This window comes from Meleagris gallopavo, chromosome 3 (assembly GCF_905368555.1).
Source record: "Meleagris gallopavo chromosome 3, MGAL_WU_HG_1.1, whole genome shotgun sequence".
Lineage (NCBI taxonomy): Eukaryota > Metazoa > Chordata > Aves > Galliformes > Phasianidae > Meleagris > Meleagris gallopavo.
In genome coordinates this window covers 85,520,153-85,791,416 of record NC_139406.1, presented here as the reverse complement: position 1 = coordinate 85,791,416, position 271,264 = coordinate 85,520,153, and the positions used below count along the sequence as shown (strand labels likewise).

Below are 271,264 nucleotides of genomic sequence, written 5' to 3'. Positions count from 1 at the left end.
GGTAAAAATTGGGGTTATATACAACTGAGGAAGAATCCATAGCTCTGAAATACTGAAGAAATATTGGCACTAAGGAAAGAATACTTACGCAGGTCTGTAAAGCCATCATTCAGCTCTTAAAGCTCTCTGGTCTTATTAGGGGGAATGAGTCCATACGAGGAAGTGTATTCTGAGTCAGCTTCTTTCTGCATTCAGCATTTGTATCACACAGTGTCCAAATTATACATTTAGCTTAGCAATAGTTGCTTGTTAAAAAGTAGAATCTCTTCTTCCATAGGACTGCTTGAAAATCAATTCTACATCCTGTAAAAAATCTATTTTCAGTTGTGCCATAAATTGTGGCTTTGGGTGCTTTGCTTTTACAATCAGATCTTAGATCTTGTTCAAATATATGATCTGCATCCTCTGCAGCTATTTATCTTCATATTTTAGCACTTTCACTCACAGCAGAGAAATGGCCTAATAACAATGGAAGCATATTCCATTAAGTCTGTTCATATTAAACATAACTTGGAAAACTTTACATGGCATAAAGTGATTCTGGAGCTTCTACAAGGGTTCAGGCTCTCTGGTGGAAGAACATTCACCTGTTTCCATTGTTTTCACATGATGTGTATGAGCCACAAACCAGCTAGCACTCAGGCTTGGACTTCCCTTATCTCTTCATTGCTGTTTTAGCTGTGCCATTCATATTTTCATTATGTCATATTCAGACCAAAAAAAAAAAAAAAAATCTTGCTTGTGGAGTTCTTATGAAAAGTTCGGGAAAACCTTAATTCAATGAAGCCTCTGCAGTTTAGACTTAAGTTCCCCTTATTGAATATCTGATGCAGATTTTCTTTAAGACTCTAACATTAACTTTAAGATTCACTTGTAGAGTCTAGGCTGAAATAGAAAATTTAATGATATATGCATTATAAAAGCTTAAAACAATGACAGGAAAGAATGCATTATCTTTCTTAAATCATCTCTTCTTAAACTGTAAGATTTCTATTACTTATTCACACTAAAGCCCTTTTATATTCCACCAGATTTAGCAACAAGATATGAATTGTGTATGAGTTATATTTCTATCATTTTCATTACAAATAAATACACGTGCTCAAGTTTTCCTTTTTTCTTGTTCTTTAAGGCAAATACATTCACAATATACTTGGTAAAATTTCCCCCTTTTTTTTTTTTTTTTTTTTCCCCAGACAGGAATAAAGATAGCCGTGTTCTATTTACTTTTTAATTTTAAAAAGCTCATCAGCACACCTAGCTCCTAAAATGCAACACTGTAATATGCCCACTACATCATTCTAAATGATGGAGTCATAGAGTCGGTTTGTGTAAAAGGAATAGCTACTGGTGTGTTTTTATCTAAATGACTAAAGTACTACACTGAAAAATTCTCTACTTCCCTTCTGATGGGGAAGAAAAAAATGACACTATTTTTTTCTAGCCTAATCTTCCATATAAATGTGTAGACATATAAGAATGAATCAGTGCTATGACAAAACTCAGGCAGGCTTTCTCCTTGTTAGAAAATGGGGAGAGGGCAGACAATATCTTTATGTAAATACTACCTCTGCTTCTGTGTCTTTCTACATGCTTCTACTTCAGAACTTCAGTAAATTCTGAAGTTCATAATGCAGCAGCAAATCTATGGGAAATAGTGAACTAAACTCTTTATTCAATGATTCTTGCTTTCATGAAGGATGATGGATGGCTTAGAAAGGGTGTTGTCCAATTGCTAAAAATCAGCAATGGTATTTTAAGTCTGATAAGCCCTACCACAGGCTTACATTTTTCATTTCAGAGCTAAGACGAAATTTGTGACTTGCTGATGCTGATGGCTGCCCATCTCAGTGGGCTCAGCCAGCCCACAATAATCAGCTCATCTGTCTAGGAAATGGACTAGCCATACACACATATTGCCAAGATATTGCCCTGATACTTAGAAGCATAGAATTGCCTGGGTTGGAAGGGACCTCAAAGATCTTTTAGTTCCAACCCCCTTGCTGCAGGCAGGGTTGCCAAACAATAAATAAGGCACTAGTTTTAGAGGCTGGTGGAGATGTGGTTTAGTGGTTACTTCTAGAAAGGTCAAAGAGATCAGCAGAAAGATACTCTATAATAAAGAATCATGTTCATTGTAGGTGAGGAAGAAATGGTAATGCTGCAGACTACTGCAGGAGAAAATGGGCTAGAGAGACTTAAGCTTGACTGAATAGTGACAATCTTGATCTCCAGCTGTAGGCAGAATCAGATATGGACAGAGCGTCTTAAAAATAAGTGATTTTTTAAAATTTCAGTGGTTATTTGAAGTAGTATTAAGAATAAAATGACTGCAGTTAAGACATGTCCCAAGTACCTCTCTGTGTCTTGGTTTTTCCCATGTTTTACTCTAAGCAGTTCAACTGAAGATGCCCCTGGCACTTTTGATATATACACACAGAAGACTGGTGAAAGTTTCACAGAAACACAGAATCACAGATCTGTAGGGGTTGGAAGGGACCTCTGGAGATCATCAAATCCAACCCCCTGCTAAATCAGGTTCCCTACAGTAGGTTGCACATGCACTTAGGAGTGTTAGGAGCTTAGGTTCAGGTGGTGTGACTGTGAATATTGCTATTCCAGGAAAAGCTGCTAGAATGTCACTCTAAGCTTACATATATCCTTTATAGAACTTGAATCAGCTTTCCTTCTAGGTCAGCTTGGAAGCTTATGAATCACAGAATCACAGAATTGTAGGGGTTGGAAGGGACCTCGAGAGATCATCGAGACCAACCCCCCTGCCAAAGCAGGTTCCCTACACCAGGTTGCACAGGTAGGCGTCCAGGCGAGACTTGAATATCTCCAGAGAAGGAGACTCCACAACCTCCCTGGGCAGCCTGTTCCAGTGCTCCGTCACCCTCACCGTGAAGAAGTTCTTACACACATTCGTGCGAAACTTCCTATGCTGCAGCTGATGTCCGTTTCCCCTCGTCCTGTCTCCACGTACCACTGAAAAGTGGTACTCTGCCTCACCACTCTGCCCTCCACACCTCAGATATTTATAAACCTGGATCAGGTCCCCTCTCAGTCTTCTTTTCTCAAGGCTAAACAGTCCCAGTTCACTTAGCCTTTCTTCATAGGGGAGATGCTCCAGGCCCTTCACCATCTTTGTGGCCCTCCGCTGGACTCTTTCCAAGAGATCCCTGTCTTTTTTGTACTGGGGAGCCCAGAACTGGACACAGTACTCCAGATGAGGCCTTACCAGGGCAGAGTAGAGGGGGAGGATCACCTCCCTCTACCTGCTGGACACGCTCTTCTTAATGCACCCCAGAATGCCATTGGCCTTTTTGGCCACGAGGGCACACTGCTAGCTCATGGCCAACCTGCCGTCCACCAGGACCCCAGGTCCCTCTCTGCAGAGCTCCTCTCCAGCAGCTCATCCCCCAGCCTGTATTGGTGCATGCAATTATTCCTCCCTAGGTGTAAGACCCTACACTTGCTTGTGTTGAACTCATCCGGTTTCTTACTGCCCATCTCTCCAGCCTGTCCAGGTCTTGCTGAATGGCAGCACAGCCTTCAGGCGTGTCAGCCAATCCTCCCAACTTTGTATCATCAGCAAACTTGCTGAGGGTGGCCACTATCCCCTCATCAAGGTCATTGATGAAGATGTTGAACAAGACCGGACCCAGCACAGAGCCCTGGGGGACACCACTGGTCACAGGTCTCCAGCCAGACTCTGCACCACCAACGACGACCCTCTGCGCTCTGCCAGTCAGCCAGTTCTCAACCCACCTCACTGTCCACTCGTCTATCCCACACTTCCTCAGCTTTGTTATAAGGATGTCGTGGGAGACAGTATCAAATGCCTTTCTAAAATCAAGGTAGACTACATCTACCGCTCTTCCCCCATCCACCCAGCATGTGACAGTATCATAGAAGGCCACCAAGTTGGTCGAGCACGACCTCCCCTTGGTGAACCCATGCTGACTACTCCTGATAACCACCTTTTCTCCCAGTTGTCTGGGATGGTATCCAGCACAAGCTGTTCCATCACCTTTCCAGGGACGGAGGTGAGGCTGACAGGCCTATAATTACCTGGATCTTCCTTCTTGCTCTTCTTGAAGACCGGAGTGACATTGGCTATCCTCCAGTCTTCAGAGACCTCCCCTGTTATCCAAGACCTCTCAAAAATGATGGAGAGTGGTTCGGCAATGACCTCCGCCAGCTCCCTCAGCACACGTGGATGCACCCCATCAGGTCCCATGGACTTGTGGACCTTAGTGCTGCCTAGGCGCTCACACACGTCCTCTTTCCTGACTAAAGGGAAGTCTCCCATTCCCCAGACCCTCTCACTAACCTCCAGGGTGTGGGATTCCTGCGGGAGAGCCTTTTCACTGAAGATGGAAGTAAAGAAGGCATTCAGTATCTCTGCCTTCTCAGCATCCCCCGTTACCAGAATCCCCCCCTCACTTAGTAAGGGGCCCACATTCTCTCTAGTTTTCCTTTTGCTGTTAACATACTTAAAGAGGCCTTTTTTATTATCCTTTATCACTTTAGCCAGATTCAATTCCAGGTGGGCTTTAGCCTTCCTCATTGCATCCCTGCAGGCCCTGACTACATTCCTATATTCTTCTCAAGTGGTCAGACCCTTTTTCCACATTTCATGGACCTTCTTCTTTCCTTTGAGCTTGCGCATGAGCTCCTTGCTCATCCACACAGGTCTCCTGCCACCTTTCCCCGATTTCTTGTTCACAGGGACGCACCGATCCTGAGCTTGGAAGAAGAGCTGTTTAAATGCTGACCACTTCTCAAAGGCCCCCTTACCTTCTAACACCCGAGCCCATGGGATAGCTCCAAGTAGGTCCTGGAATAGATTGAAGTTGGCTCTCCTAAAGTCCAGGGTAGCAATCCTACTTATTGCTTTGCTTCTTCCACTCAGGATCTTGAACTCCACCATCTCATGATCACTACAACCCAAGCTGCCCCCAGCTTTACTTCCTTAACAAGTCCATCCCTGTTGGTGAGAATAAGGTCCAGTAACACCCCTCCCCGCATTGGTTCCTCCACCACCTGCATCAGAAAGTTGTCTTCAACACACTGCAAGAACCGTCTGGACCGTGCGTGCCTGGCCATGTTGGTCATCCAGCAAATATCTGGATAATTGAAGTCCCCCATAAGCACCAGTGCCTGGGAACGTGACGCTACATCCAGTTGCTTTTGGAAGGCCTCATCAGCCTCCTCATCCTGATCAGGGGGCCTGTGGTACACACCCACAACAGTGTCACCCTTACCAGCCTGCCCCTTGATTCTCACCCATAAGCTCTCCACTGCTACATCACTCTCCCCCAAGTGAAGTTCAATACATTCTAGCTGCTCTCTCACATAAAGAGCAACTCCACCACCCCGCCTAGCCAGCCGATCTTTCCTAAAAAGCACATAGCCCTCCATGACAACATTCCAGTCATGTGAGCTGTCCCACCACGTCTCCGTGATCGCAATGAGATCATGACCTCGCGACCGCACGCAGAACTCCAGCTCTTCCTGTTTGTTTCCCATGCTACGCGCATTAGTATACAGGCATTTAAGAGAAGCAGCATCCCCCCATCCCTCTCCAAGCCTTTGAACTCCACTGTCTCCACCCATCAAGTTCTGTTTGGAGCCTCGAACTGCCCCCTCAGTCCCAGCGGTCCTCATTTTGTCCCCTTCCCCCTTCATACCTAGTTTAAACACCTGTCAATAAGTCCCGCCAGTTCCTCGGCTAGAACACTCTTTCCCCATGGAGACAGGCTGCTTCCATTTGCAGCCATCATCCCAGGTGCTGAGTAAACTGCCCCATGATCAAAAAAAACAAAACTCCTGCGTTTGCACCAACTCCTAAGCCATTTGTTCAAGAGATGGGTTTTTAGGCTCATCCCAGTATCGTTTCCTGCCACTGAAGGTACAGATGATATAACCACCTGCACACCTGTTCCTTCAACTACCCGCCCCAGTCCCCTGAAGTCATCTTTGATAGCCTTCAGGCTTTTCTCACCAACTTCTTCACTGCCAGCCTGTACTATCAATAGTGGATAGTAGTCAGAAGGGCAGATCAGTCTGGGAAGTCTCCTAGCAATGTCCCTGACCCCAGGGAGGCAGCACACCTCTCTGCGGGTAGGGTCAGGCCGGCATATAGGGCCTTCGGTTCCTTGCAGCCTATGACAACCACCCTTCTATCCTTCCAGGCGGAAGAAGTCTTGAGGCGCGGGGGTGACCGCTTCCCCAAGGCACCCTCACGGGTGGGCCTCCCTCCACACCTGCACACATCTCTCCCACAGGTTCCAGGGCCTCAAATCTATTCCGCAGAGGCACCTGGGGAGCCGAGCATGGTCTGGGCGGGGGGGACGCCCCCCGATTTGGATTAGAGATCCAGGACTCTGGAGGGGAAACGGACATAAGCTACAGCATAGGAAGTTTCGCACGAATGTGCGTAAGAACTTCTTCATGGTGAGGGTGACGGAGCACTGGAACAGGCTGCCCAGGGAGGTTGTGGAGTCTCCTTCTCTGGAGATATTCAAGTCTCGCCTGGACGCCTACCTGTGCAACCTGGTGTAGGGAACCTGCTTTGGCAGGGAGGTTGGTCTCGATGATCTCTCGAGGTCCCTTCCAACCCCTACAATTCTGTGATTCTGTGACTGACTCAATTTGCAGTAGTGCTCTGGGCACATTTGGTGCTTTGCCAGACCACAACACTCATGTTGAGGCATTCACTGAGGTGGGTTTGAAGACTCTGGTGAGAGGGAAAAAGTAACTGAAAAATTTAATGAGATTATACAAGATTTTTCGCTCTGTTTAGACACATTTACTGAAAGGAATCTCTCCCAGTGCATCAGTAGCAATGCTGGAGTTTGCAGCAAAAGTCTGTCCAGATGCCTCCTGTCTCCAGATGCTCACAGGTGACATTTAACAATGATTAAACTTAAGGGTGTGCCGCTTTACCTCAGCTGGGAACAATGTTAATATAATAGCTTTCAGCTTTCACTGATAAGACCAGTTCTGGTGCTTTGGGACTGTGTCTTGTTCATCACCTACTGCTGACAAATGGCATTAAAAGGATTAATTATAGACTCAGTAATTTATTGTTTGATGCTTTTTCAGTGCTTTTCTAATGAAGCACTGTTTTACTCATGAGCATAATAATTACAAAGTAAATTAATTTAAAAGATGTCCACAGTTTTGTGTGGCTGATCCTTACTTTCGATAGTACTGTTCCAGTCAGAAAGTAGACTCATAGAATCATTTGAATTGAAAGAGACACTTAAAGGTGATCTAGTTCAATTTCCCTGCACTGAGCAGGGACACCTACAGCTCCATCAGGTGCTCAGAGGCCCATCCAGCCTGACTTTGAGTGCTCCCAGGCATGAGGCATCCACCATCTCTCTGGGCAACCTGTTCCAGTGCTTCAGTGCTTCACAGACCTTATTGTAAAAAACTTTTTCCTTATATCCAGACCCTGCTGAAGAGTATCTCCCTCTTTCTTATAGCCCTTGCTAGATACAGAAAGGCCGCTCTCAGGTCACTCAAGAACATTCTCTTCTCCAGGCTGAACAGCACCAGGTCTCTCAGCCTGTTCCTGTGAGAGAGCTGTTTCATCCTTGGATGATTTTGTGGCCCTTCTCTGGATGCACTCCAACAGTTTCATGTCTGCCCTGTATTGAGGACTCCATGTCTGGACACAGTACTTACTGCAAAACATCTCTCTTCAGATGAAAAACTACTGCATCTGTGTATGGAGATTAGAGTTTTTACTAAGATATATATATTTTTTTAATAAGAAAAAACATTAATCCTTTATCTATTCAATGTTTGTGCTCTCAAGTACTGCCCAAATAACTTAACTTTTTTTTTTTTCCAAGTAAAATTAGGCCTAATTTTATGACCAATTATTTTCAGTAGTCCAAAAAATAAAAATCATTACTGATAATATAAAATTCAATAATTAATTTTTTAATATAAACTGAATTTCACAGAGAAATTTTCTCAAAATCAGATATTATATCCCATTGGTACTATTCATATTTTAAAAAATGTTTCATGAAGTATGACTCACATACATCCATAATGGATATATCACCATAAATTTTAATACTAATTTCTCATGAAGATAAATACTAGGATATCATCATAGAATACAAATTTATGAGGAATATAATGACTTCTGGATGGTATGTGCTATTGAGAAATAATGACAAATCAACATTAGCAAACATATAAAAAAATATTGCAAAGATCTTAGGAAAATATAAACAACAAAACTTATTTTCCAGTTTCCAATCTGTTCCCCTTTTAATTGCTTTTCTCGGTCATGTGAGTCACTTGCTGCCATTTTACTCCTGAACAAATGGAAGGTCATTTGCACTACTATTAATCTAAAAAAGCATTTAAATATGCAAATTAAAACTGGAATTGCTTCAAAGAGGATGTTCATGTCTCTTTGATATTCAAACATTAATCAACTTGCTGTGCTTTTGTTACCAAAAGCAATTACATGATACTGAATAAAGTAGCCATGGAAAAAAAAAATTAGTTTTCTTTTAATGAATATATTCTGTAAAAGTAATATGTTAGTATTATTATTTAAAATCATAGAATGATAGTTGTCACACAGCATTATATCCAATTTACCAGACATCACCTTTTTCTTGAATAGAAAATGTGTATGGAAGTACACAGGAGAGCTGGCATGCTGAACTGTCTGTTTATGAGATACTGAAAAGGCATGATCTTTAATAAAACAAGTGGGTTTTTTTGTTTGTTTTGTTTTTCTTTTTCCTTTGTGTGTGTGTGTGTTGTTTATTTTTTACACTAACAGGTCAGAAAGTGGGTAGATAACTCTTTTGTGACACTTTCAAGAAAAAAATATGTGAAGTTTATTATTCCTGGTTGTTTAGTCTGAGAGCTGGCAAAAAGTGCATCTTGGCTAAATTTCTTAAAAAAAAAATAATAATAAAAAAAATAAAAAAAAATCAATCAGAAGCCAACCAACCAAAACAAAATATGAAAAACTGGACAAACTGGTGTACTTGAGTCTATGTAAGAGACTCATGTTCTGTGTGCCATCACCTGAGTGAGGACATGATACCACGGGCGATGAAAACAAGAGGAATCTTCTTTGCTAATTTTCATAAAGAATGGATCAGCAGATCCACAGAGCATACTTGATTATCAGTTCTCATCCAACTTCCAAATAAATCCTCTTAATATAATCTAAAGTCCTCAAGGATCCTGCATCATTGTGTAGTGCTGAATTTAGACCATTAGCAATTATGTAAATTATTATCCTATGATATATTATTACTTTCACTTCACAATAAAGAAAATGATGTGATAGCACTAAAAAGAGAAATAAACAAAGCATAAACCTGAAATTGAAATGTATAATGGAAGAAGTAGAATTGTTAGATAAGTGGAAGACTCACCCCAGACTTGGCTTGTCTCCTGTCTTGGTACCAGTATCTGCACCTATATACAGTAAGTCAAAGTTATTCAAAAACCCATTCTGGACCAAGCCTTGACTACCCTGTGTTCTGTATTAACAAGAAACAAGATAAATAGCCCTCTGTGTGCTGGACCTTATGAGCCTGTATGAAATGTGTTATGGTTCATTTCTGGGTCCATTTGAAAATTTCTTGGAAGTTGAAATATTTATAAGATCTTTTCTCTTTCCCATGCAAAGTCTCTAAGGGCTAATACTGATGAAGGATTTCTCTCAAATAAAATGCTTAACAGGAATCTGCTCTTTGCATGCCCTGTTTTCATAGAAGTCAAAATAACTTAATTTTCTTTGGGATTTTTATGAGTCTCTTAACTTTATTGAAGCTAGCTAACTAGTTCAGAAGTTATTTCGGGATTGTAGAAGCATTCATGTATAAAGAGATTGAGAATTTCAAAGTCTACTTTCTTAGAAAAACAGACTAGAAGTGTTCCCCAAAGAACTTAAAAATTAATTGAAGACGAGTAATTTTATCAGGAGTAAAATCTTTCCTACTGTTAAAGTTCTGTTTCTTCCAAGTAGGATATTTTTGCATCAAACTTTGTAACCAATTTCCATGAAACTTAAGTAGGTAGAAGGCAACTCAAAGCCAATACCCATTCATGGTACTTCTTACCCAGTTGCTGTCTGGGCAGCTACATCTCAGTGTATGGGATGTTGTACAAGAGCCAAAGGTGATAAAGAAGTTCTATTGCTTCATTGATAAACCGTGCTGTTCATGGGTTAGTTAGAGTAAATCCTGCTGAATACAAAGATTTCCTCTGTTTTTAAAACCTTTCAGATGGCCTCACAATCTTAAGTCCATGTATACTCCAATAATACCATCTGGTTTATAAATATCAGCATACCCTCTATCCAGAGGGAAGCAGCCATTCTGCAAAATACCTATCTCTTAGTGATTTTAGTGCACAGTGCTTAACTTCTCTTACAGACACTAGTTAGCAGAAGACATCAAAAAGAAGTATGATGGTGAAGAAAAATCCAAATAGCTATTTCATAGCATTGCTGCTTACACAGATAGTTCAGCTTCTCTTTTCTGTTTTTCAGGCCTGAAAGTGGTGGCTTGTGGTTTCCAAGTCCAGACTTTATTTCTCCTTTGCTTTTTTCATTGCTATGTTCTATATCCTTAGCTCACATTGGCTCTTCTAAACTTGACAAACTGCCAAATCATACCAGATTAAACTTTTCATTGATTTCACACTCCAGCAGGGAAGCATTTAGTGACCTTTATAAATCAGTCTTTCCTGGCTGAAAAACAACTTTATTTATAGGATTTGGTAGGCTCTAGCCATTAGAACTACCAAGAACAAAGGCACTTAGTGAAATGTCTTGTGTGGCTGGCACGTATTTCCTATATCATTTAAGTAGTAAGGGGCAGGAAAACTGCCCAGATAGAGCAAGGTGAAACCATCTTCTGCCATTGCTAATAAACAAAACTTTGTGCTGGTTTTTGTGTTCCTAATACAGAAAGACTTATAAAGCCCTGTCACAGATACAAAAATCATCTATGTGCCAAGATTTTTCATAATGAAAACAGTATTACAGGGGAAAATAGAATGGCACATTACTGCGTCCAACTAGTTTTGGCCAAACCCATGTACTTTTTGTAGTTGTGAAGCGTGCCATTTTGCCTTCCATACCTATAGCTTGAAAAAGTGATGTTATCATCAAAGTCAATCCCAAAATGGCCTCAATTAGTTTGATCCTGTACTTAGACTTGGTGGAATGGAAGACAGCAGCCACTGTGCCAACAGCAAATATCTACACTGCTCAAGTAACACCAGAAAGATACATGGCAGTATGGCTCTGACCTGGTCTTCTCAAACCAGGTAGTTGACAAAAACAATGCGATGTCTGTAGTGACAAAGCACTGGAAGAGAATGAGGTAGCAGTTCAATTGGGTTTGATATTTCTAGTATAATAAGAAGCTATATTAAAATATGTGAGGAACATATGACTCCACATATTAAGGTAGAAATTTCTAATAACCAGTCATGACATCTAACCATATTTAAAGATCTAAAGTCAGTGGAGTGTCACCAGAAGTAAGCTGGTAGGAACAGCTAAGATGGGATAAATGTTCCCTAATGTTGCAAATTTCTTCCACTGACTACAAAGTTGTTCCTGTGCAACTGTCTCAGGTGGATCATCATTGAAAACACTTCAAATCATGTACAATGAATCTAACCTCAAGTGTCTCATTGCAAGCATTTAAACAACCACAGACAATTCTGTCTTTATTTACAAAAAAAAAAAAAAAAAAAAAAAAAAAAAAAAAAACCATAAAGCACTTTGGGCAGTATCTGGGGTGCACAGTAAGGAAGGAACAAAGTTGCAAATGTCAAGAGTAAGTAGCTCTATGATCGTCATTTATCAGGACAATCATGTCTGTTTGCTGAAGAAATTTGTCAGCTGAAATGCTGCATTGTCCTGTAAAACTCAGAGGACGTAAAGTAAGGCAAACATCACTAACATTGCACAGCATTAGGCATAGAGATGGTAAAAAAAATGACATGGAGAATTTATGCTTTGCTTTCTTACAAAACATATTTCCAAACAAGTTGATGATGTCTAGAAATATGTCCACATGACAGGTTTTCTTCCCCAACAGCATTACAAGTTTCTTCTTGATGAGTTTGAAGGTCAAATCTTACCTTCATTTTATGTAACAATGTTGTTTGTTTTCTTTAATTCTTCTATTCTGTGTTCAACATAAAATGCTTTCTGATATGGAGTATGTATCTAGTGCTTTCTTAATAATAAATCAATCTCATGATTGCTTAGCTGTCATCTTTGCGTAAGTTGTTCTGCTCTCATGTTCTGGCAATCTGAGGCACTAGGAATGCATGGGTTCTGTAGTATTCGCACTCTTGTGGCAGGTTTCCTGATTTATGCAGAAAGAAGGAAATATTTCACGTCGCAGTTAGCAAAATAAGACATATGTGGAATTTGCCTTTAAGCAGATCCACTAGAAAAATGTATAAATTCTTTGGAAAGCAGTATAAAAGTTAAATGGTTATAGATATGAAAATAATACCTTTTGGAGGTAATTCAAGTAATTCAATCCATTATTTAGGTGATGAGATGATTAGGAGGTGTCCTGAGCACTGTGCATAAGTACCTCTGAGTGAAGATTTTTCTGATGCTACACATCTCCAACATTTAAAAGTGCAAGAGCAAATCCCAAGGCTGAAAGCTGAAGTGAGATGAAATGAGGTGAGACATTAGGCATAATTTACTTCATTATTTTTTATTTTTTATTTTTTATTATTTTTTTTTTTCTTGGAGTTAAACTTTGGAGCTCTTTATTCAGGAAAAGATTGAGCTTTCTATCATTGTCTAATAGTATAAAACAAGATTAGATATTTGTCTAGAAGAAGCACAACTTAATGGACAATTTAGTTAGAGAAATTCTCCTATCTGAATTATACAAAATAAATCACACTAAACCATAATAGTAAGAATGAGAACCAAGAAAGTCCAACCAACCAACAAGCAAGCAAAAACCTTAATGAACTTGAACCTGAGAGGCATTATGAAAGTAAACTGAGCTGTATGAATTACATGTACATTCACAGACATTGTGCAGGGACTCTTAATAGAAACAGTTTTGAGAAATGACTCTTTAAACTGTTCAAAATAAACTGCTGATCCTCTTTCTTTCTTCTGTGCTTCCCAACAGACCAACCTTCGTTTTATGACTGTCAATATTAATATTCCAATAACATGTAAACCAATGGAAGTGAAGAATTTGGTTGGTAGCACAGGTTAATATGCACCTGGCCTTGTGTTAGCCAAAATTATCCATCAGAACCATTTACATTGGTCCCAATAAACTCTCTTTGACTCCTCATTTTCAGAGACATAATAAAATTCAGAAAGATTCAGATTTCAGATCCTAGTTGTTCTGACACTCATTTTTATTTAGGTCACTCTGACAGTTAACATCAGTTGGTGACATCCTGTTAAGCTTTCCTCAACCTGAATACTGAAGATTAAACCAAACAGAATGGTTTTCACTGTTTTTATCCCATAGAGGGCTGGGCTCGATAAAAATGACTTGACTCTGACATGTCCACAGGACTTATAGCTGACGGCGAGAGCAAGCATCTTAGAGGAATGTAGGAAATACCTTTTAAAGCAAAATTGTCATTCACCTCGCTTGTACAAGTTTGGCTTTTCTTGAACTCTATTTCTAGACTACTTTGCTTAATATTGAGCAGCAAAACAATAAAAAAGAAGTCAGAACTGAAAAATAGTTATCCACTAGTAAGTTCTTTCTTCAAATGGATTTTCTTTCCTTTCTATTTTCCAGCTTCAAATCTGGCTTTAAAGTTATTCTTCTAAAAATAGCCACAGAGCTTTTCCCCACAGGACTCCATTCCCCAACATTTTTCTCATCACAATGTGAAATTCTTTCCTCTAATTCGAGCACCTGACTCCACCTGACATTTAAGTGAGATGCACACCCACATTTGAAGGCGGACTTTGGCTCTATTAAACAGATTTATCATTGATTTATAGAGAAGAGAGGAAGGCAAAAATTCAAAGGAATAATTTATGGTCTACTCTCAACTGTTACCTGCAGTGTCATCTTTTTCTTTGACACAGGTAAAACTTATATGAAATAAAGTTTATTTAAATAAAGCAATCCACCTGTATATATGTACTGGAAGAGTAAAAAAATTTTTGAACCAATCTTAACATTGCTCTTTTAATCAGTTCCATCAGCATCTCTGTACACTGTTTTATGCACAGAGTCTTTAAATGCAGCAGTTTAAATGAGAGATTATCGTGGGTTTTCTGGAGACTCTTTTATTAAGTGTAATGCAAGTCTTGTAAGTAAACCATGTAATCTGTGAGGGATCGTACTGATAGATTTATAGATAAGCAACTCTTATTGTTGCTTTTTTATGTAAAGTTTGCATTTTGTTGATGGAATGTAATTTTGAAATGACATCCAGGTAGCAATATCTAATCCATTCTCACCACAACCATCTTGCACTAAGATCATGGGATGTACTGATTCAATAATAGCACCGTTTGAACACTTTATGCATTTATTTTTGAAGTGTGTGGACATGTTCTCATTTGATTTTCTTGACGGAGTTCCAACATTTTTTCTTATCACATAAATATTTATAACAGACACACAGAAATAGTCTTCAGAAAATACAAACCCAGATACTAATAGAAAAATTTTACACAGACAAAGGGAAAAAATGCTGTTTTATTTTAAGTGCAGAAGAATGACTTATTCATAAGCTGAATTCGTCAGAACTTCTTGTTTAACTCTCTCCCAGTTCACAGATAATTGTAAACTGTAGAACTACAGTCCAGCACTGTAAACTGCAAACTACAAGAAGGATGTTGGGAGCTCTGAACCCAGCTTGACTTAGTGGGAATAAGTTTTAGAAGTTGAAAGAGCTCATTTCTGCCCTCAAATTGATACTCCGTAAGTCCTTTGAAATCACTGCAGTCAATCAGGCACCAGGCATTAATACTGCATGAACTCTCTTCCTTCAAATGCTATTTTGCATTACATAAAGTAAATCAAGAGACTGAAGCTGGATATCTAAGGAAAATGAGTACTTTGATGAAATGAGTGCTTGATGAAAATTACGAGCTACTAATTACATAATGCTCTTAATATTTGTGAACCTCGGTGCTATGGAGGGGGAAGATAGAAAGAACTACAGTGTGGTTGGGGTATCAGTTCCTTATTGGAAAGGTTACTACTTAGAACCCCTTCTCTCTTCACAAAGAAGTTACACAAAGACCACAGCATCCCACAGCCTGTGGCTCAGAGCCAGAGGAGGCAGTGCCTGTCTGTAAGTACAGAGATGCACACTTTTCCTTGTTGCTAAGCTATAGAAAAGAAAGGAAAATCCTGCCACTTCCCTCACCTGGGAGAAATGGACTTCCCATACCTCCTTTATTATAAAGCAAGATGATTGGTCCAGAGGCCAGCACCTGCTGTCTGACATTGAGCTAGGCTATTACCAAAAGAAAAAGCACAATGCAGGTGTCAAGGAAGTCACATTACATTCTGGTTACTGTGAAGGCAGCTGTGAGCATTGCTGTCAGAACCTATTACTTTCTACCTGGGTTGTCCACCAGTCACCTCTCTTTTCTACTATTCATTTTTAACAGTTCTGCACCTTCTGCCACAACTGATGGTGAAATGCTCATGAGAGTATGCATAGCTGAGTGTCTTTGTTTCTGAAAGATGCAACTAGAAACAGCACACAAATGAATACATGAATGGAATGAAAACTTTTTTTTTTTTTTTCATAGTCCAAAAAAACATTGGATTTTTTTCTCTCTCCAAGTCTGCAAGTCTGCTCTCAGTGAGCCACAATACAATCACCCCTTTGCTGCTGGCTGGCTTGCTCTACATGTTACTAGCACACCGGTTCAGTCTCTCTTGATGCCATATTTATGTGTTCTTAAAATATGCTGCTCCTTGTATTAATTTCAAGATACACTGGTAGAGGGATCTGGGAAACAGATCTGTTATATGGAAACTTATTTTTGCGTACTTTATATGTGTGATACATATATGTGACATGTAGATAAAGCCTCTTACATGTAATCTCTGCTTATCTTTATGAAATATTTATATTCATAGAATTTATCCATATACATTAATACATAATTGAGCAAGATTTATACACAAGTTACATGTAAGTATATACACAACATATATATTTCTGTCTCTATATCTACAACACTTGATTCTCAGTCTCTTGCTTGGTTTCACAACTGCTATAGAATGCAGAGTTCTTGGAGCCAGAACTTCTCCCCCAGACTGACACAGCAGACCACAATCATTCTTGTTTGAGGTCAAGAAAGTTGTTAAAAAATGCAGTTTTACTACTGAGAAAGTCATTTTCACAAAAGAAATTTAATTCTAAATGGAAATGCCAATTAAGAAGCCTATAGAGAAGAAGCTGAGAACAAACACTCATCCAGTGCTATGTCTCCTCTTGGTTACCCTGGCCCACTAGCACTTGTATTCTAATTTTCTGCCAGTTGTGAATCCTCATATTTATAAATCTTTGTGTATACAGACTGCCTTTTCCATCGTATCTGTCCGTGGTACACATTGCAGGGGGGAGGAGGTGCTGTCATGCTGCCTTGCAGCTTCTAAAGGTCAATGGGCTTGTAGCTCCTTTTGAGGCTCAGTGAACTAATGTCTTCCGGGGAAGTTGTGTCTGAATCACTGCCTTCAATTCAGTAGGGACAAGGGCTAAGTGGAGGGAATCCAGAACAGCACAGAGAACACTATATGGGGAAATAGCTGTTACTTGGAGTAGTCATTGCTACTGATGTTCATCACAATTCAACAAGCTTCACCAAAATCATGTTACTGAAAATAGAAGGGCTTGTACACGGACTGCAGCTTCAGTTCTTTACAAGTAGTCCAAAAGGTATCTGCTCACAGCATGGAGAAAACTTTTAAAGATGTTTAAAGATGATTTTGATGTACAGGACTGAATCTACTGCTTCCTTAGTACCTTCAGAACTTTTCTGCTTCTTTAGCTTCTATTATGTATGTTTTCAGTTTCATCACCTATCTTTTTAGAGAGATGTAAGGTTGCTTATCCCTTCTTAGTCCTCCATTTAGCTTGCACAACGAGAGGGAAACTTCAGCCTGAATTTGGACTTTAATTACTTAACAAGTAATCCTTGGATTTGAAACGATTTTGATATATAAAAGGAAATTCTTCATGCTGAGGAGCTCAAAGTGTAGGGCCCGCACAGAACTGTTTTTAGTGTGGCTGTGAGAATGTGCTGGACAATTTTTTTTTTCACCAGGAGAGTAACTAGAAGTATCCAAATTCATTGGCTATAAAGGCCAGTTTGGTATGGGTATGCAGAGCTCAGTGACAGATGGCAATGGGTTGGGGTGGTGAGCTGCACTGGAATTCCTGACAGTCGATTAAAAATGCCTCCCTTTAAAAAAATAAAATAAAATATGAAAATAAAGAAAAAGGAGATGATCTCTTTCCATTGCTCTCAGTGTCTTTATTTATTATACTCACAAGAATATCTTTTAAGATGCACTCCTGTGATTAGAAACTAAACTTGTGGCTTTCCAAATGGAACTTCCACAGTTTATTTCTGCTGGATACACACCAATAACATCCAAGCACAGCCGCTCAGACACTAAACTACTGACAGTTCAGTTTTCAGTGCAGCTCTTTCATTTAATTGCTTTTACTTTTCAACACTACTGCATTCAATTTCTTTTTTTTTGTGCAAGCATCTCTTATTCCTACCTGTTGCCTGCTTTCCCTCTCTTCACAGTACCTTTAATATAACAAACATTTGCCAGAAGTATGAATATCTAGATTTTGTCTTTAAGAAATCAATTTAAAAAAATACCAAATAATAATAAAATCAAATTTTGGAGAGTAAGCAGTCATTTCACCCAATTTAAAGGTGCTGCCTTCTGTTCTGAGTTTCGTTGCAGAGCTCTCCAGTGGCGATCAGAGAAAAAGAAGCTGGAGAATATATCCTGTTGTATGGAGATTTCTCTCCTGCAGGATCCCCCAACTCCAAATCAGCCTCAAAGAGTAGAGTTCTGACAACACTGTGGTGTCACTGCCTTTGAAGATGAAGTCGTTGTGATGTATATAGGAAGGAAACGTTTCTGTTCAAATGCAAAGCTCAGTAACAGCTTAGAGACATGGATTGTGATTTCCAAGGTGAGACTGAGTTATGATAGTAATACTTAAGCTCATGCTTGAAGAAAAGTTAGATTTAGAGCTGACATAGAAAGGAGAGAATTTAATCCCTTACTCTAAGGCACAGCCCCACTCCAGAGGTGCTCATTTATCTTTTCTCCTATTGGTCAGGGACTCTGTATCTACATACTGCAGGCAATAATGTTCTGGAAGAAGGAGCATGACAATCCCATGATAGAGGCACACTTGTGAGTATTTAACCCTCTTATCCCCCTATCTCCTTATTTGTCATCCTCTCAGGCAGGGATTTCAGGCAGACCTCTGTATTCCCAAACAATTGGCACCACGTCCCTGGCCTGCATTGTGCCTTGCAAGTCTCATTATTCTTTGGAAAGAGCTTGCTCTCAATTTGCTTCACTCAGTGCAATCAGCGCAGCCAGATGGAAACGGCTTTGAAATTTACCTTTTCAAATCTCAGCTTCATATTTTCTCTTTTGATGTTTCTTGTCGGGTTTTCCAGTTGTACTCGCCTCTCTCAGCTCACACTCTCCAGGCTGTGCTTTCCCCGGGCTTACAGATCTCTGAGCATCCGAAGTTGCAGAGGCATTTCTGTCGCGGAGTGGCTGTCACTGCAGCACTAATTCACACTGCTGCCAACAGCAATGTGTGTCAGCCTGAGCGGCTGTGTCAGAGCTGGACAGACGCTGAAAAAACCCACAGAAATATTCTGACATGGAGGTTTTGAGGCTGAGGGATGTTAAAGCTGTCTGAATATCTAAATGAGACTGAGGAAAACACAATGAACAGCATCTATGGAGCAACAGCTGGGGCACACAGACTCAAAGGCTGCAAACCAAATGGTTCCAGAAGGTCTGAAGATTGCACTGTGCCTCCACATGTAGACAAACTTGGTAGCAAGCTGATCCTGATTCAAACCTTTTTCTTCATCACTCTCTGGTATTCACTGGCTAAGGAAGCTGTCCTCCAAGCAGCAGTTCTATTTATTACTTTGTTATTGAATTGGAACCATGCTCACAGAGCTCCACACAGACACTCGAAGAAAGTCATTACTGCAAGTCATTACTGCAACATTTGTGCTACATTTACCAGGAGTAAATGGATGGCACTTCAACATGTTTTTGACACATGAGGAAAGGCTCTGATGCCCTCTCATTTACACATAGTTTCTGGGTACAGAATTTCATAAGGCACCCAAGAGACCATTTTTCCTAATATATGGTTATCTTTGCAGGTTGAGTGGGACCCTGGACAGCCTGCTCTGGTGAGTGGCAACTCTGCCCACGGCATGAAACTAGATGATATATTTAAGGCCCTTTCCTACTCAAGCCATTCTATGATTCTATGTGATTCTATGAATCTATGACTCTCATTCTATCATTCTATGATATGTAAAAGGTGTATATATATATAATTTTATATATGCATTTAGGTACGTATATATACTTGTTAGGGGGAATCTCTCCATAGAATGGCAGAGGATTTTTGCTTTATCTGTGCCATCACTTATCACAGATCATGTTCAAAAGGCAGTTCTCAGGGAGCAAAAGTGTCTTTGGAATATTCTCTTACTCTCACAAAATGTGCTGAAGCAACTCAATGAATGCTAGTAAACTGTTAAATTTGCTCTTGCAAATCAGCCTTAAATACTAGAAAAATTCATCTTAACAGATATGGAAATATATAAACAACCAAGTAATTGAAATTGAATCCTTAAACACACACACACACAAAAACAAAAACAACATTCTTAATCAACAAAAGTATCTTAACAGGCTTCCAGGAGAGCTCCAAAAGAGCTCCAAACAAAAATCTTCCCAAATTTTCTGATCCCCTGCCCCCATGCACCTAATAACACAAAGCAGAATGTGAGACCCTGCTAAAATAGACTTCCTTGACACTGAATTCAGTGGAGTGAAGTGCTAAAAGCAAAAACATGAACAAATCCCTACTCATCAAAGTGTAGGTTTCCTCCTTTGTATGGACTTAGTAGCAGATTTTTTTTCCCTCCCTTGGATATGTCATTCTGTGCTACAACCTCCGCAGCAAGGAGTAAATTTGGAACAGAAATCTGGATTATCAAAATGAAGTCATGAAGAAGGGAAATTTTTATTTCTTCCCTACATTCCTCCTCAGACACCTCCCTGTGCTGGGTACAGTCATCCTATTTGGTTCTGAGACTGAACATGTGGGCTGAGATATAGGGAATATCCTGAATCGCTTTGTGTGATTCCAGTTCAACTGGCTTTCCACTGAGCTGTAGTGCCAGCATGGCTGCCAAATCCCTCTAACCTCTTTAGTTTGCTTTTGTGTGCTTGCAAAGGCCCTTGTGAAAAATCTATGGTATTATTTGATAAAAGAGCTTTCTGGCAAGCATAAACCTCTCCATCATTTTCACAAAACAATGTGGGTAGGAATGATATTACCGTACCTGGGATACATTGCAGAGACCTAAAATTTTAAAGAATTTCATCTGGGACATGAGCCTTAATTAATGTGTTTGCAAGTGAGGAATAAATCTGCCCCCAATGTTTATTAGCTCCCTATTTTGTCTAAAATGTCTGACTGAAAATTCTTTATTCAGAAGACGGTGAGGCACTGGCAAAGGCTGCCCAGAGAGCTGTAGGTGGTCCATCTCTGGAGGGGGTCAAGACCAGGTTGGATGGGGTCCTGGGCAGCTTCAACTGGTGGGTGCCACCAGATCACAGCAAGTGGATTCACAGAATTATACAGAATCACCAAAGTTGGAAAAGATCTACAAGATCATCTGGTCCAACCATCCACCTATCACCAATAGTTCTCACTAAACCATATCCCCCAACACAAAATCCAAATGTTCCTTGAACACCTCCAGGGTCAGTGACTCCACCACCTCCCTGGGCAGTCCATTCCAGTGAATTTCATTCCAGTCATTGGAGCTCAATGATCTTTAAGGTCCCTTCCAACCCAAGCCATTGTCATTCTACATTTCTATGAATAACCCAAGTAAAGACTTAGGGTTGATAAATATACCCACCCCCTGTTGGAGATGACAGGTAGCTGTATCATCGCTAGGGTTCTTGTCCATCAAGGAAATGATTCATATTGCAGATTCTTGATGTTTTAGCATAAAAGGAGTTAAAGGCTTTAGCCTGCCAGAGTTGGATTTAGCATTCACTAATGTGGAAGAAATTATATGAAAGCACAAAAGCAATTTAAAAATGGCTGCTGGAGCCACATCAATACCTAAATTCTAGGCATTATAGAGGAAGGACAAAAAGGAAAAGCTGTGATCAGTTCTAGTTCTGTTTTCTGTTACAGATGTTACTCACATTGAAATCCAGTGTGGAACACATTGGTCTGAAACAAACTGCACTCCAAAGTGATATGGTATGTACACAGAGAAGACTCCATTTGGTATAATCCAGTATCAGGTAAACAGCATGGGAATACTTCAAACTGCCACTTAGGGAGAGGAATGCTTTGTGGTGTAAAAATAATTGCTAATTTTTTTTTCCTGCTGGCTCCCCTTAGGTTCCCTGAAGTAATTGCTGCTCAAACACACTTGAGGCAAAGAGATTATACAGTAAGCTTTCTTCTGTTAAAGTCTAACACTGTAAATAACATAGTCCACTCTAATTAGCTTTTGTAAACATGCATCCAGCAGGCAAGTAAGCAATAAAAACAACTAGTGAGCAATGTAGCAACCCATTGCTTCAGGCAACACACTTTGAATTATTTGCCCAAATGATGGCATTAAAGTACTCTTGCGTAGTGTAAACTGCAGTCACCCCTTTTCTCAGTACTTTAACCAAACGACAGATTTTCCAGGTGACTCATTGGCAGCAAGATGCACACTCATGCACCAAGTTCGCTTTTGGAAAGAGAGACTCAGAGCATGGACTTCCCAGCATGACATTATCAAGCTGTGAAAACATTTCCAAGCAAATATTTAGGCTTCTTTGTTGATTATCAGCCTAGCATTTCTCAGGCAGACACAGGCTTCCTCTTTCTTCTTTCTGGAGATACCAGTCCTCTATGTCTGACCCCAAAGTACTCTTATATCAAACCTATTATTTTAGCTTAGCCAGTAGGGTGGATATCTATCAAAGCTGGGGCTTCAGAGACAGCTCTATTTGATTTGATTTTATTTTTTTTGCTCTTGAGAGGCAAAACTTACAAACATATATACTTCCATCATGTAAAATATTCTAAAATTATTTTATTCCTTGTGGATAAAAACAAATCAAGTTTTCCTGCTTCTGAACTATGTCCAAAAATAATATCCTCCTATTTGGTGAGATATTTGAGGGTTTGATATAGCATTTCTGCCCTTCTAAAGTTAAGTGCACTTTTAAGAAAAAAATTAACAAAGCTTTTTTGAACCTCAAATGTTTTCATAGTCTCCCTTTTCCACAGCATATAGCACTCACCAAGGCAAAACTTCTGCTCAAAGCATTTTCCTGAAAGAGAGTAATCCCTGCAAAAGACAAAAAAGAACTGCAGTTAGTGTCCAGTTCAGTGACACCGGGGGAAAAAAGAGAAGGAGGCAAAATCCATGAAAACAATAAAAAAAAAAAAAAATAGGAAGGAAACACTCTTGGGTAATTTCAGTTAAAAATGTATTTATTTGATTTTTACTGCTGTTTGGATGCTCCTTAAGAACCTTTCTCTCACTATGGCAAAAAAGATTGAAGAAAATATCTCAGCTTGCTAAATATTAAAACTGTCTTCATTTCAGAAGAGAAATCCTTAAGCTTAATTTGCTAATTACTAGAAATCTTGGTTTTTCTTAATTTTTCAGGCACATCAATAATTTAGTGAAGTTCTTACTTCAGTTTCTAAGGTAACCACACTTCTAGTTCCTTATAATTTCCCAACTTGTTTGCTTTTTTGTGGCATGATCCCACAGCACAACTCCTTACAGGTGGACTTTGCTGAACACCCTCCTGTAACCTCCTAATTTGCAGTATCTCCCCTGCAACCTTCATCCCATCCCTCCAGCTCATCTGGAACTTATGAAATATTTAACCAAAATAAAATCATTCCATAGGAAATTCCATAGCGGACACCCCATCCCTGGAGAGGCCAGGTTGGATGGGGCCCTAGGCAGCCAGGTCTTGTGAGTGACAACCTTGCCATGGCAGGGGTTTGGAAATAGACAATCTCTAAAGTCCCTTCCAACCTGAGCCATTCTATGATTCTATGATTCTGTGAAATTGATCTTTAAGCAACAGCCACTCTGTGAATCTGCTTGGTGGTCCTCTGTCTTCCAAAGTGGTGGTAATCTAAGGCTTTATGAACCTTTAGGCCTTTGAAGTACTTGCCTCTCTAAGTCATGGTAAGATTTTAGGAGAAATCTCTCTCTCCTGTCAAGATTATTACTATTATAAATGATTGAATCTTCCTTTGGCTGCCATTAGGCCAAATTAGTCTCTGTGGTACATCCCATGGAGAATAGGCTTCAAGTTTTTCCAACTGAAATTGTTCAAAAGTCAAAGGCAGTAATTTCTCTATATATTTAATTTTGAAGGAAATATATTTTATTCAACTGGGAACACATCTACTGACAAAAACTTGAAGTTAGGTAAACAACATTTCTAACATTTTTAAAGTTAATGCAATCCTCTTTAAATACTTCATTTCTTGAGAGCATCTGTCACAATTCTTTTTTGGCTTCCTTCCTTTTAACATCAACAGAGTCTGCCACACCCCCGAAGCCATCTGTGCATCTCCTGTACAACATCTACAGGGGCTTTTGTTTCCCTTGACCTCCTACATCCCACAAACGGAAAGTGTCGCTTTGATTTTTTCTCATTAGCCCCCACATCATCACCCCCACTGTAGAGCGAACAAAGTCAACAAACCCTTTTGTTTGCAGCCTGAGGAGAAGGGATGACTTCCCAGCACCACGTGCCTAAAAATGGTGAAGAATGTTTGGTTTGAGAGGTAAAATGTGTGTATGAACAGGATGCTAGAGTGAGTATGCAAAGTGACTGTCCAGGACTAGAGTCACAACCAAATCACTTCATCAAGATGTCAATCCATATTGCTAGCTTGATATTTTAACTGAATAAACTTGAAAAGAAATACTATCATCTTCTTAAGATAATAGTTTACTTTCTGCTAGAGGTATGATCAGAAAGGGTGATTCACTTGTTTTTGATGAATCTCATTTTAATTCCACTGCAGATTTTTGGCCTAAGAAAATAATTATTCATTGCCACTTCCAACTTGGACTAAATCTTCTCTGAGATTTATATAGGTTTCAATTCCAGTCTCTTTATGAACATTGTAGGTTATTTTGTACTTCATGGACCAACTCAGCAGAAAATTTATAATACTAAAATGTAAGAAAACACTTCCTCTGGAAAGGCCCTGTGTCAATTTACAAAATCAAGAAATTTACTGCCAATGATAAACCTCAGTATGTTTGCCTTGAGGCTCAAAGCCCGCTGAGGTCAGCCAGGCCATTCTCACAATCATCTGCAGTTCTTTTTATTGCAGTTTTTAGGGACATTTGAGGCAATTAGTCAAAATTTTGGATTTGTTTGACTTTTTTTTTTTTTCTTGTCAGTTTGATCATTTTTTATTCTAGATTTCAAGTGAACGGTTTATAGCCAGGAAGAAAATAATGGACACAAAAAATATTCAAAATAACGGCATTATTGTCATTAAGACACTTATTCACCATTTCCTTGAGATGAGAGATTAAGTTATGGTTTACAAGAGACTAGTGACAAGTCCAAACAACCCTCAGTTCTCCCTTCTATGCTTCAGGTCGAGTGGTTTGTGGTGGCAATCATAGGCCTGTGATGGCCCTCCCTGCAGCATGGCAGCTGCTCAGCAAAGAAGCAGCCACTAGAGAGCATGATGACACCACTAACCTCTCAGTGTCTGAGCTAGATTAGGACTTGAACCCCATATCCTGAGGTAAAGGGCTGCTGTTGTTAAGTATCTTCATGATTGATCCCTAAACACAAAGACAAAAAGCCAACACAAATTCAAATCTTCAAAGGCAAACCAAAAGAGCATTGACCTTCAAGCTCAGTGTACTAAATGAAAGACAGCAAGAAACTGTCTCATCTCTATTGAACCTTTCATATGAAAATATATAAATGTCTGCATTATACATGTATCTGAACTCAAGGGAAAGTCTTCAGAACAGACTATATATAAATATTTATATGTTGCTAGTAAACCTCTGAACATCAGTGCTTGATGGTTATTTCTTTTATTTCTTTCTTTTTGTAAAGCAAACTACAAGGCTGTAAACAAAGGCATATAAATGGAAGAAGCAAGATGTGTTTAGTTTGGAAGACAAAAGCAAACTAAATAATGAGCCAGCAAATTAAATAGTTTATTTAAATCATTGTATAGATGTATGCTATAGCAAAAAAGGAAATTAGCGATCTTTGGAATGACCTAAAGAGCTCCAGAGCTCTTACCTTTACCTCCCAGATTTCATCTAGATAGTTAGGACAGCTCTTGCCTCATAACTGTGATGGTAAACCAGTCTGTAGATATAGTCTTGACAGCAGTTAGCATATGCTATAAACGTTTTGAGTAGATATGCTAGAGAGGGAGCACAGTGCTGTGCTTTGGATGGTGGAGATGGGCAGTCCTCCCTAGAAACAAGCCAGTGCTGTCATATGAAGAGATAGGATTAAATGCTGTCTGTCACGAGTGTTTAGGTGAGACCACGTGTGGAATATAGACATAGCCATGTCAGCTTTGCTTCTTTAAGCAAGATCTGATAGGCTAGCAAGTGTATGTCACTTCCTGACACTCATCAGTGAGAGCCTCTGAGTGCTCACATTGAGCCAGGCATGCTTGAGACAATGGCCAGGATGCTGAAAAAGCATCTCTGGGATCAGGCAGGGAGGATATCAGCTTTGGTTGCTTGCTCAGATGTGTAGAAGAAACAGTCAGGTTTTGATTGAATAGGTTGTAATAAACATGATCGAAACAGGCCTTGGGAAAAAAAAAAAAAAAAAAAAAAAGGAGATCAGTCCAAGAAGTTGGCAACTGAAGGTATGAAGAGGTTAAAAAAAAAAATAATGATCAGAATGCTTAAGAAGTGATCATATTCTAATTGGGTTAAATCCTGGAGAACCGCATTTGAAAAAAAAAAAAAAGAAGAGAGAGAAAGAGAGAGAAAGAGAGAGAGAGAGGGAGAAGAGAGAGAGAAAAGGCTTTGTATCTCCCATGCTGCTGTTGCTTTCAGTGAAAATGATATAGTTGCCACCATCTTAATCTTCTCCATGAAAAATGCAGAGAGATATGTGAGCTGCACATGTTATTGCACTGCTCAGTTATCCCCAGAGAGAGCATCTTTCATCTGACAGGATTTAGGTACCATTAAGAGAAAAAGAGAGTGAGGAAAAGTAGAAAAGCTTTGCTCAGTGTAGAGGATTATATGTGTGTATTTATGTGTGCGAACCTGTGCTATAAATAAACAAGTAAATAAATAAAAGGCGAGACTGGAAATTGCAGAAGCAGATCAGCAAAATGGAAAGCCAAGAGCGTATGTCTGTGAATATGTGTGAATGAGAGAAACTAAGGAAGCTGGAAAAAAGAAAAAGATCAGGAAAATATGACTACTCACATCTAGGAAATTAAATGCTGCTACTGCTGTTAGACTGATTTGGAGTTTGAAAGACTCACTGAGAGAAGCTGTTCACTGCCTTTTCCTGCCAGCTGTCCAGAAATCAAGGAACTGAAAATCTGAAAGAATGATGTCTGAGGAGCTGCTGGATTTGTAAAAAGTGATGATGGATGATGATGGGGAATACTACGTGATATTTCTTTGCTTGCCCACTCCACTGAAAAATAAAGTTTGGTGTTTTTACCTTGTTACTCTTTTTGGTTAAGTCAGTCTGAACTGAAACATTTGCCTTGTCACACTGAGCTGAAATTTTCTGTGTCAATTCAGTATCTGCAGCCCTCTGGACATCCACCTGCATGGAAGATGAAGGTCACTAAATTTACACTCAGTAAATACTACAGGTAAGGTTCTTGGCCTGAATCACATTCACAGTATGCTACAATACACTGACCTGCTTTGTTTGAACCCTGGAGCGATAAGATTATGGTGTATCCTGGATTTGTGGTCCATCTGGAAAGTCAAAGCCACAGAAAAGATAAAGAGCCTGAAGCATTCAAAGCAAAACTCCCTTGAGGTACTCCAGCTGTCAAGGAAGCTGATGAGTGTCAGGCCACGATGGAACAACATGTTTTGACATTGCCAAAGCACACTTTAATTGAATGCTCTTCAATGCACACACACATAGATATATCTACCTATTAGTCCATGTTGGCTCCATTGAGGCTGAAAAGAAATATATATCTACTTAAATGTTTCCTCTGATTTTAGCCAGAGTGGTAGAGCTGGATAACATGAAATGTGCTGCCAATATGTTGCTCACTCTGTGTGTGTATAATTGCAGATAATTTCTTTGGAGGAGAGAGATCAGTAATGCATCAAGATTTTTCCCCTTTCTCTGTTTCTCTAAAACAATAGATAACGTAAGATCTACAGAGGCAGAGAGATACCATTTAATAGGCATTTATGCATCTCAGAACACTCTGTTTTGTCCTTTGTGAATGTAGGAAATGTTGTTTGCTGAAGTGGCATCCAGGGAATTACAGGCAACAGTCTGTACAAAATATCACGAGGATATACAAAATTTTAGAAAAATTTGCACATCTTGATCTTGATCAGTAAGCAAATGCAATGTTTGTATGCGTGTGCTGGATGCATTTGATTATATTACAAATCAAACTCAAAAGGTCAAATTAAATAGTGATAATCTATTTCCCTTCAGGAGGTAATAGATTTTTAAGTTTGGAAACAAAGTTAGGGGAATACACACATCCTTTAGCTAGATATTTCACCTCTAGGTATTATTTAAACAATAACATAAAAGAGCAGATAATAGGATGTGTATTTCATAGAATCATCATAGAATCATAGAATGGTTTAGGTTGAAAGGGACCTTTACGATCATCTAGTTCCAACCCCCTGCTATAGGCAGGGACACCTCCCTCTAGACCAGGTTGCTCAAAGCCCCATCCACCCTGGCCTTGAATACTTCCAGGGAGAGGGCATCCACGATCTTTCTTGTCAACCTGCTCCAGGGTCTCACCACCCTCACAGTAAAGAATTTCTTCCTAATATCTAATCTAAATCTGCCCTCTTCCAGTTTAAAACCACTTCCCCTTGTCCTGTCACTACCTGCCCTTATAAAACATCCCCATCCCTCCTCAACTTTCCTGTAGGCTCCCTTTGGGTACTGGAAAGCAGCTATAGATTGAAGAGCTCCAGCTCCCTTAGCCTGTCCTCATAAAGGAAATACTCCAGCCCTCTGATCATCTTTGTGGCTTTCCTCTGGACATGCTCCAACAGCTCCATGTCCTTCTTGTTTTGGGGGCTCCAGAACTGAAGGCAGTACTCCTGGTGGGGTCTCACAAGAGCAGAGTAGAGGGGCAGAATCACCTCCCTTGAATTGCTGGTCATGCTTCCCTTGATGCAGCTCAGGATATGGTTGGTCTTCTGGGCTGCAAGCCCAAGTTGCAAGCATATTTGGCAATAGAACATCCAATAAGTAGTTTTCTAATACTTATAATCTATTTTACAAGATCTGCAATTCAAAATTAACAGTACGATATTTCTTTTAAGACTAACAAATATTGATGCATCCATCTTTCTTAATACATCCATATTGTATCCCATTATTGACTGGGATAAGATTAGATCTGTATTGGAGTATTATATTTCTTTTCAATGTATTGTTCAGTTATCTATTATCAGTGAAACCTTCTATCTTTGGTATCACTGAAACAGTAAATCTGAATGTTTTTATGTGTTACTGAGAAAGACATGGAGATGTGTTTTACGTTGAATTTTTGTTAGTTTCATTACAAAGAGAATTAGTGAGAGAATATATATCTGACAATGAGTGTGTGTGTGTTGCTGTGAGAGAATATTAAGTGTAATCATGTCTTCTATTGATTCCTGTCATGTCTTTTGAAAATTAATTCTTGTTTCTGGAAAAATCTTCCCAAGGGAAGAGTTATAGTGTCCAGTGCTGAATTAGAGAAAGTGAGCATATGAGGGAGAATGAGGGAGTGAATTGCTGTTTCTTAATGGCTTATCTTGATAGACATGTGATTGAACTTGAAACTCCCTACATCTATGGTAGGATTGTATTTATTAAATCAATTTATTAAATCTTAAAGTAGAAAACTTTGTGATCAGACAAATTGATTCCTTACTTCCATTAACAGTGTTGGCTGCATCCTCATTAGCTGCAAGTGGTGCCTCAACAGCAATCTCTGATACAGTTTGGTCTGCCCAGTCAACTAAAAGGAATACCACACCTGAAATTTGCCAGGACAGCCAAGAAAAATCAAGTACTTTTAAAATTTGTTTCATACCATGGCATAATTGTGATAAAGCACAGCCAGTGATCACTTTTTCATTGGAACTTGGCTTGCTCTGCACTTGATCTATCACTGATTGGGAAATAGGGCCAATGCCCCCTATAAAACACAAAATATCCACACAGATGATATCTCTCCTTGGAAAAACTGGAATAAAAGGAGCAGTAAAGCTGTCACACACTGCATTCTCCTCATTAAGCTACAGAAACAGCCCACATTTCTCTATATAGAAGATATATTTGGAAAGCTGTTGAGTCAGACTTACAATTTAATTAAGAGCTTAAATCAAAGAACTATAATAAAATATTAGCTACAAGGTATGTACTCCTACTTCTTAATCACACTGCCAGATCTGAAACACCACAACGTGACTGTGTTAAGAAATAACAAAATGCTAAGGATAAGAGATGGAGGAAGGCTCTGTCACAACCTGAATTAATCCGTATCAGCATTGATCAACTATACATTTTCATGAGAATTCCCAACACATAGACTGGAATATTCTAGTTTGCTTACAAACAGCTCATAAACAACTGAACACTCATCATTAATTAAGGACTAATTTCAGATTTATAGAAGATTCTAGTATTTTTATGTGATTCCACTCGGCTTCATAGCAGTGAACTATTGGTAATGAAAGGAAAGTTTACAAATTTCAAAGCTCTCCAACGAATCATAGAATCACAGAATGGCTTGGCTTAGAAGAGACCTCGAAGCCCATCCATTTCCAACCCCTGCTGTGGGCAGGGTATCCACCCACTAAACCTGGTACCCTGAATGTCTCCAGAGACAGAGCATTCGCAGCTTCTCTGGAACAAAATGTCCAGTTCACCACTTTCCTTTTGATTTTCTTGTATGTAAGTAACATTTTATTTGCCAAAACTATTTCAAGAGGGTGACCGGAAAGCAGAGATTTGCATCCTGAAGTGCACTGATTAACAAATATAGTTCATTAGTGCTGTCAAGATTCCTGTATATGTTGGGGTGATATTTTTAATAGCTCTGGCAGTAATGTTCTGTCCTGCTATCTTTAATTGTTCTTGAAAAAAAAGAAGGAAAAAAACAAAACAAAACAAAACAAAACAAAAAACCAGCCAGAATACCTATTAAAAACTAAGAGAATAATCAAACAACTAGTCAAGTAAATAAGATCTCCTGCCAGGATTTCTATACAATACCAGTAATTTTACATATTTTTCTTATATGCACATTTGCTATTTGTGTATGTACACACACTGCTGCCCTCCACAGAACTCAGCCATGTTTATACAGACAGCGAAAGAAAAAGAGAGATCACCACTGTTGTCTTTTTTTGGGGGAGGGGGCACTTACCACTCTATTTGCATTTAACAAATCTGTAAAACGTAAAATGTTGCACAAGTTTCATATTTCCATAACTAATCTAACTATATGAAAATCCTGTTTTTAAGACGTCTTTTCTTTAAGGCAGACTTAGTGAAAAAGGAAAAAGACAAAGAAGTCGGGAAGAGGTCTGGAAAAATCCTGCTTCTAGAGAAGTCACGTGTCTATTTTCAAGAACTTGAAATGTTTAACTGTTACATTTTTACAGGATGCCAGGTGGCTTCCCATTGCTAAACACCATCTCAAATGGATTCATTTACTTATTTTCTTTCTCATTAAGCGTTAGGCAGAAACTTCCCCAAAGAATTGCTGTGTGGTAACCTCTTTTGTCACACTTATTTCCAAGGACAAATGGGCACTTAGCCATCCACTGGCTGTGAAAAACAGTTAATGGAGAGTCACTAAACTCATTTTCTTTCTCAAAGAGTAGTTTCTGTCGTCAATTTGTTTTAATTTGCTGCCTGTATTAATGATTAATAATCTCTTAAACAATCTCTTTTTTATTAGAGTTCACTTGAATAACAAATGTTACATTGCAGTGTAATAGCACAGAAATATATGGGATATTGTGTGATACAATAACAATGCCAAAAAATAGACAAACATGAAATGCCCATGAGCTTCATATGACTGCACATAATATAGCTAAGACAAGGTAATTGTAAACTAAAATTTACTCCTAACATTAATTACGCAAAACAATTTTGACTTGTCATCTGCAAGAATATGTAGCATCACAGCAGCTGTGGATATAACATATACCATTGCAGGTTGAGGGCCTTACCAGATTTCTTATCTTCATCACTGTTTACAGAAGGATACCAAGACAATATAATTACTTGCTTTCAGGATAAATTTATCTTCCTATTAAGGTGGTATCTCACTAAATCTGGAGAGTTAAGATTACAAGTTTCTGGCCAGTTGAGCCAATATTAAGGCACTGTCACAGTATATTCTAGTGGACTGTTGTTTCTCGTATACCAACCCAGTCATCATGACACACAAAAGCAGAGCAGTCTTGTTTCTCTAAAATGCAGCACAATGGAAAGCTTTTGTAAAATGACACTCAATGCCATAAAGGACTTGATCATTTTCAGTCTATTTTTTCCTTCTACCAAAAGTTCTTGTTAATGCCACTAGGAATATTTGTTGCTGCAGCAAGACACTGCGTAGTGCTAGTAGCAAATCAAGGGCTGCATTTTCAGACAAACGTATTCTTACAAACAAAACTCTCTGCTCTCTTCCACCAAAATAAAACCAAACTGCTAACATTTTTCCCAATAACAGGTCTGAGATTGTAAAAGTTCAGTACCTGCATGCAATGAACAATTTCAATTAATGGATTTCTTTGAGATGTTAAAGGTTTTGTTCTACATCATCTTACTGACTCATCCATGAATGCAATTTTAACCCCAACAACGTCAGGAAAACTAGTATTTTGAACTTGACACTAATAAACATTTTGAAAAATAACTAACTTAACTGGTTCAACATTCTGTCTTGACGTGCACCATCTTTCTATTGCCACCTATTTAAATTCTGAAAGGACTGTTGTGTGATGGTCTAATGCCTACCTAATCCCACATGCACAAGTACATGGTAGCTGCTGTTCCACAGAGCCAGGTGCTAGTAAATCCCTCTTCTTCAAGGCACTGACCAGTGGTAAATCACATCATCCAGTATTCACTCATTTGTGCTCCCTATTGCTTGAGTCTGCTTCATTTTTTTCATACATTCGTTAGGAATGGCATATTTGGAATCTGTGCCTTGGCAATGTGTTTCTCGAGGGACTCCAGAGCACAGAAAAAGTCTTGTAGACAGTGTCATAGCACAATTAATAATATTAAGAGCAAAGCCAAGAAGAATGTGTCCAGACTCCTTCTGGACTCTGTTAGGAAAACACCGCCTCCTGCATTTTACTTGCCTCCAAGGGGCCTATTTGATACAGACCTCTCTAGGGAATAGTAACAGTTCAAGCTATGCCTGGCACAGATCAGTCCAAATTTTTTATCTTTCTCCTTATGCTAAACATCTGGGCTGCATCAAAAGAAGGCTGGTCAGTAGGTAGTAGATCCTGCCCATCTACTCTGCTCAGATGAGACCTCATCTGGAGTACTACATCCAGATGTGAAGTCCTCAGTAGAGAGGAGACATAGACCTGCCACAAAAATGACCAAAAGGATGGAACACATTCCTGACAAGGACAGCCTGAAAGAACTGAGGTTGCTCAGCCTAGAGAAGAGAAGGCTCCAGGGCAATCTGAGGATGGCCTTTCAATGTCTAAACAGGGGCCTACAAGAAAGAATGAGGCCTCCTCAGCAGGGTCTATTGTGATAGGACAAGGGGAAATGGTTTCAAACTAAAACAGAGAAGATTTAGATTGGATATAAGGAAAAAGCTTTTACAATAAGGGTGGTGAAGCAATAGCACAGACTGAGCAGAGATGTGGTGGATGCCCCGTCCTTGGATTCATTCAAGGTCAGGCTGAACAAGGCCCTCAGCAACCTGTTCTAGCTGTAGGTTTCCCCCTGTCCATGGAAGATTTGGAATAGATTTTTAATGGTCCCTTCCAACTCAAACAATTCTGTTGTTCTATAAAATTAAGAAAGGAGCAACACAACGTTTAACCTAAGTCCTCCATGACCACATTTGCATGCTATCGCTAAATCTGAATTTCTCAAAATCCTGAACACCTTTTACTCTAAAAGTAAAGCTTAGCATGCCAGACTAATGAGAATTTTTAGAAAATATTTTCAGCTTTTGAACTTTCTTCAACATGTTAACATAAATTTGGAGTAAAGTGAAGTGTTAAACTGTCACTTTGTTCAGGTTTGGCTATCCTGCAACCATTTCGTATCAAAAGAAACACAAAAGAAGCAACTGACAGTCTCTTTCTGAAGGGCAATTTACCTTAGAAAATAAACTTTGGAATGATTACAATTAGTAAATCAAATCAGCATGCCAGAGTGAGTAGTCATATGAACAAACACACAGACGGAAAACCATCTATTCAGATACTCATATATCAATTCTACAAAAATTGTAAAGAAGATGGAACCTCTTAACAAAATCAGGTTGGGTATTTTTATTATTGTTGTTATAATCTTACTGGATGGGGAATGATTTGCTAAAAGTGTTATTACAATTAATGAGAGAAAGAAGGTAGTTAATTTCATGCACATTTTATTGGGAATTCACTCCATCCATGAAATAATTTCACATAACAGTAGGTGGAATGCAAACAAGCTAAATTAATAGTATGAGCATGGTGAAGAAGACAATTAAAATCAGAAGGGAGTATTTTGTAAAAATAATACTTTGAATGCACTATAGCAGTACTGTAGTTCCAATTCAAGTGGAAACACATGCAATCTAGACTCTTAGCTTTTCAGAAAACAGAATTCTCATGGTGAATTAAGTACACACAGCAGGTTAGGCTCTACAGTTCTTTCTATTAATTTTGAAAAGGCATCAAAAACAAGGAAACATCTCTGCCCTCAATAATTGTATTCAGATACACCTGCCTGCTCTTACCTTGGGTTCCTGTGCACTCTGAGAAGCAAAACTAATATCTTCATATCAGAAGGATGCACCAACCCATGCTATGTATTTAAGGAGTGCCTAATACTGTTGGCTACAACAACAAGCCGAAGAACAAAAGGCCCACTTACTAGAAAGGAGTTCTTACACATCCATTTATGTATCATCTAGGTGACACCTTTGCCAAGTCTGCAGCATGCAACATGTATGGGCTGGGGTACTCAGCCATGAGAAGCATATTCTAAAATGACTGTGGAGATCAACAAGAGGAAAAAAGGTCATCTAACCTTGATGGCTTCCAGTTTTACAGGGGGCAGAGAATTATAACTCTCAATTCAGAAGTCTGTAAGATGGATGATAGGTACTTTATCACCTGGTGGTTAATCTACTTCACCTTATTCATCTTACCACAGAGATGTTCATCTAAAACATATTGTCCTGGTTTTGCCTGGAAGAGAATTAGCTTTCTTCATAGCAGCTAGTATCATACTGGGTTTTAGATTTAGGATGGAACTAGCACTGATAATACACCAATATTTTAGTAGTTGCTGAGTAGTACTTACAGTATCAAGGACTTTCATGCTTCTTATGCTGCCCTTCTGGGGAGCAGGCTGAAGGTGCACGAGGAGATGGGAAGGGACAGAACCAGGACAGTTGATCCTAACTGACCAAAGGGATATCTCTGACCATATGGTGTCAAGTTTAGCAATAAAGCTAGGAGAGTTGACTGGGGACTCTGCTGTTGTTTGGGAACTAATTTGGCATCAGGCAGCTGGTAGTGAGTGATCAGTGGTTGTTTTATTCTTTCCTTTGCTATTTCTTTCTTTTTCTTAATAAACTGTCCTTATCTCAGCCAACGAGTTCTCTCACTTTTTATCTTTTCTGATATTCTCCCCCATCCCACTGTGGGGGAGTGAACAAATGGCAGTGTGGTGCTCAGCTGCCTGCCAGGTTAAAACATAAATACGTACATATATATATATGTATTCTGAGGTGTTTGATGACCTCACTCTAGCACTATTCTATTTTTTAATGTACTTTTCTTGAAAAAAAAAAAAAATTGCTTTCAGCCTACAAGTCTCAAAATGCACCATACAGTTTCAAGCAAGCTGAAACTTGTAGACATGTTATATGTCCACATGTCTCACTAAGCAAAGGCCTAGTTTCTTTGGGATTGTTCTTTTTGTTCTGAAAAGATCAAAGAGCTATGACAGCCATATCCAAGATGCTTTACATTCATTGCTCCAATATGGCCATTTATTCAGGTCAGTAACATTCCTTTTCTTCACAAAGTCATGATGCGTTTGTTGGACTACAAACTAAAAATACCATTCAAATCTTATGCTCAGAAGGTGTTTGAGTATTTATTAATGAGACTTTCTAATGCACTCGTTTCTGTGACCAGTTAAAACACGTCAGTCTAACAAAAAGAAGTGAGTTTAAAGTACGATTTTAAAAGATAAGAGAAAAGCTAGTAGACTGGTGCAGAAAAAGTCAAACAACCATAGAGACATATTTTGTTAGGGAATTTTGCAGAGAGGGATTCTATGCTCCTCAAGGAAAAAAAAAAGAGGAACATTTTTCCAAAAAATAGAGAAAAAAGAGACTGAGAAAGAAAAAAGGCAATAGCATCTAGTGGAAAGCTGTAGGAAAAGAGAGGCAGGAGGTAAATGTGCTTTCAAAGATGGCAAGGCTGAATTATGATGATGAATGTTGATGACATAGATATTCGGAAGAGTTTCAAAAGGAGAAGCATGAGTACATGTATGTTTAATTGTTTAATTTTGCACATAAAGAAGCTGTGGAGAGAGATGAATCAGGATAGGGGCAGCCATGAGAACATGGAAAATGTTCAGTGACTAAGTCATAAGCATCAAACCAAAACTTTAGACAGATTCCATTTATTTTATATCAAGGTATTCAATATTGGGAGTTTGAGAATGGAAAACTCTTTCTCATCCAAGCATCTTCACTACTACTAGATTCCACTTCTCTGTGAAAATACATCTCTGCACAGACAAAAGGCCAAATAACAAGCATTGGTGACAACACAGTTTGAGAGCAGAAGTGACGATTAGTAGCAGGATGTGCTTTAGACTGAGGCAGTTATAGAAATAATCTGAGAAATGGCAGTGAATGTGAATCACCTGAAATTAAAATTATAACCCCTCATTAAGTAATTATTATGAAGTTTGGGACTGCATAGTGAATCATTCACCTTAATAAGGGTAGTGAAGCACTGGCACATGTTGCCCAGAGAAGTGGTGGTTGTCCAGTCTTGGAGACACTTGAGGTTGGGATAGATGGGTTTCCGAGCAATGTATTTGAGCTATAGGTGTTCCTGTTCATTGAAAGAGAATTGGACAAGATGACCCGTAATGGTCATTTCCAACTTAAAAAATTCTATCATACTATGATTCTCTTTACATAGTTGTGCAATCACGAAACACTGGTTCTTAAACAAATGCTCTTCAGGCCATTTACACACACACACACAGAAGCACAGGGACTACATCAAAACTAATTCATTTATTCTGTATAATTAATAAAAGGGCACCAAAGGCACTCAGATTTGTGCCACTTGATATTGTCAACAGAGAAGTCTGAGATATTTTGAAATGCAGACTTTTTAGGGTCTTTTGTTTGTTTTTTTTTTTGCTTTAACTATGACTATCCTAGAACACTTCAGGCTTCACAGTTTCTACAAATACTTATAAACAAATGGCTTTGCCTTTAGGTGTTGACTAATAAAAATCTTTTCACTTAATTTTGAGATGTGAATGAGTGTGAATTTTAAAATGTCAGCTGGGTTTATATCTGATCAAATTGTTACTGTAATCTGTAAATTTTATCAGGGTTACAGCTTCCCCAGCCCTAACTAGAATTCTGTGATTAGAAGACAGGATGGAAGGCAACAGTTATGATGAGGCAAAAGAAAATCAGAATAAGATCCATTTCATTGAAAAACCTCCTTACTATAGTTTGCAAATTTGAAAACAGCTTAATTTGGAAAAAAAATATTTCAAAAGAGCATTTGTTTTTCAGTAGACTGCATTTGGCAAGATTGTGTTTTGCAAGACCTTAAAGGAATTATTACACCACCTTAGTATTCTTGTGCTGACAAAAAGTTTTTTAACATACAAATGATCAATGTACTGAACAGAACAGCAAAGAACATGTCTGCTTTCCAATTAGTTTAATACTGCAGAAGATTATTAAGAAAATCACTGGGGGCATAATTGAGATGTATCTTTATAAAACTTCAGTTTTGGTAGTGAGGTGAAAATGGAAGCACTTCAGTGCAGTCGTGGAAGTCTAGAAATGATGTTTTGTTTGATTTTCAAAAAAGTAGTATTAGTGATGACTTAATTTATTAGGAAAGTGAGAGTCTATGATCATGAGTTTGCTAAAAGATATGGATCTCCATGTCATTTTCTTTTTAATTTACTTGTTAAAGTAGAAATGTATTTTTAAGCAAATATATGTGCAGTAAAATTCAGAAGAGTGATTTTATCAATATTTACTCCAATATTCTTGTACCAGAAGCCAGAAAACACGTAGTAGAAGGAAAATCACCACTCATGTCAATTAAAATAAATCAAGGATTGATAAAGGTGTCAGAATAAGTAACATTTGTCTCAAAAATCATGTTTCAGTCTCATGGGTTTCTGCAGCTGTTTTCAATGTCCTGAAACTGAAGTGGACGATTACTTGAGAGTTCAAATACAAGTCAGAAAATAACATTGAACAATACACAGCACTCATATATTTTGTAGGGAGTTAGAAGTAAAGCTTATTAGGTCATAGTCCCAATTCTTTTGAACAGGAAGACTTGATCCACTGTTTACCCTTTATGGCCACTATTCCTGAACTTACCTACTTACCTTTCCGAGTTCAAGAATATTTTTAGAGCAGGCAAACGTAAACTATCAATGTGAAGGTCTCAGGTTTTCAAGATATTCTTGGCTTTAATCAAGATGTTGAACTATCTCAAGGCATTCATCAGCTTTCCAGGATGGCATACCTATGTAACACTAGATTCAGTTTAAAGCAGTCTTATAACAAAATTAAGAATGACATATGTTTTAAAAGCACATGTATCTTCTATAGAGGCGCATAATATGTTTCATGGTTGATTGCATTTAAAAGAGTAGTAGTAGGAACCCGTGAGGAAAATACCTTCATTCTTTCCAGGAACTGAACTTTTATTGAGTTTAATAAAGTCACAGGAGAATCATTGTTTTTTTTCATGCATATTTCTACTGATTGTTGAATCTGAGCTGACTGGGTGTGTAAATATTCTTCAGTAATATTTCACTTTCAGAGACTTTATTCATTTCATCATTACCCCAGAACCCAGTACTAAGCCTCAGCTGCGGTATTTGGTTTTCAATTCTTGCCATTAAAAATTCCAGGTGTTCAGCAAATGAAACAGCAATGACATCAAAAATCACTAGCATGTCACATAACAATGAATCAGTTTTGAATCTACCTCCTACAGAATTGTACTTCTCCAGTCTGGTTGTACTTTATCTCCAGACTTCAAACTGTCAGCTTGCGTCCATTCCTTTGCCAATGAGACTGTTAGCATCCATCCATATCCCTAGTTATTACCTGCTATATGTTGCCTTCAGTTTTAATGGCTGATACAGGGTGTAAAATATGTCTCCTAAGTTAGGGTTTCTTTCTTTTTTTCTGGAACCAAACACCTTCTATGTAAGCCCTGCTGCTAGCTATATTAGAACTTCATAACCAACCTCCCTTGGAAGTCTTTGTGTCATGTCAAGTAGACACATGCAGTGAAACTTTTAATGCTTCATTACTCCCAAGAAATCAGATATGCATAAAGCTTAAATATACTGTTGTTGTTATTTTTTATTTATATTTTTATAAGAAAGAAGCTGTATATGAAGTCAACAAGGCAACCAACATATTTACTAGGAAGCACTCTGAATCTTTTAAAAAGCTATCTTAAAAAAAAAAAAAAAAAAAAAGGGAATGATGGAAGACTATTTTCATAACAGAAATGAGAAAACTATAAAAATGCTACACTTTCTCTTGGAAATCTCTCTTCCCTGAGCCACTTCTCCCACTCTTACTGAAGGCAGTATAGCTAATTGGAAAATAAAAATAATTTGTCACATGTGAATAAGATTTGCAGGGTTTACACACCAGTTCAGAATCTAGCACCCCAGGCTGGCATTCAAGATAAGTGAAATATGTAGCTGTCAACTCAAGAGTGAGTGAGAAACAAAAAATAACCTCATCATCACCAACTATTTTGTATCCACTGATGTTCACCAGTTCCATGAAAATTGGCAGCTGGATAAGAATGATGAGTCTAATTCTCTCAGAAGATGGTAACTTTAGTAAGAAGATATTGCTTTAAGATGGGAGGGACCAAAGCTCCCTTCATTTATGTGCTTTTATGTACTGTTTCTGAACTTTTTGTTGGACCTACTTTGGATAAGAGAAAAAACACCACCACAACAAAAGTGAGAAAATTCTTGGATCTAATGGCTCCTCCCATCTATTTTCTCAGCATATCCAGAATATTTTCTTGTATATATAACTCCTTGCATCCTCTTTACACCTTCTTGTCAGTGCCAGAGGAGATATTCTGAATTCTTCAGTTGCTCTTCTGCAACAAAAATCTGAACATCTGCAATACCAGACTAGATGAATTAAATATGTCACTCCTACCAGAACCGTCTTTTGATTTAATAACACACTATTATATATTGTATATTCTGCGACACCAGACATATTCAACTTATTCTAAAAGCAAAAGAAACATCAACATATCAGTAAATCATTTATTTCCCAATAAGAAGACAGATCAGTTGGGAACATCATTTTAGAAAGAATATATCTTTGCACTCATGTTGTTTATTAAGTTTACTATTGGAAGCATCTTAACATACCTTTGGAAGTAACTTTATTGACAATACTGTATTTTTTTTCCACTTTGAAAGAGTTTTCATGAGAGCGTAATAGTCTTTTTCAGAAAAATTCAAGATTTTTACCCAGTAAAATGAAAATATGATTCGTTTTGACACATTCCAGCTGATGTTCACATTTCATAACACCATGAAGATACAGCAGCTGTGCAAATTGAAACTCACAAAATAAGGAATATAGGCAGCTTGTCTGGCAGGGGCCCAGTATTGAACCAAAACTTATGAAATGTTAATACAGCAAGAAGTAGTCGTATACTGCTGCTTATAACAAAATAACAGTTATTTTAGAATTTTGTCAAACTTTGAAATATAATTTCCACTTGAGATTCTTGAAGATTTAAAATGTAGTCATTAGAACACTTAAATAGGACAGAAAGTCTTACTCACTTTAAGACATGAAATCTGCCAATGCAATATTTCTGTTCTACATCTCCTATATTTCAAAGTGAAGTATAGAAAGAAATGCAGCAACACGAATTTGAAAGTTAAATAGTTGATTTCAATATCAAGAATCACTCTCCAGCCCACTCGAAATGACCCCAATTTCATTAATACTATTCCACATACTGCTTCCTGTATTCTTGTAAATTATTTTTTTGCTTCTAAATATTAGCAAAAAGATGCAGTAGTAAAACATATTTTTTTGTGCTGCAGTTTATTTCTATATCCTCAAAAGCATAGTAAATTGCATTTATGCACTTCTGCTTAGAGCATGAAGAGTTCAGTCACTTCTTTTTACCTTATCTGGAATACTTAAAACCTTGATTTATGTTACGTTTTATTTATTGTTCAACTACATAATAGATGCTGCCAGTCCTAGTTTTATTTATATATGAGAGTATCAATCCAAAGACTTGAGACCTATGTGCTCTTACAACTGGAATAGTCTGAAATGTGAACTGTAATTTCCATTTACACATTTACACTTTCCAAGAACCTTTCCAATTCAGAACAGAAAAAAACAACCCCTCCAGACAAGTGCATCTATTGCTTGAAAACAAATCCCAAATTATAAGACATATGCTTATCTGCAGTCTTTTTATATTTCAATGAAAGTGTTATCCTTGTCTTTTTTTTTTTTTTAAAGTCCTTTCAATCACTTTGTCTTCAACAGAATTTTGTTGAAGGTGAAAAAGAAAGCAGAATGTGCCTCCATACATCAAATTGGAACAAATACCATGAGATTGCCTACAAAATGAAGAAATAGTATGCATAAATGAATATTTAATTGTTAGGTTCTATTTTTACTCTACCCATGCAAGTCCAAATGCATTAATACTAAAATTTGTTGATTATTATTATTATTTTTTTTACTCATTACAGAAAGAAACTCTAAGGCAAATGTGAAGTGAAAGGTTTGTGTGATCTCTTCCAAATGTCTTGAATTGGACTTATAGTATTTGTGGATACAAACAAAGTGCTGAAGTCAGAAAACCTGTTTTATTAGATTAGAAACAAATGAAGATAATGGATTGTAGAGTTTGATCCAGAATAAAATATTATATATTGTCTACTGACAGATACTAAGAAAAAAAAAAAAAAAGAGGGGAAAAGGAAGAGGAAATTATTTTGTCAATTCTTCATATTTATTGCTACATTTAGAAAATTTTTTGGTTTTTTTTTTGTTTGTTTATTTTAATTTGATAGAAATCTCAGGTATCTTTAAAAATAAAATAAATTCCAGCCTCCTGATGATGGGAAAAACTTAAAAATATAATTTAAACTAACTCAAGACTGAATATCTTGAAAATTAGTATAAAGAATACCAATTTCTTTGAAAATTCTTATGATTACAGGGTTAGTAGGCTTAGCTACTAAAGGCTGATGCATTGAATTTTATGACTACTAAAGCTCCTAAAAACAAAGAAAAAATAGTTTATGATAACTCATTACAGGCATAAATAGCAAATGAGCACTTATTTATTTGTGATTTTAACTTGAGTCATTGACCGAATCATACCTCTGACTTTCCCTGCTAATCAACAGCAGAAATTAATACTGTACAATAAGTAACTACTATCCATAGACAGACTGCTGAGCTGAAACTGATGAATTTGTTAAAAAATGAACTAATGAGAGACTGAAACATGTATTTCTTTTGGGATTAATAGAAAATCCTTATGCACCACTTTCTTCACTGAGGTGCAAAAATCAATGCATCTCAGTCCGAAATCAGTCTACTGGATGATCTGTGCTTTTTCTAGTGGATAGAAGGATATCCACATCCATAACTGATGGACTTCTGACAGAGCTGAAGAATTATCTGATATTCTTCTGGAAGAGAAGTTTTCTAGGAGAAGCTGTTTTGAAGGCTATATAAGGCAAACATTCCCAATTTTAGCATTTACATGATCAATGGAGAAGGTGCTTTGGAGCATTTAACTCCATTAAACTACTGAAGTTTCACAAAGTGAGAAACTTGTCATAGGTGCTATATTGAGCATTCTGCTGATGTTAAAATAAGACCATAAGGGGAACGTTTCTACATACCCAACATACTACTAACAGGTGTTGCAGTAATGCACAGACAGAGAGAATCTGTACACAAGACACTGAGCTGAGCTATCCCTCTCAATGATAGAGACACACCTTAAAGAGTTTTATGATTGAGAAGCTGTAACTTGCAATAGAGAGGTAAAACAAGAATGACATTTGGTTGCCAGATCTGATCACCTCATCTTCCCCTCTCCTGAGTGGTACCACTTTGTGAAGAGATCCTTCATCTGATCCTTTGTAGACTAGGTTTGGGAACAGCCAGTCTTCCACCCTGCTATTTCCAGGAAAAAAAAAAAAACAAAAAAAAAAACCACAAGGAAAAAGCTGCCAAAGGGAGTAGTCAGCATTTCCTTCTCCTTCCAGCCCAATGGTTACTAAGCAAGAAGGTGGGGAAGCAGCTGAAATCATGGTGGTATTTGCAGATGCAAGGAAATATGATGAAAGTGGTCGCAGAGGGAGCTCCCTAATTTCTCCTTGTAATGCAGAGGATGACCCAGGTACTTCTCTAAAAAACAAGCAGATAAACAGCCTACCTCTCAGCAGTTCAATTATCAGTCTTCTTTTGCTATTAATTAGAAAGCCAATTGAGTGAAACCCATATTGACTAACCTGCCACTGCTTATCCAACATCCTGACAGTGCCAACAGTCATTTTACTTCATAGACTGGTTATGGAATTCAGGGATTAGCTGCCCTGTGAGGGGCTTCAGAGGTTCCTCCAAACAGAGGGCTTTCTGCTTGCCATGCTCTCCCACTTCAGAAGGTATTCAATTTGTCATTACTTGACACAACAGAGTTAATTTTCTTATTTTCATGATCATATTTTAACCATTCTGACCATTGCCCATGTGGGAAGAACTTTCTTTCCTTGACCTGAATATACCAAAGATATAGCTTATATTGATGATCATTCTTATTCTCCAGAGAGATCATGTTTGTCTTTCTATCTTTCTCATGTTATTAGATAGCTATGTTTGATATCTAACCTTTTCCTTATTTTGTCTGTCTTCAAAATGAGATTTATCTATCAAGTCCATTGAACATGCAGATATAATTTCAGGCCCACCTGAAGCCTTGTTACCATGGATTAATAGTAGGTAAGCACACCTGCAAAAATACATGTTCTATTTGCCTACAGGCTGCTTGCTAGGAACAGAAGATGGACACCAATGCTGCAATTACTAATGTGACTAAAACAGAATTTGCTTTTTTTAGGTCTCACAGGCTGCAATCACCTGTGTTCTAATGGCACAGCTCCAGGATTTAAAAATATTAACAATTTTCAAGACTTAATTTGCCAGACAGATGAAATTATTCGTGATTAAGTTCATTTTTGATAACTTCTGTTTTTTATAAATTAGCATTAGGATGTATTTGCATGGCAGTATTTACTAGACCATCTGTACTTTATTTAATATCTTTCATTGATTTAGGAGAAGATTGATAACTCACCTCCAATGCTGATGTCTGAACTGGCAGTCCATTTTATAATTGGAACAACAATTATTTCAAACAAATTATGAAGCCAAGATACAGTCAAACTTGTTAATCATCATTAACTATTACTACCTTTACAATGAGTGCCTTTGTATGGATTCATTGTCATCTGAGGGTTTATATCAAGATTTCAGGGACTTGCATATTCTATCTCTCACAGTACACATTTTCTCTCTGAAATTTTTGTGAAGTTTGGGAGCACTAGCAAGATAAATCATTATTGAATAAAAGTTGTACTTCTAAGTCAGGGCTCATCATTTTATGGATTTTTCATCCTTGTCAAAGTTCAAGCACTCCTCTTGTGCTCCTGTTTTTTTTTTTTTTAAGCAACTCATTTTAAACAGTAATGATTACTCATTTGTGTTTGGGTTTTATAACACTTCCTAGGCAGAAGATAAGTTGAGCAATGTGTGTTTTCTGTATATGCTCTTCAGTTATCCTAACAAATCATTGTAGTTATTGTGGTTGGCTTTTGATAATCCAGCTCTTAAGTGACTCTTGAAGAGCAAAGGAAAAACTTCAGCTGCACTACATATTCATATAACAATTGCTGTGTAAACATCTGCTTTTATATTAGGAAACTTGTAAAGGAAACAATGAGAAACACATTTAACAGGCAATGCTGAGAATCCATTATCTGTTTAGTTAAAAATTGCAATTTAATAAAAGCAGAGCAAACACTTGTTACTAGTCTATTGATACTGATAGTCACAGAACAAATTATCTAATTCATAGAAATCATAGAATGGCCTGGGTTGAAAAGGACCACAATGACCATCTAGTTTCAACCTCCTTGCTATATGCAGGGTTTCCAACCACCAGACCAGGTTGCCCAGAGCCACATCCAGCCTGGCCTTGAATGCCTCCAGGGATGGGACATCCACAACCTCCTTGGGCAATATGTTCCAGTGCATCACCACCCTCTGTGTGAAAAACTTCCTCCTAATATCTAATGTAAACCTCCCCTGTCTCAGTTTAAAACCATTCCCCCTTGTCCTATCACTATCCACCCTCATAAACAGCTGTTCCCCCTCCTATTTATATGCTGCCTTCAAGTACTGGAAGGCCACAATGAGGTCTCCCTGGAGCCTTCTCTTCTCCAAGCTAAACAAGCCCAGTTCCCTCAACCGTTCCTCATAGGAGAGGTGCTCCAGCCCTCTGATCATCTTCGTGGCCCTCCTCTGGACCCGCTCCAAGAGCTCCATGTCCTTCCTGTACTGGGGACCCGAGGCCTGAACGCAGTACTGCAGATGGGGCCTCACAAGAACTGAGTACTGGAGGGGACAATCACCTCCCTGTCCCTGCTGGCCACCCCTTTTTTAATGCAGCCCAGAACAAAGTTGGCCTTCCAGGCTGCAAGCGCACACTGCTGGCTCATGTCCAGCTTCTCGTCCACCAGTACCCACAAATCCTTGTCTACAGGGCTGTTCTCAAGGAGTTCTTCTCCCAGTCTGTATAAACACCTGGGATTGCCCTGACCCATGTGCAGCAACCTGCAGTTGGCCATGTTAAACGTCATTATGTTTCCATGGGCCCACTTCTCTCCTCTGTACCACATCATTATCCTGGTAGATCATTCTGAAAACATTATGAATTTGTTAACACTGCCAGTCTCTTACAGATAATATATCAAAATTATTTTTGCAATAAGATTTACACTGCAGTTTCATAAAGTAAAGTAAATCTAACAGAAATTAGGTAACAGTTACCTGCTCATCAGGAATTGCCATAACATAAACTAAATACTGAACATAAACTAGATAAGCCTAAACACATTGAGACTGACAAACCCATCAGAGGCCTTGTATTTTGCCAAACCACACTTGAATCTTGGTATTTTGTGAATCTTGGTTCTTTGTAAATGTGAATGGCCATGTACAGGAAAACCGTGGCTCAGACCATTCTTGTCTGTGCTGTGTAAGGACTGTTAGCACCTTTTTTTTTGGTCCAGTGCAAATTATATAAAAGCACCACAAGAAAACATATAAAATAAATATAGCTAGTGAGAGAGCTGACAAGAGGATCTGCCCCACTTGACCTGCTTTTTGCAAACAGAGAAGGTCTGGTGAGAGATGTGGAGGTCAGGGGCTGTCTTGGACAGAGTGACCATGAAATGGTAGAGTTCTCAATTCTTGGTGGAGCCAGGAGGGGAACAGCAAAACTGCCACCTTGGACTTCCAGTGGGCGGACTTTGAATTATTCAGACATCTAGTAGGAGGAATCCCTTGGATTTCAGTTTTAGAGAGTAAAAGGGTCCAAGGTGGTTGGTCGCTCTTCAAGAAGGAAGTCTTAAAGACGCAGAAGCTGGCTGTCCCCCTGAGCAGCAAAATGAGCTGGTGGGGAGAAAGACCTGCATGGATGAACAGGGAGCTATTCTTCAGGCTCCGGGAGAAAAAGGGTATCTACCTCCTGTGGAAGAAGGGACGGGCAACTCAGAAAGAGTACAGGCAAGTTTTTAAGATGTGTAGAGAGAAAATCAGAAAGGCAAAAGCCCAGCTTGAACTCAACCTGGCCGCTGGGGTTAAAAGGGACAAGAAACCCTTCTATCTGTAGAACAAATACATCAATGGTAAGAGGAGGACTCAGGAGAATCTCCATTCTTTACTGGATGAGACTGGGAATATGACCACTGAGGATAAAGAAAAGACAGAGGTTCTGAGTGCCTTCTTTATGTCTGTCTTTAAAGGTCACACCAGTTATCCTTGGGGTACTTTGCTCTCTGACCTAGTAGTATCGGCTGGAGTGCGGACAGAACCCTCTGCGATTCGGGAGGATGGAGTCAGAGATCTACTACTCCATCTGGACTGCCACAAGTCCATGGGGCTGGATGGGATCCACTCGAGAGTGCTGAGGGAACTTGTGGAGGTGATAGCCGAGCTGCTTGCCATTATCAATCAGCACTCCTTGTTGACTGGTGAGGTCCCAGAAGACTGGAGACTTTCCAGTGTGACTCCCATCTACAAGAAGGGTTGTAAGGAGGATCCGGGGAACTACAGGCTTGTTAGCCTAACCTCAGTGCCAGGGAAGGTTATGGAGCAGGTTGTCTTGAGGGAGATCACGTGGCATGTGCGGGACAACTGGGGGATCAGGCCTAGGGTTCACCATGGGTTCACGAAGGGCAGGTCCTGCTTGACCAATCTGATCTCCTTCTATGATCTAGTGACCATCTGGTAGATGAAGGAAAGGCTGTTGATGTAGTCTACCTAGACTTCAGCAAAGTCTTTGACACTGTCTCCCACAGCATTCTCCTGCAGAAGTTGGCAGCCCGTGGCTTGGACAGGTACACTCTTGGCTGGATAAGGAATAGGCTGGAGGGCTGGGCCCAGAGGATGGTGGTGAATGGAGCTAAATCCAGCTGGTGATCTGTCACGAGTGGTGTTCCCCAGGGTTTGGTGCTGGGGCCTGTCCTCTTCAACATCTTTATTGACGACCCGGATGAGGGCATTGCGTGCACCCTCAGTAAGTTTGCGGATGACACCAAGTTGGTTGGAAGTGTCGATCTGCCTGGGGGTAGCAAGTCTGTACAGAGGGATCTAGATCTGGACAGGCTGGATAGCTGGGCTGAAGCCTATGGGATGAGGTTCAACAAGGCCAAATGCCAGGTCCTGCACTTTGGCTGCAACAACCCCAGACAACACTACAGGCTTGGGGCAGAGTGGTTGGAAGACTGCATAGAGGAAATGGACCTGGAGGTGTTAATTGATGCTCGGCTGAACATGAGCCAGCAGTGTGCCTGGGTGGCCAAGAAGGCCAATGACATACTGGCTTGCATCAGGAACAGTGTTGCCAGCAGGAAATGGAAGTGATTGTCCCCCTGTACTCAGCTCTGGTGAGGCCACACCTCAAGTACTGTGTCCACTTTGGGCCTCTCACTGCAAGAAAGACATTGAGGACCTGGAGTGGGTTCAAAGGAGGGCAACAAAGCTGGTGAGGGGTCTGGAGCACAGGCCTTATGAGGAGCGGCTGAAGGAGCTGGGATTGTTCAGTCTGGAGAAGATGAGGCTCAGGGGAGACCTTATTGCTCTCTATAACTACCTGAAGGGAGGTTGTAGAGAGCTGGAGGTTGGCCTCTTCTCACATGTAACTAGTGGTAGAACTAGATGGAATGGCTTCAGGCTGCACCAGAGGAGATTTAGGCTGGACGTTAGGAAATACTACTTTTCTGAGAGAGTGGTCAGGCAGTGGTCAGCCAGGGCTGCCCAGGGAGGTGGTGGAGTCACTGACCCTGGAGGTGTTCAAGGAATATTTGGATTTTGTGTTGAGGGACATGGTTTAGTGAGAACTATTGGTGATGAGTGGATGGTTGGACTGGATGATCTTGAAGGTCTTTTCCAACCTTGGTGATTCTGTGATTCTGTGAATACATTGCGTAGTGAGGGGAGAAATACACATATTTGCATTTTACAAATAGGTAAGATTTTACTCAACATGGGCTGATCTTTCTGTTTAAGGTACATAAGGACTTTTGTTCAACGGGATTTAGGTTCTTTAATTCCCTAATCCATCCAAATGAATCTACATATCTCATCTACATCTAAACTCTACAGGTGAGTCTGCAGATATTCCCTATGACCCCAGGCAGGACTCAGGTCAGTATCTGACCAAATATTCTCTTGCTACGTGTGTTAATAGGCTCATGGGTTTGCTGTTTGTACAAACAGAAGAAATATTTTAAAAATTATCATTAGGGTAGCCCTTGAATGCATGATGACAACTTAGCTGTGAAGTTCTTCTAGTGAAAGAAGAACATAACATTTAGTGGTGCTGTAGTGCTGTCACAGTAGTAGGAGCAATGTAAGTGTATAACATAATATTCTTTTACCACCCAGTACTGATAAACATGGCTTGGGCTGATTTATTGTTTAAAAACTGTAACCTTGGAAAGGTTATGGAGAACTTTGCTGTTCACTAAGTTCTCATCATCCTGCCTGAGGATATCCAAGGGTGAAAATTACTGTTTGAGTCCAACAGATGAATGTCTTTCCTATTAATTATAAAAAAGAAACCAAACACAACTACTCTTGATGCCAGAAGAACATATAAGATACCTATGGTCTCTATTGCTTGTGATTCCAGCTGGTAGCAGTTTATATAATATATTTTTTTAATATTCTTTTTTCTTTTTTTCAAATTGTACCTTGTTATTCACTGACTTTTCAAAATCATTCAAATAATTCCTAAAATGTGTAGGGATTGAAGTATAGTTTCTCATTAAAAAAAATCTTCAGTGAGCTCTTCTTTCAATAATGCCCAGTGGTTTCTGATTCTGAGCATGAAATGCACAAAAACAAACAAACAAACAAACAAACAAAAAGCAAAAAACCACAACACAAAAATTTAACCCTTCTTTTTGTCATTCATTCTATAAAAGGACAATTATATTCAACATTTTTACTTGGACTAAACATACATCTGTGCCTTGTAAATCCTCTTGACGTCTGTCTGATTTTGCAACATACTGTAATTAAATTCACATTTTCTGGCATTTGTTAATAACCTTTCTGGCTCTTACTGTTACTGTGAAGGAAAATGCTCAGAAGTGTATGCAAAATATATCAAAGTGTCAGCCTTCTCTGCCTGCTGTGATATGGATATTTCAGGCAGTCTAAGGTTTTTCAGCAGACACTCAAAACACAGTGGATGAGGCCACTGTAAGATGATCCAAGCTTATCATTTTTCCTAGGCTTCTACTGAGTTTCACTCTCCCAGAGCTTGCTGTCTTTCTGTGAAGGAATTCATCTGGTTCCAAGGGATCCAGAGGAAAAAGTTCAGTCTAGAAGAAAAGACAAGCTCAGTGGAAGAAATGCAGGTTGGTTGATTGATAAGGGCTTCCAAGATCAGAATGGCATAGGAGACACTGGTGACTCCAGTTACTTAACACAAATGTCTGTACTCTAAGCGCTTAAAATGATTTACAAAACATAGAACATCATGATTTTTAATAAGCAAATATGTTGGGCTACAAACCTAATATTTAACATGGAATCATTTATTCTAATTAGGTATTATTTTCATATCCTCATACTATATCTGGTAGAACCTAGAAAATATCTGGGAAATTAAAAGCTCTGGGAATATTTACATTTATAAACCTGTGTCATGCCATCTCTGTAGTAATTTAGGATTATGTGATGAATTCTTGGCCCTTTGTGAGTTGTCTGGTAGCTTTGGAACTCTTGAGGCAACGGTTATTTGCAAGTGTCCAGAGCTTGAGGAAGACAAAGCAGATGAACAGTTCTCACAGCGGTTCTACCAGAAGCTGCATGTATTCCAGCTGCAGGACAAAAACTTCAATGTCTGAATTTCCGTTTCCCAGTTGGATTTCAAATTGGGTTTCCTATATCATTGGTAGGTAATTTTTTTTTTTTTAAATGAAGTACTGCTGTTGGTGAAATAAAGAAAAAAGGTAACTGTGATTTCATTAATTACCACTTGTGGGCTGCAGCACAGTAAATAGCACCAACAAGTTCAATTTTTACTGTTTCTATGCAAGTTCCAATACCAACTGAGAAAAAAAAAAGAATTCCAGAGTTTCACAGATGTCTTGCTTTAAAAAGTAAAGAAATGTGAAGGCAGTTGTAAGTGTTTAACATAGCATCTGTAATAACCTCCCCTGTTTATAATCCTCATCTCTCCTCCAGCAGCTTTTTTTGTCTACCTTGTCATCTCTCATTTTATTTGAAGATTAAGTTCCTTGAAATAAACACTTTTTTCTTTGTGAACTCACCACCAATTAATATTTGGAACCTTTCCTCTTCTCAAAAACTTTGTCCATCATTTAGGAAGGCAAAGAAGCAGGAGATTATGAATATTTATGTAACATCTCCTGATTTGCTTTTAATTTTTCCAGCACACCCATTCAGAGTGATGGCAATAGCATAGAACTCTACCTCATCTTTCTCATCTAAGGTTCAAATTTCAATTCCTGTAAACAGTTCAGTGATCATATTTTCCAGTCAACCCCCCTGCTGGAGCCAATGTTGTGTCTAATGACTGCATTTCCCAACATTTCAACTATCAAGATTTTTACAGACAAAAATAAAATGATAAAATATACAAAAGGCTGCAGGACTGTTTCACAATGATATATGGCTCAGGAGAAGGAAGAATACACCCCAAAAAATATGTTTATGAGCTATGTGTTGGGACAAAACATGTATATTAGGTACACATTTATGTCCCTTCACTTATCTGTCAATACCCTTTATATCCCCACTTTCCGTAAATTGTAAATGCAGATGTCAAATGTTCTATATATTTTCTGCTTCTATCTGATAAATAAATTTGTATCTGCATTTATCTTAGATTACGTTATTGTATGCTCTCACTTACTTATCGTGGTTTCTGTGGTTTGTACCTATATGAGATAAATGATGGCTGCTCTGAAAGCAATGCCTCCTATTTTACTATGTTGGCCCACAACTTCAGAGGCCAGAGCTGGTGATACAGCAGTAGAGACTGAACCTTCCCACCGATATTCCATTACATGTTGTTGCATGTGACAGATGGCAGCAGAAGGGCAGTCTGACAAAACAGTATCTCACATGGAAGTGCATATGAAGCACAGGCATGGAATTGAATTCCTCCATGCAGAATAAATACACTCACTGACTTCCACTGACATTTGATGAACACTGATGGAGGTGGTAGGTGCATTTCAATGGTGACAACAGTGGGTCACCTCTGCTGGTACTTATTTTTACGGGGTAGCATGCAGGCTCTTGTTCCCTGCTGGTGAAAACGCACAGCAAATGTTGTTGACTATGTTGAAAATGAATATTTTGCAGCTTTATCAAATAGTGTAACTGTGCTCTTTGTATTTGTAGTTTCCATGGAAATAAGTAGGAAGCACTACATTTGGAACAACAAATATACATTCTGTGGCTGTCTTGAACTTGTTTGAATTTAGCTACTTTGTTCAATAAATGCAAACTTGAGCTGTGTATATCAGAATTCTTATCAGAGTATTGCATTAATTTAGAAATCTCTTCCTAGATAGGGCCAAAGCTTTGCAAGTCATCATCTTAACTAAGAAAAAGAAATCAGACTGGAAGGAGCATTTGCCAGTAATGGCAAGAGCTGTAAAAAGTAGACTTTAATTTCCTGCATTGAGTCCTGGTAAAATTATATTTATTACACCTATCTACAAAGGTTACATAGGTTCCATTGGGCATCAGGACAAAATTAGATTTGATATTACAGCTAAGAGTATCTCCCAGAAGGCAAATGTTGTGACAACGAACTGTGAAAGGGCAAACTCTAAATGCTGATAGAAAAGGTTAACAGCATGCTGAAGAATGTAATACAAAAGGAACACCTTACTCTCTACAAATTTGACATAGAAAGTGTGTAAGGACCAATTCCAAAGACAATGAATAGTAAGGGAAAAAAAGGATGCCCATATGATTAAGCAGAAAAATGAGCACATTTTCTGAGGCTAAAGAAGCCCTCTTAAAAAACATATGGGAATCTTGTGTAAATAACACAATATAAGACAGATTGTGTCCAAATAAGACAGATGCCAGGTCTGGTATGAATTGGAAATAAAGAAAGCCAAATGAATCTCAGAATAGTGGCAAAGTAAATGATAATAATACCAAGAAGTTATCCATAGCAGAATTTAAAAAAAAAAAAAAAGAAAGAAAGAAAAAAAAAAGAACATACAGGAACACAGGACTCAATAAAATAATGTCAAGGGAAGGACTGAGATTAAAAAAAAATAAAGAAAAATCGAAGGAATTCAAAGATATTTTAACCATTTTTTACAGAACAGTAAAAAAATTTAAACCAACAACTTTTCTGTATCCTTCTCTGTAACTTTAACCTAAAGTCTCTGAAGGGAAAAGTTAAAAGAACTTACAAAGTCCCAAGTGTTGTAAATAACCTGTCATAGCTTCATTTCATCTGGGATCAGAATGAAATGAAGTGTGAAAAAGGCGACATACTTTTGGTCCTGCTACTTTTCTCTTACCAAGGAATTTCTCTCCAACTCAGGAGAAGCAGCGTTTTATATCCCTTGGTTTCCTCCTTTCTCTACTGATTCTTCTAGTGGGTGGCAACCCTGCCCGCAGAAGGGAGTTTGGAACCAGATGATCTTTAAGGACTGCTTCAACCTAAACCATTCTATGATTCCATGATTCTTTTCTCTTGATAACTTTTTACTAGATTTTCTGTGGCTTTAACTCAGTCTGTCCACCTCTAGAAATCAATTGGATACTCATAATTTCTTCTAATTCTCCATCTTTCTCATTCCTCTCCTTTCTAATAATATTCTTTGGTGTTTTCTGTAGGCGTTAATTCTTTCTAACAATGCTTGTCAGTCAACCCTACAAACAAAGTGTGGTTTCTGCATTAGGTATTTAAGGACAGAGAATATAAACCTTTTTAGGGAATGCTGCCTGGCAAAATGAAGAGGTGAAGAATGACACCACAGGTGGAAGAAATATGGACATTAAATAAATATACAAGTGCTGAGCATGCAGTTGCCTCCCTGTATTTTTTCACAGTTTAGATAAGTGAGAATCATTGGACATACAGCTTCATGTTCTTCAGTAGTAAACAAAGAAAGGGATATATGATGATATATGATTTCTGAAAATGGTTGACCTGTCACTAAAATTAAAATGACTACAAACAAAGAAATTTTGCTTGAGTTTGAAGAAGATTTATTTATTGTATATCAGCCATTTACTTTTGGCTGATTTGAAACAAATAAAGGAAAAAAAATGTGTTTTTAATGTTTTCTTTTCTTTGTTTCATAGATAACAGGGATCAAATGCTGAGTTGAGAAGTATCCTTGTGGGAAACAAATGAAGTGACAGCAGAGTGGGAGGAATAAGTGTTGTTATCCAAAATGTTCCTGACACCATCACACCCCTTCAAGTGTTTGTTAAATAATATATTAATAGTATATACAGCCTGGGAAAACGTCATTCTGAACAGATGCTGTGGTGAAGGCAAATGTTTTGATCACTGTTGTAACTCAACAGGCTGTGCTCTAATCACCACACTGGCAGCAAAACCTGGTCAGCCCCATTGCTCTTAGAAATAGTTCAGTATCACTTTCTATCTGCAGCCCAATGGTTTCAGTGGTTAATGGTCTCAAGTGCAGCTTTATGAGGAACACAAGTTCAGCAAGAGCTGCTGATGCTATATGCAACAGTCATCAGTTCACCGTGTCCTACCTTTTTTCTTTTGCTCTCTCTCTGTATAGATCTCCTCTGGCAGACTGTCATGTTATCTTTCAAAATTTACAAAACTTTAACCCCCCAAATCCTTAGTATTTGATCGCACAGATTGCCAGTAATGACCTCATATGTTCATCTCCATAACAACCTGTTGGTCTACATGTGATATGTGAAATACTAGAGATGACTCTGAAAAGCCATCAGTCTGAGGCATGAAACTTCTCACCTATTTGAAAAGGGCACAGTGCTTCACTCTACATTAGAAACCTGCTAGAAATTTAGCAAAGCATGATGCTTATAATTAGCCACCTGGCATCACAGATTAGATTGTTCATGCCAGTCTCACAGGTACTAGTGTATTCAAGCATGTGTGATGAAGAGCAGCTGTTTCCTTTTTTTCATTTGGGTCAGAGACACTGTACAGGAAGTAAAACGATACCAGCAGATGGGTCAGAACAATTAAGAAAAAAGTTGTGCCCTATATGTCTGAATGTGCAGTCTTACTGGTCAGCTGTTGATGACTGCTGAAATTTTGTGCCATTGAAGGAAAAGAAATGTTCAGAGGTTATCTCTAAGCTCAAAGTCCTCTCTTCTTTACACATATGTAAAGCTTTGCAGAAGTTCCTGTTTCTAATTTAGTAAATGTACCCTTTTACTCTTTTCTTGCTTAATTGTGATTTTTAGGGTCACTGTAATTGACTAAAATTGAGATGCTTCATGAAACCTTTGTGAGAATTCTCCAATCTGACTAAGGCAGGTTAACCTTGGTTAGGGACAAAATCCCTACCAGCCACTCTCTCATTCCTCTTCTTCAGCAAGACACAGAGAAAGCAGACCTCAATCCAAGCCTCTCTTCCCCTTAGTTATAAAACAATGGAGCTGGATGTTTTAATTCAAAGGATAATGTTATAAAACGAGTGCTTAGCACTTGCACTTAGTTATTTTTTTAACAGATCAAATGTCTTTTTTCATAAGAGCATCTTTGTTTCTTCCCATCCCTTCCCTTGTATAATGGAAAAACACCTTAAGGCAGAAAATGCTTTCAGATTCACTCAACAATAAAAGGTTTTATTTCCATAGAAAGAATAAAATGTCAGTAGATATATTGGAGGGCAAAATATGATTTAATAGCCCAAATCGAAGCTTATTGATACCAGTGAAAACTTCCCTTTGGAAACACTGCAAGAGAAAAAGCAAGTAGATATGAAGAACATGAAATCAAATTTTCCAGATATCAAATTTCGGTGATTTCTTTGTAAAGAGCATATCACGAAGTTAATACACCTCCACATAAAAGCAAACACCCCTACAGTCTTACATAAGCTTTAGACCTAGAAGAGAAAAAGGGGAAAATCTTAAAACTGCACTTTTCACTTGAGCTGAGATTTTTACGTATGTTTATACTCCTTCATCATATGCAAGATTTTCCTTTTTCTTGCTTGTTGATGCAGAGTTTCTCCGTCTGAGTTCATTCACAGAGAGAACATAAAAGGAAGTTGTTTTTTTTTTTTTTTTTGATCCCAACTTCAGAGAAAATGTCAGCAATATATTGAAGAAGGAAGTCAAATGTTTCATGAATGGGAGGGAGAAAGCTGGCTGCAGCCTGTGCTCTGTAGAGTGACCATTGGCTCTGAACTATATATCCTTGAATATGGTAGAAACACTGAACAACTCAGTCACACATTGGTAGTACCTCTGCTTTCTGCTAATGTTTTTGACAATATAATTATTCTCAGTGGAGGATCACATGCTACTCAGGGGTGTTTAGAGTTAACTGTAAGTTTTAAGTCATTTTCCTACAGCAAAGTACAGTGCAGTTAATTCTACAATCTCTTGTGAGAGCTGTCAGTTACTCTGTCACTTTTCCTTTCTTCTGTATGTGTCCCAGAGTTGCCTGACATGACTCCAGTCAAGCAAGTCTTGTGACAAACATATCAGTTGCCTCACTAGGAATCTGGCAGGCCAAACGCACTATCATGCATGTTCTTTATAATCTTAGATTAAAAGATATAAACAGAAAACTACTATAAAAATGAGCTTCTGTGCCTCAAAGAAGAACTGTTTGTATTTAAAATATAGTCATTGTAAAAAACACTGGTTTGTTCCCAAAATGTTTACTCACTTAAATGGTAGCTGCCACTAATTGAAATATTTTACATTCCACCAGTTTGGTATTCAGGCAGCGAGGGTAGAAATAAAAGCGCCAAGACAGCACAGCTTTCAGCCTTTCTTCTCAAAATACTGTCCTAATATAATGAACATTTCACTGCAGCCCTCTCTGTAACAGCAGTTTTTCTACTGCTTTGGGAAACTGCATCCAAATAAATTGCTTCTCATATGCACTTTGGATAATAAAAGTTCATTGTATATATATCTTATCAATCGTTAACACTAACTTTTATTTTTGTTATCTAACTTTTAGCTTTCTTGGAATCTAGGGAAGTCCTTTAGTATCTCAGGACTTTTCTGAGTAGTGGAGGCAGTTTGATACTGGCGTTAGGTAGAAACTTTCCAATTCCAAGGAGACTTGCCCTTGAGCCCATTGTAAACTAAATATTTCAAGTGCCTTCTTATATCCACGATCAACTGCTCATGGGTTCACTCATGCTTGTTAACTGAAGTTTAATGGAGGGCATCTTGTACCATCTCCACGCCTGTTTTTCAGTTGCATTTGCAATAGTGAGAATTTGAGTGGATTAAATGCCCCTTCACGGTCTTGTTACAGAATTCTTTTGCATATGTGCATTTTATTCTGAGAAAATAGTCTGCTCTTGAGGTCCTCCAGAGTGCACATGTGAGAGGTCTTTAGCTTGTCATTGTGCATCTTTCGTTTGTTCTACACTTTTTCCGTTCTCGTTTTTGTTACTGTTGGAGTTGCAAGCACCAATATGTAACAGCATCTTGACATCAGATATTGCATAGCTGTTGTTAAGGAATACTTCTTCTGACTGTGTTTCTACAGTAAGGGGTAGCCTGTCATAAGTTTTCTTTGATGCTGGCAGCTTTCTTTAACAGAGTCTCAGTCATTACAGCTGCAAATTCAGCGTTGACATTTGACTGGCTGTGGAACAGTGATGCTGTGCTGTGAGAGAATTCTGATTGCTGGTAAATGATACAAGCTGCTAAACAGTAAGCTGCCATTTGCCACCTGAAACAAAACAGGCTGGGATGTCAGGACTGCTGGAAAAGCCTCACTGTGCTTTGTCTCTGATGGCTGTTTTGACACTGTCTGACAAACTGCTTACTTTGCAGAAACTGGAGTAGCAGAGGTTTGCAATATTGAGGCAGCGAGAGAAGTAATTAGTCAAAATATTTGCTTCTGCTTTGTTCTGAGGTCTACTGGTTGCACAATGCCAGTATATTATCTCTTTCTTTTGTTTTGCCTGCTTCACAGCTTTCATCAGTGCTGGAAATTATGATGAAAATTACTGGAGGATACAGAGCATGCACAGAATTAAAATTTGCATGCTTCTCATCGCTTTGGAAAGAACCTTTATACATCTCCAGCCCTCTCTTATCAGCTGTAGTTTTTGCTCTTTAGTATAAATAGATGATAGGACACTATCAAGAACATGCAACTTGGAAAATCTTCCCAGTTGGAGTACACTGGTGTTCTGCGTGTGAGTGTTCTAGCTGAAGTTCTCACTGACAGCACACATTCCTTTTTGTGTGGACAACACCTTCTACCTGCCAGTGAGAATGGATCTGGCAGGGTCACGGCCCAGGGTCCCTCACTCCATCACCAGGTAATGTGCCTTATCTGTTCGCACAGAAGTGGTTGTAGTTTGCACTGTTGTTTTGCAGGCCTTTGCTACACGCTGAAATGTGTGAAGATAGCAATATCTCTATGTCCTCCTTGTCTGGGTGTCAACTAATAAACTCAGACTATGCAGGCAGCTCAAGGAAAGATGTTGATAGTTAGTGTTTGGTTTATTTACTTTTTAGTATTTCCTAGATACGACTCTACTTTGTGGCCTGACTCATGTCTGATCCAGGTCAGATATAGGCCTTAGGAGATAAGCAAGGTGATGGATGTGATCTGCCGCATTTCCCCAGCACTATTTTCTGTTACAAACACTGGTGTCAGTTGCAACTCTGGAAAACCTTCCTGCATGCCACATAGATGCTCTTCACAGAGATGTGCTTCCAGGTGATCTGGCCAACTATATAGCTATGTTTAATATCCAAGATGAAGCAATTGTCCTACTAATGAAACAGTTTCCAATGACAAGTTCTTGCCAGTGCCTGTTTCTGGTCCCACGCACTCTAGTTTTGCATTGAATGATATTTCATTGTGAGATTTAATGGGCTTATTTTGGTTCTTTTGATCTATGTAAGTGTGTAGCTTCTTTGGCTTTCATTAGATATCCTGTATGAGGAAAGCTGAGAGAGCTGGGGTTGTTCAACCACAAGAAGGCTGAGGGGGATCTTATCAATGATTATAAATATCTGAAATGTGGAAGTGAAGTGGAGACAGGGACAGGCTCACTTCAGTGCTGTCTACCGACAGGACAAGAGGCGATGTGCACAAACTGAAGCACAGGAAGTTCCATCAGAACATGAGAAAGGATTCAGAGCACTGGAACAGGCTGCCCAGAACAGGCTGGCTGTAGAACAAGCTGGAATCTCCTTCTCTTCTTTCCTGTGTAACATACTGTAGGGAACTTGGATTAACAGGAGGTTGGACTCTATGATATCCAGAGGTCCCTTCCAACTCCTCCAATTCTGTGAGCCTGTGATTCTCTTCAGCCAGAAAATATTAACTCTGCCTGGCTCATTTTAACAAGCCATTTGTAACATGAACTCCACTCTTTCTCTTATGGACAAGCATGGGTTTCCAAAAGTGTGGTAGATGTGGTTCAAACCTAAGCATTTGTACTCAAATCTTTCATTCTTTCTACTAAACAGTCTGAAAAATGTTGATAAACTGGTGATATATTGATTACCTTCTTTTTCAGTTCTCTCAGGTTTAGTATTTGACACAGATGTGATGCTTTGTGGAACAGCAAATAGTTTTGAAAATTTCAACAGATTTGCAAGATTCTAGCATAAAACAACCTTACTCTGTTACCAGGGCTGGTAGTAATTTTACAATTTTACTATTGCAATCAAAAGGTGTGACTTTTAAAGGATTGATTTCAGTGTGCTCAGAGACAGAATTTAGTAAGGTGCTGTAATTAATGTTTTGATTGATTGTTCTGGGGGAAATTAACTGTCTATTTGTTGTCCTTAGTCATTTCTTTGAAACTCCCATGTCCTGATTTTTTTCATAATGCTAATGTCATATTTAAGATTATTCAGGCTTTTAATTCCTCTTTCTCTGATTTCAGTTTTTCAAATTCTGTTCCATGAGTATATGAGTGCATATCCAGAAATACCATACTCTGCTTTCATGAGTACCAGGAGTATTGAAAGTACTGATAAACAGCTCCCAGACTGGCAGAATGTGCTACAAGCTGAGTTCAAAAACACTGTGTGCAAATCTTCAGTTCATTGGTCCATAGGTAGAAAATCTGTCTGAAAGCAATGATTCCATCTGATGCCCTCTGACAGAGCACTCAAAGCCTCAAGCAGAACAACCGTTGTCTAAACCTTTCCTGCTTTCCCAAACACCTCTGAGACATATCAAAGTAGAAGAAAAGTCTTGGAAAGTCACAAGAATAGCTAAATAAATAAATAAATGGAAGGTATTCAGGCTACAGTGCCTACAAAGAGATTTTCTGAGGGCACATATTCTTGGACAATTGCAGCTCATTGAGAAGAAAAAGCCTGGTTATGAACAAATCATTTAATGAATTGCCTCTTGAGAGTTGACTGTGGCCATATCTTGTCGCCTCTGTCAAGTAAGGATGTGCTGTATGCTACAGGAACTATATGATCTCGTCTGAGAGGTCCTGTTTTGTACACCTGTCTCCATCCTGGGACATATAGCATGCTCCCAGAGCCTGTGCCCATTTTCACAGCAAGAAGTTGTACTGGGTCAGAGTCTGGGCAATTGCATGTGCCCAGAGATGTGAAGAGGAACTCAGAACAACTATAATGGGCACAGTTGCTCAAAACAGCTGATTTCTGGGCACCTCAGTCCTGTCACAAGCTTCTGCACTGGATTTACGTAGGGTACATATTTCAGTGAAGTAATAATTTCTTTCATCCCATGCCACTTGCCTCCAAGTGATAGTGATATATTTAGACCAGTAAATGTCTCTGGGGCAAGGATGCTTCTCCCTTTATTGTTTTTTGTTCATTTCTTAAAACGTACAATTTAATTCAGCTGTTGTTCATAGTATCATTCCAGAGCAGAATTGTGTTCTTTTGCTGGTGGGCTATTTTATTTATTTATTTATTTTTATTTACGTCCTTTGAATTTCTACTGACAGAAGACAATATTCAGATAAGCAGGTGGCAACATGTTCTACAAAAGACTGAGAAAGCAGGAATAAAGAGAATTTGCAGAGGAATAGGAGAGTGAAAAAAATACAAAGTATAATGAAATCATGATTCTTTCTTGTAGGGGCATTAAAACAGTTGTTTTTTCACCTGTACAAATGAGTAGTACCCTCTGGTCCTCCCATCTTGGTATTAAATAATGATAAGGCAGGGAAAACACATGAGAATAATGAAGGCATTTTAGTTATTTGAAGTTGGAAATTGAGGCATAAAGCAAGAAGTGACCACAATTTGGTCTCAGAAATTCAATGACAGAACACAATTTAAACTCCTAGAACAAACTCAACCACAATAAAAGCATTGTATTTAAAGCCCTTTACAAGTATTGTCCTAACATTTGATTTGTTCAAATCCCTGTTCTAGTTAACATTAAGTGTACTGAAAGGGGACTCAGACTGCCCACTAGTTATCTGCTCTGTGAGGTGGTTTGGAAATGGTTAGTAAAGGAATGGGGACGGATGATGGATGATGGATGGATGAAAGTCTGTCTTGAGGAAAGTTAGAATGGAAAAGCTGAAGTTTTATTCCAGTCAGGAAGTCAAAGATATCTGATTCCAGAAATATGTTTTCGTTCTCAGGTAATGTGAGATTTTTTCTATTTCACCTGCTTAAATATTTACACTGCTTTGAAAAGCTCTGTGTGTGATACTGTTCGTTACAATGAATAAAATACATTTCTTCTTTTTTTTTTTTTCTCCATTTTACCTGGGGATTTAAGCATAGCATTGAGAATATGTGCTTAAAGTCCTTTTTCTATTGCAATGTGTTATACAATGTCTCACATGTGGACTGAAATTTCTCTTAGAAGAAATTTTTCTTTTTTAATAAAATAAGACTAGAGTTGGAAAAAACTTCTCACTTTTCTTTCCTTCCTCCTCATTCTCATGCATTCTGTGTATCACTGTCTTTCACATCTTTTTGAAGGCTTACTGCATACTTTTGATGTTGTTTCTGTTCTTTGAACAGTATAAGAATCCACTGCCTCTGACAATCTATTTTGAAACTATTTTATAGATTAGATATTGCTCACAGCAGATATTTCATGTGAAATAATGGTGCACAGTCACATTAATGTCAGATCAAGAAAATGGCTCCCACTATCAATGTAGTTTACTTTTTTTTTTTCTTTGTTTCTTTTTATTCCATACATTCATACAACCAAAAATGAGCAGTTTTCATATTGGCAATTTTCTATCTCTTTTTGCTCTTTTGGCCTGGTACATCGCATCACCTGTCAGTCGATCCAAAGTTATTCTTCTCTTGACTGTTACTTGTGGTGTGCTTATTATCCAGTATCATATTCTCACTTCCCAGGCAGCTAAGTTGCATTGTTGATCAGTTTCTCCTGGTCTTGCACAGATCATTCTGCATCTGTGTCCAGTGTCCTTTTCCAGAATTAGGTGCACTTCATCACAAATGTTTTTTCTTTTCTGAATAAGTATCACCACTTTTTTCTGTGCCTTCTGCTCCCAGAGAAATTCAGTGAAATGTATATTTTAATCAGTGCTTTTTTTTTTTTCTGAAGATTCTAGGTCACAATCAACCTGTCACTTGGATTTTTTCAGCAAATTTTCTGTAGATTTCAGGGAAATGAGGGAAGGAAACTTCATTTTCTCTGCCTTTGGCAAGGGAGTTGGAACTTGATGTCCTTGGTGTCCTTTCCAAGCCAAGGCATTCTATAATTTTGTAATTCTGTGATTATCAAGGAGCAGGATACATTGCAGGGTAGTAGGATTACCTCCTCTAGAGGGAAGTACAGAGCACAGGCTGATTTGCATGCCTCTAAGCACCTTGGGCAGTTGCTTTTCCCCCTGTTGATTGTATAGGGAATTTTGCAATTTTGCGTCCTTACTTGGGCAGACTACAAGATACATGTATATACTAAAACACTGTGTATAATCTTGTACAGTAGTACGGTCTTCTCAGCTATTGGTGAGTACAACAAACTATCCCTGGTCATAGTTAAGTTCAGTCATTCTCAGAAGTCAGGACATCAGAGAAAAAGCAAACAACGTTGTCTTAGGACTTGAATTCTCTAAAAATGTGTTTATGCTTGCATATTAAGCAGTGCCAAAGCACTGGCAGGTGAGTATTTTATTGTTAAGCCATGACACTCCTTTGAACTTCACCAACTAGCTGCATCTCAGCAGAGTCTAGGCATGAAGCAGGAGTTATCACAGATCATTTGTAGGCATCCTCTCATCCTGAAATAAAATAACTCTAGAACTGTGGACACAGCATGACTGCAGACACATTTAACTCGCTACTGTAGATACAGATTTAACATTCCCAATGACAGTGCAAAGGTATTCAAACAGAACTCCCTCAATAAATTACATGTTGTTTACATTAAAAAAAAAAAAAAAAAAAAAAGCAGGTAAGACTAATATGCAGTTAAAAATGTCATATTCATTCCAGATTATTCTCTTGTGTAGGTCTGAAGTTCATCTGACCTAGTAAAAGCCACATTCATCTTCTGGTTGTGGCCATATCAGGAAAAAAAGAATCTTGTTTCAAAATCAAAGTATGCATATACAGATCAAAATAGAAAAGTTAAGTTATAATACTCAATTATGGAATAGATTTTTTTCCTTCCCTCCCACCCCCCCCCCCCCAAAAAAAAAAAAAAATAAAAAAAATAGAGAAACCCTGTACCCCTTACGTCAGTCACTAATTGTCTCACCGTAACATCCTTCCACCAATTCAGGATATGAAAAACAGACAGGGATGTTTTCTGAAGGACATCCACAAAGCCCCAGAGTGCTATCACATACCCTCTGGGAAATGGTGATATTCACAAGCTGGAGGAAATGCCCATTCCTCACATATCCCTGATGCTGCTCAACCCACTGCTAAGTCCTAACTAAAAGTATTTCTCAGACTTCTTGAGAGTCATGTCCCACTTGAAAACAATTTGATTCTTCCAGCCTTTGCATGGCAAGATCTTCTCCTTAAAGAAAATATGAAACTCTGTTGATCCTATTAGCAGAGGAATAGTTGCTGATGGTACTGAGAGTGAGTGAGTTGCTAAGTCTGCTCCTTTTCGTTTCACAGTTCCTGGGCAGCTCTTCTCAACTTCCAAACCTCCTACTCTGTTTTCACTTTCCCTGTTTTGGTCTATTGTCAAAAGACAAGCCTTTTCCAGCTCCCTGGCTTCGCAGTCTGCCTTGATCAAGATATCCTGCTTCAAAAGACTGTCAGAAAGGACTTAATCTCCTTTAAATTAACAGACCTTCACCAAATCTTTAGTCATATATCAAATTTACATTTAAGAATTCTTTTCCAAGAAGATTTGACATCTCTTAGTGAAGTTAATCATTTTTTTCACTTAAGCATTAGTGCCTGTCCTACTGGCTTTACGTATTAAAAAAAAAATCATTTAGTGTCCATTGTGAAAAGAATTGTGTATCTTCTCATGCTTATCTGTAAATAATTCTTTAAAGAGCAAAATTATCTTGAAATTTCTATGGAAAGTAAATTTTGTATTTGCCTATATGTCAGCTATATTGCCTATAAGTCAGCTGTATTCTATTCTGTTTGTTGTTTCAAGTATTCAGACTGAAAGAAAGCGAAGTATTCACTTCCGTTTATTGAAGAATAGACCAGGGAAGTTCACAAATGTTTTAACAACAATTTTATGATGAAGAAAAACATTTGTTTAAGGAATAGCCTACAGTAGTTCTAAATGTCTTGTGTGGTAATATTAGACCATGTATTTAAGATTTTTTCAATATAGTTGTACATAGAATATAGTCTACAAATGAAACATAACCTTCAACTCTCCCTTTAGAGGTTCTGTGTTGTGAAACACTTGTCAAATTAGTATGTCTCCAGTTAATTAAAATTAAACACAAGCAGATGAAAATATTTTCTAATTTGCAGTTCTGCTCCTCAAATCGTTATTTCTGAACAATATGAGCTCTGTGGTTTAATTAACAGGGAATAGGGCTCTTCATTTTGGCCCTATATCACATCTTTTATAAATATCTTGTATTTCTAATCCTGCATTCATTTACTCCCTACCACAACTAGCACAGTTCAAAGACAAAAATTAATATTTTCAGGTCTTAGCCATGCACAGTTATCTTGGCTCCTATCTTTTAATCTTGATATCCACCCACACCACAGCTCCACAAGCAAGAGGATTAAGAAAGTAGGACAGTGAATGCACTATCACTGTACTCTAATGCATATGAAAGTTACTGGAGGATAATACAGCACTTTATCTAACCTCAACCTATTTCAAAGTATTCTTTCAAGTCACACTTAAATGTCATAGTAGATATTCTGTTATTTTTTGCCTTACAGTCCTTTACTGCAACTGAAAACAGTTTGTGACTTTTAATACCCACTTTTCTCAGAGACAAGTGAACACATGAGAACCAGAGATTTTTCCCACTGCTACCTAACTGACTTCTCTCAAGTCAGTCCATAGATGCGCCATTTTCTTTGGATGCGGTATGAGGATGCCATTAGAAAAACATCACTGCAGATGAATATGAGTATATAAGTGCTAGATTTTATTTTCAGGTCATCTCACGGAGAAGGTACTGATCTGCACCTATAGATACTGTGTTGGCTGCAAAAATAGCGTGTCTTCTGAAATGGCTGGTAATCTCACTCAGTGGCTAGTCACAGTTTTAGGAAAAAGAGAGAAAAACTCCCCCATATTGACAATGAAGTTGATCATAGATTTCTGTCATCTCTCTACTGGAACAATTAAAGCATGCGGTGTGTGGGAGACAGAAAGGTAAGACAGCTGGTTCCTCTCAGATGTCCTGTCTGAAATACCTTTTTTTCAGAAAGTTCTTCCTTGTCAGGGTAAAGCGTGGCACTTTTGTGACAGGTTGTGCAATGCTTGTATATTGTTAACATGTTATCATGTATCCCATCAGTATCAATATCCCATCAAAAAAAAAAAAAAAAAAAAAAAGGAATATATGCATATATTTTTCACTTTGGACAAATAATGACTATTTTTTATACTTTCATTCTTGGCACTGACATAGTTGTATCGTTGCTGTCTGAGTGGGGTAGAGTTCAGATTATCAGTCTCATTAAATTTAATGATGGCTCCCTCAGATTCTTTTTCCTACTATTCCATTTAGTGTAATGCTTAATTAAAGACAAGTTCTTGTTATTGTTTGATTCTTTGAAGCCGGTGTTTTACTGAGATATGTGTCTACTAGCAAATAAAAAATAACATTTTTGCCTGTATGCTTCATTAAAGAATTGACAGAAAAATAACCCTTTTGTCTGCCAAATGGATTGTGCATATTTTGTCACATTAAAGAAATAGAATCAGATGGTATTTAGAAAAAGAATGAAAAAGAAGAAGTAACAAAATTTGTTCATAAGAGACCTAGACTTCATTTTGTGATTTTCTGATAATGACAAATGGCCAGTGTGGCAACTTAGACAAAATGAAGGAAACTTAACATAAGTGACAACCCATTTGTATGCTCTTACTTCAACTCATTTTCGAAGTAAGAAGAGAGATAAAGCAGTTTCACTGATGTTTTAAGTCACAGTATCTCACAAGGGATGACTTAGGTGCAGGCACATATTTACTTGGGTGTCTAGTGCCATTTAGTATGCATCAGTGTTTTTCTACTTTCCATCTCCTGCTCCAGAAGGGTCTGCCTTAAATCCTATAGTATGTCTGGCAGAGCCTTGAGGATATCTCAGATACAATGGTAGGATTTCAAATAGCACTTTGTGTTTTAGAGTCAGGACCCTGAACTTCAGGAGAACAAACTTTCAGCTGCTCAAGGAACTGCTGGGTAGAATCTTGTGGGAAATTGTTCATTGAGGGCATAGGAACAGAACAGAGCTGGCAGCTTTTAAAGGTCACCTTTCTGAGAGTGCAAGAGCTCTCCATCCCCCAGCAGAGGAAACTGAGGAGAGGAGGTGGGTGACCGGCATGGCTAAGCAAGGACATGCAACTTAAACTGAAGAAAAAGAGGGAAATGTACAAGAAGTGGAAGCAGGGTTGTGTAGCCTGGGAAGAATATAGGGACATTGTCAGCATGTGTGGAAATAAGATCAGGAAAGCCAAGGCACAGATAGAAATGAACTTTGCTAGGGATATGAAAAATAACAAGAAGGGCTTCTACAGGTACATAAGCAGGAGGAGATAGATCATGGATAGTGTTCCCCCTCTGATAAATGAGGATGAGAACTTGCTTCCTCAGACATGGAAAAAGCTGAGATGCTCAATAAGTGCTTTGCTTCGGTCTTCACCGGTGTTCAGGCTCATCCCCTTATCTGCCAGGACAAGGTCCTGGGTGTGAGTGAAAGGAGCAGATTCCGTCCCTCTGTAACAGTGGAATATGTCTGAGACCTCCTCATGAAACAGAACATGCGTAAGTCCATGGTGCTGGATGATATCCTATGTTCTGAAAGAGATGGCTGATGTGGTTGTCTGAGCCGTTCTCCTTCATATTTGAAAAATCATGGCTGTTTGGTGAAGTTCCAGGTGACTGGAAAAAGGGAAATGTTACTCCCATTTTTAAGGAAGGAAGAAAGGAAAACCTGGCGAACTACAGGCTGCTGAGCCTCACCTCTGTGCCTGGGAAGATCATGGAACAGATAATCCTAGAAGATATGTTAAGGCATATATGAGATAAAGAGGTGATTCAAGACAGCCAGCATGGCTTCACCAAGGGCAGATAGTGACTGACCAATCTGGTGGCCTTCTATGATGGAGTGACAGCTTTGGTGAACAGGGGAAGGGCAATGGATGTCATCTACCTGGACTTCTGCAAAGCATTTGACATGGTCCCTCACGACATCCTTCTCTCTAAATTGGAGAGGTGTGGATTTGAAGGATGGACTGTTCAGTGGATTAGGAATTGACTGGCTGGATGCAGCCAAAGGGTTGTGATTAATGGGAATGGCTTCAAGCTGTGCCAGAGGAGATTCAGGCTGGATGTTAGGAAATACTACTTCTCTGAAAGTGTGATCAGGCACTGAAATGGACTGCTCAGGGAGGTGGTGGAGTCACCGACCCTGGAGGTGTTCAAGGAACGTTTGGATTTTGTGTTGAGGGACATGGTTTAGAGACAACTATTGGTGATAGGTGGATGGTTGTACTGGGTGATCCCGTGGGTCTTTTCCAACCTTGGTGATTCTATGATTCGATGATTCTAATGGTTCTGTGTCAGGGTGGAGGCTGGTCACAAGCAGTATCCCTCAGGGGTCAGTCTTGGGACTGGTGCTCTTCAACATCTTCATCTATGACATAGACGATGGCATCGAGTGCACCCTCAGCAAGTTTGTGGATGACACCAAGCTGAGAGGAGTAGTCAATACATTGGAAGGAAGGGAAGCCATCCAGAGAGACCTGTACAGGCTGCATAAGTGGGCCCATGTGAGCCTAATGAGGTTCAACAAGGCCAAGTGCAGGCTGCTGCACTTGGGCTGGGGCAATTCCAGGTGTTTATACAAACTGGGTGAAGATCTCCTTGAAATATATACCCTTTCCAGTCCATAAATGAATATGTAGAAATACATACACCTCAGGACAGACAACGGAGAGCTCCGCTACTGACCTCACTATACTGCATGTCTGATTGCTTTCTTTTTATTACATGAAAATTCATGTAATATTTCTGTTGTGAAAAGAAATTAGACAAGATAGGATTGGTAATTATTATCTTTATAATGATAATTATATTATCTTTACTATTTCACTTTTATAGTAGTTATAGTAACTCAACAAGGAAAAAAAATCCCAAATTCATACTTTTAGTGAAAAACTCTATGAACTTAATCTCTATGAGACTTTATTAACTGTTTCAGCTCATTGGCTACCTTAAGATCAATTAACATAAAACAATAATTTCTTCTGTTCTTCACTGCTCAATGATTTGATTTGTCTCATAATTGGAGAAAAAAAAAATGACAGTGGATCCTATGGATAATGTATACTACAGAAGTGTAAAAAGTTGATACTAAAAGACACTTTTAAATAAGTTCTAATTTAACTACTGGTTCATTCCTGTATGCTAGCACATAGCCTACTTAACAAATAAATGGTAATTTCACTAATCCATGTATTCATAATATAGAAATGTCCAAAAGATAGGTGAAAAAACATGTTACGGATTGGTTATATCTAACATAAAAATCTAAATCATTCATTTTAATTATATTATTTGTATATCGACAGCTAAATTCTACAAACTGAGCAATCCCATCTGATGGGTTTGAGGAATGCAAGGTGAATTGTTCTCTGATCTTTTTCTCCTTTATTTCCTTTATCTCCTTTCCACAAATTATTGAGGAGGCTGGACTGTTAGATAATTGAACTCAGGTAAAATGAGTTCTTCCCACAGAAAAGATTCACAATCTTTAAAAAATTCTTCTTCAACCTCCAGTTTCCCAAACAGTGATTTGATTAATGTGCAAGACAAGATTGGTACCAATAGGTATTACTATAGAGGTACACTGCTGCATAAAAGACACCTTAACCTTCTCTCTTCTAGACTGGTAAAAACAAAATAGACAAAAAAAAAGTCTATTTTAGGTACATATCAGGTAAGAAAGAATCCTGCAGGCGTGTTCTATCAAAGTGAATAATAAATGAAAAGATATTTAATACAAGAATCGTTATTGAATAAAAACATACTTCTTAGAAGAATGGTCATTCCATGAATATGACAGTTTGTTGAATAAATAACATCAATTTCATTTTTTTTCGTGACTAAAAAATCTCCATGAAAGTTGCCAGTGCAAGTTTCTCACTGAATAGAAACTTGAGAAAAAAAGTAACTGCTTTAGTTTTACACTGCAGAAACCTTAAGTCTTTGGGTAAATGTTCAAATGATCTTTCACAAATTAGTTTGAAAATGTAATAGGACCATCGATAAGCCAAGGAGGAGACAAGTGTTACACTCTGATAGTGTAAAGATAAGAGTTTTCTAGCCTCAGCCAAGAGATGGAGATTCACTACAATGGAAGCAATGCAGACAAATTATATATATCAGACAGAAATTCAATAAAGTAGGAAGGTTATCTCCCCTTTGGTCTGGACTTCTTTGTCTAGTACTGTTTTAGGATGTGCATATTCCTGAATAACAGTAATTGAGTTCAGCCTCAGTATTGTGATGGCTTCTTATTCCCCATTTCACATGTGGCTGTGTCTGTGGTGGGAGTCTTTGGTTACTTTATCCCTAAAGTAGATAGAACAAAGAAGATAAGAAAGAAAAAAGATATGAAAGTATCATAGAAATAGGAAGGTGACCTAAGTGAATTTCTGGTCATATAAGAAGCCTACTGCTAGTTGTAGATTTGGAATATGCAGTCTGGACAATCAAGTCCTCTATCAGAAAAGCAATTATTCTCTGAACAATTACTTGTTTCAGTATTATTATTCTCTCCTCCATGAAGACATATATCTGTCTGTAGGACACTGACAAAGTAATATAGTATGGAAGAATGGTGAGGAGAAGGCAAAGAAAATTTTGGAAAGAAAACAAAGACTAAAAATATGTAACTGATCTAATAAATGGTCCAGATATCAAAGATGATGTAAAGGATCTAAATGAAATCTATCCTTTCCAAAGGTTATTGTATTTCTCTACAGTTTAGCATCCTTTATTTCTTAACAGAATTGAAATGTTCAAACCCTACAAGGTCAGAGTAGAAAAGGAAGAGGATTTAATGTGAAATGCTGTCAGAAAGGAAGATAATGACCCTTATCCACTAAGTCTGTCTCTCCAGGAAGATTTCACTTCTGGTACTAGAAGTGAAAACTTCACTAACTTCAGTTGTATTCAAACATTTTTTTTTCTTGTAGAATGTCCCAAAACAACCTAATGCTGCGCCCCTATCTCAGAGTCACACTGGATGGAAAAGGAAATGGTGCACTTTGTCAATGCCTATTAAATTGAACTACTTGTGCACATTCTGCTGAAGCAGAAGGGTTGCACCTTGCTATTAATTCCTATGTAGGTTCAGGCCAATCTCTGAGTGGTATGAATGGAATTCTTAAATCATCTTACTGTAAGATTCCACTTAATCCTTCACAGTAATATGTTGTCCTGGAAACTTGAATCAATCCTATCATTAAAAACTTTCTTCACGTGAGAATCTGAGTGCGATATTATTCCACATTGAAAAATGTTGCCATTTACTTATCTGATAATAATATCAAGGAAGTTTATGAATATATTTTTAACCAGTGGTCTAGTAGTCTGCTAGTGTCATGTATATATCAATTAATAAATATAATATGTGAAAAATATTTAATATCTAAATTATTAGATAATAGATAATTACATATTTATGATATTTATTTATTTTAATATATGCTCATAACGATGTATTTTATGTAAAATAATTGTACAAATAGTGTCTATTATATATCTATAATTTTTAATAAATATTTTATACAAAAATAATGCATAATTTTTTATCATGATATAAGCTCTTGGCAAGAGTTTGCCTACAATGATAGCTTGGTTTGAAACATGTCAATTTATATTTAGAAGAAGTATTCATCATTCTTAAAATAAATTGAAATAAATTAATAAAAGTTAATCTTCATTACCTATTTCTATTCATACTTATCTTCATTATATGATGGCAAGTAAAAATTCAAAGAAAAGGAACAACATTTTCAAAGAAATAGGTAACTAGTAATGTTCAAGAATAAAAATGATTTCTATGAGTTTGTGCAATGAAAATATGCCCATCAAAAAGTCAGACAGCTTTCAGATAAACTTTGGGCTTTTTGATACTAAACTTCTGATTCTTTATTACTGCTGTCATTAGATCAGCAGATTGAATTTTCTTGCTGAAACGGAAGAAGTTTTTGATCCCTTTTATACGTTTTTAAATATATTCCCTCTGTGGAAACAAAAATCCCTTTTTTAAAAAAAATGATGATTAAGAAATGAACTTACTCAGAGCACTGAATATTACTGGGTGAAAGCCAGATTTTTTTATTAGAACCTTGCCATGTGGCTTCCTGCTGTCACTGTTTATTTCTTTTCCTTCCTCTATTTTCCTTTTATACTCAGGCTTTCTGACCCACACACATCTTCCATACGGTACCATTGGCTGTGAGACTACTTACATACTGAAGTAGCTTAATAAGAATTGGAAGAAAAAAAAAAAAAAAAAAAAAAAAAAAAAAAAAAAAAAAGCACAAATTGGCTACCCCGATACAAAATAAAACTAATAAAAATAATAAATAAAATCCCTGAGGGCACCATGTTCAATCTGCAAGCCCTATCCAGTCAGAATATTTGGGTGTCAGCCAGGTCTTTTGAAATAGTCTTCAATTGTTTGCTATTCCTAAAAAACCCCCAATGTTTTTTAGAAAGGAAAAAGCACTAATCAACAAGAAATAGTTACTATAATAGTAACTTGTGTGGGCAAATTGACATAGGAACACACTAAGAATTAGAAAACCTGCTTTTATTTTTTATTTTTCCAGGCATGGTTTTGACATGTGTCTATCACTTCACTCTCTTTGCGTTTCATAGAATCAGAGAATCATAGAATGACTTGGCTTGGAAGGGACCTCAAGGATCATCAAGGTCCAGAGTCCTTGCCCCAGATAGGGTTGCCACGCACTAGATCAAATACTAGACTAGACTGCCCAGGGCCTTATCCAACCTGGTCTTGAACACCTCCAGGTATAGGGCATCCACAACTTCTCTGACAGCCTGTGCCAGCACCTCACCACTCTCTCAGTGAAAAAATCCCCCCTGACATACAACATAAACCTTCCCTCCTTTAGTTTAGAATCATTCTCCCTTGTCCTATCACTATGTACCAGTGTAAAATGTTGATTTCCCATGTTTATAATCTCCTTTTAAATACTGGAAGATCATAATAAGGTCTCCACACAACCTTCTCTTCTTCAGAATGAACAAACCTAGTTCCTTCAGACTGTCTTCATAGGAGAGGTGCTCCAGCCCTCTGATCATCTTCGTGGTTCTCCTCTGGACCCTCTCCAGCAGCTCTCTGTCTTTTTTGTGCTGAGAGTTCCAGGCCTGGACGCAGTACTCCAGACGAGTCCTCACAAGGGCAGAGTAGATGTTCATCTCCCTCTCCCTGCTGGCCACCTCTCTTCTCATGCAACGCAGGATACCATTGACCTTCCAGGCTGCAAGTACACACTGCTGGCTCATGTTAAGTTTTCAAATCTACCATGACCCCGTAAATCCTTCTCAGCAGCGCTACTCTCAAGGAGTTGTTCTCCCAGTTTGTGTCCATGTCTGGAATTACTCTGACCCAAGAGCAATAGCTTTTCACCATAGAATTTCTGTATCTAATCTGTCATTGTCCAAATCAAGAATGCATCTAGAGTCTTACAAGAAAAGAATATATGTTTTCTTCCTTTCCTTTCCTTTCCTTTCCTTTCCTTTCCTTTCCTTTCCTTTCCTTTCCTTTCCTTTCCTTTCCTTTCCTTTCCTTTCCTTTCCTTTCCTTTCCTTTCCTTTCCTTTCCTTTCCTTTCCTTTCCTTTCCTTTCCTTTCCTTTCCCTTTCCTTTCCCTTTCCCTTTCCCTTTCCCTTTCCCTTTCCCTTTCCCTTTCCCTTTCCCTTTCCCTTTCCTTTCCTTTCCCTTTCCCTTTTTTCACTTTCTTTTTTCTTCTTTTCTTTTCTTTTCTTTTCTTTTCTTTTCTTTTCTTTTCTTTTCTTTTCTTTTCTTTTCTTTTCTTTTCTTTTCTTTTCTTTTCTTTTCTTTCTCTTCTCTTCTCTTTCTCTTCTCTTCTCTTCTCTTCTCTTCTCTTCTCTTCTCTTCTCTTCTCTCTCTTCTCTTCTCTTCTCTTCTCTTCTCTTCTCTTCTCTTCTCTTCTTTCAAACATTTCCTGCTGTAATTTAACAAGGCTTGTGTCCAAAATTGTACTGTGTGGCAGATTCTAAGCACGGATTTTACTATATATATATATATATTTTTTTCCCTAGATTAAGAAGTGTAGTAGCATCAGAAATACCCACCCTCAGTTGATACTTCTCGGCTTTGATTAAATCTGCTGTTTGCTTCCTTGCTTTAACAAAGTAAATTCATCTTTCTGAATCTTCCAATGAAAATCAATCAATCAATAAATGTCAGGCATCTAATCAACCTTGCAGCCTCTGTCTGAGTTTTCCAATCTAGCATATTTTTATTGCAGGCTGACAGTCTGTGCTGAGCACTGTCTCCAAAATTTCTCACTCATATAACTGTTCCAGTCATGGGTAACAGACAGAACTGGATGTCCATTTTTTATTTTTTTTTTACAGGCAATTTACATTTACATTAAATTTTACATTTAATTAAGGCAACAAAGTTAGTTGAATATGGATATGAAGGTGCAGAAGAAATAAGCATTATGAAGAAATGACATTGTTACCATAGTTGTGCATATCTGGGATTTAAGTACGGTGCATGATAGGAAAATTGAATCTGCAAGTCATTTACCCCCTAAACCTTCCCTGCCAATAGACAGGTTCACCATCTTTTGCTTAGAAGAAAGCACCAAGATGATTCATATTTTATCTTATCCGAGATGACTGGATCACCAGCTCTGATACTGACAGACGCCTCACCTACTTTACCTATCAGTACATAAGGGTGCTTAAGTACCTGTACGCATTACAGGATGACTGTGTTCAACTAATAGAAAAAATGTAGTTCTACTTCATACATAAAGGAATGTACAAACGTAAATAAAACACATGAAGGTTAATGTTTAACATGATAGGTAGTGGTTCTATTAAATAATGATCTAGAGAACTTTAAAGATGCTTGGCCAAAGAGATTCATGACAGAAAATACAGTGTCTTTCTTGACAGGACAACTGATTTCTGTGGTATTCAGAAGGAAATATGTAGCATCAGGCGTGAGGGGACAGAAATGGGCATTCCTGAAGCTTGGAAGATCAGCATCCTGATATCAGGTGTATGCAGTAGTAGTGAAACTAAATGTAAATCATGGTCTTTCCCCACTAAAGGCCTCTCTTTCCAATCTTCTTTACTATCCTGAAAAATGTTTTAACTATCTCAGATGCACGTCATTATAAAAATATTGGTACAATTTCATGTCTTTCTCTTTGCAATAAAATGAAAACAAAGATAGGTTTCATTTTTTAAAAATCTCTGCAGGTCATAAGGATGCAACTTTATTCACATCCTGTCGTCCTTATGCAGACAAGCTTAGCCTGGATAAAATACATCGACATTTTACCCATTCAATCTAAAATATTTTGCTATTTCTCCTAACCTAGTATAAATTGATATTTCAAGATGACAATAAAGAATGATAAATAATTGTCTTTTAAGATTTTCCTCTGAAAGTATGTAATGATCTCAGTTAGACTGTGATTCTGGTGATGTGCCTTAGAATGCAGAGAATATAAGTATGGCTCAGAGGAGCTTTGTACCTAGACTATTTTTCATTTATCATCTGAAAAGAATGGCTCTCTCTCCTCTCACAGGCCGTGTAGATGGTAAAATCAACCAGGGATATGAAGAGTCTCCAAAGGAAAGAGAGACACCAGGGATAGAGTTCCCTACAGACTGCTGGAGAGAATTTTAGGCTCTAATAGCTCTGACTATGTGTTAGGGCAGCACCAGTGCTCACCAAAGAATAGAGGAGGTTATCCTGAAAAACACAATGCTTTCCTGTGATTTAATGAGGAAATTCAGTTCTTTATTAACTTTTCCTCTAAACTGTGCTGAGAAGGTTTGTTCAGATTTTGCCCACTGAGAATCTGAAATCCCTAAAATCCTTCTGTTGAGAGTGGGCCCAGAGGAGGACCATGAGGGCGATCAGAGGGCTGGATTACTTCTCCTATAAAGAAAAGTAGCTGGGTTTTTCAGCCTAGAGAAAAGAACACTCTGAGGAGACTTCATTGTAGCCTTCCAGTACCCAAAGGGGACCTGCAGAAAAGCTGGAGAGACGCTCTGTTGTTGAGTGTAATGATAGGACAAGAGGTAACAGTTTAAAATGAAAAAGGGTAAATTAAGAAGAAATGTGTCATTTTTCAAATAATGAGGCACAGGACAGGCTACCCAGAGAAGCTGTGAACATCCCATCCCTGGAAATGTTAAAAGCCAGGTTGGATGGGGCCCTGGGCAGCCTGATCTGATGGATGGCAGCCCTGCTCATGGCTGTGGGGCTGGAATAAGGTAATTTTAAGGCATCTTCCAGCCCAAGACATTCTATGATTCTGTCTAATAACTAACTGAATAAGAGCTATAGCTGTATGACTGTAAGTGGGTTTCCCTACTCAGATGCTCTGAGTTCCTGTAATTTTTGTTCAGGGGAGGTATTACTGCCTCCAGTTCTAAATGTAAATTTTCTTTATGATTGTCAAGAGGACTGTCAACATCTGATGGAAAATGGTTGACCAGAAATTTTCAAATGCAGATGATACGATAGCTTGTAAGAACAGTTAATTCTGAGCTTTGTAGTACTGAAGACATGCATGATCAATCCATCTAAAAATGGAAAGAGCTTGATATTCTGTAACCATAAGGAAGCAATTCTTCTTCAAGCCAAACAACATTAATGGTTCCAATAATAATGGGTTTTGACCAGAACATGATGTCAATTTCATAGATTGAAGTGTAAAATGGAGAAAATCTCCTAACTTTGTTTTATAAAGAGTAATAGACACAAAGAGATTAGTCAAAAGCAGGAAGAACCTATGGATTTATCCAACTTTTGAGTACTGTAGTGACTCAAAATTGTATATTACAATGAAAACATTCTCATATTTAGCTCAGAGCTTTAGTAGGAATTATGCACTTTGATCCAAAAACATGAAACATCACCATTTAGCAAGGCAAGCTATACCAGTAATTATTCTTTTTGGAGTACAGAAAACAAATCTTCATAATCCTGATTGTGATATATATAATCTAATAGAAGTTCATAAGCCTTAGGTAGAAATAATGTAAAATTTAAATAACACAATCCAGTATTTACCTTACATTTATATAGATTAGATCTATTTACTACTCTGTCTCAGTATCACCTCTTTTCTTTTCAATCAGGTTTAGCAAAGCCCAGTTCTGATAAGCCATAGGGGCAAAGTGTGCTCACAATCCCACGACATCTGATGTCTTGGAAGAATCGCTAGCACTCTGACAGTAATTATTCGGTTTATTTCTGAAAATCAGATGATGTGTTAAAATGATTAAATTTATGATAGAGTTTTGTTTGTTTGTTTGTTTGTTTGTTTGTTTGTTTTTAAATCTTGGCAAGTCTAAATTGGCTATATTAACCCTGAGAACTGTGTGTATAATAAATGAGATGATTTGGAAATTGATGTGAAAAGTTTTGGCTAAAATCAGTGTGTCACTATGGCTATTAGCAATGTCATTACTCACTGAAAGAGTTGTGTCAGCAGATGGTCCTATACGTATCTAGCAATATTAAAAGAATTAGGATCAAATGGTAAGTAATAGTATTATATATAACAGTTTGGGAAACCATATTATAATCATGTTAGATAGAAAGGGAAAAGTATGAGATCAGCATGCAGGAGAAACTCCTCAGGGAGCAGAGGCCAACAAGTTAGGCTAACAGGAACTTCTATGAGCAGACATTATCAGATGCATGAGAAAAAGCTGAGTCTAAGCTTTTGTTGGGCAAAAAGTTGGAAGAAACTACTTAATTGCCAAACAGACATAAACATAATATTTGCTTTATTTAGATTGCAAGAAAACAGTGTAATCATATCCAATTGCATTTTTATAGATTAAAATATCTTGTGGTATTGATTGCACAAATAAAAGATGATTTTGGCACCAGAAATGAGTTCTTCTGTCCTTGTCACATATTTTTTGAAACTCAGCTGTTTCTGCATTAAATAAGCTATTTCCCTCTTAGAAATTTCTTTCTCATTTGATATCTGTATGCCTTTGTATATATTTCTTATAGGTCACAGCAGCACCCACAGGCATTTGCTATGTCATGGTTGCATGAACTTTATTTACTTATATTGCATGATTACATTGCTAAGTAAAATTCTTTATGCTTTGTTTTCATAAAAATGTAATATCTGCATGGATATTTTCAGCACTTGTACTTTTCCAGGTAATATCAAGAAGCAAAGAAATCTAAACTGAGTTAACACAAACAAATAAACAAAAAAGTACCACAATATTATCCCTTTCCTGTGGATTATTTTCCTTTAGTAGTAATGAACAGAGCATCAGAGCATGGTATCCATACCATGGAAGCTCTATTGGCAGTAAATTGCCACTACTGTCCATATCAACTCAGTGTTGAGAGCATGTGTTTTACAGCCCTTTTTTAATTTTCTGTATGCCCTATCTTTATCTAAAAAAAAAAAAAAAAAAAAAAAAAAAGGAAAAATCAATAAATCAATTTTCTCTTCTTGTAGAGCAAAATATGGAACAGTTTCCCATAAGGAAAGAAAAAATCTGAACTAAGGAGTTGCCTTTAAGGAACTAACAAGGAAAGTAACATTGTGAAGAAAGGATAAAGCTTATCTTATTCAATTTTGAGGTTTCTAAAATATTTCATGAAGACGTGGGAAAAAAAAAAAAAATGGTATCAGAAACAAAAGATAGCTGAAGGAAAAAGCCTGCCTTATCAAATGGTTTCACCGTAGCTTTAGAAGAGTACAGTAATGTGGTCTGAGAAGCACTGTTGAGCAGGGAACTCCTACAACCTCAAGGCGCTCCCAAGTGCAACATCCTCCTCTGTTCCCCACATAGAGACAATAACTCCATGTTCCAAAGCACAAGAACTTCCTCCACAGTCTTCTTTGTAGTGCTCAGATGCACAGATAATGTATCTACCAAGTGGTCACACTATCTGACAGGACACCTGCAAGCAGTATGCCAACAACTGCTGTATGGAGAACCAAGAAATTCCTCATCCAGATTGTGCTTACAACAGAGCTTACAAGCTCTTCCTCACAAGTTCTACTGTGGACTGTCATATCTGAGTAAATAGCTTTTATGTTCTAAAATCACAGAATGATGATATCACATTATCCCTTTCTAAATCATTGAAAGCCCGGCCATGCATTCAGACATCTCACTTGCTCAGAGCAGCTGTGATCATACTGGGCTCCATGTGGTTCGGGAATCTGATCCCATCCAAACCTTGGTCTGATTGACCAAGTGTGAAAGTGCCTGGGCAGCCATCTCACCTGCCATATGACCTCAGGCTCTGCTAAGAGCTCTTTCAGTGGGAACACTATTTTCTTCTTTTGACAACAGCAACATGTGAATGCCAGAGGTCTCATAGAGAGTAAATTAAACCTGATGTATTTATAGAACTAGATTTTCAGAATCATTAAGCTCCTTCACAGCTATTCTGACAGTGTAGAGTTCCTTAAATCAGTGTAAATACATTGTGTGTCTCAAGTCTCTTTTATAGTCAGGGATAGGGAAAGGGACTTTATTGTGAAAGAAGTATTACTTCTGGGAACGAAATGAGAGCATAAAAATTAAATTCAACAAAACAAAATTACAGAAGCAATAGGGTGGGGAGGATTTTAAGTAAATCAGATAGCTCAGCAGCAGAAAGGAACCTGTCAGACAAATCCTGATGTCCTGTTGCAAACCAGGAGAATACAAAGACAGCTCAGTAGAGCACTATTTCCAGGTCCCTCGATTTTTATTCTTATTTTTCCCTGATCTCTCCTCCTCTGAATTGTTTCTTGCCCTTTATGACAATAAAGCATGCTGCTGTTATGAAACAGTTTGTATTCCTGCTTGTTCTTCTGTTGAGCAGGGGTGGAAGAAATAGAATCAATAGGGCTGGAGAGAGAGCAGGGACCAGGATTTGCTAGTTGTCTTTTTTGGGTTGGAAAAGGCTGAACACCCACAGATCTGTCCTTTGTAGTGCAGGATGCCCAAGTATGATTCCTACTGTTTCCTCCCTAACATTTGCCTTTTTGAAAGGCACTTTTATCTATAAGCCCCAAATCCATATTGTGTAATGTGGGAATAGCTTTCTCCATCCCCCTCCCAGGTTTTGAAGTTTTTGTATTGGATTTTGTTTCTTATTTCAGCAGTATTTAATGGTTCCAACAGCTTCAAAAGAATTGAAGGCTTCTGTCACTCTTAAACAGAAAAAAAATGTAAAGAAGTTAAAAAAAAAAAAAAGCTCCTTGTGTAAATGGAAAAATACACCAAAGTTTGCAGAGAATAGAGAGCAAAAATTCTTTTTTTTTTTTTTTTTGCTTAACTGAGAAAAACTAAACTGAAAGCAGCTTCTATCTATTTGATAATAAGCATGCTTTGTATCCAGTCCTATCTAGGGCCAAATTCTTGTTTTTATTTCTGTAAATCTAATAAAACTCTAAAGAGGAGAATGGCATGATTCCTCAGTTGCATCAGCGTAAATGAGACAGCATATAGCAGCAGGTGAACTAAAGCAGTTTCATTTCTACTACTTCCAAATACATTTTGAAGGCTTAAAGGTGAACCGATAGCTTCATAAATTGTTATGCCCTGGGAAAGCTAAAGGCAGAGATAAACACAGAGCCAAAACTGCATAACCATCTGTAGTGCTATTTGGGTCATGTTCCAGTAAGATTTACAACACGCATCCATCATCCACTAAACATTTAATCATCCTCTATAGTAAGAATAAGACTATCAAGAACACATACATAGATCTATGTTTATGTTCTCTCTCTATAGAATTATAAAAGTAAATAGAAAAAGAAAAGTAAAAAGAAAAATAAAAAAGTAAATAGAAAAAGAAAATTAAAAGAACAAGGCAAGTCTTCTGATACCATCACAAAACTATGGAATGACCATGCAACAACTGTAACAAAAAAAAAAAGTGATTTTTTAATTTCTTCTTCATATAACAAAGCAAGACTTGTTTCAATAATTATTTCAACTCAGTAAAGATTCTGAGATGGAATTCTCATGGTCAAGTAAACCAAAAATTTTCCTGCCAAGGGAGATGTTCTCAACTTGATTTAGCGGTCAGCAACCTTGCCCACAGCAAGGTGATTGGAACTAGATGATCTTTGAAGTCCCTTCCAACCCAAGCCATTTTATGATTCCATAACGTTTTGAAAGAAACAGAAGAGATTCCAGTTATGTGAAAATTTCCCAAACTGGTAACAACTATGGAATTTTTCTAATGAAAACTTGCAATAACAGGCTAGCACAAGATTTGGCTAAGATTGCTACCTTTCTAGTACAGCTTTCTGCACACAGCGTAATTCATAATAGCTGAGTTGTTTGCTTTTTTCTTTTTTTTCTTTTTTTTTTTTTTTAATGAGAATTGTCTTTATAATCAATTTCTAAGGACAGAATTTAATTGAAAGAGGTCTGTGCTTTTTGGCACAAAGAAGACAACAGCATCCTGATCCAACCTTGTTCCCCTGTTTCATGATGTCTGCTTGAAATTGTTGCTACTTGAAAGGAAAGACAACATAGCCATCAGAGCTAGGAATTTATGGATGTAAACTAACACAATTCATTAGTGAGACAAAGGTGATGGAATACAATATCATAACCCCTCAATGTGGGAAGCAAACTCTGTGATGATAAAGGATCATAAATCTTTACATGCAGCATAACTTTCCAGATCAACAGCAATAATATAAACAAAATACAAATGTTTTACTGTGGAATTTATATCTGTATTCCCTTCTCATCTTTTCAGACTTTCTTTTCACCGGATACAGAAAGAGACCAGAGAAAGCATATGAGAGCTCAAAATATGAAAATTTGTGTGTTTTCTTCTTTTTTATGATGAATTCAAATTTAAGTAAGAATGCAAATACTTGTTTTTGCCTTACTAATACAACTTCTCTTGCCTGAATGAGATTCACTGCAACATTGCTTTACCTGATAATTTGCTCAGTCATGTGAAATGCAGAAGAAACAGCAATTTTGTCCCAAGATTCTCCAACCACCTTAGACATGACTGTATAGAAAAAAAAAATATATATATATATAGTAATGTCATGCAAAAACTGCAGTTAATTATTTAAGCTGTAAGTAACTTTTAAGTTACAGAAGAGAATATTGAGCACTGACAGCAAAAATACTGCGAGACATTACCTACCAGAATGAGTATGCTTAATCGCAGGTTAAATTGTAGCCTCTAACTACCTGACAATTCAGCTTTAATGTTTCCAGTTCAAATTTTAATATTAAAGGAGTGTGAAATTTCAGCCAGAGGTAAAGCAAGGTTCAGGTCTAGAAAGTCGCTGCTAGCTAAGGAAAATGGAAAAAAGAATTATGGAAACTAAAACAGGTTCTGAAAGTGAAAACTGGAAGCACTGGGTGTTTGTAATTTGACCATGAGCAGAAAGCATAGAGAAAAATAAACAAGTGAAAATCATACATGGCTAATGACAATGAAGGAATTCTTAGGTCAGCCATTTTGCTCTGCTTCAAATAGAAGTAGATAAGCCTACAATGATCATTTCAGAACACTCTATATGCAAGAAATCTAACATAAGTTGTGACACAGGATGAAATTTTGGCTTCAATATATGCACAGTAAGACTCCCATCTACGCTATTTATATTGCACTACAATAAAAATCTCCACCTCAAAATAGTTTATGACTTTATGCTCCTACTGGTCCAAATGTTTTACAATACGAATTGAACATTGCTGAAAAGATAGCTTCACATATTTCTTGTCAAGGTCTGCCAAGATATCTTGCATGTCATTGAGACATCAGAACTTTAAAGTCTTCAAGCAAAGGCATAAGGCCAAAATATATGCCACCAAATCTGCTGTTATTTTAAAATCTTCAGGAATGTTGAATCATTTCAAAATCTAATCAGAAAGAAGAGTGTGGAAATGGACAAAATATTTTACCTATTAAGTAATGATTCTGCATTTAGAACATTTACACCAAGCATCTTATACCTGAGAAGACTTCAATTCATGTTCCATCCCTCTGTAGAAGTGCACATCATAGAGCCTTTTGAACTAATGACATCGTAGCCTCTGACTTCTTCTTTTAATACCTAATCTATTTTACATATCATATCTAAATATTTGCTAAAACAAGGAGAAGAATCCCACTAACCCACTTCCTAGCTGTGTGTCCTCATCTTGTGCTGCTGTCACTACTCAAATTGTAACATGAACTGTGATGTGAAAGACAAGCCAGGTTCTGGACAACCACACAGAGCTGTCACATTATGAAATGAAGAACATTTTGATCAGCTCATCTGCATGAATGGCAGATTGCAACATGGGAATTGTGTACAGAGCTCAATGTTGGCTTGAATTTCTTGGAAACAATGGTAGGCAACATTGAAATATCACAAAGTTTGTGGCAGGTGGCTCTCAACGAATGCTCACACAGGAACAGAAAGAATACAATATGTGAGTTTGTCAGGACCTGTTTAACCAATATGAGGATGAAGGTGGCTTTTTCCTGGATTACATCATTACCAGTGGTGTGGTGTCATCACTACGAACCACAGTCAAAATGGCAGTCCATTGAGTGGTCACATATGAATTCCCCATTGTAGAAAAAGTTCAAGATGCAGCCCTTAGTGGGTAAAGTGATGTGCACTGTCTTTTTGGATAGGTTCTGGACAGTGGTCTGCACTCTGTCCACTACATCACAAACTGACTAAGCTGAAGATTCAAAATTCCAGAGTCAGTGAAATACATAGCTAATGGTGGTGACTATTTGAATAAAGTTCTTTGTAGTGGAGAATTTGTTCTATCAAACAGTGCTGTTGTGGTTTGTATCCGTTGTATTTCCCATGAAAATAAACTGAAGGTATCACTTTTTGAGTGACCTATTTAAAAACTATTTGGAGTTACAAATCTGCAATCTCGAAGGAAATCTTTGATCACTAAAGAATTAAATTTATGATTTGTAAGCCCAGAACTTGAAACTTGGATGCTGAACGGTCAGACAAGAAGTAAAATCACCAAGCAGAGCATGCTGCTGCACTGTTTGGGTTATCAATCTGTTGGACTTCCTGGAAGTTTTAACTGGTTATGCCCTCATGTCTGCTTCCATGTAGATATGAAATTCTCACCACTTGGCTAAAGATCTCTTTTGGCTGATGGACAAGAACAAGCTATCTGCCCTTATATGAATAAACTAATCTTTAATTTCTGAATCTTCTGATTACAAATATACTACAAAAACCTTCAAACTCACGAGGTTAATAACTTTGGTTCATGTTTGCAGGCAACGCACAACACGAAGCACCTGACTACCACAAAAACCTTCTTACTCATGATTTTCCTCCTATCTCAGTACCTAGATGAAGCCACAGAGGAGACTAAGCGACATTAGGGGCTTCATTACCCTCCATATGTTGTGGTTACAACTCACTACAACACCCAAAGCCCAATTTTAGTTATTCTGTATTCCTAGTGCCTAGCAGCCACTGGGCTGTGGATGGAAGTGAACACAGCATGAGTCATCTTGGAGGAGAGGGAAGTGCTGTGTTGTGAGTGGGAGGAAGCATTCGGATGAGCTGGCAGATGCTGTGACTGCCGCAGGACGCAATGATCAGTCATTACTCCTGAACTCAATAGCAGCAGTGGCCGGAAATAATTCTTGGCTTTGCTTGTCTAGTGGCTGTACCCTCCCTGGTAAATGGGGATGTCTTGATGATCTTCTTTCAGCTAGTTAACTCCTGGCAATGACTTTGGAACTGTGATCAGGTCAGGGTCATTGCTGATGTGGCTGATTTAAAGGGATCCACCTGAGTCCTACAGCCCAGGAAAGAGTTCTTCGAATGCCTAAATGGACATCTGTGAAAATTCACTGGATGGACTTCAGCTTTCTGTACACGAGGGATTCATGTGGATGTGAAAAGGACTGACAGTCTCTGATGATTTCCATCAGAAATTCTTTCTCTGCAGGTTTAGATGAAGATCAACACAGCTGATAACCATATATGTTTGTTGCCATGTTAACTTGCAACATAGTATGATGGGGACAAGAATCCTCTCAAATACTTCCAACTACAAATCTGCGTCCATTAATTAAAAGCTCATCATGTGTTTTTTATGAAATAGAAGAGTGAGTCTTCAAAGCTTGCAGTATAATTCTGACACTGAAATGAGGCAAATAGATATGATATAGTAGCACCTTGTTTCAACAGCTAATGCATAAGGCAAGGGTTCATGTTTTCACCTATTTCCCTGCTTTGCCACACATTTCCTTCCTTCCTTCCTAACCTTCCCACTCCAAGGGGTACACAGTATCTCCCTTACAGATAATGAAATCAAGGAAGCACCGTAAAAAAGCACTTTCTTCAGCCCAGGCTCTGAGAAAGCAGCATTAATGCTGTTTTCACTCCTCTTGGCAGCTTGTTACAATTGGAATCAAATGGCCTTAAAAGTAGTTATCTTTTCATTATGCAATTAGCCACTTTGCAGGGTCCTGTGATTTCTTTTTGTAACTTAATCCTTGCAATGGATTTGCAGAGCTTTCCTAGCCATAGACTCAATAGAAACTTGGGAATAGTAATAATTGCTAACCTCCCGAGTCTCCCAATTTAATGTATGTTTTAATTAGCTATTGGTACTTAATTTACTCCTAGAGGCAGTTCACTTAAACTATTGCACAAGCATTTTAAAGTTATTTCCATTTATGTACAAGAAAATGAAATCAGTTCATAAAATATCCAGAAAGTTCTGCTTTCTGCTCACATTTTCACAATGAGTTTTGGAGGGACAGAGAAAGACAGTTTTCATTTTACCAACAGCTTCTTAGTACAGTAAAAAATAAATTTGATGCTTAACAGCCCCACCTCCTGGTGAAAAAGTAATGATGAAAACAAAATTGGATTTCTGCTGGGAACATCCATTCTGTGGCATTTTTTTGCAATCTCTGGCTTACATAATGAAAACACGTTTCTTTTTACCTTTACATGACAGCTCTATAGCACGTTAAGAACTTTGTTTTGTTTTGCTTTGATTCTTGCCCTGTATTCCTTCAGTTCACAGGGATAATATATTTTAATCATAGACAGTTTGCCTCCTTGGTGTTTCTCTTAAAATATCTGATCAATCTATTCTATGTTCTTCGTGACTCTCCACAGATAAATCCAATGCTAAAAAAAAAAAACAAAAAACAAAACAAACAACAACAACAAAAGGGCAGGATCTGGGAACTTAAACTGATCTTGTGGATCAGTTTGTGATCTGTGTCCAGGAGTTGAAGTAAAAGACAACAAAGAATTCTAAAATGGTGTAAACTTTGCACAATAAACCATTAGGTGTCACAAAGCTACTATTCACTATCATGGATTAAGCTGTGCTTGAGGAAACATCCTCAGAAATGATATTTTCCTTTTCACTTTTTCTCTTGTGCTTAAACTGGATTTTCAGTTCTTATAGTTTTAAAATAGCCTTATAATTGCAACTGCTGATACATTTTATTCCCTTTCATTCATCGCTTGACTCCAGACATGAGCATTAAAAATGATATGAACCCACAATAGTTAACACTAAGATGACAGCCAGCATTTGAGGAGGTGGAAACAACCTATGCTCATACCTTGGAAGCATCTTGAGGACAACTAAAAGGTCAGTAGCTTCATTGCTAAACAGAGCATGCAAGGAAGGAGTGTGGCATGCACGTGAAGAAGGGCTGGGTGCCTCACAATGAGAGACACCTTCAGTATAAATCATGGGCAAGCTTGCTTCAGATCTGCCACTTTTATTTTTCTTATTCAGTCTCTGCTTCAACATCTGTGCCATCTTTAGGCTTGCCAGCACCTCTCCTTCAGCTATCTGTCAGTCCATATCTTCCACAACCTCCTGATTGCCATCACTGAGGCTTGCCCTGCCACATCTTGCAGGAAGGAGACAGTGTGTTTGCAGTGAAATGTCTTTTGATCAGCACTTCCGGAGAGGGGAGAGGGGAATGAGCCTCTGCCTCACACAGACCTCTGGGCAGCTGGGGTTTGGCTGAGGTGGGCAGTGGCAATAGGACATTTATTCTCTAGAATTAAATGTAAATGAGCCCATTCTAATGAGAGCATTTTAAAGCATTGCAGGCACTAGGAATTATATGCTTCTTACAGGCATTAGTACATTTCTGGTGAAAGCCATCCAGTAAATAAGTATTTTAGTTTCCTCACTTGTCTGTAGGGTTAAAATGCCCCAACTAATAATACTTTCCAACAATGTGCCTTTAATTACTAATCAACATAAAGCACGTAACTATTGACCCCTGTTGCTACACAGCACAACAAAATGCAAGAGAAATTTCCTCTACTCATTTCTGGAAGAGTCAAAGCAGCCCCGGGCCCAGCATTTGGCCCCATGGAATTGTTTTTCCATGTGCAAACTTAACGAAGTGCTGTATTAAATTTCAGAAACTACTGATTGTTCTCTAGGTGGTTATAAAAAATCAATTGCAGGGCTTTCTTTTAGGGAAGTAGAGATTAGGAAAGGAAAATGGAGTACAAACTAGGATTTAAAAGAAAATGGACATAGTTGAGAGGCATAGAAATGTATTAAGGTCACAACTTCAAAGATTAAACATCCATCTAGGCAAGCCCTGTCTGTAGCTCAGATATCTCATCACATGCTTCTTGAGGCTGTTTTGAAGAGTCTCCTAGATTTGTTCACCTTCTTTTCCTTGTACAGACTGCTCACTATGATTTGCAGTTTAGTATAGCTTAACAAATAAATTGAGTCACTTGGGAGAAGAAGAGAGTGCACAAATCTTGAGGTTGCATTGAATCTTTTATCTTCTTTAAAATGTTGCCTACAGAGGGGAATAAGTAGGAATGTTATTAGGATGTGGGTTTCAGTTCTGCCAGCTTCTATGCAAGTCAGCATACAAAACATTTTGTTGCTTAAATATTTTGCTGAAATAGGCTATATTGATTAAGTTTTCAGAGAATCACATCTGTAGAGTATCCTACCACATCCGCTTCACTTACATTTACCATCACTGAAAAAAAGAAGTCCATGGATCCAATTTAACCCATACTGACAGAGAATAAGATCCATTTAGGACTGAAATAACTGGTAAGGTTGACTCATCTCCTAGTGACCATAACAAAAAAACATCAAGTATTGCACTCCTTGGAAGAGTCAACAAAGATATTTAGGAAAAAGTGCTGAAAAAAATGATGCTCCTGGATTCGGGGAGCTTGAAGCATTGCTTCCATTCTGCACATGATCATATTGTCAAATGGGAGTTTGTTTTTGGGAAAGGTCTCATAGTGAGCACTACATTCACACAAAATCACTCTTTCAATGTCTGGAGCTGACATGGGGTAATAGAGCCACAACTCAAAAATTTAAGGAATTAAGCTGAAGGCTGTATATAATTGAAGCAAAAGTGTGAAAGGAAAAAATGCAATTATCAATATGCCTTGTGTTTTAGGGCCTTTAGAACACAACTGAGAGAATGATTTATAACTAGTAAACTAAGAAATGTACTGTATTTTTTTCTTTTTTCTCTCAAAAGAATGTGTACAGTCTTGCAAAGGAACTAATTAGTAAGTCTTTCATGAGTAGCTAGCTCATTGCAGTATTGGAAACATGAACTGAGTTTGATTATAACATGAAAAGAACTGGGATTAATATGTGAACTCCATCAAAGTCAAAATTTGATCAAAGGAATTGCTTCTTGTGTGTGAATTCTGAAACAAATGAACAATTCATGCATTTTATGATTCTGATGCTAAATACTTTTTTAGCAGTTGTTTTCTAATACCTTTTTTTTCTAAGCCTTCTTTGGGCTTGACATTGCTTTCACAATTTTTATTTGGCATGTGTTCAACTGGAATGTTAACCTACTGTAATTTTCCAGTGAGGAAATACAATTAAAAACATCAATAATTAATAGACTTAAATATTGATAAATGTTAATAAATTAATAATAAAGTCAATAGAAAATAATGGAAAACAAATACGAAGTCATTTCATTCAAAGTGGAGAAAGCATTAGGAAGGATTAGGAGAGCTGTGATGCCAGTATATTTACTACAGCTATAGGGAAGCCATGCCACTTTGGGATGTCTTTATTTCCCATTTTTGCTCTTTCACTGGCTTTGACATAGAGCACACTGCTGCTAGCAGAGTTCCTGGTATGATGGCATTCTTAGCTCCACAATGTCCCCTGGTCTCAGTTGACAACTGAGTAATCAGTTACGTAATTAGAGTTTGTCATAGACAAATGTTATTCAGTGTGTAACTATCTTAATGATGAGACTTTTGTAGCAGTCACCCACTTCTAACTTTGAAATATCACTGTTTTTTTAGAGAGTTTCCAATCTTCCACCATTTCATACATATGATAAGAAAGATGGTCCTGAAAAATCGATCCGCTTTCTACATGGAGAAAAGATTGGGAGTTTTTGCTGTGGAGTCCCAGGGATACAGTATCAAGACCTGAGTATTGTTGACTTTTCTTCTGGTCCTTCTTTAATTTTTGAGATTCCTTAACAACCTCTCCAGAGTTTCATAGAGTACAAGACAGCACCATGTTATATAAAGAAATGTTTTGGTGTTTTAATGTAACCTGGATACATTGGGTGAAAATTTCACCCTCTGTTTATAAGAATAATTTAGTTAAAATGTTCCTTTTTCAAACTACTGTGTATCAGATGTATCAGATAAAAGGCTCTTCAAGCTGTTTCAAGCTGCTCTGAATCAGATAACCTGGTGATTAGGAAGCTGTAAGAAATGACCATCCCACTGCACAGTTGCATTCCTCACTGGCTGTGAGAGAAAGAAACTTTCATGCAGCAATTCAGTTTTTCATCCTATTATTTCAAATTAGTTGAATTTATTATTTCAGTATTTTGGCTGTTTATTAGCAGTGGAGAGAAAAATCTTTCTCAATATGACCATCCTCCAGAAAAAAAAAGAAAAAAAAAAAAAGAAAAAAAAAAAAAAAAGGAAAAAGAGACTGCAGGTATGCCTAAGAGATTTTTGAATGGGATAACAAACATAAAGAGCAATGAACAGAATTTTGTTTCAAATGAAATTAAAAGAATTGTATTCAAGATAAACAAAGGGAAGTTCTTCAAGTTGCAGGTAATAAATTTGTGGAACTCTCTGTCAAAATCAAGAGAACTGGAGAGGGCTGGAAGAGAGATCTATAAAGTATTCCTAAAGTGGAAAACCATGTTAGATTCAGGAAATCCTATCATCTGAAAATAGTTTCAGACTTGGAGAGTCATAAATAGTAGGTCTGCTTTTGTGATCAGAAGGGGTAAGATGGTAAAGGAGTTGTAAAAGAAATTAAGTCATGTAGTGACATGCAGAGATGGAGAAAAGATGGTTTTCAGTAAAATCAGGGCTGTCTAAATGTAGTCATGCCCTTTAACAGCTCTTTTCTTCACCTTTTGATATTTTGAAGATTCTGGGCCATTTTTTTAATTCCTGTTCTTATATTTACTTTAATAGGAGGTGTAGTGTTGTGTACCTTCTAGACTGCATAAATGAACATGTTAGATCCAGTGGACCATTGTATACAAAGCAGTTCCTACATATTTGTCTGTTATGGTTGGGTCACTATGATTACTCTATGTGCAGACAATCAGTGCTTCTGCACTAGATTGCCTGGAAGACAGCAGGAGACAGATCAGGTCAATCCAGTTGCTGGCGAGGGTCAGTGAGAAAATAGGAGGATTTCACCACACATGAGTGAATTCCACAAATTCCATTTTTTCTTGGATGCATGCATGCTTTAAGTCTTGGGTCCCACTCTCTGTTTTCACAGCTTACTCAAGTTAATTTTAATCCTTTCTTCCTTTTCTGTTGGAAAGAAAATTTCTTTTCACAAATGCACTCTATTAAAGTCGTGCTCCATTGACAGCCTGAAGATTGCAGATGCATTCAGACATCTGTTGCCAACATCCATACCTCTTGTTTGCATTTTGATTCATTATTCATATGGAGAGAAAGGATACAAATCAAAATATTAAGATTGAGCCGGAGGATCTAATTGCCTTTTTTTGTTTAACTTTGTAGAAAACTTCTGTTATCTTAAAACAAATTTCTCACTATTGAAAACAAGACTCAAAAATTAGAGAAGTCCATGCATGTTTCAATTATGTTATTAAAAGAAATCCATCATATTCTTTCTCTTCTTAGTGAATGAGAAGAGTAGCCATGAAGATAAGCACTAGGCAGAAAACAGCCAAGCACAAAGACACTGCAGAGATAACTTTTGTAGAGCTCTTTTTTCCCTTGACTGCTAATCCTTCTTTCAACCCATCTCAGTTACGGCTGGGATGGAGTTGCTTTCTTTGGCACATTAAATATGATGCTATGTTTTGGTTCTAGGAGAAAACAATGTTGATAACACACTGATGTTTACAGCTGCTGCTAAGCAGTACTATACAGAGACAATGCTATTTACAGGGAAGGGTTAAGGAGCTGGAAGGGAACAGAACAAGGACAGCTGACTTAAGCTGGCCAAAGAAACATTCTATACCATATAACATCATGTGGAAGCAGTTTTGATGGAGGTGGGAATCCATCACTCTTCTCTTCCCCTGCTGGGGGGCTCACTGGGTATTGGTTGGGGAGGGGTGAGCCAATGCTCATGTGTCACTTGTTATTATCCTTTTCATTATCTTAGTAAATAGGTTATCTCAACCCACAAATTCTACTTTTTCTGGTTCTCTCCCCATCTCACTGGGAATGAGGGGAGTAAGCAAACGACTGTGTAGTGCTTAGCGACCTCCCAGATTAAACCACAACACAATCTCCCTGGGAATTGGTAGGTACTTGCAGCAGGTGATCTTTTATTTGGAAAAAAGTGCCACAAGGACTATGAGGATAAATTGGAGGTGAAAAAATGCTCTCAGATAATTCCTTTAGAATTCCTAGAATTTCAGTATGGTTGAATTAAATTTAAATAGACTTTCTGGATGATGAACGGAAAGGGCGTAATACCCCCTACAGTGCAACAGAGCATGTTCTTTCACTAATAAAAAAGAATAGCTCTCAGAAATATCAGAGGCTATCCACAAACTCTTAGATATTTCTGGACATTAAATACTTCTCTACGTCAAATATTATTATTATTCTTTCATTTATTGATACTTTCCAAACTCATAATGCAAGGATGATTCGTCCTAAAGTATTTGAAAGATTGATACAGTCCTTCTGGCCCAAATAAAGATTAGAATGATCTTAAAACAGATCTCCATTCTATCATGCTCAGAAGTATAAAAAAAGATACATATATAAGCAAACTGAGATCTGTACAAGATTTTTAAAGCAACTACTAATTATTATAACTAGGTCCAAGATGATTAGAACTCAGTCTAGAAGCAGGAGTATTATGATCAGTAATGCTGTATTAAATAGTATTAAAGGTACATCATCTTACTCAGCGCTTTTGAACATTTCACGGACCTTGCAGCACCTGACAGCTGTAGGTATGCATATTTGCTTTTGGACATTTATGCTGCAGTGTTAGTTGTTACTTACTGGGGGGTGATATTATTTCTGGTTGACTTGTTCTTCAGCACCGTCTGGTTGATCTAGTCCTGAAAAAGCATCCTGTGCTTCATTCACACAGCAAGTAAGCAATACTTCCTAATACAACAAGGATCATTCTCCCAGTAGGCTGTAGAGAGTTCAAGGACCACAGCTGAATTCTCCTGTGACACGTCATCTCAGAAGATGGAGACCAGTCTCACTGACACTGGTGCGAGTCAAGGCTGTCATTGTCCATTCACTTTCTGTATCTTGCAGCAAGTTTCCAAGGTTGTGCAGACAGCGTACAGCAAAATCAAAGATTTATAAAAAATAAACCTTAGCACTGTTTTAACTCTGAAATACAAACCAAGCATTTCTCTCCTCAAGCTTTTCCCATACTCCAGGTCAATAGCTCAGGTTATTTCAATTATCATTCTTAACACTTATTTCTATCTCCTCTGTCTGCCTGCTAGGCACAAACAAGCAAAATCCAGCTTTTGTTGTATAAAAATTGCAAAAATATTTATTGTGAGTCGAAAGCTGAGAGGGAAATTAAAGAGAATCTTAACAAATAGTATTAAACCTAACTAGACATACTTTCAAGTAAATTATTTGTGAGTTTATTAAATTCTATGCAAGTTCCCTAGTGTTTTTAGCACACATTAAACATATCTTACAAGCAACTTTTAGACAAACCTAATTATAACCTTTAGTCAGTTATGTCTTTCAAGACCTCCTATAGTTGGTTTGAAATTAGATAGCAGTAAGCAGTTCTCTCATATGAAACACAGAAGAAATACTGGAAACAATAATGCATATTCATATAATGGAGCAAATTCACTACAAAGTAATTACAATAACATTCTTTCATCACAAGGTAGCTTATAATCTTATAGCTACAAGAGAGACAATGTTTTTAGCAAAGCCTGATGTCTTTCACTGCCCAGCTAGTACAGATGGAAAACAAACAAACAAAATAACTTCTAAGGCTCACAGTCCTTTCTCATGTAAACTCTTCATGCTATGTCAGTAACTTCCATTGTCATGACAGTATTGTCACAGCCAAATTGGCCTAGAATATTACATGGCCAAGGTTAATTATTGACACTGTATGTTCGAGCCTGGTGAGGGCAATAGGTCTTATAAGCAAAAATTATTCTCTTCTTGGTACCCAGGGTCCAGCTGGAGTTGATGTAAATTACACAAATAACTACTGGCATAAAGAAAACAAAAAATTTGGAAGTACATGTGAAATGCATGCAGAATGCAGGCACGCTAAAAAGATTTTCTTTCCCTTTTTCTTTTCTCACTCTTGAAAACAAAGAGCCCTAGAGAAGCATTTAGGATCTGTCATAAATCCATGGAAGGAAACTTTGGTCTACATAGAAAACAATTTGTATTTGTTAATGCATTTCCATGAGCCTAGCGTCTGTCTCCAAAGCTTATTACTTATTTGTTTGCAGCTGAACTGACATAACTACTCCATTATTCAATGGTACATTTAAACACGTCAGTTGATCTCTTCTAGAAAATCTTTGAAATGTGTTTTCCTCAAAGTGGGGGCATTGGAGCATTATGCTCTCCAAGAGATATGAGAAAATGAGATTCAGTGTTATGAGCTTGCTCCTTTGCTTTGAATGAAATTCTGCTGTAAATACATGTGTGTCATGTTGGTAGAGAAAGTGTTTTCAATGTGGATGGGGGCTGTTCTGTCTTTGTTGCTGAGCATACATAGGCAGAAAAACTCATACTGAAACCTAAAAAGCCATTAGAATACAATTGTGACAGCACGAGAAGACAGCAATAATCTACAGGATATTTTTTCCAGAAAAAATTAGACCATGAAAATGAAATAGTTCCCAATATGACATAAATTACCTTTGTTTTTTTTCCATATTTAATTTTTTTGATTTTACATTGAGTTAAAGAAAGACATTGTTTTGACTCACTTATCCTCATAAAGATGCATCCTTAGCAGAGCCTTTCTAATGAATATTTTCTCCTGTCATTTCAAGACCTAAGTCTGTCAAGGATTTTCTTTTCATACAGTACATTAAAAAATTCTAGTTTAATCTCAGAATTTTGTTTTCCTTTTCCTGTTAATGACACCAATATATGTATTGTGACTAACATAGTAGCTTATTCATGTGATAATAATTGGATTTTTGCAAGATGTGATAGAAGTTTGTAAAGGAGGAAAGAGGCATAAGAATGCTTCTCTGCGGAGAAACCTGAGCTGACTGCTTTGCTTCAGACTTTCACAACTCCCTGTCAAGCACAAATGTACACCCTCTAATGAAGCAGAAAGAGAGAACAATATGTTTCCTTGCCCTTACACTTGCTCTTGCACCTGCATAATTTCTCTTGCTATTGTTAACTATGTCATTTAAAATCACTACATAGTTTGCAGGTGCCATAAGTCTTTGTCTGAATGATATATAACTATGAGGCTGCGGCTATCATATGAATAATCTGTAATCCAGACCAAATTGCACCCATCCAAGCAGGTAAAAAGAAAACTCATTTAATTCAAACATCATCTTAGAAAGCGGGATGAAAGTCAACAGGATGAAAGTCAAAGCATAAGAGGGTGGACTATATGATGAAAAGGATTTAGGCATTGTAATGCACAAGCCATTCAGAAGGATCTCCAGATTGAATGGCATAGATAGTATACTATCAGGATTTTAAATCATCTAATGATGGAGGAGGAATAGAGATCACTTGTTTGTTCATTTGTAACTTCTATATGCCTCATATTTAAGATTGAGAGGAACACCACATCCAGATACATCAGCTAGACTTGGAAAAACTGGAACAGACACAAAAATTTATTATAAAAATAAAAGGAGGCCTGAAGTACATGTGTTTCTATGGGAGACCTGAAGAACTGGATCTGCTCTGCTTGTCAGAGAAATGACGGAGAGTTGAATTGATTACAAAGACTGCTAATGAGGAGTAAATAGAGATCTTTCATCCAGTGTAAAAAAAAATATAACAAGAATTAACAACTACAAGCTTCAGCCACAAAAATTGAAATTGGAAATTTGGCACATTTTTCTTAACAGTGAGGTCAATTAGCCAAAAGTTTAAAACTCTACCATGGACACTTTCACAAAATCATAGGATCACAGAATGGCTTGGATTGGAAGGGACCTTAAAGATCATCTAGTCCCAACCCCTGTGTCACGGGCAGTCTGTCTCCACAACTCCATTTCTTCACATTGACATTTAAGCCTATGACCTGTGTTGTGAAGAGAGTCTGCAAGAAAGGCAATGTTAACGAGCCTGTGGCATTGTAAGGACTGTCAAGCCAGCACTACAGTGAGTGCACCCAAAATGAAAAAAGAACACTGAAACTGGATGTCTCAATTTTTTTTTTTTTTTTTTTTTTTTTTTTAAGGTCAGTTTAAGAAAGAATCATCCAGATCTCCATGAAAAAGAGACCACCAAAAAACCTATGCAATTTATCACCGGTAAGGACTGCACTGACTAGATCCAGATGGATGACACCCAGAATTTTTTTTTTTGTCATTCTCTTGTCAGTTCTTACCCATTTCTGGGCACTCAGCCAGATCCTATGTGCTTTGCCATCCTTGGCTCATTCGGAAGGGATAACAAAATTGAATAAAGTATCAGACAGCAATGTCGCATCCCCAGCCATGTTCCAAAATGGGAAGCTCTTATGCTGGTTATCCTTTGGATGCTTTCATTTCCAAGAATTCAGAATTTCCTATGGATTCGTTTGCTGTAACTGTGACAGCACAAACCTAGTGAGTTTCCCTTGATATAATAAAATCCTGGACAGAGAAGAGCTGACAGTGTTCTGAAGTCAGCCAGAGGTAGAGCTGCTTATGAAATGATAAAGGTGTCACTAAAAGTGTCATGATTTCTGCAGATAGAATTTCAATATGCTGGGATGCCAGAACCTGTAGCTCCAGTACTTTTCTCCAGTCCTTTTCTTTTGAATTATATCAAGGAAATAGAAGCTTTATATCTTGAAGCCTGACTATGTACAATTTCAAATTACAGATAAAAGCTTTGAAGATTTTTCATAAAAAGAATGGCTAGGGCTTCCTTCACTCCACTGTTCCTGTGGGTAAGTAAATGAACTACAGCTGGTGAGAAGGTATGGGTGGTTCTACCAGGTTTTCCCAGGGCCACCCTGTTGCCATCTGCTTCCTTTTTATCTTGCATTTATTGTACAGAAAATATTGAAATCTGACTGTAGTAAGGTAAGTGGCAATCAGAGGGTATGATGAGACAAGGTGATTTGCAATCAGAGGGTATGATGAGACAAGAATTTATCTTTGAACATGCCATAGCAGTAAAAATCAAGTCAACAGGCCCATAGAAGGATGAACTGCCAAGTATCTGGGGTAGAACAATGACTCCATGGATCTCAAGCTATTAAACATTCAGGCTACTTGGCATGGTGTGAACCCCAGTTGCAGATGACTGTTGCCACGAACTTAGCCAGACCAGCTGGTGTCACCTGGAGCAGAGCACTTAGTAGTGATCTGCAATACTTTCAGAGCAAGGTACTGAAACCTTCGTATTTACGCAGGCACTGACTCAATCTGGGTGTCAAACAATATACATCCTACCAGTGACATGGTGAGCAGCCGCACACAAAGCCTGTTTTGACCTTCAGCATGCTCACCATCTGGAGACACTGTAGGTAAAGACTAATACCTGTGAAATTCTGAAAACAGTTATTACCTTGGAACGTATTACTAGCACAGTAGAAGGAGTTCAAAGTTACCAGCTTTCAAATTATTGAAGTAATCCCCTTTCTATTATTAGCTATACTTTCATGTTGGTCATCTAACACATTTCATAGTGGTTGAGCCACTATAAGCGTTACCTTTGTCTGTCTTCATCATCAGTCCTTCCTTACTCATGGCAGATACATTCATATCATATTCTGATATCCCCAAACCAAGATTGGATAACATCTTGAAAGAAAGATTTTTGTAAGGCTTATCTCTGAGAGGTGCACAGATAGGTAGATGAAACAGTATGACTAAAATAAAAGGGATAATGCTACTCCTAACTTTTAGTCTTGTACCACATGTAGTTTTGGTTGTTACTATAGATCATTCAATAGATGTGTGCCTCTGAAACAAGCCCAAATGAATTAGTGGATTTCCAAGTCAGCTTTTTTTTTTTTTAATGATAAACTCATATTGATTTTATGGTTTGTTTGGTTTTTGTTTTGACTGATAACACCTATAGACACTCTCCTGAGGAGGTGAATGTCCCCTCTTCAATACACAGAGCCTCATGTCAGGGAAGATACTGGAATAAATGATTATTGGCACAGGCTGCCCAGGGAAGTGGTGGAGTCACTGCCAGTGGAAGAGTTCAAGAAACATGGAGAAGATGTGGCACTGAAGGACATGATTTAGTGGGCACGGTGGGAATGGATTGATGGCCGGACTAGACGATCTTAGTGGTCTTTTCCAACCTTAATGATTCTATGATTGTACAGAATCCTCATCTAAGCAAAGTACCAGCTTACTTCAATTTACAGACATACAACATAAAGCAATCTGTCTGTCTATAATTTCAGACCTAATTTGTAACTTCTGTTTTCACTTCTTGGAAAACTTTCCAGTTCCAGAGTCACACACAACCCTGAAGAGCTTGTACTATTAATGAAATCATTGCTGGAGAGCTGGGCAGTAAGAAACCGGATGAGGTTCAACAAAAGCAAGTGTAGGGTCTTACACCTAGGGAGGAATAATTGCATGCACCAATACAGGCTGGGGGATGAGCTGCTGGAGAGGAGCTCTGCAGAGAGGGACCTGGGCATCCTGGTGGACGACAGGTTGGCCATGAGCCAGCAGTGTGCCCTCGTGGCCAAAAAGGCCAATGGCATTCTGAGGTGCATTAAGAAGAGCGTGTCCAGCAGGTCGAGGGAGGTGATCCTCCCCCTCTACTCTGCCCTGGTAAGGCCTCATCTGGAGTACTGTGTCCAGTTCTGGGCTCCCCAGTACAAAAAAGACAGGGATCTCTTGGAAAGAGTCCAGCAGAGGGCCACAAAGATGGTGAAGGGCCTGGAGCATCTCCCCTATGAAGAAAGGCTGAGTGAACTGGGTCTGTTTAGCCTTGAGAAAAGACGACTGAGAGGGGACCTGATCCAGGTTTATAAATATCTGAGGTGTGGCGGCCATAGCGGTGAGGCCAGTCTCTTTTCAGTGGTACGTGGAGACAGGACGAGGGGAAACGGACATAAGCTGCAGCATAGGAAGTTTTGCACAAATGTGCGTAAGAACTTCTTCACGGTGAGGGTGATGGAGCACTGGAACAGGCTGCCCAGGGAGGTTGTGGAGTCTCCTTCTCTGGAGATTCAAGTCTCGCCTGGACGCCTACCTGTGCGACCTGGTGTAGGGAACCTGCTTTGGCAGGGGGGTTGGTCTCGATGATCTCTAGAGGTCCCTTCCAACCCCTACAATTCTGTGATTCTGTGATTGTTCTTCTCGTAGTAGCTGATCCTTAGCTTACAAACATATTACTTTACTAAATTCAGTCATCCATGCAAGTGACAGTATGACATAGAAACACAGTAACTGTTCATTCAAGAAAGAAAAAACAGTACTAATTCCAAAGAGGAGGAAAAGGCTCAGATTTTGAAACTATTCCAAACACAAAGGTTTCGGGTTTGTTATTTTCTTAATTATCTCAGCATTTAAATGGCTGATGGTTTGAATAAAGTTTGATGGCAATGTCACATCCACAGTCACATCCCAAAATGTGAATTTTTTTTGTCATTGTGTATTGACATGAGTGCCTTGAACTAAGACACAGATCAGTTCTGGGTGGCAGACATTACTGGAGAGGCTCCTGATCAGTTCTTTGTCCATGATTTGTTCCCTGACTTTGAAGAACTAGTTTCACCTATTAAGGGCAGGCTCTGTTGTTATCTAAAATATTTGGGTATGCAAAAATATATGTTAAAAAGTCTCATCTTAACTGCCTTATTCCCTGAATTCCAAAAGAGTCATCCACCATCCGGGTATGTAGAAATGAGATATAAGGTCCTAATCTATTCTGCAAAACTGTCAGAGACTTAAATGACTGAATTCACAAATTTGCTGTCTCAGGACTACATTTATAATCAGACACAGCAGCTGCATCCCTCTGTCTATGGAGAATCAGCAGTGAGTATGGCAGCCTCCAAAACTGGCAGCGCATTTCTGTGGGTCTATCTTATAAGGTGCAGTTATTTATAGAGCAGTAGCTGAGACTTGAAATTAGCTTGTGTGAAGTGACATAGCAAGGCTAAGAGTGTTGCATTTGCATTGTTTGGTCGGAAGGGCTGAAGAAAATGGGATTTTCAACAACCCATTTGAGTGGGGAAAGAATCTACTTTCCAATAGAACTTTAAAATTGAATCATAAGAAGTGTCAAAAGATGCAATAATTGAAACTTCTGTATTTCTAAATTTTACCAGGATTCTTCAGGGTAATCCACTTGCATGTTACCCTCCTCTGCCAAATCACATCTTAATAATTCACTGGAACTGTGAACACCCAGAATATAATTGTCTAAATTTTTGGTAAAGACTCTATTTGGCATCATCCAACACATAAAATAACTTGTAAGCATACAGAAAGGAGGTATGGAAACATTCAAGATATGGTAAGGGAGAAATACTTTGTGTTTCCAAACTGAAGTATCTCAGGGCTCTGCTCTTTTCTCAGTATTCTAATTTTTATAGTCAAAACAACAAAAATGAATCACTCTAATGTTGGAAAAAGCAAATAGTCATAAAACAGAGTCAAGGAAAGGTGAAGTGATCTGCCCCAGAGATTAAGCTTATTTGGGGAACTGATCATTGCATAGCACGCTACTGTGCTTCATAAGCTCTAAGACTGGAAGCTAAGTCAAGAGTAGGCTGTCAGAATGGAACATTAGTCATATCATCAGCCTATGCTTAAATAATTCCCCTGTGAGAGGTTACACCAAGTTAGATGTACAGGGCCTTGTTTTCAGCTCTGTTACACTTACATGACACTACCGAAATTAAGGAATAGAACTGCTGTGCTTTTGAGAATTAAATATATTTTCCCCATTTTTAAAATAAATAATCATTTTTAATTGGTAACCGTGTTCCTTTAAGTCATGGATCAACCTTTCTGTTTTCCTTGGAGAAAAAGAAACCAGTGTTTTCTTCTATGTGCCTACAGTCATTTGGGAGAGAATCAGAGATCAGCTGTCATTGCAGAGAACGTCAGAGGAATTTGTGGCAGCAAGCCACAGTGAGGAGGTTAAAAAATAACTTCCATCAAGCAATTATTTTGTTCACATTGTTGAAGTGAGATGAATGTTAGAACTGGGGGCTTATTATAATTCTTGGGGAAAAGATGTAAATATCTATCTTATGCTGATCAATTACCTGCTAGAGCATCACATACATAGCAGGGAGGCACAGAAATTTAATTGGACTATGAGGGGAAAGAAATCGGGGTTATTTCCAGCAGCATTATTTCCTCCCCTCTCTCCTTGCATGTACCCTCACCATCTTTCAAGATGAGAACCAGAATTTCATGAGGAGGTTTAGAAGTTCTTACTATCATGGCCAACAAAGCTGGGGAATGTAGAGGTCGTTGGGATGAAGCAGAATAGTGAAAAACTCTGCCACTGCACCTTCATCTCAGCTCTGGATATTGCTTTTCCTCTTCCATCTTTTCACTTAACAGCAATGTTAAATGGCTTATCCCATAGCCTTTAACATCCGCGTTTACTTTTTCGTTCAATTACTCCTTACAAAATCCTACACTAAAATGTTAAAGCCGACAGCCAAGTGATAAAATAAGAGGTCATCTGTGATGCAAATGAGGTGTTTTGCCAAACTTCTTATATCATAACATTTGTTCTTCCATATTACCTCCCCCAGCTCCACTTCCATCTTGACCTGACAGACAATAAGCTATTTTACAACAGGCTTTCTCTTCTGCTTGTACAGAGCTGGATATGGCTTAGAGCTTCAAATGTAAGTCTGTATACAAAGGAAGTTGCTAAGCTACAAAGTTTAGCAGGTTCCTTAAATTTCAGACATCTTTAAGAAAAATATTTTACTTGGGATAGAAACAACACAGAGTCAGGCCTCTCACAGTTCACTGAATTATAGAATCATAAAATGTCTTGAGTCGGAAGAGATCTTAAAGATCATTCAGTTTCAAGCTCCTGCCATGGACAGGGTTGTCACCCACCAGATCAGGCTGCTCAGGGCCCTCAACAATCTGGCCTTGACATACCTCCAGGGATGGGGCATCCACAGCTGCTCTGGGCTGCCTGTGCCAGAGCCTCACTACCCTCTGAGTAAAGAACTTCTGTCTAACATCTAAGTTAAATCTCCCCTCTTTTAGTTTGAAGCCACTGGTAGTGGCCAAGACCAGTAATTCGGCCAGAGATAAAGAGAGAGAGCACGTTATATGTAATCAGACACAGAACAGCTAAGGAAATGAAAAGAGATAAGATGAAGAAAGGCAGATGAAACCTCAAGATAGAAGCTCGAGACAAACAGTAACTATTAAGATTTTGACTAAGAACATTATTCAGGCAGGTTATCATATAGCCGTCTCCAGTGAGATCTATTTCACCTTATTCTGAAGTACTTGGCATTGGCCATAGTCCATGACTGAATAAATGAGATGACAAATGTTATTTCTGACATTATGGTAAATTTTATGTTTCATAAGCAGAGAAGCTGGCAAGATTTGAGACAGTCTGCTAGATTAGACTTTGTTCACACAAATCATTGAGAAGAGACTGTACTATAAACTACTGATATATAACACCTCTACTGTTATGCCAAGCTTCAGGAACTATGCATTTTTGTTTTGTTTTTCCTTTTGCCTATGAACAAAGTGGCAAACCATAATGACTCTTGAACAAATTGAGTTCAGGCATGATCCAGGCTATTTGGTAGATGTCTTTACTGAAGACAGGACGGATAATTTCTCTTAAGTTTTCATCTCACCAGCCCATTTCTGCTGAGGCAGATTTTCAGTGACACAGGTAAGATTCATGATAGAGAATAGCACCTGCACTGAGTTATCCTGCAATTTTGACCATTTTTCCAGCAAAAAAAAAAAAAAAAAAGCCTTTTATTGGAAAATAATAACTTAATTCAGCTACTTTCTACAACTGAGCTTCTGCAAAACATTTTTCATAACGGAGGTTCCTTTAGCGCTTTATTATTTTCCAAACTTTTAATTTTCTTGTTAATACTTTCTAGGCTTTTTCTTTTAATTTAATTCTATTCAATTTTATTTCATTTCTTTTCCACATTTTGTATAAAGACTAAAAATCATTGGGTCTGATCAGGAAGAAAGGTAATTTGCTAATACAAAAGGTTGCATTACAAATAGACTTCTACAACATATCGTGGCACCAATCGCAGCAAAGGACACACTGGTGCATAGAGTACTGAATTTATTCTGAGGAATCATTTCTTCCTGTTATCAAGTCTTCCTATGCAAATAGAGTTTTCTTATAGCACAAAATAATTTCAAGAAGACCAGAGGGCCGATAAGCACAAAGTAAAATAAAATTTGAAAATTACCTGCAGGAGCATGAAAGCAGAGACATGAGGAAATGCAGGGTGTACACTAATGGTTACAACAGAGAATGGAGAGATGAGATCTGGATTTTTTTGTTGTTTGTTTTACTCTATCACAAAGTTGCTATGCAGCCTTGAGCTAAGTGAGAAGCTGCTGTGCTTTGGTTTCCTCATCCTAATGATGGTTTTCCAACAGGATAGAGCTACAGTATTTCTAGAGCAAAATGAAAGTATGAGAAACAGCACTTTGAATTCAAGGTGTGTTTCTATAGCTCTGATTTACTCTTACCACTTCAGTTTGGGGTTGGAATTAAGTCAAAGTTCAGTTGAATTTAAGTATTTCTTTTTCCAGACTTGAACCAAAACAATACGCCTTTATAATCCCAGTTTGTATAATCAGTAGGTATACAGAGGTTAGGCTTAGTAAGATCATCATGATGGAAAGAGAATAAAAATAAATAGAAATACTCATCAGTATCATATGCTTCCAGTAAATTCCACAAGGAGCAATCTCCGTGAAGAGATCTTTCCTCAGAGGCAGTCACCACTTAAATGAGATCTAGGAGAGGCGGAGCCAGGCTCCACCCTTTCTGGTAGCACAGGTGAATTGTCTTCACCTGTGCTCCTGTGGCTGACTCATTGCTTGCCTCAAGTTGTCAATCAGAGATTCAGGCCGTGATCAACAGTTCCCATACACAGCTAATGATTGCTGAATTTTCATATGGATCAATCCAGAAAAGAAATTTCTGATTTTAATAGTGAAAATTTTAGTATATGCAATATTATATACTTTTTTTTTACCAGGAATAGGAATGGGAGAACTATAATGATTGTGGTTCCAGTTCACTTCCCACTGTTCAGTAGTGTAATCTGAGTGTAATGTGCTCAGAAACATGACATATGAACAGCCAAGTTACTGTGTAGCCCTGCTAAAATGTCACGCTTCAAAATCCACTCTGTTTTCTTCCTATGCTACAAGATGTTTTCATTACTGACATACCAGCAACTTCCTCATATATTTTGTGGCACTTGATATTTACCAGATGCTCCTCAGAATACGTATTTATGGATGTACAGATGGATAAAAGGAATGAAGGTAAGTTAGCTAGTTAGGCTAGTTAGCTACAAAATAAAAAATACTGACACTCTTAAATAGCTTCCCATGCCTCATGTAAACATGAAGTTTACATGTGAATTCTCAGTGATTCCATCTGCACTAGCTACAGACTCAAGGCCCTCCTGTCTGTGCTTGCATGAACAGGGTACGAAGTATCCACAAATTCTCCAGCAGTTATCTTCACTGTTTTGCAATTCTTTTCTCTGTCAAACTATACAAGTGGAGTTATCAGTACAAATGGAATATCTTTCCCTGAGTGATGATAACATATATATTGCATTTAAAACTAGAATATAAACATTTTCTTTATGTGCTTTTAACAATCATGTTATGGAAATTAAATTGAATCAAGATGAAATGTGAGAAAGACTAATAACACTTTCAAAATATTTTAATTTTCTTTTTATTATTTTCACAGCAGTAGTCCAAGCAAAAGACAGAAGGAGTTTAGCCACTAAGAGCAGTCCTGGAACAGACATTTGTCTCATAATCACAGCTCTTAATTATGTTCCTCTTGTGGACACAAAGATTCACTATGGTTCCCTTTTAAAGATGTCACAGATTTCCTTTTCTGAGTCTGGCATGCTGTGGACAACTGCATGCAGATCCACATCTTCCTGCTATTGCCCATCCTCTTCCACACTCCCAATCAGCACCCTATGGTGAAACTGCCTGCAACAGTGTCCTTGGTGCAGTGTGCTCTGATTTCTAAAGGGGAGGTTGTGCTTTTCTAATTCTGCTGTAGGCACAGGGCATTGAGAGGGCAGGATCCATGCACTGCAGCAGGTAAAAAGGGTGTTTTATTGGATCAGATTCATGGGAAGGTCTCCCTCATTTCCCCTGAGAATTTCATATCAGTTCCCCTGAGTGAGATAAGGATTAATATAATTTTTAATATAGCAAGCAGCACTTCACAAGATGTAGGAGTAAAAATTTCTGGAAGAATAAATTCTTTCTACGTATCTTCTTTGTATCTATGTATCAGGAAAAGGAAATGCCACAAACCTTTTATTTCACAGAATCACAGAATTGTAGGGGTTGGAAAGGATGTCTGGAGATCATCTAATCCAACCTCCCTGCTAAAGCAGGTTTCCTAGAGTAAGGAACACAGTAGGTTGGCTCATTTAAAACACTTTTTATTAAGCAACAGCAAGCATACACATAGTAGAGGCCTCAAGCTTTCACAGAGAGAGTCCTGGAAATGAGCCTTAAGCTTCAGGATGAGTAAAGTGGGAGCAGAACACATTCACGTCTCCCCATTGCATCCAGCATCGTCACTGGCTTCTGTGGGCCACAACGGAGCCGTACAGAACTGAGGTGTGCTCATGTCCCCCTCTGCTCTGCTCTTATGAGGCCTCATCCGAAGTATGATGTCCAGGCTATGCGCCCCCAGCACAAGGAAGATGTGCAGCTCTTGGAGCAGGTCCAGAGGAGGCCATGAGAATGCTAAGAGAGTTAGAACACCTATTCTATGAAGACAGGTTAAGGGAGTTGGGCTTGTTGAGTCCATTCAGTCTTTGCTACAGCTCATTTTATTGCAAAGACATTATCTGTGACACTCAGTTACGACTCATGAGGATGGAGGCAGTGCTGAATGTCTCCTGAAATCCTAGCAGAAGTCTAAGTACCTGTCATGTGGGTAGATATGAAATTATATGGGAAGGGCAGAGACTTTGAGGAGATGACTCTGAAAGTAATGATAAAAAGCCTCTGGGTAATGTTGTAATTATACTTACACTATGCATAATTTATAATAGCTTTTCTAATATGCTGAATATATTCACTCTGAACTATTGATGCTTTTCCATGAAAAGCATGCAATTATAATAATGCTCATATTTCATTATTAGAATTAGCATACCAGCACATGGTTTTGGATTGTTGTTTTTCTTCTTTTATTTCTGTTGACACTAGATATTTTTATTCAAGACTAAAGAGCTAATAATATGCAGTATAAAAAAAAATATCACAGCTGCATCACTGGAAATATATGGAAGTCACACATTTTACAGTCCCTTCATTTTCTTGTTCCTGCTAGAAAAACAAGATTTCAAAAAATGTTTAGAAATAGCTAAGTCCATTATACACTGTCTATATGCAGACAAAACTGTGAAATAGAACTGTTAACTCTAAAACACCGTCCTATTTGCATTATCTGACAAAATAGATTTACCACCTGTATTTGAAAATCCTGTATAAAAATACTGAGAAACTAAGGACTGAAAATTAACAGTTCTCTAGACACATATTGGGTTTATAATAATAAAGTTCCACACATGACTAAGTTTTGTCTTCTGTTCTACATATGACATAATCAACTGAGAATATTTTCCACATATGGTAATGAAACATACCTTTGGAGATAAATGAGGTGAGACTGAAAAATAAAATTAAACTGAAAAGGAGGAGTGGATGAGTCAGGAGTTTTATATAGTGAAATAAAACAATGTTCTACACACAGCAGGCAAAATTACTGCATAAGGCAAATACAGAGTAATGGAGGTGAGGCTGGAATGTGCACTCTCCATGCCTGAGTTGAAGGGGATTGTTCCATTACCTGAAGGTTAAGCCTTCTCTGCAGCAACTCACATTAACTTTCTAGCAGTACAGGCAAACACAAAGTTACTATACCCCAAAGCTTTCACCTTACATGACACTGGCTCACAACTCCCTGTAAGTAATAACAGATAAGTTTGCATGCAGCCTGCAGCATGGTTCCAGGAAATGTGAACTGTCCACTTATTTTAGCTGTCCAGGGAAATGTGTCAACACTGGGAATAATTTCATTTCCCATCAAGAAAAGTGTGTTTCCAATTTGCACAAATAACTGTTAAGCAAATGTCATCCTGAGTGACCATTAGGACAATCCATCACCACACATTTTCCTTTTTCAGAACTGAACGGAAAAAGTCCATTAATTTCTTTATGTCCAAGAAAGAACTGCAGTTGTAAGAATTCAGTGAATGGAAACAGCAATTGCATCATGTTTAGAGGATCCACAAGGTCCTTAGTGAACTGTGTACTACTTAAGTGAGGCCAGAGCTTATTCTTTTTCTCTAGGGATACCGAATTTTCTATTTTACCCCAAATGTAACTGTGACTTGAAATAAAGAAATGCACAGTGTCAGTGCAGATACAAACTGTTGGGCCAGCAGGTAGAGGGTGTATCAGAAACCTGGGCCAAGAGAAACAGATGTGGGATGTTCAGGCATGCAAGTGGGTTCTGGCTTTTTGTCATACTACATAGGAAACAACTCAAATGACAGTATGGAGAAATTTGAAAGAGAACCTCCAGTACTCTGTAAAATGACATCATGTAGAAAAATGCCTCATATCTGTAGAATAAAGCTTTCTAAATCAGTTCATAGCCCAGTAGGCAGCTCTGCTTAAATCACTGAAGTAGGTGTATTTTTGCTGAGATGCCAAATTAACAGAGGGAACAGACCTTAGGCATTTTCACAGATCTATCAAATTTGGATTTGGGGAGCATGGCTCACTGTCCTGAGCCTCTAAATGAAACGCCACAAATATCTAGTTAATTTCCACTTAAGAACATGGGGGAGTCTTGAAAGGAGTATTATGGTGAAAGCCTTTGTAAAATGGGAGAGGAAGAAGGGAAGGAAGGAAGGGAAGGGAAGGGAAGGGAAGGGAAGGGAAGGAAGGGAAGGGAAGGGAAGGGAAGGGAAGGGAAGGGAAGGAAAGGGAAGGGAAGGGAAGGAAGGGAAGGGAAGGGAAGGGAAGGGAAGGGAAGGGAAGGGAAGGGAAGGAAGGGAAGGGAAGGGAAGGGAAGGGAAGGGAAGGGAAGGGAAGGGAAGGGAAAGGAAGGGAAGTCATCCTATAATTCACTTTCCGGAGGCATGAACGGAGGAACAGAAGGGAGTACTGAAGTTATCAGACATGATTAAATGGCAACTTACAAACAGCAAAATGAATCAAACAAAAATACTGGTGGATAATAAACAGGAAGATAAATTAAATGAACAGCTATTAAGCAAGAAAAGATCAGAGAAGCCAACAAAAGATTTCAAAGAATAAATAGCTAATGATGGGAAAACAAATGAAAATCAGGAATTTTCTGAGAGATCAATAATTCCATTGAATCACTGGGGCTAAAGGGGTCTATAAAGGAATATAAGCACACTGATGATAGGCTTATCAGCCTTCTTGTATTTGTTTCATGAAGGAGACCACTGAGTAAATACTTACATTGAACTTGTTCTTTCCTGACATCGAGAAGGATATATATTTTTTTTGTATTGAAATATAGTGGAAGAAGTACTAACTTAAAGTGATAAAATCCTCCAGACACAAACAAAACCCCCTAGAGTTCTAAGGGAGTGTAAGCATGGAAAAAAAAGTCAATGAAAATGTGTGCAGTCCATCTTCAAAATAGTTGCTCTTCCAAAACAAAAGAAGCCAGTAAATGTCATATGTAAGTACATGTCTGCAGGCTATCTCAAGAAAGAGCCCAGTCACCTTGACCTGTGCAGAAGAAAACTGCATCACCAATCCTTTGGACTCTTTATATATGTCATTCATGTAGTAGACAAAGGAACTATTACTATAGCAACTTACATATTAAGAATTAACTCTTAATATTTTCAAATATCTTTAGTAAATATTTTGATAAGAGAAACAGTCCAAACACCAGAATTTATAGGGAAAGAGTGAGGCTTTATACCTCTGGATACACTATCACCATGCCTGTGATTTTCTAAAGTCACAGAGAATATTTAGGGTTCTCTCATTTCTGTTGGTGAAATCTCAATTGGAGCTCATGACTAGTGAGACTGACTAGTTACCACTGAGGACAGGCTAGAACATATACATTCTGCACACATGAATGTCACATCTATTCTATGATTGCTGTAGGGATGTGTAGTCAAATATGTCCAAAACACAATGAATTCTCTTTGCTTCTCCAGCATTTCATTTAGGGACTTCTAAACATCCCTGGGAAATAGCAGAGCTACTGCTCTGTCTGACCTGGAGCATATAGCACATTAATAAACAGTAGCAATAGAAAGGTTACAGCATCTTTAGTCATGTCAGGCATATTCATCTTCCCAAGTAATATTAATCTGATGAAGCACTGTTTTTAACACTTGTGAGAAATAAAGAAATGGGTGACAAGCAGAAACAAAAAGAATAATTTCAGTGAAAGAAAGAAAGGAAGGAAGGAAGGAAGGAAGGAAGGAAGGAAGGAGGGAAGGAAGGAAGGAGGAAGGAAGGAAGGAAGGAAGGAAGGAGAAGGAAGGAAGGAAGGAAGGAAGGAAGGAAGGAAGGAAGGAAGGAAGGAAATTTTCATTTCCTAAAAAGGAGTTGCATTAGAGAGGTAATAATAATGTGTAGTCAATTAGGCTTAACAGGTTCTGGAAGAAATGATTCTCAGAATTTTTGAAAAGAAATACCTAAGCTAGATGATCAGATAAAATGGCAAAATAATAGTAGTTTGGGCAGATACCTGTCCCGAGGCTTCAAAAAGAAAGAAGAAAAAAAATCATTACTGACTAGTTTTGCACTGAATGGTAATTAATTATTTTTAACGTGAACTTGACTATTGCAAATCTTGAAATATCATAGTGTTTCCTTGGTATTTTGAGATGTTTGATCTAAAGAGCAATACGAAAACAGACTTAATCTTAAACTAAACAATTTAAGTAACTGTCTTAGCCATAGAAGACCAAAAATATTTAAAGTCTTTTGAAATGTCACATGATGTGGGATAGAGATATTCTTGAACAAGAACAGAAAAAGATGTGCAAAAGAACACTTCATGGTATCCAGTGGTCAGTCATGGGTTTGTTATCTGATTGTTATTTGGTCAGGTTAACGATCAATGACAGGATGAGTGCAAATGGCTTTAAATTGGAAAAGGATAGATTTAGACTAGATATTAGGAAGAAAATCTTTACTGTGAGAGTGGTGGGACGCTGGAACAGGTTGTGTTCACAGTGAGGTTGTGGAAGCCCCCTCCCTGGAGGCATTCAAGGCCAGCTGGATGGGGCTGTGAGCAACCTGGTCTAGGGGAGGTGTCCTTTCCTATAGCAGGAGGTTGGAACAAGGTGATCTTAAAGGTTCCTTACAAAACAAACCATTTTATGATTCTATGATTCTGTGATTATTGACTGAGTCTGATTGTCAGGATTGTTCTTCTACATGAATTCTATCCTTTGACAAATAAGTCTACAGACAAGTTTTGAGTTTGTATTTTTTGTTGTGGTGATTTTTTTTATTTGTTTCTTTGTTTTTTGTTTCTTTTTTTTTTCTTTCTTTTTTTCTTTTTTAAATCTGATATGGTTGTACTCACCATGCTGGGAGAAGCACAAGTGTCGGGGAGGGTTTGCTGACCATTATGTATTTCTTTTTCTATGGATACATGATAAGGAAAACAAACAAACAAATAAACAAACCAAACAAAAAAGCTGTTTTAAATTATTAGTAAGAGTTACTTATTTGCAACCCTTACTAAAGTACTTCTGAGGAGCTGGGGTAGGGACACTCATGGACTTTTATGTAGAAACTTTTAAAGCTCTCTGAAATCCACCTTAAAGTTTCCTTAAGCAGCAAAAATATGATACCTTCAGCTAAGCCAGATGGAAGACTCAACCAGCAAACACAGAATGAAAGATAGAGCAGTGTATGTTGCACAGAATATCTATCGGTCAGCTGGTGTCCTTGCTCTTGATCTGGTCACCCAGAGCAGGTTGCTTACTATCATACCCAGATGCGTACATCCAGGATGAGGGACATCACAACATCTCTGGGCAGGTGTCTCACAGATGTATGGCTTTCATAGTACAATATCAATCCTATAACTTGTAATTCTTATGTTTTCTCTTCTGAACTCTGAAGGTTATGTTTTCTCTTCTGCATTCTGAAGGTCTTTTCTAGAGTGTCATAGACCTCACTATTCTTTAGATTGCAGGGTCACTTCTGTATTATTGAATTAAATGAACCATGGCAATTCTATGTCACTGACACATAAGATTAATTTTTGTTTATATCTGTACACCCAAGCTTATTGATCTTGGAGAAGGTTTGCATCCAAATTGCTGACTGGGAATGATCCATGATCTACACAAGCCTCACAGACACTGACAAAATGCAAGTTGGCATAGGAAAACACTTTGCTGCAGACAATAATGATAGTTTATAAATATAGGGAACAATATCTCAGAAATTTTGTTCCCTGGCACTTTTTAATTTACTAATATACTTAGGTTGCCCTGAAAGTAATGCCTTCTATTTATTTCCATGAAAACTACAATAGATACAAAGAGCAGAGTAACACTATTTGATAGAACAAATTTTCACCTGCAAAACATTCATTTTCAACAGTCATCACTATTACCTATTAACTTGTGACAGCAATGAAGAAGAGCCTGCATGCTGCACTTGTAAAAATCTACCCCAGTGGAGATGACCCACTGTTGTCATCACCACAACTGAAATGCACCACACACGCCTCACTGCAATTACATTCACTATTTGGTCTACATAAGCATTCAGCAAGCACTGATGAGAGTCAGTGGGTGCATTGTTTTCTAGATGGAGCAATTCAATGACACAACTTTGTGCCACACACACTTCCATGTCAGACACCATTCTGTCACACTACCCCTCTCATGCCATCTGTCATATGACAAAAAAATTAATGGAATATTGGTGGGAAAGTTCAATCTCTACTCCCATGTCACCAGCATCTACCTCTGATGTTGTAGGCCAAGATAATAAAATAGGATGCATTACTTTTAGAGAAGCCCTTGTAGAGATAGTTGGGAAATACTGATCTGACAAAAAGAAATGCCATGTAAACCTCAGGCAGTGGGAGAAAAGGGCCAAGTGGATAGTGAGGGATGAAATATTTGTGTAACCCCAGAAATGAAGGAGATTTTGCTTCTATTTAACCTATGAATTGGATTTGTAAATTTAATGCAAATAATCAACAAGCATAAATGAAATGTTATGAAAATGATATAAAGCTCCAGTGATATAAAAAGTGGTTTATGATAGAAGGCTCCTTACCAGTAACCACAGAAATGCCCACAAAGATAGTGTTTTCTTTGTAATTCCCAAGTCTAAACTACATCATAATATGTCTGTGTAGTATGAAATAATGGTTGCTTTATTCTGCAGTGATGGCAGTGGCTCTACTAACATGAAATTTTCCCTTTGGCAGAATGTTCCAAGACCCTCCCTTTTTGGTGAGAGATTACACAGGTAAGCAAAGTACTCCTAGAAGCAAAGTGCAGTGCATTGCTCTACCTTTGGCCTTTTTTCCATTACCTCTAACAAAGTTAAGTTAATCTCACTTGCCTGAGATATGCGCTGCGTTCCTTCATTCTCTAGCCTTTTATGCACAATTACAGTTCCATGGAGATTGAATGTTTTACTGAAGATATTAAATGTTACCAGCAATCTTCATTACTGTAACAGACCACAGAGAGCTCTAAAGTGCCTTACATTAAGGCATTAAGTGCATTACTCCAATAGTTGAGGTTAAAGTTTTCTGACCTGTTTGCTTATGGAGGCATCTACAGAGATGGAAGTGATTTCCATGGCCTTCCTGAAAATCTTTCTCTGCTGGTATTGCTTCCATGGACAGAGGTCAGCTCTCCAGCACAGACAGAAGAATTTTCAGACCCTGTACATACCCATTGGATATGTATGCAATTGGCAGCAGCCATTTTTCTAATTTTTGGCAGCAGATTTTCTAATTTTCTAAGCACTTAAATAAATCATTTATTTCTCTTAATATATGGATGTTATGCTCCCATTTTTGTATCCAAATTTGATAAATTTTACTTTAAAAAAATCTGTGGATTACGTCAGTTAATATTTAGCTTTCTGTGTGAGTAGATGAATGAAGCTCTCACATAATTATTTCAGAAATTATGCTGTCTCTTCTTTTTTTTTTTTTCCTGATGATCTATAATTATCTAAAATAAGTCTAGTATACATTAATCACTGACCTGTTAATGGATGTGCAGTTTTAAATCTTATTCTCACCGTGGAAGTAGAAAAGGTTAACCCATGTTGTTCAGCACAGATCATTAAATATTGAAAATATCACATCTGATAAATAACTGTTTTGGGAATCATGTTTCTTATTAGATCACTCTGTCTGTAAACTAGCTAATAAAAAATTGCTAAGAATTAACTAAGGAATTTAATGCCAGATGTACAGGATGAACTTTGTATTACATAACTTTAGAGGTCCCTATCATAAAAAAAACCCCGTCTCTGAATTTAAAATAACTTAAAATCCTGATGTAGTCACTGGAGAAACAAAGCACTTCAGCAGAAAAATTTGTGTGTTCACTTTCAGACATCTCTTTGTGAAGAGGTATGCAAGCAGTAGAGATGACCAGACAAAGTGCAGATGTTTGCAGATGGCCTGATGAGCCCCAGTCATATCAATAAACAACATCACATCCCCTTACCACAGACATCAAATTCAGTAGTGTACATTAGGATGCACAACGCTCCGTTTTCTCTCTCAGTGAATAAACAGAGAAAAGTAAGCTATTCCAACTGGTGATGCACTGCTTGAGCCAAAAGCATATGTGTTCACAACCAGTGACTCAATTCATCTCCATACAGCTACTGAGATCCAAATATGTTCTAACTTTGGCACATACGGATGCCTATAGTTAGACTGTATGATGCTTCCAGAGGTGGGAGTTCCAAAGCAAGGATTCCCCAGTAGATGTATCCCAATTTTTAAGAATAAACTGAAATTTTACAGGGATATTAACTCTAGATGTTTAAAAATATTGAATCCTACTTGGTATTAGGTTTTATGAAACATTCAAGGAGATTAATATCCAATCTCCATATTCATATGGAGGTTAGCAGTGCCCTCTCTGAAGTTGAGATATTTTTTCCAACTGGTGCGGGGATTTCTTTTGTTTGCTTCTTTTCTTTCTTCTCTGATATGTGGTCTAAAGGAATATGAAATACTGGAAACAGATCAAAATTCAGACAGGGAAAGAAATCTACAGTACATGCACATTGTGCTGATACTTTCTAGCCTGTCGCAGTAATTGTTTTCCAAAGTACATTTTCTCTTTTGCAATTTTCTTACCTAAGGAAGAAAATAAATAGTCATTTAGGAAAAGAAAAAAAAAATGCTGCAAGTTTCATTTCTTTTGTTCTGACAGTCTCATCTACTTAGGTCCCAGACTGCCACTGGCCATTGCTGTATACATCATTGTTAAATCACTGGAACACAAGCCTGAATGTTGTGTAGTATTTCCTCTGCTGGAAAAATCCATTAAAAGCATTAAAGTGGTGAATTCTGTTCTTCAGTAAAGGTCTAAGTAGCAGATGTAGATGTGAGAAGGTTTGAGGAACAAATGTGTATGGCTTCAGTCCAAGATCTCATTTGTTATAAAATAAAAGTTTTGAATAAAGTCTTCTTTCTGGACAATTTTGTTCTCTTAGGACAGGTGAATGGTCTATTGAGTTCATATTTTCTCCCCCAAAACAGAGTTCATGTCTGTAATAAGCCACTCTATACACAGATTTACAATTCTTTATCACATTGTTTGTCATTGTTTAATTCTTACAATGCAAGCGGCGTTTCAGAAGGAAATAACAGATGCACTTTGATCAAGAGTTTTGCAAAGAATACTGCCAACTTCATTTGGCCTTCAATGGAGAAGAATAACAAAAAGTTGTTAGAAATATGATATGGACTGTAGGTCTGCTGTATACACATTATACATATATGGTCACATTTTCTTACTTTTTCTTTTCTTTTTCTTAATATTTTCTGCCAGCATTAAAATATTGCCAGTTTTTCCATGATTGGAAATTTTATCCTTTCTGTACAATGTTATTACATTTCACAGATTTTATTACAGTTTTCATTAAAGAATTTATAATGAAGAAAAAGTGAAGGATTGAGATGATCGGTCTCCAAACAGTGATTAGGACGTGGGAAATTTCACTTTAGCTAGTGTAATTTACTCCCCTGAAGAGGGAACTGGGATGATCACTGATGCTAGATATAGTGGTAGCACTGGAAACTAATCAGAGCATGATCACCTCAGTAGGACTGAGCAAGTTCCTATGAGGCTTTGGTCACAAGTAACATCCTTTTAGGGTGTGACACTGGAGCCAATAATATTTTACTCCTTAAACAACACAGTCAGAGAGAAGGAATACATACTTGGTGGTCTAAAGAGGATGAGGCTCAAGGGAGAGCTTATTGTTCCCAAAAACTACCTGAAAGGAGCTTGTAGTGAGAGGGGGTCATACTCTTCTCTCTCTGTATTTCTCTCTCTGCTGTCTGTCAAAGGTCTGCTTTAATCTTTTCTTTTCCCCAACAATGAAAGAAAATGAAAGTAAGTGAGAAATAATGTATCCTATGTGAGAATGAAGAAATTAAATTCCACATAAAGAAATTGCTCTCTTGTTTCAGGCATACAGCACAATTTGAGAAAAACACCAGTCATGACCTGTTAATTTCCCATTCATATGACAGTTAGCACTGCAGAGCTGTATTTGGGGTCTCTCTCTTTCTGGATATTCAGCAACTTGGTCATGAGCATTCTCCTAATGACATCCAGAAGGTTTGTGCAGTTTGCTGGCACAAAGAAAGGCTAGACTTGAGCAAGCTTAACTAATACTATTGATACACAATACATTTCCTGGCTCTGTTAACTACTCCTTGTCTTCTTTGGCACTGCATTCATGGAATCACTAAGACATCACTTAATTGTACCTGTCTTCAAGCCAGGATGATAAGCCACTTTCTCAGAGCTATTGCATTATTTATTGGCATTTTCTTATGGAAAGTAATGCACTTAAATAATCTCTCTCATATTTCCTGAAATTTAGAACTCTACAAAGGTGAAGCTGTGCTATATTTGCTCCTTTCTATATTGTTGCAGCCCTATACACATTTCTTGCAGCTCCATTTTTGTAAAGTAGCATCCTCTCAGAAGTATATAACTTTATGTATTAACAGAAACTTGTGGTTGTGGGACAAATAGATTGAAAAATAAAAATGGGAACTTGGCCTAAAGGCCTTTAAGAATTCATGTTTCTAAATTATGAATGAAAACATAATAATTTCTCATATATATCAGCGCAGCCTTTTGCACAGCTGAAGTTCATTTTGCGTAGATGTTAATGTCTGTACATGATATAGGACATAAAACACTAAGCTTGAGAAGTCTATTCCCTAAACAACCCATATCCTATTTTTTTTTTGGAGATGCAGATTTTCCCTTAATATAGCTTATACTTGTCAGTTTTCAAGACAGAATTAAACTTGGATAATTTATTCAGTTACATGCCTGAACAGGAAGAATGGGTTCATGTAGATTGCTGAATACTTGAAGATATAACATAAAGCACTCAAAAATAAGCACTCAATATGTCCCTGAGAATGATGATTTGTGCGTACATATTATGATACTATATACCTGATCATGTATTATTTTGTCACTTTGTTCTTGGATTGAACTGAAATCATATACTGTAGATATTTGCTGGATTTACTGTAAGGATATCTTTTGCTGGTGTAATAAAAAAGCAATATTAATGAAATGACAAGATGAACTAGAGAAATGGACATCTTCCCCTTCCCTCTGCTGTAAGTATTGTGGGTTGCTGTACAAGACCACCTTGCAAGTCTCTGAACTCATCTTTCAATGGGAAGGCACTGAACCGCAAACCATGGCTAATTCAGCACAGCAGAAAAATTCACTTCAAGCTGAAATTTAGCAGAAAAAAACAAACAAAAACATGTAAAAATCTCTGACAAAGAAAGTACTAATTGTCACCTTTATGATAACAGTCTTAAAGAAGTCACAAAGAACTATTAATTAGTTTGAAAAAGGCAGGTAAGATATGTGGTAGGCAAATCATATAGGTAAGAACAGAATTCAGAAACTCTGACTTACTGTCTCCTGCTTATCTCATCACAATGAAGAAACATGACAAGCAAGGGAGCTGATTAGATTCCACTGGGGAAAAGTATATCCTGACAACAGCAACCCATGAAGAAGTCTCACAGGGAAGTTTTGCAATTTCTAATATCCCTCGTGTCCCTGAAATATTAATATAGCAAACAACTGTTGCTTACATGGGACACAGGTCTCCCAGTTCCATTTTGCTATCTTCTCTTTCACTTGACAGAGATCAAGGGTGTCAATTCTTACAGAAGAACTTACAAAGTTGGTTGTGGCTCCTCCCAAGAAAATTTAAAAATACAGATATTTATAGATAATGGACTTCATGCCCTATGAGCTACAGATGAAGGAAACTCCTGAATTTGTGAATAGAGAGAATCCTCTTAGGACAGAACAGTTTTTAGTAATTTGGAAATGCAACTGGAACCATAAAGTGTGAGGAGATCTAGATCTGCTGTCACAAGTGAGATTTTATTGTCCTGTGAACCCATCTGTCCTAGCTTCTCCTGCAGGAGAGAGCCTCTCATGCATATCCGCACTGACCACTTCAGGACTCCACAGCCCTCACCCATAAAAATGTCATGACAAGAGCAGCTGATACATCCTAACACTCATTTGGGACCATTTACAAAGCCTTTGGGTGCTCTAGTATGAAGAACCCTTTTTCCCTACAGCTGAGGATAATTTTGTCCTTCCTTTATTCATATATACTTTCCCAGGAACTTCAACACAATAGCATTTCCTTCAATTACTCGCAGCTGCCTAATCAGCCTTGACATTAAAAATTCTACTTTTTTTTTTCTTTTTTTTTTTTCTGCCAAAGGAAAATGAACAGCCAATCTCTTCCTGCATCACTGGTCAAGTAACAGGGACTAAAGATCTACCTGATTTTCAGACAATGCTTCTTCCATAACCTGGTTCCTCTCATGTCCCACAGTACAGCTGAGCTCCATGCACTTGAGAATACAAGAATTTACAGTAAAACCAGCCATAGGTCTGTTTCAGATTAGCTCTGAGCTAGTTTCCAAACTGTAGCTGTCAATGTATTTTAACCTGACAGTTCTTCTACACTAGTCCCCCAAAGTTTTGCTGTTTTAATATAAAACTGAAACAGAACACTGGAAGTAGAGAAAAACATGATCATCCTAATGGTTCACCCAGCCTAGCTGTCCACTGATTTTATTAATTAGCTGAACTCATTTCATCTGCATTCAAGTACTTCCTGCCAACTGAGGATAGGATGTGATGCTCATCTGTTCTACTCTTCAATTCATAACTAAGTAACTGTAGAAACAAGTGAAACTTATGGCTCTGAAAAATTTCATCCAGCATCAGCAGCTGTATCATAGAATCATTGAGATTGGAAAACACGTCTAAGGTATCCTAACCATCAAACCCGCAAACCTGAGTCCTATTGTAGGACTCAGCTTCCTACAATGAGATGGTGCCAAAAACCAAAGCTGTGAACTGAGTGCCTACACACAGAGGGGAAAGGTTGAAGGGAAAAGATCAAATCTAAGTGCTTTCAAACTATACAGAAACAAGGACTCAGAAAATTACTGTTATAAAGAGGCAATCAAGTGATGTCACTGAGCTCTTACACAGCGCTTCTGAAAAACAACTGCAGGTATCCAACTGCAGCCCTCACGGTCGGCAGACTACTAGCCCTTTCTGGTCCTTGAGCTCAGTGCTGGGTTAAAGGTGCAATGGAGCTGGAAGGGAACAGCTGGAGCATGTTGCCCAAAATAGTAAAATGTCTGCAAGCTGCCAATGGTGAGGCGGCAGTACAAACATAGCCAAATTCTATCAGCTGGTGCAGCCAGGCTGTTTTTGGCAGTGTGGACAGAGGACAGGCTCCTCTGAGTGCTTTCCCCACACTGCCGTGACCTGCAGACTGTAAAATTGTTTCCAGGGGAAATCTGGATACAGGAGCCTCTGAGACAAACATGAATGGGCAAAATAAGAGCAAATTTTGTTTCCTTTTTCCTTCTAGGAAGCAGAAAAGTTCTTTCTCAGGTGAAGACACCATTGTGTCTAATCCTGAGGATTAGAAGTGGTGGCCAAGCTAAAACTGATATTCCAAAGCTTCATGAGTAATCACCATGTCTTTCCTCGGGCTCCTGCTCCAAACCTCTGCTTCTGCGTCTTTGAAATGGACTGCTACTTGACATGTGGAATGTAATGAAGATATATTCATCAGAATCTAACAAAACATCTTCTGATTCTGAGCAGACAGATGTTAAAATGATGTACAAGACAAAATAAACAAACAAACAAAAAACCACCACAAAAACAAAAACCAGCAACCAAAAGAAATAACATAAGAAGCCCTGAGGAAAACATATGGCATTGGCAGGAGCTGAGCACTCACAGAACCGTGAGCCTTCTCTTACACCATGCCCACTGAAAACTTTTACCTTAGAAGCCTTGGTCTCTGCAGAGCACATAAAAAAATGGGCTTTAAAGGAATAGTGGGTACCTCAGAATCTTGTCTGTAGCATGAACTAACTGCTCAGTATTGATAGACTTAACATACTCACATACGAGGAACAAAGCAATGGCTACTGGAAATGGCATATATGTTCATTTATCCTGAGTTTCCCCAGCTATAAACAGGCTGGGGAACTTCTACTCTTCTTTTGTGTCACTGGATGCAGTGAATGGAAACATTTTCAGACTGCTCAGACTGCCATTTGCTATAAAAGTATCACATTTTTGGGACAACTTTTGTGCTAAAACTGGTACAAGGACAAGAGAAATGACAGTCCTCTCTCAGTTAGAAATGAATGAAGCAAACAGCATTTTAAAGGTGGCTGAGAAGATACAGGAGCACTCTATTCTTAGCTGCTGGTGAAGGACTCTCACACCTAACTCCCCATGTGGTTGTAAACCACCAGATTTACAGTGGTATCAAGACATCTAAAGATAGAGAGGTGACGAGGGACAGCTATTACAGGATGCAAATGAGTTTCTCCTCTGACCTACATGAGATTTACATTCTCACCCGGATTTAGATTTTTATTTATTTATTTATTTATTTATTTACTTCGCAAATCTTTAAGGCAGGTAAAAACTCCAGAGTCCAGCTGGAAAGTTCTGCTTTAAAAGCTGAGACAATTGAGAGCTGATACTGGCAGCTGATATCTATGGGGCATATTTAGCTGGAAGGTAGCTTAAGTCTTTGAAGGTGACACTAGTAGTCACTTACTGGCTTTGTATACTGACTATACACAAGACTGCAAATGAGCCCCTTGCACTGAATCTGAAACAGAGATGGTGTGAGTATTGCCCTTGATCCCAGCCAAAATGTCTACCCTCTATTATTATTGATTATGATGGAACATAAGGATGGGACACATCACCTGTAAATTCAGTCACCTAAAACCTAAATACACTTGTCAACTTTGTCAAACTTTCCTCTGTAGTGGATAAAAAAAATAAGTGAAAACAAAACAAACAACAACAACAAAAACAAAAAACAAAACAGCAACTAATCCCTGCTATAAAACTTCACTTCGAAGAAAGATGTGTTTGTGTCACCATCAGAAGCAGCTGTCTACCACAAGTAAGGAAGAGACAAGATGTTAGTGTTAGACAGTGATTCAAGGTTTGTAGATAATCATTGCTTTCTTTTGTTTGAGCTTTAGACACTGTTAGAATAAGAGAACAAGCTTATAGATGCACAGACACTTAATATGAAGAAAAGCTGGTGTAGCCACAAAATTGTGTGGGCACTTTTAAATTTTTTTTAATTTTAAGTTTTGCTAGTTAATTTAATAAAAGATGCAGTACTCTTTGCCATGAAAGAAATAAAGGTTATGTATCTGAAGAGATGTACAGAAGAGACACAAGAGGCTTGTAAGAATGAGCTTCTCCTACAGAATCACTTCCACGTTACAAGACAGGGGTTGCAATGGGTTAGCCTTGGCTAGCAGCCAGGTACCCACCCAGTTGTGTTCTTCCTCCATATCCTTATTATTGAGATTCATGATCCTTGAGGTCCCTTCCAACCTGGGCCATTCTGTGATTCTGTGATTCTAACAGTATAAAGGGGGCAGGGGAGGCTCAGGTTGGATATTAGGAAAAACTTCTCCAACAGAGTGGTTGGGCTTTGGAACACACTACACAGAGAGGTGGTGGAGTCACCATCACTGGAGGTGTTCAAGAAATGTGTAGATGTGCTACTGAGGGACATGGTTTAGTGAGCAATATTGATAGAAGGAGGATAGTTGAACTTGAAGATCCAAGAGGTCTTTTCCAACCTTAATGATTCAGTGATTCTATGAAAAGCTCGTAGTACAGAAAGATCACTTAGCAGTTACTATCACAGGGGAATGAGACTTGGCTTGGAGAAAATTAATGAATGGCCAAGTAAAAGAGATTTGGCTAGTGAGAATCATAGCTTGAAAAATGCCTCTACAATCATCTAGTCCAATCATTCACCTACCACCAGTATTGTCCACTAAACCATGTAAACTATTGCCCAAAAATCTGAAATAAAGACAAAGTTTAAAATAACACCTTCCTACAACGCCCTTTTCCAATAACCAACTTAAGTCCTTCACTCTGACCTTTTTCCCCTGAACAGCAGAAGGATGGGATGGAATGGGATGGGATGCGATGGCCCTCCTCAGGCCGCCTTCCTGCTGCTTATCTCTTGCTTGGATCTCCTCCTTGGCCTGTTCCTGCTGCACCTATGCTGAAATCTCTTCTTCCTCAGGTTCTGCCAGTTTGGTGCTGGGCTCAGCTGTGCCCAGCCAGCACTGGACACCAGCACTCAGTACAGTGACACAGACTGACTGAGGTATTTCTCACATCTGTGTGGAGAAAAGACAGGGACTCTGCTCCTCAGGGCACTTTGTTAGTTTAGCTCAGATGGACACCAATGTGCCATTCTCTCACTCTTCCTACTCCAAAGGACAGTGAAAAGAAAATATGAAACAAAAAGCTCATGGGTTAAGATAAATCATGGGTACACATCAGGAAAGTGGAGCAGCTCACCAAGGCAGAGCCTTCTGTGAGCAATGACATCTGCCATATGCACATAGTCCAACTCCAAACAACAGCTCCTGTATTTTCAGAGAATGAACTGTTTGAGCTGTCTCACAGTATGAAATGCCACTTCTCTGCAGTGGTGTTGCAGAATTTATGTTCTTCTCTGGTTTTTCTAAGTCAACACAGAAATCCTCAGATTCCTTAGGGGAACAGGGGCACTCCTTTCTTTTTGAGCTTTTGATAAATGCCACATTCAAACGCTGTCAGTGATACAGGCAGTGTCATAAAAATAAAAGGGATTGATAGAGATGTTTAAGGGGGTTTTCCACAAAGTCAGTGTGCCACCGAAGGTTCTGCGTTACTCTGGGACCTATCAGTCAGTTCATACAAGCACACAACATGTGAATACTCCATCTCCACAACACAACTTACACCAGTTTGGCCTTGACATAACTAATACTTACTAGAAGAGGACTTGCATGAATATCCGATATTATTCAGGCTTTTCAGAGTACATTCCACTGAAGCTGTTATCAGAGCCTTCCTAATCAATATTCCACAGCAGTCAATTAGGTGGTGACTAACAAGCAATTAGGACTTCAGGAGAGTGAGTAAACACTCCAGACACTAAGATTTGGCTTTGTTACATTTGCTTTACAATCAAGAATGAAATTAAAGAACTACGAAATGTTCCAAAACAAGATTTAGTTCTCAAATAGAACAGTGCAAGGTAGACTAGCATGGCCTTTTGCTGGCACACAAAAATCCCAGTTCAGATCCTAGAAGCTTGGTCTCATAGAGTGGCTTGGGTTGGAAGGGACCTCAAGGACCAACAAATTCCAAGCCCCCTTCCACAGGCAAGGATGCCAACTGCTAGATCAAATACTAGATAGATTGACGAGAACTCTATCCTGCCTGGCCTTAAACACCTCCAGTGATGGGGCATCCACAACCTCTCTGGGCAACCTGTTCCAGCACTTCACTACTCTCTCAGTGAAAAACTTCCACCTGACATCTAATATAAACCTCATGTCCTTTAGTTTAAAACTACTGCCCTCATCCTATCACTATCAACCTTTGTAAAAAGTTTGTTTCCCTTATGTTTCTAAACACCCTTTAAATATCGGAAGGCTGCAGTGAAGTCTCCCTGCAGATACTCTTTCCAGGGATTTGCAAAAAATGAAATGTTGCTCATGAAGTCATACTCATGGTGGTTCTAAACACAGGAGATTCTTAGCACTGAAGTAACAGCATCAGGGAACCAAGCTCAAGTTGTCTGGAACAGCTGAATATATGAGTTTATGTCACAAGGGCTGTCCAGCCTCTACTGTTATTTTAAAGGTATCCTAAGTACCTCTGCCTAAATAAACTGCATTTCATACATCCTTGAGGCTACAACATGCAACTTCTCAATTTTCCTGAGCTGTACCAAGTCAACCCATCCATCTATGATGGAAGTGTAAGATATTCCTCCATCTCAGAGACAGACTCAACTGGATATTTTTTTTTGTCAGAAGATGCAAGGCTATAGTGAATGTAATCATTTACACATTCAACTCAAATTCTGCCAAGTAACATTAATTGGGAAAACCAGTGAGCATAAAATGGAGCATTTGATGCATCTGAGCCTACTGATTTTTCAAAACACAGCATTTGATTGTTTTTGTTTGGTGGTGTCCTTTCAAGCCACAGTGGAACTAACTTTTTCAGGAGGAAAAACATGAATTAAAAAGAAAACAATAATTGTGCAATATTTTTAATAATGATTATTGCATTGATTTGATGAATCAAAGGTGTAATCTTTTGCATATTAGTATCTTTTTTTTTTTTTGGTTGTTGTTTTGTTTTGCTTTAAAAAAAAAAAAAAAAAAAAAAAAAGAAGATAACTTTTTAGGATGGTCCTTTTTGAACTAAAAGAAAGGAACTTTCCCTAGGGAAAAGCTCCCAGATATCGTGGTGGAAATGGCTGTCCCTGCATGAATCCTTCTTTCAGAGAACTCTCCTATTACATAAAAAGATCAGGACACAGAATAAAGTTGAAATAAAGGTCTAGCAATTTGTACATTTTGAGTTTGGTTTTTGTTTTGTTGTATTCTGCTTTATTTTTCTTGTGTATCCCAGATATCTGACCCTTCTAGCAGCAAATTTTCTATGGAGAGCAAATATCATGGGAATGTTAGATGCAAAGCAAGCATTAGGTAGGTTCAAGTATGGGAAAAAAACCTGACACAAAGAAAATCCCAGGGGAAGAAGGGAGGGAAGGGAAGAAGAAATTATTTTTTTTTTCCAAACTCTCTAAAGATAAAGAGCAGCAATAATACTGGTATTGATACTGAAATTAAATGTGAATTATCTGTACATAGGGATGTTTTTTATAAAGTATAGGAGGTGCTGGATTTCATCTAACAATTTTTTTTCTATCCAGTGGTTCTAGTAATAGACTACTACTTGTATTTGGAGTAATAATTTCACAATAGCTAGGCTAGATGTTTGGAGTTTTCATCTTGACTTAATGTTAGAAGAGATTTGCTAAAACCCCAAAGAAAATTGCACAAGAATATTGCAAATGGAGAATCTCAGACACAGAACCACACCAGCGAGGCTTTATGGAGGGATATTCTATTTGATTACTCACTGAAGAAAACTGAGGTCAGAAATCCAAGAAGACTTTAAATTCAATAAGAGGATTAATGAGTATGAGAGACTTCATCCCTAGTTCTCACTGCGAATGAGCCAGTCTTAGCCTTCACAAATGAAAAAGAGGCACAAGCTCAGGAGATTTGTATCTATGTACCTTTGTGTTTGTGTCTGAGTCACAGGTGCTTTTCTTCATACAGGACAAGTGACTATACCTGCAATGTGGACACAAGATTGACAACTACAGTGATTAATAGTCAGCCCCACAATATGCTTTCATTTCTTGAAGCTCTAATTCCTATAATTAATTTTTTCTCATTTCTTCATACAATAAATGGAACTTCCTGAATATAGAAGGATATTGTAAAGTTATAAGATGAATTAAATTGTCAGTATTATTTTTCATCCAATTTCAAAATGCCTTGTTGCTCAAAACTGTTTTATATGTTCAGAGTGTGTTTCTTCTGATCCCTGCATGCCAAAAAGCAAGACAAGAAAGGGATGAGCCATCATACAGAGTATCTGTAGGACACTAATAAGGAGTAACCTCCTGCAACAGGATACGTTGACTAGCGAGACCAGGACCAGAAATAGTGTTTCCCCCGCACCTCTCCACTTCTCCAACACAAAGTATCAAGCTTTACTTAGTACTGCTCCTGCTTGCTCTCTTCTCCAAATCAAAGTAACTTTGGGAACAGAGGATTGAAAATATTTAACTTTCTTTTCTCTGTATCTGCAGCTAACAGAGGGCTCTGACTGCTGAGACACTTTTCTCACTGGAAAAGGCACGTAGCCTTGCCCTGTGTCTCTTCACCCACCTAAAAAATGAAAGCAGAGAACCCCAGTGTGAGCAGTAGTTTTGTTGGCATTTTTATTGTCAGTATTTTCCCAGTATACTATTAAACAGATGTCTCTCCTACCCATCAGTTTTTGGTCCTAAAACACATAGGCCACTTGAACTAGAAGAATCAAGATTGCTAAAATTTGGAAAAGTAAAATCAAAAGTCAAACTGTTATTGTTAGCTGTAATGCAGCTTTTTGCTATTACAGTCATGTTCATTCTTGTTCATTTAAAGCACAGGACAAAATTTGTTAGCTTGTATTAATGCAGTGACATTAAGATATGATCTGAGTTTTATGATCTAATGACATGAATGCTCACTGTTTTCTGTTGACTGTGGAATCATTAAGGTTGGAAAAGGCCACTACGATCATCTAGTCAACCATCAACCCATCACTACCATGCCCACTAAACTGGTCCCTCAGTGCCACATCCATACATTTCCTTAACAACTGCAGAGCTGGTGACTCCATCACTTCTCTGGGCAGCCTGTTGCAATGCTTGAAACAATGGCAAACAAAGAATATCTAAGTGTCTCTAATTGCAATTAACTGCTGGTTTAGCCTCCTTAAAAATGGGTCATTTGAGCATAGCCTTTGATATGAACCTGGGGATTTACTAAAAATTGTGCCTTTGTAGCAAAGGTCATATAAATGTATTCATCTTCTCCTTTGTAGTTCATGCACTGCTGATCACAAACCCAATCAGCAAGTCAGAAGTTCGTGCAAGCACTGAATTTATCTTACTACCAATCTGGGTCTGCATCTTTTTTTTATATTGAAGATATATACTTTAAGGTTGAATCTGATAGTAGAGATACTACTGGTAAATAATTCCTCTGAACACACCTGCTTAAAATACTTATTGCTCACTTAAAATACACTGAAGAAAGATTTTCTTATAATGTCTCTCTTAGATGTGATAGATTCCATCTCTCTATATAAGGGAAAATTTCAGCTCCTGTCTTACATTAAAATCCTCAGTTAAGTGCATACTAACTGTAATTAATCTGGAGCAAATAAAGTGGAATTTGATGGATGAAGCAAAAAACATTTTAAGGCTGTAACTACTGTCCTAATAAACTAAACAATATGAAAGAATGTCATAGTGTACCAGACCCAGACTACTATTGGACTTGGACATCCAGCACTTCCTCTAGGACCTAACAAAATGCAGATAGAACTCTCAGCAACTCTGCACATGGTCACTCTTTAGACAACAGGAGAAGTTAATAGGATAAACAAGGGCCTATCTGTGTAAGTCAAATGGGGTCTCAGACCCCATTTCAGACCAAGGCACTTTACCAGGCTAGACGTATCTGTATTGAGTGCTTTGGGGCTTAGATCAGTTTCAGCTGCCTCCAGAGATCACCTAACCAATGCCAGATGCAGATATTTCTAAGATACTTTCAAGTCTCTTTTTCGCTGAAATAATACTACCCATAAATCAGTACCAAAACAGCATCTCATTTGAAAAATGTGGGCAGCGCTTTGAGATATTTCTATTGCTGTGTCAATGGGTTACAGTCTGCATGTGATTTAAATGTTCTGATTGTTTTTATTCAGTCCAAACAATTTATTTCTTTCTCTGTGACCTTGCCAATATAAACATGTCAGAGATGAGGAAAGGTCACATTTTGACAGACCTGTTTGCTTGTGCATAGGAAATAGCTCTCAACCAGACAAACCTGATTCAAAGAACCACTTGCTTTTAATCAAATAGAAGTCTACATTGGAAAACAGAGCTTGATGCTTCAAGAAGTGTTTGAAATAGAAATGAATATTGAAGAATGCCCTGTTGTGTTTTTCGGGGAACAGGAACCAATGCACCATTACCATCTGAGTAGCATTCGTTGTCCTAAGGATTCTGATGATTCCAGAGAATAGAAAATGTAAGCCAACAATGAATTGAATGTTTCCCTCTCTCTCTATTTTTTGTAATGTATGTGTTCACCTTTTCCATAATGAACACACTTAGGGTAAGTAGATCTCAATTTCCAAATACCATAAAATACAAATGAAATTCTACTTCATCACTGTGCTTTATATGATTACAAATCAAAACAAGTTCTGCCACTGAGCTCAGTGAGAGTAAGGCCATGAATATTCTGGAATTTTAGGAACTCTTAAGGAGGGTAATGGTCTAATGTTGAATTTTTATATTATTATTTTTTTATTATTTTATTTTATTTTTTTTTTTTTTATGATACCAGTTTCTGTGGTTCTCTTCTTAGATGTAAAAGATCCAACTCCAAGACCATTCCAGACTGGAGTTCCCACTCACAATAGATAGAAAATTAGGATCTTTCACTCTGAAAACGATATCTTAATTAAGAATTGCTTGAAACACACTTATACAAAACTGCAGATCATTTTTGAAAACAATGGCTTTACTTTTTGTTCAATTGTGCCATGTAAAAGAAGGATAAAAATTAGCAAATTCCATCTCAGATGCTCTCTAATAGTAATCTCTTTTCCCAAGTCATACTTGGTGTCTCTATCTTATATTCAGATTTCTGGATTTGTTCATACTTTCTCTTAAGATTATTCAGTAATGTTTGGTAGAGTCATATCTTAAAAAAAAAAAAAAAAAAAAGACAGGTTTCTCTCATATTTCAAAGCATAGCAACAACTTAAATTTTGTTAACATTTTTTTATAACGAGAAAGCCAGACGGTTTGGCAACCATTTATTTTTCTTTAAAATTATCAGTAGACCTTTTCAAAATACTTCAATAAAAACTTCTTTATTATGTTTTATTATGAGCAGTGTTCTTGCAGTTGCAACTGTCTACAGTTCTGAAAATATCTTGTTTACTTCAGAATGCCCTTGATTTTCCCAAGAGTATCAATAGAATTGACAAAAAAGACACTTTTTTTTTTCCATAAATCATATTTTTTTGTTGTTTTTGTAGAGAGCTACCTCATCAGTTGGTCAAATATCACAGCATTCCAAGCAGACTTCATTTTGTAAGTAAATTAATTTGAGAATGAATTTCACATGTTTCAAGTAATTTTTTAATAAAAATCTGGAGAAGAACTGAAGCAGAATCTTAATGCCTCATCTCTAGTCTACAGATGATAGCTTTTAATTTAGGCCTCTCAAGCAATCTACAAAGTAAGCAAAGTATAATCATGTGTGTTATTAGCATTTCAAGTTGCATAATATTCTTACTACTCTAATAGACCTCACTGTGTTTTGCTGTTTTGCCTAATAGTTGTCAATACAGACACAGGTTATACAACACAGGTTTGGAAATAGGAGCAGAAGCAAGTTCTTCCCCCTCATTAGCTATGATCTGGAACCACAGTACCGCAATTATATATCCTCATTTATGTTTTTTTCCTAGCCTTCATGGCACCTCTTTGGAAGGACAAGGAGGGAGTCCTTATTGAGCGAACTCTGCAAACTAGATGACTTTCAAACTCTGAAGGTGGATGTGAAAATACAAGTTGGCCTTCTTCAGTTCTGTGCCAAGCCCTCCAATCATTAGACTTCAACACAGAGTGGGTCAAAGAGGACAGTAATGGCACCACTGTTGGTTCATTAGGGAATGAAAATTGAGAAGCATCCTCTTCTGAGAGTCCCAGTTGGTTTGGAAGGGTGTCCATAATGTTCATTTGGTTCATGGATTTACAGATTTCACAACCTCATTTCAATTCTTTATTTTTTTTTAATTTTTTTTTTTTTTTTTTACTATAAGGTAAAAAATGATTTGAAATTTCCAAAAGTAATAGGAAATTTACCAGCTTCTCTGCCATCTCCACTTTTAGACAGAAAAATCCACTGTATACAGTTATTGACTATATGGATCTAAGACTTCTCCTATGTGGTCTGGCAACATTTTCCATGCACTTTACAGAAGCTTTATATCTAGGTCACTCTGAAAGTAATGCATCCCATTTATTTCCATGAAAACTACAACAGATACAAAGAGCACAGTAACACTATTTGATAGAGCAAATTCTCATCTGCAAAACGCTATTTTTTAACATAGTCACCACCATTAACTATGCACTTTAGCCAGTGCTGAACAAGAGCCTGCTTGCTGTACCAGTAGAGGTAACTTACTGTCACTATCTCCACTATCTCACCAGCCACCACCTCACTGTGCTCACATCCTTTTTTTTTTTTTTTTTTTTTTTTGTCTTCATAAACATTCAGCAACCATCCATAAACACCAGTGGGTGTCATCTTTTCTTCATGGAGGAATTTAATGACATTCCTTTACTTTATCTGCACTCCCATACCAGAGGTCATTCTGTCAGTCTGCCCCTCTGCTGCTATTTGTCACATGGTAACAAAATGTTATGTTATATTGGTAGGAAGGTTCAACCTCTGCTACCATACAACAAATATTCACCTCTGACATCATGGACCAACATAATAAAATGATAAAATAGGAGGCATTTATTAAGGAGCAGCCCACAAATATGTATGCATAAGAAGGCAGTCTTCATAAGACAACCTTTAAATGTACAAAGAGTACTCAGGCCTGAGTTATTTCTTGGTCTCAGTTCAGGAATTCCTAGCTTCAACAGCCATAAGTCTTCAAGGGTTCAGATTAAATGGTTAAATGACATTTTCTGTAGCACTTAATGGGAAAAAAACAACCAAAAAAAACAACAACAACAACAACAAAAGAACACCCTACCACAAAACAAACAAACAAAAAAACAAACAAAAAAAGCCACAAACTTAGAATAAGGGCACTGCCAGCACATTCAGAGAGAAACTTAAGTTAGAAAAGTCTCCCAGAAACATCTAATTTCACTTCCTGCTCACAGTAAGACTGCTTCACATTTTCATGAGGCTGCTCAGGGCCTTGTTCTATCAGTCTGAATATCCCCAAGAGTAGAGCTTCTACCACCTTTGTGGGCCCTTCTTTCAGGAGTTGACTGCTTTCATATTGATTATTTTCTTTTTTTTTTAATGTTTTCATGCTCCTTATATCCTAACTGAAAAATAGAGTTCCTAATGAAAAAAGAAACAGGAGGGGTTAATGAGGATAGGTTAATTAAAGAAATCAGGTAAATATTGTGAAAAGAGAAGGCTTTAAGAGCTCCTTGCCGAGGTAAGCAGTCATTTGTATGAACACTCTGAGATCCTAAAAGGGCTGTCAGAAGAAGAATGATAGTTGTGGAATAATCCTGCCTATCAATAGGCTCTGAGCCAAGTTTTTCAGATGAAAAGCTTGATCACAAGGTAAGCATTGCAGAGCTTTCATGCTTCTCACTCTCACAACTATGCTCCGGTTTTCAGAATCTTAATTACCAAAACAAACTACAGGGGGAAAAAATCCTGCTTTCCATTTTGAGCTGCCGCCAGCTGCAGCTGGGCATAAATATAATAGCAATGATTAGCTGCCTGTGGAAATTACAATGATGTTTGTGAATAAACTTCCCCAAGTTTACACTGAGAGATTATTAAAAACAATATGGTCAGTTGGTTAGAGAGTCAGGACATTTAGAGGTTCCCCACAGGTGCCTTCTGAGACCCTCAGCCCTGTTTTTAAATAGCCATAATGTTATTGCCACTCATCATCTGTCTGCTAATGATGTAGGCTCACGCAGGCTCTTCAGGCGCAGCCAAATGATCTTCACTTTTTTACTTATCCTTTTTATGGCACATAGATTTCATCTGATATTTTAGGGAGAGTATTTCCAACAAACATCCAAATACAGCTGAAATGTTATTGAAATCTTTCCCTTTTGTAATACTGAGAATAACTATCAACTCAGCGCATCAGTGTCATTTAGATTACTGGAGGGACTTCAAACTGCTGGGTCTGTGGAGAAGCTCACATTAACATGTAATACAGAGGACTTCAGGGAGTCTATTTAAATGTGGTACAACCATTTAATTAACAGCAGAATGACCTTAACAATTTGCATTAACTGGGATAATTGAGTGCATGAGATTATGACTCTGAAGTAATATAAAAATCCTGTCTGTGAGGGGACCGAGTGACAACACAAATGCAGAGAAATGGCCACAACCTCATCTGCAGGTGAAAGGTGCATAAGAGAACTTGCTAATGTGGAGTCACATCTGGATCATTAAAATGATCTCAAAGGCTGCATGAGTGCATATTTCAACAGCAGAATGGCCTGCTTCAGATTATTTTATGATTGAATTTAAAAGGAGTAAGCTGTTTGCTAGAGTTATTTTTGAAATAACTCTTGCAATTAAGCTATCCCAAAATAAAACCTCTATCATTATACAAACAAACTCTGCATCACACCCCTTTAGTCATCTTTAAACACTGCTGCCATGCAATCAGAACTCTTTCTTTCACTTCTCTCAAGGTACAGCTGGTTGGAAATTTGGTCTTTCAGTCACACTTCTACCTCTGAGAACCTCCTTCAGGAAGCCTTTGACCAGATCCCAAGGAAGAACAATGTAAGATAGCTTTGTCAAAATGAATGATGCTGCCAGAGGAGATTGTTGGCCCACAAGCTGTATCAAGTCTAACTGAAGTTCACAATCTCCTCACTAAATTAGGTCACTCATGTTGCCTGGAGCTGCCTGGTCCTCTGTTTCTCTTGGTCTCACTCCTGCAACATCTTCCTTTTTTTACTGCTCCACTTACTCCCCCACACCAGCTCTCACTTCCAAATTGCCTACTGAAATGCTTTGTAAAAGTTGACTTGTTTTTTGATCCCCCCAAATCCTGGAAAAAAAACTTGCCTGTGCACTTGGCTTCAGCAAGATAAATAAGCACTTCCTCTAAACCTTCTCTGTTCCTTTAAGGTCTCCTGATATTTTCTTTGAAGATATTTTATCTCTCTCCTTCTTTCATTTCTGGCTGCTCTTACCAACAGCCCTTTGTCTTTAGTTCCGTGTAGCAAGATAAACAGTTCCAAGTAGGTAAATTGAAGGATGTACACAATAGTTAAAAATAAAACAGACACCTCCATCATCTATACACTCTTATAAAAGCCATCTCTAGGCTGACTTAATCTTGATACTTAGAAAACAAAGTAATTATTTCAGATTAAACCACTTTCATTGTGCAATTAGTGTGCCATATGGGGGAATTTTGCTGACAGAACAGCTAGAAGTCATCTGAAGGGCTGTAAAGAGACTGGTCCATTTCCCTCATGGAGACAGGAGGAGAGCTCCCCGGGAACATGCCTACCTCATCTACTCACTGCACTTTGCAGCCTAAGGTAGCAATTCAACTGTGATGAATTAAAATGTGATTCAAATACATTAGCACTCCCTTTAAGCTCCTGTGGGAGAGAAGTCACAATTCTTATTGCAATATTTCCTATTTCCAGATTGTTTTAAGACACTAACAGAAAACAATCTGACATATACTTTTGAGTTGTAAAAGGTGAGTAGGAGTCTGACAGTTTTTTCATTGTACAGCTAGCAAGGTTAAGAATAGAAGAAAAAAAAAAAAAGGATCTAACGTGTACAAAATTAATAATTTTAACTGTCCATTTTTAAGAAAAATAGAGGAAAAAAACAGCACCAGTGTTATCACAGGTAGATCATAGTGAAAGCAGGAGAAATAATGAAGAAGCACCTTACACCAGATTAGCTAATTTCAATGCTAACTGCTCCCAGGCTTTATGCTTTGCTGCAGATGTGGACTGTGTAGCGGCATCAGAGCATCCAGCTCTGGTGTGGCACTTCTGAGGGATGGATGTGAACATTTGGGACTGGCTTACGTTAGGAAGGAGCTATCACATCAAAGCAGCTGTCCTGTCATGCAGCTGTTTCAGTCTGGCTAGTCCAATGTTGTTTGCATTTCCTAAGTAACTATCAGAGGCTCTACTAGACCAGTTTTTATCTCGTACTGTTTTAACTAAGAGACCATTAAAACTAATGACCAGAAATCTGAACTAAAGTTGCCTCTATATCATAATAGATGTGTAGTGGCAGAAATGACAAAGGATTTTCCCTGCCCTTTGGAAGACGTTTGGATGAAAAATTGGCTGTGGCAGTGCATGGCTTAAGGAATGTATAATGTAAATGCAGTTTGTTTGGATTTACCGATGTGCTTTTAGCACATTGGGTCAGACACGATGAGCTAACAGCATAGCTTCTTCTAAAGCAAGGCCCAAAATCTGTGATCAATTTGTATCACTTTCCCAGTGCTATAAACTGCTTTAAACTGCTTTCTGACATTTTCCAGCCTTGTTCCACCAAAGCCAAAAACTTATATGTATGCTTCCTATAAACTTTTCTTCACAGACAACTTCAAAGTCATTTCTTCAGGAAGAGATTCTAAAATTCCAGGCTTCATTATCACAGTTGCCTACTCAGTACAGTATTTTCTTATAGCTTAGTTGGCAGTTCAAAACAAGTCTTTTTTCTTTTTCCCTGTATCTCAAATACACTTTACAAGGAGGGACTAAAATAAGACATGTTCTACATAAGCTTGCATAAAGGAAAGATCAAATGGTCTTGTTTGAAAAGAATGTCAAATGAATCCTTTGCTGGGTGGGATTTTTTTGTTTTGTTTGTTGTTTTTTTTTTTTTTTTTTCCTCAATATTTCACATTGTCATAATAGTTTTCCCAATGACTTGACTTTTTTTTTTTAATTTAATCCTATCTTTATTTTTTTTCTTTATATTAAATTTTGAAAAAATGATCTCTTAAGTAGGAGATTATTCCAAACGCCAGGAGAAAAATTTACATGTAAACGACTTAGTAGGTGCTAGAGTAAAATTTGGGTTACCAAGGAAATTATTATTTTTACAGTGTCTGATTTCTGCAGGACATTCTGACTTTTCACTGGAAATGGAGAACAACTAAAAAAGCTGCTGCATTGACCCATGATGATTGTAATTTAAGTCCCTAAACCTCAGTTCTATTCTGTCTCCTGGATAGAACTGGGAGTCTTGTTCAAACCCAATCACTAGTCCTGTTCCTTGCTACCACTACCTTCTGCTTATGGCTGAAAACTCTGCATGGACACTGACTTGGGTTCATCACTTGCCATGTCTGGGGCTGCTCATAGACATGTTAACAGCACCCAGCTCTGTCCACTACATTCACACTTTGGGCATATAGTATCAGTAGTGAGGGCACTGCTTGTGCCAAGAGCACCCCCAGCTCCAACCTCTCTCTCCCTTAGGGAAGAATTCATGCTCACTTCTGTCAGTGTACTGCATTTGATTGGTGTTACAAGTACCCTTCTTCTTATAGACCTACAGCAGATGCTAGATGTGGGAAAATATTTATAAAATGGAGTACAGAGTGGGACCACAAACACAAATGAAGATCTCCTCCCATGAAGTAACTTAAAGAGGTCTCAAAAGGTGTGTGAGAAACTTTATAACTGTTCTTCAAAGTTTCTGAAAGATTGCACTGAAAACTTTCAAAATATCAGGCAAGAAAATAATCTTTTTGAAAGTACGGAAAACTTGGAACAACATGTCTGAAGGAAGAAAATGGTTTACCACTTGTCAGGCCTGTGTATCTTCATGGCTACTCAGTGCCAGTACATGCTATTCTGCTGTTCACATGGCATGAGAGGGGAAAAAAATTTTCACAACGTGATAGCACACCAAGGTTAGTTTAAGTATTCCTGCATGGGAGAAAGGGTGAGCTTCAGAAAACTATCTGTTAGGAGGAAACAAGGAAAGCTAAGCTATTATTAAAATACAATGCAACTATGGGGAGTCATCATCGGTTTTCTTTTCCTGACAAGCATGAGCTGAGTCTTCCAATATTGAGAAACTGCTGCCCTCTGGGATGGAAAACAAACAATTATTTTTTTTCTAGCATTTGTAAAATGATAAGCTAGACAGTAACATAAATTATGTAAGAAAAATATGGCACAATGACCTCTACATACTGTATGAGTCAGGGTACCAAAGCACTGGCAGTTAGTACAATGATATGGTTCCTATGGTCCTTGGTGAGGTCGAAGTTTTAAATTTCAGGCATTTGAGGAAAAGAAATAAATAGAATCACAGCAATAGGGTAAATATATTGTCCCTTTTCCTTTTCCTTTTCCTTTTCCTTTTCCTTTTCCTTTTCCTATCCTTTGTTGTCTTTTCTTGTCATTTTTTTTCCATTCTTTTCCTTGTTCCTTTCCTTGAGGTTCAATAAGGCCAAGTGCAGGGTGCTGCACTTGGGTTGGGGCAATTCCCAGGTATTTATACAAACTGGGGAAAGATCTTGAGAGCAGCGCTGCAGACAAGGACTTGGGGGTCCCAGTGGATGAGAAGCTGGACACGAACCAGCAGTGTGCGCTTGCAGCCCGGAAGGCCAACTGCGTTCTGGGCTGCATTAAAAAAGGGGTGGCCAGCAGGGACAGGGAGGTGATTGTCCCCCTCTACTCGGCTCTTGTGAGGCCCCATCTGCAGTACTGCATTCAGGCCTGGGGCCCCCAGTACAGGAAGGACGTGGAGCTCTTAGAGCGGGTCCAGAGGAGGGCCATGAAGATGATCAGAGGGCTGGAGCACCTCTCCTATGAGGAACGGTTGAGGGAACTGGGCTTGTTTAGCTTGGAGAAGAGAAAGCTCCAGGGAGACCTCATTGTGGCCTTCCAGTACTTGAAGCAGCATATAAATAGGAGGGGGAACAGTTGTTTATGAGGGTGGATAGTGATAGGACAAGGGGGAATGGTTTTAAACTGAGACAGGGGAGGTTTACATTAGATATTAGGAGGAAGTTTTTCACACAGAGGGTGGTGATGCACTGGAACATATTGCCCAAGGAGGTTGTGGATGCCCCATTCCTGGAGGCATTCAAGGCCAGGCTGGATGTGGCTCTGGGAAGCCTGGTCTGGTGGTTTGCATCTCTGCACATAGTAGGGGGTTGAAACTAGATGGTCATTGTGGTCCTTTTCAACCCAGACCATTCTATAATTCTATGATATGATTTTTCCTTTTTCCTTTTCCTTTTTCCTTTTTCCTTTTTCCTTTTTCCTTTTTCCTTTTTCCTTTTCCTTTTTCCTTTTTCCTTTTCCTTTTTCCTTTTTCCTTTTTCTTTCCTTTTCCCTCTTTCCTCTTTCCTTTCCCGTCCCTTCCCTCTCCTTCCCTCCCCTCATTATCCAATAGAAGACTTTTAATAATTGATTTATCATTTCTAGATGCTGCCCAAGTGCTTGAGAGGCAGTTAAAGTTCAAAACATTATAGATTCTAATCAGATGTATTTAGTTTTCATCCTCATCCTTGGAAATTATATTAGGTATAGAAGTCATAGAATCATAGATGCATAGAATGGCCTGGGTTAAAAAGAACCATAATGATCATCTAGTTCGAACCCTCCTATGTGCAGTCCTAAGAGATTTCTGTTTTGGAGGCAAGGTAGTTATAAATATAATATTGTTTACACAAAAGCTATTTTTGTCCCATCCATGAAACTTTTCCCACCTGCTCTACTGCATACTGAGGAAACTAGAAAACAGTGGCTCTAAAATGCAGTGTCTTTTTGATAGCCCTGTCAGGGAAATAAGGGAATCAATCTCTAATACTGCAGCAAAGTAACAAAAACATGGAGTGTTGTATTAAAAACAAACAAACAAACAAACAAAACTATGACAAGAACAACAACAGAAGAGGTTAGCAGGTTACTTTATCAAGTATGGCTAAACACACATGAGATGTAATTATTAGACATATACTATTTTCTTCTGGATATTCAAGAAAAATAGCTATTTTATGGGAGGATAAATAGGAAGTATATGATGACACACAGCAAAAACAGTTGTAGACTAACCTCTAAGGAATAGGCTAATTGTAATATCTATTGGCCAGAGAGAAACATGCCCATGGTAGGCAACAATTCATCTTAGTCATTGAGAACTGGACAAAACAGAGCAAAGAGTCAGTCGTGGATAAGCACAGAGATAGAGAAGGTTACCAAAGAACAAAACTTTCCCTTCTCTCTTATCTCTGACTTGAACATATGACAGAGGCAGGAGAGAAGCTGTAGAACAATACACGCTAAGTTTCATTGTCTTCAGAAGGGTTTGTGTGGGATTAATTTTGTATTTGGCAACTGGAAACAGAAACTCTTTTATTCAAAGAGAGGAAATAAAGAGCAAGGATGATTTTTTGATTGCAGCTGAGTCAGAAAAGTCTCTAGATCTCAGTCAAAACAGATCTGTTAAAGGCACAGCAATAACTCCTGACACAGCTGGTAAAAACAAGGTGAAAAATCCAGCACAGCTCTGCCACAGTTTCGTCCTTAGATAGACCTGTAGGACTCTGTTTCCTATTTTTCTCATGGAGGCTGATAACACAATGGATTTTAGGACATATACTTGCAACTCACACTGCACATCATTACTGGCTAAAGAAAAATATGTAACTTTCAATCAGCAGATGCAGAGAAATGCTTGAATAGTTTGGGCTGAGCTAGTGTTTCTGACACTTAAAATTCAATCATTATAATTTACTTTATCTTTCAGAGTAATGGATTTTATGATTGCTTAATTGTTCCATGTTTTCTCTGGGTATCTCTAAACCTGTCCCAAAATGGCCTGATTGTTGTACGTATGAGATATTATTTCAAGCTTGGAAAAGGAGTTGGAATCTGCCCCGAGGGAGAACCTGAAATGATTTCACCATGGTGGATGGCACAACAACCTGTCACTGCACATTAGCTGTCTTAAGCAAGACACCCAGAAAAAGCCAAAGTCAAGTGGAGGAAGTTCCAGACCAATCAGCGCAATCACAGACACAATTCCAAGCAGCTGTGACAGACTCCAGGAGAGAAAAGAGCATCACTGTGTTCATTAAGAAAAATGTTCTCTTACTAACTACTTGTCATGAAGCAGTCAGCCAAGATATCTCCTTTCTTCTGCTTTCCTGGTGCAGCAATTCTTCAGCCAGACACCTGTCATTCTTCTTCTGTTTCTCTAGGCTTTCATGAGAGCAGGAAACCTTCCTCCTCTAACTGTTCTTCTTCACAAGGGTCTCTTACTCTATTGGTAGCCTCATTTCTTTGTATAAAGAAATATTGCCCTTTTTCTTTCTATAAAAATATGGCATTGAAGTGCAAGAAACTCACTCCATTCCCTTTGTAGAGTAGATTCATCTGCATAGCCCATTTCCCAGCACTGAAGCGTAGATTTCACCTCTATCTCATCAAGCTTTAGAGGACCTGTATAAGTACAGATCTCATTTAGCCAAAAGGTCTCTTGTGTGCATCCTCTGCCTTGGCAGTGGGGATCCGGGCCATCAGCACTCCTCAAATAAGTGGGAGAATTCAACTGTGACACAGATAATGATCTTTTCTAAGTCTGCTGATTTGAAATTCTGACTAGTGTTTTTATGATCCTGGAACTCCACTGAAACCACCTTTTTTTCAGGCTGTATCATTCTAAGTATTTACTGTTCATCCAACCGAAGTAATTATTATTCTGCATCAGAAATATTCATTTGCCTTTCACCACTTCATTGCACTGAAATCAAAGACCTTGTACAATACAGACTCAGCTTTCAAAGATGCTGTGGGGAGAGCAAACAACTCTTAGGAATAAATGTATACTTTAGGGAGGTCTTTTAAGTATATAATATTCCTGTGGTTTTTACCAAGTTTAATGGCATGAACCATACGAGTTGTACTATACCCATCCCATCCAGCATTCCTCTGGCTGCATTGTCCTTTTCGTGGAAAAAGGTCATTCTGTTTTTTGGAGGCAGTGGCTGTAATATAAATGAAAAATTTGTGAGGGTACACAGCAGGTTTTCAAACATCCAAAGAATTCACAGCATGAAGCAGTATCAAATAAAATACACAGGTCACTCTGAAAGTACTTCCTCCTATTTATTTCCAAACAAAGAGCACACTAACACCATTTGACAGAGCAAATTCCCATCCATAAAGCACTATATTTCAACAAAGTCATCACCATTAGCTATGCTTCTTGGGTGAGCTAGGACACATTTATTGGGAATGCATTTCTTCAGTATATATCCTCACTGGAAGACATCATTTGACATAAAAAACATGAAGAAAGAAGAAAATTATATCCTAGATTAATATTTACCTCTGTGGATCCTTTCCTGAGTGTCCTCAGCTGATGCAAAGCCGAGACGCAGGTTGTAATGCACGCATACAAGTAGGCATTCTCTGATATCATTCTTTATGATATATGGGAAAATGCAATGACTACTCTCCGAAGTGTCTTTTTGTTTGGTTGCAGACACTGCCTGTATGGAAGTTCCATTCCACATTGTCTGAGTTTCAGAGCACAGATATTGTCAGTAATTGTATCAATCATTCAGTGACGGCGATGTCAGATTTATAGTTTCAGGCATCTGAAGTTCAGCATAGCGCAGATATCCCATGGCTACATAAAAATAAATTGGAAACAAGCTAGCAAGGTAGAATAGATTTACTCTTTGGGTGAAAAAACTTCTTCCCAACAGAGTGCAGCAAAGCAGGTGGCTTACAAGCATTTCTATACTGAAAAGACCTGAACTATTGTCCATGGAGCTCTCCTGGGAGCAAATGAGTTTAGAAGAGCTAAAGTATGACCATTCAGCAGCCTTTGTACTTCTTGTCTCGAGGATCCCTTACTGCAAATGGGATGTAGTGAAGGGAAGTTCAGCTGAACGGTCATACAAACTGCTATACTCCTTCCCTAAGATACAGTAAGAAATAAAATGCATATAAGCACATTCTGCACCATGAGAGTTGAATCCTGCCTTCTGAGGATTAGTCTGCTTTCAGGGATGGGTGACTATGTTGGATCTGGTCCAATTCCGAATGCAGAACTGGAGAGAAGGGTTGGACTTTTGCCATCTTCTCTCTTTGCTGAGTCAAGAGAGTTTCAATGGAATGAGTGGCCTTGTGTGTTTAGTTCATGCCAAATACTGAGGTCTGCAAAAACATAAAGATGAGAATAAGCATATAAGCATCTGTGACTCTGAGCTATTGAAATCATGAAAGATGAATAGCTACATTTCAACAGTTAATAGTCCATCAACATTAAAAAAGAATTCTTCCATATGTTGCAGAAATTGTTAAAATTGAGCTGCTAGAAGCTGATCAAGTTTCTTTAAAAAGAAATTAATTTATTCTTTTTCAATACTGCTGTATGTACAATAGAGTAATTTAAATTAACAATGACTAAATAAAGTTCTCAAATGTAAAGCTGAATATGAGTCAAGAATATATTATGCACAAAGTTTACAAATGGTGATGACAAGTGTCATCACATCTAAATATCATATACTTCACTCTTCAGGAAATTACTAATGACTGCCTTCTTTCTTCAGTGAAATAAGTGTTAATCAAATAGATATGCCTATACAACAATATCCTTTGCAGTTATAAAATATTATTACTTGTTCTATGTTGTTTTAATTCTTATGATACTGTGCTTTATTTTCTTAGAAGGCAGCATTCGAGTGCAGCACCTAAACAAACTTGAACAAGTGATCTTTTCAAGCTTGCTTTCCTTTGTAAATCTCACATCATGTCTCTCTTAACATCATGTTTCTGGAAGGTCCAGTATGTTTTGGTGTGCAGTCCCCAGAACTGGTATCCAGATTCAGAAGGCATCAACAATTCTTTACTGACCCTGGCCCATCTCCTCTACTCCATCCCATGTCTCAGAACCCCATCTCAGCCTACCCCAGTCCCTGCCCCAGCAGTGCTGTAGGTTACCATTCTGTTTCCTTGGGATGAAGTGCTAGCCTGAGCCAAACCCCATCCCCATGGAGGTGTCCATTGATCTGTGCTGTGGCTGGCTCTGGCTGTGCCCTTGTCTGCCGCATTCCCTGTTTAGTGAGGTATTTCTGGCCCTGTACATTAACAACTGGACAGAGTGAAGAAATGACCTTATCAGTATTGAAGAGAATCATTAAATCACTGAATCACTGAATCATTGAATTACAGAATCATTTGAATTGGAAGGGATCTTTAAAGGTCATCTAGTTCAACTGCCCTGCAGTGAACAGGAACATCTATAGCTAGATCAGGTTGCCCAGAGCCTCATCCAGCCTGACTCTGAATGTCTCCAAGGACAGAGCATCCATCGACTTTACGGGCAACCTGTGCCAGTGCTTCACCATCCTTATTGTAAAAACTTTTTCCTTATGACCAGTTCTAGGTCTCCCATCTTTTAGTTTGAAACCATTTCCCCTTGTCCTATCATAATAGGTCCTGCTAAAAAGTCTGTTTCCTTCCTCTTTATAGCCACTTCTAGATACTGAAAGGCCACTGAAAGGTCTCTCCAGAGCCTTCTCTCCTCCAGGCTGTCCTTCCTCCTCTCAAGCTGCTCTCTTAGGGAAGATATTCCGGCTTTCAGATCATTTTTGGCCCTTCTCTAGAAGGAGGAGAATTATTTCGCTAGCCTTAAAAGACTACCATTCTGCTTATGTACCAGAATATTTGTTTTTCCTACTGCGGCATGACATTGTTGGCTCAATTTCAATAACCCCCGGATCATTTCTTGCAGAACTGCTATTTAAGCAGCTGTTTCCCATTGTGTGCTAATGTAACCGATTATTTCTGCCTGTATACTAAACTTTCCATTTGCTCCCAATGAACTGTATCTTCTGTTCTTTTCTTTGTTCTTCTAGATTGTATCTTGAATTAGCAAAAATTATTTTTAAATCTGTTTGTGCCCTTTAACTACTGATGCTCCTGGTATTTGGTAATGACAACACTTATTCCATCATCCAGACTTTTACCTCTGGTGTATGTTTTAAAGTGTAAATAATGCAATGCCGTTGAAGTAAAAAAAAAGTCAGTTACCTATGATCACAGAAAAAATGTCATCCAAGATATGTTTCTTAAGATTTCTCTATTTTAGCTGGAAAAAAATACACATAGCTTAATGACAGTGAATGCTGGAATGGTCTGGGAAAATGCTCAGATCAAATCCAGAGGAAGACTTTAATTTTTCTTTTCTGAAATGTTGGTGCTAAAGCTTTACTAGTTTGCCATTATTTTAATAAGATTCTGTCAACTTCTGTAAAGCTCAGAAAGCCAGCAACTTGCCCACTAAACATTTAAACTCCTCTCTTTTGCAATTCCTGCAGAAATCTCAAAAGAGGCCAACTGCTACATAAGGACCATTGCTTACTGCAGTGGTCACAACTACTCCCACACCTACTTCCTCATTTTCTAAAATTCCATATGGTTCTTTACTATGCCTAAGCAGTGTTTCTCAACATGTGCTGAAAGTCCACTGGAATTTACAAATGTTTTGTTACATATTTGTAGAAAGCTCATATAATGGCATTGTAGCCATAAGATGTTACTACAATTGAAAGAAAAAAAAAAAAAAAAAAAAAAAAGGCATGCAAAATGTAGAACTACCAAAAGAAATAGTGGGATTTCATCAGAGGCATCTCTAGTATAGTGTGATGTAAACATTATTGGAATTACCACTTGGGATAGAGAGGCTGTAGTACCACAGCATTCTGATTCTGCTATAACAAAATATCTGAGCTGCCACAAGCAGAAAATATCCATGGGAAATGTCTTGATTAGAGAGGTGCCACAAACCTTACAGCATCAACAGCGGACTGTAATACAGTACGGACCTTTGACCTAGCAAAACATTGGAATTTAAGAATTTTGGCTCCTAGTACAATTCCAGAGTGAATAATCCTATTTGCTTCCTTATAAAACTGAGAGCAGCCTCAACCATCCTCTGTGTGAATTATATTACTTATGTTCCCATTACAAATGTTTTTAAACACAGTAACAGTATCTGTGATTTTACTGTCAAATGAAACTATTTAGTTTAGCTTTTGAGCACTGTAGGTGTCACTGGCATTATTCATGCCAATTTCCCAGAAAAGACTTTGGCTATTCTGTAGATTCACGTGTTACATGGCAATGAGCGATATTCTCCTTGGCTTGTAGCAACCTCACAACTTTGAAAACAGAATACATGCAGGCTTTAAGGCTGACATTGCCTTATCTAGTCAGGTAAGAGAAGATCAAATTAACCTCTTGTGTAGAGCAGACCACCTACAGGACATTCTTTTATCTTCCTCTGAAGCACTAAGAACTTACCATTGCTATTAAAAGGAGACTGCTACAGCTACAGCGAGTCCTGCAATGCTAGAAAATGGAAGGGCTTGGTGATTTAAAGAAATGTAATACAAATCAGTAGATTACTCAAACATGAATTTATTATCCTCCCCCTGTGTCAAGGAAGATGTTACTGAACGTAAAAACAAAATAACAGAAGAGAGAAAAAAGTGCTATGCTAATTCCATACACATCAGTAGTATCATTTCAGAGAATGACTAAAGATTGCCATGAGTCAACAATTCCTCCTAAACATTTTGTCTAAGTACACCTACCATCGCCAGCTTGACTGGCAATGAGCAGATTAACATGTTTTCATTATGATGGATACTCAGTTTGAAATAAATCCTTGTTAATATCAGGCACAACAGGCACCGGTGCTTTCTCTGTGTTATGGCAAGCCCCTCAAAGTGTTATTTTACATACTCTCCATTTTGTAATGCAAGAAATCTTCATATACAAGATTAGGGAGCTGGGCAAGAGTTATGTTGCTGAGGAAAAGTGCTGCCTAGGAACTCATCTAAATTAGACAATGTACGTATCTGCAGGCCAGCAAAACACAGTCGTACACATTTGCATATGCAAAGTATCTGATGAAGCAACATTTCAGAAATAGAAACCAGGTTCTTTCAGAAGCCTGCCAGCTTTGTAAGGTGCTGCTGCAAAGCTCAACTCGGAGACTTTGCAGCTAAGATGATAGACTGCCAGGGCTTTTTCAGCCCAAACTCACAGCATTTCTGTGTTTTTCACCATCCTTGAAATTTCATCAGCCCTGGAAGCATGGGAAGTCCATCATGAATCACTGGACCAGAGCTTGCAGGTCCCCTGATTGGTGAAAATAAGGTTGAAAGAAAAGAGTTTCCAGGAACTGAAAATTTGGCTTCATTTTTTATTTAAAAATTGAACTAGATAATTTTCCCCCAGATAGAAGAAGAAGGAGAAGAAGCAGGAAGGAATTTCCTTTCAATTGGAAACATCAACATTTCTAGGTTTTGTTCCTGTTCCAAGGTTTAATACACGCACATAAGCACATGCATACAAAACCCTACCAGACTTTCCCCACTTTGATCTGGCTGACAGAGGAATTTCCTCTTAAGATATGTCTTATACTGCAGTAACTGCAGGATACTGATCTGGATGGACTTAAAATCTCATACAATATAACAGCCCCCCTATTTGCAGCCTAATTAGACTTATTGTATACATCCACAGGAAATATCTCCATCCTGTAAGAAGAAAAACACTTTGAGACCTGCTTGTGAAAGCCTCTACATTCAGCTAAGAATTATTCTCCCAAGTGAAAAACTTATAGAGAATGGTTTTATGTCTTCTTTTTTTAGGTTTTAGTTTATTTTTAATGTCTCAAATTCGAGTCTCCTTTATTGTATTAATTTCAATTATAGCTTTTCCCATAAGGCTTTCACTCCTACCACTTGCTGCTTCAGATAACAAATCAAGAATAAAATGCTTACGAGTGGTCTGGATGCCATTCGATACAAAGATTTTGCTTGTAGTGCATTGAGAGGTGAATTTAACAGTTCATTTCCTTTTAACTTCTGTTGCAATTAACATGCAAGTCAAAGGTCTTTTGTATTAAAAGAAAGAACACTCTTCAAAGGAATCCCATGAAGCATCAAGAACTGTATACTACTTTGTAAGAGGTATTATTCATTCAGCAATGCGGATGCCCCAGGGATTCACCAGATTTAACGGCATTACATGAGGGCTGTTGTGGGTGTAGAGAAGACAAACAAGCTAAGGAACAGTCCTTCTCTGAGAAGTGGTTAGAAGGGTGGTAAGGCTGAAGGGAAACTTTTGGGCGGCCCCAGGAGCAATGCAGAGGACAGCAGGCAGCAGCTCTATGTGGGGAAGCTGTCAGTTCTTTTTCCCTCAGATTACTGAAATTTCACTTGGTTTTGAATTTGAGTAAGCACCCTCCTTTCTCAGAGGAAAAAAAACGTCCTCTCTTCCATTCAGTCTTGTATGATTTAAGGACACTGTCACTTGTCAGGTCTTCTGAAAAAAATTGCTATCATCTACCAACAAAATTTGAAAGAACCACTCAAAAACGAAAAACTAAGAGCTGAAACTTTCCATCGTGTTAATGCCTTTCTGAAGGTTAATTTTCAGAGAAAAGTACAACGATTATTTGAATAGATCAATAAATTTCAGTAGAAAGCAACCTGGCAAAGATAGTCCTAATCAGCACTACTGGCCATGAAGTCATAAGTAAACGATCTGCAATGGTCACAGCTGCTAATCCTTGGTGAGTGAGGAAGCTGACTTGGGAAGAGGGGAAAAACAGTTCCTCTCACTAATTCAGAGGCAAAGTATCATCTCAGTCCCTCCTCACCCGCCATAAAATCCATGTGCTTAGTCCTTGTATGGGTCTGATGGAGAGACAAAGGGAGGAAGAGGTTTTTTGCATGTGGTAGAATGACTGTTTCATAACACGGCAAAGCTATACCATGCACAGAAAAGGAAAAAAAAAAAAAAATCCAAACTAAAAATACATTCTTTAAAGGCATTAAAACTGACATCTATTTCTACCTCTTAACTCTATGACTCTTCCTCTCTCTCCCTTTCTTTTTTATTTTCCTGCCATATGGCACCACTGAGGTATGCAATAACTTAGCTTCGTTGCCTGCAGATTTTAAAATACTTCATTGATATTTTCACTGCACTGAGAAAAACCATCCAAAAACCCCAGAAAATACCGATTGTATCCTGTTAATCTGTGTGCCCTCATCCTGTTTTTTCTCTGATCTTACAGTTTACAAAGCCTTGTTTTTCTTTCACTGGTCCTTTCATTAATCAGTCTGAATGCTTTTACTAGCTAGAGTTATGTTTTTTGATCCATTCCCTTATGCCCATTTCATGCTTCCTTACAGACATCACACTGAGACATGCTTCCGTTTGAGAAAGAGTGATAGACAGGTTTTAAAAAGAGACTCAATCAATACTATAAGTTCTTCTTTTTTTTTTCTCTCTCTTTTCATCCTTTCATTATTAGAATGTCTTAATTGTTACTAAGAAGAGAAGGAACATGGGGAAAAAAAACAAACGATAAGAAGGAAAGTCAAAGTATTGTACTCATTTTCATCATGACTGAAGTTTCCTATTTCAGTATGTGCATTATGAGATAGATAGGTTAGGTCTCTATTGATCATTTTTCCTTTTTTTTAAATCCTTATTCTGTGGAATCTGTTTCCAAATGAGGTATATTTGCATTCTTTCATAGCATGTTAGATATTGAGGATACTTTCACTCAAGAACCTCAGAGTGCTTTACAGAGCACAGCTCCTGTCTTGTGGTCTTGAGGACATAAATAGTCCCTCTAAACTCGATGAGATCACTATTTGCGTGATTAAATATCATAACATTAAGTTGCACATAAATGTTAGTCCTGTGGGTAGAGAGGGGGAAGGAGGAGAGGAGTGTGACATAAACTTTCAGGTGACAGAAGAGGAATGAATTCCTTCAAAAGCCTTCTTGTGACAGTATTATTTTTAAATGGCTTTTAGTGATTTTGTGGCACTGCCAAGTCATTTAACTCTATTAAAAAAAAGTGAAAAAAATTCAATAGCAGCAAAGCCTGAATAATGCACTGCACTAATCAAAGCCCAAAGCCCCCGTCAGCACTCACAGGACTCAAGAAGGATGTGTGAAATTCTCTTGTCTCACCCCAATGCACCCACACTGTGGTGATAAGGGCAAACCCATGTCCTACATGGACAGACTTACTCCCCACGCTGAAGAGCACAGAGCATGGCTGCAGCACATCTCTATGCTTAGAAGGATCTTATCTCCTATTGGCAGCCTTGCACCAAGGGGCCAACTTTTGAGGTTCAGAAATATGGGCAAGAAATGCACACAACTGTTGCTACCTAAATGTACTGCACCACTTAGCCGTCACCACTGAAGAGACAGTGGGCTTGCTAAGCCCACAGATGGCACAGAGCTGGGGCGGACTGCTGGCATAGAGGAAGGCAGGTTTAGTGTTCAACGTGATCTAAGCAAGTTGGGCATGCAGGCTGAAGTTGTACAATGAGCTTCAGTGAGGTTAAATGCAAGGTACTTCACATTGGCTGTCACATACATATGGAGCAAGTAACACCTGCCCAGGCCTTGAGGACAGTAAAGAACTACAGGAAGTCATCAGCTGTGGATAAGCCTGTGGTGGGAGGCATTTCACATGGTGTATAAATAGGAGTGCAGCTCACCAGACATACTAATCTTTCCATTGTGAAACTGACTGGAGTTACGGGCATCTCAGAGGGGAGCAGAAAATGAAATTGTGAGAGAAGAAAAGACGGGACAGACTCTTTAGCAGAGTCTGTTGAGGTAGGACAAGGGAAAATGGTTTCAAAGTAGAAGAGGGGAGATTTAGACTGGATATAAGGAAAAAGGGTTTTACAATAAGGGTGATGAGGCACACCTTCAGAGAGGGCTGCCTAGAGAGGCAGTGGATGCCACGTCCTTGGAGACACTCAAGGTCAGGCTGTATGGGGTTCTGAGCAATCTGATCTAGCTGTAGGCATTCCTGTTCACTGCAAGGGAGTTTGACCAGGTGGCCTGTAAGGGTCCCTTTCGACTCAAATGATTCTGTGATTCAATGAAATGTACATAAACAAACTAAAAAGAATGATCCAAGACCCGGACAATATTACCTTTGTGGAAAAAAAAGTATGAGGTTATTTAGCCTAAGAAAAGAGAAGGGGGAAAGGGAAGGGATGGAAGAGGCAATCATTAAACATGCCCAGACTGCTGCCAGGATAATATGCTCTGCCTGTCCGTGTGAATAGGACAGGAAGTGACGTGCTTAGTGAATGCTGCAAATATTCAAGTTAGATATTATGAAAAAGATGGAGAAGCATAGAAATAATAGATTTCCTGGGGAGGTACAGAGCCTCCATCATAGAAAAGATGGGGAGGGAGAGCTCTACCTTCCATGAGGGCCAACAATCTCTGCAGTGCTGCAGTTCAGTGATTATAGCAGAACTGGAGAACTGAGAGCTACTTACATTGGATTCATCTTATGTCTTTGGAATGAGTGTCTCCTTAAGCTGCATTACTATTCATCTCCTTTTCCTTTGACCTAGCATTATTTGTACCGAGCAATTGGAAGGAGCAAGATTATTTTGCTGTACTCTGTGGTAATACCACTAGTAATTATAATTTCTTTTACTGTGTTATGACTTCTCCACTTACAGCCACATTTTCATCTCCAAGTGGTGCTGCAATTTCTCTGGATTTATCTATAAGCAGGAATGCATGTCTCTTGCATTACTGCAAGAGTAATATTAACCCATTCCAGGCTAGCAGCATGCTGACCCACAGGAAAGACCCATTCCTGTTCACAAAAGCACCACTCATTCCTTATCTGAGCTCTCTAGAACAAGAATTTCCTCTGCTTGTATCTGTGCAAAACCTGCCTCACGCATGGGACGTAGACTTGGCTGCAGTCCCCAAATCCGTTGTAGTGCAAATACAGAAACAATCAGTAAAATCCTTCCTAAATTTCCATGCTTTCCTTAGGGTAATAATGAATAAATAAAGGTGAGTTAAATGATGGTGGGAAGGTTGTTTGTGGGGAATCAAGGAGCACTATATAGACTGGTCACACACCTGGACTCCCACCAAAACCCAAGGCTCCAAGCAGGGCAATACTGCTCCCTCCCCTGTCTTTTTAATAGAATAGAATTTGTGATTTGGCAGCGTCACAAAAAAAAAGGGATCTGCAGTGCCTGTGGCACTCAGAATAAAGCAATCTAAACTCACCATGCCACACTTGAAGCTGCTCACAGCTTCAAGTCACTTAAAATATATAAATGTGGAGGGGAAATGCATCTTAGATTTTGTTTCTAAGTGCTACTCTGGACTTTCAGATTCTGTCTGTCCATAGAAACCCTCACTGCTGCATGCTTATATGGCGGAATTCAGCAGAAATCATTCCTGTCTTTTGAAATATAAAGAAAATGCTCCTCCTGTATTTGCAGCAGTCTCTTGCATAGACTATTTTTGTTTCAGCTGTTTCTACCAGTAGGATTGCAGATCCAAAACTGCCTTTTCCTCAGGTCAGGCTCCAGCTACTTCCGAGCTTGAAACTCACTGTGGGCACAGGAGAGCTGGGAAAGATAAAGACTGATTCCCCCATGTCAGTTCTCCAGACTTTGCCACTGTGCACAAAGCATTCAGATTTGCACATACAGACAGAGCCGAGAAAGGAGCAGGACAATGTCCCCCGTTGACACAAGGGAGTGAGGAGAGAATTTGACCACAGCCTCTGTGCATGGGATGGTTTCCGTTCTCTATGTGGTAGCTTTAATATAAATGCTGAGAATAGGCACTGTCAGATACATTGTCAGGGCACACTCCCTCAGCCCTGACTGCTCACAGCCACAGCCCTGGCAGTGACAGCGCCTTTCTTGGAGGGGCTGAGCTAGCCCAGGCAGAAGGGATGCTGGCTCCTGAGGTTCCCCCAATCCTGGGAAAGAATGGTGACACTCAAGCAAGGCCTGAGGCAGTGTCACTTGAGTGCCTGCGCAGAGTGATGCCTGACTCCAGCATGAGGTCTCACTAGATGACAGATGGACAGATCCTCTAGGCTCTGTGGGACAGACAGGGCCACCTCCAAGAAGGGCAACTTGGAGAAACCTGAGTGACAACCACGAGCCCAGCCCCTGCCCTGGGGTCCCCCATCTCTGCATCCCGCACCCTATCCCCTACGCGGCGACAGCGGCTGCTTTAACGGGGCCGGGGGGAGGAGGGGTGCTGGCAGCCCCGCCGACGTCGCGGGCATCAGCTGACCGCGCCGGGCTCTGCCTCCTCCCGGGCCGCCCTCCCGCAGCAGCACCACTCCGCCGGCGGCTGCCGGTTCCGCCGCTCCGGTCCTCGCGGCTCCCGGGGCAGAACTGCGCATCCCGCCGCCCTACAGCCACAAACACCCTTGAGCCTTCTTCGTCCTTCTCCTCCTCTTTCTCCTCCCTCCTCCTCCTCCCTGCTGCCGGGGGGAAGCCCCAGAGCCCGAAGCCCTCCTTGCCCTGCTCCGCACAGAAGTTGGGATTCTCCCAGCGGTCTTCCCGGAGCTCTGAGTTTAGGGCGGGTTTTCGTTTCCTCACTCTTTTTTTTTTTTTTTTTTTTCCTTTTCTTTTTTTTTTTCTTTTTTTCTTTTTTTCTCTTTTATTTTCCCTCCTATTTTTTTTCTTTTTTCTTTTTTCTTTTCTCGATCTCCTGCGATGGATGGCAGCCCCGAGCTCCCCCCGGGCAGAGACTCGCTCTGAGGCAGGCTGCTCGCCCTGCAGGGCATGCCCCGCCGCCGGAGGGATGCGGGCGGGCAGCCCCCGGCCGGCGGCTCCGGCGCCGTGACCGAGGATGCCCGCGACCCGACCGCCTCTGTCCTGACCGCAATCGCGGGGATTACAGCAGCTCCCGGGTACCAGAGCTCGGAGCGGAGCCCCTGGATCACTGGAGCAAAAAGCTGCCCTCTTTGAACGGCTCTCTGCAAGGCGGCTTTTTCCCATCCTTCTACGGCTCCAGCCTCCGGATGGAGCCAAGAATCGCTAGCTGGGCATCGGGGGTGCGCCCGTAGATGCTCCGCTCCTCCCTCCTCCTCTCCGGACTCGCTGCTCCGCTCCCTCCCCGCTCACCGCCCCAAGGAGGGCGCGCACCTGGCCCACCGGGGCTCCCGGGCTGCACCGCAGCCGGACTCCGCGGGATGAAGCTCCGCGGAGATCCGCGGAAGCGGGCGCGGGCACGGGGCGAAGACCGCCTGCGCTGAGCCGCCGCAGGACCCCAGAGGCGAAGCAGCCCCGCCGCCTGCCGAGCAACCGGAGCCAGCGCCCTGCCTATAAATGTGATCCCTCCGGCAGCACCCAGCCGTCTCCACCCGCCCTTCTCCATCCCCTCCCTCCTCTCCCGCGGCTCTATCCCTCCCTCGTTCCCCTTCCCAAAGCCTGTACCCCCCATTCCCCGCCTCGCCCCGCCACTGGTGCTCTGCCCCCGCCAGTCACCGCCATGGAGCTCTCGGAGGTGCGGTGCCTGAGCGACAGCGATGAACTTTACACCATCAATAGGACCCCCCCCGGCAGCAGCAGACCCCAGCGCCTGCTGTGGCAGACGGCCGTGCGCCACATCACCGAGCAGCGCTTCATCCAGGAACACAGCAGCAGCAGCGGCGGCAGCAGCAGCGTTGGGGGCAAGGGCTTCAGCTCAGAGGAGACCTGCTGCCCCAACCACCACCCGCACCACCACCACCACCACCACTTCAGGAGACAGTCAGCCGGACGGAGTCTGGGGAGCGAGCGTCACAACAACGGAGGCACCAAAGTCTTCCCGGAGCGCACGAGCAGCAATGGGGACCTGGGCTTTCTGCCCCTGGACTGTGCTCCTAGCAACTCTGACTTCTTCCTCAACTGGGGCTACACCTACCGTGGGGTGATCTTCCCCACGCTCCGCAATTCCTTCAAGTCCCGGGACCTGGAGCGCCTTTACCAGCGCTACTTCTTGGGCCAGAGGCGCAAATCCGAGGTGGTGATGAACATCCTGGACGTGCTGACCAAATTAACCCTGCTGTTCCTCCACCTGACTCTGGCCTCCGCTCCCATGGACCCCATTAAGGGCATTCTCTTGGGCTTCTTCACTGGCATTGAGGTGGTGATCTGTGCCTTAGTGGTGGTCAGGAAGGACACAACCTCATACACCTACCTGCAGTACAGCGGTGTGGTCACTTGGGTGGCCATGGCCACGCAGATCCTGGCAGCTGGCCTGGGCTGTGGCCTCCTTGGGGATGGCATTGGCTATGTGCTCTTCACACTTTTTGCAACCTACAGCATGCTTCCGCTGCCGCTCACCTGGGCCATCCTCGCTGGGCTGGTCACCTCTGTCCTGCAGCTCGTCATGCAGCTGGTTATGCCTAGATTGGCCGTGACTTCCCTCAACCAGGTACAGTGGTGAGGAAAGGGTGGGAGGCCTCCTCTTTCTCCATCACCCTAAGAGGAGGTGTGGGGTGTCCCAAGAATCTTTTCTCCTTTAACAAGGTGCTCAGATATTCTGTACTTTGGGGACACCACAAGAAAATTACACCTTCTCTCCCTCCATCTCTCTCCCACATTGCCTATCCTCCCTGCGAAAGAAGCAGTTGAATAAGATTTCACCCTAAGATGGGGAGGGGGGCACTTCCTGGCCAGTCTGTTCCCCATTCTTGTATGCTCACTTCACTGTTATTCCTTGGAACAGTTTTCCTGGGGCAAGTCGGAGGGACAGGACATTTGTCACTTCCCTCCTTTATTTCCAGCAATGGTCCATGGGATGAGATAGGAAAGATAACTCTGTCTTGGCCAAGCTCTCCCACTGCTCATTTCTCATTTACTTGCTCATGCCTTTTAACTCTAGACTTGCTGGAATTACTTCTGCTTTCATGTGTGTTGCGCGGCTTGATCTGGGCTGTGAGAAAAAACGGGAGGAGGGCATGTTGTTCTTTTCCAATAAGAGCAAAGTGATACCCTTAACAAAAACGGGAAGGCTCTCCTTGGAGCTTTGGTGTAAATTCCTAAGTTGTCTTCAAAAGGTACCAACATGTCTGTTCTGCTTGTGGTTATGAAGCAAACATTATTGTGCTTAGAAGTGATGTCTAGGACAGGGAATTGGTTAAAATGGAGTGGCTGGGGGAGAGAGGGGGGAGGAGAGAAGGTTGGAGGGGGATGCCAGGGGGTGCCAATGCAAACAACTGAGAGACACTGGGAAAGGTATGCGTCTGAGAAGTTAAAATCAGGACTAACCTGACTTTACACTCACCCAGCTTCTTCCTTTTGAAAGTGAGGATGTAGTGAGCTCTTGACATCCCTTCAAAGCAAGAAAATGTTGCCTTTCTAGAGCAACTTAATCCTGGGGATTCTTGCTGCTCCCCTTCCCCCCATCTTTTCCCAGACTATCACAGAACTGTGCTACCAATATTTCACAGCAGATTATTGTCTCCATTTAGCTACCTCTGGGGAATCAGTGGGAAGGAGGTGCAGATACTGGCAGAAAATCCCTAAAGGAGGGAGGATGTAGAGGAATGTATTGCTGATGGCATGTTGTTTACATGACTGCTGGGATGCGCAGCTGGGAAGTGGCTGATATTGCACCTGTAAGTTTTAGTGATGGTGGTCCTTGGGTCACATCTACCTCACTCAGAGCCTAGCCATCCTGTAATCCTTGTTCTCCCTTGTCTATTCCCTTCCTCCACACACAAGTGAGCTGTAGGGCTGCTTGACCTCACTTCCCCGTGGCCAGGCTCACACTGCTGGGAGAATCTGACACAGTGTGTTTTGCCTGAATGAGTTCTATCGACGTAAGACAATTACTGCGCAGAGTTGTTGCTTGGATCCTGGTAACGTGCTGATGAATGAATTGGAGTTGTATGCTGTGTCCCACTCCCATGCACTGCTGGCACTATTAGTACTGGATCAAAAGCTGTGTGAGTGTGTGAGTTATGCTGATGTCTTAAGGTTCTTCCAAGTCTTATTGTCCTACCCTGAATCTGTGAATAAAGCACTGCTATCTCATTATGCACAGGCATCGCAGCTGTTTAGCCGATCCCTGGAACACACACATATCCCAAAGACACTTCTAACAAATACATTCCCTGGGAGAGATACAAATATCTTCATTTCGCAGCCCAATACCTTGCCAGCTGCGTGAATGAACCGCCTTTGGCTGGTGCACAATGAGACCTTACCAGTCAGTTGATTGCTTTCATGAACCAGATATATAATTCTCCTGAACAGGATCCACACAGATTGCCATATGTCGGTGTTGATTCATACCGGCTCCTGCCTTTTCAGAGCCCACTTAATATCACCTAATTGCACACTGCTTTGTCTGTTTCTCTTGTCCACTCTATAGGAGAGGTTGGATCCTTCTTTACCCCAGGGTATATTCCCCATCGCCTCCCCCGATGCTGGGAGGGAACGCACTCCTTCCCACAAACCCAGCGCGGGAGATGCGCGGGAGATGCGCGGAGCGCGGCGTCGCGGGCGCTGTCCAGCGGCGTGGTGCTGAAGCGCGGCCCGGGGGCTCCCTCCAGCGGCTCTGACTGCCGCTACCGCACCAGGCCTCGCGCAGAGCACCGCGCACCTTTTGCGCCCTCCTGCGCGGGAGGTGCGTTGATAGGCAGCAAGTGAGCAGGGCCCGCCCCTGGAATTGCACTGTCCTGTTTAGTTTTGCTTTATGGCATTTCAGCCTTTTGTTTGTTTGATTCAGGGAACTATGGTACACTTTCAAGTGCCGGTTTTTGAGGGCTTTTTACTGCTGATGAAGGGTGTATAATTATTACTTTACAGGTAAATACAGACTGTTTAAATGACATCAAGGCTATATAGCAAATGTTTGGTATTATCTAGATTTCTTCATCTTGCAGGTACTCCATTTTATCACAGGGCTTATTTTTCCAAGTAAAGCATTGCTTTTTCCCCTCAGAGAAATCTTACAAGTCTAAGTAACCTATTAGATTATGTAGCAATACCTGTGACCATCTTGCTGTGCTTCAGGATGCAGACAGCTACTTACAGTACACGCCATAAAGGAATTGAGGTGTACAACAAAAGACAAAACAGAAGGTAGAATTTTGATCATGGTCCAAATAATGGGTTTTCCACTGATTTTGATGAGACCAGGATTTCATGCAGAGAACACCAAACTCAGTTCTGAGCACAAAGTCTTCTCTACCCTGAAGTCAATTTATTACTGCACTCTGTAGTAAAAGAAAATAAAGGATTGGGATATGTTTTCCTTAATCTTTTAATTAATATTAATTTGTATTGATAAATGCATTCACAAGAAATTTAAATCATTTGTAATACTGAATGCAAACATGCAATACTACCTGATCAGCTTTTTGTTGAGTTTAACACTGTATGCATGATCATGAATGCAAATATTGCCCAAGTACATCATTTTCTCTTGCAGTGATACATAAGAGAATATCTGTTTTTTCTTGTGTTTCTGAAATGAATTTGAACCAGCATTCTAGGTATAGTTGGAAGACAATTACTGTTTTGAAATTAGATTATGTATTTATTCATTTATTCATTTATTCAACTAGATCCAGTAGTTTCTGTTTTACCAGATGTTTCATGTTTTGGGGGAGATGTGAGCACCCTGAAATCCAGGTTACTTCAGCCTAAAATGCTTAGCAATGGGATGCTTCTCAGAGAACCTGTGAGGGAAGAAATGAGAAATGCAAGATCTTAATGATAAACAAGTGCATGGATCTGTGTTCCTGATTAGATACTTAGCTGAGGATGGTATTTACCTTGAACATTCTCTCAGAAGACAGTTTCATTTCTATTGCATTCATTCTTATTATTTTCTTGATGATAATGTGATATAAGATCTAAAATTTCTAAGAATATATATATGTATTCCAGGCATATGGGAAAGAATAAACAACTCAAAAGCTCCTTAGTGTTATATAACGTAGGCAGATGATAATATAGACATGGGTTTTGACAGAGTTGGAATTATGTAAGCTACAAACACACACTGGATTTTAATTCTCTCCCCATGCACCCTTCATTCATGTGACTGAATTCCTCTGTAGTCAGTAAGCCTACACAGATTTGCGTAATCTGTCCTTTGAAGGATCAATTGTAAAATTATACATATTAAAGCAAACTTTAAAATACGCATAGAAATAACCTCAAAATAGGTAATACAAAGACTGAGGAAACTCATTCTTTGCAATTTGATAGCATCTGTCTTTCCAAGCCAAAGCAGTTTTGTGAATTAACCCAGTGATTCTTTTCTTTTCTTTTCTTTTCTTTTCTTTTCTTTTCTTTTCTTTTCTTTTCTTTTCTTTTCTTTTCTTTTCTTTTCTTTTCTTTTCTTTTCTTTTCTTTTCTTTTCTTTTCTTTTCTTTTCTTTTCTTTTCTTTTCTTTTCTTTTCTTTTCTTTTCTTTTCTTTTCTTTTCTTTTCTTTTCTTTTCTTTTCTTTTCTTTTCTTTTCTTTTCTTTTCTTTTCTTTTCTTTTCTTTTCTTTTCTTTTCTTTTCTTTTCTTTTCTTTTCTTTTCCTTTCCTTTCCTTTCCTTTCCTTTCCTTTCCTTTCCTTTCCTTTCCTTTCCTTTCCTTTCCTTTCCTTTCCTTTCCTTTCTCTTTCCTTTCCTTTCCTTTCCTTTCCTTTCCTTTCCTTTCCTTTCCTTTCCTTTCCTTTCCTTTCCTTTCCTTTCCTTTCCTTTTTCCTTTCCTTTTCCTTTTTCCTTTCCTTTCCTTTCTTTCCTTTTCCTTTTCCTTTTCCTTTTCCTTTTTCCTTTTCCTTTTCCTTTTCCTTTTCCTTCCTTTCATTCTTTTCTCCTCAATTCATTTCTGCCATAGTCAGCTGTGGGTGACTTATAACCTGATTGTATGATTTTAGACTGGATTATGGTCTGGTTTCCTTTTATATCCTGTAACATCACCTGACCAGTATCAGCGGGTCACAGCATAATTAGATTAGAATTGGATACACTTTTCTCTGAAGCAGCAGCATCATTGTTGTGCTAAGTAGGGAAAAGCATTAGTTATATTTACAATTTTGTGATTAATTGCCTTCAGAGAGTTTCCTCCAAAATGGAGGATCTCAGGCAGAAGCATGAATGAAATCTGCTTTTATCTGTGAATTTCAGCCTACAGTGTAGTTAGTGTACTTGTTCTGAATGGAAGTTACTTTGCTGGATTTTATGTGACATTTTTTCTGCTTTCAGAACACTTCTAGGTTGTTTTTAAGATTTTCTTCATTGTTTGCTATTGTTTCTCATAGTCTAGGAAGAGCAGCATCTAATGCAAAATAATCATGTAGTGGAGCAGTGCAGTTACAGCTGACACTTAACAACAGATCATGCTGGAATGATCCTTATTAGCCTGTACAGAAGTCTCTAGGGGATAAACATCTCTCTCTGTTCATCCTCTTACTCTATTTCTCAATCTTGTCAATGATTTGATGTGAACAGGAAATAGAAGGGAGCAAAATGAGAACTATTTAATGGATTCTTCAGTTTCTAATGGGGAAAAAAGGCAGAGAACATGAGGATCCTTTCCTCCATTTTCCTTATTTCCAGAGTATCTTAATAAGTGTGAGAAAAGCTAGAGTATTCCATATAAATGGTGAATTTTAGTAAACAGAAAGGAATTATGATTTTGAAATGATGGTTAAGGTAATGAAAACTCCAAACCTGAAAACCCTGACGAAGCTGGTGCCTGGCACCCCATCCCTGGGGTGCTAGTAGGCACCCTGCTAACATCCTATTTCTTTAAGCACAGTATTCTTGCACTTATCAACACTTCTCATTCTGTGTATCCAGTGAGGGTTCCTCAGCAGCTCAGTGTTAAAGCTACTTTTCAGCCAAGCCAAACATTATTTCAGTGGAAACACATTTTATGGTCATAAGCGCTTGCCTTACATCTTAGATAAGAAAGGGTTTGCATTCTTTCTCAATGGAACAAATGCAGTTCCCATGATACAGAAGACTGAAGTTTAAATCCCTTTCTCCAGACGGAATTCAAATCCACCTCTCCTTACATCACTAGAGAGTTTCCAAAGCAAACTTTCTCCCCCTCCTTTTCTTCTGGGAAGAAAAAAGCTAAGATTCAGTGGGCACCAAAAAAAAAAAAAAAAAAAAAAAAAAAAAAAAGAAAGACCAATCTTGACTGTAGCCAACTGATTAAGGAATTCATCTTTGGTGATGTCCTTGCCGAACATGTTAGTGTTTTACATAACATATTTTATAGGGAACCTGCTATGGCAGGGGGGTTGGACTCGATGATCTCTGGAGGTCCCTTCCAACCCCTACGATTCTGTGATTCTGTGATTCTGTGATAATGCTATTCAGTCATTCTCTCAAGCACATGCCCCAGTCAGCAAACTGTATGTTGTGGTTCCCTATTTCTGACCTGATGAATCTTGAATCTCTTTTTCAAAGTGGTGAAGATTCTCCACAAAATTTCTCTCCTTCCTTATCTGCTGCTCCTCCAGCTCCTCAAAAGCAGATTCAATCTATGGTGAGGGCAGTATCAAGATAGACAGGAGGTATAGAATGAGGGGGTGAGCCTTGAGTCACTGAGCTGCTATGCAGAAAATTTAAAGCCATTTTAAAAGATAGTGCTTGGCCCTGTTCAGTGTTTGATCAAAAAGATAGAGGCAGTGCCCTTGGGGAGGCTGGTTATCTAATACTCAATCTCAGACATTATATTATTTTTATAAGTTCTTGTATATACCCACAAGAGCATGGTGTAAGTCAGAATACATTTCTGGTTTAAACTTTTGCAGTCATATATTTGCAAATTTGGTGTACAGTGATCCCCCATTGTGGCGTCTGAGCCTCTTTTTTTTTTTTTTTTTTTTTTTTTTTGTCTCTAACCTCTCCATCAGAGAAAAACTCTGTTTCATTTGTTCTATTCTTGGTGCAGTGCAGTTTGTACCCAACCCCAGCACAGGAGACTGTGGAGTATCAATCTGGTCCAAGGAGGGACATGAATGCAAATTGCTGTTATTGGTGCAGTGAATTTTGAACATTCTGGTGCTAGCCTCACTCATTCAAAACAGGGATAAAAGAGATCTTACTAGCCAGAAGGGATCAATCTCAGAGCTCTTACACAGCATTTCTTGGAACTAAGAATCTTACTAAGAGATATTATTAGGGCCTGAGTGACTCAGAGACTTTGATCAGCTTGATTTAATGCCCACAGAGTGCAATATAGAAATTAGAAGACATTAGACATTAGAAACTTTAGATAAACTAAGATCATTTTCTCAGTTTAGGGAAAACATTGCTATGAATCTGGTGGGTTTTTTTTTTGTTTGTTTGTTTTTTGTTTGTTTGTTTGTTGTTTTTTTTTCTGAGGGAAAACACCAACATGGACATCCAGGTCCTCCAGGAATCTCTTGGAGTTCTGTCACTCTTATCTCTCCAAACACACTCATCTGCAGACAGAGATAAGTGTATGGTACTGCCTAACCTAGAACAAAAACTATCAGGAAATGCATACAGGGTGAAGTGCAAAGCCAGGCAGCTATTGGCTGACAGAGTAATATTTCAGCATGTAGGTTTGGTTTATAAGCAACTATTTTAAGAAGTGTTGCTACTTCATTTGTCAGCTTCTGCTGCTGCAAGCTTTCATACGTTTAGCTTTAGAAGAAGAGTTCATTAATTAACCATTGCTGCAGCCTGAGAAGTGACTGAAGCATATCAGTGTAAACAAAATGAACCCAATACATTTTTTTCCCACCACTCTAGCAAATAATTTTACTTCTCCTAATTAGTTTAATGTTGTGGTATCATTTTATAAGATGCTCTTGACTTTAATCTAAAAAAAGAATTGCACCTGGTATAAATGAAAGAATATTTGAATGAGTTGAAAGTGTTGATTTTTCTACCTGCTCATTTTGGTTGTCAATTTTGGCTAGAATATCACAGTTTTGAGCTTGTTTCTTCTGATTTCTTCACTTTTGTTTTTATCTGAAAATAAAATGCAGAAATCTGTCTTTACTGAAATCAATGGAAGCTTTCAACAGAGGCAGAGTTCTAATTAGGAAGAAACTGTTTATTTCTTTGGAGGATCTGATCTCCAGGCATTTTATTATTTCTGCTTTGTTCAAACTCTGCTGCTTTATTTACATGGAAGTTACACAGGGATGGTGCTATCTGTTCTGTGCTGCTTGCCTTAGATCTATTACAGTAGAATCCTTATCTTTAAATCATTGAATCTAATCACAGAATGAATGGCCTGGGTTGAAAAAGGACTTCAAAGATCATCGAGTTTCAAGCCTTCTGACATGGGCAGGGTTGCCAACCACTAGACCAAACTGCCCAAAGCCACATCCAGCCTGGCCTTGAATCTAATTCTTGAAACTACCTCTAAATCTGGAGGTATAATCACAATACAAATAAGAAATAATAATAAACATTATAATCGATCAGTATATAAAAACTACATGGTATTGTACTATACACCAGGTGTTTTATGACTGAAGTAAGGAACTTAGTTGAATAAATGAACTAGATTTTATGACAGTTAGATCAGTACAAAGTCTAGATATGCTCACTCTTTTATCCCATGATTCTCTGCCAGGTATGAAAGTATTTCTAATGTTTATTTTTATTAATGTTTTTCCTACGCATACTAGATAGAGTTACAGTTGACATGGAAATTATCCCATGTGCTCAGTGTGATTTGAATTTAATGTGCCATTTTCATATTCTTTTATAGAAGGGACTGTATTCACCACTGATTTCAGCTAGGAACTGAGAATGAGGATCATTCTTGTTTTATCACTAAATTTGTCAGTGGCCTTTGCTGACCCACTCACATCACTTTATGTTTCTGTGTTCTGGTTGATTTGAAAATTTTCCTTTCTCAGTTGCTATATGTGAGTATCATGTTCAACTGCTTTGAGATTTTTGTTCAAAACATACCCATCACCCTCTGTGATTCAAATTGAAGACTACTGTACTGACTTCCATCAGCTATGCACAGGTTTTGTTAAAAAAAAAGTAATAATAATTCAGTGTAGTGAGAACTGTTGCTTATAACTTTGCTCTTTTCAAAAGGCCTGGTTCTGTAAAATTCTCTTTTACCAAATATAAGTGATTCCATGGTCTCCTTAAATTAGTCAATACAAAAGATAGCATATAGTTTATTCAAGGCTGTGCATGCCCAGTTATGACTGAGATATGGAGCCAGCCTCCATTTCAGATGTCCTTTTTGTGACCCCATGTTTCTTGCTTTCACATCCAATCAGTGGATCAATGTCAAAAAATAGAAAGAAGCACATTCTCACTTGGGTTATATTGTTACTGCTATGGGGATCTTTACTGGAATCCACAGATTCAAACTCTCTCACACAGAATTGAGAGAAAACAATAGATCACGTTTTGGTCCTCGTGCAAATACTGTTAGCTCTTGGGAAGGAAGTAGTTCTCCCCTTCCTGGGCACTATGTGAAATTGGTTAGAGCTTGTAGGTCTCTGGTTGAACTCTTCGCATGCCCTTTGATGCCTCCAAGGCCTGGCATGAGATGCTTGTTGAGATTTAGGCAGAGCATAGGTCATCTAAATTTTGCCCAAATATACTACTATTAAAAAATGGCATTTCCTGAATCTTGCTTAATGCCACTGTTACTGATGCTGCAATAGTTTCCTTGTTCTCTCCAATCCCTAAAGTAATAGCAGCTTTTTTGCAATACTGGCAAGACAGGAAGAATTTGCTATCTATATTTCATTATGTTAATACAATTACCTTTTCCTGCTGTTTCATTAGCCACCTGAGAAGCTACTGAGAGGCACCTGAGAGCACATAAGGTGTTCCCATTTCCTATGTGACAGCAAAGGACAATAGGGTCTGTAATAATCTTTTATAATCTCAGCAACTGTTCATGCTTAGAAATGATTTTTCCAATAGCTTATCACTTTCATTCCTGTAAGAAATATACTTGTCTCTTATTTGTAAGAGATATTTATTTACAGTATCTGAGAACAGCCACTTTTTGCTATTCCTCCATAGTAAAATACCTCATCTTCAGAAAGAGAGAACAGTGGTTAAAAGATTGTATCATTACATTATCCCTATTCTTTTAAAGCTTAAGTTGTTTGAGGCCTAGAAACATATCTCAGGAATTGTTAAGGTAGCTGTTCTCTCCTCTTCAAACAACTAACAAAGATTTTTCTGACCAGATAGTTTTTTATGGCACCAGAACACCCTAACTTCCTTATTGAATTTATGAATGCTATATTCAACTGTCATCTCTTAAAGAACTTTTTTTGATGGCGTACAAGAATTATTTGAGACTACTTCTGCTTCGCTTTTGTAACACAAGAATGCTGTAATTAAATTTGACGTAGTTGATTTTTCAAAACCAAGTTAACAAATCCGTCTAATAAATAAATGATAATATGCTGTATTTAAATTTCTAAAGTTTCAAATCATTTCGTAGCCATGCACATATTCACATTAGATAGTATTAGATGGATGCAAATACTCAGCAAAGGCAAAATGTGCAATTTCTTACTTTTTTTTTTGTATCTTTTTTCAGATTCGGTAATTACATTTGTAAGCCAAAATGTTATTTGCTATGTTCCTAAAGTTCATGTATATCTAAAGGGAGCTTATAAAAGCAAATTAAAAATTGAAATAATTACTATCATTTAAAATTCAAACTATAATCTCGAAATCAAACTGTTTTCTTTTGGCTAATATTCAGCAGTGACAGATTTGGGAAGTTCACTAGCCAGAACTTAGAACCCTTTACCACATAGTGAAAATTCTGAAAATCTTAAAAAAAAAAAAATTCAAAATATTAAAAAAATTATAGAGAATTTTACAAATAGAATCTTATGTGCTGAGGATATGTAAGAGACATATGGATGTGTCAATAAGGGAAATGATTTAGTGATGGGCATGGTGGTGTTAGCTGATGAGTGATCTTGGTGATCTTAAAGGTCTTTTCCAACCTAAATGGTTCTATAATTCTATTATTCTAAGATGTTTAAAGAAGTGAGACGTCTGACAAATGAGGACTGTTCAGACTGGAGAAGATAAATTTTAGGGGGAATCTTATCAATGTCCATAAATATCTGAAGGGAGAGTTCAGTGAGGATAGAGCCAGGCTCTTTTCAGCGGAGCCCAGTGTCAGGACATGAAAGTAATGGGCACAAATTAGAAGTTCTGTTAAGTGTTGAATCAAATAAGCAAACAGAAAACAACAGGTGTTGTGTGTTTTGTTTTTTGTTTGTTTGTTTGTTTGTGCTTACTGTAAGGGTAATTAAACACCAAAACATGTTACCCAGAGATGTTTTGAAGTCTTTGTTTCTGGAAACAATGTTGAAATCTGAGTGGAAAACCCTTAGGCAATCTGCTCCAGATTATCCTGCTTTGAACATGCAGCTTTGACTATATGATCACCAGGATTGCCATTCAACCTCATTTATTCTGTAAGTCTTCAAGGGCTGGCTGCTCCAAAAGTTATGCCTCCTAATTTATTATGTTGGTCTGTGATATCAGAAACAAATGTTAGTGGTATGGCAGTAGAAGCTGAATCTTCTCACCAATATTTCATTACATTTTGTTGCCTTGTGACAGATGGCAGTAGATGGACAGTCTGACAAAATGTCACCTGACACGGAAGTGTGGATGAAGCAAAGGGGTGTCATTGTCTTCTATGAGAAAAAAATGACACCTACTGACATTCATCAACACTTGCAGAATGTGTATGGAGACCAATCAGCGAATGTGAACACAGTGAAGTGGTGGGTGGTGCATTTTAGCAGGGGCAACCATGACAGTGCATCACCTTCATTGGTGTAGATATTAATGAGCATGGCACGGAGCCTCTTGTTCATCGCTGGCCAAAATGCATAGCTAATGTTGGTGATTGATCTTACAAGATCAGGAGGCCAAAACCAACATCTCTGAATCCAGCCTGAAACAGCACAACTCCTGTGCACACAGCGTGGGATTTGTTTTAGGACAAATGCAATGCCTTCTGCACCCACTTTGGTCCATTCCAGCTTCAAATCCTAGAGTGGGACTTAACTGCAGACTTTTATCAGGGTCACCATCTGGCATAGCACATCACTTCTTCATGGAAGATGATCTGTGGGCTTATCACCATCCTCACCTGGTGATATCAAGCAGCCCTGGAGCACAAGATTATAGCAAACATCAGATACATACACACTCAGTGCTTTTTTTTGGAAATGATTTTGCCTCTACCCACTAGATCTTTGTAGCATGAGCAATATTGCAGGAAGGAGAGATTGAAGAATATCAGTAAGCACATGTCTTTTCTGGCCATCAATAAAAATAACTCTTTCATCACTACAAACCACTTTGTTTCTCTCTCTTGTTGAATTGTTACATAAATGTTAAAGAAATCTGAGATACCTGTCCATGAACTGTGGTCTCACTGCAGCTTTATCAGAAACCTTAGCTACCAAAGTACACTAAAGGCAGGCATGTCATCCTTAGGCAATCTACCAAAATAAGGACCATATTTGATGAACTGATACTATCCTGCTTTTAAAATGATAGAAACTGAACTTCCCCCAGCAAAACACTGATGATTTGTATCAATATTGCTTTCAGAATAGAGAACTGCTCTTGAGAAGACAAAGCTGAAGGGAAATTGTGACAGCCTTCAAATATGAAAGGAGTTGCTGAATAGAGGAAGACATTGTTCTCTGTTTCTCCTGTAGCTAGCAGGAGAGGTGGTGGACTTAAGTTCCTGCAAGGAATATTTACAATAGATAGTAGGAGAACTCTTGTGACGAGATAGATAAGTAGGTAACTAGGATTTGCCCAGGAGGCTTCATCCTGAAGTATGATTAATCACTTTAGGGGAGAATTGTGCTAGGAGTTGTTTAGGTAACATCCAGGAGCTGGAGCATGACTTAAATGACCTGTCGAGGTCCCCTTGTGCCCTAACTTTTATAATTAAAATGATACTGGCTCATAATTGTCACTCTGATGCCAAGTGTTCTCACTTTCCACTTTCCAAGGAGGCTAACAATTCCATATTTCTGATGGTCCCTTCACTGCAGCTCCCAGATTAGTTTGAATAACCCTGAAATTCCAATGTCATTATTTATATCTGTGGTTTTCTAAGGATGTAGTTAATCAACTATTTATCAAAAACCAACTGATTATGCAAGAAAATGATAGAATCTGATAATCTCTTCCAAGAGGCTACTGGCTGATAAAAGGACTATATTGTCAATAATGTCCAATTGAAAGAAAAGCAACATCAGTGAATGAATCTACAGAATGACAGGTTATTATTGCAGTCAAAAATACATTTCAAGTCATCATCATCTTATTGTAATTGACCTTCAGTTTTCCTCATGTCATATACCAGTTCAGATTAGTTTTATTTATAGCTACATATTAGTATATAATCAGATCATCATAATTTTGTGTATTCTGTTCATTACAAACATTTGAGGGGCATATGCCATTTAATTATGAAGATTAGGAATTCTCCTGGATGTTTCTGCTCTAAGCAAAGTAGATAAGCACTTCAGATGTTTAAAGATATAGTCTCTGAAAACTTTGGGATTACAGCTGTGTTCACAACTATTTGCAGATATACAGTGCACATGAAAATAATGGCAACAATATGGGCATGCAATGCTATAAATAAGCACAGTAATTATTTCATACCTGCTGAGTAGATAGGGCATTATTAAGATTTGGAAGGATCCTTACTATTTTTTTTACATCCAAATTCGTGCTGGACATCATGGGATAATATGTCTCTTGCAAAGTTTCTCTAACACTCCAGATAGGTCTATTAGACTAGAGGCTGCATTACGTTATTGGAGTAGCACTGCACCTTTCCTAGGGCTGAACACCCCATCTCTGCTGGAAAGCAGACAACTCAGCTTTTTCTTTTTACACAAAATGCTCTCTTCCTTCTTCAGTAAAGAAAAGTGTTCCAAGCAGCAGACAATTATAATTCAATCTTCAACATCTTCAATATCTTTATTGACGACCTGGATGAGGGCATTGAGTGCACCCTCAGTAAGTTTGCGGATGACACCAAGTTGGTTGGAAGTGTCGATCTGCCTGGGGGTAGTGAGGCCCTACAAAGGGATCTGGACAGGCTGGATAGCTGGGTTGAAGCCTATGGGATGAGGTTCATCAGGGCCAAATGCCGGGTCCTGCACTTTGGCCACAACAACCTCAGACAATGCTACAGGCTTGGGGCAGAATGGCTGGAAGACTGCGTAGAGGAAATGGACCTGGGGGTGTTGATTGATGTCAGCAGTGTGCCCAGGTGGCCGAGAAGGCCAATGGCATCTGAAACAGTGTTGTCATCAGGAACAGGGAAGTGATTATCCTTCTGTACTCAGCTCTGGTGAGGCCGCACCTCGAGTACTGTGTCCAGTTCTGGGCCCCTCGCTGCAAGAAAGACATTGAGGCCCTGGAGTGGGTTCAAAGAAGGACAACAAAGCTGGTGAGGGTTCTGGAGGGTTCTGGAGCAGCTGAAGGAGCGGGGATTGTTCAGTATGGAGAAGAGGAGGCTCAGGGGAGACCTTATTGCTCTCTATAACTACCTGAAGGGAGGTTGTAGTGAGCTGGGGGTTGGCTTCTTCTCTCGTGTAACTGGTGATAGAACTAGAGGGAATGACTTCAAGCTGTGCCAGGGGAGATTTAGGCTGGACATTAGGAAATACTACTTCTCTGAGAGAGTGGTCAGGCAGTGGAATGGGCTGCCCAGGGAGGTGGTGAATTCACCGACCCTAGAGGTGTTCGAGGAATGTTTGGATTTTGTGTTGAGGGATATGATTTAGTGGGAACTATTGGTGATAGGTGGATGGTTGGACTGGATGATCTTGAAAGTCTTTTCCAACCTTGGTGTTTCTGTGATTCTGTAATTCAGGGAACATGTTGGATTATGTTCTCTTCAAGGATAATAAACTCTGACTTTGCCAAGATAATTGTGGTTTGAGTTTTTTTTCTTACTATAAAGGTCAATACACTCATTCAGCAAAATGCCTTTATTTCCAGGCTATAAAATCTGTATCAGCAGTTCAGAGCAACTATAAAGAAACCTTTACTAAAATATTTTTAGTCTGCTATTTCTAATCCTACCTGATACAGGAATCTCTTAGTAATGATGAATGTTTTGAACATTAATGTTGGATTTTCAGTTCAGTGTAAAGAATGGCATAAAACACACGTGGAATACAGAACACATTCTAAAACAAATTGTGTCTGTTTTCCCTTTTGAAAGGATCAGAACATGCTATCTTTCTGAAATTTCAGTAAAAAATCAGTTTTTCAGCTTAATTTCTGGAGTGATTTTTGTGCCATGAAACATGGCATTGTCAGCTTTGATGTTCCTACCCTGTATGACCAAGGCTACAAGCAATTTGTTTTAGCACTCCTAGGAGAACAATCTTTTTCTATCATGACTGCTGCTGCACTGATCTATATAGAAGATACATGAGCTAAATGCTCACCCACATCAAACACTGCTTTGCCAGAGTAAATACTCCTTTGAAACCAATAAGCTCTCTTGTGAGCAGATTAAGACTGACCTTGCTCCTGAGTGGGTGTTTTTAAACGAAGTTTGAACTACAAAACTGTGGGCAACATTCATAGCCAAACATTGGATCAAATCTTGCATTCACCGGGAGGCATCTCCTGTTAGTTTATGTCCACCAAGTTTTAATATTCTCCTAAAGCTCTCATTGGTTTCAGCAGGTCTTAATATTAAAAATCAGAGACAGTGTTTGCTTTGTCTTGTATCATTTATTTAATATCCCATGAACAATATAGCTTCTATTTCTCACGCTTACACAAGCAGTAAAAGCAAAAACATGTCTTGTATTTTCAGACAAGGAGAATTTGGCTCGCTGCATACATCAGGACATAATGTTAATCCAGAATAAACCACTGCCGGAATTCGTCTTACCTAGTCACACCAATGTCAATTCAGAGTGAATCTTGCATCATACATCTCTGTGGTAGCAAAGTGGCAGAAGGAACTTAATCCTTTATTATTTGTGTGTGGCGTACTCTGCAATGCAAAGGACTGAGTCAACTTTTTCCCACAGCACTCTTTGTACTTTTGATGTCATTCTGACTTCCAGCTCACCACACTGAAGCATACACCATGACTAATAGTAAAACAACACCCACAGGTTTCACAAAGGAAAGTGTTTATCCTTGCTGAACTCAGGGAAATAAAACATTAATTCTGTGGTCTGCAGTGCTGTATGCTTTCGGGGCTTTTGTCCGGTATATTTCCATTTGTTCCTATATCCCTTCTCTGTCTTTTCTCTAGTATAATTCATAGGTGAGAGTTAAAGAAAATGGAGGGAAAAGAGACTTTTACGGACAATATTGAGTAGCATTAAATTGTTTTCAATAAAATTGAAGTTTGTGGATGTCCTGTCTCTGAAGGTATTCTAGGCCAGGTTGGATGGAGCCCTGGGCAGCCTGATCTAGTGATTGGCAGGCAACCCTGTTCATGGCAGGTGTTTGGAACTAGATGATCTTTTGGGTTCCTTTCAACCCAAGCCATTCTATGATTTAATGAAAACACAGCTTGAAAAAGCTTAACAGTTCAGGCCTGCTTCTGTTCCTAGATGTGTTAAACTTAGCTGTAGAAGACAAAGGCTCCTGGACCTTATTACCCCATGCTACACTATCTTAAAATTTTCCATGCAGGCTTATGCATATATTCACAGATTGTTCAGAATCATTCTAACATCACATCAGAATCTAAGACGCATCAACGGAGTTGATCCAAGCACAACAAATTACACCTTATCTGAAAGGACAGTCAGAGAGAGATCCAACAGGCATTGGCAAAGGCTACCCAGGGAGGTGGTGGAGTCACTGTACCTGGAGGTGTTCAAGAAACGTGAAGACGTGGCACTGAGAGACATGGTTTAGTGTTCATGGTGGGGATGGGCTGAAGGTTGGAATTGATGATCTTAGGAGTCTTTTCCAACTTTAATGATTTTACTATTCTATTTCCTGCAGTCTATCCCGAGGTCATATCAGTATTGGCTGTTAGTGCATCCTGGGATACCTGAACTTCTGCATACTCCCAAGTCTAGTAAACATAAAGTGGCTTGTCAAAATACAATCCACTATTTTATGCTACTCAAAGTTTCTCCAAAGTCAGGGCAGGGCTTTGGTATATCTGCCACGTTTATAGTTCAAAAATATCAAGGAGAGTCAAGTATCTCAGTCATTTTTCTTAGCGTTTTGCTAGGAGAGGAGATTGCTCAGTTCTGTCTTTCCTTGGTTTTCATGGTTCTCAGAGTTAACAGCAAAAGGAAATCATGAAGGAAATAATAAATACAGTGAATGTTAATTGCATTCATTGTGGTTTTTAGGTCCCTTTTATAAAAGTATGTTTAAATATGAACAAAACATTCATGATAAAAAATAGAAGAATTATTTGCCTTATTATTTCTGGAGTTGCAGACCTACAGCCTGACCCAGTCTGCAAGCGGACCCTTGTGATCTGACACAGAAATCAGCCGTAGATTCAGTGGGCGATCTCCATATCTAATGGTGTCTGTGGTCTGTGCAAAATTACCCGTCTGAAAGAGTGGTCAGGCAGTGGAATGGGCTGCCCAGGGAGGTGGTGGATTCACTGGCCCTGGAGGTGTTCAAGGAACGTTTGGACATTGTGTTGAGGGACATGGTTTAGTGAGAACTATTGGTGATAGGTGGATGGTTGGATTGGATGACTTGTAGGTCTTTTCCAACCTTGGTGATTCTGTGATTCTGTGTTTCTGTGAAAATGACAGCCAGTTACAAGTGTAGCTGTGCGGAAAACTCAGACTTTTGCTAAAAATGCTGGCAATGAAGTGTAAAGAGCTTTTGTTTCCATGCCTGTTTCAGCCTTTTTTTTTTAAGCTAATAGTTTTAAAAAGGAACATCTGTGGGGAGCTGTTTGTTTGTTTTCCAGCAGGTATAACTGATTAACACAAACATCTGATCAGTGGAACTTCCCATTAATGTAGAAGAAGGCTTTGAAGAACACATGTAATTTGGAAAATGACAGTGAAGAGTATGACACCCTCATTTATTTCTTCATACGAGTATTTTCAGTACAGCTTCAGTTAAACCACTTTACTTTTTAAAAATTATTAGTCTCACTCTCACCCAGACTGGTGTGCCTTTCATAAGACAGTTTTTATTTCTTGATAAAGGATCCAAAAGGAAGTTAAGATCATTATGTCTTACATTTTCTTTTTCTTCTTCTTTTTTTTTTTTTTTTCCATTGCAAAACCAAATGGAAAAAATGATTTGCAAAATCCTACCTTTGCCTATAGAAAGAGCTTGATAATTCAGAGGGAAACATGCACAACCTGACCCAATGTAGCTAGGCAATATTCTCTGGTGGAGGCTGTTGTAATACTGCAGACTGCAGTTAATCAGAGTGACCTGTACGAAAATCATGGAAATTGACAATTTCCATCAGGAAGAGGGGTAGAGTACATACTGCAGGTAATTGTTGGGATGCGCATACATTTGGTCAGATGAAAACAACAACAAAGTGTGTCAGAAAAGATGAACTGCTGTCAGCCCTCCAAACATAATTATCATTTACTCAGTTTTGACATCCTGCTTCAGATAAGAGCCATTATCCAGAGCAATAAAAACAGCTGTGCAGAACACCATTACAAACCCATTTAGTAGAAGTTCAGACTACCTAATTCTGTTTTCCTTAAAATACGGTTAAACTGTTTTCAGTGCTGCAAAGCTGCTTTGGTGATATTTTTTCCACCATGCATCCTGATCAGTTGCATAATACAATACAGGAAGTACTAGAAGTTATTCTGTCTTTGCTATCTTGTATTAGATTAGAGAGAACTATTGAGAAATCTTGGGACATTTTCCAAAAGTTACTTTAGAGATCACTTTTTTTAGATTGTCCAGACTCACATTTATGCCCAATGATGATCTCAGAGATCTTCAGACAGATAGCAGCTGGAAGCTTTTCTCACTGAGAGGTTAGCTGTGATGTCTGATGTGTGTTTCCCAACCGGTGCATTTGAAGTGGGAGATATTCATCTGTGCAATGCAAGGGTAAAAAATTGATTTCTCCCTTGGCTATAAATGGGATATGGCTTCTATCAAATGTAATTTGTTGCATTTACTTTGAATAGTAAATATATAGCTTGCAAGGGATATCAACTTCTGCATTAAAAAAAAAAAAAGTGTAGGGAAAAGTCAGTCTGATCTTCAAAAGTCTGAAATACATATGTGTAGTAATGGAAAATCCATAACTGCTTTTCACTCTCTTCTGAGCAATAAGCAGGCAAAAAACATCATTTTAGTAGCTTCCTAACCTACCCTGATTGCCATGGGCTACTTCAGTGAGTTTCAATGAACACAGGTACTTGTGTAGTATTGTGCTTTGTTTTTCATCAGTTTCTATGAGTTCTTACAGAAGCTGCTCTTGGTTAGATATCTCAAGTAATTTAAAGGAATTCCATACTACATATACTATAGTTTGAAATCTATATATACTAGGGCTGCTCAGAAAGTAATGCCTCCCATTTTATTATGTTGATCCACAACATCAGAGGCAGATGGTCGTGGTACGGCAGTAGGGGGTTGAATCTTTCTGTCAATATTCTGTTGACATTCACTGATACTTGCTGAACACTAAAGGAGACCAAACAGTGGATGTCATCACAGTGAGGTAGTGGGGGGGGGGGGTGTTCTAGCAGTGGTGACAGTGGCAATGGGTCACCTCAACTAGTGCATATTATTACAATCACAGAATGCAGGCTCTTGTTCAGTGCTGGGAAAAATGTGTATGTAATGGTGGTGACTATGATGAAAAACAGTATTTTGTAGATGAGAATTTGCTCGATTAAATAGTGTTATTTTATGCTCTTATCTGTTGTAGTTTACATGGAAATTAATAGGAGGCATTACTTTCAGAGCAACCTATGTATTTTGAAAAGAAAATAGATATTCTCATTTGATCCTTCCACATTTAAGCATACTAAATGAGGTGACATTTTGGGAGAATAAAGTGAAGACTTCTAGAAGGTTTGACTTTAGATTTTTTCTTTTTATTATTCTATAATCCATTTTTCTGAGAGTAGAGGGAGAAGGTACCTACCCAGCAGACAAAACACTGAATAGGGGATGTTATTCATCTCAGAGGATAAGACTGATTGTTCTGAACAGGAACATTTCAGCTATCTGTAACAGCATCCTGTGTGCACAGTAATGATGAAAGAGTGGTATGAACATGAGATGCGATTACCAGATTTCATTGTGTAGTTCAAGATCAGTTCCTAGATGAGAGTCAGAGAGAGGATCCAGCAGACTTCCCTGTAGCCATGGAAAACTGCCTAATTAAGATAATTTACCCACTTCTGCTCATTCACCTGTATGCATGAACTATGATCCTAGTACTGACATTATGCCAGTGTCCAGCCAACTAAATGTCTATAAAAAGAAAAGCACCAAAATAAGTTTACCAAAAGTCACAGAACAGATTTTTTTGTTGCTGTTGCTAAAGTTAGGTCTGTATCCTAAATATTACACTAACTCAAAGGGAGATGGATGTGATGTACTGAAAATGATTTCACATTCGGGGCTGTTCAATGACAGTAGTAAGGTTGTATGTTCACTCTATTGCCTCCGTACATCACTCAAGTTATGTCAGCTCTTATGAGTCTGATATGATACAAATTTCCGGGAAGGCCCCTCATTCCACAGTGTGTTGCAAAACATGGTTGATAGCTGATCACCAAATTGTATGGTTTGAGCTACCTTTGAACAATTTACTCAGACATTCAATTTTCTACATTTCTAATGGATTCAGTGAGATGGAACGAGCAAGGAGGAAATAGCTATTTTTCTAATAGCAAATTAGATCTCTTATTCTGACTATTAGAGATATGTGTTACTGAATTATGCCTTGAAATAGGATGACTGATTTTGCACAAACATGTCATTGCTCAGGAGAATGAATGGTCTTTGTTTTCCAAATCATTAGCAGTGCAGGAGCAATAGGTGTGTTAAGATACTCTATAATGAAACCAGTGATGTTTGGCTGGTCGTATATCAGGAGTTGGACTCAGTGATCCTTGTGGGTCTCTTAAAACTCAGAGTATTCTATGATTCTATGATTTTATAATCATTTCTTAGCATACATTCTATGTTTTGGTAGACAGGGACAATAAGTCTTGGATGCTATAGATTTCATGCACCTTAGGGGCCAGACTGTGATCCAAAGTATATAATGAAGTTCTCTAGTGTTCACTTCGGAAGCAACAAGAAGAAACTTCTTAAGGAAAATTGGTTGTCCTGATGGGCTAAACAAGTTCTGAGTTTTTGAAGAAAGGATGTACCTGTGAAAGTGTTGCATAAAGGAATTATAAAACTCAGCTTTATACCCAGAAGCTTATATACACAAATGACTGTTTTCACATTTAGAAAACCAGAAGTAGGTGGGGCGAAGCACACCTCTTAACCATCACAGTCTGTGCTTGTCTAAATTTACTATGAATAGGCCATATCTCTCTGTCTTCACCAGTAAATGTTATATTCCCACCTGTAAGTAAATTACAGAGATTTGGATCAGAAAGAAGACTTCAGCACTCACTCCAGCTGTGAGCAGCAGCATAACAGCTGTTGTACAGTTGGACAATGTAAAGGATCAGGAACAGATCTGGAAATCTGGAAATTCATGCAACAATTTAGGCACCTCTGTGGGGCAAGTGGAGCTCCCATAAATTTTGATGAAGCACTGATAGTCTAAAACACACACTGAAAAATCTATCATGGCCAGTAGCATTTAGCAGAATCCCAGAAGTCAGACAAAGTGAATCTGGGGAATAAGAAAACTCCTTACAAAGTGGCTTAACAATAAAGCAGCAAAGATTTCAGTTTAATGAGTTAGCAGCAGTACCAACTATGAATACTCACGTGCTTCTTCTCCCTGTGGAGGCTGTGATGTGAACTCAATCAGACAACTGCTCTAGATAGGAAAATCACTGCCAATGCCAAGTGTTTGTTTTTTAAGTTGGCCCATTTCCCTGATACAGTTCACAGTAGGGTCCCACAGATAATTGATCTGGCTTGACAAAGGGGAAGCTGTGCTGAGGGATCAAGGTGGGCAAGAGGCAGAACAGAGATACAGGTACTTACTGGTTTTGCTGCCAAGAGCTTTGATTCATAAAACCATGGTCTCAGCTGGAAATAGAGGCTTGCTGTAGCCTAGCAGTGAGAGAGTGCTGGAGTCTGTGCTGCCAGATGTTCCTGTTCTATACAAAGTACAGAATTTTGATTTCAAATCCCACACTTCTTATGCATCCCTCAGCTCATTTCTGGCGATCCATTCTTTAAGAGCATAAGTTATTTTCTGTCTAAGCAACCTAAGTAAGGCAAGGATAGAGAAGGTAGTGAGGAATAAAGTTTCTGAGACATTTTAGGTAAAAACTCAATCTTGTGGCAAGCTGCTATTTTTAGTTAAACAACTAATTATGAATCAAAATTCCTCTCTAAACCCAATTAACCAATAATAATTACCATAGCAACAAGTTCTTTATGTGGCACATGCTGAAAACACTCTTAAAGATGCACAACAGCTTTACTTTCGTAGTCTTCCCAAAACAACCAAGAACTACTCCAATCTGTCATTGAAGCAAATCCTAAACTAGAAAGACAGATAAGAAAATAATTAAACAATTTCCAACAGGCTCATTTCAGGAATGAATGAAATTTCTGCTCTTTAATGTTAATCTTCCTTGGGAATGTTCAGCTGGAGATTTCTTTACTTTTCAGATGTGTTTTGGTGAGATTAGCCCAGAACTGTTCTGTTTCTATACTGAAGATCTAAATTACCTGCTGAAGAGTATTAGTTTTCTCTTTTTCATCTGAGATGGTAAAACAGATGTTTAGCATTCTCCCACATTTCAGATTTTTTTTCTGGACCTTTTCAGTTTTCTTTTCTTCATCTCTATTTGCTTTACATGTGAATCACAGAATCATAGAATGGGTTGGGTTGGAAGGGAACCCAAGCATCATCAGGTTTCTACCCCCCTACCACAGGCGGGGCCACCAGCCTCCAGATCTGGCACTAGACCGGTTACCCAGGGCCCCATCCAATCTAGTCTTGAACACCTCCAGGGGTTGGGGCATCCACAACCTCTCTGGGTAGCCTGTGCCAGCACCTCACCACTCTCTCTGTGAAGGATTTCCCTCTGACATCTAATATAAACCTTCCCTCCTTGAGCTTAAAACCATTCCCCCTTGTCCTATCACCTATTCACCTGAGTAAAAAGTTGATTCTTCCCCTTTTTATAATCCCTTTTTAGATACCGGAAAACTGCAATGAGGTCTCCTCACAGCCTTCTCTTCTCCAGGCTGAACAAAGTCTATCTCCCTCATCCTGTTTTCTGAACATCTCCTACCACTAACTGTGCTAACCATGATGAAGATCTGCGGTAGTGAATCTCTTTTAGGTTTTTCTAACCATCCAACATATTTCCAATTTGTTGGATTTGTTGAATTTTGTTATGTTTTCATTTCACTTTAGATTATGGGCTATTTGAGTCTTCTGAACTCAGTCAGGTACTATACAATGCATAACTGACCCTAACTGGCAGGTCTCAGAAAGCACTGAATTAGGAGATTATACTGCTGACTTTATGGATTCACATTCCCTGATGGACAATTGCACTTTTTCAAAAGAAAACATAATAGAACGTAAACATGTTGCAGATATGATTTTTGAAGATCTAAAACTTGACATCTGCAAACTCTTCTCTAACTCAGTCTCTGTGCTTCATAAATTCACAGAAAACAGAATAAAGTCCAAATCAAGACAAACTGTGGTGCTTGGAATAGGAGAAATGGCCCCAAATCGTTACACATAGCCCAACTCTGCTCTCAACAGCACTAACTCCCTCACTGTGCCCTTCTGAATTTCCTTTTCTTGAGCTACATTCAGTTCTGTCATGTTAACTTCACAGCTTCACAGCTTCATTGCCCTTCTCTGGATACACTCCAAGGCATCAATGTCATTCTTGTAATGAGGGGCCCAAAACTGTGCGCAGTACTTGAGATGTGACCTCACCAGGACTGAGTACAGGGGGATGGATGATCATGTACGAATCATCAGGGACAGCGTGGGTCCTGTTGCAGATATTCCCAAGCATCACAGTGATGATACCTTTTGTTCGCATTTTTTAAATATTTAAGAAGCAGACCTCCCCAAGACCTATTTAATATCAAAACATGTCACTCATGCTTTTAAGATTACTTGTTATCTCTACTATAGCTGCTTATTTGAGTGCTGTGCGAGGTAAAAATAGGCTAAAAGGCTTATAAATGTCTTGAAAAGATTTTCTTTTTTTTTTCATCCTATACCTCAGCTTTCCTACCGTGTTGTTCCTGATTATCTTCTAGTTGGTCTAAAATTGTGTATATCTTACAAAATCAGTCTGTCCTGGTTTGTGTCCCTGACGTGCAATAGAAAATCCTGCAAGACTTCTGGAATTGGTCACTGTAAACTGCAGGTGAAAGGAGTGACAATAAGGGACTGAAGTATTTTATGTCTTTTTCTTTTTTTCTTTTTATTAACAAGAGCCACAGATTAGTATCATTGCAAGGCATAGTGTTTTCCTCCTCAGATTGGTTTCAAGCAGACTACTATGTATAAGAAAAATTCTGTTTCTGAGTAAGCTGCAGTTTTACCTGTAGCATGTTTTCCATAAATCCCTTTATCCAAATCAAATTATGGACTCATGAAATCTAATTGAAGGCCAAATTCTACTGCATTTGCTCAAAGGCGATCTGCTGAAGTGAGTGGCACTTGTCCTGAGTATTAGCAGAGACAGGTGACTGAACTGGGTGCATGTGGATGTTATAATTAAATTTGCAAGCAAACAACAATACTCTGCCACTGCTTTTACCACTGAACTATACAGTTCAAATGTTGTAAAATACTTTTATCTTTTTTCATCCTAAACCGTAAGTTTTCTAGTATGCGAGCATAGATTATCCTCAAGTCAGTCAAAATGACACAAAATGCTGACTTCTCCAGCCATCCACAGCTGACACTTCTGTTGTTGTGCTGCATGGTGCAGTCCAAACTGGTCTTATGTCAGACCGTCATACACTTAGAATCATAGAATCTTGAAATCACAGAATATTTCAAGTTGAAAGAGAATCATAACGATAATTGAATTCACGCCACTGGCTCCACACAGGATCACCCAAAAATCAGACCATGTGTCTGAGAGCATTGTCCAGACACTTCTTGCACTCTGGCAGCTTGAGTCCATGCTCACTGCCTTGGGCAACCCGTTCTATGCCTGCCACCCTGTGGTGCAGAGCCTGTCCCTGACCCCCACCCGCCCCTCCCCTGACACAGCTCCATGCCGTTCCCTCGGGCCCTGTGGCTGTCATACAGAGCAGAGCTCAGCACTGCCCTCCGCTCCCTGTGAGGAGCTGCAGCCGCAATCAGGCCTCCCATCAGCTCCTCTGCTCTGGGCTGAACACACACAGGGATTTCAACTGCTTCTCACACATCTTGATCTCCAGAGCCTTCACCATCTTTGTTGACCCACTTACTAGCAGTCTGTGACAGGAAGGAGTTATCTCATGGGCTGAATTCCTGTATTCTCTATTTTGTGCAGAGATGGAAAGTGTCTGATGGAAGCTGGCTGATCTGGGGAATGTCATCTCCAGTCAACCATGGTGAGATAGAGGAAAGCAGAAATAAGGAGATGGGATGGTGACAAACACTATAAGAATAAATAGTTTTAACTTCCTCCCTTAAATAAAATAGAGGCTGCAAGGAGATACGCTGTATGTCAGTAAAATCAGGGGAGCTGAAAGGAAGATGAAATGGTAATGATTAGATGAAATGATGCTCATAAGCATGATGGAGCACTCAAAGAAATGATAAGGTTGCAAACTAAAGCAAAAAAAAAAAAAAAAAAGAAACATTTTTAACAGAAAGTGCCTAATTAAATGGTAGATATTTTTTGACATGGGATGTGGTAGGGGCCAAAGATATAACTTCAGGTAAGTATCAGAGAAAAGTGCACACAGTTGATCTACCAGGGGTTGTTAAACAAATGGATAGAGTATGCCAGCTCCAGCTTAGAGGTGCTGTAAAGAACATGATCCTGGAAACTAGGATGATGCAAAGATCATGCTAATCACACCCTATTTCTCATAAGCTTTTCCTAGACTTCTATTATTGGCAAAGATTAAGCAGAGCTTCAGATGGAGCCAGGATATGCATTCTTATTTAATCATGGCATATAAACTGTAAATGAATTCCCTGTTTGATCATAGAACAATGTTCCAAATTCAGAAATACGGGAATATATAAAGGTGATGTTTCTGCCAAATGCATTTGGTTTGATATCAAATATCACTTTAGCAACCTACTTGAATGTGAGGAATGAGACCTGCAGATCTAAGTCACAGCATCAAAATGAGATTAGGAGTTTTTCTAAATGTTTTCTTCTATTAGAAGAAGCAAAAGTTGGATCTTAGTACAACTGATTATCAGATAACACTACAAAAATACAACTTTTAGCCAATGATGTCCCTCAGCCACAGTCTGATGGAGCTTTCAGGACAGTTTAGGAAAAACATTCTAGCGCACTTGACTTATACATGCACTCCTACCTAAGCATTCTCTGTAATTTGCTATCAGGGACAGGATTCAGAGTGTTGAACACTTTGTCCATCATTGCATGGCAGTTCTAATGTTGTTATGACCCTATAAGAATGACCCTCACTGTTATGGTGCATAAGTATCAGAGCCTGGACATCTCTCAGATGATGCTGGCATGCAGGGTAATGTAGTCCATGGCTGCTTTGTCACAAGAACTGTGGTGCAACCCTGAAAAATAGGGCACAATTAGTGACACCTCATTAGCACAGTGGCTCTGACTGCACCATGACAGAGAGAAGAATAAAACAACCTAAAAACAGAATGAAGCAAGAGCTGAGAGGACTTCCCATAAACTTGTAATATACATCAGCAATGAAGTGTTGGATAAAGAACTGAATTTGCAGGGCTCTTTTCTGTCTATAATGCACGCAAACATTATACATTTTTTAATGTGTTTCCTAAAAGATCCTCACTTGTTGATATGTTATGCCTTACAAATAAACAGAGCACAAAGAGGTATAAATGACAAGCAAACAAGCCATTGGAATTTATACTGTCCAACCATACACTCCCATTTGGATCATTTAAGTTCATGTCTCAATGAAAGAAGCTGTGACGCACCTTCTACAAGGAAAGAGTGCAGCTCTTACGTAAGCATTGGTGAATAAAGGGCTTGTGTACACAGGCACAGGCTATGCAAGTATTTGGTTATGCATTCAGCTTCTCTTGTTGGATAGTTCGGGATTCAGATCATGTAAGCTTGTACTTTGGCACCAGCTGAAAATGAATTTATTTGATTTGATCAATAACAGAATAACTATTATAATTGATACTAATTCTTAGCTAACTGGCACTCTTTGTTTTCCTTAATATGGCTTTGCTCTCAAACTAGCCATAAAACAAATCAAAAAGTTGCTTCTACAGAAGAGGCAGTGCAAAAACAAATCGTTAATTATGTTTGTAATCATTCCTGACTATAGCCCTGTGAGTCACTTCTTGGAAACATCATTTGTGGTTCAACTAGAGTTTAATGCCCCCAAATACTTTATACTTCTTCCTCAAGGCAGAGAGAATGTTATATATTTGATGCCTTTAATTAAGATCCAAGGGATTCCTCTATGCAAACTTTCATAGCCTTTTAGTTTTACAGCCAACATGACTGGAGAGCCATTATTCTTATTCCCTCTTCATATTTTTAAACAGATATTTTTGCTTCTGTTACCTGATCAAATCATGCTTGTTATTTGTTGCAGATAGCGGCCCAGGCAGTGTTATTTATGTGTATGAACACCGCAGGAATCTTCATTAGCTACCTATCAGACAGAGCACAACGTCAAGCCTTCCTGGAGACCAGAAGATGTGTAGAAGCCAGACTGAGGCTAGAGACAGAAAACCAGCGACAGGTATTCAAGAAACACTCCTATTTTTGTATTAACTGGAATTGATAATTGAACAGCCCGGGCTGTTGGCTCATTTGTAGCCTCAGTGTGATGCTATCTGATTTGTGCAGGTTAAGTGAGATGATTGCAATCATTTTGCTGTTGTGTATTGATCTGATATGACAATTTTAAGATTTTCTTAGGGAAACCAGATGAATATCACTGCTTTTTCCTATACAAGAAGAGGGGGTCATTGTGTGAAGCAGTATCTCACAGCTTTTTAGAAATGATTGTTTACACAAGTGGGGTTAAAACTGGAGAAGTTGTTTCAGCATGTTTTGGATACAAAAAGCTTGTATTAGCTGAATTAAGCAACTTCATGGAAGAAAACTCTATCTAGATTGAGAAAATACTAAAACATTGCCTTTGCCTCCGAGATGATTTTTCAGAGCTGGAATCCTACTACAAGGAAGTATCACTGTATGCTTTCTCTAATCCTAAACTCTTCTCTGAAAATTTCCTTTTGATCACTGTGAGCAATAACGTGTTGGACTAGATGAACCTTTGGTCCAAACTTGTATAGTTGTTCTTAGGTACATCATAATTTCCAATCCATAACTAAGAGACATCCAGTAAAATAAGTTTTCCACTTATTAATTTCTGCTTAGGCAGTAGAAATGAGATGTACCATTACGAAATTATGCTTTTCAACTGAAATATCAGAAGGTTCATCTCTTATTTTAAAAAGTTGCATGGAGATCAAAGTACAACCTATAACATTACACTGCTGTTTCTTACTCATATTAATTTCATCCTTCTGTAAAGAAATGTGTGTTATTTTCCAATTTAATTTAGTTTAATTTATTAAAGTCACTTTCTTATAAAGATATTTAGGAAATGTAATGCTTTATACTTAAAGTGAGAATTGAAGCAATGACCGTGTTGAGTGTTGCCACTTAGATCTGACAGAAGGTCTCTCCAGTCATTGTTGACTGGGGGTCCTGAAGGAAAGCTGGATTCTTCCTGGGATGCTCCCTTCTCATTGTAACTGTAGGAGTTCGTTTTTTGTTTTTGTGGCCTGGCTTGTTTTTATTTTTGTTTTTGTTTATAAAAAGCTCTTTTCTTGTCAATTCCTTTGTAAACTAGCACTTTGTAAGCTTTTACATTCAGTATCGTTCCCTAGAGTTCAGTGTAAACTTCTTCAGAAAATGATAACAGGAATTTTCCCTGCTCCAGATAATTCTGAGGATTTTCCATTATAACTGTTTTATTTTCTCATGGAAAATGAAATTTCTATGAAGATAACATTCTTTTTTTCCTGAGAAATTCAATTTTGCTGAAATTTTATTTCCTATTAGGAAAATGAAGACAAAGTGCTTCTATTTCAATGGGTTTTAAAAAATAATAACAACAAGGTTTTGTTTAGTGCAGATGAAAGTAGGGCTTGCATCTGAAAGATTTGTTTCTAATAAATGTTGAACAGTGCGTTTTGTTTTGGCCCAGTGCCTTGCAAGGATCTAAGGCTGTGTTGTTCCCTGAGGACAGAACTTCCTGGAGAGTTAGACATTTATGACTGAGACTCACCTATAAACAAAGTACTGTGTCATAGGCATCATATGACTGGAAATGCATAAGGGGAAAGGTGTTCTGTCCAAGGACAATACCTTAGAGAAAAATACAGGTATCTGATAACTTAAGGAAAGAGTTCTTTTAAAACTCAACTTAATGCTAAGCTAGTCCCAAATTTAACTGTTGGACTTGATGACCTTGAAGGTCTTTTCTAACCTAAACGATTGTATGATTCTCTGTTTAGGAACAAAACATTTTGATATAATTCTAATTAATTTGGTTGGAACATTTGAACTCTAATATTATGAACACCTATATATGAATGTATACACATTTTTATATATTACATATATCAATATAATATTATGTTATATGAGTATGATGTATTTCTGTTAAATATTCTAATCTGTATTCTATAATCAATTTGCTGTGTATAGCAATGCAAATGAATGCTATATTAGATCTATGTATTTTAAACATATATGCGTGAAATATATTTCATACCATACATGTATTATATACATGTATATAGTATACAAAATATATACACATATATTATGTGTATTATATATAATCTAAATACATACTTACGTATTATATACAAAATGACTTTATCTGTATTTGGGACAAGAGCAATGATGATATATTCCAGTTCTGGAATGAAGACTATCTTCTCTGAGTCTTCTGTTCTTTCTGTTTCTTTCCAAAGTAATGGCTCATGTAAGCAATTTCTAAATGTGCATCCATTGGGGTGACTGAAAATGTCATATGCTGGGTGGATGCTTTTTTTCTTGTAGCTTTGTCATCTCCACTGGATTACTATCTGCAGGCAGTAATTTACTTTCAAGACATTCGCATTTCATGATACAGGTAACATGTAGTTTTTCTCCACGTGGTATAAATATTATATTATGACATTATTATTATATTCATAGCACATTTTAAAAAAATTAAGGATCAATTTTGATAAATTCATTCTGTAACTTTCCAGTAAACTTTTCTGATAACTGAAGAAGGGGGGAAAAAAAAGAAAAAAAATGTGTACAAGCCAATAGCTGTGATATGGCTTCTGAAATTTTCTAAAAGTATGAACTGAGTAAATGGACATATAATTATTTGTATAATTCTTCCAGATAATAGTTCCAGGAGTCATGTTGTGGCTTTAACGTTAGAAAAAGACCAAGCAGAAATATACAAATAAAATATTTCCTCCTTATTAAAAAGTTGCGTGGGCTATATGACAAAAAATATAACTACTTAAAATTGCAGGTAATATTCAATAAGGAATATGTACAAAGAGGAAAAGTATATATATATATATTTGAAGAGACTATTTTCGTTTGTTATATGCATTATGAACTATCTTAATTATTTTTATCAGTAGGTCTTCAAAAGTAGATGTTTTCAAAGTTGCAACATAATTTTCCCATAAGCATAGAAAACTCCATCCTTAATATGACTGAAAATCTGAATTCTTTTCCATTTTGTTTTATTTCTCCTCAGTTCTCATAAGCTTTATAAACTTAAGGTTTCTTACAGCAGGGTCAACACTTCTGTGGCTTTCAGTGGTGATACTCTTTCCTTTTGTGGTAACGAGTGGCATAATTAAAATCTCACAAGGTTTGTTTCCACTTCTTAAGCTGAAAATAATAGTGACAATTATAACATGTTATAGATATTGCATGTCATATATGAAGTATGACAGATTGCCATTTGGTCTGGTTTGGGACTGACTTGGTTTAAATCAGAAGACTACAAAAGTAGGAAAAAAAAATATGAGTTAAAAACTGAAGCAAGGAATTATAAGTATTCTTTTTTACTTTCATAAGTATTTACAGAGCAAAACTTACAGTTAAAAATATATATAAATGCTTTTCATATGCTTCTGTTCATTTTTACGCACTGTTAAAACTAATACATAATTTCTGTGCTCTCAGAATGATCTCTCCAGTTTTTCAGTATACTTTATATTGATCACCTCTAAGCATATATCATTCTAATAACTAAGTGCTAGGCTATCATTATTATGCAAATCATAATACCTAAAAGAGCCCACAATGGAAATTCACTAGTTGTGAAGTAAACAAAATCTATGTCTTAGAGGCAGTAAAGAGGTAGAATGAGATATACGTAGTTGTACAAAGAAACAGTAAAAATGATAAATAAGGAATCTGTTTGGGTTTCAGAGATTTTGAAGATTTCCCTAGTGAGTACTTTCAGAATTCCAAAAAACATAAACTTTCTACATCAGCTTCAGTCTTGTGGTGGAAAGCAAGAGGTAAAGAGAACATTTCCTGATGAAATTCATATTGACAAGACAAATATTTTTCAGTGAAAATACTCTCATTCATTGATTTGTCATCGTCCTTTTTGTACAGTGTAATGAATATGGAAGTTAAAACCACCAAAATAATAGTTTGCCCCACTATGGTGGAATGATGTTTTTGTGTGTTTGTAGAAGAACAAATAGCAATTCTGAGGTGGAACTTTGAAAGACATGAATTTTTTTTATTTTCTCTTTTCAGATACTGTCCAGCAGTTTGTGATCTCTTTCTTTTGTGAGACTTTCACGATTTAAGGATCCCTGTTTCTGTTTCAGTATGGTTGATATATATATATTTTTTTTCCAGTTTGACTTCAAAGTCCATTAGTTCATTCTCCATAGAAAACATCCACAGGTGCACAGGTTTAGCTTTCAAGCAGATTGCAATGCATTCATCTACTGCACATATTGAAGGCGATGAAATGTAGTCTTGTGTGAAGAGAAGAATTTTAAGGAATCTGACTAAAGTTTGTCAGAGCTTTTAAATGACTTAAATTCCAGTTTCAGCATTTCAAAACCTCTACACAATTGAAGTATAAAACTCTGTTTGTTTCATCCTTCCTCTCTCATCACCATTTACTCTTTACAAGTCTTTCAAGTAAAATTTTCACAAGTATTTCTGAAAGATCACAGTTTCAGCCTAATTTTCAAAAGTAACAAATTCAGGGAGGATCTGATATTTATGTATGTATATTTACTTTTCATTAATTTTCAGAAACAGTGTCTTTCCTAAATCTAATCACTATTTTAATAAAGTGAAGAGTATGGTGGATAGTAGTAGTTGTAAATTGCTTATGTTTAAGATGTATACTTATATCAAACAGCCAAAGTGGCAGTCATAAAATGTCCTCCAGTGTTGTTATCAGTACATGGCAATTATGTATAAATGAAGAAAATGATGTTCTCAGTTTTCCTGAATCCTTTTTATTTTCAATGACATCATCACTTACTATTACATGTTTGAAGTTTTGATTCTATACTTTCATTTGGTATCTCTGTATTTCAAAAAAGTTTACACTTGGTATTGCACTTTGTTAACAACCAGTTCAAAAACGTTGTCTTCCTTTTTACCTTGATTTTATTGTAAAGGCACAGCAGGTAATTCTGCTTTCATTATATCCAGGCAATGAAAAAGGAGAATGTATTTTCTTAATTAGCTACTGCAAAACTTTCAAAAATAACAAATAATATATTTTCCTCATTGTCAAAATGCTATGAAATTGCCCTCAGTGAAGAACAGGAACCTGTTTTGCATTTCATTTTCATTTCTACTTCCATTTCTCTTCAAAGCAAAATCCCTAACTTTGCATGAATTACATATTAAATCCACGAATACATTGAAATGATGTCTCTATGAATAATTGAATTTATAATAATCTCTGGTGTCCTTACCTGCTCTTTCCCAGGCAATTCATCTTTGCTTGAAATTTGTCTAACATTTTAAGCCTTCAAATATTATCATTTAATTATGAAGAATATCTCAGATAATTGTCAGTCTGCCTTTTCCTGCACCACGCATACATATATCGAGCTATATATACCAGAAAGCAATTATTACGCAGGGAAATTAATATTTTGACTTAAAAGTTCCTCTATCTAAAGATGGAAATGGAGGCTTAAAACAACTACTAAGAGAACAGAAGTTAGTTTGCTAAATCACTTTAAAAATCAGTCCAGCACATATCCCCAATACTGGGGGTTTTGTAATATGATCTCAACCTTCCTGGAATGCTACTCATAGAAAAGTTATTTTATTGATGGTTAAGAGATTTCTCTCATGTCACGTCTACAGTTTTACTCTCCAGCACCTCTCTAAACACAGTGAGACTATAAAAGCCTTTCTGGATCTAGAAATGGTGAAAATGAGTGGGATGCTTCATTAAAGATAAGTTAATAAACCATATCCTACTAATATGTATGACCTGTGGATTGGATTAGTGTTTCAAAAAAATAATTGAGAGGAAAAAAAAAACATCTCTGAAACATTTTATTTGCACAGTTTTTGTTCGATTTGGAGCACATGATGGTGTCTTACAAAAGAAGAATTTTCCTTGCAGTTGTTTGAGTTGACAAGTGAAATCCATCTAGATCTGTGTGATGCTAACTTTCATCCTCTGCTGAGGTTTTTGTCCGTGTTCCCACTGCAGCATGTTCTGTATGATTCACAAAAAAGAAAACTCCCTACTTGGTTCATAGAGAGCTCACCAGCAAAGCGCACTGCCACTGCTGTGCTAAGCCACTTATGGGGGTGAAGACTTGAATCAGAAAGAAATCACCCAGTATTTAAGACCTGAGAAGTAATATACACTCATGCAAGAAAGTCCAGACTGTCATCATTCTCAACCAGCAAGCTTCAGGAGATGCTTCCTGTTGGGCTGGGGTGAAATCAGGGATCTACAGTTATAATCCTCAGTTTTGTCAAATTTGTGCTGAATAATAAGAATGAATCTTTTCTTCATTAAATCACCTAAGAAGAGTCCCATACGAGAGCGCCCTAGCAGATATCTCCTCACTGCAAATCATACCACTGACTTACAAGCCACTTACATTCCAGCTGATTTCTCTCTCATATAGTATTCCACAAACTCAAATTTCATTTTGAAAGTTAAATCAGTTTGGTTATTATTTCATTTGATTTCCACAAAGGATTTGAATTCAACCACTCAAAAGGACCGTTTTACTACTTGAACAAAAGGATGGTTTCAGGGTATGAGCTTACTTCCTATTTTTCCAATATGGCTCTTTGGTTTGTAGAAGGAGAGTACACTCCTCAGTCTTCAGAAGAGTCATCTGCTGGCCTATTTAGCCTCTTCTGTCTGTTATCTGTGGAACAAGAATAATCTTGTCTTAATCTCTTCACTAGAAAAATGTTCTGTCTGAGCATTTTTTTCCCCTTCTACCTCTACTTTCACGCATTTTTTTTCATGCTTTTCCTCTGCAACAGTCTTTATTTCCTAACGCTTAAATAAACTCTGGGCCGGCTGACGAATTCTGTGTTTGTTTGCTTTTTAAAGAAGCTTACATGTTGTGTAGGTTTTATCAAGCTCTTACAGATCTAGATTTTAATCATCATTCAGTAGTTTGCAACCTTTAAAGTAAGAACAGATTTGGCTGGGATTGGAAATGAAACTTTAAGAGGGTTAAATACTATGAAGTCATCTTATTTGATACTTTTACTGAGAATATGAAAATCTGTCAAAACTGGTACAAGGATAAAGTTTAGATTTAGTATGAAAAAACAGTAATTGGAAGTTTAGAGATCATACATGCCATCTTTTTCATTGCAAAACTAGTTTTTAATGCTTCATAAATAAAAATTGTGAACACAATAATTAGACTATATTTTCAGTTGGTAGAAAATAACATTATTAAAAATTCACTGTAGGTCTCTGATTGCATTTTAGTCAGCTTTCTTTACAGGAAGCTCAGCCTGTTGAATCTGAGATACTCAGAATGCTTTTCCAGTTCTCCAAAATTTCTTACATAATAGAGCCTTTCTCTAAAAAAAACCTGATCTCAATAGAAATTTGTTCTTTTCATGCCTTTATGTTTCAGTAGGTACCTGGAAAAACATCACAGAACCATTCTCTGCATCTTCCTGTCTCAAAATGCTCCATTTGCTTACATCCACTTTTAGTAAAAAGCACATTTCACATGTCAGATTTTAGGTGCTGTTTTTTCACATTCTGTTTGTCCATACTTGAGAAATTTGCTTCTGTTTGTTTCTGATTCTCAGAGCATAACCCACAGATCTAGCTTTCAAGTAGAAATTCAAGATAAAATCAAGGTAAAAATCATCCTCTAACTTCTCTCCCACTAAACCTAAAATAGTTACTTGGACTCAAATAGAGAAATGAGATTTAAAGCCAACACTAGAGAGATGAGAATCAGACCCTGAACTGCCCTTTATACTAGGAGAAAAAAGCTCTAAAGCGTCATGGCTTTGTGCATGGGAATTTTCCCTGGAAAATACTGATGAGGACTAAAACAGTTTCCCATTGCTAGTAGGCTAGTAGAGGGCTTTTGGATTGACTAGTGCTAAAGGTACTTTCCCAAACTTTTTCATCTCTAAAACAATTAATGCTGTGCTGGTCAGTAGTAAATGTGACTGATTGCACATTGATTTGTATCAGTTGCCTCCTACTTCCACATTCTCCATTCCTTGCTAAAGAGAGACATTTATAATAAGCAAAAATGAAAATAGCAATCAAAAAAAGCCATTACCCTGCTACCACTGGCTCATGAGCCATGCCGATTGTCTCACAGATGTGAAGCAAAGAAGCAAAATTGAAATGAGTAATGGGAATGAAACGGTTTATGCTCCATACAGTGACAAAGTACTACTTCCAGCTGGTCTGCATTGCAGTCATCTCTGCTTAACTAAAGAACTTCAGGTGCTAAACTCATAAGGCTAGCACCTTTCCTGAGCTCTAAATAGATTTACCTGTTTAAAATTCAAGTTTCTTTCTTCTTCAGGATCAGAACTTTATTCTAACATTCCTTAATACCGTGAGATGAGTGAAGGAGGAGTCTTTCAAAAATCATTATAAATATTGCAATTAACAGGGGCTCAGAAGTTCAGATAATAGTTTTAAATTATCTGACCGTTAATACTATGAATTCTAAGCTAACCAGAGCCATGTTGCTGATGCTATTGCTAAGATCATTTAAAGTAAAATAAAAATTTTTATTTAAAATATATTTAATTTAGATAAACTGACCATTGTTCCACTTTCTGAGACCTCCCAGGGAATGTTTTATGTAGCTTGTGCTGGTTAAGTTTGACGTTTTGTCTCCGACAAGGTGGATTATTTGTTTTCCAGAATAGATAACCTCCCAGCTCTTTTCAATCTTATTGTTCTGCAATGTTTTTGTCACACAAAGCTGAAAACAATTAATGGTATGTGAGCTTGCAGTCAGATACTTCCCATGTCACTAGCTGCAATAACTGTTGAGAAATATATATGTTGTTGGAGTGGTCTAGTTATTTCTGAAGTGGCATATAAAGTAACAAAAGGGAAAATATATATGTATATAAATAGAAAGTACAAATAATGCACAACAGTTACATGATTCAATAACAGCAGATTCAAAGCAGTTCTAGAAAAGTGATAGTGCACTGGGTCATGAAAATACAGATTTGAATTCAGATGGGGCCACCTTTCAGAACAAAATTGACAGCAGAGTTTACTCTGCCTTTTTTTTTTTTTTTTTTTTTTAATGGTAAGGCAAGGAATATCTTATGGTTATGCCATTCTGGAATTGCTATGGTGTATACGTGTCTGTTTTCTGTTCTTAAGGTATGGTTCGGTCCTCGCTGTCTAAACTAACAGAAATTTATGGAAGCCAATATGCTAGAAGACAGTACAATATTTTTTGTTGAGGTGTTTGTCAAATTTCCAAATAAATGAGGGAAAAATAAAGCATCACAGGATTTGGAAGAAACAATTACAAAACACTAAATTTACATTGTCATGTACAGTTACGTATGATGGATTACTCTAGAGTTGAACAGTATTGCTAATAAGCATAAATGTTTTCTTCAACAAGATAGCTGAGTAAGACATATTGATTTGTAACTCTTGCTTTTTACAGTATCTTTGTCACATGGTTGATCTTCACATTGGAATATAATTATAAACATGCTCTTCGTTTAGATAGATCGTGTGTTAGGATCCAGAGGATTTGGTTTTGTTAAACAGTCTGTATAGGCATACTGCATTTGAGACCTCTACTTTCTATAGCTTATGTTAAAAGTCAGCAAATGACAAAGCAGTGCCAGGAGATCGTTTTGAGATGTAACGAAGTAGTTCTAATAAGTGGCTGCTGATGTTAAGGAGTCAGACTTGTTTTTTACAAATATTAACTCTATATACATGCTTCCATCCACTCTCATGCAAGACATTGCTGCTTGTGTGACTTTATGGTGAGCTGATCCATTGTGCTGCACTTAATTTCAATATTCAAGATTGTATTCTCTTAAAAATAATTTTATAAATATTTTTCTAAGTGCTCTCTGTATGCTTGATCACATGTGGAATGAGCTTGTGATCCGAAACAGCCAGCATGGCTTCACCAGGGAAAGATCATGCTGAACCAATCTGGTGGCCTTCTATGATGGAGTAATGGCACTGGTGGACAAAGGGAAGGCGACTGATGTCATTTATCTGGACTTGAGCAAGGCCTTTGACATGGTCCCACACCACATCCTTATCTCCAAATTGGAGGGAGGTGGATTTGATGAATGGACCACCCGATGGATAAGAAACTGGTTGAAAGGTCGCAGACAGAGGGTGGTGATCAATGGCTCTATGCCCAGGTGGAGGCCGGTAACGAGCGGCGACCGTCAGGGGTCTGTCTTGGGACCAGTGCTCTTTAACATCTTTATCAATGACATCAATGACAGAATCGAGTGCACCCTCAGCAAGTTTACTGATGACACCAATCTGAGTGGTGCAATTGACACTGTAGAAGGAAGGGATGCCATTCAGAGGGATCTCAACAGACTGGAAAGGTGGGCCTGGGTAAACCTGATGAGGTTCAACACAGCAAAGTGCAAGGTTTTGCACTTTGGCTGGAGGAATTCCAGGCATTCATACAGACAGGAAGGAGCGGTCCTTGAGAGCAGCCCTGCAGAGAAGGACCTGGGGGTCCTGGTGGATGAAAAACTTAACATGAGCCAGAAGTATGCTCCTGCAGCTTGGAAAGCAAATTGTATCCTGGGGTCCATCAAAAGAGGGGTGGCCAGCAGGGACAGGGAGGTGATTGTCCCTCTCTACTCTGCTCTTCTGAGGAGTACTGCGTCCAGGTCTGGAGCCTCCAGTACAAAAATACCACAGAGAATACCACAGAGATGATAGATGATTAGGAACAGGGGATTCCTAAAACACCTTGATACATTCCTGGTAGAGATACCAAATGAGACAATTAAGAAAGATGCTTTCCTGGATTTATTGCTCATAATCATAGAAGGTCTTGTGGGTGAAGTGTTGATTCATGGCTGTCTTGGCCATAGTAAATTCAAGTAGATATGTTTAAAATCTTCAATGATCGGAGGAAAACTGCCACCAAAACTTTAACCCTGGATATGGGGAAAGCAGGGGAATTAGTAGGAAAGGTTCCCTAGGAAACTGCTTTTGAAAACTTTGGAGACCATCACCATCAGTGCTGGTCACTTTTTAAGTACCTCCTCTAAAAAGCACAGAAACAAGCAATTCCAAACTGTTGGAAGTCAAGCAGGTGAGGCAGACGTGCTGCTTGACTGAGCAGGGTTCTTCAAGAGCTTAAGCAAAAAAGGAAAGTGGAAGTGAGGTCAAAAGATATGGAAGGACTGCAGAGATGCAGTTCACCATCATGGGTCAAAGCCCAATTACAGTTGAAGCTGACCATTACTGTGATGGACAACTAAGAAGGCACTGGAACAGGCTTCTCAGGGCTGTAGTCATGGAACCAAGCTGCCCAAATTCAAGAAGCATTTGGATGACACTCTAAGAAATATGGTGTGAATTTTGAGTTGTCATGCAACGAGTCAGGAGATGGGCTCAGCAATCCTTGCGGGTCCCTTCCAACTCAAGATATTTTATGATTCTGATTCTGTGATATCACATATTACAGCAATAAGTAGCAAAAGCTAATAGAAACCTCATAACCCCACAAGTCTGAACATATTAGATACTGCAGTTCCTCCCATATTTTTAATTACTTGCTATTGTCTTGATAAAACTCAGAAAAATGTGTGCAAGTAGAACTGTCCATTGTATATTATGAATGAAAAAATTCTCTTTAGACTTGTTCATCATAATGAAAGGTGCTAATTCCTATTTTCTAGAGTGGCATTTACAATAATTAAATTTATTCTGAACAGTGTCACTTTTCAGTAGAAAACAATACCATTTTTATCTGCTTTTCTTAAATGTAACAAAGGCTCATATTCCAGATAGCTAAAAACATTGCTCTGAACAGCCCTTTTCTCATGCTATTATACTCAGTGCTTAAGACAATGAAGATTCCATGGAATTGATAACAAACATTGTTGAAGTCCAGCTTGAAAGTTCAAGGAAAATATTTCCTTAAAATCAGTGTGCGAAGTGTGGGACAACTGGCATACTGAATATTTTGTGTGTATATCCACTCAGTTTTTACTGAACTCTCTCTCCTGGGAATAGCAAGTCAAGCATGTCTGCTCGCAAGATATTTGTGGGTTCACTCACCTGGAAGTATGTGTAGAGGAGGAAGAACAAAACCTAAACAGAACTAACAGTCAAAGTTCACTTCATCCCTAAGTGAAGATGACACTGATAAAGATGTTGAGAAACAAAGGAAAATCAGAGCATAGACATAATTTTGACTTTTGCCTTGTACTGCTTAGGGGGAGCTGGTACAGGAAGATTATTCAGACAACAGACTTTGCAGGGCTGACATCCACCCACATTCTGCAGTGAAATATCAAGAAGTTTGATTTTCCTCTTGGCAACCTCCTTCAGGCCCTAAATTGCCTGTTGATGTTTAGTGCTTGTTGGTATTTTGTTCCATTTGATCAGTTGCAGTGAAAAGTTCTCCATTTCAGTTTTTATTCACAAGATTTAAGACCTGTAATGGTTAATTGTCTCTTATAAAAAATTGTTCCCAAAGTTGTTATTAACCCATCAGGAACATGTTCCACTTTGAATCATAGAATCACAAGGTTGGAAACGACCTATAAGATCATTTAGTCCAACCATCTTCTCATTACCATTGCTACCACAAGCCACTAAACCATATCTCGCAGCTCCTCATCTAGACGCCACTTGAACACTGCCAGGGACGGCAATTCCACCACCTCTCTGGGCAGGCAATTCCAGTGCCTGACCACTCTCTGATAGAAAAAGTTTTTCCTCATGTCTAACCTAAATCTTGTCTGATACAACTTGCGGCCATTTCCCCATGTCCTGTTCATTACCTGGGAGAAGAGGCCAAACCCCTCTTCACCCCAACCTCCCTTCAGGAAGTTGTAGAGTGCAATGAGGTCTCCCCTGAGCCCCCTCTTCTCCAGACTAAACAATCCCAACTCCCTCAACTGCTCCTCGTAAGACTTGTGCTCCAGACCCCTCACCAGTTTCGTTGCCCTTTTCTGGACACGCTCCAAGGCCTCAACATCTTTCCTGTAGTGAGGAGCCCAAAACTGAACACAATACTCAAGGTGCAGCCTCACTGGTGCTGAGTAGAGGGGGATGATCACCTCCCTGCTCCTGCTGGTCACACTAGTTCTAATGCAGGCCAGGATGCCGTTGGCCCTCTTGGCCACCTGGGCACACTGTCAGCTCATGTTCAGCTGAGCATCAACCAACACCCCCAGGTCCCTTTCCTCTTCACAGTCATCCAGCCACTCATCCCCAAGCCTATAACGCTGCTTGGGGTTGTTGCGGCCAAAGTGCAGGACCCAACACTGTGAATGTGCCCAGCTACACTTGTGTGGTTGAAGGCATGGTATCTACTTCCTGACAAGGGACACAGGTATCGCTGTACACAGACCACAGGGAAGGTTTTCAACAGTGAATGACTATTACAGTGGAAATTTAGGCACACCTACACTGTAGTCATTCATATTCAGGCGTTTGAATGCAGATGTGAATTCTAGCATTTTTTTCTATTTAATAGTTTCTGTCAGTGCATCTCTTTTGCTTGCCTACTCTTTGGGTTAAAGGTTGTTTTTTTTTTGTTGTTTGTTTCATTTATTTACTCTAAAATTTTGCTGCTTCATCTCAGGTACTGGAGTTATTATTACCATGAATGGTTAATGGGATAACAGATCACTAGTTATTTTATAACATTCCTTTTTCACTATTGTATTATATGGCTTTTCTCTTGAACAAATAAATGCCTGTTCCTTTTCAAACCACTTACCTCTACTGCTACTAACCTCTCAGTTGTCTCCATTTACCCAATTGCTTAACTAGGAAGCTTTCAGCAGTGGTGAATAATGTGGTTCTCTTTGTCGTTGAGTTCATGACACTTCATTATCAGATCTTTCTCTGAATCAGAAAAGATTTTTTTTTGTTTGTTTGTATATTTCCTTCCCTCTGAAGACATCTTCTAGGAGATACTGGACTAGACTAGAAATGTGAGAACTTTTAAATCATGCAGGTAGTATGGTACAGAAAACTATCAAATTTTTTTTGCAGTTTTCTTCACTATAGTCTGCAAACATTTTTTGTTTTTGTTTTTTAATATAACCTCCACACAATTGCACTATTCTCCATCACGATACGTGCAAATTTAGCTAGTTTGAAGAGGAGTTATATCACTGTATGGGAACTGCTGAATCACAGCCTGAACCTCTGATTGATCACCTGAGGTGAGCAATAAGTCAGCCACAGGAGCACAGGTGAAGGCAATTCACCTGTGCTGCCGGAAGGGGTGGAGCCTGGCTCCACCTCTCCTACACCCATTTAAGAGCTGACTGCCAGGGTGGAAGGATTTCTTCAGGAGGTTTACTCTGCTGGAGTTTTGTAAGTGAGCCCAGGATATGGGTAAGCATTCTATCTTTTCTTCTTTGGTGTAGTAACTGTATAGATAAGCTCTCTGGTATATCTCATAACTATAATATCTGTACATTCATTGATTGTACAATCACAAAGATCATTATGTGAAGGGGATGGTGACTTGACAGACTTAGATAACAGAGATTTTTGGAAGTCAGCTGATTCAGTATCCCCATCGGTGTGTCAGTCTGGTATTGTGTAATAGTAGCTTACAACAGCAAAGGATGTTTGGTGTTGGAAGAGTGAAGAACTTATGTTTTTCTCAATGTTTCCATACCCAAGACTTGACTCACAGCTGTACTATTTCATAAAGACTTAAATATATAATTCATGTATGCACATAGAACCACTTATGTGTTATTATAAGTGTGCTTATTCTTTCGGTATATTTCCAGTGTGACAGAGGTAATACTGAGCAGTGACATGAGGTGTATGTATGCCTTCAATTGACATCCTGACAAGAGCTCTTCATATGATGCAGTATTAATAGAGAAGGACAGAAGCAGAGGCATACTAATTAACCTCTGTTTTTATGGGTCACTGCCAGACCTTATGTGCAACTGAAACCATTTAACTTAATGAGTTTTGTGATGGTTAAGGTATCAAATGTGTTGGACTTATTTTTCTTGGCTTAAAGAACATGTGTCAAATGAACTCTCCTTTATTTAAATAAATTTCATGGAGCTGTAGATTGATAACATTTCTAAGTGAATGCAAACAAGGAATATAATCTTTTTGTGATGTGAAGAGAAACTTGTTCCTCATTTTCAGCCCCGTGTCAGTGAAGAAATTGCCTTTTTTTAATGTTCTGTTGATGCAGATTCCATGAGCAGTCCAATAATTACATTTTTTGTTTGCTTTCTTACTTTAATCTTCTTTTCTTTTTGAATTTGTATTCCTATTTGTCTCCTTACAATAATAAGGTAGGAAATAACATATTTCTTTTTATACTGGCAATATTTTGTGCTAAAGTATCTATAGAGGAACTCATTGAATACCTTAATCATGTGGCTCCCTGGAAGACTGATCAGATTTATCCAAAGGGTAGATTTATTAGATGGCTATATTGAGCAATGTATCATAATAGTGAAGAAGTAAGAGAATTTATAGCTTAAGTACTTTCTGTTATAGGAGGCTGATGGTTACAAAAAATCAGAAATATTTCTGCTGCTTAGAAGATCAATCAGCAGATGTTCCCAACACACCTTCTTAAGAGAACATGGGATATTTGCTGGAGAATGGAACTTCCCAAGGGCCAGACATTTTCTGTGAATACCTAGCCCTGCAGGAGTGGGAAGGACCTCCTGGGGAGACTGGTTTACTTCTTGCTGTCACAAAAAATACACAGTTTTTATACATCAGAAGTAGAGGGGGGAAATGCAGAATTCCCAGGTGTGAAGGGCAAAAAAAGTCAAAACAATGTATCTGTGCTAAAATTAGCACAATCTGTACAGGCATCAGAGAAATGGAAGGTCTGAGTTGTGCTTTTTTCCAGGAAAAAAAAGTTTGCCACAATAAATGGTGAGCTCACTGCATGTTTGTTCACTACCTCATTATTTTTCTTTTTTCTCCTTTCTGAAGGCAGCCCTGGTTCAGCGAAGTTTTTTGGCACAGGTAGAGACTTGAAGAGTCCTCATTCTCTCATCTTGTGTGTTAGCACGCTATGCAGGCAGTTGCCCAGGAGAAAGCTGCTGCCTCTGAGTGACATGTTATGCACTTCTGCTCCAGCAGAAGCTATTAGCAGTGTGTACTTTGCTTTCTTAAGTAAACATACAGTCCACCTCAGCTGGGGCTGCCATCCAGACAAACGAAGGTGTTTTATCCACACTGTGCTTTCATGGTGCCTAAGGACTTTTTTTACAAACTACTAAAACTACACAGATTCTACATGATTTTCATTGCAGGAGATAAAGGTTAGAAACTACACTGCATCTTAAAAATGCTGGGGAGAGGTTCCTTAATTTTTTCTCATCTGTTTCATCTTATGATACACTCCATTTATGGCATCTGCTGACATCAGAAGGAACCTCTTCATGAGTATTTTGTCTTTCACCCTCATTCCACCTATAGTCCTTCTAAGCTCTATCTTATTCTCTCTAAAGATTCTAGTCCTTCAAAAAGAGATATGCCTAGCAACCTAGACAAGATTAGTTTGGGTTATATCCTCCTAATACCGAATTGCTTCACAATGTTTCATAGCATTTGTTTCTCTGGAATAAAGCATTTGAACTTACACAAGAAAACTGGTAACACTGGGAAGAACTGAAGCCAGGACTCCTGGATGCTCGACTGGCATTTGCAAAAGTGGCCCAGTTTGATCTAAAGATCTGAGACGGTCATGGATACAAGAAACTGCAGTCAGTTTAGCTAAATAGTGCTCAGCTAAATGCCAGGATTCCATCTTTGTGGTAGGAGAGACTGAAAGCTCAGAATGAAAAACAAATATCTTCTGTAAGATTTAGGATGTCAAGATGTTGCAATATCTGTGAAGTGTATTTTCACCTGTACTTACATAAAATTCTTTATAAAGATGGCCGTCTCGGAGCTGTTTTGAGAATGAACTATTTAATTCCAAACCAATCCAAAATTTCCATTTATCCTCAAATTTCTCCAGAGGGTTAACAAAGTAGACCTCTAGGATACCAAAACTCTTCTGAATTCAGAGAGATGAGGTACAAACAGAACAAAAACTTGCTCCTAATTTAAATGCATAGAAAATACTAGAAAATGAGTAGAAATTTTAATGTTAATAAATTAATATTTATGGACTCTTTATTGAATGCTGTATAATTCAGGCCCTTCAGCCCAAGTTAAGTTAGGGCATTAAGAATCAAAGAAAATTGTATGGCTAAGAAGTGATGCCAAGAATAAATTTTTCACCTGCCAGGAGAGAACAAAAAAAGATCAGGCTGACTCTGCTGAGTAAAGAAAAATAAATAAAAATCAGGGATTCACGCAGTATCATGCTTGTCTAGGAATGGTTATAAAACAAAACACATCTACTTTTCATGACTGTGGTACTTTCACTTTATAATAGTGCTCAGACTTCCTGTATCTGAACTCCTATGCAATTGCAATTATGTCCTACTGTATAGCTCCTTTCAGTTAAGAATTTCTTGATAACTGTGATAATGAAATGTTTATTTCATCACAGTTTAAGAGTCTGAGATTAGCTCAACAATGTTGCAATCTATTAGAACTACTTAATACCTTACAACTTATAAGTTGACTTCTAGGAATCAAACTTCTCTCACTAAATATTTATATGGCACTATTCTATTTCATTTATTTCATATTCATACTTTCAGTAAAGATATTCTAAAATTGCTGATCTCAGTTCCCAAACTTACAAAACATGATGAACGAGTTGAGTGGAATGGAGAAGGGGTTAATAGAAGTAGGATGCTTCCCCTTTTTACAAATGAAAGGAAAGAGTTGTTCTGGAAATCGCATCTGTGCCCTGTACATCTTGGCACCATACAAATAATTTCTCTACAGTAATAGCACTGTACTGCAAGGCAAGAAGAGATTCACAATGCACTGTATTTTCTTCAAGGGCATTTCCTGGGAGATCTTAATCCACTGGTGTCTTCCACCTCTTAACTGTTTCCATATGCGCCTGATTTGAAAATACACATTATATTTTTTTCCTATTGAATTGCCCAAAATGTCATCTGAAATCTGGTGATAGGAAGCTTACAAAACTGTCATTCTGTTCAGTAAGATTCCACTCACTGCGGTCTCGTAAAGAAAAAGATGGTTAATAATCTGGAGCCACTTCAGTGAAAAACTGCTAGCTTTGCCCCTGAGTGATTTAGAGATATTTGTCCAGTACTGGAATATCTTTTTAATCTAGAAAAGAAAGACTGAGGGCAAGAGACACAATAATAGCATTTTATCACAGAAAAGTTGTTGCAGGGAAAAAGGCAATCAATGGTTATCCATGCCTGCTTTAGAAGGATAAAGAGGGATCAGCTCAATTTGCAGACAAGCAGATTTGGGTGGAATACTTGCAAAATTTGCCAGAACTTTCAAACTAGCGAGTCACTGAAACAGGGACATTGAGCTCTCTAGTGTGTCAGCCACTCCTCTGAGCTTCATCTCATTAGTAAATTCACTGAGGGTGAACAAGACTGGATTCTGTATTGACCCTTGGGAACACCGCTAGCTGCAGGCCTGACACTGTTTTTATATTCCTCCCAAGTGGTCAGACCCTTTTTCCATGTTCTGTAGGCTCTTCCGTTTGAGTTTTTCCATGAGCTCCTTGCTTATACAGGTAGATCTGCCATTTTTCCTGATTTCTTACTCTTTGCAGTGCACCAATACTGAGTTTGGAAGAAATTATGCTTGAATGTCAGCCAATTCTCTTGTGCCCCCTTACTTTCTAATGCTGTAATTGATGGGATGCCTCCAAGTAGATCCTTGAACGGGTGAAAGTTGGCTATTCTGAGTCTAGTGTTACAGTCCTACATGCTGCCTTTTTTTTTTTTCCCCATGTAAGATCTTGAACTCTGCTATCTCATTCCTACATCCAAGGCTGCTCCCAGCCTTCATATTCCCAACTTGTTCTTCCTTATTTGTAAGAACAAGGTCCAGCAGCACACCTCTACTTATTGGCTCCTCCACCTCCTGCATCTGGGCGTTTGATCTGGACAGGCTGTATCTCTGGGTTGAGGCCAGTGGGATAAAAGTCAACAAGACCACATTCTCTGTTCTGTACTTTGGCCACAGCAACCCTAGGCAACACTACAGGCTTAGTGGCTGGAAGACTGAGCAGAGGACATGGACATGTTTGTCAATGCTCAGCTAAAAATGTATGGCCAAGAAGGCCAATGGCATCCTGGATTCTATCAGAAATAGCATTGCCAGTGATCATCTCCCTGTACTCAGCTCTGCTGAGGCAACGCCTTGATTAATGTGTGCAGTTTTATACCCCTCACTACAAAAAAGACATCAAGGTCTTGGAGCATGTCCTGAGAAGGGCAACAAAGCTGGAGAGGGGACCCGGGCACTAATCTTATGAGGAATGGGATTGTTTAGTCTGGAAAAGAGGAGGCTCAGGGAAGTCCTTATCACTCTCTACAGCTCCCTGAAATGAAAGGATGTTAGGGTGAGGTGGGCAGTCAGCCTCTTCTCCTGTGTAACTAGTGATAAAACAAGAGGGAATGTCCTCAAGTTGCAGCTGAGGAGGCTCAGGTTAGGTATTAGGAAAAATTTCTCTGAAAGAGTGGTCAGGCTCTGAAATAGGTTGCCCAGGGTAGTGGTGGAGTCACTGTCCCTGGAGGTATTCAAGAAATATGTAGATGTGGTACTAAAGAACATGACTTTGTGGGCAGCATTGGTGGTAAGTGGATAGTTGGACTACATCACTTAGAGGTCTTTTCCAGCCTTAATGATTCTATGATTCTTTGATCAGAAAGTTATCCTCAATGCTTTGCACAAGTCTCCTGGACCGTGTATGCCTGGCAATGTTGCTTTACCAGCAAATATCAGAGTGGTCAAAGTCCCCATGAGAGCCAGTGTCTGTGATCCTTTTATATTGAATGAAGTTTTCTCTGGCGAGAAACGAATGGGTACTGAATGTAAAACAAATTCTGTTGATAGCACTAGATGCTTTTCTAGATGCTCCAGCCACTAAATGTATTTTAGTCTGACATGCACTCAATGCTGCATTGTTGAAGGTGACTGTTGCGGCTGTTTTGTTCTCTTTAATCATTGTAACCCAATTAACATAGATGTACTAAATGTGTCTTGTAAAGCATTTTTTGATGTGTGTGTTAATTTATATTATTCCTATCTTTCAGCTCTGACAATAGAATTAAGTTTTGTGTAAATGCAGTTCTTTTCATTAGGTGAATAGTAGTGACGTGGCACTAGATATATCGTTACAGCTTGATCTCCAGCTTTTTTAGTAATTATACAGTTTATGAATGCTAAACACTTTGTCTGGGTGCTCTGGTAAATAAAAATTGGTGATAATCTGATCTTACTTGCTGCTGAAGACAACAAATTCCTTTAGCCTGTATCTGTTAATCAAGCTACCATTGCCTAAATTCAAGTGATTGGTGTAGCAGATGTTTGTTGAGAAGCTTGTAATGGTCATAATAATTAGGATGAATATTTAAATAGGCAGTGGATAAGGTTAAAACATTCAAGGGAAGAACTTTTGGGAAAGGGAAGAGAGAGAAGAGTTCTTATTCTAGACTCAAGTTGGTAATGTGAATTATTGCAAATTTTTAGAGGGGAGAAATGCATTTTAAATTTCCAGTTACCCAGCTGCTCTATTAACACAGCTCAGTCATTTCCTCTGAAGTATTAATTCAGTTGATACTTATGAGTCTAACACTTGGGTTTCCACTTTGCTTTAGGAACGGCTGGTGCTCTCTGTCTTGCCGCGGTTTGTAGTTCTGGAAATGATAAACGATATGACCAATGTAGAAGATGAACATTTACAACACCAGTTTCATAAGATCTACATTCATCGCTATGAGAATGTCAGGTGGGTGAAGGAGTCTCTTTTTAATATTTAGCAACTTGACTGCTGCTATGTATGTCTAGTTTGAGAATTTCCATTCTGTTGATTTATCCATTCATAAGTTAGAAAATTACAGCATGTTTGTTTAGAACATGAGCATATATAGCCATCACTGAAACAGTGAAAAATAAGCAACCTTGAACATTATTTGATAAAAAAGCATGAACTTTGCCTTTTGTTGAAATCTAAATATAACTCTTTGTCTGGAACAGGTCAATAAATGCAATATTGAACTACTATGGAACAGTAAATAATTATCTTCTTCTGTGGTTTTGCAGTAGCTCATACATAGTCTTTGATTAAATCAGCTTTTTACCTAATCCTCACTCAAACTCTTACCAGCCCATACATCTGAAGATGACCTGAATTATCAGTTGCCATATTTTATTGTCTACCTGATAATTCTTATGCTTATTACTGGTTAAAGTAGTAGTTCCTGGACACTGTCAAATTGTGATCTCATTCAATATAGATGAAAGAGCTTTAGCTGCTCAGACTGTAACATCAGTTATTAACTGACTTTCAAGTGCTAATTATGCTCACATGGGTTAGTTCCAGTCCATATCAGCATGATGTTTATTTTTTTCATTCCTCCTTTTTTTAAAATAGCTATACTTTGGTTATTCTTTTCTTTAGCTAAGTACTAAGCTATTACGTGCCTTGGTCTGAGTGATACCTCACACACCACAGACATCTTGCAAGTATATGTTTCTTATTTACAAGATCTCATTGTAGAAATTGTTAACAGCCAGAGTTGCACTTCTAGAAAATTCAGTATCTGCTGAAGTATGTCTGTTCAGATCTAGTTTTTGACTAAAATCCTGTCATAACTTTAAGAATCAATTTTGATGTACCTCTATTCAAAATATAGTCACACTGAGCTTCCAATAAAATCAACTGAAAGAAGAAGGTATCACTCAAATGATTTATATCTTCAACAGAGTATACTGCACTTCTGAGAACCTTCGATTGGCTCCCTACAATTAAATACAATAAAGCTAATTTTAGTCTCAAGAGAGTGAAGTCTGTTATGAATCTATCTTTTGTCGTAGGATTTGAGTCCTGTATGGCATATGGCTGAGCAAAACCTGAAGATCACACTAAGGAGAAATAAATACTTGAAGTCAAACACACTGTTAAAACAAACAGATAAACAAAAACTATTATATAAACTCACCCATAATGAACAGACAGCTATTAACAGGCAGCTGGGTATTAAGTCTATATTTAAACTACCTTCTAGTTTACTATGCCACAGTCTTCTCACCAGTAAATGGAGACAATAGTGCTTATTGGGACTTAACAGTACCTTTCTGAATGATCAGAAATCCCAAAATTTTATAACTCTCTTTCATGCTTGTTGTTTGTTCCTTAATCCCGTCAGTATTTTTATTTGATACTCTGGAATCCCCAAAAGTCTAGAGCATGAATTTAAAATAGTCTCTCACTTGTAAATTACTGTTCTCAGAACACACCTCTGCCGGTCATCTCCTAAACATACAGAATGGAAAGCACATACAGTGTACTAGATAGGAATTTATCACATGGAGTTACAAAAGTACTGCAATAGTAATCTCTTTTCTTTCTCTTGCTTTTTTCTTTTTTTTTCTTTCCAGCATTCTTTTTGCAGATGTTAAAGGATTCACAAACCTATCCACAACTCTGTCAGCCCAGGAACTGGTCCGAATGCTGAACGAACTCTTTGCCAGATTTGACCGATTAGCACATGTGAGTTAAGCAGAGCTTATTTGCAAAGGGATGTGAAGTCAACTGTGTTTGGAAGCTTGGAGAAGAACTTATGACTAGTTTGAACAGCATTTATTTGTATTTTCCTCACTGGTATTTTATACAGTCATCGAGGTTGGAAGACAGACAAATTTGATGAAAACTGATATGTTCTGATGAAAGTTAGAGCTCAGTCATTAGAGTTTTGGACTCTTGTAATGCTGGACTGAGAATGACATGAGAGCAGATCATATGCCATAGTTTCCATGGAAGTTTTTTAGCTCTGGTCCTTGCTGGAAAATGCTTTTTTTTTTTTTTTTTTTTTTAAGATCTTAGCTTTATTTAGATTATTCTTTTAAGAAACAAAGAATGTAAAATACTAATCCATTAAAGTAATATATAATCATTTCTCAGTCTTTGAAAAGGCTAGTAGCAGATTTTACAGTCTTTCAGTTGAATTCTATCTAACTCCACAATGAAATTAATTTAAAGACAGTAGTGGAATTTATTACATTAAGCAAATCATTCACTACTTAATTTGTACTACTTAAAAAGAGCAAATAGATAAGCACAGAAATACAAGCAGACTATACCCTATGCTCAGTTTAGCTAGGCTTGCATTTTCTTCCTTTATAATTTTATTTGGTCATAGATTGGTTTCATATGTATTTAGATATCAACAACAGAGTCATCTAACTAGGCTGCTACTGTAGCCAGTGAGGGTCTAGTCCCTGCACTTTCTCTCCCAATCTGAAAATTTACTTTTCCCTCTTACATGTCATTGGATAGGCTAATCCAGTCGTTTAGACCAAACCTTTGAGAGGCAGAAAACATAGGAAAGAATTAGGAAGTTGAACAGATTATACAACAATGATTAGAGTGATCTAATCATTGCTAATTAGATTTATCAAAAACACTTTTGATAGTGTTCCTTAACTGTGGCTTCTAAGACCTAGATATTGTGGTACCTGCCTAGTGTCCTGACAGTAGAGATTCCTAAAAACTCCAGAGAGGAACAGAATCTGTTGCAGCTCAGCATGACTTTTGACCTTTGCGTTCCAAATGAGGAGGCAAACTCTCCCCCTGCATGGTATAGGAAATCAAGATCCTGGACTCTGACAGAAGGGCCATCTACTTAAAATACAAACCTGAATCTTGCACTGGACTTAGCATATGCTCTCAGAAAATTATGGAAATGGACATTTATTGGTCCATTTGACTTGACACAAACTTGAAGTATTTGTGCAGTTCTGAGATCTCCAGTACAGGAAAGACATAGAGCTCTAGAGCAAGACCAGCAAAGTGCTGAAAAGAAGATTAAGAGACAAGAGCATCTCTCCCACGAGGAAAGTCTGAGAGAGCTAGGCCTATTTAGCGTGGAAAAGAGAAGACTGAGATAAGATCTTATTAATGTGTACAAATATCTTAAGGGAAGATATCAACAGAAAGGGGCCAGTCTGTTTTCTGTGGTATCTGGCAACAGGATAATGGGCAAGAGGCTCAAAGTGAAACACAGGAATTTTTCAACTGCACATAAGAAACTTATTCATTCAAAGTATGACAGAGCGCTGGAACAGATCACCCAGAAAGGCTGTGGATTCTTCTTCTCTAGAGAGATTTAAAACCTGTGTGGATGTCAACATGTGTGGATGTGAACCTGGACTATGAGCTCTAAGTGACCCTGCTTGAAGCATGGGGGTTGGAATAGATGTTTCCAAGTGTTTTATTCTAGCCTCAAATATTCTGTGATTCAGTGTGGTTCCATGATTTACATGGGACTAATCTTCATCCTAAAGATTTTATATTAACCTTTCAAACCTGGCAAAAAATTTTCCTTCAGAAGGTCCCAAGAGATAAATTCTCATTTTTCTTGAGAATTTATTCTGCTGCCTTAACAGTCTCTCTGCTAATTCAGTATGCTTTACTTCACATTTGATTTTTCTGGCACTGAACTGTGTTCATTGATTCCTGCTATGGCCTATTTTTCCTAGACAGAAGAACCATCTTGTAGCCCTTGATTTTCTTCAGGTACACATTTGTGTTCTTCGATCAAGTCACGTTTCAGGTTACCTTTTTTAAAAAAAAAAATAAATAAATAAATAACAGACCAAGCTCATTGTGAGGCGCTTTTTCTCTGAAAGATTTATTCCTCAAATAATTCTTGTAGCTACTTTTTTGGACTGCCACTTTTTTTTTTTTTTTTCAGAATCTCCTTTAAGAATTAAAGGACTGCCATGTTTCTAGATCAACTTTGAAGCAGGTCCTCACCATTCTTCCTGTTGTCTCTTTTCTTGACCACTGTTCAAAGGTCACAAATTTCTAGATAAACAACAACAACACTATTGTACTGAAATTTGTTCTTTTGTTTTCTATCGTCTTGTTTTCTGGTTATGAACAACATGACTGCATGGTATTTGTCATGAGTCTTTTTCCTCCCTCAAGTATTGTTAGCAATGGTTCCATACTTGCCTACAAATCCTTGACAGCCATTTGGAAAGTGATCCTTCCAAAACCACCTAGAAGGATCTTCCCGGAATAAGGATCACATGTTCATACCTAGACTGCATATCTAAGTCTTAATTAGCTCTTTATCAGCTTAGGTAGATCTTTAAAATAGTGTTACTCAAAACTCTTCAGTTTCACTAAGCATTACCATCAAAGCAAAGAGATCAGTTGCAGAAAGCTTGAGATAGTTTCTATGTATTTTAAGGAAAATCCTTACAAATCCTTATTTACTCCTAAATAAACGTAACATTCTATAATTCTGTGTTAAGAATGTTTGATCTGATACATCTTCTTACATAAATCATATAATATTAAAGAAGACGGTATTTCACAGCTTATTGTACTGAGCAATGTGATTTAGCATTGTTTATTTTTCTTATTCAGCCTTTGTTTTTCGTCTGCAATGCAGAAGCAATGAGATCTCTGATAATTTTGGAATTGTTTGCCAGTTACATCAAGTACTATGGCATGTGTTCATACATATAATTAATAACAATATCTGTTTCATTATCAAAGAACACTTTGAATAAGAATTTGAACTCAGTTCAATGTTTCCTATAAAAGGTAAATTTAATGTTGTCTTAGAGCTAATTCCCCCTTCTAATTTCTCAATGACATTTGTGAAAAATTTACTGTTCTTAAAGATAAAAGAGGCCACTTGGAAAGGAAGAAAAACAAGCTGACATAAAAAAAAAAGAGATGAAGATTTATCTGTATATCTATCTACAAAAAAGCTTCATTAACATTAATTAGGCTTAACCTAATTAATGCCTTTCTTAGGCAGAAATTTTTTAACAGAAATGGTGTAGCTAGCAGGAGCAGAAAGGTGATTGTCTTCCTGTACTCAGCTCTGCTGAGATTACATCTTGATTAATGTGTGCAGTTTCATACCCTTGCTACAAAAAAGACATCAAGGCTTTGGAGCATGTTCAGTGAAGGGCAACAAAACTGGAGATGGGACTCAGGCACTAGTCTTATGGGGAATGGCTGAGGGAACTGGGATTGTTTAATCTGGAGAAGAGGAGGCTCAGGAGAGACCTTATCACTCTCTACAACTACCTGAAAGGAGGTTAGGGTGAGGTGGGCAGTCAGCCTCTTCTGTGTAACTAGCAATAGATCAAGAGGGAATGTCCCCAAGTTGCAGCTGAGGAGGTTCAGGTTAGATATTAGGAAAAACTTATCTGAAAGAGTGGTCAGACATTGAAACACATTTTTCAGAGAAACACGTTTCTCAGGGCATCAAAGCCTTCTTTGTATTCTCCATAACGAACACTCATGTTGCAATGTTTTACTATCCCCAGCCACATTTAATTCTGAGGTGGCAGTGCTTTTTTTGTTTTTTGGAAATGATCTTCAAGCGTACCACCCACAGCATTCTAGAATTCTTAGCAAAACCATCTGTTTAAATGTATAGGCCAGTGTGACTCCCTCCATTCTTATGTGTTTGGGGTACTGTATTAATAAACAGAATTAACTGGATTAAGATCATACAAATATTATCTTTAATTAATTATGAGAACATTATACGAATTAATAGTAACACAGGAAGTGTCTGTTCTTTATTGTGGTCCAATGTTTTTTCCTCCTCACTAGCATCAATAATTAATTGCCTAATACTGGTGAATAACAAACATTTATAAACAATAACATTAATATGATCTATTATGCTGGTATCTAGCATAAAAATATTTAAGTATCCCTTGATCCAGGCAGAAGATGCAAGATGGTGCCTTGCCACATATTTTCCTTCATTTATATGACAGTAAAGAATTCTGGCAACCATCACCCAAATTCTGATCCTCTTTTATGGAGGACTAGACAATTTCCTACCATCTGGCTCTGTCAAGGTCTCAGTTCTGTTTCTAAAAGCGGCAGAACTGCAATAGAAGGAATTTGGATGGACATCTTTCTCCATCCCATCCCAACTAGCCCGCTGCTTAAGAGCCTTTGCCTAGATCCCATTCATGCTGAGAAAGACCTTTTATCTAGGTATCCTCTACCTCTGGCAAATGTTTCAGAGTTGAGCTATTGTATATTAGGGCCAGTCTCTTGCTTCCTCTTTCTCTGCCCATTTTTAAAAAGATCTGCAAGTATTATCTCTTTGTTCTTCAGTTCAGACTCAGTAATTTCTCATCCACAGCGTTCTAAATTTTAGCTTGGTATTAGAAAAAATTGCTAATGAGGACTTCCATGTGGGCTGAGCTGTTCACTAGCCTATGGGATTCTACTGAAAAGTAGGTGAAGTTATTAAATTACCATAGGCAGATAGAAAATGCAGTGTAACTCACAAAACACAGTCACTTTCCGCGCCTTCTCTCTCCAGAAATTTAGCCCAAGGAAGCAAGAAATATTAATGAAGTTTCTGACTGCATCTTTCAGTAACTTGATATTTGAGCGACTCATTTCTTCAGCTCCATTTTATGCCAATTTACTTTGCTCACATTGAGGGTGTATTTAATAAGCCTAAATATAAATCATTCAAGTGCATGAAGCAATTGTCTGTGAAAGAACTGCATATTTTGTTTTCTCTGGATTAAGGTGATTTGAAAAAGACTTTTAATCAATGGCCTCTGAATTCATCTTGAATTACTACTATTAATAGCTGAGTGTTTGAGCTTCCTCAACATCCCCAGGCAAAATTTCTACTGATTTCAATTGATCTTGGCAGAATCAGGCCCCTTAGTATTTCACTTGTATCAAATGAGAAGCTGCAGATAAGTAGAAAAAAAGTCTGTTTGTGACATGCTTAGAAATTAACTGATGCCATCAGCAAATGTCACTAATGTGCCTAAGATTGGATATTGATGTGAATGTCTGTACAATAACATCTGTTACATACATGTCAAAGGAGAACTTCTGGAACTACTTGTGGGAAAGTGAAGGAAACTAGAATAAAATAAAAATCATAACAGCATCAGACTAGTGTAAGGATTTAACACTGCAGCATAATATCTGCCACATCGAAATTCCCTAACAGCATTTTCTTTTATTTAACTCATTTACTGATTTTACAGTTACTTCATGCATTTTTTCTATTTTCCATCCATTTCATTTGATAGCAATGGGCAACTTGTTGACGATGTTGCATTGAGATGTTGCTAAAAAGTTGAGTCAGAGCTTTAGAGGGTGTAGAAAGTTGGTCCTGAATGTTATTGTTAGTGGTTTTATATCACTGTAAGGTAGGTAGAAACTCAAAAACTGTCTCCAGTTTTCAGATACAGGATGGCTACACAAAGGACACACATTAGCCAAAGAACTACACATCTAACCCTAAGATACTAATTCATTCAGCCTGGTAAAGCATCTAGTTTAAGTTGGAGGTGCGATTCAACTAGAGTTGTCACATGGGATCTCAGGAGACCACGCACCCCTGTTTTGACAAAGCAGATAATATCAGCTCTCTGTTCTTCCAGGCAGTTGTTTTGAAGTATATTTTACTAATGGAAATGTTTCAAGTAACACAAAATCCACAGTTTACATGCAAAATATTTTTGATGAGAATAATAAGGAATGTTTAATAGAGGTAAAGAAGATATAAACACACTAACACATCAGTCAGAGCAATTCAACAAACAAGAAAAATTAGGAAGACAAAAAGTAATTTGTGTTTGTTGCCAATAGAGACATCCTGCATGGTTCTTGCACCACCTTAGAGGGACGTATGTCTTTTGTCATGTGACGTCTATTAGTCCTGCATAGGTGCCTCACATACCCAGGGGTCTTTCCAGTGTACCATAAGCTTATGTGCAAACAATTGAATTGAAACCCAGATAATTGCTTTCGCTGGGAACTGAATTACTCTAGGCTTCACTGACTGCATTGCCTGGCTCTCTTTGACTATGATGGCAGCCTTGGCTGTTGGATGACATATGGACACCTATATATAGTCATCTCTTTTTGAATATTTCTGTAGTTGCTATCTTCTTCAACTTTGGCAAATGAGCATAAAGATGATATATGAAGATGACATTCATGTGCAGCTGAAATGATTTCCTGTCACATGCACACACAATTGCATACATCAAACCCTCATTAATAAGTCTCGATGTTCATTAAGATTTTTTTTTCTTATTTTTATCAAAATCACATCTTTTTGAGCTGATCAGCCTTATTCTGGTTTTCAGTGAATGAGGAGACATGCAGCCATGACACAGGTCTCTATGTCTTTAATAAAATCAGTTTTTCGGTAATTTTAAATAAAGCCTTAAGACCAAGCAGATGAGTTTTTTGTTTTTTGGTTTTTTTTTTTCCTGCTGCAGATAAAGTTTTCTAGTTGTGTTGAATTAGATGCTCACATTTCCCACATCTCTAAGTGGGCAGATACCACAGGAACAAGACTGCCTGGTCAATGTTGTATGTAAAAATGTAATTATTATACCAAGCTATGTTCAGACACATCCTACTTTCCTGGAAATTAAATCTTTTTAATATTTTCTAATTATTTCCCTTTTATTTCAAATTTTACTGTGAAATTATCAGTTGCAATTTATGTGTGGTGGATTTGAATACCATTACAGTGATGCCTTTTGCTTTACTGCACTTCAATCAAATTGATATGTTATAAATGCTCCATATACTTCATAGATGTAAAAAGCAAATGGTAGAGTGCAAAATCCATTGGATAGCACAATTAGCAAAGCCAAATAACAGAATCCATGCTTTATAATATCTTTATTTCTTTGCTATTTTTCTAACTGGAGAGCAAAGTTTTAGTAGATTTTATCATGTGAGATTTCAGTTGCAACCTTATAAAATATAAGTTGATACTTATTTGTGTGAGCCTGTAGACAGGTTGAAGAGAAGGGGACAAGGGAGATAAAAAGTTACATGTTTAACTTGTCAATGCAGAAGTCTGATTTTAGTTTTGATTTTAATTGTGAAATATTGAAATCTAGGCACTGAACCCTTAAAGCCAGCTAGAGTATACGGTATACATACTGTATTGTAGCATATATGGTATATAGTATACATAGAGTAAATATATATACTATACAGTGTGTGTGTGTATATATCTATATCTATCTATCTATATAATAGTATACAGTATGGTCAAGGCTTCAGTCATCTCCTATTAGTGGTTTAAGGAGACCTCAGGGTCAATCACTTTCTAACTTTCTCTCAGTGCTCAGAGCAGATTTTACCCTGTTTGGCACATATAAATCTTCAACTGACTTCAGCAAAAGCTTTGGGTACGAAGTTTTTGGGCAAATGTATTTAAGTAGAAGAGATTTGCAAACAAATCATACTGTGCGTTGGTGCAGTCTCAGCTCAAGCAGTGTGTGAAGTTTTGGGGCTACAATATAAGAAGAACATAAAACTATTAGAGTGTTCAAACGATGTCTACAAAGATGGTGAAGGATCTGGAGGGGAGCAGCTGAGGTTCCTGAGTGTGCTCAGCCCAGAGCAGAGGAGCTGAGGGAGGCCTGATGGCGGCTGCAGCTCCTCACAAGGAGTGGAGGCCAGTGCTGAGCTCTGCTCTGTGTGACAGCGACAGGGCCCGAGGGAACGGCATGGAGCTGTGTCAGGGAAGGGGCGGGTGGGGGTTAGGAAGAAGTTCTTCAGCTGGGGGTGATGGGAATGGAACAGGCTCCCCAGGGCAGTGGGCATGGCCTGAGCTGCCAGAGTTTTAGGAGTGTTTGGACAACACTCTCACAAATTTGTTTTTAGTATTTGGCAGTCCTGTGTAAGGCCAGAAGTTGGACTTGATGATTCTTGTCTCTTCCAACTTGGAATATTCTATGACTATATGATTCAAAGTGCTTTGATTTCTTTTGCAACTTTGAGGTTTTTAAAGCCTTATCTGATATTCTGTACAGAGCTTCATTCTTCCTAGGCAAAATCTTGAATTATAACCTGGACTTCCCTTCACTGGGCCAGAACTCAGTCCCTGAGGCACTGTCCTAATTTGCTCCTGTGACCTTCGTAAAGTTGTTTAATCCCCAGTGGCACTAGCATACTCCCACTCTCCTTGGATTAGTGTAGCCTCCACCTCAGGTTGCCACAGACAAAGAGAAGAAAAAACTGAACTAAATACCACAGGCTGTATTTTACTGTCATCTAATGAAGCAGTTTTAGAAAATGTTATCCTTCTTCCTGATAATGACTGGTCTTCATTTTGATGTCCTCTGATTGGAACCTTTACTGACTGCGTACTAATTGTGCATTCCTTATTTTAAAGATTTGCCAAACATGGAGATGGTTCCCTGACTGAACTTGTAGTACCTGCTGCCCCCAAGCACTTGCAGTTGTGTCTCAAGTTGCTATGCTCTCTGTTCTTCTGCATTGATTGCTACCCCTGGGTGCCAAGTCAGCAGATTACTTTGAGCATGTTTACAGCTGATGTTAGGCTTACTTGTTCTACTTGTCTGGGAACTGCAAAAGTTTTGGCAATCCAGGTTTTTTTGCTAAAAAGATCTTCTGAAATAATTTCCCAACCACACTGCAGTGTGTTCTTTCAGTCTACAAGGATACTGTTAGTAAGTATTTAAGAAATGAAATTCAGTACTTGCTCTTAGGGTAAAGGATGATTCTAGTTGGGTGCCAAGTAAATATATTTTTTCCACAGAAAATGCCGAACACAATATAACAATTTTGGTGTTTTTAGAATTCAGATAATTAGTCAGCTCCTATAGCTGTTGAGAATCCTTGAGAATGGCAGTGGAGACTTTAGGTGGCAAGGAATTATCAGTGGAGGAAAAAAAAAGAAGTGTTCTTGTTTTTTTCCATTTATTCCCAGTGTAAAAAGCAGCAGAAAGAATGATCTGAAAGAATATAGCTTAGGCTGCATCCTTCATTATCTAAACTGGCATTTCTGAACCCTGGCCTAGATTCCAGCCTCACATTGATGAAACCTTTCTCAACATCAGCAAGGACACTTCTTCATAAAATAATACAAAAATTGCTATCAATCTTTTTTACTGAAAATATAAAGATAATTTATGTCTAAATGGAAATAAATCAAGATCACGTTAGATCACTCAGAAAATAATGCCTCCTATATATTTCCATAGAAACTACAACAGATAAAAAGGGAAAATAACATTATTTGTTAGAGCAAATTCTCAGCTACAAAACACTTTTTGAACATAATCACCACCATTAAGTACAGATTTTTACCAGTAATGAACAAGAGCCTGCATGCCTCTCTCATAAAAATCTGTACCAGCAAAGCTGAGCCACATTCACTGTTGCCACTGCTGAAATGCACCATCCATAGCCTTGCTGTACTTACATCCATTGTTTGCTCTTCATAAATGTTCAGCAGTGTGTCAGTGGGTGCCTTTTTTTCCTCATGAAGGAATTCAATGACACTCCTTTGCATCATTTGCACTTCCATGTCAGACACCATTTTGACAGACTGCCCCTCTACTGCCTTCTGTTACACGGCAACAAAATGTAAGGCGATATTGGTGGGAAGATTCAACCTCTACTGCCAAACCACCAACATCCACCTCTGATGTTGCAGGCCAATATAATAAGATAGGAGGCATTGCATTGGAGCAGCCCTCATAACAATTTCAAGCACAAAAAATCCATTACCTTTTTTTTTTTTTCACTACTTTTTCTAACCAGTTTCATGTTCATCTTGAAATTGAGAGAACTTAACTTTTCTTTCTCCATTAACACTTTTCTCTAGGAACATCACTGTCTTAGAATAAAGATCCTGGGAGACTGTTACTACTGCGTGTCTGGGCTCCCAGAACCTCGCCAGGACCATGCACACTGCTGTGTTGAAATGGGGCTCAGTATGATAAAAACTATCAGGTAATACTATTTTCTTTCTTCTTGTTTTATTGCTTCTGACAATGCCCCGTACTGCTATTAATAATGTTATTACTAGACAAATAATTCTTAGGGTGGTTCGGAAACCTCAGCATAATCACTGTGAAAGCAACAGAATTTCTCCAGTCCACATAGAGCACCGTATTTATGGGATGAGATACTAAATGCTACTTTGCCTATCAGCAATTTCCAAATTAAGGCATTTCCACTGCTGTATATTTATTGGTTTTATTATTGTTTATTTTATTAAAGATATTATTTGAAACAATTCAGATTTCTCTGCCTCAACCTCATCTTAAAAATAACAGCAGTGTTAAGTGAGAACTGTTAAGATCCATATGGCATATCACTCCAATGCACAGAGAGGTAGTTGTTACATGCTTTGCAGGAGCTGGTCCAATGATCTCCATGACAATGGAAGATACATAGAAAACCTTCACAAGAGGTTTTCTTATTCTTTTTATCCACTATATCAATTTTTGTGGCTTTTATCTTTTTTGAGTTGTTCTTCAGTTGCTGTCTTCCTTAACAAAATGTTCTCCTCTTCTCTACTTGTTTTACCATGCAGTCTGTCTGCCTGCTTATTTTCCAGACTACTCTCTCCCTTTAATGAGTATGTTTCATTATGTACATTAGAGTGTTATAGTGTACTGCAGCTACATTATAGATAACTTAATAGAGAGAAAATTTAACAAAAATAAATTAATGGAAAATGTAACTGGATAATGTTTATGTAAAAAGGATATTTAAGAATGTTGGTTCAATTATCACAGAATAAATGTTGAACAAAGTAATCAGTATTTTGCTTCAGGAGTCCACCCAGGGAAAGTGAAGTATGAATTAGAAAAAATAGATTGATGGGAAAACATAGTTAAAAATACTTGGAGACACACATGAAATCATTTGCATTTGCTTGGTAATACAATGTGCAATGAACCCATCGTAAGTTATTTTTCTTTCTAAATTTCTCTGAACATCATTACTTCCATGTAAGTCTCTAAAACTATGGTGTCCTCTTATGAACGAAGATTCAAAGATAGTACTCTAGAAAAAGTGATAGTCTAGTTTTAATATCCTAAGTGATAGGTGAGTTCAGAAGGAGTTGTGAAATCAAAGTCCATTAAGATATTGGTCATCCCAGGCCAATTCAGTTCACATTGTTTCCAACTTGTTTGATAAATGCAGCATTGAATTTCTAGCCATCTGATATTTTTTTTCCCCGAGCTTTTCTTTTCCTGTTGTTGAAGCACTTATCTCAGTGTGCATTTATATACTTACCAGAGAAGATCACTCCTTCTATAGAATATTACAAATAATTCAGTCCTCGTGTCTGAGAGTACTTGGAAATTTCTACTGTCTCTTAACTGGAACTGAAAATGATAGAACTCTCTCATGATTAAAATGAAAAAAAACCTCCTCTTTTTGAAAAACTGAATTTCTACTAAGAATTGGGGATTTGATCTAAAACCTGCAAAAAACAAAAACAAAAACAAACAGATTATTATATTTTATCTGCCCCTAAAGTTTTCATGAAACAAAAATTTCTTATGTTCAAAAGAAAAGAGAGATGACTCAAGATATGAGAAATTATCCTTTGGCTTCACAATTATATTCAATTATATACAGGAATTCAAAGCTTCTTGCAAGGCAGATAATGATTACAGGAAAAATCCAAACATTTAAAGATTACTGATAAAGGTGATATGAAACTAATAAAGGTGACATGCAAAGCTCTTTCTTAGTTCTAAAATCTCATTTATGATTTAGCTGAAGCACTCAACCTAGCTTAAGATGTAGACATTAAAACCAAACAGAAAAAAAAAAAACAAAACATACAAAAAGAATCCTCAAAATGGAGTTTATGCAACAGGATCCCATTTAAATTGGGGTTTAGGCACAAAAATCACAGATTGAAATCCATATACTTTCAGAACTTTTCACTCTAATAGCAGTTTAAGGTCTTTGTGTAATTAAGACAGAAGGAATCTTTAAATTAATAGACTAGATTTTCATCTTTAGGTCCTCTAATATCTTCTAATTTCCCTATCAACAATATGTAGTTGAGAGGAAGGATCAGTATCTAACTGCAGATGAGGAACTGCCCCCAGATCTACCATATCAGGATATCATTACTGAATTTTCCTGCGAGCCTTCTTGATAATTGTTTTGTCAGCAGGAACATAAAAAGAATGCAAAATCTGTTTGTTAGATAACCTGTGAAACAAGGACATCTTGGACAGATTGAATCTTAAACGATTTCTGGGTGTTTTAAAATGCCTCATATACCATACATTTAAAGTGCTAATTCATTATTAAGTGAGGTTCTGCATCTTGATCTTAAGGGCTCTAAACTTGACTCTTAAGGGCTCTAAACTCACGTCTTGCTGCTTCATTTCTCTCTTCACAGATATAGAGAGCTGTTCAGAGCTCAACCAAGCAATGCAGGATCATAGTTTTCTCTGTAATCTTTCACGCATCATTGTTCTTGTTACAAAGCTTATGCAAGAAAAGCCTTTATGTATTCCATTCTGTGTTGTACTTTGCTCCCTTGATAATCGAGCACAGTAAAAGTATGACTTTCGTCCATTGGAAAGTTCCACAAATTCTGATTTTTACTGTGAAGAAAGGGAGCTTTTCCCTATCATATGAGAGAAAAAAATCCTAATAATTACTGTCTTGTGATCTCCTGTAAACTGTTTTTAGATGCAATTGAAAATAGAAACTAAATAAAAATAATAAGCTCTTTATAATAGTTCCATTTATTCAGATGAGTCCCACATCTTTTTGTATGCTGTGCAAATCTTCCTGTCTTAAATATATTGTATTAATGTCTGTCTCTTCTGACAGTTGATAAAAATAAAATAGTACAATAATGTTTAGTCATGAGATGATTATATTTGATTTTAATACCTATGTGCTAAGCTGAGGGGATGTCAGAGAGGGAAACTAAAACTATAATTGCTCTTACCTATTAAAAAAAAAAAAACAACTCTATTTTATCTTTATTGATACATTGGGAGAAGAAAATTTGTAAGAAAAAAGCAGTCATCAGCATTGTGTGTTAATGAAATTCCAAAGCTGTGTTGGAGTGTCAGATGGATGGCATTATGAATGTGTGATAAAATTCAAGATAGGAGAACCTACTTGCTGACAGTCAAGTATAGAACATGAGCTCAAGACTCAACAATAAAATGAGGTTGGACTTAATGATATGATCTCTTCTTCAAATATATTTAAATGAATATGAAATTGATAAGAGGAAGATACAGAACACTAAAGTAATTCTAAATTAAGATAATTTCTAAATATCACATTATGCTCCAGATAGAGATGAGCATGCTTGTTCACTGAACTTTTCGTTTCTTTGTGAGATATGTGACAGTGAGAGCAACAAGGGAAACTCAGGGAAAAAGTGAAATAAAGGAACAGAGAGGGGAATTATGAAAGGGAGAGAGTGTGAAAAAAAAGAATTGTTAAGAGAAGTAAAGGAAATAACCATAAAGGAATTTCTACTTTTGAAATGGAAATTTTAGAAAATAATATGTCAATATCAAGACTGAGATGAAAACAATGATCTTGATGTCATGTTGTCCCTTTAAAGAGCTTGTTAAGCATTTTTATAAGGACACGGGGAAAAGCCATACTATTGTGAAGCAGTAGTACATTAAAAGTAAGAAAATTACTTAGGCTGATTTATTTAGATTATATTAAAAAAAAAAACAAACACATAACTGAGAAGTTGTTTTGTAGGAGGTTATTAATATGGTCTGACAACACTGGATTTAAAAATGGGCAACAGTATTACCATAAGAAGTGGCAGCTTTTCCTGGAAGAAAGATTTCCATCAGATGCAAGTTACTGAATAATAAATTCAAGTGGTTAAAATGTACCAGACTGTGTTGCATGGGATGTCAGGTTGGACAATGTAACTATCACCTCTGCTCTTTAGTTTTGGACTCAGTATAGTTCATAGGACATGTTTCCAAGAGTTAAAGATTGCTTCCTTAACCACCACCTTCTCAACTATCATTAATCCTAAATTTTGGAGATTGTGTAAGGCTTGGATATTCAAGGACTCACTGCATAGTTTAATGATGGAAATCCAACTACAATTCACATAAATGATGGAAGTTCAAGCAGGTCTTTGTGCTAGTATATTTATTTGGTAAATCATGGACTTGCGAATGGCTTGCTGGATTATTTCCCACTAAAATACCAGCTGAAAGAGTAATTATTTTGACAGAAAAATCACTGCCAGTTTACCATGTAGGCTAAACTCCAGAAACTATCCATAATAAGTTACTAATATGAACATCAAATCATAAAAAAAAAAAAAAGAAAAGAAAAAAATTATTTTAGATGATCTCAGTGACTGATCTGCTGGTTTTCTGCTTTTTACATGAATAAAACCTCAGTCTGTAACTCCATCAATTGAGTATTAACATAAAATCATGTAGTGATCAATGCTTGTTAAATAAGTTACTTGTGCTCTGAAGCAGCCAGAAACTGCTTTCATATTCCATGATTTTTCATGCAATTGATATATTTCTGGATTCCTTCCACAGATTCTTTCTTGCACAATACACAACGCTCAGCCTATGCTGGAGAGAGCTCAGATTCATATGAGACAAAATAATGCTTCACAAAACCAAAAATTATTGCTTGCCTTCATTTCAAAAGTTCTAGTTCACAAGTTCAATGCCTTTCAGACACAAGCTCTATCATCACATCCACATGCCTATTTCAGCCATTGACAATGAAGGAACAGAGCAGCAGGACAGTCTGTCTTTGCCTGTTTTTGCTGCTGGGTGCTTAAATAAATTGAACTATGTAGTGATTAATCAGCTTGTGCACCTCTAAGAACTCTTTTCTTTGAAAATGCCACTAAATACTATCAAAGTTACCCTGTCAAGATAGCATATGTGTAAATAGCTTGTTTTCAAATGAAAAAGCAGATTTCTGATAATATGTTTTGTAATCCTTCATGGTTCCTCTCTGCTGCTCAGAGCAGAAAGACCTTAAACAATGGGAATGCAGAAGTAATTTGCTCATATTGCTATAGTATCAGTCTGAGCTCAGAGCAAGTCAGTTACATTAACAATAAATCTGGTGATATGAGATAACAGTTGCTGCTGACTCTGGGATCCAGCTCTCATTCCAAGGTAAACCCATTCTGAACTATTTTAAACTGATTTCTTGGGATATTATCTGTCTTACTTTGTAAATTCAGTGCTTTGTAAAGTCCATCTGCAAAATGTTATATCCTGTGAGTCATGTAGCTGTACTCTTTGAAGCCTTCAGTACTTTAGTGTGCCCTGTTACCTAGCTTTTTATGTGTAATGGATGTCTCTTTTGCAAGGATGACACAGCTCCCAGAGTCATATTAAAGAGAGCAGCCACCTCAGTTCGTCTTGTACCTTCTTATATCAGTCCAAAAGTGCATTTGAATTCTTTAAAGAAGCTCCACAATTCTGTTAGGCTCAACTGAAAAGTCTCAGAAGATCTCAGACTGATTGCTAGTCCTGCCTCCTGCTCAAAGGGCCAGCTGTAACTCTCACTTAGTTTACAGAGCACAGATTTCCCAGTTCTGTTATAAGTACGTGAAAACAGCAATGACTATGCCTCAACAAGTCTCAGAGAGCAAACTCCTGAAATGGTAAAAGAAATAGTCATCCAGGGGAATAAAAAATAATGTGCTGGAGATATTTTAAATATCTCAGTTGGCAAATAGGGCCTTGCAAAGTGAAATTGATTATGAGGGATAGTGTTGATCTGTCACTGTCTAAACATACAACATGTGAGTTGCAGGGCATTCCATTTTCTGGCAGCTACATAAAATGTTGAAAAGCAGATTTCAGAATATTGGCTCGTGTTTTCATGCAAATAAAAAAGCCTCAATTTACTAGCATAAAAAAAAAATCAAACATCCATCAAAGAATGCTGGACAGAAGGAGATGTCAAGATCCAATTAAAACCAATGAAATGTTCATCACTGATTTGATTGAAATGAGATACAGCAAGAATAGCAACAGTCACAGTTTCATTTCATGAGGCAGTTTTTGAGGTAAACTGAGCTGCATTATAGATCATCAATAATTCAACTTCATTTATGTGCTTTTCCAAAGAATTTCCAGAAAGCCTTAAGCAGCTGAAGAAAATTCATTCATACTTTAATAAATTTAAGAAGCAGAAGAACTGGAGAATGCAGAACATGAATATATGGAAAGAGCACTTTTTTTATTTTTATTTTTTTCCAATATCTAGTACATGGTATGATTTATTTATTTATTTACTTATTTCCGAATAAATGAGAACTACTTCTTCCTAAGACTAAGAGGACTCAGGTTCTGTAGTTTTAGAGTTTTTAATACTTCTGTCTTACAACAGTATATAAACAAGACCTTGTGAAATAACCAACAGACTTTCTGTTAGGAATTGGATTTGAATACGTAGACATCTATCGTACAGTCCCTTTCTCCACATAATTCTGAAATGCCTCACTCCACATTACTTCAAATTTTAAAGAAAAAGAATTCTGTGACTTTTTACACACAAATCATTCATTTCATTTTTCAACGACAACTAGTTATTTATTATTCAATTTAAAATCTTCTAACAAAAGTTTGGCTAAATCTAAAGTATCCACAAACACATTCTCAACAGTTCTGTTCTCAATTTTGCATTGCAAATAACAAAGCAATGGAATAAGGACCAAATCTCCATCATGCTTTTGATTCATATTCTGGACAGATTCTGTTTAAATATATCCCAGACTGCCTGTGGCTCCATTCAATCAGGTCCTTCCATATAATTGATCTCCTACCTATCAACATAAGAACATATTGCTGTGAAGGGCAAGTAAGAGGAGAATATGATGATATGGCCCTGCAGGCGTAGCAGCATGAAATCTGACAGGAAAACAGAACAGCCCTAAGTCAGAAGATGCATGCAGGTGGCCAAATCCCAGCTCACCACAGATGAAGAACTGAGATCAAATACCTCTTCAGCAGCAGACATGGAAAAGTTTCTGGGAGGTTGTGAAAGATAACAGATGAGGCAAGAAGGAATATAGCTTTGCATAGAGTCTCTAGTGTCATATAGGAGGCGGTATGGAATCAGAGCTACCTGCAGTTTTCAATAAATGCAGAAGCTTTCTTGATCATATCTTGATCAAATAAATGATCAAAACTTTCTCAGCACACGATCATATTTTAGGACAAAATTGTTGAAATCCAGCAACTCCTAGGGAACGCTCTGGAAAAAAAGGGAAGTCTTGCTCGATTGCGGCATCTTTCGTATGTGTTCTCTACAATGAGATCAGTGTGCATTAATTCCCATACAGCATACAAATATAGGACTATAATTTACAATGTTTAATTTTAAATGATAGTATTTACTAGCATTTAAAATTTAATCTCATCTAATAGAGAGTGTATATATATGCACAGACACACAATTAACCTATTTTAATAAATGTAAGGTCCTTCTATTTTGTGGATCTTTCAGTGAAAATCTTTTTGCTCAATTACTCCTCTGGATCTAATTAGCATTCTATTTCAAGATAAAGAAATTAGACATAAAGTGAGAAATAATGATCTGGGTCTGAAGGAAAGAAAAAGGCAGACTGGGGAAACAATTTTGTGGGGGGTAGTTGATAATTCCTCTGAGAGTTATGAGTGTTTAGATATTTTTGTAGCATACCTATAAAAACTCTTCATAACACACTACAATTGTAGTGTTCTTACTTCTCTTAATCTCTCACGATACATAAGGAACTTCTTCAGTGTAGAGGATTTGTTTTCAAGTCCCATGTTCCAATCTCAGGTGATAATGTGTGTATTTAATTTTCATATTTCAAGCCCTCTTGATTGCAAAATAAAGAATTTTTTAGATGAAAACTATATACAATTTAAACACAGATAATTGTCCTCCCAAAGCTAATTCTTTTTTATTTTCTTATAATTAATGCTGTATAAGTCTCTTCGTTTTAAAAACCTGAAATATGTTAGCTTCATGAAACCATGTAAAGGTCTTCTCTAATAGACAAGCAACTGCACTGGGATATCACGTACACACTTTTCTCCAGGGGAGAAGGTTTGGGATTATGAAGACTAATTGCTTATTTTCAATTCCTCACTATTTTTTATGATTAATTTATCTCAATTTTGAAACTGTTATTTCATTATTTTTTTCATATTATGAATCAGTGCCCCTGTTGCAATAACAAAGGGCCACGTAATGAAATGCAGTGAGTAGTTTTCTCCTCGAGAGAAGGTCAGTCAAGGTGATGACTGAGGCAACTGAGGCAATGGTTTTGCTTCAAAGTTGTGAAATAGGGCTGGTTATTCTTTGCTTCCTCTGTGATCTGGTTGCCCTACTGTTGATGTCGGTGATCACAGAAACTGAACTCTTGACAGAGATACAGCTTGTTCGTAGACCAACATTAGTAACATGCTTTTCCTATCTTAAGCAAGCTATTCAAATGTGAATGAACACTAGCTCTACCAGTATTTTTTGTGCAAATAATTGTGTTGTTACATAGGATGGACTGGAAAAGTTCTCTCTTTGTCATCCTAATGGATATTGAACAATTATCATAACTGTGAGTTTCCTATGATGAAGTGCTTAACTTTCTCAACACTGACTTGGAAGAAGTAGTGCTAGGTTTAAGTGACTGTAGCTGCAAATAACACATTTTCTCATATCAGAAAAAGAAGACATTATTTTAACACAATGAAATTCTGTTTATGACTCACAGATAAATTAATTGAAAACAGTGTTGGAGCAAAGTCCCTCTTCTGAGCCTGTTAACAAATGCATTTTTGTGTGTTTACTTTTCAACTGTGGTCTTCACCACTATACTGAATTGGAACAATTTATTCTGACCAAACCTCATGCAAATAATTCACCTTTGGACAAAAAGCAATGGTTAAATTTCTTACAAAAATAAGTATTTTTGAAATTTTGACGTTAATTAAGAAAGCAATAAAATATGAAAGTATATGCAGATTTGATGATAGCAATTTTGGTCATGTTTTTGGTAGTTCTTTAATAATTCTAAGGTGACAAACTCAATGACTTCAATTAATCTTTTCATTCATGTTTTTCTCTTCTTATCTTTTTCTTTCTGCCTGATAGGAATAATATATGTGCCACTGAACTGTGCATGCAACTAAGTGCTTAATGATAATCTGTTTTTTATAGTTATTTCATTACTACCTGGACTTTACTACTTAGAAAGGTATCTCTTCATTTCGCAGATCGAGTGGCTATTTACACAAAACTGACATTGTATTTTGCGTTGTATTATTTCCTAAAAATACAAAAAAATGTGGCATATAATTTCATGCGCCTGGTCTTTTTGTTTGTTTGTTTTTGCTTTGTTTAACAGATATGTTAGGTCAAGAACAAAGCATGACATTGACATGAGAATAGGGATACATTCAGGATCAGTTCTGTGTGGAGTGCTGGGCCTGCGAAAGTGGCAGTTTGATGTCTGGTCATGGGATGTGGATATTGCAAACAAACTCGAGTCTGGTGGAATTCCTGGGTAAGGCAACATGCATTTCCCACAGCCAGAAAACATTGTCAACACACTGTTAATATTTCCAATTCTTTCCATTATTTCATAAACTATAATTTTGGGTGGTTTGTTGGTTTACTTGGTTTGCTTTACTTTTTCTTCTGTTTTATGATTGGTAAGGTTGATGTGAGGTTACAGACAGAAACAGTGTCGAAATGGTCTCCATGCAAAGGCATTGGAAAAGATAAAAGTATTTCTCCTCTTTTGCCACCTAAGATTTCACAAAGATGGTCAGTGGTGGTATTCAGGCTATATGGTACACAGAGATAGCCCAAATATCTCTGTTAGCTGTTGACAATTCCTGAGTTTATCCAGGCTTCATTTTGCTGTTGTGAGGCATGCCAATGCTATTTATTTTATTTCATAATATACAAAGTATGGAAAGATATCTGTCTTCATAGGTCACTATGCTAACAAGGAGGTATGGACACTAGGCTTTTATAATCATAGACTATCCCAATGGGAACCACAAAGATTCGTGAGTCCAACACCTGGTTCCACACAGAACCACTCTAAAATCAAACCATATTTTTGGGAGTGCTTTCCGAAAGCTTCTGGAATTCTTGCAGCTTGGTTCAGTTACTACTGCCATGGTGAGCCTGTTCTATTCCCACCACCCTTTGATGAAGAACATTTTCCTAATAACCAACCTGTCTGTCACCTGTCACAGCTCCATGCCATTCTCTTCAGTCCCAAGGAACTCTTATAAATATTTAATGCTTTAGCAGATGTTTTGAGACTTTTTTTTCTTTTTCTTTTTTTTTTTTTTTTTTTGCCAGCCAGCCTATATATGAAAATATATCACTTTCCATTCACCTGTTTGGTTTCCCTTTATCTGCACCTGGGGGATAAAATATTATTTTTACCTGACACTACATGTACCTCACTGAAGTTTGGAAGTTGCATATTCTATGTTTGAAGCAACAATAATGATTGCAGCAATATTCTATACACTACTAGTTCCCTCTTCTGTTGCTGAAAGATGTAGAAAAGACCACAATACAATGATGCAACTTTTGGCAATGGAACATAGAAGTAAAAGCCATGGACACTGTTATACAGAAAAAGTTTAAAGTGATGCTATCATCTTGTCTGAGAGAGGTTTTGAGTGACAGAGGATTTAAGCCATCTAATCTGAGTCATGCGCTATGCTCCCTATACCTACATCAGGTTATGTCAGAACTGTCATGTTCCAAGGAAAATATAAAATTATTTGGTTTATTCTGTGTTTGTAAATGTGGACTCTCTCCACTCTTTCCTTCAGTGGGTCCTTAAGGTATTCTATATTCTTAGGATCAGCAAAAAATGAAACTTTGCATGCTCTGAAAATAAATTTTATACTCTGCGTATGTCACCGGTGTATAAAATTTCAGAAAAAGAAAATTACTTTCTCTGCTGCTTATCACACGAAAGCCTCAGATAACTAGGAAATGTCATATGCTGCTTAGTTAGCATGAGCAAAACAATTATCTACACCAGCAAAAAGAGTAGTTTATTGCTGTTAATTCATACAAGTAATACAGTTATTAATGAATAACTCAGCGAGGACACCACCTTGCTGGTGTCAATAAAATGCCTGACTAAGCTGCAGTCTATTGGAGCGGAGTAATTTCCACTCTCATATATCCGTTTGCTAACAGAGCAAAGCCTGTACGTGACAGCAGTTCACTAAGTCTCTCAAGGCAGTGATTTACATCAGACTTTCCTGGTACGCAAAGCAGATTTCCTAGAGCAGTTAAGGTCCTTTCAGCCTCTCCTCACTTCTCCCCATGTAAAATCATATAATATTTTTTAATAAACACTTCTGCCAGCTTCCCATCTTCTAATTTTTTTTTTTTTGGTACATCTAGGTATTAATCTACTTTATTGAACTGGCAGAAAACTTAGCTAATAATTAATTTTCCAGAATGCATCATTGACAGGTTTTACTTAAAGTTTTTGGCTTGGTATGTTTTCAAAACTAGGGTAGGCTATACTTTTTTCTTTTTGGTGCTCATATTCCTGACATAATACATTTGTATGAAATTGAGGGAGTCTTATTTTTTTTTTTTAATCAGTGCAAAAGGTGAAATCCAGAAATATTTTTAATCTGCCAGTGATTTATTAATACTTGATCCACTAAAGGGTATTACATCAGTAGCCAGCTCCACACTATAGTTATCATTCCCATTATAAAATCCATCTTTCAAGCTTTTCTAATGCAATCTTCTAAAATTATATTAGGTTGAAATTCAGTACAAAGATAGTCACCCTAGCAACTAATGTATCATTTTCTTTTTTTTCATTCTTCTTTTCTTTTGTCTTCCACTTTTTTTTTTTTTTAATTAGTAGTTTACTTCAATAAATTCTACCCCATTCAGGTTTTCTAAGGGCTAGGACATGCATTGTCTAATATATCATATGACCTGGTTTGAAAGTCCAGGCCAAATCTTGCTTATATTTTGAGAAATCATTTTACTCTTCTTTTTTTGATATTTGTTTTACTGAGATTTGTTTATAACAGAGTGCTAATCTCTGTGAACATATAACAGCATGACTTTAGCCAGTGAAAGTTTTACATAATCTGTGTTGTCTTGGGAAGCAGAGATGGGGTAAAAAAAAAAAAGACTAAGCTCAAATTTTTGATCTTTTAATTATAGACCGATATTTAATACTTCATATAGACCCACTGATTGTCTTGGGCATTTCACAGTGACTAAAGATAATCAGCAATTGATTCTTCTGGCAATACCTTCACATCACATAGACGCTTATAGGCTTTGCACTCCATAAATATTTTTTGCAAATTAATTTTTTAGACTCATTTTTTAAGTTCTGGAAAAAAGTTCCCTGGGATTGTCTAAGTATTGTTTCTTTCCATGGAGCCAAAACAATTTCTAGTGCATGAGGAAAAATTCCTAAGTGTGTGTCATAAAGAAATGATGAATTTTAGCTAACTTTGAATTTTATGAATCTGCAAGCCTGATTTTCCGAAAGTGCTGTGTGTCCAATTTTTTTTTTAAAAGAACAAATTTTGAAGACATAGTGCCTTTATTTTTTGAGTTAGCTAAATGTCTAATGAACATCTTCTCATGCTGCATTTATAATTTTGTTTTGTAAGGTATTGCATGGCTAAGCACTTGGAAGTGTTTCAGAGGTGTCTGCAATTTATCTTACATGTAGGATGTGGAAGATTTCTGAAAGATAGGAATAAGAAACATCTATTCTATTTTGTTTTAACTGAATTTATTTCTGTCCTTCTCAAGCCATCATAACTATGGCGAAGAAATTCCAAATAACAAACTCCTCCAAGTTTGTTTAGAAAATCTCTAAAGATCTACATTCATACTTTTCCAAAATTTCAGCTCTTCATATGTCATCTCTTTGATTTGTTACATTTACTTTGCAAAAGATTTTAACATCACTCTTATTAGAAATTATCATCCCACTTGCCTAGCACTGGGCTAGTTTGTATAACTATTCCCTAATTCATGTCTGATATAATCAGATTATTAAGTTAAATAGTCTATGATACCTCAACTAAGAGAATGAAATTAAAGAGCCTTCAAACAAACTGCTCTAATACACACCATATTATTTCTTGACCATATCTACCTGAAGTGGCAATCTGGATTCACTTTCAATCATATCTTACTCAGAAAGTTATTTCACTAAACTATTACTGTGAACAAAGTCATTAGATCTGAATATCAAAGAGTTTTTCCTGTGACAGAACTTCATGCATTCCTGAGATCTTGTTGGTAAAAACAAGACAGCACTTGCCCCCAAATCACTTTTGTTGAATATACTATTTCATTTTCATAATATAAATCATCATATACAACATAAATACTTCTATTTATCTATCATGTTAACATGGTACAGAGTTCACAAAACTCCTTGCTACCTATTTATACTAGAGTACAATCAGTTTTTGCTACTACTTATTTCACTTATGCAGGAGAATCCACATCTCCAAAGCCACTCTGGACTGCCTGAATGGGGATTATAAAGTTGAAGAAGGGCATGGCAAAGAACGCAATGAATTCTTGAGGAAACATAACATTGAGACTTATTTAATTAAACAACCTGAGGAGAGTCTGTTGACTTTGCCTGAAGATATTGTGAAAGAGGCTGTCAGCTCCTCCGACAGGAGAAACAGTGGGGCAACATTTACCGAAGGATCATGGAGCCCTGAACTTCCATTCGATAACATAGTGGGAAAACAGAACGTAAGTCAAACTTCCTTTAATGTCATGTAGTATGAATGCATGCTTGAGTGCATTTCAATAATGGAAGCCTCAGAGAAAACAAATTCATCTTTAACCTTTTCTCTAGCGCATGCTGTAAAAGCAGATGATTAAACAAATCTTTTCAGGGCAGAAATAAATCATGCATCCAAATTGGGGAAATGCCAGGGGCCCAGGCATTTTCTTTCTTCTCAATTCTATTTCCCAACTCTAATTAAATACTACACAGCTTAGTTTTAATTGAACCAGTCCTTAAATAAATAAATTAAATATAAATTTAATGTAACTAGCTGGGAACATTCTAGTTGAAGTGTGTATCTCATTGCATAGCTTCAATGCACTACCATCAAAGCAAAAGATGTGAATGAACTTTCTGCCAGAGGAAACAACATACTGTAATTTATTGATATATAAGGGAAAGAAAAGAGTTAAAAAAAAAACATGCCTTGCAAAATAATTTATCTGTTCTGTCTTCCTCTCTCCTCTCCTTTTCCTCTCCTCTCCTCTCCTCTCCTCTCCTCTCCTCTCCTCTCCTCTCCTCTCCTCTCCTCTCCTCTCCTCTCTCTCTCTCCTCTCCTCTCCTCTCTCTCTCTCTCTCCTCTCCTCTCTCTCGTCTTCATTTCACACCCCTCTTCTCCTCCTCTTAAAAAAAAAATAATAATACAACTTAAATGGTGATTTTAAGGCATAATGAAGGTTCACTAGCAAATGAATTAGATCATAAAGTCACGAGTAACTTGATATAAATACGAAACAACTGACACTCTTCCTCATCAGGTTTTCCCAAAAGCACTGCACTACTAGCACATCGGGTAAAAGCAATACCTATACAGTCATAGAATTTGCTTGCAAAGTCTCTTTACCTAGAAGAAATAAAGGTTAAAATGCCCTCAAACACCTCTCTTTACACTGCACTTGAAAGGTTGATGAGTCTTTATGAAACAAGGTCAGCTGCAGTTATATTCAGTTTTTCTGAGTGATCTGTAATGACATGATGCATTCTTTCTTCTGCCGCACATCCTTAATCTTACCTGTCTTCATTGTCTGTTGAACTTCAAGTATTGTTGTGTGGAGGTCTTTCTTTCTCAACTATTTTCTACTTCTTCCAAATCTGCTCTGAAATGATAAGTTTTCACATTCAAACAGTCCATGGTGGTATCTTCATCTCTTCAAACTGAACTGGAGCATGGTATAGTTTGCTGTGATATAAAACACTTGTTTATATATGTTCTGTACATCTGTGTATCTGTATGTACACTGCCTTTCAGTATTATCTGTATCTCTTTCTATATATTCTCATTTCATTAGGAACAGAGATATGAGTGCATGCTGCTGTGCCTATCTTCTGATGTCTCTCTCTTTGTTCTTCTTTCCCTTTAAGACATTCCAATTTTTATACTTCAAAAAATCTATGGAGAATAGGCTATCATTTCATTGTTCATTTTTTCAGCTAAACCTGACCTTGATGCTAACAATAAAAAGAAATAAAATACAGACCTACTCTTTCTATTGCATTTTTGAACAACTCTCACTTAATGAACTATTTACAAGTTCATGAAAATTATTGAAGTAGGCACAACTAAACTATTGTCTGACACCAGATATTTGTTTTTTGGCAGCAAATTATCTATTTCTAGAACTGTTTCTCACTTTTTTTTTTTTTTTTTAAAGAATAGAATGTAATAGAATTTGGTTTTGTACTTGAAGTAACAAGAATTTTGTATTACACAGCTCTCTTGCCCAAGTTCAAATTCACTGCTATGCATATTCTTTACCTCAACTTCATTTTGCATGGGTAGCATAAGTCAGTGAATTGAAGGTGTCTTGATGTGAGTGAGGAAGAGAATAACCATCTTTATGAAAAGAATCATAGATTTTAATAAAAGCTGTAAGAGTCTATTTAACAGTTATAACCATAAAGCTTAGGTCTGGTTTTAGGTAAGCCTAGGATACAAGTGTTTACTCTGAAATTGAACTCATGCTTAACTTGGATGGAACTTTCTGTAATTGATACAGGTGGTTGGGTTTCTCTTCTAAAGCAAAGAAAGTCAGAGAGAAGATATTCTATTTTAAGACTGTGGATTTGGATCATTTTCTGCACCTTACAGAGGAAGTAGCTAAAAGCAAAATATGGTGACCAGATGTCAGGCCGGAGTCCACAATGAGACTGTAATGACATGAATTAGACAAAAGTAAATTTAAATATCTGTGTCTTGGCTGAGCATATTGTAGTGATAACTTAGCAGTTATCAAAAAAACTATACTTAAAAGAGCACCCAGGTAGCAAACAGGTATAAACAGCAGGATGAAATTTGGCTCAAAGTCAAGGCACCTACACCTTTTGTCTACTGACTGTATCAGGTGTTAACCTCCCACAGAGCTCAGTTCCCAAATATAAGGGTCAAATGCTATTTGTGGTATTCCAGGATGTGTGAGAAATTCGCATGCCATGTTAAACCAGGCACCTATGAATGACCTGTGGTCATCTGGACTATTTGCTAAAACCAGGAAGAGATTCTGTGACATCTCATGTACTGTGAATCAGCCATGCTGAAAGTGAATGCATCAACTATCTAAATAGGCCTCTAGGCTTCACCGTATTGAATAGGAGCTTCATACAATTTAAATGTGGCTATCTACTGCAGTTTAAGAAATCTTAGCAAACCCCAGCTGGTCTCCAACTGGACCAACAGTGGATGGAGCTTCTTTAAGTTCTATGTCACATCTCTAGATACTTTTCCAGGATGCCTTAAGGCATCTTAGCTGACAACAACTGCACATAATTGACCAACTGAAAGTATCACTAAACACCTGTAGGATGCAGTTGACACACCAGATGGATGGAATGCTATCCAGAGAGACCTAGACAGGATTGAGCAGTGGGCCCAGGTGTACCTCATGAGGTTCAACAAATCCAAGTACAAGGTCTTGCACATGAGTTGAGGCTACCCTTACTACCACTACAAGCTGGGGGATGAAAGGACTTGGTGCAGCCTTGCTAAAAAATACCTGGGCTTCCTGGTGGATGGGAAGCTGCACATGAGCCAGTAATGTACCCTTGCAGCCCAGAAAGCCAACCAAATTGTAGGTTGCATCAAAAGAAGTGTTGCCAGTAGGTTGAGGGAGGTGATCACTCTGTACTGTTGAGGCCTCATCTGGAGTACTGCATCCAGATGTGGAATTTTCAGTACTGGTGGGACATAGACCTGTTGGAGTGCATCCAGGGGAGGGCCACAAAAATAGTCTAAGGGGTGGAACACCTCTCTTACAAGGACAGGCTGAGAAAGCTGGGGCTGTTCAACCTGGAGAAGTCAAGTCTCTGGGGAGACCTGAGAGCAGCCTTTGAATATCTAACGAGGAGCTATAGGAATGAAGGGAATAGACTCTTTAGCAAGGTCTGTGGTGACAGAACAAGGGGAAAAGATTTTAAGCTTAAAGAGGGCAGATTTAGGTTAGGTATAAGGAAAAAGATTTAAGAGAGTAGTGAGGCACTGGAAGAGTTATCCACAGATGTGGTGGATGCTCCATCCTTGGAGACTTCAAGGTGAGGCTTGATAAGGCCTTGGTCAACATGATCTAGCTGTGCGTGTCCCTGTTCATTGCAGGGAAGTTGGACTAGATGACCTTCAGATGTCCCTTCCAACTCTAAGGATTCTTTGATTCTGTGATTCTATGAATTTTACTTAGATGTTTTTTTCCCCATTTTTTAAATATCTAAGCATGTATTTCCCTATTTCCTTAGAAGATCTGGAGTTTGATAGATGAAGAAAAACAAATGGAAATCTTTCCAAGAGATTTATAAATATCAATTATTACAAATGTCCCTTCTTTCTGAAATCAGGATGATTGCATTTGTTATATTGAAAGGAAGCAAAATCTAATTCCATAGTACTTTTTTTTAAATGTCTATAAAATATCTCTAATGTAGGGTGTATTTTACTATTTGCTTGCTTGCTTTTAATTCTTCCTATACAGAGATACAGAGACAAAATATGGTTAGAACATATACATGGCCAATAATTTGCATGACATTTTGCTTTATTTGTAATAGTATTTACTCTGAACCAATTGTCTTACATTTGTGTGCTTGTGTAAGGGAGAGACTTTGCTAAACTCAGATACAAATTTTCTTATTTTACTCTGAAACTAAATACAATTTCAGAGTCCATTTTTGCACCAATACTAATGACTGTTGCCATACTGTTGACATTATGCATGTCTATCCATTATAGATTTTAAACCAGTTCATACATTCAGCAGAAAGACAGTTCTTCACAGTAATCAAATTCTAAAATGTAATTTGAAGAAAACATAGTCTCTTTCTAGAATGAATTGAGAACATTCCCTTTGTGTGAATAGAACATAATATTCAACTAAAACATTAAGGACCTTCTCCATCCTCACTTTCCATGAAGATATCAGTATACACAACAGGATCTAATGTGATCCTGTTCTTTAACAGTGACTTCAATCTCTCTTGCGAGATTTCATCCCCACAAACTGATAACAACTTTCTTGTAATGCTCAGTTTAAAAAAGATAGAAATACCTAAATTAAAACAGTGTCCTAATGTATAATCGTATAACTGTTTCCCTGGGATTTTGCTGTAACCTTATTGCTACCATCTTAACTCCAAGATTAAGATATCTGAAAGATTAGTACAAAAAGATAAAGTTCAGTACAATAAAAGTTTCCTTGTTTTTTTCCCCCCAGAGATTTTTTTCTAAAGCAGAAGTATATTTCTTGTTCAGAGTTCTTGTCTTGTGCTGTGATGTATGAAAGTTTATATCCTTTACATTCATTAACATTTCTTAATGCTTGGGAGTATCACAGATGATAGACTTTGTTTTCCCATTAGCCTGCTCTTTCATGTGGTTTGTGTCATGAAATCACAACATAAAAATAGATACAGTTATTTTTATGAAAGCAAATTCTACTTCTTTCTGAAGGTGAAATATCCTTTGTACTATCTTGACTTGCTTTTGTTTGTAGAGCTGTGCAAGAGACTTGTTTTTTTTTCTTTTTATTTTAATTTGTCAATGAAATATCAAAGGGATAAAGTAAACAGGATCATATTTTTAAAATAAAGTGAATTACTTTTACATTCAAACATATAGCTTAGCTATAATCTTAATAGGCTGAAATATGTCAGTAGTGAAGAAGAGCATATTATCTGAAAACCCAAGCTGAAGCAAGCAGAGATGCCACCTTCTTTACTCCTGCCTAGTTGATCTGTTCCTTAACTACACACATCCAGTAAATCTAAGATTAAGACAAGAAAAATGTTATTATTCTCATTTTATTTCTGACTTCTGTTTCTGTAGCTTCCACTCTGAGTTGCAAAAACATATCATTAATGTAGATACTGTGCTTTGATTTTGGTGTGTACTCCCCTCATTCATGCTCTAATAATTATGTAGTGGGATCTAGAAAGGGGATTGTATTCCTAGCATTCAGTACAGTAGCAAACCTGCTAGTCTATATAAGACAGGACATTAAAGCACTTCCCGTAATGTACTGCATGTGTTTAGTGGAACAGACTTATTATTTTACAATTCTATAGATTTCATTGAATAAATTGCATGGAATGCTGTAATGGTTTGCAATGCAACATGATCTAAAACATTGCATTTTTAACCCAAGGGGACCAGCAGGTTTATTCTGTTTGCATGTGCTTTCCCCTAGACTCTGGCTGCCCTAACAAGAAATTCAATAAATCTGCTTCCAAACCATCTTGCACAAGCTTTGCATGTCCAGTCTGGGCCTGAGGAAATTAACAAGCGAATAGAGCACACCATCGACTTACGGAGTGGCGATAAATTGAGAAGAGAGCATATCAAGCCTTTTTCACTGATGTTTAAAGACTCCAGCCTGGAGCATAAGGTAGCTGAGTCTTGGTAGCTGCATTATTTGCTACTCAAATTGTAATAAATGTCCACTGAAGTAGAGAAGATCTAGGTTCTAGCTTGCGTTGTTTCTGTTCTGGTTTTGTTCGTCTTTTTTTTTATTTATTTTGTTTCAGTTTTCAGAAGGTGGGTCTGAGCTAGAGGCCATAATGGGCAATGCCATGATGCAGTTGTGACAGCACTACAATGATCACATTTAATTTTTGGAAAATGCCTATACTGAGCAAACTCTTCTTCTGAAAACAACAAAAGCCATTTGCTGAGTTTCATTGCTGCCTAGTACAAGCACTTTCCTATCAAACAGTGATTGAGTTTATTAACAAATTGACACTTCTATTCATTATATATATATATATATATATACTTATATAGATGTGTGCCTTTCATTTATTGGTAGAATCCATCTGATCTTCACAATGACAGCTGCTATGCTATGCCATTTGAGTCAAAATTAGTCTGTCCTCTCCTTGTGGCAGACATCCCTTCTTTAAAATCTGCTTTCAAGCAGTAAATATTGTTCCTGGTTTTGCTGCTTCTCAGCAGCAGTGCGATCCCACTAATTTATGTTTCAATCCATTCACATATATATGTATTAAGTTAAAAAGGGCAAAGCAATGGGAGAACTTGTAATTCAGAATGCCAACAGATTTGGATAGGAAAGGTGTTGTGTATATCTCAGATGATTTTGTTGACTTTCATGCCACTGAAATGCAGCAATGGAAGGTCTGTGTTAGGATGTGAATTTAGACTAAAAAGAAAAGAAAAATATTTAATTGCACATTTGGAGAACTGCTTCATTATCATCATTTTCCACCAGAAAACAGGCTGTTTTACTTGACTTATGGGAATCTAGTCCTCAGGTTGTGATTAATGGTGAGAGCTTCATGAAAACCACTGGAAAAGAAAAAATCTGCCTGAAATGCTTTGAAGCCCTTATTTTAAAAGCAATCTTATAGAAGGGAAAATAAGTATTTTCTTAAAAAAGGAAAAAGTTTGATTTCCTCTAAGAATATCTGTGATACTGAGACATAAGGTAAAATCCCCAAAAGCCATCAGTGCAGCAAAAGAAGATACGAAGATATTTCTTTCAGTGGAGTTATCATGCAAAGCTGACAGAAACCCAGATCTAATGAAGAGTGAAATAAAAGGCTGCGACTGAAATCCCACTCTTCTTAACAGGACCAAAATTCAGTAATGACAAACTTCACACTTACTTCTGGATGACAAAAAGTCTTTTTATCTGTTTTGATAGTTTTCTTCTCAGTGTAACATTTTTGACACCAACGTGTGTTGCAAGGGCTGGAAAATGGTCCTTTCATTCAATATCTCTTTAGGTGTCTGGACCAAAGAGGAAGTGCAGGAAAATGAACACAGTTTCCTTTCTGTAAAGTGGACTAAACTCTCTAAAGTAGGTTGTTTTTAGCACAGCATAGGAATGTATATTTTTTTAGTGGCAATACTTCTATTTGCTCTCATTCATCCACCTCCAACACTTGGAGAGATGCCAGCCAGGAACCTTCTTGTTTGTGTTGAATGTGCAATGACACAATGGGCATGCTCAAAGAAGGATGTGGAAAGCACCAGGAAGCAAAGGGATTATATGGATTAAGGAATGATGAATTACAATTTACTCTTCATTATAGGCACTGTCTTGTGGGATGATGTGGAAAACATCCTTCTCTTTCCTTCTAGTTAACCTAGGTATTAATTACAGATGCTTTAGCAGTGTAACTTAGTTCCCCATTTAGTGCTGGCCTTAGTATTAAACTATAATATCAGGTAATCATGAAAAAAAAATACTGGGAGAAATGATATCTTGCAGAAGGTAGCTATTTACTCCATGTTCTCTTACTACTATCACTTCTTCCTTTTCTCCTCCTGCCCATTCAAGAAACAAAACTAAAAACTCAGATTAGAAGCACTCCCCCTTCTCCCCACCTTTCAGTCTGGAATTGTGCTTTCTTCTAGTCATTGACATTTTGCAACTGCTTACCATGACCTTCTACATCAGCATCTTGAGATCTGCCCTGCAGTTGCTGAGCAAATAAACAGAATTAAGTCTATTGGTCTCCCATCTCACATTGCTGTTTCCATTTGCTGTTGCCAGTTACTTTCAGTTTGGCACAGTGGCAGCTGTAAGTCAGAGGTAACTTTGAAACAAACTTCTCTTATGTAAAATATTGCACCCTCACATATAGCCATCACACTTCCATGCAGCACTGGTACTTGCCTGATACTTACTTCTTTTGCTTATAAATGCCTATCACCACAGACTTCACAGCTATTCAGTATGTGGAACAACCTGTACTCATAGCTGATCTCGCTCCCAAGCATTGTTATAGGAAAAGTGTTCAATCGGAATTGTGTTAATGCTCTGTACCTGAAACCACAGAGAAGTGAATGGCCATATGAACAATAATCTGTATTCCTTCCTCCTGCAATAACTGGACTACCATGCACTGTGATTATAACTTTTTGGGTAGCTTGAATGGATTTCAGATGTTGTGCTGGACTTCTAGTTTTTCAACTGTCTGTGTTATTGGATTTTTGTTTTTTGATTATTTATTTGGTTTTATTATTATTCATTCAGTTCAACCAAGAAATTGCAGCAGCAGATTTGCAGTAGTTCCAAAAGTGCTGAGGTTTCATAAGGTAAAGAATATCTGAAAACATCATGGCCAAACTAGCATGAGAGCTAGCACAGATCCCAGTAGTTTAACTCATCGGTATATCACGGCAGTTTAAGTTGGTGATACATCTTCCACTCCTCTCATCTCATTTCATTTAAGTCTACTGTGGTGATAAGATAAATGTAGATTCCACAGCAAGCAGCAGTGATTACGTTACTGACTGGGTTATCTCTCTGTTGCAATATGTGTATTTTTTTCCCCATTAATTTTTTAAGAATACATTTTTCAAATGTTTTGTGCAAGATCTTCATTTGGTATAGTGTACAGATCCCTTCCTCAAATGGACTAGTCATTACTAACCTGCATTTTACTCATTAGCATTTGATGTCTAATTTAGAGACTAATTTACTCACAGTTTTGCTAGAGGTTATTTTCACAAATAGGATGTAGGCAGACAGGGTGAAAAAGACATCACTGGAGAGTACTGCTAATGGTAGCAAGAAAGTACGCTAAGGGTTTTCAAACATGTAATGGCTCATAAGGAAAATCTGATAATACTTTACATGATTTCCAAAAATTAAAAGATATCATTATGATGTTCTACCTTAATAGCATCTACTTAGAAACATCAGTAATGTGTACTTTCAGAGAGGATAAGTAATAGTAATGGAGTAAGGTGATTAGCATTCTGGCAGGATTTTTGTTAAGGAAAGTTTCCAGTATAAAGATTTGTATAAACATATCCTAGGCTTTTCTATGTATATGTATTACTATCATAAATCATTCTGATCTTAGAGGTGAAGAGTCTGTGTATTTTCAGTGAGATGAGCACACAGAAAACATCAAAAGGGCTTTTACAATACAGTTTTTCTCATGTCAAAATTAGACCTAAATATCTGAGTTCCTAAATATCTGAATTTCTCAGTATCAGAAGTTCAGGTGGCTGAGAAGTTCAATGACTGTGAAACAAACCTCTCACTTCTTGTATCCTGTATCCTTGCAGAGATTAGCCACACCTCTCTCCTTCAACTCAGAAACTTCCAGTTGTTTCCCAGGGATCTGTGCAAGAAACACTTGACAAACTCTGACCCTCTTGATCATCGTCTTTTCTGTTATCGATTATCAGTAGGGTCTGTATCTACTCTTTGGTCTCCTTAGAAGTTCATCTATCTCATCTCCTGCCTTGAGTTTCCATCTTCTATCCTTGCTCAGCAGAAGCTGCAAAAGACTTTCCATTGCTCCAGAGGAAAAACTAAAATTAAAACCACTATCTTCCATTTCATCTAGAAGATCAGCAGTGGACATAGTGCCAACCATCTTCCTCCCCAGTGCACAAAAACTCTAGGTGAACATATGAAGACCATTGCATGTCCAGCATCACCTCCTTCCAAGAAGCTCTAGAAGAAGCTGAAAGGTGGGGAATGTGCAGCATTACTCAGTGGAGGAACCTTGGCCTTTCTTATTTGAGCTGAATTTTAGCTAGCTGGATGGGCGTAGCTAAACAGTGCCACCCAGTAATTCCAAGCTCAAGGCAAAGGGCTCAAGTATCAAGAGAAGCACAGTGAGTCTCCTCTGCACTATGATCAAGTCATGACAGTGTGAGTGTGTGTTAGATCAGTGGAACTGATCAGTAGCTACAATTATTTAAGTGTCATCATGATTCTTTCTGCAACTCCACCTGGCTCTAGCTGGCCACATGCTTTCCCATACTTCTGGAAGAGTCTTGAGACTTAATCTATCCTTAATGACTTTTCCAAGCCATTAAGGGATTGGCTGCTAGAAAAGTGCTATGTTTGACATTGGTGTTTGTACTGCCTTAGAGACACTAACAATTTCTCATCATGGCACTCTTACAGATTAGACCACAGCATTCATGCTTTTGACATAATGCTTGACACAGCAGCAGCCAATTCCATGTTTTGTATTTCATTCAATTCATTGTCTGTAATTTTGCTAAGGAATAACTGGAATTTCCTGTTATATTTTAAGAAACGTATCTTTCTTTTTGCCTTTGATTTTTTTTGTGCCTTCCCACCCCCCCCCCAAAAAAAAAAAAAGTCCATTATCTAAACAGTCTGATGCCATTCTCTTTCCCTGCAAATGAAATAGAGGTTAGTACCTCTGTGCTTTCAGCAGCAAAATGAAATGGAGTTGCCTGTGAGCACCATCAAAAATCATGTCAAAGTGTTGCTGCTTTTGACAGCAGCATACATAGGGTATAATCATGGTAAAGGAAAATCCAAAATGAAAGGCACCAACGGATAAACACATCACTTACTCAAAGCAAATGGGAGCAGGGAAGGGAAAAGCCTTTTTCCCATTTTCAGAACCTTGAGTTTATCCATATAGATGTAGATGGTCCTGTTCATTGCAGGGGAAATGGACTAGAGGAACTTTAAGTGTCCCTTCCAACTCAAGTGGTTGTATGATTCCAAGATTCTATGTTACAATGTTTATAGCCTAAATCTAGACAGGATTATAGCTGAACTCTTTCAGTGCATGTTCCTGACCCATTTCATTTTTCTCAATTATAACACTTTCTGAGCATTTATAACCACAGTTTGCCTTATTTCCAAACTCCTGAAGAAAGATGCTCATAGGTGGTATTTCTTTGACTCTTCTGCACATGTAACTGCCAGCTTCTGCAAAACAAGAGCTTAAATGAAACTCAGTTATTGTTCAGGGAAAGTAAAATGAATGGAGCAGGCCCCTATGGAAGGAGATTTTATTAGCTGGAGAAAATTTAGTATCATCACTCTAGGACAAATACATCCCAGGACTAATCTTAATCTACTATAAATGATTAGAGTTTTGTTGAATCAGAAGTGTTTAATGCCAGCTGAGGATTCAGGCAGCATCTCCACTCAAACTGATCCACTGTGATTTGCTGATGTATCTGTTGCTCCGTTCTTGGTAATCCCTGTAAAATGGATTCTGCTAGTATATTCAATAGCCTGATATGCTATACAAATACTTTCTGAATAAATGATAATAATAAAGTTCTTCAAATGATCTTTTACATAGTAATACCCTCCCTCATTTCCTCCATGGAGAATGCCAATGTTGATATATTTCTGTATAGCCTCTGGATATGTTCATATGTAGAGATAATGACCCATATCTAAGTCATAGAATGTCCCAAACTGGGTTTGTTGGTTTGTGGGTATTTTTTGTTGCTGTTTTGTTTTGTTTTATTTTTGTTTGTTTGTTTGTTTTGTTTTTATTTTAAGTAAAAAAGAAAACAGAATGGCATCTATCTGTCAAGCACAGGGACGTCTGTAATAAAATTCATGCAGACAGTCACAGCTGACTTTAGTGTTTACCTTCAGGAACCCATAATTCCTTTGGTGAAGCAATTATGTATTTTATACTCTACACAGCAGTGCAAGCCTCTAATACGTGTGTGTTCTTTTAATGCAAATATATTGGAAAAAGAACCTGTCAATAAAGCTACTTCAAAATGAGAATCAAAATGAGAGACTTTTCTTGGTAATCTTTATGAAATCACTACATGAGTTAACAACTAATTTACCTTTTTTTTTTTTTATTCTAGTATTCTCAAATGCGAGACGAAGTATTCAAATCAAACTTGGTATGCGCATTTATTGTTCTCGTATTCATCACTGCTATCCAAAGCTTACTTCCTTCTTCCAGGTAAATACAGAGATACGTTGCTATATATCTGAAAGCACTCTTGGGAAAACCAAACTGTGGAATAACATTTCTATATATGAAATAAGCCAATAAATTTTGTTTGTTCCTAAAACTCTTTGAAAATAATTTTGGCCTTCCCCTCCTCCTCTTTATTATCTACTTTTGTATCATATTATCTGAAGTTTCTCATTTTCATGTGAATCTATTGATTGTATTATAATGCTTGGATTGTACTGAGTTTTGAAGAAGAACCCCCGCTGAGGAAAGTTTGCAAGAGCTTACAAGAGTTCTGCACAGTATGGTCTGCTGCTTTCAGTTCAGTGATCATAATCCAGAATTAAAATGTTGCTTCTTTGCTAACTGACTGACAATCACCTTGGGAATCTGTGATTGTTTTGTTTTGTTTTGTTTCTTACATTGTACATAAGAAAATGTACTGTATTATGATGCGTACTACCCAGCTTGGGAAAGCAATGTTCTGCCCTTATAAAGCAACAGCAATAGGTGATCTGGCAGACTATCTCCCACATCTGCTTCTACCTGGCAACCTGCTTTTAACAGGTTCCTATTGAAGTGAAAAAACTGTGTCATAACTGTAATCTCTATGTGTAACATAGTCAATATTACTAGTTGTCACTTTTATCTATTATTTAACAAAATATGCCTCTAATCTCATTTGGGTTTTAGCAAAGAAAGTCCTAAAATGAAAGCATCTAGAAAATCATAATTCCCGAGTGGTTTCTACCACTCAGATGAAACTTAGTCTATGTGTTCCCGGAGAATAATTTTGAAAATACAGTACTTTTATACGAAATAAGAAGCTTATGTTACATTAATGTAGTAATATCTATTGGATCACCTCTGGAAGATCAGGTTCACTACATTTATGTCTCAGAGTAACAAAATGGTGGTTAGACACAAGCAAGTGGCTGCACAATCTATGTATTTCGCAGTTGAATGTAAATGAGAACATACCCAGAATAGTATCTGACCTTACATTTTCCTTATGCGCTATAGTGCTCTAATACTCGTAAGTTTGCTGGTCTGAAGTCTTTTTCACAAAGTACATTAAAAATTCTTCATTCCTTGTAGCTGTTACTTTTATATTTTTTCAGTATGTACAAGAAGATTTATGGATCTTATTAATGGAACCCATTTTCCAAAATTATTTCTGCTGCTATATCAATCACTGCAATAATAGCAAAAATACGTGACATTTCTTCAATCTGCATGGATTTATCTCTGTTAATTCTTGTGAGGGTGCTGGTGCCATTGGAGTTAATGCAGAATGAGTCACTCAGCCACCATGCCTGCAACTGACTCACATTCTGGTTTCCCATATTGCTTAGTACTGTTTGTTTCCTCCAGCATGTCACAGATTCTTTGCAGACCTTTTTGCTGAAAGTTAAATGGGCCTTAAATTAGAAGTAAATGCAAATAAAGTTTAGATATTTTGTATAAGATCAGTAGAATTTTTTAAATAAAATTTTGAAACGCAGGCCTCGGGAATTCCCTTAAATGTTGATTTTCAGAAGCCGGGAAGATATCTAGGGAAAGAGTATTTATCATTATCCCTTTTGAGAAAGATTTGTATAAGTGCAGGGATACTTTATGGCCATTCATATGTTCTTTCAGGAGCTGAATATAACTGTAAAGATTTAAGAAGGCAAATTTTAGTCTTCAATTTTCAATTTATGATATTCTGTTTCACAATCTGTTTCAGTCTTAACAAAACATGGCTTTTAAATGAAAAGTAGCAGTAGCTGAGCATCACTAGCATAGCAGGTTTTGATTAAGTTTACTGAATGAGAAAATAATCTGGAAGTTCAAAATTTTGAGATTTCTGTTCAAAAATAAATTCCAGGAATGAACACATGAAGAAAATATCACTAAGTTAGGCAGGATTTTTTTTCAGAAAATCCTACATACTTCTGTTTATACTTCTAGTAGATATCAGAGAAGTGAACTACCCTATGGGAGGAACATGGACACAATTTCCAAGGAATAGTCTACAAACTGTATAATTTTCACACTCCTCATGGTAATTTATCCATACAACACAATTAATTGCCTTTCAATTAATGCTTTAATGCTCTGTTGACTGGAGATGGGATTATGTATTTGCTTAAATACATCTGAATATTTTCTGAACTGGGTCTTTTGGGAATTTTTTTGAAACAGTGAAAGAAAACATTATTTAAATCATCATGAAGTATCTGCAGGGACTTTTCCGATAGTTTGCCGTGATCTGTGCGTTCAATAAGGAATCATCTTTCTATTATTACATCTGCTTTCTATCGCTACATCTACATCTACTGTGTCTGGGAGTTCCTGTATTTTATCTCAGCTTATGTCTGTCTCCTACAGGATAAATACTGGATCCATTCATATTTTTCCCTGACAAGAACCTCACAGAATTTAAGAATACTAGCAGCAGTTTTCATGCTTTGAAATATTGGGTTGGGGATATTATATGACATAAACTAATGCCATATTTCTGCTGTAATTATCCTCTGTGAAGCCATTAAGTTACATTGCCTATCTACAGTGATCCATCTTCTCCATCTGAACATCCTGGGATTTTGATTAATCTCCTGCAATGAACTTCGTATATGCTCACATGGACAATAGATTATAGTAGGCCAAACTTCTATGATATAGTTACTTCTGACAGTTTTTCCCAAGGGTGATTCTTGTGAGGGGATACAAACAGATTTAAAATTGTTCATTTAGACATTTGCATGCTTTGTTTTACATAAATTATCCTTCTGGCTTCACAACTCTTGATTTCCAACTATGCATCAGGAAGAGGGAAGGCAAAAGCTCAATTTGAAACCTCATTTGATCTTGACAATAAAGGAACTTCTGGGATGAAAATAATTTGGCCCTGAGTTGCTTCTTCAGTGTAAAGGGTATCTACTCTGGTGTTCCACTTCAGAGAAAAGTTCTTTGGCAGTAACTTATGTTGCTGTTGTTCCTATTCCTCTGACCTCCCAATGTTTTCTTCTCGACTTGATCCTATCAATATGCTGTCAATATAATCTTAACAGAGATACTGGACTGATCTTTTGGAGGTCTTTGATGTGAAGAGTGTAGTTTTCTTTTAATCCTAAGAAGACTTAGTCAAGAAAAAAACACACAAACATTCAATTGTAAAGCCACAACAGAATAATTGTTGTTCCTTACATATTTAATATGAACAAAAACAAGGCCATGGTTTCTCAGGCACCTAAGCAGGTTGTGTTGCATTTTTGGATTTGTATTCCAGATTTAGGCTCCCAGATGCTCTCTGTATAGTACTATCATGCAATAACATTTTGTCCTAAATTTAGAGTGTGGAAAACTGAAATAAGAACTCATGTTTTTTTGTCCTCTGGTCTGACATCTTGAGACTTGACCCTAATCTTTTTTAAAGCTTTATTCTGGTTTCATTTAAAGCTGGGTCAGGCTAGGTCAGCAGCAGTGGTGGGCTACATATGCATAAATAGACTGTCTATATATATCAAAGATATAGTTAGAAACTATCAGTTCCAAAGAGGATTTCAGTCATATGGCTTTGGAAAGTAGGAAGGCTATTGCAGAATATTCTAGCGTATTAAACTGAAGGAATTCATCTCACATAATTTTTGTAAACCAGTATCTATACTCTGGGTTCCAAATATAGCCACTGGAGAACCAGTCAATCAGGGGATCACAAGGTGCTTTTCAGTTGAATAAATATGAGACTTCTTGGTAGTAAGATGAATCTTATCCTGAACTACACAGCTCTCTTGATAAGCTCTCTCGACTAATTCTCCATGACCATATTGTCCAACTTTTCCCTGGTTTTATTTTATCTTCCTTGGTTCTATTGTTCCCTCTTAACTATCTTAATTTTTTTTCTATTTTTTTTCACAGGATAGTCTGCTATCTTGGACAATGTACTACTTCTGAACTCTCTATATACAGTAGTGAGGGAGAAACTAGAATATTAGTGTCCATGCTATAGCTCCATTAAAAAAAAAAAAAAAAAGATTTCTGTCTCCCAGATTATTGATTTCACACCCACATTATTTTTCTGAAATTCTGTTCATGAGCACATTCTCAGTGTATCCATGAACATATTGTATTTTACAGAAAGCATCAGTGACTTCCTGTGTATTTTCACAGATAGAAGCTGCTCTCGTAACATCAACAAATAATCTATTTGGTGTCCCTGGAACTTTCAGTGAATCATGTGACTCTTGACACAAATTTTAATTGCACATCATGAAATTTGTGGTCTTGCTCTAGTCTTTGTTCATTATTCATTCTTCCCTTCATAATGCAGTCTGATTTTACTAGCTACATTCCCCCTTCTTTCTAAAGCAGATTTACTTCTGGATGAGCAAACTGGAACTTTTGGGGAAAGCTCCGCTGTTTTGTCACATATAAACCTCTGGAAAATCTTGTGGGAATGAAATGCTGAAGGAAGTATAAAATAACACTGTGTACCGATAGTACATCATTGGAAGAGTTTCAAATATAATATTACTGCATGGAAGCTCTCAAAGGACATTAATTCATAATTCACCTTATTTCAGCTCATTAGACCACAGAACTTCCATTTTTGTATTTTTCCTATATAATTTTAAAATGTTTTGTAACATAATTTAGTGCTAGAAAAAACTATCATCATACACGTATATATCTTATGTATACCAGTTAAGACACGTTCCTTAAGAAAAATGCTCTGCTATCTACTGCCTCCTTTTCAGTGTATTGAATTTCCACACTCCAAGTCTCATTAATTAGGTGGTTTTTAGAGTAGGAAATGTAAACATAAGCCATAGCTGCATTGCTGTGAATTGTTCTGAGGGGTGTGTGTCATTTTTAAAATGTCATATTTTGGACATACATTTGTGCTAGTTTCTTTTTTTCCATTGATTCCATGCCTATTATCTTACAGTGGATTTTTCTATAATGAAAGTTTTCTACTTAATAGGCTCAAATCACAGTTTTGAATTTAGAACTTTGTTAGTTCAGAATTTGCTCTGCTAATGCCTAATCCGAACATCTTGAAATTAAGAACTTCAGGAAATTTTAGATATAGTCCACTTAGATGCAGGGAATGAAAATGGCTGTCCTTAACCTCCTGAAAAATTAGGAAAAAAGATCTACAATGCCATTTTCACTTCCATTTTCACCTTACACCTTTTTCTTGCAAGGGGGCCCAAGTATACAAATAGCACTACACCTTCCTCAACAGGATGCGGGAGAGCAGACTTGCAGACTTGTAGTCAGATCTAGAACTTTTCCAAACCTCCTAGCCTACTGGAGAGGGAACTAATACATATATATATATGTACGGAGAGAAAATCCTACAGTGTGAATAGATTTGCTCTAAAAGCAACTTAAGGGACAACTTAAGTGTCCAGAAAGAATGAAGATTCTTATTGTTCAGACACTAGTTAGACAGATAGAGGCACTGGCAGTGATTTCCTTGGCTTACTTCTTCAACAGCAATTTCTCATCAGGAAACAATGTAAAGCAATGGCTGGCACATGGAACAAGAATAAATCTCTTCTTTCTCTGTCTTTATTTCCCTGAACTAATTCTCTTGAATTAATGACAACTGATTTTTCCTAGAATTAACTGTTGGCACGTTAATTTTTGTTAGCAGTGGTATAATGATGAAGTTTAATGCTGGATTCTCTTTTTTTTTTTTTTTTTTCTTCCCAGGGTGATACCAATGGTCATTCAATTTTCTATTCTGATTATGTTACACTCCGCTCTTGTGCTAATCACCACAGCAGAGGATTACAAATGTTTACCCTTAATGCTTCGGAAAACTTGCTGCTGGATTAATGAGACCTACTTGGCCAGGAATGTCATTATATTTGCATCTATTCTGATTAATTTTCTTGGAGCCATCATAAATATTGTAAGCTTCATAGGGAACCAGTGGTTATTATACAGGATAAAATGATTTATGAATTATTAAGCTTGCTAAAGGACTTGCTAAATGTGTTTATAAGCCAGCTATGATTTAAATGTAGAAGGGAAGGTACCACAATTTCAGGAAATTTCGGTTGATGCTTAAACTATGTATTTCTGAAATATCTAATTACTTTTCCTCATGATAATCATATATTTTTAAAGCCCTTCTGCTAATTTCTGTTCAATATATTCACAGTTTGAGAACAATTCATTTTCTGACACTCTCCTATACTTTCTTAAAGACAATTAGTCGGAGTAATGCCTGTAAATATTAAATTCCTCAACTCAGATTTCTGTCAGTTATCCTGCTAAAAAATGAAAAGAGTCAATAGAACTAGAACATACCTACTGAGCAAGTGATGTTGGGCAGTAACATCATTGCAGGAGAAAAGTTAAAAATCCTAAATTCTAATCATAACTTGCCATTTACTCATTTAGTGGTTTTAACAGACTCCTTCAGCCCAGATTCACATTCGCTGAAGCATCAAATGATGGACATGGTTGCTTGCAGATCTTTTTAGAATCAGTGCAGAAGAAAAAGTATCCCCAAAATGTCTTGCGATTATACTAATCCCATTAAAGAGATTTTCTTCTCTGCACTGCCCATACAGGGAATTTAGACTGGACTTCCAATGTACATTTTTCCACTAAGGCCCAGATATTAAAAAGCTAGAGCAAATTTTGACAGTGTAACTGAGGAAAGGTATGTATTAAATCTTTGCTTAGATAAAGATATTGCTAATTAAATACTGTGGGCCTATCTCTATACAAACTCACACGGTAAAAGAGTTGGATCTAACACAGATGCAAAGACTGTAGAATCCTGATTATCTGGATGTCTTCAGAAATATGAGACAGCTTTACATGAATTAGACAGGTAATCATACCCCACAACTTGTTAGATGTTGAAGTCTGTGCAAAGAAGGAAGTAAATATCACAGTTATACAGAAAAAACATCCTCACAGTTTCATCTCTTATGGTACCTCTTGCTTATGGTTTGGCTGTTCTTTTTCAGCTGAATTTTGTTCTTCGTGAATGAGACCAAGAAAGCATTTAGTGACAATAAAAATAATAGCAACTATAACACAATACCAACAATGCTAGGACGCAGCACCTCTCTTGGTTCCTCAGTGATAAGAGAGTCACTTGGAAAAAGAATACCTCCACTGAGAAAATATAAATATGGTAAATGACAGGACTGAAAGCTTCCTTCACATAAGAACACTGGTACATTATAGGATAGATCACTAAGGAGTGCTGTAAAATTTAGAGGATTTCAAATTAAACTTGACAAATATCTATCAGGCAAGATTTTGCTGTAATGAATTTTGCTCTTGGAAAAAGTGACTATACTCAATTTGTTATAAGTATTTTTATAACAAGATTTTCTCCATGGCTTGCTGTTGATTATTTTTGAAGATTGACTCTGCTATAATTTTTCGGATGGCTAATCCAAAAAACAGTCAAAGAAATGTAACTGTTTTTACTCTTATTCCATTGGTCATCTATAAGACAAGAAACAGTAACATTTGTTATATTATTATATTCCAGTCCTCACCTCTACATGAAACCAAAGCATTTACATAATTTCATTATTTCATATGGCAAAATTCTACTATAATAATAGATTGTTTCTAACTGTTTTTAACTACTTTCTGTACATCACTAAAAACGGTGACTTCATGAAGCTGCTGGTTTCCGTATAGTGGACAGCAACACTCTGTAGGAACCTATGTGTACTTAAGAGCCAGTAATGCAGCTCAGTCATTCAGCTGTGTACGTCCATTGAGAATTCAGCCAACTGTAGTGGAGTTGGACTTGAATGCTTTCTAATAAGTGTCTTAAGTCTTTGGTTTCACTGGATGGGCAAATGGATTCTGTAGTTCACTATATCAAATACATTCTTATCATCAAAAAAAAAAAAAAAAAAAGAAGAAAGAAAAAAGAAAAAAGTTTCTGGTCTTGGATATCTTTTTAAAAGGTACCCAGACTGGCTGTCATGGAACTCTGCCCTGCAGAGAAGTAATGCACACCTCATGAACTTGCATAAGGTGTCATTACCAGTTGTCACGCAAGGCTGAATAGATAACCTAGAAAATGTTGTTGTATTGCAGAGATGACCAAGTTACTGAAAAATCAAACAAGAGTGTTCCAAGTTCAAAATTCATTAGAATTTAATTATAAGTAGTTGGACTTCATTAACAAATCTCTCTGTGAGTAAGAGGGCCAGGGGAACTAGCTTGCATGTAACAGGTTGATGAAATGACCTAGTATAAACATTCAGATTGGACTAATATATGTGATGGGAAACTCCATCTGCTTTAACTGTCAAAATATGAAACCATTAATGATTTTTTTGCCTGTGCTCTTAGTCCTCAATGTATTATGACTCAAAACTACCCTTTTGTTTATATTTAATATAGCTAGTTTGAAATACTATTAAATTAAATGCAGGCCATAAGAGTAAAAAGCAATATTTTCTGACTTTTTTCCCATACAGTTCTCAAAAACATTGTATAATGAACCATTTTTCATTTACTTCCATTCTGAATGTTTCACTTACAGTTCTGGGACCCTTTTATGGTTAGACCCAAGCCAATTCTGCAGAGTGTCATGAGATTTCATCCCATCTCTGGAAGGATAACATCCATATGTTTTATGTTCACATTTTAATAATTTTTCTCTGTAATTTATAGCACAGTATAAACATTTTCAGGAATTAATTCTTGAGAGTCCAATGTCAGTTCTTTGAAACTCCTGAAGGAGCTCATTTTACCACTTTGGGAACAGGATTGCCTAGGAAAGTTACCTAGAATGACTGTAGTGTACATAGCTTTTCCTTTTCCCCTCTTCTTTCTCCGCTGTCCATTTAGTCCTTCTTGGAAGTTAGGAAGCTGAGGCAGAGAGCAGTAGGTCAGCCAGTTCCATCCCTGAACCCAGCGACCAGCCATTTAATCACCAGTGCACGATATAGCCCTGAGTTTCTTTTCTTTCTTTCTTCACAGCTATGGTGTGATTTTGACAAACCAGTACCTCTGAAGAACCAGACGTTCAATTCATCTGCATCCTTTTCTGACATCTGTTCCTATCCTGAGGTACATCAGAGGGTACTTTTGAATCTGAGGCACAGATGACAAAATTTACATAACTATTACCTGGAATCAATGATCTGTGTACTGATGGTGAAGTCAGGTGCCTTAATAGCTCTGTAAAGGTAGAAAAACAGATATGGGTTAGAAAAGGAATCAATCTTACAGTTTAATAGAACATTACAACCAGAACCTACCCCAGTATTTTTTATTATTCTTGCTATTCAGCCAGGAACTATGGAAATGCACCATGTTTGGCTTACAGCTAAAATGTGAATTGACCTGAGACAGTGAGACACGACAAGACCCACGTTTCATTAAACGTCGAGACAAATTTTGTTTCTTTATTAAAAATCATTAGGGAAAATGGAAACCCTGATTCAGGAGTAATATCCTCATTCATCCCTTAAATCCCTGGCAAGGAAAGCCACTAGTAAATGGTTGACCAAACTAAGTCATCCAGCTTTCATTTTTGTGAGCAGCAGATTTACCTGGATTTCTGTTTTTTGTTAATTGTCTTGTATATTTTAAAATAATTTGAAAAACATCCAGCAATAATTGAATACACCAACTCAAAATAATATGAAGTAAAATAAAATTTGCTATTTAATTCATATGAAGCTAGTGGAGGAGACTAATATTTCTTATATTGCAAAAACAGCAGTCATTCTAATGTAGTAATTATAAATTTTCATTCGACGCAAAGAAATCTTCTCTATGATGAGCAAGCAGGTAGCAAAATTGATGGCTTGGTCATGCGTATGGCACATAGAAAGTCATAAGGCAGTGTCATGATATTGCCTCCAGTATGTTGCAAGTTGCAGAGCTATGCATTTTTTTACAGTGGATCTGTACTAAAGAGAAGTGTTCTAAGAAAAATGAATGCTGCAATCTCTCCTAAAGTTTTATGATGGAAATTAATTTAAACTACATTTGGACTGTGGGTGTTGATGTTGCCATTTCAAATCTTAATAACTCATGAACATGATTATCTCTCTATGTCCAGTATCACGTGTACAGATTGCATTTGACAGATGACTAATCATTGAGAAACATGAGACAATGATGAGATTAGAAAATGAAATACGAATAAAATCTCCAGGCATCACACTTTAAGCTGAGTTTGACCTGCAATATTAAAAATAAAAATAATAATAAAAATACATCCAAACCTGTGCCTTTGTCCTCTCTTCAGATAGAATGGGAGAAGGATAAAGCAGGAATATGATTCTCCTGTCCTGATTAATGTAAACCTTGAAAATTCAGAATCTAAGGGAGTAAAAATGATTCTCATTCAGTTGACTATTAAATAGCACACTACTACATATAGCATCTCTCACTTCCCTCTTTTCATGATACAGAATGCCCATTTCTTCCTAATAATGAGAAATTGCAATAAAGATGAAGATTTCTGCTAACATGGAGGTGCCATGCAAAATAAGAGAATTTTTAATCAACATTCAGTTATAGCAAGCACTTTAAGAATATCTACCTGAGCACCAAATCGAAGACAAATCTTTTTTGATATTTCTGATAATTTGATCTTTTATGTAGATACTTATGGAGTGAATATATAATCCGTAATGACGAAAAATAATGACTGCTTTTTTTCTTGTTAGTATTTTGTCTTCACTGGTGTGCTGGCAATGGTGACCTGTGCAGTCTTTCTTCGTCTCAACTCTGTCCTGAAGCTGGCAGTACTTCTCATCATGATTGCAATCTATGCTCTACTGGCTGAGACCATTTATGCTTCACTTTTCCTGCAATATGACAACTTAAACCACAATGGAGAGTAAGTGTTCACAGCTTTCTTTAGGAACTGGTATTATTATTAAAATTATATGTTTGTAAAATAGAATAATAATTAAAAAGTAAAAATAAAGGTCCAAGTGTTGCAAGACTACACGTACTGGATAACATCATAGTTAAAAATACAGTTGGTAGCAAGAGACAATGACTAGTCCAGCAAGACTTATACTGTGACTTTTTTTTTTTCTCAGATATTTTTATTTAAATGCTCATTTCATGAAAATAATTAAATATTGAGCAGAGGTTATCTCTTTTGTCTTTCTTAGTCTGTTCATGTTTCATGTAGATCACCTGATTCAAGTCCTAGAAACTCCAGCAGTACTAACTGAAATTTATACCTTCTTTTAGGCAAACAGGAGTGAACATCTGAATTTTAGGGGCAGGATTTTACCTGTATAAATGTCAAAAACTAAGACATGGCTCTCAGAGATCTAAGAAATATAGGGATGGTAACATTTTGTAGGAGGCCACTTGAAGGACATGCTCCTCCTCTCAGGCCTCCTTCCCAGAAGGAGTTGATGAACTAATGGCAAGACAGAGCTGTACCTAGTGCTAAATAACCCCAAATTTAGAGCAGCAGTGATTTTGTTAGTTCAGAAAAACATGTCTTTATTATTTGATACTTTGTGTGCATGCCAGAAAAACGAATATCTGAAGATTTGGAGAAGAAAAAAAAGGATTTTCAGTGCAAGTAGTTCTCACAACGGTTACATGTTCAACACTGCAGGGCTCTGCACACATCTTTCCTTGCCAGCTTCCTACAGTACCAAGTTGCTAATGACTTGAGTTGTAATTCTTTTCTCTATACACATAGCATATTCATGACAGAGCCCCCAGAATATGACAGATTGCAGTAAGGAAACAATATTTTGGCCAACAGCTTAAACTAGAAGTAGAAATCATGATCATTGTCTTTAATTTCTTTTCTCGAGTCAAATGTAGCAAAGTTTTCCCTTTTGTGAAAATTTCAGAGAATTCAGAATAGTTTGTATTCCCCATGGAAAGTCTCCAGTGACTTTAGTACAGAGGAGGAAGAAAGAGCCAGAGATATTCTTCCAAGCAACCAGCAATCCAGGAGGTAGGGAACTCAGCAAAGATGCTCCATACTCAGAGCAAGGATTTGAGCTTCGCCTTTAATGTTAGGCAGCACAAGCTTGAAGGTTCTGTTTCCAGTATTTTCTCTGTTTTCTTAGCTACATTAATTAGTTTAACAAAAAGTATTGCAACCCAATGTGAAAGTCATCTGTCCCTGCAATTACTACATTACTATTACATCCAATAACAAATATATGTAACTTCTACATTTGAGGCTTCTGCCCTTAGAGTCCTTCCAGGATCAAATCTTTGGAAGGCCATTTTTGTCAAATTCCAAATGGGAACACTTGAATTTGAAGTTGCAGACAACGAAGATGTTTTGTGTCTCTATACAAAGATGTTTCACTCTGTACTGTTGACTCATCCCCTAGTAATACATTTCCGTATCATAAATTCTTCAACAGGCCACAGGCTCAGTTTAGTCAGATTACTCACAAGCAAGTTTCCATTTGAATTAGTTTTCATCAAGGTCTTCTTTTTCACACTCTAGTTTTTCTAAACTTAGGATTCCTCTGACAAATATCACCTGATACTGACCAAGAGACACCAGCTAATGTAATCTTTTTAGATGACAGCAAAACTTTTAATACTATTCTCACAGTATCCTCCTGGACAAAATGTCCAGCATGCAGCTCGACTAAACCAGAACATGATGGTTGAATAATTTGCTCATGAGTCAGGCTCAAAACATCATAGTATATAGGTTTAAAACATGCTTCAGTCCTGTCACTAGTGGGTTATGGAGGACTCCATTTTAGGACTAGTTCTCTTTAATGTTTTAATCAATGACTTGTATGCAAGACTTGAAGGTATATTAAGTAATTTTGTGGACAACACTTAATTGAGAGGTGCTGTTGACTGCCTCTCTGATAATACTCCTGTCCTCTTGAAATTATGCATTTCTAAGTTAAATTTTCAAATAAAAAGCATTTTTTAAAGAAAAAGGAAAAGTTCAAGGTGAATTACAGCATGAACTTTCTGCATAATTGCAACAAACACTGACAAATCAATAACTGTATTTTATTTTATTTTTCTTTATTTATCCAGAACAGACTTCCTGGGTACAAAGGAGGCATCTTTACTACTGATGGCAATGTTCCTTTTAGCTGTATTTTATCACGGTCAACAGGTAATGCAAACATTTGCCTTAACCATTCCCTATATCCATTGCAATTGCAGGATGTGATAATAATTACTTCCAGAATACCAACTGTCTTTCTATCCACATGAAAATATGACCTTTAACAATTTAATAAATCATATGCAGAATCTGAATAAAGAAAGCCTACATCTTACATTGCCTGGCATTCTTAAAGAACATGTGCAGTATTGTATTCAGCAACAGACAAGTTACATTGCAGGTGTTAATATAAGTTTAAGGACCAAATGAGACCTCATTTCTTAGGTACTCGTAGAATTCCAAGGGCATCTGTCTGCTTTTGTGCACTTGAGCAGGCATAAAACCAAAATGAAGAACAGGACTCAGTATGATCATAAGGGAAAAACATATTTGTGGAATGGAAGAAAATTTGAAATTACAAAATATGAGCACCAGCACTGACTTCTTTGGGTAATGGATCGCTTTCACCTGGTCCTACATCATAACAAGGACTTTGACGTCTTAGTTCTTCAGGACTGATTTTCTTGAGAAGGAACTGAGGAACTGCTATTTCAAAATAATATTGAAACTAACCAATACACTGAGCAAAAACCATTGAAAGCAGGATGCTTCCTCTGCAGTGCTTCTGCATGACAGCCACTATAGTGCTGTGTATCAAGCATGCTGACTTTAGGCAGTTTCTTTTCACATAGAGACAAAGAGGACCATTGCATTCAAGGAAGCAGCCGTGACAGTTCCCTTTAGACATGGTCTTGCATGTTCAACTTGCTTAAATATTTTCTCCTGAAGAGGATTATGGTGATTAACACCATTGTAGGTCCTAATTTGAGTGAGGCAGTATTAGAAGGGTAAGAAATTTGGTATAAGCGAAGATACAGTTCAGAGGGTTAGAGAGTGAGTATACTTGCTCTGAAGTTAGAGTATTTAGAAAGAAAACACTGAGTTAACATTACAGTAAATATTAGACAGAATCCAAGCAATGCTTGTTGAGATCATAAATGAGTGTAAATGTCTATATTTTACAAAACCTTATTGAGGATATTTGAGACTATTCTCCAGCCCAGAGGCCTGAGCACAACACTGCGTTTTTCCAATCAATTAATCTTCCTTGCCCCACAAAACAAGGTAGCTACACCCACGCTCTACTTGGAAATGGTCCCTGATAAGTGCTTCCTTCTGCATGTTCTCCCAAATGATTCATAGGACCAGTCTATCAAGTTAAGAATATTCAACAGTAGCGCCCAGAAACACTTTCTAGAACTGTTTTATTTCCTATTACAGAGTTAATCTAAAGCAATCTGTTTAAGTACAAAGAAATAAGTAAAAATTCAGAGCACATTAAAAAAGATGTCTTCTGTCATCTGAACTGATGGAGAGCTCATTAACTCTGATAAAGCTGTCCTCCAGCACAGCTTCTCCCAAACTGCAGACATATTCTGAATTAGAATAACATAAGTTATGGTAAGTTATGTCTCATTGTAGGTGATTTTCAAAAAAAAATACAAATAATAAAAAAAAAATTTAAAAAGAGCTTACAGACATTTCATTTCTGAGCAGACAGTTCGACAGTTTTCTACTCTTCTTTATCCAATTAAATTAAAGTTAATTCCCGCCATGGAATTTTAAACTAGATACTAGATTCTTATCAAGAAAAAATTATGTGAGACTGTCTAATCAATGTCAGATTTTTCTTAAAAACTCACTTCTATTTTAGTCAAGAAATAAAGGTATTCCCTTGTGCTAAAGCTGTAATTACATGGAGTTTTGTAACTGATATACGACATCAATCTAGATAGATTAATTTGCTACTAGAAATTCAATTTTTAAATGAAGTTTTTAGTTAGTAAAACATATTTTGAAATATAAACTTGAGAAACAGTACACAAAAGAGGTATCATGAACAATTTTGAGGCTAGAGTCACTGTACACTAAAATGTGTTTATTTACTGCATTGTCTTTTAATGAGTTAAGTAGAACATAAAGCTTCCCTTGAAATCTTATCAAAATATGTTATCTCATATATTACACACAACGTAAGCAATCTATCACATGAGTGCAATCGCTATGGCTTTAAAAAAACAAACAAATAAACAAAAAAAAAGCTTTTAATAATTGCAAAGGGAACAAAACTGCCCACAGCACTCCGTCCTTCCTTCCCCATCCCAATTAAAACTAAAAAGAGACCCTAAGAAACAGAAGCCGAAGTCACTCTCTGATTTCTTTTAGGTTGTAGATATGTGTTCCGTTGCAGGCAAGCACTGATTGATTGTTCCTCTTCATCCGCGGCTCTTCATTAGAAAGGAAAGCTTAAACTTTGACAGGGCAGGCACAGACTGCTTTCTATAAGTGATGTCAGGGCTGTAGCTTAGCTCTGCAAAGACCTGTGGAAAGGGAGGAAGGATGAACTTCCCCACACAGCACGTCAGCTGTAAAAACCATCACCCCCTTAACCTTCATGCTTGGGAAAACAAGGAGGCATGAGGAAATAGGAGGAGGAAATAGGAGGAGGTTGTTCCAATTGAAAAAGTGACAAAGCTACAAATCTAATTCTGGTATGCCACAGGCCTTTTCATTAATCTTTTTGTAATACAGATTTTAATTTAGTGAGGAAAGGATATTTGCTTATTTAGAATCCTCTCAGTCACTGAATATGTACCTTTGTGATGTAAATCCTCTTCTTTTTCATTCTTAAAGGAAAAATACTCTGTCTTTCAAATGCTGATCGTTACTTCTTGATTTCCTTGAAAGTGGCAATTGCCTGGTGAGAGATTGGGTTGTATGCCATATACAGGGCATAAGCTTTCTTCATAATACTTTTATTCTTGTCTGTTCACTTACTATTGAAATTAAAGGTGCTTAATTAAGGGTAGTGCAAGAGAAGGTGAACATTTCAAGATTCATGTTGTAGTCAGACATTCTGTAGTCATTCTTTTTCTAAATCCAAAATTTAAGCCTACAGTTTTGCCAGTTCGTGTTGAGTCTTTCATCAACTGATACGCCCAAATCCTTCTCCTCAGGGCTGCTCTCATGAGATGTGAGCTTTTATGTTAGTCACTGATGATGATAAAAATGTGGATCCAATTGTCAGTAGGGAATGCCCAAACCCCCTCTTAGTCATTCCCATCGCTGCAGACTTGCCCTTTACTTCAACTTGGCACATGAGTTATGTCCCAGCAACTTCCTTACTCTAGCAGCTTTTGACAAACAATTTGATATCTCTCCCAATTAGAAAATGCATTGATGATGCAATATGATCCTCTGCTGAGTGTATTATTATTACCTCCATTCAGAACATCTCAAGCCTCACAGATACGTTTTCTTTCAGTTTACAGCATGCAAGGATATATTTCCGTCACTTCCAATGAGACTGTATGTTGTTAGCCCTGTGCAGTCTTTTTGCAAGCTAAAATAGCATCTGCCTTCAAATCGGAAATCTTTCTTCTAGTGCAATGCACCCGAAAGTTCTGGTAGTGTTGATCTTGTCCATGAACATGGGACAGGGATGGAGTACTCAAGGGGGTACCCGACAGTGTATCTTTCACTCTATTTTAAAAGACAATAAACAAATGCATTTCCCAACAGTACAAATATCTCATTTTGGTGCCAAAGACTTGACAATCCTCCTTGAAAGTGTGTTAATATTTAGTTTAGCTGAAAGATGCTAATCCTTGAGAAGCAAACACCTAGCTCTGTTAAGACTTTGGATCACGTTATTTTCTTCTGAAATCCAATTCATCTGAAAACATATATGAAAAGCAGAAAGTATTTACTTCATACCAATATCTTCCAATATCTAATCTCCTCTTTTCATTATTTTTTAAATTAAATTTAATTTAATTTAAATGTCAGAGAGGTGTTTAAAAGGAAAATAACAGTAAAATTTTCTAGCCACTGACCATGGCAGCAACAAGACAAATGTTATTTGTCCCAGTATTTCTCTCAAATATTCAACATACACAGAACATGAAAATTCTCTCTTTTTCTGTCAATGAAATCAAATTCTTTCTAAGTCAGAAACGTTTCCACCATTATTGAAGCACTTTCATGGGAGGACCAGCAGGATGACAATACGATGAGTACTCATATTGTTGGGCCTTATTTTTGCCTTTCTCTCCTTTCTGAAACTACAGCTTGAATACACAGCAAGGCTGGATTTTCTGTGGCGCGTTCAAGCAAAAGAAGAAATCAATGAAATGAAGGAGTTAAGGGAGCACAATGAAAATATGCTACGGAATATTTTACCTAGTCATGTTGCACGTCACTTCTTGGAGAAGGATCGGGATAATGAAGTATGTATCAATTTTATTCCTGATAATTTTATCTAACTAGCAGAACTAAAGCAGATACATTGAGATGTATTTGTTTATTTATTGTTTATTTATTTCTTAGTAGGACTCAATACACAAATATTGCCCATTTTTTGGTATCTGATCCATATTTAAAAAAAAAAAAAACAAAACAAAACATGAATTTTAAGGTCAAGGGAAATTATTATTCCCTGTGTTCTGCACTTCTAGTACTCATCTGGAATGCTGTTTCCAGTTTGAGGTTTCCCAGAATGAGGCACACATATCTACTAAAGCAATCCAGCTTAAGGCCTCTATAATTAGGGCACCACAGCATACAAGGAGTGGCTGAGAGATTTGGGTTTAAAGGATGAGGGAGGATCTTATTGTTGCTTTCAACTGCTTTCAATATTGTTATAGAGAAGACAGAAACAATACCTTCTCAGATGAAGAAAAAGAGGCAATGGTTGCTGCAAGAAAAATCCCTTTCAGCTGCAGGAAAAATTTTCTACCCAGGAAGTGGTCTAATACTGCATCAGGGGATCACATAGGATGTGAAATCTCCACCTTTGGAGTTATTCAAAGGCCATGAGAAGCTTGTCCCAAATGTACTTGCTTCTAATGGTATTCTTTATAAATCCCTTCCAGCATATGAATCTGGGAAAAAAAAATATTCCTTAAAAAAAGATGTAAAAATCTAACAAAATAACTTTGCAGTTTTAAGATAGTGTTGCAGAAGTAATATTGCAGCTCTTTCAGCTAGTATGCAAATAGCCTGTGCAACAGACAGCAACAGAGTCAAGCTTCCCTGCATCTCCAGACCCAAAAGAGTATTTTTGCCATTTCAAACCACGTCTCTTTTGTGCAGTTAATAGAGCATCCATTTTGGACACATAACTTGTGGCTATTTTCCTAAAGAATGTTTGCAGTACACACAGAAAAGCTCTGTAAATTCAAGATATGACTGAAGTCAGTCAGATGGAGGAAAACTCAGTAAAATATTCTGCTGATGATGGAGTCTGTGCATATTCTTAATGCTGTATTTGAAGAGGGGATGCTGATGGGATATAAGAAAAGCCAGTATTTCTTTGGGGAAGCAGCAGTAAGATACTTAGTCCTTATCTGAAATAGGGCAAATGCATATTATAACATCTGCGAATAAAAGCTGTTCTATGATAAAATTTTAGAATTGCATTTTATACAGAAGACATGACAAATATTTCAAGATTCAAGTTGCCAGCAGTGACATATCGATTAAGTGTGCAGTGAAACAAATTCAAGGCTCCCCTTTTCTGCTTCTACAGTCTGAAAATGGTAATGTAAGCAGTCAAATTAGACTAGTCAATGAGGAATCACCGTGCTCTGAAGATGTGATTTCAAATAGCACCTAGGGGAAGATGACATAGTTAGGAGCTACAAGGAAAGGCACTTTAGAAATCAGCCTCTTGAGGAATTTTGCAGTCTGTGGATATTAAACTCCTATAAAACACTGCTTTGCACAAGAGAAAATGTATGTGTGAAAACAACCAGGTTAGAACAGTTTGTTTCAAGTGGAGCCAAACCCATTACCAAACATGAGGGTGTTGCATCATGTCTGCAGTATGGATTCTCGGGGAATATGTCTGCTTTTTCTGCTTTTATACATCTTTTCGTGTAAGCTTATATGCATGATAATCTTCAAAAGCAAACATGCCCCTGAATCACTGCTGATGTTTCAACTATTTCCTACCAAATTCAGAGTCATCACTTTTGGTTTTTGTGAGGTGACTTTCCACTGATTTACTGATTTACGTGTGAGTCTACTGGCTGTGGCATCTACCAGATCTCAGTACAATCAATCCTACAGTTCAATTCTGACTATTAAGTTAATTTCTGCTTTCAAATATATGTTCCTAAACGTGTACTGTAAGCATTTTCTCATGGATAGATTATTTCAGTATTGATGTTTCTTAACAAAAATAGAAAAACTGTGAAGCTGAAGACTGAGACTGTTTTATGTCTTCAAAATCTGAGCATAGCATAAGTCTCTCAGCAAGTATTCTTCAAGTGCATATTGTCTTTTTTTCTTTTTTGTAAGCCTCAACAAACTAGCCTGTGTATTTCTATTAAAGGAAACAGAAGTGTCCTTAGTCAGGTTACCATGACCCTGTAGATGTTCTTCAGTGGAGGAAAGAATAAGGGCAGGAGGGGAACCAATCATTTTTTCAGAATTAAAATCTGGCTGTGAAAAGGGGATCTACAATCCAGTCTCTGTCATGACTGTTCCTGGGAAGGTCATGGAGCAGATCCTCCTGAAGGAGACATTAAGACATGTGGAAGATGTGGAGGAGACCAGAGACAACCAGCATAGCTTTACCAAGGCAGATCACGTTGGACCAATCTGGTTGCCTTCTACAATGGAATGATGGCAACAGTGGACAAAGGAAAGGCAGCTGATGTCATCTACCTGGACTTGTGCAAGGCCTTTGACATGGTCCTGCCCCGCATCCTTATCTCTAAATGGGAGAGATATAAATTTGAGGGCTGGGCTATTAGGCGGATAAAAAATTGGTTAGGTGGTCATAGCCATAGAATTGTTGTCAAGGGCTCTATGTTCAGGTTGACACTGGTTGTGAGTGGTGTCTCCTAGGGATCTGTCTTGGTACCAGTACTCTTCAACATCTTTTTCAGTGACGTAGATAGTGCGATCAAATGTACACCCAGCAAGTTCGCTGATGGCTCCAAGCTGAGTGGTTCAGTTAACGCAATAGAAGGGAAGGACACCATTCAGAGGAACCTGGACATGCTCAAAAAGTGGGCGCATAAGAATCTGTTGAGGTTTAACAAGGCCAAGTGCAAGGTGTTGCACTTGGGTCAAGGTAATCCCAGATTTCAATTCAGACTGGGAGAAGAACTCACTGAGAGCAGCCCTCCAGAGAAGGACTTGTGGGTCCTGTTGAACAAAAAAGCTGGCCATGAGCCAGCAGTGTGCACTTGCAGCCTAGAAGGCCAATGGTATCCTGAGCTGCATCAAAAGACGAATGGTCAGCAGGGAGAGGGAGGTGACTGTTTTGAACTACCTCATCTAGGCCCATCTAGGGTATTGTGTCCCCACTACAGGAGGGATGTTGAGCTGTTGGAACAGGTCCAGAGAGGGGCCATGAAGATGATCAAAGGGCTAGAGGACCTCTCCTATGAAGAAATGTTGAAGGAGTTGAACATTCTTAGCTCAAGGGGAGATTTGGGTTAGATGTTAAGAAGAAATTTTTTATTCAGATAGTGGTGAGTTGCTGGAACAAGTTACCCAGAGAGCTGTGGATGTCCCATCTCTGGAACCATTCAAGGCCAGTTTGGATGGGGCCCTGGGAAGCCTGACATGGTGGCTGGCAACCATGTCAGGAGAATTGAAACTAGATGATCTTTAAGGTCCCCTCCAACCTAAGCCGTTCTATGATTCTATGATTTTTTTGCTAGTGTAGCCCCTGATGCAAGAGGAGAATTTAGAATAAAGAGCAAAACCTGCATAAAATCCAAGATAAAAATATGCGAGCTGTCAGCCTCCTCCTGTTGAACTTTCCTAATCACACAATATTTATTGCTAAATTCTGATATTAAGGTACTATACATGGAAGAAGTAAGCTGTGGATGCTAAGCACAGAGAATGATTTTCTCATTCCTGTCTTTTCACTCCAACTTGGTTTTCTTCATTATTCTTTTAGGAATTGTATTCACAGTCTTATGATGCTGTTGGTGTGATGTTTGCTTCTATTCCTGGATTTGCTGACTTCTATTCCCAGACAGAGATGAATAACCAAGGAGTAGAATGTCTACGCTTGCTGAATGAAATCATTGCAGACTTTGATGAGGTAAGACCTTTGATGAGGTAAGACCATTAATTTATCTGATAGCGCTTGAATGGTAAGTTCTCAAACATCAAATCAGTCAACCTAAATTATCAAATTTCTATTTTCTTTCAAATAATTTTCTAGGTTTTTTGTTTTTCTTTTTTTTCTTTTTTTTTTTTTTTTGGCTGGTTGTTTATTTGGTTTTTACTCCAATTACTATTACCATTGTCTATTTTGTTTTTTAATTTAGACTTGCCAAACTTTGGTCTAAATAACCTAGTGGGAGAGAGACTGAAAGCAATAGTTACTGAATATGTCCATGTATAATAAAAACCACAACCTGCTCCAGCATATCTAGTGGTAGAACATGTCTATATCCTGAAGAAGAAAGGGTAAAGATATCTGGGAAATAATGATCCAAGTCTAAACTGGTAAAGGCATTACTTTGAAGCCAGTGAGTGAGTCAGATCAGCACAGAATCAAACACTGAGTTAAGAACAAAAGAAATGGCATTTTTACCAGTGTCACTTCTCTGGTGAGATATGTAATAGAGATGTTAAGCTGCTTGCTTTGCTAAGCAATTCAGAGTTGGAGGGGAAAAATTGGAAATAGTATTAAAAATAAAGTTTTTATTTAAGTATCCTGTCCATCATGAAGGTAACCAATGTTAATATCAGAAAGAGAGCTGAGGAATCATAGAATCATAAAATCATAGAATGGCTTAGGATGAAAGAGACCTTAAAGATCATAGAATTACAGAATGGCTTGGGTTAGAAGGGAACTTTAAGATCATCTAGTTCCAATCCCCCCACTATAGGCAAAGACCTCCCAGCAGACCATGTTGCTCAAAGCCCCATTCAGCCTGACCTTGAATGCCTCCATGGAGGGGGAATCCATAACCTCTGTGGGCAACCTGTTCCAGTGTCACTGGACTGAAAAAGAGCAAGCAGCTGGATAGCAAGAAATATTTGAGAAACAGTAAAAAAAAATATCCGAGGATGTTCTGTTTTATCTCTATTTATCACAACAATGTTTTTAATTCCTTTCTGTGTGTTGATAGAGTACCAAATGGGGAAATGAATGTTGTTTTGTAGGGTTAATTTTAAGACACACTTCAAGAAAGCAGAGGGAATTAGTTCATTCCCTAAAATGAGCTTCGATCTGGATTTCACATCCCACATGATTTATGTAACCATGGCATAATTTTCAAAATCAGAACAGGGAAAAAATCTACTTAGGTTGTGCTTTGGAAAAGGGAGAACACTTTCACCCTTTTTTTTTTCTTTTTATTTTTTTAGTTCTTAACTCAAAAGACACAGTAGAGTACAGTTGATTGAGACTGAACTTTAGAGAGAAAACAAGAGCGGATGCTTAGTTTTGGAATATGAATTGCAGATCAGGATTTTGTCTATAGATAAAGTATGCAGAATTTTTTCTCAGCATCACTAGTGATTGGACAAGGGAGAATGGTTTTAAACTGAGAGAGGGGAGGTTTAGGTTAGATTTTAGGAGAAAGTTTTTCTCACAGAGAATGGTGATGCACTGGAACATGTTGCCCAAGGAGGTTGTGGATGCCCCATCCCTGAAGGCATTCAAGGCCAGGCTGGATGTGGCTCTGGGCAGCCTGGTCTGGTGGTTGGCAACCCTGCACATAGCAGGCGGGTTGAAACTTAATCATTGAGGTCCTTTTCAACCCTGGCCATTCTATGATTCTATGATGAACGGATTTGAGATCTCTCCAGGGACTACAGTTCAATGAAAATTTGAGATTTAGTGTCCTTTTTCTTCTTTTTTTTTTTTTAGTTGTACCTCAGTTCTACTTTAACCACCTGTCTCTCCTCGAGGATCTAGCCTAAGCTTTTTGTTTTATTTTGTGTTGACTAGTTTTGCTTTGAAGAACAGATATCTCCAAGGGCTTCAGAGAAATTTGCCAAAGAGCAAGATAAAAGTTGAAGGCAAAACTCTGAGAAAAATAGATTAATATTTATTATTATTATTATTCAGTTCTGGGAAACTACAGTGTAAGGCCTCTCAGAGGTTTTGAAGAATTTATTTTACCTTAATTCTATAGTTGTCTTCATTTTATGAGTGGAAGGCAAACGTACAAAGGAATAATTGGCTTTCCTGCATTTTTCAGAAAACAAAGGTATGTGAATCAAGCCAGAAGATAGAAACTAATTATGAACTTGGTTAGGGGCTGAACTACACCTTTATTCTTCCTTATCCTGGGGCTCCTCATGAGAAGAGTTCATAGAATGCTAGCTCATGAAAACTGGATGAGGATCAAGTGTACCAAACTGTGAGACACAATGAAATTGAGGGTTTATTTTTACAAATGAACAGTTACTAAAATTGCCAATGGGGAATATAAGAATTCACAGATGCAGTGCATCCTTGTGCATTTCAGTAGAAAACTACACTCTTATTCTACAGGTAGAATTCTGTCTCCTCCTAAGCTTCTGCTCTGTTTTCCCTATAGATATAAATACTTCATTCTCATTTCTGAGATCTTGCACAGCTGTCAGCATGCTCTGATTAATAGTTTTGTTTTTCTTTCCAGATCTCATTAAAATGATTATGGCTCAAACTTAATGCAAAGCCTATTGCTATGAATTAATTTTAGATATCTTGTCATGCACTTTCATGTAATCTTCTCAGCAGAATTTCATTGTTGCTGAGGTGATTATTGCAGACAAGGTTTTCATCAAAAGCTCTAACATGATAATCATTCAGGTCCCTGACACCTGTTCTGTAACTAATAAAGGACCTAATTAGGAACTGTATTATGTCCCAGACATGTTTAGTTGAATAATAGATATGTTCTTAGTATGGGTAGTAAATTAAATTATGTGCTCTCCTGATGACTGCTAACCTACCTCCAGCATGGTCACACCATTAGTTTTCTCTGTCTAAGCAATCTGAAAGGTGATATGCAGGACAGAGCCATTGTGAAGTGAGTAATCCAAGCCATGGAAAAGGAAACAGAAGACATTTCGCAACCAGTGTATCAGGGACAGTAATGTTTCTATACAGCTATTAACTAACACTAAATGATGACACTACACTCAGCTTTTCATTCTATAGAAATAGAATGAAATAGAATTGCTGAGATAGTCTACTATCTTAATACAGGTCTGAAAGCAAAACAAAGATGTTCACCTTGAAAGCAGAGTGGAAGTACTAGTTATGGAAATATGTTGATCCTCAACATCACATGAACAATTCTGCAGAGATATACAAATGTAAAATTCTGAGGACAAGAGTCTGGAGCATTGGTGCTTAGTGCCATTTGACATATCTGGTATGGTCTGAGGCAAACACGTGAGATTGGCAGCTCCCATGCTACACCATCAGAAAACTTATACTATCCTGAAGCATGCAGTTGAAAGTTTTAACAGAAAGCATGCTCTAAGTGACACTAGACTTCTATATTTAGACAACTGAATTAAGTTCCTAATTCCAAGTCAGACTCTGTACTATGAACCCTCATGTTTCCTTATACAGGTAACAGTACTAGGGATGTTGTCTTCATCTAGTTGGAACTCAGTTATTGTGAAGGCCTCTTCCAAATTAGGCCGTTCTATGATTCCATGATTCTAAGATGGTTCTGAATGAAAGCAGCAGTAAAAATCCAAATTGACATGATTTGGAAAATGTGATGGGGACATAGGTGGAGGCAGAATAGGAGATGCTGTATTCTGGACTGAAAAAAAAGATCTTTCTTTATTTGTTGTATAGCATCACTACAGAATACAGTTATACATAATTTCCTATTTATACATCAGATCCAGAGCTACTAAAAGGAACACTTTATACATCATTACAAAAAAACATAAACACTGCAAATCTACTTTTATACTTTTAAATCACTCATAACAGGGCAAAACTCCCTGATTAGACATGCTGTACCAAAAAATAATATTGGAATGTTTTTTTTCCTGAAGATTGTGAGTTTTTTGTTTTATTTTCTAAAACGTAATATTCTTTCTAGCCATTTCAATCTAGCATTTATGTATCTTAGCTACAGTACAATTGGGATTTGTGCTTTAATAAGTTTTCTAGTTCATGGACTCTTTTCCCGCCTTTATCCTTTATCCTGCAGTGATTTACATGGTGTTTATAACAATGGATTCTAATACACAATTTGTCAAAATATGGGTTTCATCACCATGCAGGATTCTGCTTTCAGAATGCACTGATCGCATTGCAGTTATGTGGGATGTCCTGAAATGTTCTCTGCTTTACTACCTCATACATGCATATGCCACAGGGTCTGACCCCTGTATAGTTTGACTGTACACAAACAGCAGCATCAAGCTATTCATTTCTTTTCAGATTTCAACCACACTGTAGCATTTGAAAATGTTTCTTAATCTTTCTTAGTAAATTGGTAAATTCATGAGCCTATTTAAAGTGTGCAACAAATAGCAGTGGGAAAGTGTTGCAACAAATAGAGTGGGAATATTTTTCCTCAAAATCAATATTCACCATTCTGTCATACTTGGACAAAAGTAGAGGGTAAATAAACTACTATCTGAAAAAGGAAATAAACTATATAACAGACAGAATGCAGCAGGAAAAAATAGAGATTTGGAAACAATAATGAATGAGAAGGAGATAACTTGAGATTATTTCTTCAAAATTGCCTGATAGCCAATAGGTTTTTCTAATTCTTAAAAAGAATAATTTTAAAATATTTATCATACATGCCTTATTATTCTGCTCTTTGATATTGTTTCTAGCAACCGTATGGAAATGAAAACTGTTTTTAACCAAGACCATTTTTCCCCTACACACCTGCTGCTTACAGAATCAGAGCAGTGAGAAACAGTCTTTTTCGTTAAGGGAGCAGCTAGAAGAACTGTCCATGTGGGAGAGAAATACAGATGATGGGCTTTTCTGGCAGTCTGAAGAAAATGAGAAATGTGTCAAGTTTTTGGACTTTCCTAACTTGGAAGAGAGCCATTAACCATATGGCTTTGTGTCCCCTGCGCAATGCTGTGCAACTTCCCTTTAGAGACAGATGGTGCCGTATCTGCACATGTACAGCAGAGCTTCCAACACCCCGATGCTCTGGCTGACTTACAGTGTGGTTAGTTCAATGGCCAGGGATATTTCATGTTATTCCTGCGGTATGTTTTTCCCTTTGAACAAAATACTGTTGTTAGTTTTTAATTGAAAGGAAACTCAAATCCACAGGGCGGAAAAGGAATGTATGATAGTGTATAATAGAAGTGGGGAAAGCTTCATTAACTTTTTGCCTGGCCACAGCATGAATTTTTTCATTTAAATCTCAACTATGTTGAGCCTTTAGTACTTAAAGTTTTAACTTCATTGCCTGTGAACAGGTTTTATGTGGGAATATTTTTGAGGGGGGAAAGGGGATGGTCATTCTGGACTGGCAAACCATATTGATGCCTGAATTTATTAGATATCACACTGCCTATCTTGAAGTATCCCAGGGTATTACCTTCATTAGCACACATCTGTAAAGCCTGTGATGAGGTGATATGTGCCCACATCCCATAAAATGCTGTCAATGGTTGAGTTCATAACACAAAGTCAGATTAAGTTTCTCAAGGAATGTAAGGCTCTAGCCAAAATTTAATGCAAAATTCTATGTTAAACTGTGAATATGGGCTTGGAGTAGGGACCAAATTGTCATTTCCACACTATTCACTGATCTAGTCACTAGCCTAAATTTATTTTTCCTCTTGCAGATTCCCAATCTGATAAGATTTTGTTATGCCTACTTAGCATAGATACTAGTGCTTAACAATATGTATTGGTCTTCTGCAAAAGCATAGGCTGACTGATCAGTGAGTGTATTAGTGTCAAACATAGTAGTAAAAAGAAGCATGACATGCAGGAGGACTTGATCTCCCACAGAAGTGCTTTGGAGGCATTGGTATCTGTTCATTGAATGTGTATGATGGTTGAATGAATAAGTAGATTGAATTATCTCCAATACTGGCTTAACCACCAGAAATGTTTCCACAAGAGCACTAAAACTAACCACACTGAATTCCTCCCAAAGAGATTTTGGAATATTTTGAAGTGATCAGGTGTTCTATTTATATACACATATACCAGAATATACACATAACTAAGATCATTTGTCTTAGTTAATTTTCCATGATTATATCTCAGCATTTGCAGGGATCATCTTCATTTAAGTTAAGCTGGAATATGCATGTTTTATATTATTTATTCTAAAATGTGCCAAATGTCTTTAAAGATCTTGGGTGCGTTCTGTTAGTAGATGATGTTAAAAAGAGCAAGTGCTCAGTGTTTCCCAGAACCTAGAACGAATATTGTACAATAACTAGAACTACATTGTTCTATGACTAGAAACTGCAAACACAAAGACTAATTTTTATATCCATACAAGCATTTTACGTTAAAAGTTACAGAAATAATAGTTTTTATTTGTTTATTTTTATTCTTTTTTTTTTTTTTATATGCTTATTAGCTACTAGGTGAAGAGAGATTCCAGGATATTGAAAAAATTAAAACAATCGGTAGCACATACATGGCTGTGTCAGGATTATCACCTGAAAAACAGGTAAGAGAAGAGTCTATTCTAGAACACTAAACTTCTGATGTGATTGTATTAAAAATTATTAGTCTTATCTTTTCAATGTTCATAGTGCTATATTTGCTTGAAGAAAACAGACATTTGGGGCTTCTGGCAGAAACAGTTGCAGTTCTTAATGAATTGAAATGCCATTTGTTCTCTGAACAAGAACCATATGGATTCTTTCTTCAAATTTAAGTTTGTTAGAGAGAAAAAAAAATCTCCTTTCAATCACACTGATGGGAAAGTACAGCAGCATACTTATGCAAGTGCAAGGTCACATTTAAACATTTATTGCAATGATGTAGCTGTTTGTTTTTAAATAGAATGATAAACTGTACATCAGAACAAAGCAGATATGTCAGTTCAACTAAAGAACTTCACAAAACCAGAAGCTTGCACATTGCTCTCACTATCAGAATTGGAAACAAAACTAAGGGAAAAATCATAGAACCATAGAATGTTTCATATTGGATGGAAATTTAAAGACCATCCAGTATCACTCCCTGTCCATGAGCTGGTTGCCACTCACCAGATCAGGGTGCCCAGGGTCCCATCCAACCTGGTCTTGAACACTTCCAGGGATGGGGCTTCCACAGCTTCTACGGGCAGCCTCTGCTGGTGCCTCACCACACTCCAACTAAATAATCCCAATCACGAACATAAAATAAGCCAGATAACATCAATATACTGACAATTACACTCAAGAGTATTTCTGAAAATATACTCAATACTCCAGAGGAATAAGATGAAGTTCTAGAATACTTCCAGTGAGAAGCTGACTGTTGCCAAGATCTGTCTTGCTTGGCAACCAGTGTCAGATCACAAGGAAGAGCACCACAAGAGTGTGCTGCCCCAGATCAACAGGAGCATGGGAATCAGATTTGCCCACACTGATCACAACTACCAGGAAAGCAGCATCCAGAGCATTATAATCTAAAAAAAAAAATTGATTGCTTGTTTATATTATAAAGCAAGTAGAGTGTAGCTACTACATGCAGAGTAACAAGTAAGGCTAATAGATAGAAATCCATAAAAGTAGGCATGCATGATATTTTTTTAGTTCGTTCCATCTTAAATTGCTTCTCTGCAGAGATGAGCAAAGAAGTGAACATCAGAAACATAGCAGGTTGCTACTACAGACCTCCTAACCAATTCTTTTTACTCTTAATATGGATAAAAATTCAAAGGAAGCAAATTTTTATTGCTTTTTCAACAGTGATTAATCAATCTTTTATAAAACTGTAGTAGTGTAATGAAATTTGTGCATATGTTTTACATGTACTTATCTTCATACATATACGTGTATCACTGCATCAACATCAAAGAGGTGAGGATTGCTGAGGGAGGATGGCATACTCTGAACTGAAAGAGGCTGAGGACAACAAATGAGCATGGTGTGAACAGAAAAGGTTGATGCCAGGGAGATTCTTATGATCAGGCTTAAAAGCCAAGGACGGTTAAAATGGCAAAGAGCTGCACTGCATGATGTGAGATGGTGCTCGTAATGCTTCATACTTATGGATTGGAAATTTGTTTAATGAAAGAATTACTTGGCTTCAGAATAGATAAGGTGATATCATAACATTATTAGGCCAGTCCCAATCCTCTCCATATTTCATCAGTCTTAGATTTCATATGCGATTTTCCTTTCTGATTTTTGATAGAAAATGAATTTTTTTGTGTTTCAGAGTGAGCTTCTGTGCATCTAAGTATGCAAGCATTGTTATATAAGTGGGAAGCATTAGTTTACCATTAATAATACCGAACCTCCCCTTGGTCTAGCATAGTTAAACTATTCATTTTGAATTCCAGATCTGTAAGATACTTGTTACTTGGTAGGGATGGATGGGAGCTGTTCTACAAGCAAATGCAAAACATTTCTAATATACTGTTTTTTAACGACTCTTTAGCAATGTGAAGACAAATGGGGGCATTTGTGTGCTCTAGCTGACTTCTCCATAGCATTGAATGAAAGCATACAGGAGATCAACAAGCATTCATTTAACAACTTTGAGCTCCGTATTGGTAAGTATTATTCAATCATGAAAATTAAAATGTGTTTTAGATAGTAGCTCACTCTAAACTCTATGTGCAGTACTTATGGCTTTGGAGAAAAACTGAGCTCTGGTTCTGACCTGATCTGTCCCAGTGGCAGCACCTCTAAACTGCTGTGAATGGATGAAATCAATATGATGGGTCATGACAGTATTACCTCAATGTATGGCACGTAGCAGGAACAAAACTGATGACACCTTACGTTGTCTAGATCAATAGACAAAACCAGAAAGCACTCAGAAAAACAAGACAGGCTTAGCGTAAAAAAAACTGAAGTATGTTCATCAGTCACAGCATAGAGGGTTTTGGCATCACTATCTGTGCCATTTCTGAGTGCATCCTAGTAGTTTAGAACCATGGATAACTTTCAGGGAATATGCATCTGTGCCCGGTAAACATAGATCACTTGCAAAGAATTTATCATGTATGAACGCAGAAATATTTGAAGATCATTTCTATAACCGATTTATATAAAAAAAAGAAAAAATAAAAAAATAAAACTTTGCAAGATCTTTTTTCAAAGTTGCTTTTCACTAACACTGAATTTATTTTTTAAATTCCATCATATATAAAAAAGTATTCTTTTCTATTTGATTGTTTGCCTTGAATTTATGCAAGTTTCATAAAATAGAGTATTGCAGTAACTTCATGGAAATACATGTTCATTTCATAGAACATAAGAATGTCATTTCTTCACTGCATAGCACTGTTACAGTTGCCTTCAAGAAGTGCAGATTTTCCTACTGCTTAAGAAATAGTTTGCAGAAACTTTGGCAATAGTGTGCAGAATACAGGCGATATGTAAGTACTGCAATTCCACTGTGATGGACAACCTGTAAAATAGCTTTGAGGATATAACTTTTCATGTTTTTATCTTTCCTGGACTTATTTCTTTTTATACATACTTTTTCCTTAAGCATAATGATAAGTGTATCTGACGTAGGTTTCAGCTGATTCTCAAGTGCAAATATGGTTTTCAGTTATTCTTGCTTAGCTGGCTGCTATTTCTCTATTTTATTTACTTATTTGTTTTTAATAGGGATTAGTCATGGTTCTGTTGTAGCAGGAGTTATCGGTGCCAAGAAACCACAGTATGATATCTGGGGCAAAACAGTTAATTTAGCAAGTCGAATGGACAGCACAGGAGTTAGTGACAGAATACAAGTGCCTGAAGAAACATATCTGATTCTGAAGGACCGGGGATTTGCCTTCGACTACCGAGGAGAGATTTATGTCAAAGGCATCAGTGAACAGGAAGGAAAAATCAAAACATATTTTCTTCTAGGAAGAGTTCAACCAAATCCTTTAATCTTACAACCAAGAAAACTGACTGGACAGTATTCATTAGCAGCTGTTGTACTAGGACTTGTACAGTCTCTTAACAGGCAAAAACAGAAGCAAATCCTAAATGAGAACAACAACTCTGGAATCATAAAGGGACATTATAACCGCAGGACTTTGCTCACTCCCGGTGGATCTGAGGCAGCAGCCCAGGCTGAGGGGACTGACAAAACTGAATTGCCATAATCAACATTTTGTTTGTGTTCTTTTTTTTGTATTTCTTTTATATATAAAAATAAATATACAAATAAAAAGGGTTTAATTTTTTTTAGAATATATGTGATTATTTTCTGGTGTTACATTTCTATGAGATTCCAGTTTCTCTATTTTAATGAATGGTGTCAGCAACTCTCTCCACACCTGAATGTCCAACCACAGGGGCTATAACCATTCTGCTGTGCCAGTTACTCACAAAGAGGGTCAAGAATAAACTCCATAAAAGGAGGAACATAAATTGTGTAGGCAGTATATCACATGGAGTAGAAGTAAACTCAGAAGAAGATTGGGTAGGCTCTCCTCACTTCTGGTTGTATTCAAGGAGTGTGATGCCCATCTAAACTAGTTGTCTGGTCTCCATAACAACCAGGGAAAAGCTAGTCAATACAGCCAATGGATTTTAATGTGTGCTATCTGTCCAGATGTGAAGATGTGGGAGATAAGAGAGAATGTTTTTAGCTAAGCCCACAGATTCCATTGAGTAACTGGTTATGAAATGTTAAAAGAGCCTAGAGTGTATTGCCTAAACATAGGTGTCTGCAGATATCTTACATGTCATTCATTACCCATCTGAGCTCTATTTACTGCCTGCTTCAGGAGGTCAAGGCTCTCCTCTAGGCACTATCTGTCAGTTCCATTTGGAGAGCTCAAATGTACTAAGATATCTTCAGTGGCTCAAGGAACCTATGAATGAATGACAGAACTCCACCTTGGATACTTGTCTGGAGTCTACAACTGAGTCTCTTGTCCTGCTGAAGAATTAACCAAGTTCTCTGGAGTCACTTTCCAGAGCTGAGCTCTTTACCACTTCTTCCAGCCCCTGTAATGACAATTAGCAGAGAGTGGAAGGTGTTA

At 37.9% G+C, this 271,264-nt stretch overlaps 1 protein-coding gene across 2 annotated transcripts; it reads left to right on the top strand.

Annotated features, from left to right (window-relative positions):
- The first annotated feature begins 150,376 nt into the window (after positions 1–150,376).
- On the top strand, positions 150,377–270,467 carry ADCY8 (adenylate cyclase 8). Of its 2 annotated transcripts, XM_010709320.4 has the most exons (18): positions 150,377–152,492; positions 179,949–180,098; positions 200,855–200,985; positions 202,638–202,749; positions 212,888–213,015; positions 222,425–222,583; positions 226,557–226,827; positions 232,531–232,728; positions 238,935–239,035; positions 244,736–244,937; positions 248,000–248,089; positions 249,703–249,875; positions 252,035–252,116; positions 256,238–256,396; positions 260,092–260,238; positions 266,690–266,782; positions 268,708–268,822; positions 269,892–270,467. In XM_010709320.4, exons 1-18 carry the CDS (start codon positions 151,566–151,568, stop codon positions 270,377–270,379), a joined length of 3,726 nt encoding a protein of 1,241 aa, XP_010707622.2. In that variant the 5' UTR covers positions 150,377–151,565; the 3' UTR covers positions 270,380–270,467. The 2 variants fall into 2 exon arrangements, with proteins under 2 accessions (XP_010707622.2, XP_019469790.2); XM_019614245.3 differs by lacking the exon at positions 232,531–232,728.
- The last annotated feature ends 797 nt before the right edge of the window (positions 270,468–271,264 follow it).

Bases quoted from the DNA above. Each gene is read 5' to 3' on its own strand.
- ADCY8 (XM_010709320.4), top strand. From the start codon at position 151,566: ATGGAGCTCTCGGAGGTGCGGTGCCTGAGCGACAGCGATGAACTTTAC. The intron at 232,729-238,934 runs GTAGCTGAGTCT...TTTTTATTCTAG, and splicing joins ACTCCAGCCTGGAGCATAAG to TATTCTCAAATGCGAGACGA. The intron at 252,117-256,237 runs GTAATGCAAACA...CTGAAACTACAG, and splicing joins TATTTTATCACGGTCAACAG to CTTGAATACACAGCAAGGCT.